This window comes from Lampris incognitus, chromosome 6 (assembly GCF_029633865.1).
Source record: "Lampris incognitus isolate fLamInc1 chromosome 6, fLamInc1.hap2, whole genome shotgun sequence".
Classification (NCBI taxonomy): domain Eukaryota; kingdom Metazoa; phylum Chordata; class Actinopteri; order Lampriformes; family Lampridae; genus Lampris; species Lampris incognitus.
Genome location: NC_079216.1, coordinates 52,517,615 through 52,805,972, shown reverse-complemented (window position 1 = coordinate 52,805,972; position 288,358 = coordinate 52,517,615). Strand labels below are relative to the sequence as shown.

Below are 288,358 nucleotides of genomic sequence, written 5' to 3'. Positions count from 1 at the left end.
AGTGTTTTTCGAACAGTGTTTTTAGAGTAGTTTAGTGGTAGAAACCGTGCTAGGCTGTAGTTTTTCCGCCAACTTACGTCACTTGGTGACTACAAAAAAATTTCGGCTTCACTGTCACGCTAGAGATGAAGAAACGATCGGGAAATACTGAAGGTGTTTTTCGTGTGCCATCCCTGTTGCAGATAGACAGAGATAAGGTTGAAAACCAGGGAATTTTCCCTTTTGGTCTTAAGTTAGGAATGTCCATGCTAGATCCATCTATGGCTACACTTAATTGTTCTACATCCTTCAAATCAGTAGCTGCGGTTACATGGACAATATTTCTTCAACTCGATCGAAATCATTCTGATTAGAGATTCCAACTTAACTATCTACATGGAAGCTAAATAAAGTGATCCAATCAGATGTGCGTTTACATGCCCCAAAACATTTCATCAGTATATAACTTTTTTGACATGCGTAAAGTGGCTCGCTCCATCCACTGTAAAGGTCTAATCTGCCAGAAATATAGCAGAAGAAGAAGAAGAAGAAGAATTGGTTCCGCCTGTTAATACAATTTTCAAGATGGGCCCACATCATGTCCTGGGAACAGTATTTTCATTTCAGCTGTTCTTTTGAATTAAGCAGCAATCATGATTGGAAAACATGGGGAAAACTTCGGCTGAATAATGTTACATACAATTTCATGCAGGGCATTATACAATGACAATTTATGAAGAAAGTATGACAAGGTTTATTACCCATACAGCCATAGGGATCTCATAATACCATAGATATACCAGAGATATCGTGATACCATAATCATCTGACACAGTTGTGTATTTTGAAAAATGAAGGTGGACAATTCAGTTAGGATGACTGAAACAAGGCTGCGACCTCACGTTCACAAACAGCGGCAACAGAATGTGCAAGCTGGTTAAACAACTTTATTGGCTCTTAACGCTTGTTAAAGCCAGGCTGTGCAGGCTGACAGGGTGCAAAGCAAGCTTACGCTGACATGGTTTCATCTCAACATGTATACGAAATTAAAAATGAAGGTCAGTTTAAGTCACAAAACTATTAATGGAATCAATAAAAACCGATGTATGGCCGTGAATTGAGCCGGTCGGTCAGTTAAGTGGGGCAGCGTGTCGGTCACTTTTATAGTACAGGAACAGACTCGTTCACATCACTTAATGTTACCTGCACGTTGAGCAAACATGTGCAGAACGAATATATTGTAGTGAACTAGAAGAACCCCACTACAATGTAGTGGTTTGGTTATCCACCCGTCTAAATCTCCCTCCTCTTCATCCTGCCAGCTAACCGCCTTCCCCCTGCCCCTAAACCCCCCCCCCACTCCAACTCCCTCCCCCCAAATGCTCAGAATCATCTGAAATGCCGAGAAAAGTGGTTTACCTCCCCCCACTCCAACTCCCTCCCCCCAAATGCTCAGAATCATCTGAAATGCCGAGAAAAGTGGTTTTTAGCCATTTTTAGAAAATGTGTATTTTGCATAATTATGCATAATTATTATAATTATATTTTAATTTTCTGCTATTTTTCTGGTCCTCTCTGGAACAATACCTACCACCTCCCAAAAAAATTAGGATCATAAGGGCATTTTTGCAAAAATGCATAAATTTTGCATAATGCCAAAACATTTGTCCCAGAAATTTTTTTTTATATAGGTGAAAAAATCAAAGATGCTCAGAATCTCTGAAATGCCGAGAAAAGTGGTTTTTAGCCATTTTTAGAAAAATTCATATTTTGCATATTTATGCATAATTATGCATAATTTTAATTTTCTGGGATTTTTCCCTTACTCTCTGAGACAATACCTACCACCTCCAAAAAGAATTAGGATCATAAGTGCTTTAGTTTTTGGTCCCGCTATCTACACCAACACCACACACACACACACACACACACACACACACACACACACACACACACACACACACACACACACACATTACGAAAATATATGAGTAGATTCAGGGGGGAGTCTGCCGCAGCCCAGGTGACCCGGATTCGCTTCCCAGCTGCTCCTGAATTTGCGACATTGGTGTCAGAAGTGGGGTGGTGAGACCCTGAGGCCATCGGAAGCGCGTGCACCCAGAGGCGTGATGAAGTTGATGTGCTGAAGCGCGGGGATGCACTTCCTGAAGAAGGGGGGTAGTGTAATGGTCACAAATGACTAGACTTGCTAGCCCTTGGCTAACGGGTTGGACCATTTAGTTGACTGGTTTGCGTAGTCGCCTGGGGTATGGGCTATCCGGGTTTGATTCCCGGCTGCAGCGGATTCCCGGCTTCCCCCTGAATACGCTACATTGGTGTCAGAAGTGGGATGATGAGACCGTGAGGCCATCAGAAGCGCATGTGCCCAGAGGTGTGAGGGGGGCTGAGCGCTGAAGCGCGGGGACGCACTTCCCGAAGGGGGGGGGGTAGTGTAATGACCACAGATGACTAGACTCACTAGCCCTTGGCTGACGGGTCAGACCCTTTAGTTGACTGGTTAGCGTAGCCGCCCGTGATGCGGGCGTCCTGGGATCACTTCCCGACTGCGGCGGAATCCCAGCTGCCCCCTGAATTCGCTACATTGGTGTCAGACGTGGGATGATGAGACCGTGAGGCCATCAGAAGCGCATGCGCCCAGAGGTGTGAGGGAGCTGGTCCACGCTTCCTGAAGGAGGGGGGTAGTGTAATGACCATGGATGCCTAGACTCGCAAGCCCTTGGTTAATGGGTCAGACCCTTTAGTTGACTGGTTAGTGCAGTCGCCCGTGGTGTGGGCTATCCGGGTTCAATTCCCGGCTGCCCCCTGAATTCGCTACAATATTTATTCCAACCAGAGAGAAACAATTGGACTAAGCGTTTACATGGTTATTAGGCGGTAATATTTTCCCTTTGAATGGATATCAAACGTTTACACCACCCCTCTTAACCCTATTGAAAATTCCTCCCCATCGGGCTGGATCTGGCTGGTCTCTTCTGATTGAGGTAGTTACATGAGGCATTTTTACTCTGATTGGGCTATTATTCTGATTATTAGTGGAATATTAGGGTCCATGTGAATGCAGTCATTCATAAATTTTCTAAACAGCTAAAGATGGGGTGAGAAACTGACATAGAGAGGGGTGGGATCATAAACATGAAGTATTTGTAATGAGTATGCAAAGAGGCAAATGTGGATAAAGGCGAACACAGTCAAGCTATTTCCTCAAATCTGTTCATGGTGACGCTGAAAGGAACTTTCCTTCACTGGCCCCCTCTCTGAAAAACGCTTTATTTTTTAATTGAAGCATGCATACCGAGGTTATACGAGGTTAGAAGAGGTGCTGAGATACAGCTGTGAGCCAATTTATGCAGGGTTCAAAAGTGAACAGCAAAATAATAGGCTGTCTTAAAATAACACATAATCGTTGAAATTATGTCAGGCTCTGAATGATGTATTTTCTGTTCACATCGTTTCCAACCGTAAGTGAATTTTGTACAGGTTGGAGGCAGTGGAGGGGATTTTCATGTAGGCAGTAGCAAAGAGTGGCACAGTAATCTAGGCGAGGGGGAAGAAGAGCATGAATAATTTTCACTATGTGATGGTTCTAAAATGATGAAACAGGACTTCACAACCTTCCTGTCTGAACATCAAAGGTTAGGTCAGAACCAATGATGACTCCTACGCTTCCAGCAGCTGGCTTTATGATTGCTCACAGATGGAGTACTGAGATAATTTTGAATATTTATGATAGTATGGGGGGGGGGGGGGGGCAAATAATCAATTTTTCATTTGTTTTACTCCAGGGTATAAGGTACACGTTATTGCTCTCTGAATTAATAGATTTTATGGGTACGGTTGCATATTGTCAGCATATTAGTAGGAGGAGATATTATGTCTATGGATAATGTGACCAAGAGGGAGCCTGTAAATGGAGAAAATAACGTGTGGTAAAACTGAACCTCTGAGAGCCTCACAGCTGATATCTGCCGAGCGTAATGATGAATGTCCGATGGTGAAAGCGTTGCCGTCCCAGAGGTAATGGCCCTTTGGTGTACTGAGGGTGCCATTTAAACGGTTTAATAAAAACACATGTTCAGAGTAAACCTTGACTGGCAAATGAAAAATATTCTCTGAAATTAGCAGCTGTTCTTGGAGGCCTGTGACGTTTCAACTTGACGGCACAAGCTAATGGCCCCATTATGGCTTATAGCTAGAGGATTTAAATACTTAACCAGTGATCGCACACATAGTTAGCCAAGATTAAGTTGTCCATGTAGCATAAAAAATAGTAAAAGCCGATATGGCAGAAAGCAGTTGAGTCTTTAAATAATGTTAACCGTAGACCTAGATGGGGAACTATTGGCCAGAGAGGGTAAGGATATCATGAAATAAACAGTGATGTAGAGAATAACATGCTATAAATGCAATTATAAGACCTTTAGAGGTAGCCACTTGGCAGGAGACAATTAGAAAGAAAGTAGATATAACAAGAAGGAAAGTGAGATGTTAAAGTTCATAGTTCTCCATCTATGTCTGCAGTATTCACCTTAGATGGAGAACTATTAGCAGTTGTTTCAGTGTCCTGAATTACATGGCCCTGATCAACTTCTACAGCTTGTGTGTGTGTGTGTGTGTTGTGTGTCTGCGTGCGTACTATTATGAATTGAGGTAGATCGCTGTGGCAAGGTGTTTGTAGAATTTAGATTCTCAATAATGAGTGTATTTTTTTGTATTTTTCCATTTTTTTAAAGAGCCTATATTCTTTTGGAGTTTTTGCCCTTCCTTTAGTGTGTTATATGGCTGGGAGGTGCATGTAAGATGTCTGCAGAGTTACAAAGCCCGAAGTCCACGCCAAAGGGAGTTATTCTGTCCAACAGAAAACACTGCTTCTGAGTTGCCTGAAATGCCTCGTTTGTTGTCCAGCTTTTTCTACCATTACTCACCTACATCAATGTGTAGCACAATTTCATAATACCCGCCTGCTGGCTAGTTTGGCCCACTCGCAATCAATGCTAGGTAGACAGGAGGCAGGAAACCTCGAATAAAGCTTGGTAGAGAGGAAGGCGATGTTGTGCAAAGGACCCCTGGCTGCTCCGAGGGTCATAGTGTCAGAAGTAGAGGTCCAATTGCTTTGACCCTGGTACTGTTCGATTCAGCAGAAAATCTTGACGTTTGTGATGTATATGTGTATGTTTTTTTGTCTATACATGTGGGAACGAAGACACCGATAAAGTCATTGTAGACCAAGACATTTCTGTTTGGATCTGCTAGCAAATAGCCATTTAGTTCTGTGTTTGTTTCAAATTGTGGGACAATCCCACAATTTGAAACAAAAATACACATATTATACATTAAACTTGTTCAGCGTTTTCTGCTGACTCGAATGGTACTAGAGTCAAAGCAATCTGACCTCTATTTTGGATGCTACAACCCTCAGAGTAGCCAGGGGTACACGTCCTATCAGAGGGTCAGTTCCAACAGTGCTAGCGTCCAAAGTAGGCCTCGCTTTGTTTCACACTTGGTATTGCTAGGTTGAGCAGAAGACGCTGGAGTTTTTGGTGTATGATATATGTATATTTGGTTTGGTAAATAACAAAAAACGAGCTCAGGTTTTGGCCAGGAGCACACTTCTATCAAGGGATACTTACTTGGGCAGGGCACCGGGAAGAGTTTGGTTAGTGCACATCGCAATGCTGAGAAGACACTCTTTCCTACGATGTGAAAATATTTTAATTTTATTTTAATTTTTGTTATATAATTGTTGTTATGTTTTATTTTACATGTTCCCATATTTCTTGTTTATTGGAGGCTACCAATTGTCTTGGCAAGAGACTTACTTATCAGACAGTTTTAGTAATAATAATGATAATAACAAAAATAATAATACACCAAACAAAACACCCCACAGGAGAACAAGGCAGATAATCACAGGTTCTGTTGATTTTTTTAATGGACATTTTTTTTATGATATTCAAACCATCCATCAACAGGGAAATACAAGTCTCTTGTCTACGAGACCGGTCTCTTGAGAGAGCTCCAGCCAGGTCACAGTGACTGGTCGCCAGTTTGTGGAGCTTCTCAACTCCAAAAATGTTGAGGCAAATTTTCAATTCGAATATATTAAACTGGGAAATAGCATAATCTGTGCTCTTTAATGAGTCAGGTTTGTCAAGCAGTGTAGAACTAATGGGTTTGAATCCTGAAAGCCTTGACCAGCTGATACAAAAGCTGAGTGATGGTGCTCTGTTGTTGAATATTGTTAGTGGAGGAGCGTCAACTCAAACTGTTTGCCTTCCTCTCAAGCAGCATTCAGACATCCTCTACTTGATCTGTCATCGATGAAATTCAAATTAATTCCAACATTGCTTCGACCATGTACCGCTAAAACTTTGTTGAAATGACCTCTCGTGAATTTCTTTGTCAGAAAAAGTGAAAACTGTCTTCCATTAGATGGAGATGAAATATTGAGCCATTTTCCTAAACTGGTTGAAGATGGGTAGCTACAGAGTAAAATGTGTAGTATCATGATATCACTGCAACAAAGGGAGGTGTGTGTAAATCTAATTTCTGAGTTCACAGTTCCAGTCAACATAGTTGACAAATGCAGTGTCAAATAAACTCATGCCTTTTACAGATTTGTCTCGTTCAGCAGATCTCAACAGATATTTGTGGTAAATGTTTTGCTTTGCTGCTCCCCTCCTAGATGAACATTCATCTGATTTAGAGGGTCTGAGGAAGAGGATTGTTTTTCACGTCACTCTAAGTAATTCCCCCTGCATGGGTTCAAACTACATCCCAGATGGAGTAACAAATCATTTTCCTGCATGGAATTAAAAGTAACCCAGAAATGCTAGCATGATGTTATCACAGTGAATGGTGGTGAAGCTGGCAAATGACAAAAAAAAAAAAAGCACTGTGTGGTCGTCTTGGTTAAGGAGCTTGCACGGCTTTGACTTGGACCAGTGGCATTGTCTGAATAAAATGTCTGCTCGTTCAATCACAGCATTAAACTTTTCTCTTTTTTTTCTATCACGTTTCGGATTGGTTTATCAAACTTACGGGGCTGTGGTCCATGGCTTGTTGATTTATGATTGATAGATGAAAAGCATTGAATAAATGCAGCACCAACCCCCCAAACTTATACCTTACACCACTCCAGAAAGTGAATTGTTTTTATTTCATAAAATAGAAATTGTTTTTGAATTTGAAAATTATGTGCTCCATTGGAGTTTCAGATATATGATGTTCTTATGTGAAGAATTTCAATTTTTTATGAGTTAATATTCCCAAGTATTAGTTTATTTCAGTCATAATTTCAAAATGTTAAATTTCCAATATACAGCCTTCATTAATGAAAGCCAGGGAGAGGCAAAACCGAGGGAGGTGACAGTAGGTCCATAGTGAAGATAATGCTCCTTGTTGACTTTTTCCATTGCTTGGGAACCCCTTAAAAATACAATTGACCAATAGATTGACGGTTTTTATTTTCATTGAATTGTCTTCATTTATGTACCATCACACATCATCATCAGGTTATCATTTATTATAAAGTTTTTATCTGACCATACCGCAGATTAAAGTGCCAAAGAAAATAGTGTGTTTAGCATAGCCTTCTAGATGACCAACATTATGGAATGGAAGGAAACCTAAAATCAAGTTTAATCCCTTGTTAAATCGGTCTGTACAGTGCTTCATATATCTGGGTACTCTAAGAGCAGTTGTTGCTTTTGATGCTGGGTGAGTATTCACACTGTGTGTGTGTGTGTGTGTGTGTGTGTGTGTGTGTGTGTGTGTGTGTGTGTGTGTGCGTGTGTGTGCACATGTCATTGTGTGTGTTTGTAGATAAACAGGAAGAGAGTCCAGTGTGGGACAATAACAGTACAGCAAATATGGAGGCCAGGCGAACGCCTGCAAAGACACGCCCTACCAGTCGCTGCTTCCCCTTTAACCCTGAGATCAACGTAAGCAGGAAAACACAGTCACACATAGACATATGCACATATGCAAGCACACACACAATTTTAATACCTATCACAACCCAGTTTCAAATTTTTCAAATATATATATATATATATATATATATATATATACTATATAGCCAACTTGGCAGCTGATGAGTGCGTGACGCACGAAACAGGCTTGTACTGCTATGAATTAAAGTTTTTTTTCCTACATCTATCTTCGTATATATATATTATATTTGGGTGTGTAATATTGGTAAATAATGAATTGTGGGTTTTTTTTTTTGTTTATATTTTTCCAGTGATAGGTCTTATTTTGTTGAAGGGGAGATGGAGACCACTGCTGAATATCTGAATCAAATAAACCTTTTTCAATTCCCAAGTATAATAAGTGATAATATGAATTCATGCAAAAGGTGTGATATTAACTGCATCCTTTACTCGATGTGTATGTGGTTCTTCACAAGATTGTTCATCATAATGGTAGTTGGCATCGTTTTATAGGTCGGAAAGTAGATAGTGCTAAATTCTTTGCAAAGGAATTTAGAGCCTATTTTCATCTGGATTTAAAATGAGTCACGGGTAATGGGATAACTACACAATCAATCAATCAATCAATCAATCAATCAGATTTTATTTGTATAGCACTTTTCATACAAGCAAATGTAACACAAAGTGCTTCACACAATAAAACAATTAAATCAATAAAATCCCCCCCCCACAAAAAATAAATAAATAAAAGTACAGGCAAATTCTATAAAAGTACAAACAAGTTTAAAACTGAGTTAGTAAAATAAAAGTGCCATAAACACTGATTAGTTAAAAGTAACAACAAAGCAGAATATATAAAAATAGCAAAATTTATAAAACACTCACACACGCTGAATTTAGCTGTAGGCTGTTTTAAAAAGTAAGGTTTTTAAACCTGCTTTTAAATGTGTCCAGTGCCGGGGCCTCTCTCAGGTCCTCAGGCAGGGCTTTCGGTCACATTTACTCATTAAAATGTATGTTTAAATGCACATGCAACACTATGTAGAAAGGTTATAACCAAGTATTTTAAACTAGCTCAGGAGATGGTTTTAGAGACATTGTGGCTCCTTGTTCACTCTACTGTCAATGCAGCTGTTTCTCTAAGGCACATGCATAGCCAGGTTTACTCCTCCCAAAACATTGTTTTGGTGGAGTGGGATGTGGACCAGCTGGCCTTCATTCATTCATTCATCAGCCGCTTCTCCGGGGTTGGGTCGCGGTGGCAGCAAGCTAAGTAGGGCACTCCAGACATCTCTCTCCCCAGCAATGCCCTCCAGCTCCTTCTGGGGGATCCCAAGGCATTCCCAGACCAGATTGGACATGTAGTCCCTCCAGTAAGTTCTCAGTCTACCCCGGAGTCTCCTCCCAGTTGGACGTGCCCAGAAAACCGCCAAAGGAAGGCGCCAAGGAGGCATCCTAATCAGATGTCCGAACCACCTCAACTGGCTCCTTTCGATGTGAAGGAGCAGCGGCTCTACTCCGAGCTCCCTCCAGATGTCTGAGCTCCTCACCCTATCTCTAAGGCTGAGCCCAGACACCCTATAGAGGAAAGTCATTTCAGCTGCTGGTATCTGTGATCTCACCCTTTTGGTTACTACCCAAAGCTCATGACCATAGGTGAAGGTTGGAACAAAGATTGACCGGTAAATTGAGAGCTTTGCCTTCTGGCTGGGTTCCCTCTTCACCACAATGGTCTGGTACAACATCTGCATAATTGCTGATGCTGCACCAATCCACCTGTCAATCTCCTGCTCCATTCTACCCTCACTGATGAACAAGACTCCAATATACTTGAACTTCTTCACTTGAGGCAACAACTTGACACCCCGCGGACCCACCAGCCGTGGAGATAAACATTGGGGTAAGGTGCAATGCAGGCTGGGTGGCAGGCAAAGGCACTGACCAGGGCATGCCAACTTCTAGCATCATAGACTGGTCCTTGGGATGTGGAATGTCACCTCTCTGGCAGGGAAGGAGCCTGAGCTGGTGCGGGAGGTGGAGTGGTACCAACTAGATATAGTTGGGCTCACCTCCACACATAGCATGGGCTCTGGTATCAAACTCCTGGAGAGGGGTTGAACCATCCGGCCTGGACTTACCCTAATTAACTCAGGACAGATTAAATAGTGTTCACACCCCCAAAAAGACACATCAGAGAACAGGAAACGTTTGCATGTCCACTGTTTGGAAACCAAGGGAAAGAAGAATGAAGGTGATTGAGCCATTGATAAGTGCCTTAAAGTAGCACTGTGCAGAGCAAGGTTGTTGTTGTTCAGAAGTACATGTCCACATTGTAAAGGTCTATGACAAATAGTTGTTTTCCAAATTGACTTTATCCTCGAACACTTTTAAATAATGAAAGTTGCAATTATGAAGCATTTACCATCTACAACAGTGGTCTGACAGTTGTGCCCCTATGACATGAATTCGAGCGTAAAATTAAGTTCTGTCAGGTAACCCTGTCAGCATGCTTATTTCTCATCTGTTTGTATGTCGTAGTCCATATGTGATAGTGAGGAAGTGGCCATGCAGACCCAAGCAGTACCTCCAAGTCCCAGAGCAGCCTATCTGGGTGTACCCAGACAAGGCACCATCAGGAGACAGAAGTCCATAGGTGAGAGCAAGACCTCTTACAAATATAACTATAATAAGTCCTGTCATCTTTATATGATATAATTTATCTAGTGATGGAAAGGATAGATTTAAAACACTTGTAAAACTGGACCATAATCGCTACTGTGTTAAGCCTAAATGAAAACAATTCGTATTTTGTTCTTATTTATTCAGTTTTTTTTTTAACTAAGCAGTTAGTACAAGTTTAGAATTTGGCATGCTGTCTATGACAAAAGCTGTAATATTAGCAGGAATAGTAGCATGTTGTGGTGCGTATTTTCATCATTGGGAGTATTAACTGAAGAACAATGAAACCTTTATTTTTGTATCAGACAAATGTGGCTAAATTCATTATTTCAAAAATATTCAGAAATAGTCATTAAAAGTTACTATTTCTCGTCATATACAAATGTGAGCAAAAAACAAAGTTTGATGGTGAATCCCCACAACAATCTGTGTTTCTCACCTTTTTTGTTGTTTTTGTACTGTTTTGCTAGAAGTTGTAATGTTGAGAAGGAATTAAATCTTAAGTATTCAAAGCACTTAACGTCTCTCATCAATGTATTTTTCTCCTGCTCTTTCTCTTCATTATCTGTCCTGTCTCCTTCCCCTGTCCACTGTTATTCTACCATCATCACCTCCAAACTTTCTTTCTTCTGACTTTTCCTCCTGCCCTATTTCCGGTCCTGTCCTCCAGGTATCACAGAGGAGGAGAAGCAGTTCCTGACTCCTCCCATGCTGAAGTTCACCAGGAGCCTGTCCATGCCCGACACCTCTGATGAGATCCCCCCTCCTCCGGCAGTCTCCCCTCCGTCCCCTCCATCTCCTTCATCCCCCTCCCCCTCCCCTTATACGACCTCTCCTCAGCCACAGGGTAGGGGCTACGGCAATGTCATGCATCCCGGATTGGCACAAGACAACACCCCTGCGAAAGCAAGCCAGAACACTGCCGAGAGAGGTGGGTGATGGGAGGAGAGGGTTTCAAATATGTTTCAATGTCGTCGCATTTCATTTTTACAAGCATATTATTGTGCCTTGAAATATAATGAGGCTTAAACGATTTAGATTTTTTTTTCAGGAATGGATAGGTGATATCATTCATATTTATCTCTGAAATTCCGTGCAAGGTTGTTTTTTTTGTTTAGTTTTTTTTCCATTAAAAAGTTTGCTGTTATTCTAGGAGGAGATCAGGGATTATACTATCAAGACTCCCCTGGTGAAGAAAACTTTAACCCCGACAGCTACAGTAACCATGGCAACCATAGCACATCCGCTCCTCTGACGGCCCAGCAGAGCTTCCTGAATCGGCGTTCTGCCACCCAAATACCAGAGAATCCATACTCTGACCTCGGAAAACTGAGCTCCTCTCTGGCTCTGTTCACCCCCAATAAACCTACCAGGTACCGTTATTGCTCTGTTATGTTTTACCTTGTTCTAGCAAATAATGGAAATGAAATAAACCAAAGGTACACAGATTGGTGACATTGTACACAGACACTTCTTAGGCAAGCATATGTGAAAAATATTCTTCAACATCTGCTGCAAGAGAACCACTATTTAATTAGCGACTGTTGCATCATGGAGTCGCTGCCAGCGGAAAATGTGGAGGCTGGTTTCCATCTATCTGTGGCACTGACAACACAAGTTGAGAGTGTACTCTAGTCAGGTTTCCTTTGCTCTACTCTGGTAGTCACAGTTTGTTGTAGTCTACTCTATTCTTCTTTTGACATGGAGAAATGATTTGTTTTCTTTCCATTTAACTCTATTTTTCTATTTATATCGATGTATCTATTTTTTCCAAAGCTTATTTTAATAGTAATTTGATCATAGGTCTAGAAAGATGTACTTTCATTTGTGTCATATTGCATTTTCACCATAAACTCTGTACATACATAAGTCATGATGTATCTGGCTGTGAATCATATACTGTGTCTTTACATTGCATTTTAGTGTATATCTGTCTTGTTGAAGTATTGTGTGGTGTGGGTATTACAGTGTCTGGCTTTCTCTCTTTCTGTCTGTGCTTGTTTATTTGTTTTCTATTCATCCATCAATCTTCCCATTTTTGTTTGTCATGTTCCTTATCTTCCTTATGTTAATCCTTACCTTGCTCCTCCAATAATGCCAACTCTTCTTTGCGTTTTCTACCTTTTGATTATATTTGTTTCTCCTTTTGCTTTGTCCCTCCACGTTACCACTCTCACCGATTTTGTTACATGTTTCCACCCCCCCCTTGTTTTTTAATGCTCTCTCTCTTCATATCCTTTTCCCTCTTTGCCTTTGTGTGTGTTTTCCCCAACAAACAAACGTGCACGTTCATCCCTCCACACACCTGCCCATCTGCCAGGAGGAAGGGGATGCTAGTTAAACAGTCAAAGATTGAGGACAGTCCAGAGAAAATTTGCTCAATTCCCATCCCCACCATCATCATTAAAGAGCCTTCCACCTCCAGCAGCGGCAAGAGCAGCCAGGGCAGCAGCATGGAGGTCGAGACTGGAGTGCACGAACTACCAGGTACAGTTGGCAAAAAAAAAAAAAAACAATGTCTCTGTTTATCCACTCCACTAAGGATGGAGATGCTGTTTTCTCCATTATATTCAATATGCTCACCTGTTCTATGGTATTCCTAAATGTAAGACCTTAAATGATTGCCATCTATACAAATCTAAAATATGATCTTGGAAAATAAATATTGTTCTTGGACAATTATCCTAAGGTACTGGTACCAAAGTGTGAATACCTGCCATCTGGTGGTAAAATATCAGCTGCAGAGCTGTTGAGTTATGCTTGATAGTTTACAACTTTACAGCCAGGATTAAAAAAAACTGTATAACTTCAACACATTGGCTCTAGTGCATTATAGCAATGAGGTGATCATTTGGTGTGTGTGTGTGTGTGTGTGTATGTGTGTAAAAAGCTGAGATATATTAAGGAGACAGTATAGTCAGTATATTATGCTGACCTTTTGTTTTTTTGGCGTTAAACTACATAAACACTATGTTCCTCTGATAACATTTTAGTTGTATACAATTTAACATAATATATATAAAAATCTTCCTCTCACCCTTTTTCAGATGGTGTGTGTCTTCCTCAAGCTTGGGTTCTCTACCAGAGGCCTGGGAGTTTGAGGGTTCTGCACAGTTTCTTAGCTGTTCCTAGGGCCACACTCTTCTGGACAGAGACCTCGGATGTTCCTGGAATTTGCTGGAGCCACTCTCCCAGTTTGGGGGTCACAGCCCCTAGATTTGACCTTCCTCATCTGATCTAATTCTTCCTTCAGCTCATGGTATTTCTCTAGCTTCTCATGCTCTTTCTTCCTGATGTTGACCTCGCTCAGGATTGCTGCATCGATCACTACTGCTGTCCTCTGTTTCTTGTTGACCACCACAATGTCTGGTTGGTTAGCCAGCACTTGCTTGTCAGTCTGGAACTTGAAGTCCCACAGGATCTTAGCTCTGCCATTCTCAACCACCTATGGCGGTGTCTCCTATTTGGACTTGGGGACTTCTAGTCTGTATTCAGTACAGCTCTTCCTGTGCATTATCCCAGCCATGTGGTTATGCCTTTCAATGTACACTTTGCAAGCTAGCATTTTACACCCATCTACTTACTAAGTGCTGGACTGTCTCAGGGGTGTCTTGGCACAGCCTGCATCTTGGGTCTTGTCTGGTGTGGTAGACCCCTACCTCAGTCGATCTGGTCCTGAGTGCCTGTTCTTGTGCTGCTATGATCAAAGCCTCTGTGCTGTCCTTCAGTCCAGCCTTTTCTAGCCACCGGTAGGATTTCTTGATATCAGCCACATCTTCTATCTGTTGATGGTACATGATGCTTAGTTTTCCATGATACCTGCTCTTCTTCTTCCTCCCCATTCTCTGTCTTCTGCTGCCTGAGGTACTCAGCAGTTCATCTGGGGGGGCTCTTTCTGATATACTTGTGGATGTTCCTCGTTTCATCCTGGATAGTAGCGGTGACACTCACTAACGCTGACACTCACTAACGCTCGGCCCCCGTCTTTTCGCTTATTGTACATTCTCCGGCTGTTGGAATTTGTGTGGAACCCTCCATGCATTGTGAGGAGTTTCCGTGTCCTGATATCTGTGGCCTTTATCTCCTCCTTATTATTCCAGCTGGGTTTCTGATGACTGGTAGGGCATATGTGTTGATGGCTTTGATCTTACTCTTCCCACTGAGCTGGCTATTTACAGTATCACATATATGGTTAATATTTGTAGCTACATTTGAAAAATATTAAAATAACTAGAAAATAATTTTCACATGACAATATTTTATAGATTTGGAAAAGAGGGTAAATAATAAATGATGCATTTATACAATATGGTAAAATAGATGTCAGTATCTTAATTATCCTATTAGTCGCAGACTCAATGGATGGCTTTAGAGGTCTGTTTGTGTTCAGTGCAACACAGTATACAGTAGAAGGTAGTACGAGTCAAACTCATTGCTGTATAAAGTTGGCCTGTCACCAATGCTGAGTACTACATTGGTGAACTGCAGCCTCATATTGTTAAATATCAGCTGTAATCATTACTGTCCCCTCTAGCTCTGGCCATCTCATATACTAACCTTTACAGAAAATAAAAATGAATACTACTAGGAACAAGAATAGTTTTTTTTTTCTTCAGACCTGGGGCACATACAATTATATAACTACACTACCATCTACATTTTTTTTTACTTTACTGCTGGTATCCTGCATCTGCTTTAGTCAACTATACAGCCCTCAACTGCTATATAAATAGTCTAGTTATAGGCTGCATGGTTAATTCAAGTCATTCAGCCTAGACTGTATTTATGCCACTTGACCAGGACATAGATCACTGATCTGGATACATTTATTTTAATGTTTCTTAGCAGCATAATATCCTTGAAGCAATATACTAAATGCCCAAAATGTTCCTTTCTTGTGTCTTTTGTTTATAAACTTATTTAGGTATTTTCTCCCCATGTATGGGCTTCTGCTTGTACTTTCTGATTTGTACACAGGGAAGAAGAAACCTGTTATTCCCCTTAAATACCTTTATACTCTCTTGCCAACTATTGCCTGCTTAGTATACTGTTGTACATATTTTTACATAGTGTTGTACCTACACTATAAAAACCTGTACCAATTAGCTAGAAAGAGGGACCGAGCTGGGAAGGATATGCAGCAGGTTAGGGTGCTGAAGGATAGAGATGGAAATTTGCTGACAAGCAAGGAGAGTGTGTTGAGAAGGTGGAAGGAGTACTTTGAGGTGCTGATGAATGAATGAAATGAGGGAGAGAGAAGGTTGGATGATGTGGGAATAGTGAATCAGGAAGTGCAGTGGATTAGCAAGGAGGAAGTGAGGGCAGCTATGAAGAGGATGAAGAATGGAAAGGCAGTTGGTCCGGGGTCCTCCCTATAGTCCCCGGGTCCTGTAGTCCCCGGGTCCTATGTTCCCCGCTTTATATGAGACCGGGGAATATCGGACCTTTTTTTATACAGAGGGCCCTATATTCCCCACTTTTCCCCAAAAGGGTCCTATGTTCCCCATTTTGTATGTGCAGGGAAACATGGGACCTTTCTTTATAAAAAGGGTCCTATGTTCCCCTAGGGCACCCGGGGAACATAGGACCCTATTTATAAAAAAAGCTCCTATGTTCCCCGGTCAGCAGGTTTGACGCTGTTTGGCGCAAAAAGTGCATTTTCAATAATGCATTATTTAGGGCAGATTATTAAGAAGACAATGAATCATACGATTTCTATTTTTATATCACAAAAACGAATTCACAAAGTCCAGGTTGGCTAAAGTATGTGGAAACTTTCGACACTAAACCAATTTCAACTTATTAGGCTATAGCCTATATTTGGGCGCATAACCCACCCCGGTAGTTCTCTGATATTTATGCGTGAAATGTGTCACTTATCGAGGAAAATGCACCTCGCCGAGTAGGTGAGCTGGCTCGTCTGTGTCTGAATGTAATATAGTAAGCCTATGTTCCTTGGGCAATTGTACCCGGGCATAGCTCAGTCGGTAGAGCTCTCGCCTATGGATCGCAAGGTCGTGAGTCGATCCCGGGTGCCGCCAACTCAGCGTATGAGTAGCACATTGTGCGAGAAGTGCTGGGAGCTGAGGATAGGTGTTGTGTTCCGTCCTCAGCAGTCCATCTCCCAGAGGTCTAGCGCACTGTACCAGGGATAGACTCCTGCGTAAGCTGGCTGATACCGACAATAGGCCAATTCCGACCCACTTCTTCTATGTTCCCTAGAAAGCCGTCATTCCCATCATAACCACACCAGCTTATTGGGAAAAGCATCTGACAGATATTAGATAGAAACCATCTGCTCAGTAAGGCCCTTTAAGCATCATAATTGTAGTGATAATAATAATAATAATAATAATAATAATGACAATAATACTAATAATAATAGCCTAATAATAATAATAATGATGATAATAGCCTAATAATAATGATGATGATGATGATGATGATAATGATAATAATAATAACAATCTAGCCTTATATTAGAAATGCTGAAAATTGGATAATTGAAATATTTATAATTATAAAGTAGGCTAATATAGCATGGTAATAACAATAAAATAATAACAATATCTGCCTGGTCTCTTAAGATTCTAAGATGCTGTATGCTACAGAAATAATGGGACATAGGCCTAGGCTAATGAATACGCCTTTTTGACAAAATATGAATGAAAGGCTAATCAACAACGCTAAAGCTGAATCACAAAACACATATTGCTCGAAAAATAATTGATAAATAGCCAGATGCACACATGATTACGAGTTTGGAAATATTTAAAACTTGTCGTGGATGTGTGGTCATCTGCACGCAAGTTTCCTGGCGTTCTAAACCACATGATCAAAATTCACCAATGTCTAAACCGCCCGCCAACTTGCAACAATTTGCAACAATCGGCTGTTATCGGTGATAACTCGTGGACTCACTGTCATGTGCTTACTAGCCTACAAGAAGACAAACAATGGCGATAGTTATGGATGGTGATCGAGGGGGCAAAGTGTTGGTACATGAGAACTTCAGAGATCAGGTAGAAGCACCGCACCAATCAAGACACCATTAGATGGAGGTGCTGGAGGTGGAACTGTAGAGTGCCACTGATCACAAATAGATTTGAAGTGGAGGACGTGGATGCTAACATTATTGTGCACGATGTTGGGGAACACGTGCATCCCCCTGACGGAGAAATGGTGCACCATGCAGAATTCCGACGGGGTGATTGCAGAAGTTGCGAGGGAGCCAACAGTCCCAATCGGAAGGATCTATAATGCGCAAAGGGTCCTGCAGCGTCGGCAACGTCAAATCCAAGGTGGCGGCGACAGACCACCACCACAAGGATTCCAGTCTGTAAGGAGTGTTATGGCCAGAGCACGCGCAGCAGTCATAGCCCCGATTCCAGCTACACTTGAGGATGTTGTCATCGAAGGTGCATGGGCTGAAACATGGGACAGGGAACAGTTCCTCCTGCACCAAGACAACGAGTGGGCTATCGCTGTGTTTGCCACAGAGGGAAACATCAGGAAGCTGTGAGGTTGTGGAACCGTATATATGGATGCAACGTTCAGAACATGCCCCCGCCCCTTCAGCCAAGTTTTTACAGTACTTGGAAACATGCATGGCTTCGTTATCCCTCTGGTGCATGCGCTGATGGGCCAGCGCACAATTGGGCACTACCGGCAGGTGCTCGATTGCATCAAACGGGAAACCAGGAGGATTACGCAGCACCACTGGGCACCTCAAAAGGTCATATGCAACTTTGAACAGGCGCTTATCAATGCGCTGGAAACAGAACTTCCAAGGGCACAAGTGAGTGGATGCTACTTCCATTTCAGTCAAGCCCTGTGGAAGAGGGTGCAAAGACTTGGACTGACTACTGCATGACCTTCAGTTGGCAGCAGTCATCCGCAAGGTGATGGCACTCGGCCACCTACCACTGGACACAGTTCAAGACAACTTCGCCCTGCTCGTTCACCACCCGGACACGAGGCGCGTCCAGCGGGACCATCCAGAGCTGCATGACTTCCTGCAGTACGTCGGGAACACATACGTCCACGGTGGAGCCCTCTTCCCACATCCAATGTGGAACGTCTATGCACGCAACATGGAGCAAAGGACCAACAACCACGTTGAGTGTAAGTGACTAAGACTTATTTTCTGATTTATTGAATAATCAGCGAACAGACTTTATTTTTGATGTGTGGCCCATAACACGCTTAACATTTTCATGCGAAACCACAGAAGCGTGCAGGCTATGATAACGTAGGCCAATTGTATGATTATGGTTGTGTAAATTAGGCTATACTGTTTTTAGTCGATTATTTGTATCATTATTTAAAAAAATAATATAGCATCGGTGTAGGACTCACAGTCAACCATTGCTTTGGATACTCTTAAAGCTTGATAAATCTACATCGTTTCCATCAATTAGCTGTGGAATTCACCATAGGCTATGTATTTAACTTTCATTTTAAAAATCAGTTTAACACAATCCAGCATAATTTTTGGAGGTCTACATCACACAAAGGCCTACACTCCTAAAGCTGTATTATGCATTCATGTTTATCAAGCCACTGTCAACATGTTCAGCATATTCACATTTCTTTAACAGTTTACATGATTAACCTCTTGTTTTTGTTTTTGTAGCTTATCATCGCACTCTAAATGATGCGGTCCTAGTGCGCCACCCATCCCTTTGGATGTTTCTGCGCCACATTAAGGACCAGCAAACCCTGGCAGAGGAAAGGCTGGAGATGGCGGGGCGAGGAGATGCTCCCCCAAGGCGGAAGCCCAAGTGGAGGAGGTTGGAGGCCCGTCTCCTGCGGCTCAAGGGTCAACTGGATGCTGGTCACAGAGATTTGGAATCATATTAGAGGGCTGTAAGCCACCACATTTTCAGATAGGCTGAGTAGAGGTTTTAGCCCCTCTTTGTTGAGTAGCCCAATGGACTAGGACTACTCATTTTGCTTTTTTGAAGAAGAAAAAAGCCTTAACGTTAGGCTAGTTAGGCCTTGGAGATTTTTGTTTTAGACCATGCCTTTTCTGGGGGGCTTCTGCCATAGGCCAACCCTTTTTCAGCCAAGCTTTTACTAGAAGCATTTTGTTATTAATAGCCTATTATCAGTGTTACTATTGATAGTATTATGCCTGTAATTGTTATTTGTTATTAGGCCTCTTTTATAATTAGGCTATTATTATTATTATTATTACCATTATTATTATTATTATTAGGCTGTTATTATTATTATTATTATTTATTATTATTGATATTATTACTATTACTATTTTTATTATTATTAAAGAAGAACATCAAAGGATGTAAGGTAGCAAAGAAGAACATCAAAGGATGTAAGGTAGCACTCATCAAATGAAAAAAAAAAAGACACAGTTCTCTATTTTACCATTTCATTGTTTGGCATCAGTCATTAACTTGGCCGGGTGGTCTTCTTCAGAAACCTTAATGACTGATGCCAAATAATAAAATGGTGAAATAGAGGACTGCCTCTGTTATTTTATTACCATTTGGTGAGTGTTACCTTACATCCTTTGATGTTCGTCTTTGATTCATGTTTTTGGTTTAGCACCTCCACAAGCCTTTAGTTTTTTGAGAAGCACATATTATTATTATTAGGCAATTAGCCTATTGTGTAAGGTAGGCGGCCCCCGTTGATGGATACTTTGTGCTGGTCCTAAATTCCAAGTCCTGGTCTAAGTTCTCTGCCTAAAAAGTTCATCATTAAAGTCTTTTTGAAAGAAAGTCTGCCAAGTGATTAATATGGAAAACGAACTGCAAAGTAACAAGAAAGTGGCTGAAGTGTCCAGTGCTGTGCAAATTGAACTTTGAGCGAAGGTGGAAATGGCTAGGTTATACTGGTAGGCGGGCCTACTGCAAGACAAACTTGCGTTGATTGCCGACTGTCCATGCTGAGCCGGAGAGCCAACTAACTAGGCCTACTGCAGTAAATATTGGTAAGAAATAACAATAAAGCAAATTACAGCCTCCTCTAGGCCGAATTTGGATATGCACTCAAGGTGGCCTGCGATATACAACAGCCAACAATGGTAATACGGCCTAATTTAATCAGCGGAGGAATAGATTGTCGTAGCCTACAACTCAGCCATGACCCCAGTTTTTATTATTTTGGTCCCGTTAAGGAAATGATTTGCAAAAAGGGTTCTAAGTTCCCCGGTTTGTTCTTCGATTGGCAATAGCAGGGAATATAGGACCCTTTATTTGGAAAAAGGTCCTATGTTCCCCTGGAAACAGCGGGGAATATAGGACCCTTTTTCCAAAAGAGGGTTCTATGTTCCCCGGTGTCTATTGCAACCGGGATTATAGGACCTTTTTAGGGGAAAACGGGGAATATGGGACCCTTTTTTTCGAAAGGGTCCTAGGGAATATAGGACCCGGGGACTATAGGCACGGCCCCGTTGGTCCAGATGACATACCCATGGAAGCATGGATGTGTTTAAGAGAGATGGCAGTGGAGTTTTTAACAAGATTGTTTAACACAATCTTGGAAAGTGAGAGGATGCCTGAGGAATGGCGAAGTAGTATACTGGTACTGATTTTAAAGAATAACCGTGATGTGCAGAACTGTAGCAACTACAGAGGTATAAAGTTGATCAGTCACAGCATGAAGATATGGGAAAGAGTAATAGAAGCCACTTTAAGAGGAGAGGTGATGATTAGCGAGCAGCAGTATGGTTTCATGCCAGGAAAGAGCACTAAAGATGTGATGTTTGCTTTGAGAATGTTGATGGAGAAGTATAGAGAAGGCCAGAAGGAGTTACATTGTGTCTGTGAAATTAGAGAAAGCATATGACCAGGTGCCAAGAGAGGAGGTGTGGTATTGTATGAGAAAGTTGGGATTGGCATAAAATTATGTAGGAGTGGTGCGGGATATGTAGGAGGGCAGTGTGACAGTGGTGAGGTGTGTGGTAGGAATGACAGATGGGTTCAAGGTTGAGGTGGGATTACATCAAGGCTTGGCTCTGAGCCCTTTCTTGTTTGCAATGGTAATGGACAGGTTGATGGATGAGATCAGGCAGGAGTCTCCACGGACTATGATGTTCGCGAATGACATTGTGATCTGTGGTGAGAGTAGGGAGCAGGTTGAGGAGAGCCTCGAGAGGTGGAGGTATGCACTGGAGAGAGGAGAGGAATGAAAGTCAGTAGGTGGAAGAGGGGGGGAAGACAGCAGAATGGTGAGGATGCAAGGAGTAGCGATGACGAAGGAGTTAAATACTTGGGGTCAGCTATTCAAAGTAATGGTGTGTGCAGAAGAGAGGTGAACAAGAGAGTGCAGGCAGGGTGGAGTGGGTGGAGAAGAAGGGATTTGCGACAGATGGGTACCAGCAAGAGTTAAAGGGAAGTTTTACAAGATGGTAGTGAGACCAGCTATGTTATATGGTTTGCAGACAGTGGCAAAGATGAAAAGACAGGAGGCGGAGCTGGCAGAGTTGAAAATGCAAAGAGTTTAATTGGGAGGAAGAAGGACAGGATTATGAATGAGTATATTAGTGGGACAGTTCAGGTTGGATGGTTTGGCGACAAAGCAAGAGAGGTAAGATTGAAATGCTTTGGACATATGTGGAGGAGAGATGCTGATTTTATTGGGAGAAGGATGCTGAATATGGAGCTGCCAGGGAAGAGGAAAAGAGGAAGGCCAAAGATGAGGTTTATGTGTATGTGGTGAGGGAGGACATGCAGGTCGCTGGTGTGACAGAGGAAGATGCAGAAGACAGGAAGAGATGGAAACAGATGATCCTCTGGCGACCCCTAACGAGAGCAACCCAAAGCAGTAGTAGCGCACGTGTCGGCGTTGTGTCGGCGTCGGCACGGTGTTTTACTGCTGTCATAGATTGAATTTTCATGCAGTTTTTAGCCTCAACATTATGTTACTTTTAACTTTTATCAACCTTTTTATGATTTACCTCTACTGCCTTTTGGGTTTTATTGGATTATCGATTGTTGCATGGACTTGATCGCACTGGAGTCTCCGTCTCCGTAGTGCTTTCGCTGTGTGTGGCGAAAACTGTATGGATTCAGCCCTCTGCCATGGCCATAATCGATGGTTTTATTTTATTTTATTGTATTTTATTTATTTATTTATTTATTTTGCTTCCTCACTGGGCTTTTTTGTTTGATTTCTGGAAATACATTTTCAGACTTCGGGCTTTGGGAAAAATGTCTCCCCTCTCTTCGCCCTCCACTAAGTGTACCAGCTGTGCCACGCTCGGCCGGAAAATCTCAGAGCTTGAGAAAAGAATCTCTTTGCTTTGCCAAATGCAACAGGATGAAAAACTTATGGACACTTTGATTGCTGCTTCCCAAGCTGATGTTCCAGAACCCGCTGACGATCAGGACCAGGGAAAGGGCTTTTGGAGATAATGAGCCACATGCCGATGACTCTGCAGACACTATTCCCTGGTCCGGCCAGAACCAGCTTGAGACCGACACCACATCGGATCTGGATATGTGCTACTGGCTAAACCGGGGAGCAAGACCTAAGACCTATTCTACCCCTGCAGTGTCAAACACTGAGCTCTGGACAGACATTGTCCAGGGTAAAAGATGAGTCAGACACAACAAGCACAGCTCCCCTAATGTCTCAACAGAGGTTCGGTTGGAGAACAGGTTTATTACACTGTATGAGCTGCCCATCAGTGAGCACTCCGGCTCGACAACTAACTACCAGTCGTCCTGGGCTGAAGTGGTGTTCCACGGTCATAAGAGAGACTCGAACGGAGCTGCCTCTCCTCCTCGCCTGAGGCTCTCCAACCACTACGCGACACTGTCTGACAACACCCCGGTCAACCCAGCCGATGCTCCTGCCAATGCTCCTGATACTGCAGCCCCCACACCTCCTGTGGCTAGCACTGTTCAGCTGGCCAACCACTCCACTGCAAAGCCAAATCATCGGCCCTCGTCCCGTCCAATGACTTCCCATTGTAAGACTCTGAGAGAGGCCGTGCTCAGAAATGGATTCTTCCTTGTCCTGAGTCGGCAGGGAATGCCCCTCACAGATCTGTTGTCGCTGCCTCATCACAACAATTGCCAGCCCTGACGCCCCTTCATCAGCCAGCAACATTAACACAGCCTGCAGAAACAGATTATGCTCTCTCCTGCCCTGAGAACCCACAACCATCAGCTCCTCGTCCCCTCTTCGCCCCAACTACTTTAATAGTGGGGGACTCCATAACCAGGAACATCCGTTTCGTTAACGCAGCTACACACTGTTTCCCTGGAGCCACAGTCCTTGTCATCTTGGCTAAGCTCCCGGGGCTGCTTAGCTCGCTCCCAGCTTCTACCAGCCAAACAATTTTGGCCTCTTGAATGTGAGATCTCTGGGTAATAAGTCCTTTATCATTAATGATGTTATTGTTTCCAGTGATCTGGACTTTTTTATGATTACTGAGACATGGCTGTCCCCAGGGGACACTGTTCCCCTGATTGAAGCTAGCCCTCCTGATTTTTCATATTTTCGCATTCCCAGGCCCTCTGGTAGAGAGGGTGGCATAGCTGTTTTTTATAAGTTAGGTCTTAAGTGCCATCCTGTTAATTTTGGTAATTTTATCTCATTTGAGGTTTTATGTTTTTTAATTAGTCCTCTTTTCTCTGCATCTTAATTTATAGGCCCCCTAATTCAATTAGTTTTATCTCTTGAGTTTTCTGACCATTTAGCTATTGTCATGCCAAAGTATAACAGGGTGCTTATTCTTGGCGTTTTTAATATTCATGTGTGCTGTCCTTCCCATTCCATCAACTCACATTTTTTTTAGCTCTTGTAGATTCTTTTAACCTCATTCAATCTGTTGAAGGGGCCACACACTCCAAAGGCCACATTTTAGACCTTGTACTCCTCTCTTGTTTCTCTCTCGAATGTCTCAATTTCGTGGATATACCTGTATCTGACCATAAAACTATCATTTTCAATGTCCCACTACAGCTCGCTACTCCCAGTCATAATCCTAAAACACGATCTCACATTCTCAACGCTGGCTCTGCAGTTAAATTCTGTGATGCTTTTCATCCATCATCCTTTAAATCCTTCTTTATCACCGCTCAATCCAGATGCACTATTAAATTCGTTCAATGATCAGTGCTAATCCATCCTCGACCAAATTGCATCATTTAAAACCAGGAAACAAAAATTAAATAACCTTCCCTGGCTGAATGATCACACCCGTGCCCTTAGAAGACTTTGTAGAAAACAGAACAATAATGGAAGGCCAACAAGACCGGATTAACACATAAAACCCTTAAAAACCAAATGTTAATTTACCAGAAGGCAGTTAAGGATGCGAGATCAGCATACTTCTCTGAACTAATATTGAGAAATAACCACAATTCTAAAGTTCTCTTCAGGGTAATTGATTCTGTCATTAATGGTCCCTCCACTTCTGTTTTTGAACCTGAGTTGAGTTATCTTAAACATTTCTCACTCATTTTGTAAACAAGGTGGAGAATATTAGGTCCCAAATCCAGCCAGCCTCTTTTCGTTCCATTCCCCATGTTAATTCTGCCTCTTTCACCCAATTTCGGCCAATTACAATTTCAGTGTTGGAGACTACAGTCTCCAATATGAGCTCCTCCTCCTGCATCCTAGACACCATTCCCACTAAGCTACTCAAGGAGGTATTTTCGACTGTCAGCCCCGTTATTCTTTAAATTCTTAATAATTCTCTGGCCTCTGGTTCTTTTTCAGACAGTTTTAAGCATGCCATCATTCACCCATTGCTGGAGAAACCTAATTTAGACCCCCCTGTCCCTAAGTAACTACAGGCCAATCTCCAAGTGGTCTTTTGTATCTTAGGGTCTGGAGAGAGTAATTTATTCTCAGTTGATTGCTTTTATGAACACAATTACTGTTTTTTTAAGGGTTTCCAGTCTGCAGTCTGGTTTAGAGCACTTCATTATACTGAGACAGCTCTAGTTAAGGTCACTAATGATCTACTGCTTAATGCAGACAGAGGTGACTGCTGAATTTTAGTTCTTTTGAACTTAATTGCTGCCTTTGACATGGTTGATCACAACATCCTCCTACATCACTTAGAGACTTGGGTTGACATCAAGGGCTCGGCTCTTAACTTATTACACTCTGACCTCACCAACAGAACTTTTTCTGTTGTTCTGGGAAACTTTACCTCCTCAGTGGCTCAGTTGAGTTGTGGTGTCCCTCAAGGCTCAGTTCTTGGCCCCCTTCTCTTCTCTATGTACATGCTGCCCCTTGGCCAGGTCATTCATAATCACGATGTGCTCTACCATTTTTATGCTGATGACACTCGGTTGTACATGCTACTAAAACCCACTGATCCTAGCGCCCTATTAAATCTCAGCTTGCCTCACCGACATTAAATCCTGGATGTCTAAAAAATTTTCTTAAATTTAATGATGATAAGTCTGAGGTCATTCTGTTCGGTCCTGAAAATTCCATCAATCTGTTTGCTACTAATCTTGGTGGTCTGTCAGGTAGTCTTAAACAGGCTGCTAGGAATTTTGGGGTAATATTTGATGCTAACCTCAGTTTTGACAATCAAATTAAACATGTTGTTCAGTCATGCTTTTTCCAACTTAAGCTAATCTCCAAAATTAGGTAATTTTTATCAATTGCCAATTTGCAAAAAGTTGTACACACTTTTATCTTTTCTTGACTCGACTACTGTAATGCACTTTATTCTGGTATCAGCAAGGGCTCACTCCACCGTCTACAGTTGGTACAAAATGCCGCTGCTTGGCGCATTACAGGGACAAGGAGGCATGAACATATCACTCCTGTGCTTGCTTCCCTACACTGGCTCCATGTTAATATTTCGAATTGATTTTAAAATTTTACTGCTTACTTTCAAGGCTTTAGATGGTATTACTCCTTTATACATTTGTGATTTATTGACTTGTTATGTCCCCCCTCGACCATTAAGGTCTGCAGATGGAGCTCTGCTAGTTATTCCCAGGTCTCGGTTTGTTACAAAGGGTGACCGGGCTTTTGTAGAGCCCCCAAACTATGGAACTCTGTTCCTGCTGAGCTAAGACAAACTAAGTTTTTAGCTTCTTTTAAATCTCGTCTTAAAACTTTTCTTTTTATGAAAGCTTTTACAAATGTTTGATATTTGTTTTTATTTTTACTGTTTTTATTTTTACTCTTATTTGATCTTACTCTTATTCCTGCCTTGTCTGGTTTTATCTGTTTGTTTTTTTTGGGTTTTTTTTTTGGTGAAGCACTTTGTAACATTGTTTTAGAAAGGTGCTATATAAATAAAATTATTATTATTATTGTTGTTATTATTACTACACTAGAAAACAAGTGAAAATTTTCACAACATCGAATGAATGAATATATAAAAACACTATAAAACAAATAAATAAATAAAGATAAGATTTGAATTTACAAACCTAATATAAAGATGAGAAATGCCTGTCGTTAAAATTATGTTAACATTAACATACCTATTCAGATTAACAGGTTTACAAAAGGCAATTTGTATATACTGGAAGGGGATGAAGCATACATTTTCACATTTTTGAGTGGATCCAAAATATGGTTGCGTAACATAAAATGCATGATGTACAGAATATACAAGTTTGTATTTGTGCATAATTAGCTGTTCATCCATTACTCAGTGGCTTGGAAGTTTACTTCTGTATAGAAATAGAATCCCCCTATTTAGCATAGCAGGTGCTAGGTGTTCGCAATTAAAAGTCACCAAAGAAAAATAGAAGATAACAGCAATACAATTATTCTGAAGGTAGTTGAGTAAGGGCGGTACGGTTGCACAGTGGTTAGCGCGGTTTCCTCACAGCAAGACAGTTCGAGCCCCGGGGTAGTCCAATCTTGAGGGTCATCCCAGGTCACCCTCTGTATGGAGTTTTCATGTCTCCCCGTGTCTACGTGGGTTTCCTCCGGGTGCTCTGGTGTCCTCCCACAGTCCAAAGACATATAGGTCAGGTAAATCGGCCATACTAAATAGTCCCTAGGAATGAATGTGTATGTGTGTGTGTTGGCCCTGTGATGGACTGGTGGCCTGTACAGGGTGTCTCCCTGCCTGCCGTCCAATAACTGCTGGGATAGGCTCCAGCATCCTGCGACCCCGGTTGGGATAGGCGGCTTGCATAATGAAAGGATGGATAGATAGCTGAGTAAGCACAAACATTTTAACATTGTGATATGGCTCAGCAAGTACATCAGGATCATGGAATCCATAGTCATGGCAAAGACAAACCTGACTGGGACAAAGAAACACGATTAGATAATAGGAAGCTGTAGAGAAGATACATTGCAGTCACCTGAAGAAAGCACAAAGGTGTGCCAAAGCATTTTTCAAAATGAGTGGGAACAATCACTGAACTGTGATTCAAAAAAAAAATAATGGCAATAATAGTGATGATGATGATAATTATAATAAATAATAATCATGATTAATAGTAATAATGATAACACTTCAATAAAAGGAAAATATTAAAGTGCTACATGTAAAATCAAAGTAAAACAGATACAATAGTGTAGAAAGAATGAATGTTTCGTCTATAGAAATGTGGAATATGGAGGCATAGAGCATCAGATTCTTTACTGAAGCAAAAACCTAGATAAGGCCCATTTACTTTGTACTCAGAAAAGCAAAACACACACAGACACACACACACACAATTCAGTATCCTTATAAAATGTAATACCAGTCTTGCCTGATGATAAGGATGACATGTAAAAGTAGTGATGTTCCTTGCAGCCACACAAATAAACAGAAACTAAATGTTTATCTGGTTGGAGAGAGAACCCTTAGCATCAAATTGACTTGCTTTGTAAAACTTAATAAGAAAGTAAAACTTTATTTTTAAGCAAGCAAAAAAGGTAAGGCATTTGGGGGAAGCTGAATCAGCTTCATAAGTAAAATAAATACAACTATAAACTTGTTTTTCCTAGAATTGCTTTGTAAAAAAAAAAAAGATCAAATTTGTCAAATTGCCCATATGTACATTCATGTATATCAACTCTTTTCTACCCTCAGGCCAGTTGAGACCAGATGACAGTGTAAACCCGAGCAGCGCCTTTGTTTTGCCAATATCAGGTGCCATGAGGGAGAGGAGACTTGTGGACCACCGAAACTCTCCATCATTCAGATCTACTGACCTAGCAGATGAAGACACATCTTCTCATCCATTACCCAGGCTACGGCATTCCAAGTCGATCGACGAGGGCATGTTCAGCAGTGATGAACGTTTGAGACGACTCATGGCCCCTCCATCCTCTCTCCTCCACATTCCTCGCACTCCAGGAGGTGGTGGAGGAGGCGGCAATATGACAGACTTCAACAGCCCCGATCCAACCATTGTCCGAGAGCTTCTCAACACCAGAACCGGCCTACACCGCCATCACCACCACCACAGCCCTCTGAGCCTGCCAGCTAAAAACTACTCCCCGTCATCTTCATCAACCTCTTCTTCAGGGCAGGGACCCTATGTTCACCCAGTCACTGGCAAACCTTTAGACCCAAATTCTCCATTAGCATTGGCGTTGGCAGCCAGAGACCAGGCCATGAGGGAACAGAACCAGCCACTGCCTCTGAAGAGTGAGTCACCCAAACCAGACCTTAACAAGCCATTGTTTATCGACACAAAGCTAGCCCGTCCAAGTGTGGAGGTGGGCTTTGCCAGTACTACAACTACTACAATTGCCCGCTCCGGTGCCAGGGGTGCCCTCCGCAGGTAGGCTTTGACAAGGAAAAAAAAAAGAGAGAGAGAGAGAACGAGAGAGAGACAGAGCAAAACCTCATCAAAGGGATGCCTGTTTTGTTTTTGTGTTTTGTTTTTGTTTAGCAGACACTTCACAAAAAATGATGATGAGCACTTCATCTGACTGAAAAAAACATTTTCAGTATTTCACATTTTAATCCACCTATGCTCCCTCTTGCTTTTCCCGACAACGGAAAATGCACAAAATACTAAAGTATGAAAAATGAAAAGGATCCTCTTTGCAGCCCCACTTCAGAAACATGTGTATCTGTATTGTAAAAATTCAATATATACTGCATAATACAAAAAAAAATAAACATACAGGCAGTATACTCAGAAATATTTCAAAGTAAGTTTAAGAAGTCATTTGAAAGTCATTGATTGAAGTAATTTATTATTACTAATACCAATTCTACTAGTATATGTTCTTCAGGGAGATCATTTTAGAGGCTAGGAGCCCTTATGGCAAATGTGACATAATTATATGTTTATTCATATAAAGAAAGTTGGTACCACATGTTGCTGTGATGAAGGCTTCTATGCCATAATTCATAAGCCTGATGAATAAATCATGGACAACTAAGGCCACATTATAATCCATTTTTATTATATTTTTAAAATGCCACTATCTTTATTAAAATACCCTTATGGAAAATGCTCTGTCACTCAAGTTTCTTAGCAGTTATCATATGAAGGCTCCTACAAGTATCCGGAGCTGGTTATAGGCTGAAAGGGTGGATAAAAGGTCCGAACTATACATAGCATGAAGCCATGCATAGTCATGTTTTAAAAGTGATCATTAAAAATCAGAATTTATAAATTGTCTTGTAGTCAAGACCACCCAAGAGGGGACCAAATCCAGACAAAAGTGTTCAGGTGGGTGAGTTCAAGTCATGTCCGAGACCGAAGCTTATTGAGTCAGGAACAAATCCAAGGATTTATGCTTTAAAGCTGCTGGAGGTAACTTTGGAGAGTTGTGCAAATTTGACATGACACTCAAAAAGTCCATCTCCTCCCATGTGCTGCTTCCTCATTACCATGCATAACTCCTCCATCCAAACCAGCATTGCATGCATGAGTTTGTTCATTGAAACCATAGGGTCATAACTGGCAAAATTGTTAATCATTGTTGATAATCTATGCATATAAAACAAAATTTTCACCTTGTGTGATGACTTCTGTCCGATCAAAATGATATTTTCAACCGGTCTTGGGAAAATTATATTGAGTCTGCAATGTCAGTAAACAAGTCAAATCAGATTCAATATGTTGTGAAGTCCAAGATGAGACTGAGACCTTTGAAATGTGGACTTGAGACTGAACTCAAGACTGAGTCAATACTTGAGTACTACTACCCTATTGAAATCAGTGTTTAGGGGGCAAATAAAAGCTTTTTCTTTAAAATATGACAAAAAGGAAAATATCTTCCCCAAAAATGATAACACCCAGCATTTCAAATCATTATGGCATTCCTTGAAATTGAGTATTTCAGATCTTGTCATAACCAAGATAGGTATATGCTTGTGTCAAAGGCAAAACACAATGGCAGATATTTGTGGTGTGCTCATGGAAGAAAGGTGTTATGGTCTATTGCAGTGGTTCCCAACTCTGATCTTTTCTATTCTGCTTGGAATGAAGTAATCTAATCAGGGAGTTTTTAGAACAAACAATATCTTATCGCAGTAAAGCACCAGACAGAATGGAAAAACAGCAGTGCCCTGAGGTCCAGAGTTGGGAACCACAAGCCTATTGAGCGCATGTAAATGAAAAACCAACTATGGGAACTCAAGCAGATCCTTTGAACTTGATTTGTTTAATTAGACAAATAGTAGCAATTAAATCTAGCTCTTCATAATTTAAAGGTTGAATCAGTTCATCTGGATACAACGTTTTGAGCATGCATAACGACTTCATAATTTAACAATTGTAATACCCTCACAGGCAGATGACTGAGTCCAAATATGAGACTGAGACCAAGTATGAACACCCTTTGGTTAAGGAGGAGAAGAGACGAGAAGAAGAGAAAAAGAAAATGCTGATTGACATTGTTGATACATCACAGCAGAAATCAGCCGGTCTTCTGATGGTCCACACATCAGACAGAGCACACCCAGAATCCAGTAATCTAATAGGGGAGGAGAGAGAGGAACAGGGTGTGACAGATAGCACACCTGGTGAATTGAGAGACCCTAACCAGCCTGCTCCTGCCCCTTCTTCTACTACCTCACCAAACCTCCACGCAACTCCCCCAGCTGTAAAAACCATCATCTCATTCAGTTCGATGGAGGAGCCAATCAAACTGCCTTTTGGTATGATCCCTCCTCCTCCCCTGGCATCTGTGGACATTCCAGAGGATGAGTTATTCCCAGAGCCACTTCCCCCTCCATTAGAGTTTGCTAACAGCTTTGACATCCCTGAGGACCAAGTCAACGCCATTGCAGAGTTTCTAAAACAAACTAAAAATTCCTCATCATTATCGACCCAAGGCCAGACCAGCACCATCACAGAAATACTTAAGCAAGCCCAAAATCCCTCATTGATTTCAGCCACCTCAGCACGCGGCACTTCCCTTACCCCTTTCTACCCCACCCACCTCCCACCCAATAACAACAACGAAAAGCGCGCCCCATCTGTGTTGACCAACTGTATGCCTCCCAGCTTCCAAACAGCCACTCACTTGGAGAGCTACGAGCCAATCAGTGATTCAGGAATTGAGGAAGTGGACAGTAGGTCAAGTGGAGACCCCCAGCTGGAAACCACTAGCACAGTCTCCACTGTCTCTTCCATTTCCACACTGTCGTCAGAAGGAGGGGAGGGGTTAGACACCTGCACTGTCTATGCAGATGGGCAAGTTTTTCCTGGGGCCACACTTATTAACAAATCAAACAAACACAACAAGGCTAAAATACACAATGTTGTTTATGCAAACAGCAAAGAGACAGGAATGGTTGGAGGAGGGGCAGTTATGGAGGAGACTTTAAGGGCTTACAGCGGAGGACGACCCCCTAACTCTGTCCCTCCTCCCCCACCAGGGGAAGCACCCAAGACCCCAACACAAAGGGGATCTCGCCTGTGGGGGGAGGGAGGGGAGGGTAAGGGTCTTCAAATGCCCAAACCTGGAGACACAATGGAGTCGGCTACCAGGACAGTGTTTAGCTCCAGGTAGGAATACTGCTGTTTAGGTTTCCATTTGGTTTTGCCTTTGTAACTTTTCTCTGCTCTTTTGTTAAGAAAAAAAAAAACCTCCATTGTAAATTGTACTGCATACTTCTTGTATACCCTCTCTTGTACCAAATTTGTTGGGTTACTTACTTGAGCTGGCCCTAGCATAGTTGGTGAAATGTTTTCATTTTACTGACAAAGTTTCTTTGAGCAGTAGGGCTCTTTCTACAGGATCAAAAACACATTCTTATGCACTGTAGAAGTTGGCAGACCTTTTCCATGATTACTTTAATAACAGGAGTTTGACAGAAAGATGTTTGAAAATCACCATTTTGCCCTTGCTAAAGTGAATATAATCATTATTAACATCCATGTTCCGCTGGATAGTTTTGATAATCCTAGGTTTTAGTCTATGGTATATTCTAGCTGCACTGTCTTACTGTACAAAACATAACAAAATACAAACTATCTAAACTATCTAGCATTAGAAAATACAGTTCTGTATCACTTGTCTGTCACAAAGCGGTGAGGTGTGTGGTTGGAATGACAGATGAGTTCAAGGTGGAGGTGGGATTACATCAAGGATCGGCTCTGAGCCCTTTCTTGTTTGCAATGGTGATGGACAGGTTGATGGACGAGATCAGGCAGGAGTCTCTGTGGATGATGATGTTTTTGGATGACATTGTGATCTGTAGCGAGAGTAGGATGCAGGTTGAAGAGAGCCTCGAGAGGTGGAGGTATGCACTGGAGAGAAGAGGAAGGAAAGTCAGTAGGAGCAAGACGGAATACATATGTGTGAATGACAGGGAGGACAGTGGTATGGTGAGGATGCAAGGAGTACAGGTGATGAAGACATATGAGTTTAAATACTTGGGGTCAACTGTCAAAAGTAACGGGGAGTGCAGAAGAGAGTTGAAGAAGAGAGTGCAGGCAGGGTGGAGTGGGTGGAGAAGAGTGTCAGGAATAATTTGTGACAGAAGGGTACCAGCAAGAGTTAAAGGGAAGGTTTACAAGATGGCTGTGAGACCAGCTATGTTATATGGTTTGGAGACAGTGGCACTGATGAAAAGACAGGAGGCGGAGCTGGAGGTGGCAGAGTTGAAGAAGATGCCAAGATTTTCATTGGGAGTGACGAAGAAGGACAGGATTATGAACGAGTATATTAGAGGACAGCTCAGGTTGGACGGTTTGGAGAAAAAGCAAGAGAGGCAAGATTGAGATGGCTTGGACGTGTGGAGGAGAGATGCTGGGTATATTGGGAGAAGGGTGCTGAATATGGAGCTGCCAGGGAAGAGGAAAAGAGGAAGGCAAAAGAGGAGGTTTATGGATGTGGTGAGGGAGGACATGCAGGTGTCTGGTGTGGCAGAGGAAGATGCAGAGGACAGAAAGAGATGGAAACGGATGATCCGCTGTGGCGACCCCTAACGGGAGCAGCTGAAAGTAGTAGTAGTAGTAGTAGTAGTAGTAGATCACTTGTCTGTCACACATTCAGCACAATTTAGAGTACTTTTTATTTTTCATCATTGTTGATGCTGTGGCTTCTCTGTGCTTAGACTGCTAGCCTCACCTTGATAACAGCAGTTCACCTCAATACTGTCGTACCTTTACTATACACACCCACAGTTTGTCATATACCTCAAAATATCCCTAATTGAATTAGATTCAAGCAAACATGTAATTTAAGACATATACACCCAGGTTTACAAAGGAAAGACTCTTGTGTTACACATCCTTTTGTATTTGTTCTTTTAATGGCAATAGAATTGTATTACGCAGCTTAAAGTGCACTGCACTACTTGGGTTAAGCTTATATAGTATGTTCCTCATGGGGCTTCTATTCAAACTGAAAGTTCATCATAATATTTAGCAGATATCACCTGTGGTGAGTAGTCAATGTTTTACTCTTTCTGCTGAATGTACAAGTCGATCATTTCACTGCTGAGTGACAATAACAGTATTTTTTATTGAAGCCATGCCATTCACTCCATACTGTCCCTGTTCTTTATTATTGCCTATAAGAGAGAAGACATTGACATAGTCGTGTGCATTACATTGGATTTACAAAATGCTTTTAACCACCCAAATTTATTCAAAATACATTTATTTTACCATGACACGTTATTATTTCAAAATACACTGTTTTCCAAATTTAGGCCTAGATGAGTTTGTATATGTCCTCTGATATTAAAAAGAAATCTTTGTGTGTGATAGGCAAATTATTAATAGACTTTCATTCTTCCAAAGGTGGTGGTGTCGCTTACCGACAAACAAATTTATGTTGAGAGAAATATTGGCAGAAATAGTTTGCATGTCCTGTTTTTTTAACAGATAAATGGGTGTTGCATGAGGCTCACTGTTTTAATGCAATATATTATTGCCCTGATAAGGAAAAATGTCTGTTGTAGTAACACATATACATATCATAGTGTTACAGTCAGGTCTGCTGTGTGTTGAAAACACACTGTAATCTTACTCTGTGTGTGTGTGTGTGTGTGTGTGTGTGTGTGTCAGTGAGTCCAATAGTACCTTTGTAGATTAGGAAAAAAAAACAACTTTGTAGTTGCTCTACAGACAACTTGTGTAAATGCACACAACACAGGTGTCTAGACAGCAAACGGTCCAGTGTGACAAGCATGGGCCGTACAGTCGCAATACCAGCCAACGAGACGTCATCCTTTAGTCACACACAGGAAATGACACTCACTGCAAGGCATGATCAAAACGAACACAGGATATTTTGGACGTCCTTTCCTTCAGCAGGGGCTTGGTGGTGGTAGAGGGTGCAGCAAAGTGCGTGTAGTTCATTACTGAAGAAACAAACACCTAAAATCCCATGTATTTTTGTATAATGCCTCGTAGCGAGCATCGTTTCCTGCACGCGAGGAAACAATCACGTCTCGTTCACTAAATTAATAGAGAAGTTGCACAATGTCGCTTTAATTCATAATAAACATGATGACTTTGAAAGATGTTCAGGTGCATGTCATACTAACTGCATGTCTGCACTTTTGTGTTTGCATTCCAAGCATGTTTTTCTTCACGGTGTTGTCAGCCTGTGATTTTGTGTGTATGTGTGTTATGCTATAATGCGCATTGTGCTGGAGTAATCTGACTGAATGTATGCGCTCGTGTTAGTGTGTATGCATAATTTGTCTTCTGTCTGAGAACAGCATGGTTGCCTAGCAACCGAATAATGAGTAGCCTTGAGCAGCCTGGCAGGAAGACATCACTTTGATTAACATGCTCGTGCAAGAATCATTTGTGTGTGTGTGTGTGTGTGTTTGCACGTGTCGGTGTGAATGGTGCATGCTGCATCATCATGCATGCAGAGTTCCTCACTAACTAAGTTGTTGGTTAGTTAGCGATTCATTTGTGCCATATCAGACTGCCTGTAAATGAAGCTAACCGTTTTCCTGACATGCCTTGTCTCATGGTTTACAAAGGAAACGTTATTTGTAGCATGAACAAATTTCTTCAACGACCCTTTTAGAAATCAAACAGACCCGACTCCCCGTAGCAACTTCAGAAACGTGCCCTTCCTGACTTTCCAGTAGTGGGGTAGCTTTGTTTATTAGCTTTATTACTAGTTTTTATTTTTCGACTTAATTCATAAAATGTGAGTGTGTGTTGGGCATGAAAAAAAAACAGGTTAGAATTTATGACTATAATATTAGGTTATCATTTGGAGGCTTTTACCAACGGATTACTTTGTTGAGAATGCTAATCTGTTTTAGGCAAACTTCACAAAGCCTTAAAGTTTTGCCCATACAGACTCATATTTATGGAATGACTTGTGATTTGAGATTCAGACCTTGTAGAAACAGCTGCATAGTGTCCTTGAGCAGAGTTTAAAGTTTTGCTTGTGTCAAATGTCCAGCGTTCTTTACCCTTCTTCTAGAAATGCATGGAAAAAATACCATATCCTTTTTTATGTAGACATCATTAACCTGTGTGTGTGTGTGTGTGTGTGTGTGTGTGTGTGTGTGTGTGTGTGTGTGTGCGTGCGTGCGTGCGTGCGTGCGTGCGTGCGTGCGTGCGTGCGTGCGTGCGTGCGTGTGTGTGTGTGTTACATTCATTTGTATCTCTCAAGGAATCCAGACGGCTCTTCTGGAGTCCCACATCACCGAAACATCGTCACCTTTGCTTCCACGACTACAGCGCTGTCATGTCACCAGGCCCCCAGCAGTGTCGGAGGATCCGGTCAAAACCCAATGCCTTCATCCCCAGCCCTATCACCTCCTGACTCCGGACTAGGACTTCCTGCTTCGTCGTCCTCCTCCCTTCCTATCTCCGCAGCCTCACCTTCCCCTACTCTCACTGACATGTTTGGCCTCCCCACCCCGCCTCTCAGCCTGGGCACGGGACGCTCCCGCTCCCCTTCTCCCCTCACCCTGATCCAGCACACCACCCCCTCCTCAGCCTCGTCAGCTAAACCCTTTGTCTCCAAGCCCCTTTTGCTGTGGAGCAAAGCAGATGTAGCCGATTGGTTGGAAAGTCTGAACCTCTCGGAGCACAGGGAAGCATTTCTGGATAACGATATCGAAGGCAGCCATCTTCCATCATTACAAAAAGATGACCTCATCGACTTGGGCGTCACCAGGGTGGGACACCGCATGAACATAGAGAGAGCTCTGAAAGTGTTGATGGATAGATAGGAGGCAAGGAAAGAGGCTTAAAAGACTGAATAGACCGATCCAGGAGGAGAGGGCGAGTTTAATGTGTGTTGGGTAGCGGATGCATTTAAAGAGCGCTTTTTAAATATTGATGGATAGATGGTAAGGGGGAGAGTGAGATAAGAGAAAAGGGGTGAAGACAGGGAGAACTTTTAAAAAAAACCTGTGCTGGATCATGGAGAGACGAGAGGAGAGGGCAATGGAAGAGGGGAGCATTCATTTCTTTGCTACCATCATCAGAACTTGGGAACTTTTTTCACAGGCTTTTAGCTCTGCCCACACCAACATGGTAATAAGTTGGTTATAGACTTTCTTTTCATTGTTGGTATGGTGGTGGTGGGGGGCCCACTATGACTGATCAAAATTCTTAGCAACTAAAAGTGTGTGCTGCCATTTATAACTGGATACAGTAAAAACAGTCAAACAACTTGATGGATTGCTGCAGTTATCTGAATAAAGCACAAAACAAATAATGAAGCCAACCAAAAGTCATCCAATGGGAGGAAGCCAGAGGGAAACGTTGATGCACAAAGAAGGAACAAGAAATCGGTGAAGGAAATACAGGGGAACTTGCGCATCTTTGTTGTGGAATATCTAGTTTTCAAAAACAGAAAATATAACCTTTCAGAATTCAAAGAGCTTTTGAAACGAATTAAAACTCGTCTTTTCAAATGAATGCAAAAACAAGTCCACCTTTGCTGCTGCAGCCAAGCAGCTTTTATATCCAAGACCTTCACCGGAACGATTGGTGAAAAATCTCTTCAGGAAAATGGCCGGGATATTCTTAGTGGGTCCGAGTATCCCCTGTTGAGGCTTACTATTGTACTAATCTTTCTTACCAAGACCTCAGCAGAGAAACTCTGTACACCAGTTCAAAGACTGCAAAGATCACTTCACCATTAGGTTCACAGCAGACAGTCAGTAGATTCTAGAGATGTTCATGCAAATTTTTTTTTTACCTGTTTCCCTCTATGATTTGTGATTTTTTTTAAAAAATTTTATCATCCTAAGTTGTGTTCACTTACTAGGATGTATCAGCCAATTGTCTTCCAGTCTTTAATGGAAGCTTAAGTGTGTGTCAAAAGCTGTCTCTCTGGAAAAGGAAGTGTAGGTCAACAGGAGAGGCTTGAAGTAGTCTTGGCTTATCAAAACCTTTTTTTGTCCACAATATATTGCATTATGTTATTTCTCTTGCATTACTATTTCCTCTGAGAGGAGAATACATATAATGTACCGTATTTCCCAGACTATAAGTCGCACCGGAGTATTGGTTGCACTCAGCAAAAAACGAATTGTTGTGAGGAAAAAAGCAGGCCACCTTGGTGTATAAGCCGCATCTAAATGGTGGCCCTATAGAAACTGAATGACAGTAGAACGGACATTCCAGTTCAAATCAACATAGCAAGATCGTCAGAGACGCGCTGGCCATTTGAGCTGCTGCTGTTGCAAAGAACTGTGACCGGGGGGCGTCCGGGTGGCGTAGGGGTCTATTCCGTTGCCTACCAACACAAGGATCACTGGTTCGAATCCCCCGTGTTACCTCCGGCTTAGTCGGGAGTCCGCACAGACACAATTGGCCGTGTCTGTGGGTGGGAAGCCAGGTGTGGGTAAGAGTGGGGTAATTAACCAAGTACAACTGGGGAGAAAAATGGGGAAAAATCCCCCCCCCAAAAAAAACAAAAAAACTGTGACCATTGTAGTGGGTTAATTTCCGTATAACCCAGCTTGCGGCAAATCATATGTGTTTTTTTTTTGTTTTTTTTTTAAGTCACGGACTCACTGAAGTGAGGTTTTGCAGTAACGACCAAACAAGCAGCGGAGTAGTACAAACATTTGTGGCCCCACTGAGGTTTGCTGACAAAATTATATTGTATAAGTCGCAGGACCAGCCAGACAAGTAAAAAAACGGATGTATGGTCCGGGAAAAACGGTAGAGAGCACCTTTTACCAATGATGCATGGGTAGATTTATGAGCTACAGTGATTTAGATGGGTACATTTGCCAATAATTTTTAGCAACCATTTTGCTCATGTTGCTTTGTTTGTTACAGTTTTGTTGTCAAACCTAGTTTTATTCCTGTTACCAACTTACATCCCTGCTGAAGGCAATAATGTTTTCCTCCATTGTCTCAATGCTGAAAATGTATCAGCACCTATAGGTCCTACAGTATTTCTACCTGTGTATATTTGAACCGTTACTTGGACACGAAACTGCAAGGGCTGACCTGTGCATCGAAAGCTCTCAACAACTGCTCAAAACATCCATCCAGCTAAACCACGTGGCATATTTGCATACTCATGCCTTTTCAATGCTTTCCAATCTGCAGGACTAGATAGATAGTTTGGGGCTACTTGGGCTCTTTCAGAGAACAAAATGTGAGCTTTGTTTAGTGTTTGTAGCAGCAAGACAATTGATAATAATGTGAAGAGAGCAAAGCTGTTCCTTGCTTTCTCTCCGGGAAAGCCCATATTGAATATTATCAAGTAAGTATTTGAGCAATGACACAAACCGAGGGGACGGGCTAATTGGGAATAAAATGTGCCAGTGGGGTACACACTTTCCCTGCTCTGATGTTTTCAACAATTTTTTTTTCATTTTGCACCATAAAACATTTCAATACCAACTAGAAAAATAAATGCTACCACTGGCAGGATGTACTGGTAGCATTGACAGCCAGTTTGCTGAACCTAGCCTGTGATGGGCCAGATATATATACTATCTTACTAACTGCGAACAATACTTGATTGTTAGAAGAACATTTTGAAAGTAATGCCAGTGAAATGATAAAAAAAATCAAGAGATTTCATAGCCCAGGGATCCTAGACATAATTTTATTATGGGATGAGCCCAAGGTTAGCAGTTTTCAGGTATTCCCTGTGCATACTGTTCATTAAGTGGTATGCAGTCAGTGTTTTTAATCAAAACGCAAGTGTTTTAAGAATCAGTGACGAAGAAAGCCTGCCAAGAGCAGTTAAAGTTAACTTGTGTTGTTCAACAGGGTATACTCTTGTATATTACTTTTAGTGATATTTATTCAAAGAGAATTTCATGTTTATATTTCAAGAGGATGGTTAGGATGGTAGTAATTTTTACAGCAATATAAACATGATTATGATCAAATTGGTGGAGATGAGGGAGGTAAATAAGTCGCTTTCATATCCACAAAGGTGTATATGAAAGAATATTTGCTCCAATAAAGACGGGGATGAAACGTCTTTGACTTTAATCAGCTCAAGATAATAAACTCAATGATTACCCACCATGTTGAGTTAGACAACCTATTTGTGCTTAATGTTTCTCTTTATAGCTTGAATGAATTGAAATGAATAAATAGATTAATCAATTTATTTATTTTTAGATTTAACTTACATAAATTGAAAGTAAGTTGAACCCAATTCTGATTCGGAGAATTGATATTTCTTTGAACCTGTTGCAGTATAAACTTGGACTATTTGCAAAAGCTTATTTAAGAGAAATAGGCAGCAATTATTGTGTATTTCTTTGGGACCAATAGGTTTTTAGTTGCAGCATTGTTTTTTTATTTTGGCCTCACCTCTGTCCCTTTTCTGGCTCAGGTTTGTATGAAAAAAGCAAACTTTAATTTGATTTTAGCTGCTTTTATTATTTTAGCATAGCTAGAGAAGTAAATTTAGCATTAACCAAAAAAGTTTTTTTTTTCAGGAAAAACTACCCCGAGCTTACTGGTGAGAAACATTTATTTATTTTAATCTATATGTTCTCCAATAGTCTTGGCACACTTCTAGCTGTGATGACCAAACCACTTTGAATGGATCTGCAGAAAATTCTGCCACAAACCTCAAGTCAGGCTCTGTATCTGTGCCACAAAATAAAAATTAACCAATGCAACCACACATTGAAAACATTATCTGCCCAAAATTAGAAGATGTCTCCTCTCCGATGAAACCCTGGGATCACCAAACAATCATCTTTTCTGGAATTTACAAGTGATATTCCCATTTATTCTTGTAATGTTATTTGACTCAACAATCTCTCGATTTATTCATTTATTTATTTTTGGCCCCACCATCGACATTTTTCGGCCTTTTCCCCCGAAACCTGGAGAACATGAAAAGTGTTTGTGTTTTAAAAGTGCAGGGATGTGGATTAACAGCATTTACTCTTCGTCAGTCCTTTCTGCCATGTTGTTAAGCATCACAAGTTCCTCGTCCATCATCTCAGAAAGTGAAAAATACTTAGAGGCATAAAATATCATTAGAAGGACGGGAAAGATAGGTAAAGGACTATCAAAGTAAGTTCAGCCTTGGGATGAGGACTGGTTTAAGCATAAACGTGAGTTTATTAGGTGGTTGTGATATCATTGTGAAAAGTTGCCTTTTAGAATATAGTGTGTAGAAATGTCACTGATTTCAATAGTTATGACTCAAAAAGATTGTGAGCACCTGGACCTGTGTACAATTGATTTAAATACAATTAATACCACAAATTTGGGGGGTGTTGTTCAATTGCATTTTTGGTTATAATTAAAGTGCAACATCTCCTACTAGCATTTCTTAAATTGCTGTATTAGCTGTGGTTTGAGGTAGGTTGGCTCCGTATCTGGCCCCATGCTTCTTTCTCAGCTTTTGGACAAGGGCAGGGTGTAGTACTTGATTGTAGTACTAAAACTGCTCTTACACAAATACATAAGATTAAGATAAACTTGTTAAACTAACTTAACCGTGGACCTTTACTTGTTTGTGTTCAGGGAAAATCATGTTCTCTTTCATCTTTTAGCTGAGGTGGTCTTGCTGTGGTGGACCTCCACCACTGGAGGACATTGGTGCTCACTATAATGACTGAAAGATAGATGCTATTGTGTTAAGAATCCCAGGGCCGAAGATGAAGATTATTTTTGATTATGTAAGAATGCTTAGGATGAAAATCTAGCTTTATTTATACAGTGAGTAGTGCAGTTTAGTAAGGTGTTTACAAAAGAGATATATGGTCAATGAAGCAATATATATATATATATATAAATATATACAATTTATTGTTCTTTACGAAAATAATTAGTCTTTACCAGAAACCCACCTAGTCTATTTTGAAATTTATATAAATATCTATGTTGATGACTACTGGAACAAATTTGAATATCACCAATAGCTCACCACCTGTATTTGTACTAAATGTCTGTAAATATAGCTGATTTGAAATCAAGCTTTGCATAGTTTGTGTATTATGTGTTAAGAGCCAGAGGTAATGCTCTGACTCTGACTCACTACTCCCACCAGAACTATCAATAAAATAATTTTGCCATTGGAGTTTTCACTTAGAGCCATGTCGGAGCCACAAGCTCGCTCTCTGGCTTTTGCCAATTAACTGACATTCATAAGGGTATCTCACCATGGACTTTGTTATACATTTACTGTTCAGTTTTGGTAAAGGCACAGCCGTATCGTCACCTAATTAAAATAATGGTCTAAGTCATATTTTCAAGTTTTTCAAAAAGCAGAATAAACTGACAAATTTTGTTTCAGTTTCAGTTTATTCTATGTCTAGTTGGTACCACTCCACCTCTTGCACAAACTCAGGCTCCTTCCCAACCAGAATAAACTGACAAATATTGTTTCAGTTTCAGTTTATTCTGTTTTTTGAAAAACTTGAAAATATGACTTGGGCCATTATTTTAAGAAGATGACGATATGCAGTACATGGTGCAACCTGGCAATAAGCTAAGTTATCATAGAAACTATAACACTATAATGACCCTAGAAGAAGTGAAGGCAGTAGAGATTAAGTTTTTCAGGTTCATGGGAAACCAATATTAAAATCCAGGGAACCTTAAACCCATTTAGATTCAGAATAATCAAATTGCTGAGAGAACCACCAAATTCCAGAAGTAAGTGTTTGATTACGAAGCAAATTTCCACCTCTTTGTTGTATTGCCACGTGGAGTGGAACTATTCATAAAAATCTTAATTTGGGATGTGACATGAAACAAATTGGGGTCAATTGCTCATTTCATTTTGACAAAGATGGAAGAAAAGTTCTGATTTTTTTTTGTCATAAAAGAAATAGTAAGCAAGGAAATATGGTTAGTATTACAAGATAGTTTAGCTAGTTACAAACTGATGTTAGCTTTACCACCAGGATGGCTGCTTTGACTCACCTAACCAAACTAAAATGTGTACAATAAGTTCAAGTTGTTGACATTCCCTTTACTACTGAAGATGAGACTTTAACAGCTATTTAGCATTCTGCATGCTTGGCTAAACTCAAAGGTGGGGCAAGAAGCTGTCCCTCACAGAGAGGGTGGGGTTTAGAAATGGGGTGTCTTTTTAATTACAATGCAAAAAGTCAATCAAATGCAAGTGGGTTTTTTTCTTCAACGCTCTTCATTGTGAGCAGCCAACATGATAGAAGTATTGTGCGAAGAATGAACCTATGCAGATTTGCAGACCACTTAAAACCCTGTCCATTTACACATTTAAGCACACCTGGACACTTGCTGTGGAAAATTGGTGTGTACTTTGAAAGTGTTTCTTTTGACCAACACGGGGATCTCTGGTTCGAAACCCCGTGTTACCTCCGGCTTGGTCGGGCGTCCCTACAGATACAATTGGCCGTGTGTGGGTGGGAAGCCGGATGTGGGTATGTGTCCTGGTCGTTGCACTAGCGCCTCCTCTGGTCAGTCGGGGCGCCTGTCCGGGGGGGGGGGCTGGGGGGAATAGCGTGATCCTCCCACGTGCTACGACACCCTGGTGAAACTCCTCACTGTCAGGTGAAAAGAAGCGGCTGGCGACTCCACATGTATTGTAGGAGGCACGTGGTAGTCTGCAGCCCTCCCCAGATCGGCAGAGGGGGTGGAGCAGCGACCGGGACAGCTCGGAGGAGTGGAGTAATTAGCCGGGTACAATTAAGGTGGCCTGGGGGGGGGGGCACAAAAAAAATTGTTGTTTTTTTAAGTTGGGGGAACGTCGACGTTCTGGACATCACTTCATTTGAAGCGTGCAGCCCGTCTCAGTCTTACTATGACCACTAACTACTCTTGTCATGAATTAAGTAGGGACAGGTGGGTGCACCAGTTATGCAGAGGTTGTAGAGGAGCTCAAGCAGGAGTCGTGACAACTTTCTCTTTCGGCTACACAACGTGCACCATTTATTCCTTCCACCATTACAACAAAAACCAAAAACCCGCCTAGCGGAAGTGTATCACTGCAAACCCGAACCGAGGAAACAGCAGCTGTAAACTAACGTTCCTACTAGCTCAATAAGGGGAATTATGTAGCCCCATAACCACTACACACGTCCCCCCAGAATTCGCCTTAATACGAAAAGTCAGTGTGGCGAGGGGGGCGGATCTCTCTGCCCCAACGGCTCCGCTGAACAGAAGCTGGGGGCTGGTTAACCGCAGGCAAAGCAGCAGAGTCCTCACAGCTGGACCGGGGAAAGGGAGGGGCTGGGGAAGCAGGGGGCGGCTCGCCGGGGGAGGGGGGCAGGGCCGGGGGGCGCCCCCGCCGTGGGGGCAGGGCCAGACCAACAGGGCGGTCTAAGTCCAGGTGAGCAGGCTTGAGGCGGTCCACAGAAACCCGCTCCGGCCTGCTGCCAACCTTCACCGCAAAGTGCTTATCTCCAGTGTCCCGTACCCGAAATGGGCCGTCGTAGGGTGGCTGCAGGGGACCGCGGTGCGCGTCGTGATGGATGAAAACATATTCCACCGACCGCAGCTCCATGGGGACATAGGACTGAGAGCCGCCATGCTGAGAAGTGGGGACCGGTGCAAAAGCCCTGGCTTCCTCCTACAGCGCAGTCCGTTGGCAGCTGGCGGACCAGGGAGCTGTGGCGGTGGGAAGGAAATCCCCCGGGGCCCGAAGTGGCTGTCCGTAGACCAGTTCGGCGGATGAGGACTGGAGGTCCTCCTTGGGGGCCGTCCTGACCCCAAGCATGACCCAAAGCAGTTTGTCGACCCAGCGGTCGTCCTTGAGGGTAGCCCGCAATGCGGCCTTCATCGAGCGATGGAACCTCTCGACCAATCCATTCACCTGAGGGTGATATGCTGTGGTGCGATGGAGCCTCACCCCTAAACCCGCGGCGATCTCCTCCCAGAGCGCTGACGTGAATTGCGGCCCTCTGTTCGAGGAGAGGTCAGATGGGGTGCCAAAGCGGGCGACCCAGGTTCCGATGAACGCTCGGGCAACCTCAGGCGCTGTCGTGGATGAAAGCGGGACGGCCTCTGGCCATCGCGTGGTCCTGTCGACCATGGTGAGCAAGTATGTGAAACCACGGGAGGGGGGTAGGGGGCCTACCAGGTCCACATTCACGTGGTCGAACCTCCTCTCAGGTACCGTGAAAGGTATCAGGGGCGCTTTGACGTGCCGGAGCACTTTGGAGCGTTGGCACTCCACACAGGTGTCAGCCCAGTCCCTCACATCCTTTTTGAGCCCATGCCAGACAAACTTTGCCGCCACCAACCTCTGTGAAGGCTTTATGCCAGGGTGAGACAGCCCATGGACTGCGTCGAAGACCCGCCGCCTCCAAGCAGTCGGAACGACTGGTCGGGGCTGACCCGTAGAGACGTCGCACAGGAGCGTGGCGCCGGCGTCGTCGAAAGCCACATTCTCCAACTGCAGCCCTGTGTTGGCGGTCCTGTATGCCTGCACTCCTGGGTCGGTGGCCTGGTCAGCCGCCATCTGGCCGTAGTCGAGTCCCAAATGGGCGGTACCAGCGATGGCCCGGGAGAGACAGTCAGCGACCGGGTTGGACTTCCCAGCGACATGCCTCACGTTGGTGGTAAACTCTGAGATGTAGGCCAACTGTCGCTGCTGGCGGGCTGACCACGGCTCTGCCACCTTGGCCATCGCGAACACCAGCGGTTTGTGATCGACGAAAGCCGTGAACTGACGGCCCTCCAGTAGGAAACGAAAGTGCCTAACAGCAAGGAAAAGGCCAAGCAGCTCACGATCAAAGGTGCTGTATTTGCGCTCTCTCAGGTTCAACTGCCGGCTGAAGAAGGCAAGCGGCCGCCACGCACCGCTCACTCACTGCTCGTAAACCGCGCCGACAGCGTAGTCCGAAGCATCCATCGTGATGGCGATGGGCGCTCCAGACACAGGGTGTGCCAGCATCACCGCGTCAGCCAGGGCGGCTTTCACATCCTTAAAAGCCGTGTCCCTCTCTGCAGACCAGTCCACAGCGTGTTTGGGGGCTGTGCCCTTCAGAGCCTCATATAGGGGGCGGAGGAGATCGGCAGCCCGGGGGATGAACCAGTGGTAGAAGGACACCATGCCAATGAACTCCCGGAGGGACTGGGCCGTGTGTGGGCGTGGAAAGTCTGCGACGGCCTCCACCTTAGATGGAAGGGGGGCCGCCCCGTCCTTGGTGACCCGGTGGCCCAGGAAGTCGATGGTGCTCAGACCAAACTGGCATTTGGCCGGGTTAACTATCAACCCGTGCAGGCTGAGCCTCTCGAAAAGGGCTCTGAGGTGGGACAAGTGCTTGGACACGGAGGTGCTAGCGACCAGGATGTCATCCAGGTACACAAAGAGGAAAGGCAGGTCCCGCAACACTGAGTCCATGAGGCGATGGAAGGACTGCACGGCGTTGTTAAGCCCAAACGGCATGCGCAGGAACTCGAACAGTCCGAACGGAGTTGTCACAGCCGTCTTGGGGACATCAGCGGGATGGACGGGCACCTGGTGGTATCCACGGACGAGGCCCACCTTGGAAAAGATCACTTTCCCAGCCAGGTGGGCGGAGAGATCTTGGATGTGAGGGACCGGGTAGCGGTCCGGTGTTGTTGCGTCATTGGGCCGACGGTAGTCACCACATGGACGCCACCCACCGCCAGGCTTAGGCACTATGTGGAGGGGTGAAGCCCACGGGCTGCTGGAGCGACGGATGATGCCGAGGCGCTCCATGTTCTCAAACTCCGCCTTGGCGACAGAGAGCTTGGTCGGGTCGAGGCGCCGAGCTCGGGCGTGCACCGGCGGGCCGGTGGTGACGATGTGGTGCTCAACCCCATGTTTGGTCGTAGATGACGAGAATGTGGGCTGAGTGAGGTCAGGGAACTCAAGAGAGAAGATGGAGAAACACGTCCTCGTTGGAGAGCATGCTGGACAGCCTGACGGAGCCTGTATCGCTGAGTGCACACGCGTGTGAAGCGAAGGTGACGGCGTCAATCAGGCGTTGATTCCTGACGTCCACCAGCAGCCCATGAGCACATAGGAAACGCCACCCGAGATGGAGTCTCGCAGGAAAAGTAGCCTGTTGTCCTCCACGCCGACGCCCATGGCCACTAGTGAGCGCCGGCCTTGGCGTTTCCCGACGAGCTGAAATTGCACGGGGAGGTGCACTTTTTCGCCTTGGCCTCGAACTTTGCATGGTAAAAGCACAGGCCAGGCTCCTGTCGCCGACCAGGGGTTGCCGCGGCGACCACCATGGAGTCACCAGGTGGTGGCGTGTGGGGGTGGGCAGGGGTGAGCGCGGACGCGCAGTGCTGCTGTTGGCTGGCCAGGAAGAACTTGTTAGCTTCTTCAGCTAGCTTGCGGCAATCGGTAATGCTGGTGTTAGCCAAAGCGGTCCGCACCTGAGCAGGCAGTTGTCGCAGAAATAGTTGTACAAAGAGGAGATCAGGTGTGTGCGCCGGTCCCAGCAGATTCAGCATTTTGTCCATGAGCTCGGATAGCCCGCTGTCACCCAAGCCTTGCAGAGAAAAGAGACGGTGGGCCCTCTCGGCGTCGGAAAGTTCAAAAATCTTCAAGAGGTGGTCTTTGAGCCCCTTGTATTTGTCTGCCGCCGGAGGATTTGTAAGGAGACTCACCACTCTAGTTGCAGTCGAACACCCGAGCGCCGATACGAGTATTTAGTAGCATCATCCGTTATTTTGCGGATAGCAAACTGCGCTTCCGCCTGGGCGAACCATGTCATTGCCGATGACTCCCAGAACTCTGGCAATTTGAGAGAAACCGCGTTAATTTGGTCAACCATGTTCGTTCGAAAGATTGTCTCTCATAACTACCAAGAGACAAACGTCGGGGTCACCAGTGTAGAGGAGCTCAAGCAGGAGTCCTGACAACTTTCTCTTTTGGCTACACAACGTGCACCGGAAGTGTATCAGCGGAAGTGTATCACTGCAAACCCGAACTGAGAAAACAGCAGCTGTAAACCAAGGTTCCTACTAGCTCAATAAGGGGAATTGTGTATCCCCATAACCACTACAAGGTGATGTTAATCTGCTCAGTTTTCCACTGTAACCAGACACAACAAAAGCAGTGTTTCACTTGGGTGCCACGTTGCCAAATTATGTCATTGCTTATGTAGAGCCACACAAGTAAACAACGGAAATCATGGCTAGGAGCCATGTCTTGTAAAGGTGTTCATTAAAGTTGATACAAGGAGTATTTCACTGATTATTCATCAGTTTCGGTCTAATGTTGATGCTTCTAAGTGATATCATCAGCGAGAAGATGATATTGCCATGTGAAGATTTCTAACGCTTGTCTGATTCCGTGATATCTGATGGTTTATGGCACACAGACGGGATGCATGGCCACAATTAGAGACACGTTACCTCATCGCTGGATATCTTGTCTGCACCTGTTTCTCCAAAACACTGCAACATCTCTAACTACTCTCACCAAAACGAATGCATGAGCTACCAGAGGGCGAATGTAGAAGTTTGCGACATTAGGGCATCCAGGTAGCGTAGCAGGCTATTCCACTGCCTACCAACACGAGTGTGATATCCTGAGATAATTACCTGCAGTACCACCCCCACGCCACAGGCGGGGGTACGACCCTAAGTGATGAGCTATATACTTACCTGTTACCGGTTCTCTTCTCTCTCTCTCCTCATGCGAAGACCTGGCCCACGAGATGTCACGTTAATGGTAGCTTCGACATGTGAAATAATAAGTTAATAATGAACAGTAATGCATCATCCCAAAAAAATGTGTAATCATTCTAACTAAAGACAAGTCACAACATATTGGCGACGAGGATGCTGGATGGACGAAAAAGGTGTCTGATGACGGACGGCGAGTCGGAGTTCAAGTTAAAGGCTGCGGTAGGACTGTTATCATGCTAAGTTGCTAACTAGTGTAAACTACTAATAAGACACGTTAGCCCCTAGTTAGCGGGTCTGACCCTTTAGTCGAGCGGTTAGTGATGTCGCCTTATGGTGCAGTACACCCCGTATCGAATCCCGCACCGGGCAAGAAAATAACCGGTTACACTAGCTAGCTAACGGGCTAATACTGGACCGGGTAGAGGGAGGACAAGTACATGAATAAATAAAAATGAGTACGATGATTGGCACCCTGTCAGCCTACGAGGCTAAGGAGCAAACGTGGGAAGAGTACTGTGAAATACTCGAGTAGTTTTTTGAAGCAACTGGCACAGATGACGGAGATAAGCAGAGAGCTATCCTCACCAGCGTAGTGGGGCCAGCCACGTACAAGCTCACGAGATACCTACTAAGTCCAGAGAAGCCTCGCTCGAACACGTACGAACAGCTTAAGCGTTTGATGCACAATCACTTCAGTCCGAAGCCGAGTGAGATAAGTTCAGAGATATAAATTTGACTCTCGCTCTCGCCAGCCTGCGGAGACCGTCAGCGAATACGTTGTCGAGTTTCGGCGATTAGCACGATTGCAACTACGGCGCGACACTCGGGACACGTGCCGAGGGACAGGCTTACGTGCGGGATAAACGACGATCGGATTCAAAGACGCTTGCTAGCTGAAACAGGTCTGACGTTCGAGAAGGCATACAAGATGGCTGTGTCTGCAGCCACCGCTAGCAGGCCAGCAACGCGAAAGGCTTGCAAGCTAAAGCAGTAGCATGCAACCGAGTGAAGACAGAGCAACGCAGTGAGACACAGACGTACGGAAGACGCTTACTAGACACAGAGGGAACGATACCGATGTCACGGGAAACAGCACGGTGCAGCCGAGCGCAGGTTTAAAAATGAAAAGTGTCCCTGTTGTGGTAAAACAGGGCACATCGCCAAAGCGTGTCGCAATCGTGGCAGGGAGGGCGCGCGCGCCCGTGAAAATAAGGCACCCAGAGCGCAACACATACCAAGTGCTCATGAGGTGATGGACGAACCACCGGGTAATGCCCACATGTTCAATTTTATTTATTTATTTTTTTCTCTATGTTTTCGTAATACGTCAGTCTCCTCTCTTAACCTTTGACAATGATAATAATAAACTTTATTTATATCGCACCTTTCTAAACAACATTACAGGGTGCCTGATAGAGCTAAACGTTACTTTCCGCTGCTGTTATTCTTCCCACCACTGAATGTCATGTCAGCTGTTGCCTTCTCTTCAGATGGTTTTGATGTCCAGAGTAACTGATTGCTTAGAAGGATTCAAAATGGAGGTTGTCACATCTGGTAACGGCCGTTGTTTGTCCACAGTTACACAAAATGACCGAGATTCACATTATTGCTCCCATGTGGAATGAGAAGCTTTAAATTTGCATACGTAATGTGAATACATAGCGTGGGTGATAAGTAACTTTTTCGATAGCACTACATGCTACCATTTAAAAAAGCTGCCCATTTACCATCACCTGTAACATGAACCAGGAGACTTACATCACCTCTGGACCATGAATTCACTGCTGAGTTTTATCTGTGGACTGCCAGATGTTGCCGGATGGCTGGGCAACCACTGCAGAAATATTGAGGGAGACAGCTAGGAAGGTACTTGATGTGTCATCAGGACAGAGGAAGGAAGACAAGGAGACTTGGTGGTGGAATGAGGAAGTACAGCAAAGGATACAGAGGAAAAGGTTGGCAAAGAAGAAGTGGGATAGTCAGAGACATGAAGAAAGTAGACAGGAGTACAAGGAGAAAAAGTGCAAAGTGAAGATAGAGGTGGCAAAGGCAAAGAAAAGGTGTATGGTGAGTTGGATGAGAGGTTAGACACTAAGGGAGGAGAAAAGGACTTGGCTAGACAGAGGGACCGAGCTGGGAAGGATGTGTAGCAGGTTAGGGAGATCAAGGATAAAGGTGGAAATATGCTGACAAGTGAGGAAAGTGTTGAGAAGGAGGAAGGAGTATTTTGAGGAGCTGATGAATGAAGAAAACAAGAGTGAGAGAAGGTCAGATGATGTGGGGATAATGAATCAGGAAGTGCAGTAGTTTAGCAAAGAGGAAGTGAGGGCAGCTATGAAGAAGATGAAGAGTGGAAAGGCAGCTGGTCCAGATGACATACCTGTGGAGGCATGGAGATGTTCAGGAGAGATGGCAGTGGAGTTTTTAACTAGATTGTTTAACACAATCTTGGAAAGTGAGAAGATGTCTGAGGAGTGGAGAAGTATACTGGTACTGATTTTCAAGAACAAGGGCGATGTGCAGAACTGTAGCAACTACAGAGGTATAAAGTTGATCAGCCACAGCATGAAGATATGGGAAAGAGTAATAGAAGCTAGGTTAAGAGGAGAGGTGATGATTAGCGAGCAGCAGTATGGTTTCATGCCACGAAAGAGCACTACAGATGTGATGTTTACTTTGAGAATGTTGATTGAGAAGTATAGAGAAGGCCAGAAGGAGTTACATTGTGTCTTTGTGGGTGGAGAAGTGTGTCAGGAGTGATTTGCAACAGAAGGGTACGAGCAAGAGTTAAAGGCAAGGTTTACAAGAGGGTCGTGAGACCAGCAATGTTATATGGTTTGGAGACAGTGACACTGATGAAAAGACAGGAGGTGGCGCTGGAGGTGGCAGAATTGAAGATGCTAAGATTTTGATTGGGAGTGACGAAAAGAAGGACAGGATTAGGAACGAGTATATTAGAGGGACCGCTCAGGTTGGACAGTTTGGAGACAAAGCAAGAAAGGCAAGATTGAGATGGCTTGGACATGTGTGGAGGGGAGGTGCTGGGTATATTGGGAGAAGGATGCTGAATATGGAGCTGCCAGGGAAGAGGAAAAGAGGAAGGCCAAAGAGGAGGTTTATGGATGTGGTGAGGGAGGACATGCAGGTGGCTGGTGTGACAGAGGAAGATGCAGAGGACAGGAAGAGATGGAAACGGATGATCCACTGTGGCGACCCCTAACGGGAGCAGCCAAAAGTAGTAGTAGTAGTAGTAGTTTATCTGTGGACTATGACAAGGTTACCCCAAAACCAAAAAAGACATCAACATATATTTTTCTTTTCTTTTTTTAAGGTCTTACTCAATGTTTTTATCAGTATTGTGCACAAACCCTCAAATTTCTGGTAATTGAGGAAACAGGTTGATATTGCCATTTGCCCTTGTGTATTTTCTTACATTTTACAATTCAAAAACATTGGCGGGCCATGGTTCCAAGAAAATGAAATATGCATTTGACTTTTGTGAATGAAACCATCCATTACTCTACAGTAAGGTTAATCTAGCAAAATTGAAATATTAGGCTCCTGCATGACACAGATAACAGATTGAGTCAGACAATTTAATAAAACTAATGTTACTCCAACTGCTTTTCTCCACCCGATCTTCTCCTCCCTTCACCCATTTAAATCAAATTTTCTGTAATTTAAGTTACAAGGGATTTTTTTTCCAGATAATATTTAGTGAAGTTTCATAGTGGGGAGCGTGTGTATGTGTGATGCACCTAACCTTCCTTTTGGCCAGCTATGCTCTTGTAACTAACAAACAAAATTTTATGCAGAAAATAAATTAGATATTGCACAATATATCCATGACTGTCGTTTTGTTTTGTTGTTGTTGTTTGTTTGTTTTTATTCTCTACAAGCACATTGTAAAAGTACTTCGTTGTGTCATATTTCTTTAATTGTCAAAAATCATATTACAAAAAATCTTTAAAGAGGTGAATTTAAATATGGTACACATGTGTCCTGTACAGCAAAGGTTTATAAGGGTCTGGTTAGGACAAAAGGTGTGATCCAGAACCAACTGAAGTTGTTCCAGAAATCCTTGTTCCAGAGGTTGCTCCAGCAGCCATACCAACATGTACCCTGGTTCTGCTGCATGACAGAAGCTAAGCAGGTGTGGGCCTGGCTAGTACTTGGATGGGAGACCTCCCGGGGAAAACTGAGTTGTTGCTGGAAGGCGTGTTGGTGGGGCAGTCTTCCCTCTGGTCATAACAAAAAAAAATAAATCCCAATGTCCCAGTGTGGTGACGGGGACACTGTGCTGCAGGATATGTTGTTCTTCGGATGAGACATTAGAACCAAGGTCCTGACTCAATGTGGTCATTAAGGATCCCATGGTACTTATCACAAAGAGAACCCCCCCCCCCCCCATGTCCTGGCAAAATTCCAGACCTGGTTCTCCCCATCTGGCCACCTAATCATCCCCCATGTATTTCTCTCAATGATTCCTCCCTCTCCACCTCAAACTGATGGATGTGTGGTGACTGATAGGACACTATCGGACTTGAACCTAGTTTTCTGGCACTTACTTGCGTTGTTGCCTCCTGACTAGATCCTTGCTTGTGTTGTTTTAACTCTCAGAAGTACGTCGCTTTGGATAAAAGCGTCTCCTAAATGAAATTGTAACATTGTAGCATTTTACATCCACCAGCGATGACTGCTTTGCCAGAGCTGAACTTTCGTGTGACGAAAGTGTTCGCATGCCTCTGATTGGCTTACCTTCATGGCTTTCTGCCAGAAAACTTCAGGGCTTGGAAGCTATGGCGGAAAAAATAGTAGTTACTCCAGTTCTATGAGTACTGCATAGCCCTCTAACAGGTTTCATTATTGGTTTACACATTGAGGCTCCACCTCGGCACCCTGACAGATCTTTTCCCTCACCGCCCAATCAGGTGGTAGGAGCCACACCGCACCCCACCCCCTATAAAACCCCTGTCTCTGCTGCTCATCTCCCTTTGAACTCGGCAACAAAGACTGGGGCCATCTGGGCTTGAGGTTAGAGGGCTACACACATACTCATAGAACTGGTGTTACATCCAGGGTAACTACTATTTCTATGTCGTACGTGCTCTGCCCTCTAATGGGCTTTGCTATTGGTTCACACTTAAGGCGAAGGCGATTAGACAGAGCAGCCCCCTGAGCCCGACTGCCATTGTAGATGAACAGCCGGTACTCACAAGGCCCACAAATCCCCCGCTCTCATGGCTAAGATAATTGCCGTCTTGATAGACAACAACTCCAAGTCTGCCTGGCCAAGTGGTGCAAAAGGTGGACCAGTCAGCCTGTCCAGAACTGTCTGCAGGTCCCGCTGAAGAACAAAGCATTGAGTAGGGGGCCTCAGCCTGTGGACCTCCAACCATTGCTTGAATTGGAATCGGAAAGGTGCCAGTACTCTGAATCAGCAACTGCTCGGCACACGCACTTGTGGCTCTCGTGGGTACCATGTGTTTTTGCCTGGTTTGCCTAGATAAAGCCTATACTAGTTGCTTAGATAAACCACATAGTAGTTGATAATTTTCAGACACATTTCCCTGTAAAGAATAATAATAATAATAATGAGTAAAAAAACTTCAAACCTTATCCTCAGATGTATTTAGTTCATATTTTTGTACAGGAAAAGAGGGTTTGTCTAAATTGATACAATGTACAGTGAGTTGGCAGCTGTGTGTGGTTTTATTGTAGCTACTTGCTTTCTGCTGGCTTGTTTGTTCTGTCTCTCAGCTTGCTTGCCCTTGTCCCAGCTCTGTCATCTCTGACTGAAGTAGCATATCTGCAAATTAGACACAAACAATTTGAACAGAGGTGTGTGTGTGTGTGTGTGTGTGTGTGAGAGAGAGAGAGAGAGAGAGAGAGAGAGAGAGAGAGAGAGAGAGAGAGAGAGAGAGAGAGAGAGAGAGAGAGAGAGAGAGAGAGAGAGAGAGAGAGAGAGAGAGAGAGAGAGAGAGAGAGAGAGAGAGAGAGAGAGAGAGAGAGAGATGACCACTTGATTATACAAGTGTCTTGGAATAAAGATATCACAACTTAGATATTGACTCTTGAATTTATCTGTCAAGTCCTCTCCATCCAGAGAGGGAGACTAGTTTTCTTTTTCCATTTCTGCTACCTGTACATAAATAGAAATATTGTTTAACGAATCACTCAAATCAATACTGTGATGGTCAAGACGGGTCAACAATTAAGTGTTCGGGTACATATTATAAATGTGTGAATAAGGAGCATAATTTTAACATACAACTTATATTTTTAAACATTTCAGTGAGAACTTTAGAAGCAACTTATGAGAACTGATGATTATCTGCTTATATAAGTACACATCATATAATGAAGCAGGTGGTTTTAATGTTGTGGTTGATCGGTAGGTATTCATTATATATACTTTTTCAATATTAGTATGTATTGTTTAATACTCACATTTCTAAAAAAAAACAAGGCTCGAGAATGCCTTGGGAACAGCAGTATCAGGCTGGACGACGGTGGTGGGAGAGAAGGCTCTGTGGGAGCCACTCAACTTGGAGCAGGAGGCTTGACCAGAGAAGGCTTCCAGTCAGACAAAGTTTCTAACACAGCATTTTCTATATTTGCAGTTGCACCATTATTAACTGGAGTTTCTTTCGGCTCCTTGTCCGGCGACAACCACTTTCTTTTCGCACTATTAAGCCAGGCTGACATTTTCGAAATAACGTTATGGTAGCTTAGCTACATTTTCAGTGACAAAGCACCTTTGGAGCGTTCTATGCACGTCAATACACGCGGTAATATGTTGCGTTCTGGATAGAGAAGTCTTTATATGTTATACTATGATTACCTTGAATTTCACAGGCTCTTCTTAGGAACTACATAGATGGTGTTTGAGAGGGGATTACTGACGCACTCTTTAGAAGTCCAATAAAACACACAGGCACTACAATATGCGTACCTAGATGCATCATGAGGTGGCGGTACGCAGTAAGAAGTACCGGTACGCAGACGGGTAAAAATCAGAAGTCCCGGTACTGCGTACTGGTGAGTACCAGCCCAATTAAGCACTGCCTCCAACAGGAAGCACTTGACCAAGGGGTGGCTACTGACCGTGAAGTACTGGCCAAATCCACCATGGCCCACTGTCATCACTGCTGCAGATTCCGCTCCGAAGGTGGAAGCAGGACAGCCACCATCATACAGGTCCTGTAGGAACTGCAGAACATCCTGCCAAGGGCAGGAGCATGGGTTGAGGTCCCTAGTCTCACACCAGACCACAAATATCTGCCGGTGCATAGAATAAGCTCTGGAGGTGGAAGGGGCATGCACATTCTGAATAGTTGTGACAACCACCTCTGGGAGGCCCATATCGCTCAATCTCATCAATCATCAATCCATCAAGCCTTTCAACCTCCAAACCGGACACAAGAGGATTGCATCCTCTGCCTGTTGCAGGGGTGTGGGCAGGTCTGGGACCAGCCACAGGACCGCCACCATCAGCTGAACCAGGTCTGCGAACGACCTGCCGCTCAGGATCTCTGGCACCACAACTATCACTGATAGGTGTTGCGTCCGAATCCTGTGAAACAGCTGTATCATCAACCACAGAGGTGTAAATGCATACAGCAGTCCGGGAGGCCACTCGCTAATGCATACCCCAACCGAGGGGGCATCAGTCACTCTCAGAGAGAACCACAGGAAGCATTGGTGTTCTCCTTGCTCACAAATAAGTCGGCCACTGGTTGCCCGAACTGTCACCAGATCTATTCCGCTATGCCCAGGGAGAGGCTCCATTCCTCCTGGAGTGGGACCCATCTGGACACCCTGTCTGCCCCTACATTGAAAGACTGGGGCGCGGCGGGCTTTTAAGGAGCAGAGATGGTGATCTGCCCACGTCTGGTTGGAGACCGTCATCCTGTGCAGGGCCAGGGATCTGTTCAGGTAGGCCACCACTGTGTTGTCTGACCTTACCATGACCTGCTTCCCTCTCAGTTGAACAGCAAAGTGGTGAATCAACTTCTGAACCGCTGTGAGCTCCAGAAAATGTATGTGGCGAGCGGCGCCAGACCACATGCCCCCCCTGCTGGCTTGGCCGAGGGCCCCTCCCCAGCCATCCAGGAAGGCAACTGTGAAAACCTGGACATAGTGGCGGGACGCACCCTCACAGAGACAGCCGGGTGGGTCCCAAAATATCACATCTCTTCACGCCAGTGCGGGGACGTGGAGCTTGTGCTGTTTGTCTTGGATTGCGTCTAGCCGCAGCTAGGGCTGGGTATCGAACTTCGGTACTTTTATGGCACCGACCGAATTGCTTCGGTACTACCGAGTATCGTCTTTCGGTACCAAATTTCGGTACCTAAGGAGTCAATCTCACCATCAAGCTCTAATAATGCTGTCGGTGATTGGCTGTCTAACGTTACATTACACGGCATGCGCCCAGAGACGGGGCTCGCGTGACGCACGCGTGTCTCTGTTGTTGCTGATTGCGAAGTGCTTCGCGAGGGTGTAAAGATGCCGAAGAAAGCCAGCGTGCTGTTGCCGACAGCACGCGGTGTGGTACGTGCCAAAAAGTCGTCGTTGCCGAGACCGGCAACACGACGCATTTGACGAAACACTTGAACGTGCATGGAATAATAAATAAATAAATAAATAAATAAACATGTATGTATGTATGTATGTATGTATGTATGTATGTATGTATGTATGTATGTATGTATGTGTGTGTGTGTGTATGTGTATATATATATATATATATATATATATATATATATATATATATATGTGTGTGTGTGTGTGTGTGTGTGTGTGTGTGTGTGTAAGCGCAGGAAGTTGCTCCGTGTTTGACTGCGTGAAGAAGAGCGGGTCGCAGGCCATCTACAAGTCCACCAAGAGCCTCCTTCAAAATCTCCGCCACCGGATTCCTGCTCGTCCGAGGTTACTGAGGATGGCGCTTTGTCAGGGGTTTTGCAAGTAATGTTTAGCAAACATGAACAATTCGGCCAACGTGTGCATGGTTGTTTACTAAAGTTAACGTTACTCTAAATAGGTGTGCCGCGGTCACTTGTACTGGGACCCGTGTAGCGTTAGATATGGTTGGTGTGTAGCTTCTAGATAAAAGCGGAAATGCATCAAGATCGACAGTAACTGATATAAGTTAGCTTGTTAAAACGTGATTATCCATTGGGTCAGCTGGCTAAAAAGCTCAGCTGTCTTTTTTTCTCTTCAGCCTCTGCCCTTGTCCATCCTGGTGTGAAGACAGTGCCAGTGAGTGTCAACCCGTTCGTCCTGGTCCTGGCTGGCAGGAAAAGGTCCGTGGAAACGAAAGATGGGTGCCACAGGGCAGTCACCGACTTTATTGTTAAAGGTTTGCTGCCTTGTTCTACAGTGGAGGCTCCATGATGGAGGTAAGTAAGCTGTAGAACAGGGGTCGGGAACCTTTTTGACTGGGAGAGCCATAAAAGCCAAATATTTCTAAATATATTTCATTGAGAGCCATATAGTATTTTTAACGTATAATAAATTAAATATGTCTTACTTTTAATGCGACTTCTGGTGCTGCATGGTTTTGCTGATGGCCTTGTAGTCTGGTTCATACGTGGTGAGGTTGAGCTTCATGCAGGCGTTGAGGCTTCCATCAGTTAAACGTGAGCGTAGGTTGGTCTTAATGTTCCTCATATGCGAGAAAGACTGTTCACATGCATATGTAGAGCCAAACATGGTCAATACGGCAATACTCACACGCTGCATTGTGTGGTATGTCACAGGAAGCTCGTTCCAAGTTTTAAGAATCAGCTGGTCTTCAGGTTGAAGATTTTTAATTTCTGTCCACTTGTGTTCCCTCGCCAGCTCTGCTTGCTGTCGCGCAAGACTTTCCAACTCTCCATTAAGTGACTTGAACTTACTCATCCACATGTCTGATGCCTTCAGGTCAGCAACTTCCAGCTCAAAGTCTCCGATAGAGACCCCGGGGATGCATGTCAGGTCGATTTTGTCCACTGCACACTCATGTGGATGAGTGATGAACTTGAAAAGACCAGTGCGCGCACGAAATTCTCCAAAACGTGCTTTGAATGACTGCAGGAGATTGGACGTAAAGCCAGCTAGCTGCTGGAGATCCAGATGTTGAGTGGAGTCACTTGCTAAGCATGCATCTCTAAATTGTTGCAGTCTTTCAAAGTGCAGAAGACGACCTGTTTCAATGTCCCTGAGAAAGACTTCCAGCTTGCTTTCAAATGCAAACACTGCTTGTTGAAGGGATGAGATTGTATTTCCAATACCTTGCATTTTCACATTGAGCTGGTTCAGATGGCCAGTTATGTCCACGAGATAGTGAAACTGCAGGAGCCAGTCAGTGTTGTCTAGCTCAGGATGCTTGACGCCTTTCATTTCAAGAAAAGTCCGGATTTCACTCAGGCAAGCTGCAAAACGGCTGAGCACCTTCCCCCTTGACAACCAACTTATGATGATTCCCAACTTCTTCTAACAGAGCTTTAAACTGGCGATCATTTAAAGCTCGGGCAACAATAAAGTTGACCACTCGAATGACCAGAGACATCACCTCGCCAAGCTCCTGGCCACACGTCTGAGCGCAAAGCGCCTCCTGGTGCAGGATGCAATGAAAACTTAGGATGGCTCTCTTTTCATGTTCACGGAGAAGCGCTACAAATCCTTTGTTCTTCCTCAACATACAGGGTGCACCGTCAGTACAGACAGAAATAAGTTTATCCATCGGTAGTTTTTTTTCTTTAGCAAACTCCATGAAAGACGTGAATAAATCCTCTCCTCTTGTTGTCCCTTTCAATGGCAAAACAGCCAAGCTTTCCTCACGCAGTGTGTCACCTGCAGCATACCTGGCAATGATACTGCACTGAGATAGATGGCTAACGTCTGTTGACTCATCTAACGCGAGAGAAAAGTATGTCCCAGCGTTTATGTCCTTAATTTGTGTTTCCTCGACTTGATTTGCCATCATGATGCCACGATCGTGCACAGTTCTTGCTGACAGGGGCATGTCTTTTATTCGTTTGATTATCTGGTCTTTATTTGGGAAGTCATCAAACAGTTCATTGGCCACATCAAGCATGAATGTTTTGGCATACTCGCCATCTGTGAATGACTTTCCATTCCTTACTATTGCCAAAGCCCCCGCAAAGCTAGCGGAATTCCCGTCACCTTGCTTGGTCCACACACGTAGTTGCTGCTGACTCGTCTGCACTCTCCGCTGTAGCTCCTCGCGTGCCCTTTTTCTGCTGTCCCCCGCTGGATATTTCGATGCAAATGAAGCATGGTGCGTATCGAAGTGCCGCTTTATATTTGACCGTTTCATCGATGCAATTTTATCATTGCATATTAGACATACCGCAGATCCTGCTCTCTCCACAAATGCAAATTCCTCTGTCCACGCAGCCTGGAATGCACGGTAATCATCGTCTTTTTTTCTTTTCGCCATCTTTTCCGTTACAAGGGTTGAAGCGGATAAACTAGTTGGCTATCTGATAAAATTGATTTCTTCACCTTTACAATGACCCGGACATGCTCGCGAGCCATTGGTTCCCGACCCGACCCACGGGTGACCCGTGACCCGTGAAATTTATCTTCAAAACTAATTTCTGTTTACTTTAAAATGACACAGTATTATTAAGAAATATCACAAGTATTTTAAAATCAGTTCCAAACTGATTTTTTTGAAAAAAAAATAATTTTCAACTCAAAATTGTCTGGGAGCCATATGCCGTCACCGGAAGAGCCATATATGGCTCGCGAGCCATAGGTTCCCGACCGCTGCTGTAGAGGGTGTTATAACTTAAAGGTAGCTGGCCTATGGCCTAGGTAATCTTTTAGCATAGATAATGTTTTTTTGACTTATATTGTAAGTAAGCAGTATCAATACAACCACATTAATACAACTTTTGCTGATGTTTTGTTTTCTAATGTCAATTATGGGAAGATGGTAAGAACCCTAAACCCCAAGTATCAGTCCCCCAGCAGAGACATGCTGTCAAATACACTCATACCTGCATGGTATGCAGTAGATAAGGAAAATGTCAAGAGAGAGTTGCAAAACGTCAGGGATGTGGCTGTGACTGCTGATGGGTGGACCAGTGTGGCACAAGACCACTACTTGACAGTTTCAGTCCACTATGCAAAGGAGGGTTCCATGAAGGAGAAAATCCTGCATACAAGGGCAGTGTACACATCCCAGGCAGGGAACGATATAGCAGAGGAGATAGGAGATATTCTGGATGAATTCAGTGTAAAGAACAAAGTATTTGCCATCACTGTAGACAATGCAGCAAATGTGGACTTGGCAGTGAAAAGGATGAGCATTAGAAAAATTGGCTGCTTTGCTCACACTCTCAATATTGCTGCTCAAAAGTTGTGTGCTATACCCTCAGTCTCAAAGGGGGCAGGAAGAATCGGAGCAATGGTGGTATGGTTGAAGAGGTGCAGCCTGGCTAAACCTGTCCTAAGAGAGAAGCAGCGTCTTCTCAGTAAGTAGAATCAAAATGGACAAAATTTAGGGCAAAATTCCTTGGCTAAATCATTTAATAAATTATCACTGCAAATGGACACCCAGTCTGACAAACACACACACACAACTTGGTTATTATGCCCATAGACCACAACCGAGACACATAATTTCTCTCTCTCTCTCTCTCTCTCTCTCTCTCTCTCTCTCTCTCTCTCTCTCTCTCTCTCTCTCTCTCTCTCTCTCTCTCTCTCTCTCTCTCTCACTCTCAGCCTTCCAGAACATGCTGTCATCTTGGATGTGAAGAACAGGTGGAACAGCCTGTTCCTGATGGTGGAGCGATTCCTGGAGCAGTTCCCTGCCACCCAGGCAGCTTCCATGGCCCCTCGGATAAAGAAATCATTGGAGAAGAACAGGTATTGTGGAGAAGGATGGACATTAATATTAGCTTATTCCATTATCACTGTGAACTATTGTGCTCATAAGACTGTATTCTAGCTAATAAAACAATGTATACATTTTTTCATACTGGAGAGACTTTCTGATAAAGATTATAGAAAAGCAGAACAGTTTATCAGAGTTATGAAGATACTTTATACTTCAACCATCTGCATCTCTGCTCAAAGGAGTCTCCAACCCTGGGTCAGATTCTGCCCATCTTGGGGAAACTCCAGCACCACTTCAGAGTTACTGATGAGGACTCCTCCTTTATACAGACCATCAAGGACAAGGTCTGGGGTAACCTCTCAAAATGATATCAAGTATGTAGTGTAATCCTATTGATTTCTCTGTTGTTTTCATTAGGTATACTCAGAGACCTGACTACTATACTATGTTTGTGTCTTGCAGGATGAGAACATCAGGCAGTTCTTGGAGGAGGGCACAGCCTTGGACCCAAGATTCAAGACCAAAGTGGCAGACGGAGTGTGGACCAGACTGGAGGAGGAGCTGATGACTAGGACCTCACAACAGTTGTTTATTGATATTGGTAATCTTTTACTCATCTTCCATTGTAGATCAATTTATATGACCCCCATAATCTATTGAATACAGAATAAAGGTGAAATGGCTCAGGCCCAGGAGATGGAACAGGACCTTGAAGAGACAGCTGGTGAGAGTGATCACAACTCATCTGATAAAGACAATACAGCTACAGTAGCAACACTGCTAAAAATATATACCGACATCCTGTTTTTTTTCTCTGCTTCATTTACAGAAGAAAATTAACTTGTTTGCATCAACCCTGATAGTGTTTTATTTTTTATTTTTTCCCTTTCTTTTTTGTTCGCAGAAGCGGCCAAAGCTCTATGCCCTTGAGGAGCCATTTGCTGAAGAGGACATGGCAATTGAAGTAAGAACACAGGACATTGTCAGCACTACAGAGAAGGTTCAGGAAGGGATACAGCGCTACAGAAGGCTACCATCTACTCTAACCTCTGTGAGTCCTAGTGGTAGAACATGAAGAGACACTCTGCCAGTGCTTTCAGACTTGGCAACCAGGTATCTCTGTGTACAACCATCATCCACACCCATACATTTTCTACTGCTGGGGACACCATCAGCCAGGATCGAGCTTGTCTGTAACTTGAGAAAGCAGACATGTTGATTTTTCTGAAAAAGAACTGCTGAGTGAGGCCTCTGTAAGATGTTAAGGTCTTAGTATGCAGCAGTGAGCATTAGACACTGACTTGTCACTTGCTTGCAACTGTCCGTTTTGCGCTGAAGTGAAAAATAAAACCCAGGATTTGTACCGTAATGTGAAATTTAATTTCCCTTTTTTTTAAGTGGATTTTATAAAATTGGCATCGAAAAGATATCGTTCAGGAACTGGTATCGGTACTGGTATTGAACATTTTGAATGATACCCAGTCCTAGCCGCAGCCGTCCGAACCAACTTTGCGGGTTCTTTATATCTAGCAGCCACTGGGTTTGCTGCTCACATCATCTCAAGGAGTGACATGACACTCCCTGCCGGCACCGAGACCGAGGATATCACGCATTGAGTCAGTCGCAACAACATTTCCACACACTCCTCTGACAGGCGCACCAGCATAGCGGCGTGGGAGTCTAGAAGCAGACCGAGGTAGAGCATCTGCTGGCTCAGCTGGAGGGCACTCTTGGTGGGGTTGATAGCAATACCAAGCTGCATGACATGATGGATGACCAAGGCTGTATTGGCATACGCTTCCTGCTATGATACGGCGAGAATCAGCCAGTCGTTGATATGTCAAGATGTTCACCCCTTTTGCCCCGCGCCGCTCCAGCATCCTCTCCATACATTTGGAGAACGTGCGTGGAGCCAGGGAGTATTTGAACGGGAGACCGGTGTATTGAAAGTTCCGTTCTCCCACCACAAAACACAGGAACTTCCTGTGATGTGGCAGTGTGGGGATGTGGAAATGTGTCGGGCATATCTATGGAGGTCATCCAGTCGCCTGGCCAGATGCGCTCCAACAGCAGCTGTCAGCATACAAAATGGTCGCCGAGTAATGTAGCTATTCAGAACGTGCAGGTACAGATTTGGTATCATGCCCCCTGATTTCGTGGGAACCAGGAAATATGGGGGGAACCCTTCTGCACCTCCAACTGGGGAACTGTCAATAAGGCTCCCTTGCAGAGGAGAGTGGTTATTTCCTCCTAGGGTTTTATAGTGGGTGGGGTGCGATGTGGCTCCTACCACCTGATTGAGGGGTGAGGGAAAAGATCTGCCTCAGGGTGCTGAGGTGGAACCTCAATGGGTAAAGCAATAGCGAAGCCTGTTAGAGGGCGGAGCAAGTGCAACATAGACCCTAAGAAGCGTCCAAGAAAAGTTTCTAATGCCTCAGAGAAAAAGGAAACTCGGTGTTCAGAGGAAGGATTAAAGTAGAAAAAAAAAGAAGGCAATCGACGGTGAGGACAAACACGGATAAACATTAATGTAGCTTTTCCTCATAGGAGATCACTGAAACAAGAGAATTACTTATCAAGTAATTACTCTTACTGCCAGAAGGGAGAGACAAAAGTTCCGCACTGCAGGTTTAAAGTCTTGAACTTATTGTAATTGAACCTTATTAAATAGAAAATCGTTTTACTTTTTTCCTTTGTATTTTATAGCATTCAAAGCTTCACATAAGATCCTTTATTAGAGTTTTAATTCAGCTGGATGGACTACAAAGCATACACTTCAGGGTGACCAAAAAACTAAAACCTCATAATAAATGAATATCAGTTAACCACAATGCTTGACTTTTCCAGTGAAGAAGGAATTAATAATCAAGATGATAAACTGGTCACAGAGCGCTCCCCAACAATATGCATCCTCACCCCATCACTAGACAGTAACTCTTCTTTGTGCCAGGATGCTTTCATATCCCATTTTTAGATGGACAAATACAACTAAGTTATACTCAGATGAGGCTAGAAAAATGGCATTTTCTTTATTAGTTCATGGTATGAAAACACCATAGGTGGCCTGCTCTTGAGGTAAAGGTTACACAGGCTTAAAATAACAATTGTCAAAATTATAGTCAGTTTAAATCCAATAGCGAGTGAATGGATGTTTTAGATCATAAAACATTTAGGACAGCTATAGTTTTATAGCAAGGCCAAGTTAGTCAGTTTAAAAGGACAACGTAATGTATTGTTCCCCATGAAGCATGTGCTTGGTGGAGAGGCCAAAGGTTTTTCCTGAATCCATAAAGGTCATTTTCTATTCCTGTGGGAATTTCCTCAACATGAAGCTTAATTATGATTCATAGACAGTTCTTTTAATTAAGATGATATATGTTTCCCCTTTTTTAAAACTAATGTTTGTGGAATAACGATAATCATGCACCACTGACTTTAAGTTCATGTAAGAGTTTAGCTTTTATCATCTACTTTCTGTCTGGTCCCACAATCCGTCTTAGCTAGGTCACAGGCTGAAGTAGTTTAAACAGCCCAAAGTCGAAAGGGGCCATAGCACTTTACAGAATTATGTAATAGCAACTGGACTAGGAAACACTGGAGATAATTGCATGTAGCAGTGCTGCTCCCTACTGGCTGTTAAGGTTTCTGTCACATGCAGTGTGTTGATTTAAAAGTCCATAATTTATCATCATAAGGTACGATTTACGACAGTGTGAGCTTCTAATTTGCTATATGACAAGAGGATATAGAGCTCCATAATAAAGCATATCATATTCTTTTACAGTTACATGCTTTATTGGCAACTTTCTCGCTGAGTGTGGGAGAATGGACTGTTTTAATGTGGCAAGTAATCCTGCTGGTCATTTTCTCTTACCCTTTGACATCTTTGGATAGTTCAACACCCTCAGAGGTATTTGTGTATGTTTTGTTTCCCTAATGTGTGTGTGTGTGTGTGTGTGTTTGTGCATTTGTGCATGTTCCTACTGAATGTGAGTATTGCGCTTCCCTATTGTATATATAAGACTGACAGAATTACACAGCCAGCGGAGGTGATATGGCATCACTAGTACTTGGCTTATTCGGCTCCATCCCTCAGAGATGGATGACTGTTCAAAATAGAGATCATAATCAGAGAAGTAAGCAAGAGGTAAACAGTAACTTTTACAAAAATTGCAAGGATGGATGGTAATCTCTGGCCTCTCCGTATAAATGAGGACCATATAATACGTATGTTTATGCCTCAGAAATGTGGGCTGTAGGGTAAAGTGCCAAAATGGATAGCACTTCTCACTAAACAATACCCTCCAGTCACATCTTAATTATACAAGAACAAACACTGGATCTCCCAGATCATAAGGAAAAACGCTATATGTTCTGATGAAAAGTCGATCCTTTTAGTCTTATTTTCAAAAATTTATGGCACGACCATGCTAAAGGGCTGTTACTCTGCAGAAGGGCCAGGGTTGGATTAATATCTCCAGATAACCCCAAAATATTCAAAGAAACATTTAGAGAGACAAGTTTGATTCAAATCAAATGTCCAAGCATTATTTTGATTCAAACAGTTACACAAAATAGTTATGTGTCACTAGATAGGCTCCTAATTTATGAGTCCTTATGATTAATCTTATTACTAAGCCAAGTTGCATGCCACCTGTTCCCTTAACTTGAGTCACTGTATGTGACTGTGTCCTTGATGAAACTTTCTTAATATAATTCAGGTTAAGGAACCACAGTGAACATAACTAAACAGTCTGTAAACTGACATGTTACCCAAATTATAATACTATAGCCTTGCACAAATTATAATACTATAGCCTTGCACAAGAAGTGGCACTGAGTGAACTCTAAGACATAAGAAATACACATGACACCCCTTCATGTTGGATGAGTGAAACTACATTACATTTAAAGCTATTTTCCTGCAGATTTACATACAAACAAATGTGCTTTTTTTAATCTTCACAACAATTTGTCATTTCAATATCAAAATAAATTCTCCAGCTGTGTTACTCATTTCGTTATTGTAAGACAGTGTCTGTGCTTAGCATTTTACATGTTTGTTTTACAGCCAGTGCTGAAGAGAAACATAAGTAGCAGCAAGTCTGAAGAAGGAGCCAAGTTGTTGTGGCTTACAAGCAGTTTTGGCACACTAAGCTTATAAAGGAATTTTTTTATTTTCAGATTTTTCCCCCTCCTTTTTTCTTCCCAATTGTACTTGACCAATTACCCCACTCTTCTGAGCTGTCCCAAACTCTGTTCTACCACCCCTGCCAATCCGGGTAGGGCTGCAGACTACCATATGCCTCCTCCGATACAAGTTCAAATATCTACTTTTGTACAGTGATGTGAAGGTGCAAAAGCTCTGGCAGCTCTATTTCATCACTGGATCAGATGGACGTAGAAATGGAGATGGAGGGATAGATAAGATGGAGCTTGGAGATTTGAAGTTGTGAAATACTAATGCAGTTACCAGTATCAATATGTAAATTAAACAAAAATGACAATCTTAGGGATTGTATATTTAGAATATCTCTGTAGAGCGCAGTGCAGCATGATGGCACAGTGGTTAGCACTGTTGCCTCACAGCAAAAAGGTTCCGGGTTCGAACGCCAGGCTGTCCCAGGTCTCCCAGGTCCCTTCTGTGTGGAGTTTGTATGGTCTCTCCATGTCTGCGTGGGTTTCCTCCTACCATCATAAGAAGACATGCATGTTAAGTTTAATACTCCTGCCTGTGCCCTTGAGCAAGGCAATAGGAAAGAAGTTGGTCCCCGGGTGCTGCAGCTGCCCACTGCTCCTATACAATAGGATGGGTTAAATGCAGACGACAAATTTCATTGTATGTATGTACAGTGACATTAACGTTTCTTCTAAATCCACTTCTTGCTTGTTTGACATGGACGTCAGAGTGGACAATCAGCCACAGATTATGGTGTGTGGCATTGCATGGCAATATACTAGGCACTAAAGGATTCATGCAGTGCTTTAATTTCTCAACAGTGTCTTCTATTCTGCCACTTGCATTCAGGCAAACATTGGATTAATTATGGACTACTGACCTACCATGTAGTGTGCTGATGTGGGAGGTAACCTGATAGAGGCAAATTATATATCAGAGAAGGACTGTCAAAGTTACCTCTGATTTTATATGGTGTATATATGGACATTTCATGGTAGGTTTTGAACCATGTGAGCTGGTAGTGATGGTCTGTAGGTTACTTGGTATATTGAATGTGGTGTGAAGAGACGGTGGAAGAAGACCCTGGTGCACCACTGTCTTCTTCCACTGGCAAGAAAGGTAGCTTGTAGGGCTAAACTAAGTGTGTTGTCACTTCCAGGAGTGAATATTAATTATTTTCAAGGTATTTTCAGTTCAACAAGGCTTAAGATTGGGAACATTCACAAGTTCAGGGACAAGCTAGTAGAGCATATGTTCAAATATAAGAATGTTATCAGAATGTTATGATCATAAAATGACTGACTGTGATGGCTTAGTCTCTTTAAAGTAGACATCCATTTGCTAAGACATTAAGAAAAAAATAACCTGAAGTCATGTTTGATTATTGATCAAATCGATTGATTGACTGACTTGTTCACTGTCTTTTTGGAAATGCATCATATGCCATATAGCAATTGTCAGATAGATAACAGACTGCAACACCACCAAGAAGGACAATAACGGCAACAAGAGCAAAATAACAAAAACATATGCAACCACAAGCTCTGCATATAGAAGCAGGCTGCAACATGCATGTGTGTGTGTGTGTATATATATATATATATATATATATATATATATATATATATATATATATATATACACACACACACACACAAAGGTTCAGTTATGTTGTTTCGGTTTGTTCAACAGTGCAATGCTGGTAAGCACAAACGTCAGTGCAACATGTTGATTAAACGTTTAACATGTTGAATTACAATCATCATTTTTGTAAATCAAAATGTAGTCTCATTTCATGTTATCTGATTTTGCCTATCATGGAAAAAAGCAGCTAGCCTGGTTTTTAAGCAGATTTAACCGGGACTAGCCTGGGTTTTCAGCATGGCCAGTATTCTTTTGCTGTATTCTGTTGAACCCCCATAATCATCTTTTCAACTGCCCCCCCCCCCAGGGAGAATAAGGCCAGGGTCAGGCCAGCTTCTGCAAAGGGCACCTGAAGCTGATCAGGATTTATTGTCACAACATGTAATGATGCATGCTCGATAATCCAGGGGAGGAAATCACAGAAAGTTGAATCACTTCATCTGGACACAAGGTTTTGTGGGAGAAATGTTTCATCACTCATCTAAGTGACCTCTTCAGTCTCAACGGACCCCAGGTATCGCCGACCTTCTAAACACTACAGTGGCATAACGACCAAAACCAACCAACATGACTCTTGTCAAGGTCCTGATGTATTGGGGGACATTTTTATGTCCTACTGGCTGGCAGGGTTACCCTTAATGGGAGGGAACAATTGGAAGCTCGGTACTGTATCACCTTTTTTCACCTGTGTAAGTCAGTCCTTGTGTATATATCTGAAGCTTGTTGTGTTGTGGCGTTGTCCTTCTATGTTGAGTACACCGAGAGAGCCACGAATCCGGAGTCAAATGCCATGTGTGTGCAAACCTACATGGCCAATAAACGTGATTGGAAACAAATGAAACAAGACTGGAGACAAATGAAAGCACATGGTGCAGTAGTGTGTCAGTGTGGGTTCTATGAGTAGGTCAGAAAATACCACTGATCACACTTTTTGGGCCAGTTTGCCTTCACCGACCTCGTCTGAGAAACGCCTCACGGAAGGACCGTGTTCGTGTGCGTGTGGTGCGGCGGTCCTCCGCGTGACGCCTTCTGATTGACGCTGATGATGAGAACAGGCGCGCGGATGGACTCGAGACGCGTCCCAGCTGCGGTGTGCGGCGTTGGCGCTGTGCTGCGCGCTGCAATAAAGGATGGTCCACCCTTCCTCCAGAAGAGGAGGAGAAAGATCAGTAGATGAGAGCGCGAGAGGGAGGGAAAAAAACAATGGACGCGCGCGCGCTCGCGCACGCACACACACCCCTTTAAAAAAGCCTTCGCGGGGATAATGCGGGGGCTCGCGCGCTGCCTGTGTCCGTTGCTGACTGCAGAAGTTTGTCGACGGTCGGAGCGGATTTTACTTTCCGGTACGCTGAGTTTGTAAGTTGTCGCGGCAAGTTTGGAAAACCGAATTAACTCTATTTTTTGCTCCAGACACAGGTAACTTCTAATATACTAGTCGACTCTGTTCTCTCACATTGTTCCTTTTCGGGCATGAGCTGTGGTTAAATGATCAAAATAGGCTGTGACAGGTGTTGTGTGGGGTGCTGCTGAGCAACGTTGACCGGCAACATCAAGCGTAAACCTGGTCACAGACCCGCAACCACGGGCGCTGCATTCAGCATTGTGTCGCGTGAAAGAAAGAAAGAAAGAAAGAAAGAAAGAAAGGGCAAAGCAACAGTAGAGTAGTTGAAGTTTGTATTTGTTTGCGGCTTCCCCTTGGCTTTATCAACAACACATCACCCTCAACACGGAATTCTACTGGAAAACAAACGGTTATTGTTTGCCGAGTGCTGTTTCTACTGTAAATTCGCCCGAGATTCCGGTAGACTCACTTTCATATATGCTGCACATCGAGTTTGCTTTGGAGCCTGCAGCTCAGAGAAATGCCCGGTTCTCCTCAGCATGACCGCACACTTCTCCCCGGGGCTCGCCTCGGCCAAGCGGACGGCATCAAACAGGCCGGACAGAGGCCAGCTTATCCCGTTCACTTCAGCCGTTCAATACACATCCACGATGCCTCCCCTGCTGTTAACGCTTTTACAAGTGCCACGAAGAAACTATCTGAAATATAACGTGGCAATATAATACGTGTGCCGTAACCCAACTGCCGAAACACAATAAACACGATACTTCAGAAGGTAACGCTGATCTAAATTAAGGTCGGCCGCCTGCGGAAACACTGTCACACAATGGCAGGTGCCGGGGCAGGTGTGCGTGTGCGTGCATGTGCGCGCGTGTTTGTGCGTGTATGTGTGTGTATATTAGTGTATGCGAGTGTTTGCGAGTAACCCAGGAAGGTGTCAGTCAGGCTTCAGCCAAACTCGCGCTGTGCTCGTCCTCCGTGTGCTCTATGCATGCGTGTGCACGTATGTATTTGTGTGTGCGTGTGTGTTTGTTTGCCTGTGTGCGTGAGTGTACGTGCGTGCGTGCGTGTATTAAACGGCTTCTTTTCTGACTGTCCGGGGAATCCCCGTCTCCGATCATGATAATATGAGACGCAGAGATAAAACAAAAAGATAGCATCGGATACGACAGAGGGAGAAATAAACGAGAGGAGAGTGAGAGACAGATACGAGCGAGGGAAAGTGAGAGCAGAGACAGAAAATGTGGCACCATCAGGACAGAATAGAAGTGAGACTCGGAAGAGACACGAGATTTCCTCACCTGTCCCTGTCTGTCAGGTCTGTATGTGCATGTCGGAGGGTCTGTATGTGCATGTCGGAGGGTCAGTGGTTTTGGTTGTTTATGCTTGCTGCAAGCGGGGGGGGGGGGATCCTAGTGACTTGGCCAGCAGTCCAATCAATACAAACGGGTGTATGCATGTCCCATGTCACACACAGTATTTCATTTAGCGTGGTCACACAAAAAGGACGACAGGAATGTACAGCGCAGTAAAGATTTGTATTAGAGGGGTGTCCCATCACCCTGGCTTTTTTTTTTTAGAACAGAGTAATTCACTTAGGTCTTTTGATTATTGTGGTTTTGTCAGATTTGGAAAATTGAAACTGCCTGAAACAAACTTTTTTTTTTGTTGACTTGTGTTACAGTCATTTCGTAGGCATGCACTCTGTTTTATCAGCAGTGCCTTTCCCCATAGTGGCAGAGTTGCCGGTTGTGCTGTGTTGCAGTTCAGCTGCTCAACGCCCAAACGCAAGTTTGGGCGTTGAGCAGCTGAACTGGAGCTGGAGTCAGGATATGAAGAGCCTGATAAAGGGCTCCTCCATAGCACTTGAGGGGAGGAACAATGTAAAATACATTTCTTTCCCCTTCTAGACTCTTCCTGCTCATATAAAACCTTTAACCTGATTTTAGTCCTTCCCCAAAGTTTCTCTAAAGTTATAACTGGCTCTAGGAATTTATCTGCCTGTTTGCAGGAACCAAAAAAAAAAGACCACATAGATTGATATTCAGCATTTGGTTTGATTCAATGAAGATATGCAAAATGGTATAGGTTAATTCAATGAACTGAATTTCTCAATGATTGAATTATCCAGTGAATGAATGAATAACAGACTCAATCAATCAATCAATCAATCAAGGTCATCTTATTCCAGACACACTGAAAGATGCACTTAACCATACAATGATAACAGTATTGAAACATTATCCAAACCAGCCCTGTAAAATGAATTAGTTTGATATTCTTTAAATGGCCGAGGCAAAATAGATTTATTGAATTGAAAGTGAACTTTGAGTCATCAAGCAATTTACACAATTGAATTCAAGTTTAATCAGATTTGTCAACGGAAATGGTATTGAATACGCGTTAATTTATTTCTGTTTTTGCCTATAAAATGTATTTTATTTGGGGGCAGTGAAGAGTTGAACCCATTTGAGTAGATGGGATTGAGTAGAAGGTTTGCAGGCTCACAGATCATATATTATCATGACCATCTCAATTGGCAGTAAGTATGAGGAATCACCCTCCCCGAGTAGGCATCTGGTTAAAAAAAACAAAACAAAAAACAACATCGTTTGTTCCACACAGAGTTAAAATTAAGAGTCTTTGTGCCTTTGTAAATCCAACCACCGTCCAATGACCAGAGTTTTATATAATACCGTGGTCGTCACATTTATTAGACTGCAGTGTAATCACAGTGTCACTGGATTTAAACAGAAGAGTTGGATATATGCCCAGAAACTACGAGGTAATAAACCAAAGGCTACAAAAAACGAACACTGGGAGGTGGAAGGTCTTCAGGTTGAACCCCCAGACTGTCGGGGGGGATGACTGAGTTTTGTTCTTTTCTTCCTCAAACACTACAGTGAAGGTGTCCTTGAGCGAGCCGGTTAATCTCCAACTCCATCTTTTCGGTGGCTAGTTGCTGTACTGGGCAGCTTCCAGGTGTGAATGTTCATTTACAGTTGATTGTGTATACTTGCTTTTTTTCTGCAAATACCCCGCTGCACACTCACACAGTTGGACACAACAGAGGCCTAGCAACAAAAATAACAATTTCAAATATTTCTAAAGGACAATTTGTCTCTGTGTGTGTCCGTCTTTGTGGGAGAGAATATATTGGACCAAACTGTTGTTTGGGTATTTTTTTTTACTTTTTTTTTGTTGTTGCATAATCTCACTTCAATCAGCTTTGAGCATAAATCCATATGGAAATATACAGTTGTTTTTTTACCTTGAAAATCTGTGGTTAAAACTGAGCCAAGGAAATTGTAAAAATACTCTTGTTATACTTTCAAATTGCAATCATTTCTTTGCAGTATGAATTAAAGATCATTGTATATCAGTTAAGTTTGAAAGCATCAATAATGTTAATCCTGATCTGTGGCAGCACCATCTGTAAATGTAATGTAGCGCATCTTACTCAAAACCAATTGTGTCAGTATGTGTTACCATTAGCACATCTGTATATATACAAAGGAAGCTGGTGGTCCTGAGCAAAGTGCCGTTTCTTTTTTCTTTCTTTTTTTTTTTTTTTTTTTTTTTTGGTGAAACCTCACATTCTTTTGAAGAGGGTATTTGTGGAGTGTATCTGAAAGGATTGAGTCAAATTCATCTTCAGTTCCACTGGTGAATTATCAAATTAAGGCTGACTTGAAGCTAGATGACCTCTGCTCTGCTTTCCACATCAGTTTGGCTGCTTGACACAAAGTCAACACGATGTTAGTATGATTTTGAATGTCTGAAATCCACAGAGACACTCGTCTAATAATAGGACCAAGGAAGTTCTCTTTTAACCCCTTTATTCTCATCAATCAGGACACAAAAACGAAGTCCATACAGCTGGGTCTTATCGTGCTCTTCTTAAGTGGATACTGGATTATACTGGAGCTTGGCCAACAGCTGAAAGGACATCTTGAGGCGGACTTCAAGACGCTAGCAGTTTAAAACTAACAGCAAACTCGTGGAAATTACTCTATGGGTTATAAATTTACAGGAGCTCAGGGTTAAAATTGAATTAGCCCCAAGAAACCCAGATTGATAGAGAGAGATAAATCCTCCAGATGGAGAAACAGGAATTTATTAAGAGAAGGTAACAATCATTACTTTGCCCAAGGGGGAGAGAAAGGGAGAGAGAAAAGCAGAGAAGATGGATTTAAAGACACAATATGGAAGAGTGGAAGATGATGCCTTGAGCGCTGCCACAGACCAGCTGGTCTTCGTGCGTGACCGCAAAACAAAACCCATGTGTCTCTGAGAGCGGGGAGAGAGATGGAGGGAGAGAGAAAGGGGACAAAGACGGGGGGAAAAAAGGAGAGATGAGAGAAAAAGACAGGAAGCGCTGCATCCGGCGGTGAGTTCACCAAGAGAGCAGAGGGCTGGATGACCAACACAGTCTCAGCTCGTATCTCTGGTCCCCTACAAGCTCACAGCTTTAAATCTAAACTGTGCTCCATTCTAAACTCCCGCTCCTTCTCTCCCATGCTCCCTCATCCCTCTGTCACACTAGACCGCTGACCCAGGAGATACGCGGGTGGACCACCAGCGTGAAAGGCTCCACCTGTATAAGTGACCCTGAAAAATGACCCATATTGAAGATCAGGATTAAGGGCAGAGTCACCCTCTAATCCAGTCCACTTAAAATGGCAGTTCAGTGCTAAAGTTCAGTGCTATGACTCCCCAGTCACTCCGTGTCTGGAAGGTCACATCTTCAAACTGATCTGCTTATTAATTTCAAGGATCTTTCCTGTTTTTTACAATATGGGTCTTGTTTTTGTAATTTTTGCCATTGTTAATATTGGTTATGTTATCATTTTACTCACCGGCATACAATAACTCCTATGAAAGTTACTCCAGTGAAAGCATCGGCGTCGCCAGGTCATTTTGCCGGGGCTTAAGCCCCGAACATTTTGAGTGTGTAGCCCCGAATATAATTTTAAATTTAAACCTGTGTGAAGCCCGACAAAAAAACGTAACGTGTGTGAATGTCTGATAGTCTTCATAACATAACAGCCTGTCAAAATAAATGCAGGTCTCTAAACTAACTTCATGTGTGTGTGCGCGCGCATAGTATGTGAGTGATGGACGCCTGTGCGTGGAATCTTTTAATGTGGGGAGGCTGGTGCACAGGCAGCCTCCACACAGTCCTTGGCATAGAAAGGCCAGGATCCAGTGGCATGGAGACCAAGACAACTGGGGGCCCTTCTTTGCTGCAGCCTTCTTCCGCCTTTGCGGCCGCTGTGGTGCTCCTCACAGCCACCATCTTCTGCCCACTCCGCCGTTGAGGACTTATTTGCTATTAACCCATAGCTGGGGCAGTGGTTGAGAGACGCCAGGGCGTGTCCACACACCGGTGGGCCTGCGCGCCTTCTCTCTGGGGCCCACTGCTGCTCCGAGATCCCCTGCAGTTTGGCCTGGGACCGCAAAGTACCCAGTTACCATGTGTGGCCACGAGGAGGCACTGCAGAAGTCTTGGCGATGGAGAGGCTATGTACCGGCAGGAGGAGACTTACGCACTCAACTCCTCTTTTCACCCCCTACAAGAGGGCTAGCTGGCAGCAGTAGCTGAAAACAGAAAGACGCAAGCAGAAGCAGCATGCACTAACTACAAGCACTACTACCCCAGTACTACTGCACTGATGCGTCACACACGCCCTGTGTGCTGTCACACACACACACACACACACATGCATGACAATATGTCAGCCACAGCCCTCAGTGGCAGAGGAGATGAAACGGAACCCTTCAGGGTTCACACTGGAGTCAAGCAGGGCTGTGTCATTGCTCCTACCCTGTTCTCCATTTTCATTTCTGCTATCCTCCATCTTATGGGTAAACACCTGCCACAAGGAGTCAGAATCATGTACAGAACCGACGGACAACTCCTGAACATCAACAGATTCAGGGCTAAAAGCAGAACCACCACCATATCCATCATGGAGTTGCAGTATGCCGATGACAATGCCCTTGTGGCCCATTCAGAAGAGGACCTACAGTGCATTCTGGATGCTTTTGCCAAGGCATACAAGCAGCTTGGTCTGGCCCTTAACTTAAAAAAGACCGAGATCCTCTACCAGCCTCCACCCAACACAAATAACCCTGCTCCACCCCCAACTATCTATGTTGACAAAACCAGACTGGAAAATGTGGACCACTTTACATACCTCGGAAGCCTCCTATCATCCAAAGCTAATATTGATGAGGAAATACACCACCGCCTCAGCTGTGCCAGTGGGGTTTTCTCAAGACTGAGGAAAAGGGTCTTTGAAAACCGCGACCTCCAGGCCAGAACGAAAATTCTGGTCTACAAAGCGGTAGTGTTGCCCACCCTACTGTATGGATCAAAATCCTGGACCACATACAGCAGGCACCTGAAGGCACTAGAGGCACATCATCAGAGGTGCCTCTGAAAGATCCTCAAGATCACCTGGGAAGATAGACACACCAGCGTCCTGGAGGAGGCTAACATTCCCGCTATCACTGCCACCATTGCCCAACACCAGCTTAGATGGACTGGCCATGTCATCCGTATGCCTGACTCTCAACTTCCAAAACAAGTCCTATACTCTCAGCTTCTCACAGGACAACGTGCCCCGGGTGGTCAAAAGAAAAGGTATAAGGATAACATCAAAACGAACATCAAAAAATGCCACATAGACCCTAAGACCTGGGAAGACACAGCAACCAACAGGGCGACCTGGAGAAAACTTGTCCGGGAAGGAGCTGCACTTTATAATAATGATCTCCGACGTGCTGCAGAAGACAAGCGCAGACTCAGAAAGGAGGGAGTTTCCACCAAAAAGGCCAAAACCAATCCCACAATTACCACCACCCACCCCTGCCCACACTGCACCAAAATATGCGGCTCCAGGATTGTCCTCTTCGCCCACCTGAAGACCCACAAGGACCAAGAAGGAGGACAGTCATACTCGACCCCGAGTGACCGCCGATGATGATGAGTATGTGAGTGCCGCGCATGTGTGGGAGGGTTTGATGGTCAGCGCTGAGTGACGTGACACAAGTTAAAGCAGGAAGAGACGAGTAGAGGAGAAATGGCAGAGCGTGCAGGGAAAAAAACAAAATCAACAACAAAAAAAACCCCAATTCAATCTTTTTGGATTTTTCCAAAAGAGAATTAAGGGTAAGAATTTTGCCTGTGTAATAACTTTTCAATAATGGTAGAAACTGCCTTTTGATTTATGATATGAATTGGATTCGGCACCAACAATCATGAAGATAAATTCTCTTCATCATGGTTGTAGGTGCCGTTTAGCAGGCTATACTCGTCTGACCCCACATCATACTTTTACTGTCCTTTAGCAGGGTTTTTCTCGTAAATAAGCCACATTTCCATAAAACGAGCTAAAACGGTAATGATTTATTCATGCTAACTACTAACTAATATTTTTAACTTGACAATTCATAATTAATAAACAACGGTTTTTGAGGTACACATTTCAATTTTTCAATCATTGAGACATGTACTCTGAATGTAAACAAGGAGCCAGAGTGAATAAAAAAGCATCAAAATAGAGCTTGTTTATCAAATTATTTTTCCGGGGGAGGATCCCCCCGGACCCCCCTACAGAGGTCCAGGCTAAGCCCCCAAGGCCTCAAATCCTGGAAACGCCCCTGAGTGGGAGTGAAAGTGAAAGTCTCCATTTGAGAACCATACTCAAGTCTATTGCTACTACTACTATATTCGGCTGCTCCTGTTAGGGGTTCAAGTAAAAGTAAAAAAAAAAAAAATACTTGGTCAGTCAATAAACTAAGCACAAGTTACTAAACGTTTTAATATTGTCTGTGTGTGGGCCAGCGCAAACAACAGTATTATAGTGCTCCATTTTTCCCCCCAAATGAAATGAGGCGCATCAGAGGCAGGCTAATCAAACAACAATATACTAGGTACAGCATTAACAGCACCTACTACACGTCTACTTCCTGTAATAGACCTTTTTCACAGCAAATATTTTGACATTCGGTAGCAGGATGAACACAGCTGTGACATTGATAGGGGGTGTGTTTCATTAAGGAGTCGCTGGGTGCCAGCGGACATGAGGTTAACCATACTGTTGTCCATGCTGCTACACAGAAGTCCACAGGCCAAATGAAACAAACAGATAGTTAATGTTATTAACTTCAGCTCTGTTTACAATGCCATGAAAGGTATAAATGTCTGCTGTTCACTATCGTTAGCTAAAATTAATTATGGCCCTATTCATTAGCTTACATTTAGGCAGTGATGTTGGCCGCCAGTCATATCGACCACACTTATCAAAACATAACAACGAAGGTGGAATTGAAAATTGTAGTGAAGTAAAAAGTAGATTACCAGCTCATGCAAATACGAGTAGAGAGTAAAAGCAGTTTTTGATTAAGAACGTGAAAAGTAATTTTCACTAGAAAAAAATTACTTTTATTACTCATTTATATTATTTAACCTGTTAAAACTTACCCTTGCATGGGACCATTGCTTTACAATAGCATCTTAATAGGCAGGTGAACAGAAGCTTAAACCTGATCTTTCAACAGCAACAGCAACAGCCCTTTGTGACTCACCTAGACTGTATACATGATTTCCCATCTCAACTTGCACTGGGTAGTTTACTGATGGTTGCTACTACCTATGGTAAGTACCATGGTCATTCCTGCGTGTTATACGAGGAAGTAACTTACCAATGTGATCAACCATTGATAATAATGGACGTTTGGCGTAATTACTTTTAACTTGCACTTTAATTTTCACATCCAAATACGTGGTTTAAAGATAATTGAGTTAAATTAGACTGGTTGAAATGTGTGTTGCTCATGTCCCATGGCCCCATAAGATGCTGTTGTAAAGCTGTGTCCAGCTGTGGGCCTGTATCCAAAATCTCAACAAAGAAGCTGTTGAGCAAAATGATATAACCAATATGCACAATGGCGAAATCTACAAAAATAAGGGTTGTAAAAAAAAAAAAAAAAAAAAACCCAACTTTCTTACAAGGCATAGGACATTGAGGAGCATATGAGCATGCTGGGATTTGTCTCCTACACAGGATGGACTCATCAGTATGCTATGACATCCTAGGGTCATTCATGTATGTGTGAAAGCTGTATTTTCCTGAGTCTCCCCCATCTCCTCATTCACTCTCATACTGCTGAATTTCCATAAGAGTGTAACATTTGAGATATTTCAGTTTACCAAACACATTTGAGTTAAAAAAAAAATCCACTCTCACAGCTACTGCAATGGTTATTATTCATGCAACAGATGGTCTTGTTGATAAATTTCAAATGTACCCAATTAGAAAGAAACTTTTGAATGTCTTGTTCAGGACATATCAGTTGAATTCAATATCAGTATATTGTATCGCCAAAAATCTCTAACCAGTTTTCATTTTAATTATGCGCTGATGTGTCTGGCCTCAAGGCTTCCACTGAACCTCATATGAAATGAAACTTTGTGGTTTTCCATCACTGGCTGCCAGCGGAAAAATCAAAGAGAGGCTTCACAGTACCTTGTTTGTTTTGGAAGTTCTCACATCAACATGGATGATTTCAGTAAATACACCATAATATTCCCCATGGTATTGTTTGCTGAGAGATTTTTGGCTGTTAGTTGTGCGTTACATTTAAAGAGGCCAGAGGGATGATTATGATACACCTTGCCACAACTATTTTCTGTTAGAAGAAGCCATGGTTTAGTTGGAATGGATTTTCAAGAATTAACAAATTTGCTTTTATGCATGTAATGGTGAAATGGACTCCTTGTCATAAGACTGGGTTTTGTTTTGCATTAATGAAAGTAAATTCAACTGAAATTCATTCAGTGGGGGTACTCGATATGTAACCCTTCTTATTGCTCTGTATTCCTGATAAAACCAAATTAATGCAACCACTCACATAGGACGAAGAGAAAATAAAACTGACATATGAAACTAGGTTTCTCTCTGAAACACTCTTCTTAACATAGCGTCCCATATGATATTACAATTATCTTAACAGAAAGGGCTTCAGAAGTTTTTCAATTGGGCCCATTTGTACCTTAACGCTCAACATCTGTCACCTGTATTAGCTTTCTTATGATATGCCTGGGTTATAAGTGGTTTTCCCTCTATAATCTTTTTTTATCGCATTTGTCTTGTTTCACTGGCTTTTATTTGTACAAATGACACCAAACTAAGGACTCTGTATACCTTGTGATAAGATTCTATAGGTTATTTCTTTTGGCTGTATGGTGGTTACTCCAAATTTACTTTGTTTTGTTTTAAGCACTGGCATTCAACTCTCAAATAAAATGATAATAATAATAATAATAAAAGGCTTACCTGCTGGTAATATACAGGCACAATGGTTATTTACTGAAATCAATACCCTGATTATGGGGAGTAACCATGTAAAGGCAGTATTTTGAGGGTTTGTGCTGTTAGCGATGTGTTTTCTTTGACATTGAGTATTTTTCAGTGAGATATTGAATTCTTTCAATAATTGGCCAAAGGTATTTTGGCTTTTTCTGTTGTCACTGCTTGATAGTGGCAGTGACATTCCTCCAACAGGTATGTCAGATAATTTTCTCAACCTGCCTTTATATTCTTTCAGTTTTTTCTTATTCTGCATGTGAACAACTTAATGCCCCATTTTGGTACATGACCTGTTTATTGGTGTCTGATACACCCAAACTTCCGGGCATTATTATATCGCGTATTCAGCAGTTGAACAAGTCCAGCTAGTTCGTTCAGTACACATCATTTGTTCCACACTTCAACACTCAAAGATTTGTTCAAACAAGATTTGTCCAGTCATTCTTTCCACAGCTGGTTGCTACACTGGCTGTTGTCAACCTGTCTTCCGAGTCCTGACCTCCAGATTTTTGAGCTTTAGTCACCTTATTTCTTGACTTCTAAAACTCCCTACTGTTTTCTTCCTCTAACACTTCCTGCATCTGGATTACTGTAGGCCAGTGTTTCTCAACCGGGGGTCCGCGGACCCCTAGTGGTCCGTGGTGTAATTGCAAGGGGTCCGTGAAAATAAAATATCTTTAAAAAAAAGATCCTATGACATTTATAGAAATAGGATTATTTTACTCAAATGTGACTGAGACCTTTATCTACCTAAACTATAAAGGGTAACAGGACTTTTTTCTCTAATTACATCTGTTTCACCAGTGTAATTTATTGTATTTTAATAAGAGATCTCGCTCCCGTTTGCATTGTTAAAAGTTACTGCATAAAAATTCTGTTGTTACATATATCTGAAAGTTACTGAATACATATTCTGTTTTGTTACATATATCTGAAAGTTACTGAATACATATTCTGTTTTGTTACACATATCTGAAAGTTACTGCATAAGAATTCTGTTTTGTTACATATATCTGAAAGGTACTGAATACATATTCTGTTTTGTTACATATATCTGAAAGTTACTGAATACATATTCTGTTTTGTTACATATATCTGAAAGTTACTGAATACATATTCTGTTTTGTTACATATATCTGAAAGTTACTGCATAAGAATTCTGTTTTGTTAACTATATCTAAGTTACAACTGAAAGCTCTTATTTTTGCCCCAAAGAGTGAATAAATGCTATAATGCAATTTAAAATGCAGTTTCTACTGTTTCTATCAAATTGCAACCCCCCTCCCCCAAGATCAGGTGGAGGGGTCCTCAGGGTAGATCAAAAATACGCAGGGGGTCCAGGACCCCAAAAAGGTTGAGAACTACTGCTGTAGGCCATCCTGTCTTTTACTTCCCCGAATTCTTTCATGGCACACCTCGACACACCTCACTCTGGCTGCTCATAGCAAATTACACATCTGGATGCTGGTGTACAAGACTTCAAAAAGGATAAACTTGTATACTTTCAGGCGATGGAGAAACCCTACCAACCGACCTGACCCCATTGTTCGGTCTCTAGCTGTTCTGAGACGACCTTCCAACTTAATCGTTACAGCAGAGTCACTTGCTTTCCTCTGTGTTATTTACTGAAAAATCATCTGTCCGACACAATCTTCCCACTGGAGGACATCTCTACTCCTGCACTCTAAAACCCCCCTTTTATTACATTTTCTAAACTTCTATTTCATTTCTTTTTCCAGCACTTCCCACATTTTAAAGAAGTAAATTTGGACTCTCCTGACAGTGCTGAGAGATCACTCCTTTTCCTGATCCGAGTGCCTAATGATGTAGTTTTTATCAGGATTAGGAAGGACCATTATCAGTATTTTTACTATATGCTTACTGCTCCTGGTTAAAAAGAAACTATAGACTGAAAACAAAGGTCCAAATTAAAGTTTCTTGACAGTTTGCCAATGCCCGAAATACTGTAAATCAATTTATATTAATAGATGAATATGAGACACAGTCAGCTTTTGATTATGGCTCATCAGTAGCCTGCATGTTAAGATGAAAATGAAAAGACAACAGCAGGAAAGACAAACTTTTGGTTCACTCAGCCACTACCTTTAGCTGCTAAAAGTTGTAGTAAATTCTTCCTCGCCAGCTGCATCTGTTCCTGTCAGTGAGTCCCCGTGAGAGAGAAGTGAAATGTTCAAAAGTGGGCGTTAGAGGGACACATGCCATAAGCTATCACTGACTCTTTCCACCCTTGTGTTAACCAGAACCTAAATCTAACTCACAGGGGAGACCGCCCAAAGCTCCAGACCGCTGAGGGGTGCTGCTGTGTTGGCCCCAGACAAGCAAACATGTTGTGTGAGAATGACTTTTCATGCTTGTTTAGATGTAATTGAGTAGAGAATGAAAGGGGGGGGGCATATGAGAAAGAAAGAGCGAAGAAGTCAATTGATTAGAGATGAGATGACATAAACTAGAGGTCACAGGTCAGAATGGGGTCCACAATTCACATAAGTTCAGTGTGTGTCTTGGTCCCCTGAGCCAGCAACAGCAGCTTTCATTTAAACAGTATGATAGTGGAGACATTGTGTCCTTGCTAAGCACCATCAGAAACTCATTTGGAACCAATCCAAGTCCAATTACAGTTTACTCTAAGTTGAGCTCTGTTCAGGGAGGTTTTAAAACAGTCAGAGGACTCGGGTTTTGCACCATAATTACTTCTCTTGGACAGACTGAATGATAACCTAGTCAATGGTAAATCATTTGAACTCAGTCTAAGACAGCTGTACAGTAAAGCCATTTCTCTTTCATATAAATCTAACATCAATACTGGTCAAGACTAACGCTGTGACCTTTTAGCCCTTATATCTTTTTCTGATAGACATAGTATAGCTTGTCTTTTTTTTTTGTAGAACGGATACACTGTTCTTGACCTTTGATGATCACATTTCAGCTCCTATTCAAAAAGGCATAGAAAAAGCTGCAACATCTATATAAGATGTATCAGATTGATCAGTGCCTACCATCAATTACTTTTGTTAAGCTCAGAGAAACATAATTGAAATCCACTAAACCATTCTCTGTAGACCCTGTGAGCTGTTTGATTTAGCATATTTCAACATATATTAATGACAAAAATGTTTTTTTTTTCTTTGAGCAAGTGTTCAGAGATATCTGTACCTTATTTCATTTTATACTTTAAAGTCATACAATTTAACATGTGTTAACAACTCGGGAACTTTCCATACTACATGACAAAAGGACATTATATTAGCTCACAGGTGATAACTTATTCCCTATCTTTGCAAATATTTTGGGATATTTTATTGACAACTCCCCCAACTTACACTATTTGTACATTTTTTCTTGCCTTCTTGCTCTGTTTTCTGTTCTGTAGTATATTTTTTACCCTAATCCCCCCCCCCCCCTCGCTTCCGGTGCGGGAAAATGGTGGCGGGAACTCACATTTGCAGCAGTCTCACCCAGTACTGGTGTGGGAAGATGGCAGTGCGAACTTATGTTTGATTCGGCCTCACCCAGCACCGTCCATGCAGTGTCTTTGTTCACGTCTGCAAGTTTGTGTCTTCGTTTGATGGCTGGGAGAGTTGGCACTGGATCGGCTGGGAGAGCTTGGTCTGCTGCATCCTGTGGGCCCAGGGACCACAGCCCTGCCTGGAGCTGCGCTCGAAGAGGAAGCACCGAGGGCGGTCTGACAGGACACGGAAGTGGGGCAGGCTAAGCTAACTGCTAGCCCATGCAGACAGGCAGTTCCAATAACACCGAAGGTGGTCTGGCAGCAGCCTCACCTGGTGTTGACTGTATTTTTGGTGTCATCGTGTGGAGTGTGGGGAAGTGTGTCAAGGGTGTCTGGCTGGGAGAGTTGGCGTTGGATCGGCTGGGGGAGCCTGATCTGCTGCGTCCGGTGGGCCCAAAGACCATGGCCCTGCCTGGAGCGCACCCAAAGAGGAAGCACTGAGGGCGGTCTGACAGCACGTGAACGTGGGGCAGGCTGAGCTAACTGCTAGCCCATGCAGACCGGCAGTTCTGACAGTCATCCTGGCTGGTGTTCGTTCTCCTGGACAGTGGAAAAAAAACAATGTTTTGGATATGTTGGATATATGTGTTTTTGTAGTTTGGATATATGTGTTTTTGTAGTTTGGATGTGTCTTTTTTTGTCTTTGTGTTGCACTGCTGTGGGCTGAGGGAAATGATATTTCATTTCATGTACGCGAGTGTATGAAATGAAATGTCAAATAAATGTTCCTGATTCCTGAATATGATTTTATTATTGTTAGTTCCTCCGCTCCACTGCTCACGCCAAAATTTGCCGAGGCATTCATTAGTTTTTCTTTACCTTGCACAGATAAATAGTGTTCAGTTCAGGCCCTGCACCACCATCCCCTCCCCTCCACCTGCAACCACAGCGCACCATGAAACGGACGGAGCTGCCCACCGAGCTGCCTGTCAAGGAGAGAGAGGTGGACATCATTAACATTAAGGCGATAGAAGACATTGGTGACATTCAGCAAGAGAACATAGTAAGTCAACCTCACACTGTGTACATCAGCGTAAATGTGCAACAAGTCAGCATGGGACAAGCATTTCGTGTGATGAGCTTTGTTCCAAAAATAACTTTGGTCCGAGTGTGGCTTTGTTATTCAGGGTTTGAATGTTGTTGTACATGAGTATTTTAGTGAACTTAGTATTAATCTAGAAAAACTAAATCCCTCTTCCAAGCATCCCTCATTCCAATAGGTGTTATAATTTCCAGCCCAATTTAATTAGCTCTCAATCCCACAAGTCCTGTTACCAGCCAGTGTTATAGACATCAATCTTAATTCATTTGAAACTAACTCTTGAATGAGGTCCAGGATAATATATTATAGAGGAGAGAATTTAACTATCTTCTTTTATTGCAGCACATCTGCAAAAGTAAAACCTAAAAGGACTTAAATCTCAAAAATGATTGAGTGATGTCAGTGTGTTTTCATGAAATCTGTTCGTTATGTGAGAGAAATGTCAACATACCATTGTAAATGACGTTTTCAGTAGTCACACATTAAGACTACGAAGCTATGAATATATCTTTATCTAAAGCTATATCAGGGCTAGAAGCTGACATGAATTACTGGCCTGTTTGTGCAGGGTCCCCACCAAAACATTTCCAACCCATAACCTCATCCCCTCCCACATCCCCCAATCTAAAAATATACAGCCAATGTGTTCCAGATACTAAAAAAATAGCTGTGCATTTTGAATACTTATCTTTACCAACCATCGTTATTGTTCATGTTTTTCTTCTAAAACTGCAATTCTGAAGATTCACATGTAATGATGTATTTTTGCTACATTCTATCAGTGCAATATTTAACACAACAGCTGATCTGCTAGTGTTCAAATCATTTACAGTTAATTTCAGTGGTTGAGGTAATGTACAATTTTCCCATGAAAAATCATACAGCACATAGTATTTTATGTGTTCAAAATGGCAACCAAATACCGACGAAGAAGGCCAGTTTCAAGAGGAAGCAAAGCTGTTGTGGCTTGTGAGCATACATGACAGGATGAGCTCATAGAAAGGCGTCACAAACAGATAATACTACAGCAATAGCAAAAATCCAGGATCAGTTGTATTTTATCTGTTTGACAGTACAGGGGGCACTGATGTAACAGCATTGGCAATGCTGTTTTATTTCCACTGAATCTCTCGCAATTTCTACCAATGCAATTAACATGGTGTTCAAAGCTGTCATTACTGTAGGTTTGATAAAAATAACGATTGTAGCATTAACATTATCACATATCTTTCCTCCCCTTTTATTATTCTTCATCTCAGCATTCATCAGTAGCAGTGTAATCAGAAATGCTAAAATGCAAACTGAGTAGCCTACGTGTCATTCACTTGTTTCACTGGAACACACAAGTTGCTGTTTAGCCCTCAGCGAAAGCAAATTTTATCAAATAGTTTGTTTATGTGATGCTGTTGTGGTGGTTAGAAAGTTAATGTTTTTTTTGTTTTTTTTGCCTTGAAAGAATGATTTTCTTCAATTTCTTGTAAATCAAGTCCCGACTCTTTCATTTATATCTTAACTTTTGATGCTGGTCTCACAGTCCCCCACCCCAAATTTTCATTTTCCACTGCGAAAAAACACAGTTTTGCATATGCATATGCTAGCATGCAAATTACTCAGAGTATTTTTTATTTTCTCTTCTTCAAAGCAAAACTAAAATTAGCATTGGGAATAGCCCTTTAAAATAGAATGCAGAGTTCATTCACCTACCATCTGTAAATAATAGGGGAGAATAAGAAGTCAAAAATATTCAAAGTAGGTCTATGTTTGGGAAAATATTATAGTAGTGAAGTGGTGAAACACAAGCTACCCCTGGCAGACACTAACCTACTCAAGCTACGCATGATTTAAACTTCCCTTTTAAGTGACTTAAAATCTTGAAAATTAATAACTATTAATAACTAATAAATAACTGGCCTACCGTAAAGTCATAAGACAAATTCCCTCTAAATTAGTTTGCACCTTTATGACAACTGTTTAACTTTATGAGCACTTGTTATCTGTGGAGTAGGGAGAGTTATGGAGGTGAGAAGGAGGAGTAACAGATTAAAGTGTGTTCAGAGCTCAAGTGGTCCGTTCATTGTTTGTAGTTCATCTGAGTTATGTGAACAAAATGGCAGAGCAATAGACCACATCCTGGTGTTTCCTGTGAGAAGTGAACTCTCATCCCTACTTCCTGCTCCCAGCGTCCAATCAGACACATGTTTTCCCCTGGGAGCACAGCGGCCTGCGTTCTACAAGGCCTCTGCATTTGTTTGGTTTTTTCACTGTGTATTTTTTAACTCTTAAAGTCTAAAAATACCATCTGACTCCGGATCCTGGAGCTGTCTCTTAAGTAAATTTTTGGGATTGAAGTGTCGGGAACCAGAGACTGTGTAAAGAATCTCTGGATCTCAGTTCTCACAAGGTAAACAATCATGGGATAAAGACAGTTTCCTGGAATCACTTCAATGGGGGAGGGGGGCATCCAAAATTAACTTCAAATTCATTATTTTTTCCACTTTATTACAGTGGATACATCAAGTGAAAAACTAGGAAGAGTGCACTCAGTAGAGTGTAGATCCCCGCCAGGCGTATCTCCCCTTCCCTAGTGCGAGGATTTAGGCGAAAAACCAGCTGAGGAGTTAGCACTAAATGAAACAGGTTTTTAATCACTGCAACCACGAGAGGTACTTATTCATACAGTCATAACTGTACACAAACATTATTAGGCTGACAGGCCCAGCAGTATGTGAGATTATCAGCAGACAGATACATGCACACGGACAGAAAACCAGTGTTTTTCCTTCCATTACAAGACTTTTGTGCAGTGCACAAGACGATTGAATGAGAAACATGGAAAGAAACGTTTTTAATATGCAGTGCTCAAGCTAAACAATCTACCTAATGAAAACGTTTGTTTGTCAGTCTGTGGATGTGCAGCCTCCTAGGTAGACCCTCACACGAATGAGACCAAGTCTAATATGAACTTGCACTTTCCAAAAAGAAAAGGTTTACTATTTGACCATTTTGGTCTAACCCTAACCCTGTCTTTATTTTCATAATGTAATAAAGCTGGGTAAACCATTTACACTCGCGCATGCACAACTCACATCTACGGTTGACTCAGATCGGGCAGCGACAATAATATGTAACACTTCCTGTTTTGACTGCCACCTGGAGGAAGTTGTACCTTTATAACTTTTGCATTTTTTGGATTATCAAAATTCTGTTAATAACTTTTGACCATGTTTGATCATATTATTGGATTGTGCATGCGCCGGCGTAAACAGTTCTCCCAGCTTTATTATGTTATGAAAATAAAAACAGAGGTTATTAGTTTTGGTTCATCCAGTGTTCCTTCAGTTCTCCTGTGCTGAGATCAGCAGTGAATGATTTGCTGACTTGCAAATATGATCAACTTCTTGTTTACTGTCAAGACTCATCCCCAAATACATAATATTTTGACACTGTGGCTGCCCGATCTAAGTCAACTATGCGCATGTGTTTGCATGCGTGACTCACATCTACGGTTGACTCAGATTGGGCAGCAAGAGAGAGCAGTGTTGGTCGAGTGAGCTAGAGAGAGAAATGAGAGCGGGAGCGGTGGTTGCGAGAACAAACATTTTTCAAAGGCTTTGAATCACCGCAGTCATTAGAGGTTCTTCATCATACAGTCATAACTGTGCACAAAAATATTAGGCTGATGGTTCCAGTAGTATGCAAAATCCATCATCATCGGTGATCAGTTGGGGTGAGTATGACCATCCTCCCTCTGGGTCCCTCTGGGTCCAGCTGGGTCCCTCTGGGTCCTCAGGTGGGCGTAGAGGCCGATTGTGGAGCCGCATAATGGGAGGATGCCTGGCGCATGACAGCTTTTTACGTGGAGAGGCTGATGTGCCTGCAGCCACCGAATGGTCCTTGGCAGGAGGTGGCCAGAATCCAGTGGCATGGAGAACCAAGATGATTGGGGACCACCCTCTGTTGCAGCCTTCATCCACCTTCACTGCCATTGTGAACTGAGCACATCTTCCACTAGCTCCGCCGATGAGGTCTTTGTTGAATTGTGTGTTGTAGGGAACCTCCCCCTTGACATATCCACCTTCGGTGACCCTACCAGGAGCCAAGCTCTGGACAGCATAGCTCTTGGGATCATTGGTACATGCAAACTTCTCTACCACAGCAAGGTGGCGATCCAGGAGAAGATGCAAGATTAGCTTTGGACAGACAGACAGACAGACAGACAGACAGACAGACAGACAGATACACACACACACACACACACACACACACACACACACTTGCTGGTTGTCCATTGTATTCGATGGTGGCCATCTTCTCCTATTTGTGAGTCCTTTGGTGGCTGGATAGTCCGATCCTGTATGCACAGTTGTGGTTGCAGACCGGGCATGTAAAAGTGGTGCTGGGGGGTAGCTTTGCAAGCATGCCTCTTCGCACACTTTGCTACACGGTGTTGTGTGTGCTGGTTTTCCATATACTTCACTCCCTGTGAGATGTGAGAGTGCCAGATGGTGCGGCAGGAGGCAAGTTATTCCAAATAAGAGGGGTTGATCTGGTATCTTTTCAGTGTGGTCATCATTTGGTCTTTGAACTGCTTCTGCCCACCAGCAGTGTGTTGACCAAGGTGTAGTTGGCTGTAGGGAACTTTATGTGGGAGTCATTGGCTGGGCATGCAAATGACACGCCCAAGCCACCTGAGTTGATAGTGGTTTAGGGGAGACTCCATGCTGCAACTGCCTGCCCATTCCAAAACCAGTGTGTGGCACTCTGTCCTCCCAAGTAATGCCGAGGATCCTCTGGAGACATCTCACATGGAAGGCCTCCAGACTTCTGAGATGGTGGCTGTAGATGGTCCATGCCTCACGTCCATAGAGTAGTATGGAGATGCACACTACTCTGTAAACAAGCACTTTGGTGTGGAGACTTAGGTTGCTGTTCTGGAAAACCTTTCTCCTTAGATGACCAAAATGTGTTGAGTCTTGTTTGAGGCAGGGCTGGATCTCACCATCCATTGTGCAGGTGTCAGATAGTATGCTTCCCAGATATTTGAAGGCAGGAACAGTGGCCAGCTGTTGCTCTTCTGCTGTGAAGATTGTTGGATGGCTTGGGAGGCCGGCACTCATCTGACGGATTACCCCTGTCTTTTGGGTGTTGATGATCAGTCCCATTCTACTGTATGCAGTTACAACTGCCGACAGAGTGTTTTGTAGGGTTTCTGGCGTGTGGACTACCAGGGCAAAATCATTGGCATACTGTAGTTCAGTGATGTTCTCAGAAGTCAACTTGGTGGTTGCCTGAAACCTCCTGATGTTGAATAGGTTACCATTGAGCCTGAAGTCAATGGTGACTCCAGCCTGCTTCTCCATCCTCCTTCATATCAGTGTTGTAACAGAGACTAAGAAGATATTGAACAGGACTGGGGCTAGCACACAGCCTTGTCTGACTCCAGTCTGCACACCAAAGGGCTCAGAACTGTGATTCCCCCCTACAAGTCAGGCCACCATTCCTGAGTGAAACTGTCCAAGGATGTCCAAATGAGTTGAATCAAGTGCAACTGGACTTGGTATATATCCGTGAAGACGTTTCGCCTCTCATCCAAGAGGCTTCCTCAGTTCGTGCCTTTCTGACTAGACGAAGCTAGTCTGACTGGCTGGTGATGAGACTCAGATTTATCCTCTTGGAGTCGTTGTCAGAGCTATAGATGTCCATGGCTCTTTGTGTCCCGATGTTTATCTATGGCTCTTTTAGTGACATGCATTGGTATGGCATGAGTATGCAGATGTTTTCCAGGGAATAGGAGAGTTCCCAGGCGAGTGCACCTTCCGCGTCACACCAGATGCAACGCCGGTCGTCTGCCCGCCACGCAGAATCCCCATCGCCCTACGCAGCAAACTGAGGGACGAGCTTGACAGCATGGAGAAAGGCGGCATAATCTGTAAGGTAACAGAACCCACAGAATGGGTGAACGCACTCGTCATTGTTGAGAAGCCAAAGACAGGCAAACTTAGAGTGTGTTTAGACCCCAGAGCTCTTAACAAAGTGATACAACGACCTCACTACCCCCTCCCCACGCTGGAGGACGCCACCACAAAGCTCGCTGGAGCTGAGTACTTTAGCGTGTTAGACGCGCGGTCAGGCTATTGGGCCATCAAACTGAGCACTGAATCCTCAATGTTGACGACATTTAACACAGTGTTTGGCAGGTATCGTTTCCTCAGACTGCCATTCGGAATCGTGTCCGCTCAAGACGAGTTCCAGAGACGCGTGGATGAAACATATGAAGGATTGGACGGTGTGACGGCCATAGTGGACGACATACTAGTGTTCGGCAAGACTAAAGAGGAACATGACCAGCGTCTCAGAGCGATGCTGAAGCGCACAAGGGAGCGAGGGGTGAGGCTCAACCCCGACAAGTGTCACATATGCGTGTCCGAGGTACACTACTTCGGCCACACGCTCTCACACGAAGGCATCAAACCAGACCCACACAAGGTGAAGGCGGTCAAGGACATGCAACCCCCACAAAACAAAGCAGAGCTGGAGACAGTCCTCGGCATGATCAACTACCTCGCCAGATTCGCTCCACACCTCTCACAGATAAACTCACCCCTCAGACAGCTTCTGAAACAGGACAGTGAGTTTGTGTGGGATGCAGTCCACGACAAGGCGTTCCAAGAGATGAAGAATCTCATTACACAGCACCCAGGTCCAGTACTCTCATATTTCGACCCGCAGAAAGAGCTGCGACTCCAAGTGGATGCATCCAAAAGTGGCCTTGGGGCTGTCATGCTCCAAGATGGCAAACCAATTGCCTATGCGTCCAAGTCACTCAACAGCACTGAAGAAAACTACGCACAGATAGAGAAGGAGCTCTACGCTGTGGTCTTCGGCTGCAAGAGGTTCCACGAGTACATGTACGGACGAAAAGTGATTGTGGAGTCAGACCACAAGCCTCTGGAGGCAATACTAAAAAAGCCACTGGCAGCAGCACCACCCCGGCTGCAACGGATGATCCTGGCACTCCAAAAATACGACATCCAAATCATCCACCGCCCCGGTAAGGACATACCGGTGGCCGACACACTGTCATGCAAGTCAATAGAACACCACGACAGTGACCTACAGGAAGGGATGGAGGCCCAAGTGCACACAGTCCTCAGCAACATCCCTGTGAGTGACACAAGACTCGCAGGAAACAGCGCAAGATCCACAGCTCAACGCACTCAGACGAGCCACACTCACTGGCTGGCCAGACACAAAGAAAAAGTGCCCGCCCAGCATCCAGGAATACTGGAACCACAGGGCAGAAATCTCAGAAATGGACGGTATCCTGTTCAAAGGTGAGAGAATCATTGTCCCCCAAAAGCTTCGCAAGGACATGATACAGCGCATCCATGCCAGCCACCTTGGCGTGGAAAAAAGCAAATGCCGAACAAGAGACTTACTGTTCTGGCCTGGCATGGGGAAACAGATCGAGGATGCGGTAGCAGACTGCAGCATATGCCAAGAACGGCGCAGCGCAAATGCAAAGGAACCAATGATGTCACACGCCATACCCGAGCGGCCGTGGCAAGTGATAGGCACAGACCTATTCACATGGAACTCACAGGACTTCATAGTCACTGTGGACTACTACTCCAGATTCTTCGAGCTAGAGAGACTTTACAGCTGCACCTCATCTGCCGTCATCATGAAGCTGAAAGCAGCAATGGCTCGACACAGAATCCCCGAGACTATCATCAGCGACAACGGTCCGTGCTACAGCTCTGGTGAGTTCCGCAACTTCTCACAGACATGGGGTTTCTCACACACCACCACAAGCCCCCACTACCCACAGAGCAACGGCCTCTCCGAGAAGACTGTCCAGACGGCCAAACGCATCCTGGACAAAGCCAAAGCTGAGAACAAAGACCCCTACATGAGCTTACTGGAGTATCGCAACACACCGGTGGACAACCTGAAATCACCGGCACAGCTACTGGTGAGTCGGAGGCTGCGGTCCATTCTCCCATCAACAGCAAAACACCTGCAGCCACAGATCCCCAGTCAGGAGGATGTTCACAAAAGGAGAGAGGTATGTCAACAGCGCCAGCAGGCGTACTACAACCGAACAGCCAAACCTCTGCCCCAACCTGCCCGCAGGCACACCAATCCGCTTCCGGCAGGAGGATGGATCCTGGAGACCTGCAACTGTGGAAAGACCAGCGAACACAGACAGGAGCTACCACATCCAAACCAAAGAAGGTCAGATCTACCAACGCAACCGTCAACACCTGCGACAAAGCAGAGTGAACACTCACACTACACACACACACACTTCACAGCAGACTGTTACCAGCGCTAACAACAACACACAAGCCCATCAGCAAGAGCATGCTGAACCTCCAGACACGAACAATCAGCGACAACCAGACACACAGCCTGGTTACACCACGAGGTCAGGTCGCACGATCAAACCAAGACAAATCCTTGACTTATGAATGTTAAAAAAAGAGAGAATTTTACACCAACCTGTACTATACCTGCTATGTTTTGAAAAGAAATATTTACAGCGTTCACTTACCTTGTGTAGCTACCTGCTGTTTGCAGTTACCAGTAATGAAATGAAAAAAAAGATGAAATGTTATTACGGTGTCACATTTAGACAGTGAAGGAAATGTTTTACACTACTTTGTTGAAGTCCAGTTACATAAGAGTTCCACTTTCATATTCTTTCTTATTAAGATTGTATTCGCTTATAAACGTGCTCAACGTGGTCTGTATCTCTGCAGAGAAAGCAGCACTTTTCAGAAAAAGGGAGATGTAATATTTGCTAGTAATATTTGATTTGCTAATGTCCCTTACGGCTTTCCGTAGCGCCACAACAAAGTCACGTGATGTACGTAACAACGTCAGTCGGAATCCGGTCGGTGAATAAACACCCAGCACGAGAGAAGTCGTCCTTGCTTCATTAATGTTATAAGTTAACATAGCCAGAGGGCACAGATCATTACATTATCGACTTTGAACTAGCTAGCACAGCGTTAGCTTTCTGGCTCATTGTTGAGCCAAACGATCTAATTTCTGCAGCCGAAGCACCAACATGGAGGACGCTGTAGACTAGAAATATCTCCCGATGGTCGCATCTAAAGTTCAACCCATTTACTGAATTTACTGGTGTAGTAAACAACGTTTGCATTGCATAAGAACCTCCCAAGTAACGCCTGGGGGCTCGACTAATACCTGGCGGGTTCATTGTTTGCTATTGCAAGCTAACTTGGCTGTAATATACACTCGGTGCTCTGAAAGTTAGCAAAAAACGATCGTGGGAAGAAAAGAGCTCATTTTGGCTCAATGTCTTAGGATGGGGTGTTGAAATTTTCAGATTTTAACTTTCCCAGTGTAGCTAATTTAACGGTTAATTTACCTGTCTTTATGCTTCCTCTCAATGTGCCGATAAAAGCTTGACGTTGTCCCGGTGGTTTCTGTGAGTTGTGCACCGCAGAATTTCCACACTGCAGAGTGTTTTCGATTGCATGTCCTTTTACAGATAAAGTCCTTATAGTTTTGGAAACCAAACTTAATGATGGTTGAGTTTGCCGACATTTTTCATGGCGGGTTTCCCGGGGGCGCAGCGTCTCCAGTCGTCTTGATCCACTCTGTACAGGGGGCGTGTCACTCCGGGTGTCACAAGGAGCGCGTGACACCGGGAAGGCAGCAGCTGCATTCTTCTTTTCTCTGTTATCATAGTGCTGGCCCGGTCTCGACCGGTCTTGATCAAAAATCCCGAGTTCGCCCAGTCCGAGAGCGAGACAAGACCGAGTAAAAATGCCTTCGATTCCGAGACGAGACCGAGACCCTTAAAAAGTGGTCTCGAGACCGGTCTCGAGACCAAGACCGATCTCAAGTACTACAACACTAACTGCCAGTACAGTTAAGTCCACTGGTGTGGGCTGGTTGAGCAGGGTGTTAAAATGCTTGGCCCACTGCTCCACTAACAGGGTCTGGTCCTTGATAAGAGTTGTTCCATCAGCAGACCTAACGGGTGCCAGAGAGCAGTTTCTGGGGCCATAGATAGTCTTAACTGCATTCTAGAAACCATGCATGTCGTTCCTGTCTGCATGAGCCTGGATTTCGTTGGCTTTCAAAAGCCACCACTCATTTTGCAGATTGCGCAAAGTTGCTTGGGCCTCAGAGCAGAGGTCTTGCCATTTTTTCTTGAGAGGTTGGGATAGTGGGTTGCTGAGAGTGGCTCTGTGTGCCTTAGGCATGTTGTCCAGAAGGGTGGTGATCATTCTGGCATTGTCATCATACCAGTCCTGATTTTTTTTGGTTTTGAAGCCAATGGATTGAACTGCATTGCCAAAGAGGGTGGTGCTCAGAGAGGTCCACTTCTCATCCATCCCAGACACTGAGTTGATCAGCTGTTCAATGTCAACTAACTTGTCGGCTAGAGAATGATGGAAGGTGTTTCGGGTGTCACTGTTGGAGAGTCTGGCGCAGTGGAGAGGTTTCTTTTTTGTTCCAGATTGGCATCTCAAGGGTCGGACATGCACTCTGACTTTTGTCAGGATCATGCGGTGGTCTCTCCAGCAGTCTGCTCCTCGCATAGCTCTCATAAGGAGCGCGTCTTTAAGATCAGCCCACCTCACGATAGCATAATCAAGCAGGTAGGTGCCAGTGTTTGGATTTGGGTTCAGGATGCCTTTTATTTATGCTTTTGTTGGAAAATTGTATTTGTGATGGTGAGGTCATGTTCCGAGCACAGACTAAGAAGTCTTACGCCATTGGGGTTGACTTTTCTAATGCCATGGGCGGCAATCACTCCCTTCCAATTTTGCATGTTCTTCCCAACTCGTGCATTAAAATCACCAAGCAAAATGACTTTGTCGCTCCTTGGGATGTTGATGAGTATACCATCAAGTGCCTGGCAGAAGCGAGCTTTCTCTTCATCATGGGATGGTAAAGTTGGAGTGTAGGCACTTATCGAGGTGATGTATCGGCATTTTGCGAGGGGTATGCAGAGAGCCATCAGCTATTCACTAATGCCCACTGGTGTTTCTTTGAGTTTGGGTAAGAGACTATTCTTGATTGCAAAACCAGCTCCATGAATGTGTTGACCTCTTAGGGGGTATCCTTTCCAATAGAATGTATTACCCTCTCCTACTTTGTTGAGCGAGCCCTCGTCAAGGAGCCTGGTCTCACTGAGTGCCGCCACATCCACACAATAGTGCTTCAGCTCAATGGCAATAAGTGCTGTTCTGTGTTGAGGTCTGTCTGTACCATGGCTGACGTCCAGGAGTGTCCTTATTTTCCATGCTAGAATTCCTAGTGGTATAGTTTGTGTTTTTCGACTGCATAGTGGAATAGCCCGGCAGGTGTGGTTTCCTGCCCAGGCACAGTGTTGAGTGGGCAATTTTTGGGCCACCTTTTCTAGACTGTTCCCCAAATGGGGTGAACAGTGTGGTCCTTAAATAGGGCTACTCAGATGCACAGGGGTCTGCTGGAAACAGCTGCCACTCAATCCCAGCTGCTAACGACCTTTGCCCTGTGCCGCTGGCGTACAGACTTCCAACTAAGAGCTCCCTGCTCATTCAGACCTGCTCCCATCACTGGGTATTCCATCACCGTCAGACTTTGTGAGGTCAGAGACTCAGGTAGCAGAAGGAGATACCTGTGCAGAGATGGTTTTTAAAGTGGCATGGCACCTCCTCACAACTGCAGGAGGCTGCCATAAATCCAGTTTCTGGAAAACCACCTCGAGGCATGCTGCCACAGCTTGCTTTTCTGTTGAGGTAAGCTCCCTTAGCCTTTTGTCTTCCCAGACTTACCCACAAGGCAGTGGGGCAGTGGTTAATAGGTGCCAGGGCATGTCCACCAGGGTGGGCCTGCACACCATATCTCTGAGGCCCACTGCTGCTCCGACATCCCCTGCCAGGTTAGCTTGGGGCCGTGAGACCCCAGTTACCATGTGTGGCCGCGGGAAGGCCTGGCAGGAGTCTTGGTGAAGGAGAGGCTATGTACTGGCAAAGGAAGGCTTACACGGTAGGATGCTTCCCTATTCGCCACAAAAGGCTAGCCAGTGTCAGCAAGCTAAGGGCAGGAGGGTTGCAAGCAAGTTGGAAGAACACATGCACCTTCCCTCCAAATACACGCTGCTGCACTAGATGCATCACAACACCCTGTGGGCAGCCACACTGCCCACACACATATACACACACACACACACACACACGTGTGTGTGTGTGTGCGCGACCAAACGTAATATCTCCTCCGGGCTGCTGCCTGGTGCAGTTAATATAAGTTCAGGCTTCCTGGCCCCCTTAAACCTGCCTTACCTTGTCTTGGCAGTACTCTGATTGCCAAAGTGTAAAATAATCAATAGTACTGTTTCTTTTTTTTATATATAAATTTATTTCTGATTTCTCCCAATTTAGTGGCCAATCGATCCCTATTTTAATTCAAACACCCACCCTCGTACTGCATGCGTTCACCAACTGTATCTCTCCGGCCGGCAGTCTCGAAGGAGACCGCCTCCCCACTTTCGTGAAAAGGCGAACCACTGTTTTTTCCGACACACACAGAGACACATTCACGTGACGAATACAAGCCGACTCCGCCCCCCTCCCGAAGACAGCGTTGCCAATGATTGCTGCTTCATCGAGTCCGGCCATAGTCGGATCTGACAAGACCGGGGCGCGAACCCCAGTCTCCAGTGGGCAACTGCATCGACACAAAGCCGATGCTTAGACCGCTACACCACCGCGGACCTAATAGTACTGTTTCTAAGTCCTTTAACATCTTGTCTCATTCATTGTCTTTGGTGTGATACATATCACTGTGACATTTTAGATTAAAGAGGGAAGGACAAATTCTTCATTCTTGTTTCTGCTGACCTGTAAGAGCTGTAAATATACTGTACAGTACACCAATATATACTGTACCTCTATCTTTTGGTTCTGGGAATAGAAGACAAAACTGTGTATTGACTCAGACAAAACTGTCTTTTATGTGCAATAATACTCAAAAGGTAGTAGTTCCTTTGATGTGTTAAGATATGTTCTTGAGAATATTTTTCACCTTTTTAAAAGTAGTAATGGGCCTAAACTTAACGCAGTATATGCCATAATGTGGATGCTTTTCTACAGAACACCTGACTGTTCCTGAAGTGCACACACTAGTGGTATGGGTGGCATCCAAAGTCTCCTGCAATGCCAGCACCATACCCTACCTGCTGTATCACATTGGACCACCTATATATTTTTGTTGTCGTGTTTTTGTAATTTCAGCCATGACCAGATTTGATGTCTTTTAAGTTATGTTCTTTCTAAAGTACTTGCTTAATGACTTCAGACATTATTGTGCACTTTCAGATATTCAAATTAATCTGTACTTACTTTCTAAATGATGCACAAGTGCTAAGTACATTTTAACTGCAAAATGATTTATTCAGCATCAGCCATCACTACTGTACTTATGATTTAATGTGATTAGACATTGGTCAGATTTGATTTGTAAATAACTCTTAACATTTGGTTTACTCTGGGCAGAGCACCAGATGGCCGTAGGTTTCTAAATATAAATGTAAATGCATTATTATTAATAGACCCTTGGGAGCCGCTGTAACATAAATTACGGACCATTTTAATAGAAGTAAAACTTAGATGGAAAGTTTGTTTTTGATGGAAAATTGTCCATTTTAAATTGGGTGTAAACACCAATGATAGTAAAGGTTCTCTTATGTATACTGAAACAGATTTATGTCAAGTCAGGTCAAGTTTATTTGTGTGGCCCCAAATCACAGTTGCAGTCTCAGAGGGCTTTAAATTCACACAATTAAAAAACATAAAACAGATACAGTAACTGACAGTAGATGACTACCTTTATCAACTGTTTTTGGTGGATAAAATTAGTATAGCCGTACTCTTGCTTCGCACATATACTTCCAAGTGTACTCACATCTCTCTTTCTCTCTCTAAGCATATATGTAGTATATCCATCTAGAAAAAAGTGAGGGTGGGATTCACAATGTACCCCCTTCCTCCAAGTTAGCACACCATCCTCCCTCCCCAGATGTGTTAACAATGACAGGAAAAAGAAAAATCTATATCAACACTGGGTTTTACTAAAAGCAAAGGGTTTGTGAGAATGTTTGTTCTTGCACACCACTTGCACACAGACTACAAGAGGGAATCAGTTTGAGTGTGTGATATAGTGACAACTAATGGCAAAGGAAGAGAATGTAAAAAAGATAAACACCTTAGTTTGATTTAAATCATACTCTTTTGTATTCTAATGGGACTTTTGTGATAGGTTTTAAAACTGAGAAAAAAAAATTCTAATTTTAATTCTGCAAAATCAATCCATTGATCAATGTATGATAACAAGTATGCCCCAAGTGTCGAATCAATTAGGCTACAGCATGTATTAACACAGTTGTAGGGCAATGCTGACGTTTGACCTTTTGTCACGTTATGCCCCTCTTTTTCATTCATCTTCCCTGCAGAAAAAAAAAAGCAACTGGCATTCACATCTAGCTTCATGTAACCTGCACTGCCAACTGTAATGGTAATCAGCTGAAGCCTTGGCTGCTAACCCTATATATAAATACATGTGGTGGACACGCAACGCAGAACACAACACTGGTGTGCCTGAGTGAGGATGGGTCTGTCTTGTAAACTGTTGTATCAACCATGGAGGACCTGCAAAATCATCTGGGCTCCCCCTATGTTGCACAACTTGGCATTTAGAAATGAAATTCCTTTTTCTGTTTGAGCACTTAAGGCCAAAAACCCCTGTGAGCCCCAGACCCCAGAGCAGACAGCTGTGTTCGAGTATGTGTGATGCATTGTCTCTCAAAAGCATTGAAAGTGAATAAAGTAGACGACACCTTATTACATTTGAAAAATATAAAACAGATGACGATGGGAATAAATTATTTCAGAATTATTTCTTCAACAAATTCAGCACAGCTTGTAATCCCTTAGGTTCATTGCAGTATTGCGATGCCTCTTTGCACCTCTGCAATTGCTTTGGTTAGAACATGTTACCACAGTAGACTGTTCTTTTTTCTTTTTTTTGGCTCTTTCTCCCTCTTTTTCTCCCCAATTGCCAATTGTATCCGGCCAATTACCCACTCTTCTGAGCCGTCTCTGTCGCTGCTCCACCCCCTCTGCCAATAAGGGGAGGGCTGCAGACTACCACATGCCTCCTCCGATACATGTGGAGTCACCAGCCGCTTCTTTCCACCTAACAGTTAGGAGTTTCACCAGGGGGATGTAGCACGTGGGAGGATCACACTATTCCCCCAGTCCCCCCCCCCGAACAGGCGTCCCGGCCAACCAGAGGAGGCGCTAGTGCAGTGACCAGCACACATACCCACATCTGGCTTGCCACCTGCAAACATGGCCAACTGTGTCTATAGGGACACCTGGCCAAGCCGGAGGTAATACAGGGATTCGAACCGCTGAACCCCCAGACGACCAGCAGCCTGTTCTTAATGATATTAAAAAAGACAAATCAACATGAACATGACTTTATTTTAAGGCAAACTAACAGGCGACATAATGAATGTTTAACTTTACTTTTGATTGTGTGTTCCTGATGGGGAGCCTTGTAGTCTCCTCTGGTAATGCAGTAGCCCTCATACTTACCCTAAAACCCCAGTTTGCTGCTTATCCTCCATCTTAAAATCCCACCATATTTATTCCAGCGTTCCGTATGGTCTGTAGCTCTTGGCTGACAGCACCGACTGCTACTGTTAGATTATGTCGTTCCACATATGTGTTCAAGAGCTAAAGCTTGCAGAGAGACGGAGCCTTTTCTTTTCAGCCTTGCCAGCTGTGGTTTTGAGCTCATAGTCAGAAGAATTACATTTCTTTTTGGAAGTCTTTGTTCATTAGTTTAGTACTTTTTGCTTACAACTGAGTTAACTACCAAGGATGTGTGCATGCAAATTAAGATAATTTAGGGTAACACAATATCTCATTAAGGTTAATTCTTAAAATAGACACAGGACTTGTTTAAACCTAACTAATTCCACACTGGCAGTGATTAAAATGAGAAATCTATACAGATCATGTGAGGAACAATTATGAAATCAAACAAACCCACTGATCAGTGAATGTATGCACTTTCCCACAGTTCTTGAGGATGCATTGATATATTGTGTATTATAAAAAGGGTCACGACTTATCCTTCGCATTCATAAATTTTTTTTTTTTTTTAGTAAATGAATTCTCGTTAATTAAAAATGTTCTTACGCAGCCATTCTTGAGCAAAACGGTTACTTTTCCTTTTTGATCTGAAAGTGTAGAGTGATTTTCCTTTTGAAGGTTAATTGCCCTTGAAATTCTAGGATACAACAGTGTGCCTCTCTGTTGTTTGTAGTTCAGTGTTATCACGAGCTTCGATTTAACAACTCCCAAGTGCTAAATTATACTGTAACTCGACCATAAGCACTCACTAGTGCTGTTTGTCATCGTCTTAATAGTTTGATTGGTGCTTGATGTTTAGATTAATGGAGTTCTACGGACCTACTGTCAGCACCCTGATATGGGCCAACGCTCAGCGTGCACACACGCACACAGGAGTTATTGAGAAGCACGGCCTGTGTTCACTGTGTGCAGTCGTTCTTGGTTCTGAGAGGGCTCTTGGGGAATGTTTGTGTTCCCTGAGCCATGTTTACGTTTCCGCGACATGTAATGCATCTTAACCTTGACCTCACAGTGATTAGCAATCACTGGCACAGACAGTCCGACAGAAAGACAGAGAAATAGAGCGAGAGCGAAAGAGAGACAGACAGAGACAGGCGGACAGAGACAGACAGACATAGAGGAATGATGCAAGACAGTGATTTAAAGAGATGGGAAAACAGCGATTGAAGGAGAGATGCTGGAACATACATTTTGGCGGTGGTTCTTAGTAATTAGGGGTAAGGGGAGAGAGAGAGAGAGAGAGAGCGAGAGAGGGCACCTTGTGTATATCACAGCTTTATCGTTGTCTAAGTTTAGATCTTGGCTTCCAAGACAACTTCTCAAGTAACAAGACTGTGGGTTCCGCTTGCTCACTTCAGACTGAGATAGAAGGAGGGAGAGAGACATAGACGCGGACAGACAGACAGACTAGCAAAATCACAGGAAAAGACAGAGTCAAAGAAAAAGAATGGAGTGAAATAGAAAAAGCAAGTCTGAGACACAGGCAGGCACAGCCATAAAAAGCAATATTCAAAACAGGAGAGAGAGAGGTAGAGGGAAAGACCACACACTGGAGAATAGCAGCTCTCTCCCACTACATCCATCTGCCCTTCCATCCATATTTCCCTCCGTCCCTCTGTTTGCTGTGATGGGAAAATGGCAGAGGAAGGAGAAGAGACCCCTGGCTGCCCTCCAGCCTCCAGCTCTGAACGACAGCGTCCACATTTCCTTCGAGACGTCATCTTCCATGGCAAGTTTAAAGTGAGTGCAACCTTGAGAGTGGCGGATGAAAGACAAAAGGAGCTAAAATAGAAAGGATATAAAGGAGAGCGGTAAGAGGAAGAGAAAGAGAGAGAAGTGGAGAAATGCATGGTAAAAAAATGAGCTACATAGAGTGAGCTAGTGTAGATCTCTGTCATGCTTACATTCACTACAGAACACAGCAACGTGTCTTTGGGGAGGACTCTACACAGGCAATGCAGGACTCGGCTTCTGGAGCCACATGTTTTTCCTTTTACACGGAGGCAAGGTCGACTCTGAAAGAGCCTAGGAAACTGTCAGCATCAGTAGTATTCCGACCAGTCCTAGTAAAATCAACAGCCATAAGAAGGAGCAACTTAAAGTTAGAACAGCTTAGTGAAAGTCCTATGTTTTCCTTGTGGCACATTGTGGTAAAGGTAACATTTTGCTTTTGGTCATGCTGTACATTTGAAAAGTTCACAGTTAATGGTATGTAGTAGAGACTTGGTGTCAATTTTTGCTTGCTGTGTGGAAAATAACAAGAAATCATGGGCTCGGCTCTTTGAATTCATCAAATCTGAATTTGTTATGAATCTATCTCAGGGAACAATCTCTTTTGTCATCGAAAAAGCATAGAAATGGATTTTCCCTTGAGAAATAGCTGACCTGGTTAGAGACAGAGGGGTTGGCGTAAAAGAGTCTTTATCTTATCTAGGACACAGTAAAGTATGTAGTTATTCTGTTATTCCAGATCAGCATGGCTGAATTGAATCATGCAATGTATGGACATATACAGCTTGTGCAGGCAAGTTGTTCCACCTGCAAACATAATCTTGACTGGGGATCCATAATAGATAACTAAATTAATTGAAAATTACATTTAATTTTGATATATGAAAACTGAATGACTTAAATCAGAATAGGTGGTGCAATTAAATCCTTTACATGTAGTTTTACAGCTAAACACTGTTACTGTTTTAGTTTGAGACATATTGCCTTCAGTTCAACCCAGTCGCCAGAATAAAATGTTGGCATTTTACATTTCTGCGAACCACGGATAAATTAAAATCTTGACGTTTCTGGACCACAGATATGTTTCATATCAACATTTCAACTTTTAGCTAATGTTGGTGGAGCCTGTGTCCACGTCATGTGACTGTAAAGTTTCTGTCTGTAAACAGAAGAAAAACAATGGCTTACATTCCTTTTATTCTCAGTGGAAAATGTAATATTTTAAGATAGTTTCACCATCAAAATGCATTTTGATAACATTTCTAGTGAGAAATGTGCATTTGATTTTCATAGTCAGTGAATGTACGTATATGATCTTTAGTTTGTTAGTTATTACGAAGATTTATTCAGGTCTCACCAGAAAATTGCTGGAATGCAACGTTTCTGACATTGCACACAAACCCAAAACGCGTTTCTAGACTACTTGCAAAAGTATCCTAAATAAATCAACATTTGTATGTTTTTGTTTTTGTTTTTCTTGTTTTTTTAAAAAAATTTTTTATAAACCACCTAAGTGCAGTGTAATTTATGTTTTGGCTACAGTACATATTTCATATATTCTGTAGATATATATATATTTTTTTATGACCCTATTTACGCTAGTTTGCAAAGTAAGAACTACAAGTATGGTGCTGATTTGTATCAAGCTGTATGGCGTGGCTAAAGGTAATTGTAGTTTTTGAAAATTGTGTATTTCCTAGAATTGGAAGTTGTAAATAAGGAATTGAGAGGGAAATACATTTGTGTGATCAGATTTTAAATGTCTAATCATTCAATGGGTGAAAATTAAGATTTTGACCATATTTTACAACGCCCCCACTTAAATTATGTTTGTCATTATTTCCACAAAAAACAGACAAAAAAAAAAACAAAAGGAAAAAAACAACTCAAGACCGTTCATTTCACTTGTTCCTCCAAAGGGCTCTCTGAAAGTAAGCCCAGGCCAAGGCTGTGTCCATGAAATGTGAAAATTAAAACTTTGTTGTAGGACTAAACCAAATACATTGTTGGAAAGCTCTCGACCTGTAGAGTAACATGTAATTCTGAAGATAGTAAATGGCTCCATTGACCTCTGAACCTTGACACTTAGACACTTAGATGAGTGATAAAATGTTTTTCCCAATAAACGTTTTGTCCAGATGAACTGATCCAACTTTCCATGATATTTCTCATGAAATCTCACAGAAAGTTGGTATCATTACCATCTATAACACATTTCAGAGATTAACTGATTGGCACAACATGTTGGTCACATCATATTGGTCCAACATATTGTTGGACCAATATGATTGAATATGATTGGATTAAGTTCGTATTTATGAGCTGCACTGGAAGCAGCACAACTGAAGGAGAGAGTAGCAATGAAATGATGTTAATAGACTGATGGGAATGAGCCTTGTAAAATACATATAGCATTAAGAATATAATTTTCTGATTCTGACAATTTCTAGGCCAGCTGAGAAGGCCTTGCTGGCCCTGACAGCCCACCTCTGTCTCTTTCATAAGGGTTCCCCTATGCTTGGCTACTAGCACTTGGTGTACCTGTCTTAAAATATCCTTATGTCTGACTGCTGACTGTTCCTTTTGAACTGCTTTTGTTGGGCTCCACTTCAGCCTCACTGATGCAGTAGGTACCACATTCTATTAAAACTCTGGGCTCTGTCAGCACCATCTCAAGGCTTACTTTGCAAATTTGAACTCATTTGTTAGGTTGGATAAAACTAATTGCAGTGCTCCTTACCAAATGCCACTACAGAAACAATGCTGGACTTAAACCAGGTTTTTATTAGGAGTTAACCAGTTTCTCTTCCAAAATGGGCAACTCGTAAACTGCTAATGACCATATTATCCAAGAAAACAGACTAAACTGCAGACACCAAAACTTTAATTTGCCTGGTACTCTTAAACTCTCGATACCTCTTAACTACCTCCCGTCTTAGCTCCAGAATCTCTACAGTGCCATGTCATTTATTATTGCATCAACCCAACTTCCTGAGCTTTACCCAGCCATCCCTGAAACCTCTCCCACCCTATTACCCATGTTGAAGTTATGATAACCTCCTTTGCCACGGTGAAAGCTAGTGGGAAGGTGTGCACCCTACAATGATTCCCTTTTCAAATGTTGCCATGCTGCCCTAACCTCTGTTGTGATAACACAAACAAAGCCGAATATCTGAGAAAAGATTTGATAATGTTTGGGGAAAAAAATCAAAGCCCATCCTCAATACACCTTGTGGTATGGAAATGTATGCATAATCAAGATCCAAAAATACCATGTGAAAATCTACTTATGTTAATTTCTGAATCTGGTCACCTACTACATTAGAGAAATTTAAATAGGCTGAAGCTTATTTATTCCTACAGATTTCTTCATTTGGTAATAAACCACCCCTGCATTATACTATGATCTTGGAATTATCAGGCTGTAGGAAATGCTTCCTCCATGGTAATTCCCTAATCTAGACAGAAATTGCTGGCTGGTGTATTTTTACAACAGGTGCATTTCATAATTCACATTTAAGAACGCTAAACATTTTGATGAAGGTTTTAGAATAAATCAGAAGCTATCGCCTAAAGCCGTCACCTGTCATCAAAAGTATATTATCAAGGAAGAATATAGCTAGGGTTCGTATTGTGGTAATTCTCCATTTGGTAATCTTCTAATAGGAGATTTAAATCTTCCTAGAGCTAGGACTTCTGCCTCAGTATTTGAAAACTACATTTGAATCTCTGAATCAATTACAATTTTCCCGGCCTGCACCATCTATGTACTTTTGCTGTAAGCAGTAACATAATACTGTTTTTGAGACTTAACTAGGACAGCTAGAAGGACAGATAGCAAGGGAAAGCAATCTGATCTCTCCAGTCAGTCTTGGTTAGCATCTGATTAGTAAAATTTTGCCCTCCCAACTTGTGCATTTTGGTGCTTGTTTGTCCACCGGGGAGATGAAAGCACATAGTCAGCTACAGGACAAAGCCCTTAGACATGGTAGGGATTTAGTGTTCCTTCAGGACACCTCAGCAGGGCAGATACTAGCTGAAATAGTGGTCTGAACTTGAAGCTTCTGGTTGAAAGGTGGTCCCCCGACACACTATGTCAACCTGATGTCCTACCAGTCGTATTTACTATGTTAATGTTTCTTAACTGTAGCCTTTTTTTTTTTTCATTTTTATCATGGCAGCACTGTGATCTATGGAGCTGTGTAAGTGGTTCTTTTCAGAGAAAACGGTGCTAATTTATCTCACATAAGTACAACAGGATGCCGGAAATGAAGAAAAGCCTGCAGAGTGTAATGAATAAATTCTATTTTCTACTACCCTGCATCATAGTATAGTGCCATGAGTATAAGCCAAGTCTGTCTGTTGCATACTTAAATTAGACCAGTGTCTGCCTTTGTAATGTTGGCTGTTCTGCTCTGTTTTGTAATGTAGGCCAGAGAATATAAATAGACCAATCAATGGGGTCGCCTTGCTATCTAAACAGTCTGCAGATTAATTGTAGGACAATATCATTGTAAGTAATAATAGAGTAAAATACAGGAACTCAGGAGTGCAGTTACAACCAGTGTGTTTTGTGGCACTATTTTTTTTTTTGCTCATATGAACATTATTTCTCTGACCATTTCCCATTCTATTCTTTTCACTTTTAAATGAAATGATCTTTTAGCCATTAAATCATATTCAAAGTTTTTTTTTCTGCCAAGACTACAACTACAAATACTACTGTTACTACTACCAGCACTACTACTACTACATCAGGAATCAGGAAAATTTATTTGTTATTTCATTTCATACACTTGCGTACATGAAATGAAATGAAATATCATTTCCCCTAGCCCACAGCAGTGCAACACAAAGGCAAAAACACATCCAAACTACGAGAACACATATATCCAAACTACCAACAAAATAAATAAATAAATAAATAACTACAAAAACACATGTATTCAACATAAAAGAGAAAAAAAATCACTGTCTAAAAGCGCGAACGCCAGGTTGACTGTCGGAACTGCCGGTCTGGATGGGCTAGCAATTAACTTAGCCTGCCCCACTTCCACGTCCTGTCAGACTGCCCTCGGTGTTTCCTCCTTGGCCACAGCTCCAGGCAGGGCCATGGTCCCTGGGCCCACCGGACGCCGCAGACCTGGCTCCCCCAACCAATCCAGCGCCAGCTCTCCCAGCTGTCAAACAAAGACAAAAAACACTGCATGGACGGCACTGGGTGAGGCTGCCGCAAACGTAAGTTCACGCTGCCACCTTCCCACACCAGTACTGGTTGGGGCCGCTGCAAACCTGAATTCGTGCCGCCCTCTTCCCCTCCCGGAAGCGGAAAGGCAACAACTACTAGTGTTAATAATAATAAGATATGCTATTTGTTTAGCCAAAGGAGTTGAATCAAGTGCAACTGGACTTGGTATATATCCGTGAAGACGTCCAGTCAGACCAGCTTCGTCTAGTCAGAAAGGCACAAACTGAGGAAGCTTCTTGGATGAGAGGCGAAACATCTTCACGGATGTATACTAAGTCCAGTTGCACTTGATTTAACTCCTTTGGATAACCATGACCTGGATGAATGAGAACATTCACAGACAGGCTATTTGTTTAGCACTTTTAAAATAATGAATTAAGTTTAAATGTGCATAAGCAAACAACATAGTTAGTGATATACGAGTGAATCAAGAATCATAAAAAATGGGATAAGAATACAGTGTAGAAATAATATTTGAATACAATTGTTGGGTTAGCGATGTTTGACGAACTCCTATTGATCATGCTTGTTCTGTTGCCTTTTGAACCATAGGCAGGTCTCGTCATAACCCAATCATAGGCCAAAGCCTATGGCCACCTTTGGAGATGTCAGAATGGTTCTGTCTGGTGACCTGAGACTGTGCACAGCTTTACTAGGTGTCAAGAGTCTGCAACATAGGTTGGAGCCATACCAAACTGGGCTTTAAAATTGATCAGCAAAGATTATTTAAAATCTTAAAAATCAATTCAAAACTTAACAGTTTAAAAAACCTATACAGAGGTCTGGAGAAACACACACACACACACACACACACACACGGACAAAACATGGACACGCACATGTGTGTGTGTGTGTGTGTGTGTGTATTTCTCCAGACCTTTGTCAACTTTGATGAGAAGGAGGTCTGTCTACACAGTAAAATCCTGAGTGTTAATTTAACTCTGAGAGTGTACAAACGGACCTGAAAAGATCATTTGTACACTCTCGGAGTGAAATTAACACTCAGAGACCGGGAAGGTGCTCCCTCTTACAACACCTCCTCTATTCCCACTCAACTCAATCACACACACACGCCCAGACATCAGTCCAAAATTAAAAAAAGAATAACTAAAATGCAATAACCAGGATGACCTTAGTTGTCTAGAGCAGGAGTACTCAACCACCGGACCACGGACCGGCACCAGGCCGCAAAGCATTTGCTACAGGGCTGCAAGGAAACAACACGATTGTAGAAATTGCAGGAAAGTAGAGACGGACAATTTCTCTCTTTAACTACATGAATGCATGTGTCTTTTATTTTCTTTATACAAAACCAACAGCTCGAGCAACATGGCACTGCCCCAACCAATCATCGTTGTAGCTCACCCTGTCAACCTGGAAACACTTTCTTAAACCAACCAGAACCGATTATGGTGAATTATGTCCATAGAGTCCGCTACATACGTCCCCCCAGAATTCACCATAATAGTAAAAGTCAACGTGGAGGGAGGTGGATGGCCCAGCTGCAATGGCTTCACCGAACAGGTGCGGAGGACAAGGTGCCGATACACAGGAGGGGTCTTAGGGACCCTGCGGCGGTGTAGGGGTAGGGTAGGTGCGGAGGAACATTAGGGGTCTTGTTGGAAGGTGGAGGCAGGGTAGGAGGGCGCCCCCACCGTGGGGGCTGGGCAAGTCCAACAGGTCGGTCCAAGTCCAGGTGAACTGGTTTGAAGCGATCCAAGGAAATGCAATCTGGCATGTTGCCAGCTTTTACAACAAAGTGCTTGTTCCTGGTCTCCAGGACGCATAATGGCCCATTGTAAGGAGGCTGCAGGGGTCGACGATGTGTGTTGTGGCAGATGAAAACATATTCTGCTGACTGCAGACTTGCGGGGATGTGAAACTGTGGGAGGCCGTGTTGCGAAGTGGGGACCGGTGCAAAAGCTCTGGTGTTGTCCAGGAGCGTGGTCCGTTGATGGGCTGCAGACCAGGGAGCTGTGGTGTTGGGGACGAAATCCACTGGGACCTGCAGCAGCTGTCCGTGAACCAGTTCAGCAGATGAGGAGTGGAGGTCCTCCTTAAAGGCGGTCCTGATGCCCAGCATGACCCACAGGAGCCTGTTGACCCAGCTGCTATCCTTGAGGTTGGCCCAAAAAGCGGCCTTCATAAAGCGATGAAACCGCTCGCACAACCAATTGGCCTGTGGGTGGTATGCGGTGGAGTTTCACCCTTATGTTCTCTGCGACTGCGTTCCAGAGCTCAGATGCAAACTGTGACCCTCGATCCTGGGAGAGGTCAGACGGGGTGCCAAACCGGTCGACCCACGTCCCGATGAACGCCCGGGCTACGTCGGTCAATGTTGTCGATGACAGTGGGATGGCTTCTGGACATCGAGTGGTCCTGTCCACCATGGTGAGGAGGTAAGTAAAACCATGGGAGGGGGCAGGGGGCCCACTAGATCCACGTTTACATGGTCGAACCTCCTTTCAGGCACCGGGAACTGTGCCAGGGGGGCTCTAGTGTGGCGGTGTACTTTAGAGCGCTGACACTCCATGCAGGTGTCAGCCCAGTCTCTCACGTCTTTTTTGAGCCCGTGCCAGATGAACTTGGCTGCCACTTGTCTTTGAGATGACTTTTTGCAAGGGTGGGAGAGACCATGGACCGCATCAAAAACACGGCGCCTCCAGCCAGTGGGAATGACGAGCCGGGGTTGACCTGTGGAGACGTCGCACAGGAGCGTGGTGCCAACGTCGTCGAAAACCACGGCCTCTAACTGCAGCCCTGTGACAGCCATCCTGAAAGCCTGCATGTCCGGGTCAGCAGCCTGATCAGCTGCCATTCGGGCATAGTCAAGACCCAAGTGGATGGCCCCCGCAATGGCCCGGGACAGGCAGTCGGCAATGAGGTTGGTTTTGCCAGCAACATGCTGCATGTCCGTGGTGAACTCCAAGATGTAGGAGAGCTGTCATTGCTGGTGGGTGGACCACAGCTCAGCCACCTTGGCCATGGCGAACATCAGTGGTTTGTGGTCCACAAACGCCGTGAATTGGTGGGCCTCCAGCAGGGGACAGAAGTGTCGAACGGTGAGGTAGAGAGCGAGGAGCTCCCGATTGAAGGTGCTATACTTCTGTTCGCTGGGGCGTAACTGTCTGCTGAAGGAAGCGAGCAGCTGCCAAGTGCCATTCACCCACTGCTCGTGCACCACCCGACTGCGTAGTCTGAAGCGTCTATGGTAATGGCAATCGGAGCCTTGGGTGACTGGTGTGACAGCATTGTTGCATCAGCCAGAGCAGTCTTAGTGCCCACAAACGCCTTGACCCTCTCCGCGGACCAGTCCACAGTGTGTTTGGTGGCCTTGCCTTTCAGGGCCTCATACGGTGGTCGCATGAGTTGAGCAGCTCGGGGGATAAAGCGGTGGTAAAAGTTCACCATGCCGATGCACTCCTGTGGGGACTTGATTGTGAGCCGTCGCGGGAAGTTCACGACGGCGTCCGCCTTTGACAGGAGGGGTACTGCCCCGTCTTTGGCGACTTGGGGTCCGTGGAAGTTGATGGTCGTCAGCCCAAATTGGCACTTGGCTGGATTGACAATCAGCCCATGCTGGCTGAGCTGCTCAAAAAGAGTCCAGAGGTGGGACAGGTGTTCCGCTTTGGAGGTGCTGGCGACAAGGATGTGGTCTAGATAGACAAAAACGAAAGGCAAGTCTCGTAGCATCGAATCCATGAGGCGCTGGAATGTCTGTGTAGTGTTCTTGAGGCTGAACGGCATGCGCAGGAATTCGTACAGTCCAAATGGGGTGATCACCGCCATTTTGGGGACATCCAGTGGGTGGACAGGCACCTGATGGTATCCACGCACGAGGTCCTCTGAAAAAGATGACTTTTCCAGCCAGGTGGGCTGAAAATCCTGGATGTGTGGAACTGGGTAGCGGTCCGGTGTTGCTTTATTGTTGAGTCGGCGGTAATCACCACACGGGTGCCACCCGCTGCCAGGCTTCAGGACGATGTGGAGGGGTGAAGCCCACAGACTGTTGGCGCGCCAAATGATGCCAAGACGCTCCATATTCTCGAACTCGAGTGGTGCTCCACTCCATGCTTCGCAGTGGAAAATGAGAAGCCGGAGAAAATCGTCTGTGATGGAGAGCATGCTAGACGGTCTGATGGAGTCCGCTCCGCTGAGAGTACACACATATGAACTGAAAGTGACAGCATTGATAAAGCAGCGGTTTTTGACATCTACCAGCAGCCCATAGGCGCATAGGAAATCCGTACCGAGGAGGGGGACGGTCCCTGCCATTGGTGCTAATGCTAGCACCAAACACCATTGGTGCTAATGCAGTAGGTAACAGCAGGTAGGTGGATGTCTGGCTACTGCTTACCAGCTGGTGTGGACTAGCATCTAGCAGGTTTGTAAGGTACTAGGTCTGCTTTTTTAAGTTATGTAGTTAATAATCGAGACACAATGCTATCATATAAGGTAGGGAAGCAGAAGACAAAAGGAGTGTAATGCATACATGTTGCTACATAGCTTTTAAGTTGTAGATCAAACACTGTGAACAAATACTGTACTGTACTGTTTTTTTGAAGCTTTTCCTCCCAATTGTACTTGGCCAATTACCCTATTTTTCAGAGCTGTCCCAGTCGCTGCTCCACCCCCTCTGCCGATCCAGGAAGGGCTGTAGACTACCACGTCTCCTCTGATATATGTGGAGTCGCCAGCCGCTTCTTTTCACCTGACAGTGAGAAGTTTCGCCAGGGGGGCGTAGTGTATGGGGGATCACGCTGTTCCCCCCAGTCCCCCCTCCCCCTGAACTGGCGCCCTGACTGACCAGAGGAGGTGCTAGTGCAGCGACCAGGACACATACCCACATCCAGCTTCCCACCCACAGACACATGGCCAATTGTGTCTGTAGGGATGCCCGACCAAGCTGGAGGTAACATGGGGATTCAAACTGGCAATCCCTGTGTTGGTAGGCAGTGGAATAGATCGCTATGCTACCCGGATGCCCCTGTACTGTTTACCAGGTCAAATACTATACGTGGTTGTTTACTAGATAAGTTGTCTTATGCCTCTCATGTGCAGTATTTGTCCAGCAAAAGTAACAACTCACGAGAAACAATTATTAAACTCTTCTAGATAAGAATTCTATATTTGGTGATTAATTGAGAAAATTGCCAGGAAATTCTTGAATGAACTCATTGCTAGGCTTATAAGAAAAAAACAGCAAGGACATAAGAAAGCCTTTTCATTGAACCACAATTACAGATTGAGGTGGGTGACTATTCAAACTTCATTCAGGATAGTTGGTAACATTGGTAACCTGGAAACATCTGTTAAACTGGAAACTATGTATAGATGCATCATACATGGCCAAAAACAATAAAAGATTGAGTCTCACAAAAAGAGAAGGTTTTAGTGCTGAGGTAAGCTTTCTTTCCCCTTAAATGCCAGGTTTTCACTGGGGAGGAATTTGCTTGGGACTGAATTACGTCACTTCAACCCAAAAACCAGTGATATAATTTCTGTCAGTTTTATTAAATAACATTCCAGTCAACACACCCTCAGTCTTTGGACCTGTTGTCACCCTTATCACCGAAAGATCTGCAAATATGGAATCTAAACATTGCACCTTCGTTGGTTGCACATAACACACCCTATTTGCATTTCCTGAAAATAAAGATAGTCACACAAATGATGAGCCACAGCCATATCCACCAAGGTGAACATTTGAAGTGCAAGGATGACTTCAGCAATCTCCCCTAGCAGAAGTAGCTGTGCTAAAATGGGATAAAATAGGGAAAATAGGGTTCATGATAATGATAATATTATAAACTTTATAACACTTTTTGAAAACAGAATTTACAATGAACCTCACAGAAAAGGAAAAAAATAGGATAAAACATATAATACCAATTAATAGAAAAATAAAAGAAGCAAGTAAAGATTTTTGGTGTGTGTCAGACTCCACCAAGGTTGTCCCTTGTCCCCGATTCTGTTTGTGATTTTCATGGACAGGATCTCAAGGTGCAGCCAAGGTGAGGAGTGTGTCCGTTTTGGGAACCTCGGAATTGCATCTCTGCTCTTCGCAGATGATGTGGTTTTGTTGGCTTCATCAGACCGCGACCTCCAGCGTGCACTGGGGCAGTTTGCAGCTGAGTGTGAAATGGCTGGGATGAGAGTCAGCACCTCCAATTCTGAGGCCATGGTTCTCTACCGGAAAATGGTGGATTGCTCCCTCCGGGTTGGGATGAGTTGTTGCCTCAAGTGAAGGAGTTCAAGTATCTTGGGGTCTTGTTCACGAGTGAGGGTAGGATGGAGCGGGAGATTGACAGGTGGATTGGTGCAGCATCAGCAGTAATGCGGACGTTGTACCGGACTGTTGTAGTGAAGAGGGAGCTGAGCTGGAAGCAAAGCTCTCAATTTACCAGTCAATCCTTGTTCCAACCCTCACCTGTGGTCATGTGTTTTCGGTAGTGACAAAAAGGGTGAGATTGCGGATACATGTGGCTGAAATTAGTTTCCTCCATAGGGTGTCTGGGCTCAGCTTTAGAGATAGGGTGAGGAGCTCGGACATCTGGAGGGAGATCAGAGTAGACCCGCTGCTCCTTCACATCGAAAGGAGCCAGTTGAGGTGGTTCGGACATCTGATTAGGATGCCTCCTGGGCGCCTTCCTTTGGAGGTTTTCCAGGCACGTCCAACTGGGAGGAGACCCTGAGGTAGACCTAGAACTCACTTGAGGGACCACATGTCCAATCTGGCCTGGGAGCACCATGGGATCCCCCAGGAGGAGCTGGAGAGCGTTGCTATGGAGAGGGACGTCTGGAGTGCCCTACTTAGCTTGCTGCCTCTGCGACATGACTCCGGAGAAGCGGCTGATGATGAGATGAGATAAAAGAAGCATTAAAATATAAAATAAAAGCAATAGAAAATATAAATCAGAAAATATAAATATAAATTAGGCACAATGACAAAGTTAATATTAGAATGCTAAACCATAAATCTGAGTTTTGAGACACAGTTTAAAAACATTAGTTGATTTTGACATTTTAATATTGAAGGGAAAGTTGTTCCACAGTTTAGGGTCCACAACTGCAAAAGCTCTGTCACCTTGCGACTTGATCCTGGTAGGAGGTACAAACAAAAAGGTCTTGGTCACATGGCCTGTGGGGACTAGCAGATACATATGATTTAAAACATAGGAAATAGTCTGTGGCGCGCCACCATTCAGCACCTTAGCATTAATCTAAAAAAATTGTAAAACCCACTCTTTAATACACTGGTAATCAATGTGAAGAGGCTAGCACGGGAGAAATAAATGGCATGTGTTTGGGCTTACTCTTAACAGCAGCGTTTTTAATTAAGTGAAGGGGAGAAAGGGCCAATTGGTTGAGAACAGTAAAAAGAGCACTGCAGTAATCTTTATGAGATGTTAGAAAGGAATGGATGACTTGCTCAACATCCTGCTGAGAGAGGACAGATAAACTGGATAATTTACCGAAATCATTTTGATCAAAAGAAAGTTACAGTTAGATGTCATCAGCATAAAAATTAAAAGAAACGTCATGTTTATCGACAGTATAACCAAATGGAAGCAAGTGCAAAGAGAATAAAATTGAACTCAGTGGAACCTTGAGGAATCACATATATTAGCGAAACCAAACAAGCAGAATTTTCCATAATTTCACATAACACTGAATTCTTTATTATAAAGGAAGGAGAACCATGTTGAAGCAGTAGCCCACCATCTCAATCTGTTTACTAAAATATTATGATTGTATGAACTCTTTGCAGTAGACAGTTTCAGTCTCTGTAGATATTAACAGACATTTGTCACTTAAGCACCTTAGTGGAGAGACAAGCAAATTAGTCTGGTGTGTAAAGAAAATCAACAGATAAAATAGACCACAAGATGTTATTCATTACATTACAGTCATTACTGGAAAATGCTAGCTAATGTTCACTATTTTTATATATAGATCTGCATTAGCTAGCTGGTATGCCTAGCCATATCCTTGCCATCCTACTTCATCTGTGAGGCACTGAGGAGGCAGTGTTCTGGTTTGGACATGCTTGGGTGCCTCTGGAACATTCCTGGTGGTCTTTATTGATGATGTCAGAAATGACACATCTACAGAAACATCATTACCTCAACTCTGTTACCCAGAACCAAAAAACTGCCGGGCTGAGCCCAGTAAAGCCCAGTTGGGCCCGAATGTGTTTCTGCTGTATATGGAACAAGTGGGGCTTTAATGTTGATAAGGCTTTGATAGTGACAAAACTGTCAGCTGTATCATTTTCCTCCTGGCATTGCTTACTTTGTCAGCACGGCTCTGTGGAGAAATTGGAAGAGCATCAGTGCTCATTATTGTATTGCTATATAGGGAAAAAAATGGCCCCAAAGTGGAAAAAAGGGTTTGCACATGTCTTAAAAATGCCTCCAAGCTCAGATTCGTAATAATGCAGCAAAACAATGATCTGAAAAAAGCTACATAAAAGTTCATGAGGAAGAAAAGTGAAATTCTAAAACTGGCCACTTTATTTAAATCTTATTGAGTGTGCAATTTTATCTTTATTTTCAGGTACGTGAAATGAATTCATCATATGATGTTGTCTACTTACAAGCCTTAACCGTGAGAGATAGTATATTAGAGATATTGAGAAATAGATTAGCGAATAAGATTGTTGATTCACTATCCTGCAGTTTCAACACACACAATCACAAAGCCACATTCACACACACACACACACACACACACACACACACACACACACACACACACACACACAAAGAAAGAGAGAAAGAGACCACTATCCACATGGCTGTTTCCCTTTGCTAACTAAATGCCCGTCCCTCCCTGTCTCTCCCTGTGTGCGCCCTGCCAGCTGCTGAAGGCTTTGACGCCAGAAGAGAACACACGATGCCAGCACGGCATCTACTTCCAGGACGGCCAGCGCCGTGTTGATTATGTCCTCACCTACCATGTGAAGAAACCCAGTGGGGGGCGCCATAGCCGCCAGTCAGCGCGACTGCTCACCGACAATGCCTTGGCCCGTGGCCTGCGCCAAGGCGCACGTGGGCGGCTTACCTGCAAGGATAAACACCACCAACATCGCCAGACAGAAAAGGGGGATTCTTCCTCATCTCCGCCATCCTCGCTGGCCACAGATGTGGAGTTGGGTTGTCAACGTGAGAGCCTGGATTACCACGAAGATGATAAGAGGTCCAGGAGAGAGGAGTTTGAGGGAAACCTCAGAGACATGGGGCTGGATCTGGAGAAAGATGAGGATGTGAGTTGGGACTTTTCATTCCTCTTTTGTCTGTCTGTCTGTCTGTCTGTCCATACACTACCCATTTAGTGGTGCTTCATATTTTTTGCCGTTGAGGTCTTTTTTGCAGCTTAATTCCTTTGATTCTTTAATCCATCATTCCTTTTTAAGTTCTTGCTTCCTCAAACTCCTTCACTTTATCTTTGTGTCTATCTTTGGTTTATTTTGGCATTCACCCAGCCAGCCCATTTGTGCTATAATGGAGAGTGGAGGTGAGGTGATGTGGGGGGGTGAGGGGGCAGTTTTCATTCACCTCGTCCCTCTCAATGGTTTTAGCTGTTGAGAGAAGGCTACAAACAAACAAACAAACAAACAAACACAAATGTAGAACGTAATGCACATCCAAACATGAACAAGGACACACGCACACACACACACACACACACACACATACACAAACACAGAAGGTTTGGGCGGTTAGCTGACGTCAGCTAGTTTTGCCTTTGAGTTCACACTATGTGTTGGTCTGACAATAGATACATTGTGGTCCAGCTTATTTGGAAGGGACAGGCAGGTAGGTATATGTTTGTTTTTCATGGGAGTAGGGCTATAATGTCTCTTTTAACAAGTAGTTTACTCTGATAAAATCTGTAAGAAAAAAAAAACTACAGTGGTTCCCACTAGGTTTACAGGCTCCTAGCATTTTCTTGAAAGTGACATGATCTTGAAGTGAGGTGGGTTATTCCATTATTATTAAAGTCAATCAGCAACCAATAATGAAAGTGTCAAAAAAGGAGTTAATGATGTTTTTTTTAAATTGCTACCAGGAAAGACTTTGTGTCTGTATTTCATCTTCTTGAATCCTGAATGGAACCAAAGATCAAACTGGCTAATTTAAGTTTAAGTGAAGCAAAAACATAGTTTTTATTTGGTTCAGATATCATTAAGAGTGTGGGTGCATGCTCTACTTGAGGCAGAAATCCACAATTCCTCAAACAAAATCTAATATTTATGGTTAAGGTTACTTTTTTCTTTTCTTTTTCTTTTTGACATTTTACTCTTTTTATGAAAATGTAACTGTATCGAAGCAATTTCTGTGCAATGGGGCTGAAATGAGGTCTGGCCCACAGAAAGGCACACCGTACATGTACAATGTAGGCTTCTTCACATTAAACAGACACAACAGGAAATTTATGAAAGAGGCATGTCAAAAGTTACAAGCAAATAAGAGAAACAGAAAATCAATTCAAATTCTAGATTTAAGAACTAAAGGGCTACACAGATATGCACTTAACCTTGATAAAAGTCTGATTTATGATTGCGCTGATATGAGTAGTTGTTAGTCACAGAAAATATCAAAAAAATTTTAGAAAATTTTGCATTTCGTCATGCATATTCTAAACATCACAAAGAAAAAAGGCTGTAGATAAATTGGAGTAGTTTGAAAAAAAGTCCAACAGTTGCAAATGTACTATATACCTGGTATGGATTTAAGTACATGAAAATTGACAAAGTGAGAGATAGTGCTAGATACCAGCAGTTGAGTGCTATGTCCAATGTGCCAGAAAAGTTGAATCAGTTCATCTGGACACAAGGTTTAGTATGAGAAACCTTTCATCCCTCATCTAAGAGACCTCTTCAGTCTCAGCTGACTGCAGGTATCCCCACCCTTATAAATAATACAGTGGCATAACAACCAAAACCAGTGCTCTAACACAGGTTTCATGTGAAAATTGCTGTGACTATTAACTAGAATTACATGGTCATGTGTACTATTCACAGAGGATTGGGAACTAGTTGCGATACCTGGGATTTCTATATCTGGTTTTTTGAGCATGCATCAAGACATAGTGTGTCCAATGTGTTGCATTGTGGTGGGGGATGTGCAGTTATTATTATGGAAGAGGCTGTTTATGTGCTTGTTTTTATTTTGTTCTGATTGTACTTATGTGTCTATGTGACCAGTTAGACCCAAACCTTTTCATTTATGTCGCTATTTTTTACACTTCTTTCCTCCAAACACGTGTGTGTACACACACACACACACACACACACACACACACACACGTGCTCTCTCTCTCTCTCTTTACCTACCCCTACCTTGCACAACCCAGGCCAGGGTACTAGGCAAGGATTGATTTACATCACACCCCAGAACTCTATTATTGGACTAGAGGAGCTTCTTGGGAACTGAGGATGATTGGAGACTAAGGTTATACGTTGATGTGAGCGTAATGTTACCATACGTGCAAGTTAAGGGACCACCATGTCTGCCGTTTGCCACCGCCAATCACAAAGCCAGTCAAGCAGAGATGAGGCAGATTGAAGGTGCTAACTTGCTACATGCTAACCCCTTGGAAGAAAAGAAAAAGAGATCCATAGTTCACTTACTTCAAGCCTTGACAGCAGTAGCATATTAGGAAAGCTCACTAGAAAAGAAGTTATCAGGACTTGCATATAACATGGGTCCACTGGCACCCTGTGCTGTATGTAAATAAATAAAGGCTACAACCACTTTTTTCTCATGATCCCCTTATAAAAAAGCCAGTTTATATATTCTTATTTTAATGTAAAATCCCAGTTACACTAAAATGACACAATCGCAAGGAGAGAGCTGCTTTAAGTGATAAAATGTCAACATGAAACTGACCATTAGAGTTGTTTGGATAAACTGGTCATTGCTGTAGTGCAAGACTGTCACAGTATCCACTGCATTAGAATGGCACACGTTTTGTATTTTTGTTGTCTCAAAGGAAAAGTTTAATTTTAGCTCCCTTTCACAATGGTACTGTTGTTTTTTTGATGGTTGAAACCATTTTAGGGTCGGATCTGGGAGCAAATGTGTGGGAGGAAGTAGGTTAACGATGACAACAATAACAATGCCTTGGGCTGGGGTGCCCTGTAAGCCAGTTGGATCTCATCCATTGAGTTCTGAGGGCACTGTTGGCATGGCAAGGACACTACATCACATATGTCTTTTAGTCTTTGCTTATATCCATAGTTTTTTGAGTTCGTGGATTTTCGGGTAGCTCAGTGGAAATAGAAACTCATGCCCCGGCAGGAGTGGTGCCATGCTCTTACAGACCAAAACCGTTGTGATTGAGTAAAGAGTAAGTTATCTTGACCATATTGCTTTTGTTTCAAAATTCTTCCTGTGGTATTTCTGCCAGAGTAGACAGTACACTCCAGAGAGACATGGGAGAGATGGCAGTGGAGAAAACATGCAGCCAAACTCAATGAGAAGTGATTTGAACTACTGATATCACAGGAGCACACACACACACACACACACACACACACACACACACACACACACACACACACACACACTCCAAGGCACTGCTGGCAAGTTTTGCCATTGTGGATGTTAAGGATTACGCCAGTGAGCTGCTCAGCATGAGACACAATGTGAATTTCTTGATCGAGGAACATGTGACTTAACTGAGACGGCTTTGCATGAATCAAAACTTCCAACAAGAAACTAGACACCATCGCTCAGAGTTGTCCAACTGACATTTCAGTGGCATGTTTTATTGCCCTGGAGCTGGCGTCTGCCTGAAGTCTCATGAAATAAAGTGCACTGACCAGAAATTACTTTATTTCAGTACCTGCCCCCCTATGCACTATCCTTCTAGACCCAATGACATTTACTTAAAATTTAACAGACTTGATTCTACATCTTTGAAGAAAGGTATCTAATGAGTTTGGTTAGTTTTGTGACAGGCTGCAAGTGTAGCATGCTTGAAATACTTTTCAAGTATAAATTTGTCATTCACTCTCTATACGTTTCAGATATACTCTATATCTGATGGAGAAAGTGAAAATATAGAGAGAGTGGTCAAAAATGAGAAAATATATGGATGGTTTCTTTTAAATGGAAAGTGGACTTGGCTTTAGCTTAGTAAAGACTGCTCCGAGGTGGAACATTATGGAGTACCACACTGAGGCAAAGAACAAGCAACCAAGTGAAGAGCAGGGAAATATCATATGTAATATGTATGACAATGTACTATGTTTGCTGATACGTGCCACATTTTCAACCAAATCTTGAGAGAACAAATTTTTGTGAACTTTTAAAGGTTGAAAAAATAAAGCCAAAGTTTGTTGTTTTCTCTAGCTAGTTTTATGGGAAACATAAACTCCCATTCTGTGCAGGGCATAAGATTATCTCATTGAAACCATTCAAGATAAAAATGGAGCAGGGTTGGCAAGTATTACTGGCCTTAGAGGAATTTGGAAAATCTGTTTCCATTGCTTTTTCATTACATAATTTTTGTACTGGTATGTTAACTCCATCACAAACAAGAGTAAAAACTTTTTTCTGAACTATTTAGGATTAGGAAGAGATATATAGTATAGCAAACTTGAGGCTGGTCCAAATTCGAGTGTGATTATTCCCCTCTGCCCCTGCCCCTGCTGGTCTCTTTACACATTACATTTTTTTAAGCATCTTTATTGAACATAATTCAGTATAAACATTGGTCTTGCAACAGCAGACGACTGAAAACAGCAGACAAGGGAGAAAAACCAGACAAAAATTAACAACCAACAGTAATAACCTAACACAGACAAAAACTGGAAAAAGAAGAGAAAAAAGGCAAGTAGATAGATAGATAGATGGATAAATAAAGAAATAACAAATACAGTACAGTTTGGTCTTCACAGCGTGTTCACAGAAGGTAATCTATTGGGGATTTACAAAAACTGTCATAATGTGCTAGCAAAGTTGTAGCTTTTTTTTGGTTATTCATTAGTTTGCATGTTTCAATATGAATTCCAAACTAGTGTCTTTTTTTAATTACAGTGCACAACAACATCTTTCAAAGTTATATGGAAATCAGGGTAACCTTGGGGCAAACAAGTGTCTCAGTGTCTGTCCAGAACCTAAAAATCACCAGGCAACTGTAAAATAAATAGATTTTCACTGTGATCTATACGGAATGTACAGACATCTTCAACATCAGTATACTTTGAAAGAATAAAGAAGTTAACAGGGTAAACGGTAATATTTTAAAGTGCACTTATTTTATCCTATTATTTACATAATATTTAAAGGGGATTAACCAAGCTTTATGCTAATTTATGAAGCCTATCACAGCATCCCCCCCCCCCAAAAAAAATCCCTCTGGGAGTAATCTTATTTCTTTCATAAAATATATTATGGATGTTTGTTATTACATTTATTGTTAGTAATTGGTATACCGTTCAGTGTTAGTTTAAAAAATAAAAGCTTTATTTATATAGCGCTTTTTAAAACACACGATTACAAAGTGCTTCACATGCACATGAAAAGTATAAGTAAACAAATAAATTAAATTACAATATAAAACATGGCACAATGAGAAACAGATCAAACTAAAAATGAACCAAAACAAAAGACAGGGATGGGGATCTATAAAAAGACTTGCTTGAACAGATGGGATTTTCGAAGCCACTAATAATCTAATTTTCGAAGCCGCTAATAATCAGTCCAACGGGATTTTCAAAGCCGCTAATAATCTAATTTTCGAAGCCGCTAATAATCAGTCTTAAGATTCAGTAAATCTAATAGATTGGGGAAGATTATTCCAGAAGCTTGGGGCTAAAACTGCAAAGGTGCAATCACCTTTTGTTTTGCAGTTGGGGGGTGGGGGGGGGGGGGTAAAAGACCAAGTTTTGAGGATCTGAGGGGTCAATAAGTAGTATGAAGAATGTGGAGATCAGAAATATAGCTGCGGTCAAGGTCATGCAATGCTTTATAAGTAATCAATAAGATCTTGCTTTATAAGTAATCAATAAGATCTTGTAATTTATTCTTAATTTTACGCAAAGTCAATGGAGGGATGCAAGAACAAGAGTAACGTGGGACCTACGGCTAGTTCTAGTTAATTGTCTGGCAGCTGCATTCTGAACCAACTGTAAACAATTTAAAGCAGCTTGACTAAGGCATGTGTAGAGGGAGTTACAATAATCAAGACGGAATAAAATGAAAGTGTGAGTTAATAGTCTGAGATCCCTAGAAGAAAACATATCCGATTTTTGTGATATTTCTTAGCCAAAGAAAACAGGACTGTACAAGTTTATTAACATGGTGGTCAAAAGACATATAATGGTCAAAGACGACATGAAGATTCTTAGCGGTAGGTTTGATAATTGAGTGAAGCGGACCAATAAACTGATCAACTGCAGTGGAAAGGTTCTCCAGACCAATTCAGCGAACTTCAGTTTTGTATGGGTTTAGGTGGAGGAAATCAAGGGATATCCAATCTTTGGTGGTGGCTAAACAATCATGGAGGGAGAACAGTTGATTCAGGTTATTGGGTTTGGCAGAGAAATAGATCTGTGTATCATCAGCATAACAGTGGTATGACATGTCATACCCATCTTCCTGTCCGCACTTCTACCTGATTCCCTGGACTCTGATTCTTTGTCTGATTCCCTGGACTCTGATTCTCTGCCGGTTAAGCTTGCCTTATGTGATTGATATCCTGGTTTTGACCCTTGCCTGTGTAGTGGAATAAATATGTTGAACTCTTGATTCCTTACCTGTTCATTTCTGTGGTTTGCTTTTGGTGTCTCCTCTGTTCTGAGTCAGTGAGTGTTACAGTACAATCTGGCCAGAAATGAACCCAGCCATTTCTGAGACTTTCAAACAAGAGATGGCGGCACAGACTAGTGCTCTCTGCTAACATGAGCAACAACTCACTGCCATAGACGAGGCTGTCCAGGAAGCCACCGCACGCCATGGCAAACATTTGAAGGCAATGAGCGACCAGATACAGCAGCTACATCGTCTACCAGTCCTCCTGTTTGTGCCATACCCGGTCTAGAACCTTGTCTCAATGCTCTCGAATGCTTCTCCGGAGCTCCAGGTATCTGTTGGCCCTTTCTTACTCTCAGTTCATTAACTTTTGAGCTGCAGCCCTTCATGTATCCCACCGAGAGATCACGAGTGGCATTCGTGATCACACAGCTCAATGGGCAGGCTCGAGATTAGGGCACCACCAAGTGGGAGAAGCAGAACTCCCCGAAGCCTTCCACAACTATCAGCATTGCCTTCTTCTTCCTTGTCTGTACCAACCTTGAGTGCCTCCAGCAACTTGGCGGAGCCCATGCAGCGCAGCAGGACCAGACTGTCATCGGTGGAACAACAGTGCTGTCTGCGGAAGAACTGCTGTCTGTACTGTGGCCAGGGAGGTCACTACATGTCAAATTATCCAGTAAAAGGAGAGACTCACCAGTCAACCACAGGGCGCCGGTGAGCCATGCTAGTCACTCAATAAATCCCTCTCATCCTCTGATTCATGCTCAGCTGGCATGGACCGAGCCGTCTCACATGGTTTCGGTTCTTATTGACTCTGGAGCTGATGCAAACTTTTTGGACTTCTCTCTGGCTGTGTAACTGGGCATTCCCTGTGAGTTTCTGTCAGAACCCATCGATGCCAGAGCTCTCAATGGTCATCTTCTCTGCTCCATCACCCAAAGGCTTGTTCCAGTACACCTTGGCATATCAGGTAACCATCATGAAACTCTTACATTCCACCTGATCCATTGTCCTCAACAGCTGGTGATCTTGGCTTTCCCTTGGCTCCAGACACACAATCCTCAGATTGATTGGGAGACAGGTTCCATTTTACAAGATCTGCTCTGTCTACTGTACCGAGCTCTCCTCCCCGAGCTCCTCCCCAATCTCTTTGGGGTAGCCTCTAAATACATACCACTTAAGGCTATGTTTAACAAGACTCAGGCCACCTAGCTACCACCTCACTGGCCCCACAACTGTAGCATTGAGCCCCTTCCTGGTTCCATGCCCCCCAAAGGCTGACTATACTCTCTGTCCATCCCCAAGACGAAGGCCATGGAGACCTACATCCAGGAGTCGTTGGTGTCAGGTATTATTCGACCCTCTTCCTCTCCAGCCAGGATGGGCTTCTTCTTTGTGGGAAAGAAGGACAGCTCACTGCAATCATTCATAGACTACCGTGGTACCTTCTTCCACTCATATCATCTGCATCTGAACTCTTGCAGGAGGCAACCATATTCACCAAACTGGATCTCCACAATGCTTATCATCTGGTACACATCAAGGAGGGAGATGAGTGGAAGACTGCCTTCAACACCCCCAGTGGACATTATGAGTAACTGGCCATGCATTTTGGTCTAATCAATGCACCTGCAGTCTTCCAGGCCATGGTAAACAATGTTCTCAGAGACGTTATCAATGTGTTCATTTTCGTCTACCTTGATGATATTCTTATGTTCTCCAAGTCTGAGCAGGAACATGTACATCACATCAAGTGTGTTCTCCAGAGACTTCTGGAGAACAAGCTTTTTGTAAGGGCCGAGAAGTGCGAGTTTCATGCCCCCAAAATCTCCTTCTTAGGCTTCGTGGTTGCCTAGGAGCATGCAGATGGCCCAGCCAAGGTTCGGGCAGTTGTCGACTGTCCAGTTCTAATCTCCAGGAAGAAGCTGTAGCAGTTCTTGGGGTTTGCTAACTTCGATAGAAGATTCATCAGGAAATATAGCATGGAAGCGGCCTTGCTTACTGCATTGACGTCTCCTAGTTCTCCTTTCCTTTGGTCATTGTGGCAGACAAGGCCTTAGGTGAGTTAAAGGGATGATTTACCTCTTCACCCATTCTCAACCTACCTGACCCCTCCTGTCAGTTTGTGGTGGAGGCGGATGCCTCTGATTTGGGCACGGGGGCCATACTCTCCCAAATATCTGCTGTCGACCATGAAATTCACCCCTGTGCCTTTTACTCTTGCAAGTTATACCCTGCAGAGTGTAACTATGACATTGGGAACTGGGAGTTGTTGACGGTCAACATGGACTTGGAGAAGTGGAGGCACTGGTTAAAGGGGGCATTGTTTGGACTGACGACAAGAACCTCGAGTACATCTGGTCAGCCAAGTGGCTGAGTCCCAGGCAGGCCAGGTGGGCACTGTTTTTTAATCGATTTGATTTTTCTTTTTCATATCATCCAGGATCCAAGAACACCTAACCGGACATCCTGTCACGCATCTACCAAACTGAGAGCCATCCTTCACAGCCAGAGGAGATTCTGCCCTGATCCTGCATAGTCGGTGTGGTTGCCTGGGAGGTGGAGCAGAAGGTAAAGGACTCTCTTACTAACCATCCATCTCCCAGCGCTTGCCCTGATAACCACCTTTTTGTGTCCGCCGATGTATGCACTCAGGTTCTGCAGTGGGGACGTTCCTCCTGGTTAGCTTGTCATCCTGGGGTGGCCAGGACTCTCTCCCTACTCTGACAGTGTTTCTGGTGGGAGTCTATGGATCGGGACACCTGGGTATTCGTGGCCGCATGTCCTGTATGTTCGCAGAACAAGAATTACCGTCAAGCCCCAGCTGGTTTCCGCCAGCCTTTGCCCATTCCTCATTGTCCTTGCTCTCACATTTCTCTGGACTTTGTCACCGAACTCCCCATATCTGAGGGTAACACCGCTATTCTTACAGTTGTAGATTGGTTCTCCAAGGCTGCTAACTTTATTCTGTTGCCCACAGCCAGAGAGATGGCTGAAATCATGTTTAACCATCTGTTTGGATTGCATGGACTGCTTAGAAACATCGTCTCTGATAGGGGACTGCAGTTCACGTCTTGTTTTTGGACATAATTTTGCAGTCTGGTGCGGGCCACAGTCAGCCTCTCTTTGGGGTTCCATCCCCAGTCCAGTGGTCAGACGGAGAGGGTGAACGAGGAGATAGAGACCGCACTGATTGACTTCACGCAGTCCCTCCTTATGATCCAAACAACTGTTATGGGTAGAGTATGCCCGTAACACATCGCCCAGCTCAGCTACTGGTCTCTCTCCATTCCAATGTTCCTGGGGCTATCAGCCACCTCTGTTTCCTGAGCAGGAATAGCAGGCCAGACTCCCATCTGTACAAGCCTTCATCCATTTTTGTCGATGCACCTGGTGGTTGGCCCATGCCACTCTACTTTACACCTCTGGCCCCTATCAGAGCTCAGCTAACCATCACCGCACTCTGGCCCCCACCTACACGCTGGGACAGAAGGTCTGGCTCGCTACATGGAACTTACCCCTGCGGGTTCAATTCAGAAAGCTTGCCCCATGCTTTGTAGGCTTTTCCCCATATCCAAGGTCATCAATCCAGTAGCTGTCTGCCTGCGCCTGCCCCAATCTCTCCATCCAACCTTCCACATCTCTCGGCTCAAGCCACATAAGGAGAGCATGCTTATTTTCATCCTCCATCCATTTAACCCTTGATCTGATTTATACATCCTTGGGTAATTCCAAATGAAACTGATCTACTTTTGACAAGATGTTGGTTAATTCCCTCTCATCCTCTTGAGCAAGTTATTGTTTTTGTTGTACTGTGTTAAGTTTATCCATAAGACCCATTTCAATTTGATTTTTAATTTCTTTGGTTCTTTTTATAGTTTCAATTCTCACTTTGTTTATAAAGAATTCCTACGGTCTTTTTATAATCGAGTAAGAGGAGTCATCTAACATGTATCCCACTAATTCATAAATTTGACTGTGAAATAGTTTATCTTTGAGAAATGAATTATTGAATTTCCAGTAACCTCTTTGATTCATAGAATTTTCATCTTCTAACACCATATATAAATTTGTGATCTGATAATGGTGAAATTCTATGAGATACATTCTTAATATATTATAAAGTAGAAATAGACATATCAGTTCTAGAACGTAATGATGTGGTCTTGTTTGACCATGTAAAATCCACTTTCTCCAGGTTAAGACAATGCCATGGATCAATTATAGATAAGTTAGTGCACAGTGCTGTAATGATATTGTTGCTATTAAGACCTAACCTGGAATGACAAGGGTATCTGTCAATAGAGTCGTAAAGGCACTCATTGAAATCTCCTGAGATAATAGTATAAGGGTCTGTCTTTATGCATGCTCAATAATCCAGGTAAGAAAATCAAAGAAAGTTGAATCAGATTGACTAATTCAACTTTTTTTGATGGTCATTATATTTTGAGGAGCTTTCTGGAACCACCTTAGTTATTTCCAAAAACAGGATCTTGTTTTGTGAAACAGGATTACATCTGTAAACATTACAAATAATTAAAAAAATTGTCCACTTTAAGAATCAAAATTATACACTGTCCATCTTCTGAGATGAATGAGATAAAACATCACCTTTAAATTTGTGTAACGGCACCATTACACTTGCTGAGTATGAAGTTCCATGACTAAAGTAAACAGAGTTCCCCTACTGTGATTTCCAGATCTTGACATCAGTCAAGAGAGTGTGTTTCTTGGCAAAAAAAATTATATCTGCATCAGTACATTTGCAATAAAGAACAAATACTCTCCTTTTAACACTGACATAAAGTCCCCTAACATTTAACAACACTATACTCATGCGATTAAATTTAATAGCCATAACCAAGAAAGAACAAGAAAAGTTATAAAAAAGTACAACAAAAAACAAAAGTCAGGAAGTTGTATTTAGGTAATACCTAAAGTTAACCTACACCTACAAACAGGATAGCAGTATAGGCCGTATAATCCAGCAACGTAGCTGCTGGTCTCATCCTCTCAGGTTGTCTGCAAATGTGCCATTGGGGTTAATTCTTTTTCTATCCACGAATGCAAATGGGCTACGAAAGGAAGCCCTTTTCCCTTCTGACCTTGCCTTTTTGGACAAATAGCCAGAGCAGCTCTCTAGCTGCTTGATCCTCGGGAGAGAGAGAGCTTTGGAGATGTGTAGATTTTTGTGTCAGGAAGATGTTGTCTCTGGTGTTGTCTTCTTTCCAGACGAGGTCATGGTAACGGCTCATTGAGAACAGACTTATAATTGAACGTCGTGACTTACTGCCTGGTGTATTTTTCTTTCATCCCACCAATGAACAACATCAACCACTTCCTCAGGTTTAACCTGAATATTCAGTAAAACCTTGTACAGCACATCAATGGTCACTGCCCTAACATCCTCCCAATCATCCTCGTTCAGTGCCCACATTCTGGTGTAGGACTGAGAATCTGCTGTATAACATTCATGTAGAATTCTCCACCTTTAATCTGGTGACTTCTTGCTCCAGTGACATTATTTTGACACCATGTTCCTTGGCATCTAAGGCAAGTTTTTGCACAGTAGAGGCGAGTTCAGTTAGCTTTGAGGATTTAAGATGAAGGTGGAATTCATGCAGCAATAAAGATGCTAAGTGACAAGCTTGACCATACTTTTTACTAAGGTAGCTGCCATTGAGAAGTTTCAAGTTGTACATATCAAGTTACGTCCAAAGTTTAAACTTTTCACCCATTTGCTGGTAGGTGCAGGTGAAAGTTTGTTGACAGTTCTGTGCATGTCATTGACATTTATCCACGGTAAATCTTGCAGGCATCGTGAAAAATATGAATGAATGAATGAATGAATGATAAATGAATGCCTTTATTTGTCACTGCACAGCTGTACAACAAAATTAAATTAATTGCTGTTGTCAATAGCACACGCCAACAAACAGGAAACTGGTATGACCGCTGCAGTTGAAACCGGAAGTCAGTGGACTACAGTTATGCACAGACCCAGATGTAAACTGAGGTTATACCCGTATGAGAACATATGGACATCTTTTCATCCTTCTTTTACTTAATTTCTTTCCTCAGAGGAACAAATTGTCCAACAGATACTTTGCTCTTTGGTGTTCAAGTGGCACAACAATCATTTCAAATACAACTTTGAGTTTGATGCTTGATTTTATTTTTCTTACTCACTGTCCATGTCAGGCATGTTTGCGATGTTTAGGTCTGTGAAGTAATTTTTGCTTTTAATACACTTTATTTTTAACATTTATTGTGTGCTATTTGTTTTTATGTGGCACTGAGGTCCATGTGAAACATAATTTTGTTCCCTTGTATGTATGAGACATGCATATAAGGCAATGACAAATAAAAAGTCTAAGTCTCAATGTGTATGAAGAAGTTGACATGTAACCTGACATTTGCTGAGGCATTTCTGATATAATTACAATAATGCAACCCTACTAAGACATTTTTAAGTCAATACACTTTCTTTCGTTGTGTTTTTTTTTCCACCATGTTTTTGATAGTGGGCCACAGAAACAATGTTTGTTTGGGAGTCTGCTGGATTGTTTATCTCAGTTGCTTATTTGCTTTATTGCTTTCTTTTTCTGTCTTGCTCTTTTTTGTTTGCATACTAGCTGGTTTGTTTGGCCCTGCTGTCAGGGGAAATGTATGACTGGCCCGTAAAGCTACGAGATGAACAATAAACTTGTCTTCTTGCCTTCCTTTGCTGGGACCATTTAGTTATTTAATGTTTACTTCTCACATCTGTGTAACACAATGTTGAGGGCTGAATAAAGATTTAGTTTTTAAAACATAATAATCTAATAGGCTGGGCAGTACACAGCAGTATGCCACTAACTTAAATTGCCTCAGTTTTTTAACACTGCTTTCAGAAGCATATATTGTTTTTTTGTTTTTTTTATGGTGTGATGGTTACACTTTATATGGAATCCCTGAACAGCAACATAAAATAAAAAAATAAAAAATGATGTGCACCCAGTCTTAATGGTTTAGGCTACAAAGTTGTCAAGGTAAATACCTGTGCATTTATTGAATTTTACTTTTTTTTTTACACATATAGATCATGATCATTGTTTTCATGTCATTCCATTTCTCTCTCTGTGTGTGGCTCTTTCTCTCACTCTCTCTCTCTCTCTCCTACTTTTTCTTGGCTTTGGGGCTGGGATTTTCAATATTACAATATGTGTTCCATCTAAGCTATCTGTGTGTGTCATGTACCTGTTAGGCCAAGACCCCTGGGGTGGGCTTTGTGAAGATTCATGCTCCCTGGAATGTTCTTTGTCGAGAGGCTGAGTTCATGAAGTTAAAGATGCCCACCAAGAAAGTAAGACTGACTCATTCCCCTTTTTCTTCTACTTTTTGTATGCATGCTGTCGTAATGCCCTCTAGCATCCCTCTGTCCATTGCTGCTTCTTATATTCTCACTTCCTTTTTCAATGCATCTACAAATGGTATAGATCAAAACTAAAAATGCTTCAAGTTTCATTTTGGTCTCTGTTTTGTGTTGCTATATCTTGGATAGGGAGGTATAGTGCAACAATAGGGTTGTGGCACCCATGCTGACCAGGAGCTTTGTTGTTCCCCATGATTACAGTTTTCATTGTTCAACCCTTTGGGATACTGCAATCCAACTCAGCTCAACATATCATTGAGACATTTGTTACTAAGTTCAGTGAAACTGATTAAAAGGACTTAACAGTTGTTCCTTATTGTCTTTTCTATATGCTTCACAAATAAATGGGTTGCCATAACCAATCACTTTGGAGCTGAGTTGTCTGTCTCTCTCTCATAAGTTCCTTTTTACCTCAAATTTTCTGAGGTCTTGTGTAGGGGATAACCAATGTTTTTGTTTTTCAGGACCGATATCGATTATCAGTAAGTTATGGCGGCCGATAGCCGATATTTGGGGCCGATATTCGGTTGCAGTAAATGTAAAAAAGTTTTGTGCCAAAATTTACAGCAACACGACTCCAACACAAGGCTGCCTTGAAATGAACATATGTTTGATTGAATTTTGTGTAAAACAGAAAATATTTGAAAAAAATAACGTGCATGATGTTCAAGGCATTAGATAAAAATCTGAGTGGAATTCTTTTTAATTAAGAATAAATAACTTCCAAAACATGAAAATGGAATGAATTAAACTGCATGGACAGTGAGAACTAAACTTTGATCAAGCTGAATAATTATAATGTTAAAATAATTCCACATAAATTGGTTAAAGTGCTCCCAGCAGGCTTTGACTGATCTGAATGGAAAAATGTACATTAGTGTCATTATGTTTCCTTTCTCTTAACTTTTAAGTGATAGTTTGGGTTTTTTGAAGTGAAGTTGCATGAGGTACTTATCATAGTCAGTGTATTACTTGCAGTAGATGGGAGTCTGTGCGCTCCCAGTTTGGAGATTCAGCAGGTGTAGCCGGCATGGAAATTGAGGGATGGGACCCGGACAAAACCCTCCCATGTGGAATTACATTCTCTCAACCTCAGAATGTCCGTATTCCTTTGCATAAGTGCACCTATGCAGTGCACGTTATTACGCTGCACATCAGCAGAACCAGATGGATGTTCTGCGGTTGAGAGAATCTAGTTATGGAGTTAATGTTATGTAGGCCGATAGCTGATATTTGGGGCCAATATTCAGTTGCAGAAAATGTAAAAAATGTGCCAAAATTTACAGCAACACAAACCCCAACACAAGGCTGCCTTTAAATGAATATATGTTTAATAGAAAATATTTGAAAAAGATAAAAAATAAAGTGTATGATGTTCAAGGCACTATCTGACAACAATCTAACAATCTAATGTTCAGCAAAATTTGATTGCTGCGTTTATTGGTGTCTAATAGATTTTACTCCTGATAATGCTGTACTTATGCTTTTGAACACACACCCTGACAATTCTTGCTTGCCATTTTTCTACAAGTTTCCCCTTTCTCCTCTTTTCACATTGCTCCTCTTCATGTGATTGTTTCAAAACCTTTTTTCTGTATGTAAGGAAATAATAAACATTTTCAGTATGCGATAAAAAAATCGACTGGCCGATAAAAATATGCCGATAATCGGCCAGGTGGCTTATCGGTCCATCACTAGTCTTGTGACTTAGATTTGATGTATCACTCCAACTTAACAGCCACAATCCATTTCCCCATGCCATTTGGATCGAAGCATCGCCGCAGAGATCATTACCGAAGTGAAACATGTATTGTAGATTATATTTCCTTTGTGTAAACCTATGCCATTTCTCAGATAGTTAATTAATCATACGGTGAGTGGATTTTTCTGCCTACTGTTACTTTTCTCATTCCAAATAAGTAAATGAGGGAAAGCAATCCAGAAGCAATCTAATGATCAATTTGTTGATTACCATGAATCAGAACTTGCTTTGCACCTAAGCATTTCTCAATAGGCCTATATACAAATGGTCTGTGCTGTCATAATCTATTAGAATTGACTGTGTATTTGTTGGGTTTATACATCCATTAAGTTATCAATAGAAAAGATCACTCAGCTGATCTACAAGAATAAAGTTAACCCTTAACCCCATGTCTCTTGATTGTTTAAATCCTCTAGGTATATGAGATGAAACAGTCGAGCAGTGTTGTAGAGAAAATCAACTCATTGATCAGTAAAGTTTCAGAGCCTCTTCATCCACATGTTGAGGAACACCAAACCAAGAACATCAAACACCTGTCCTACACTTTCTCGAGGGAAAAGCAACACCTGTGAGTACACACATTTCATATTGTAAAAACTACTAGAGATGCAGTACCGTAGGAGTAGTGATACAACAATTGAGGAAACAACAACTTTCAGCAAATTTGGTAATGATAGCAGTAATTTTTTTTTGTATCATTATGAACATGACTTAAGTTCTAATGTTTTTTTTTTTTAATGGAATACCTTCCTCACACTCAGAGGTAGTTCAAAATCAACATGCAACACAACAATATTTTAATGATTTTTTGGGTGGGAAGGAGAAGGGGGAGGTATAACATCAGACAGTCATGGTAGACTGCCTGGAATGGTGTCTCTGGCTCTGGCCTATTACTGCCAGTGTGATGCTTATACTCTCCATCCATCCATTATCCAAGCCACTTATCCCAGTCGGGGTCATGGGATGCTGTAGCCTATCCCAGCAGTCATGGGGCAGCAGGCAGGGAGACACCCTGGACAGGCCACCAGTCCATCACAGGGCCGACACATTCACACCTAGGGATAATTTAGTATGGCCGATTCACCTGACCTACATGTCTTTGGACTGTGGGAGGAAACCGGACCACCCGAAGGAAACCCACGCAGAAAACATGCAAACTCCACACACAGGACGACCTGGGATGACCCCCTAGGTTGGACTACCCCTGGGTTCAAACCCAGGACTTTCTTGCTGTGAGGCGACCGCGCTAACCACTGCACCACCGCACTGGCATGCTTGTACTATTAAAGCTTAAATTGGTCATTTCCCCAATCTGTTCCTCCCTCTGGCAGCGAGAACTACAAACAAGGTGTAGCAGCCATTGTCACTTGTGTGTTGTCAGCTCAGCAGTAAACAGTTCCCATCCTTGTAAAAATGGCTTTCTCAGACTAAAGCTAATATAGGCAAACTGATATATTACAAACTACATCAGTATATATAGGACGGCTGTTCTGCTGTAATATTGATTGTAGAATTGGTAGGTTACATGTCCATCGGAAGCATCGCCACATCTTCATTATACTTTTAACCTTTTTTTCTGCTAGAGTTGGAACGGGTTTGCTGCTGCGCCACCGTTGCCCTACCCAATCAAAAATTTGAACAGGTCCAGATGGATACTATAACTATTAATTAACGGAGAAAAGCCCGCATTTCAGCTTTAATAGCCATGATGATAATATAGCAGTTGATGTTGAGTAGAAGTGTGGAAAATGTCGTTGACATAAACCTGCTTTTCTTTGTTTGTTTGTTTGCATTGATGTTCTTGAGAGTGAAACATAGCTACAAGGCTACATGGTCAATACTCAGATTAAGCTTTTCAGTAATTAAGAAAAGTTATTCTATGTTCTGATGATTGTGTATATTTTCAAGTATGCATTTATTTTACTTTATATTTTCAAGTAAACTTTTGGCTTTGAATTGGGTTTTTTTTTGGATGGGGTTTATTAATGATAATGAGCACAGTAAAGGTGCTATATGTAATTCTAATTTAATCTTGACCCTCACTCAGCGATGTGAATAACAATAACAAATCAAGGCAGGCAAAACAAATTCTCAAAGCAAGGTATAATGGATGCACAACACTTTTGCTGATATCTGCTATTTTTGAACACCTTCAGTAGACCTTGTTTTCGCAATTGCTGTATATTTCCTGAGGACTGAGAGAGCAAGCCACTTCTTGTTGTCATGTGGCGTATTAAACTTTGAGAAAAACATCTCAGCTGGCGCAGCTCCTGTGTTTTTGAATACACCAATTTGGGGGGGGGGGTCGGGTTTAAAGGGTCTCAATGAGTTCCCTTCAGCAATTCCTGATGAGATCTAAATTTATGGTTAAGGAAAGCCAAAATATTGCACATTACACAAAAAATATAATAGATTGTGAAAGCAGAATAATGGTGCCTTACAATTAAGACACAAAAATTAAATTAAGATTTTTTTTTTTTTTTTGTCAACCATCTTCCCTCTTAGCCATTTTAATGATTCAGCCTGCTCCGGTTCATAACATACTGCATGGCAGATGGCAAATGGCAGATGGCATCAACTACACATTGATGAGTGATAAGAAATCTCCTCTTTTGATTTTTATATTCACACCCACCCACCCACAGACACACACACACACACACACACACACACACACACACACACACACACACAGCTGAGTGGATCCTATAAAGGTTTAAGACAAAGCATTGCTGCCCTGAATATGTGGGTTTAGAGAAACTTAATAGATGACAAATACTGCAATTATTGGCTTTTAAATGGTATTTACACTTCAGCCCATAATTGTTGTTATTTGTATACCTTGCTGGTAGTGGGTGGGTTGGGGGGTTGTAGGTAGCATGTGCTCGAGGTGCTTTAAAGCAGATATGGTCAGTAAAAATATTAAGAATTTGACATCTACTTTTCTCAAAAGACAAGTCTTTTTTTCTTTTCTTTTTTTTTACAACCAGGGTCTTATTTCATAGTTTTTGCCACTGCATATCAGTTATGATATCATTTTATTCACTGACTTCATTGTGGAGGTCTTGGGGAGAGGACCACTGCTGGACACAGCCTTACAGTGTGGTCTAATGGAGGAATGGAACATGACAACTATACGTCAAGGTCATGTCTAAAAAGCGAGCAGTTTGCACATTGCCTTGGCTAGCTTAATTGGAAGAAGTCACCTGAATGACTGACGGAGGGTTTATTGTTAAAACATGCAAGGCAAGATCTTCATTGAGGCCTGCCCAAGTGGTTGATATATTAGAAGGAACAGTTTCTAAAATGTTATTGACATGGTAGAAAAGACAACATTCGCCAGTGTAAACTTTAGATGGTGCATATGAGAAGGCACTTGAATAAGAACAGTCTGTTGAGAACTTGAGAGGGAGGGATGCTATGTACCACATGTTTGAGTTGCACTGCAAAAACCATTCACGGCACCTAAAAAAAAAAGGCACTTTTGCAATTCAAGTGGCGCAAAGGACAGATGGGTGAAAAAAGGTGAGATGATTCATTCTCCATCATTTCCTCAACAAGCACACAGGAACATATTTCATGTACACCAAAAGAACAATAGTCCACAGTGTGCAGGAAAAAGGGCTTGCTAACTCTGAAGGGTTCTGGCAGCTTTATTATGATATGGACCGGTTGCCTTGTTTTTGTTCACTGAATGCCTTGGAGGTCATTGTGAATGCCAACAAATGTCAATAGAATTCTGTGTGATCATTTTCATTCTATTATCAAGCATATTGGAATTTTGCTCTTTAGGCTATCAATACATTAAGCAGCCATTGCGTTGTTTGATTGCTAGGAAAATGATAAAATACAATCATACAGCACGGACATCTCTGCTACCAGATCTCAACTCAGTTCCATGTTGGCAATTCTTAACTGGCATCTGAGACGCTGTTTTCGATCACAAGCATAAAAACACCTAATGATAGGTTTACTTGTTGATGAACGGCATCCTATCGCACCCCAAAAGTTCAGAGGGAAATGTAAGTTCTGTTTGTTTGTTTACTTTATATAATTATTTATCCTTCACAGCAATGTTCAGCTGTGAAGCACATCAATGTCCAAATCAACTACTATATGCAGCCCATACACCCATATTTGTCCTTGCTTTGCTGATGAGACTGCTTTTTTATTCTATCATCTAGTTAGGTAAGAAGGCTTAATGCCTTGAAAGATTGCCTAGATGACCTTTAGTTGTTTCAAAAGTTTGACTAAACATGATTTAAGGTAGTTATTTTCGTCCCACCAAGTGCATGTTCTAGCTTGTATTATCTGTGCTTGCTGTATTTCTTTGTGCTGCTGTTTTATTTTCTGCAAAGGAATTTCCGAGAATGCTTTTAAAACACACAGATGTTTTATTTTATCTATCTTATGACATTTTCTCAAATCTGATAGGATTTCCTTTTCTTGCAAGGCAGTCTCATTATACCTAATCCCATCAACACTTTCTATGTCTGCGATACACTTAGCTTGTAGTGTGCAGTGCAGATACCTGTCACATGAATCACATCTAATCCTACTTCCTGGTGTTTCAAAGAAAATAACTATCATCCCTCCATCACTGTAGATTGAGACAGAGATTTAGGATTTCCACTATTTATCAGAAGGACCTGGTAGTTGTTGATTTTAATTTTAATCTTTGAAGTCCCTTTTTAAAAGCTTAATTTTATAATTACTGTTTCTCTGTTAAGTATCAACAGGTTTATGGACCATAAGTATATTATTTACTCTGTGTGTGTGTGTGTGTGTTTACCTTCACAGGTTTGACCTCTCAGATAAAGATTCCTTCTTTGACAGTAAAACCAGAAGTTCAATAGTAAGTCCATTGAAAGGCATGTGTGTGACCTATCCACCACGAACACACTGAACACCAGAGCCTTGTTTCCCTCAAACGGCCGGACACAATGTCCTAATCAACAGAAGAAGTGATGGTTACAGGAACACTGGGACACAAAAATATAGTTTCTAGATGGCTTTCAATTCCAACCGAAAGCACTTTAGTCCAGATGTCCAATCCTTTTTCCTTTTAGATAACCTCCTCAGCAAACGGTTTCTCAGCATACCAAAGTAATCATTACATTTCCGATGTAACCCTTCTACACTAGTCCTTGGATGCAAAACCTCAAAACCAAATTAGTAGCCTGGACTGAAGATATTTTTCACTAAGATTGAATGTCCACATTTTTGACCTAACAAGTACTTGGGATGTTGTGTTGCTGTAAAGCCTCCTGAGACAGATTAGTAATATGTGATATTGGCTTGAAATTGACTTGACCTACTTGACAGTATGTGATGATGAAGTGAAATTAAGTGTACTTGAATTTTGAGGTTGTAAAAGTTATATTTATGTTGGCAGTGTGATATTGAGACATGCATTTTGAAAGATGGTGGGTTAAAACTTAGCCAAAGGTTTTTTCAACAAGTTTTTAAACTTGACAACAGCATTTTTTTAAACAGTTAGACACTTTAGAGGAAAGTACATATGAAGAGATATAAGAATCATATCAGCCAAATAAATGATGGGTAGTATTTATTTTAAATTATCAGTGTTTACATCAACAACACTTTTTAGTGTAGCAGCATCATTTCATTTCCTGAAATCTACTATACCAGTTCTGACAGACACTAATTTTCATGGCAGAATTTTTTTTTTGTTGCATTATTGTCATTTCAATGTAGTTATCCTGCGTTTCTGCCCATGTTAGGTCTTTGAAGTATTAAAACGAACAAAATGCACAAAGGCCAAATACAGCATGGGTAAGCCTCTTTGTCTGTCTGTGTCTCTCTGTGTCTCTGTGTGTGTGTGTGTGTGTGTGTGTGTGTGTGTGTGTGTGTGTGTGTGTGTGTCTCTCTCTCTCTCTCTCTCTGTCTGTGTGTCTCTCATTCCGTCTGTCTGTCTCTCTCACTCTGTGTCTGCCTCTTTCTCTCTCCCATCATTATTCTTACAAACGTTTGGTCCAAAAATAAATAAAAATCCCATCTGACTTTCACTTAACAGTGTAAAATGAATTTTTACTACTGGGATGTGTTTCACTGTTTTTTGTTTGTTGTTTCGGTGGACCAGATTATTAAAGTCTTAAAGCATGGGTACTATAGTGTGAGTGAGCAGCTTTTGTTTTCCCTCACAGGAATCACAAGTCTACTTGGTAGTGGTGTCTACACAGCTGCCTACCCTCTCCATGATGTGAGTAGCATGGGTTGTATTTAAAAATATCAACCTAACTTTCGCCAATAGACATTTAATGAGCTGATAATTTATTTAAAATAATACTTGTGATAATGCATGTCAGCTGAATATGACACGATACTTAAAAAAACAAACAAAAAAGGCCTTCGTAACATATTATGAACTCATTATTTGTATTACTAATTTATCAGGCTGCTGTGTTCATGCTGAAGTTAAACACGTTATATCTTTAACTTGCATGTAAATGTTTAAAAAATTGTTAGATATCTAATGGAGTACAAGAACCATGTGGAGAACACACAGATGTAGAGATTTTGGAGGGAGTTAATTAAAGCCTCTCGTCTCACAGCTCCATCTTGAGGTTGCCTGTCAGACCTGCTGAGCCGACAGTCATTTTTCCATGAGTTTCTCTGACTTAGTAATGTCATGTTAAAGACATATTAATGCGTTTCTTTTTCAGTCCTAAAGCCAGTCAAAATCAGCTTTAGGAGTGTGGCAGGAGATCCACGTCTAATGAGACTCTGTCCTAGTTTGCCTCAGCGCCGGGGTTCCTTCAGTGTTTTGTTTTTCAGCCCTGTAGCCCAAACTTATTAAGTGTAGCCTTGTACCATCATACCACAACTCATAAACACAAAGCCTGTTTTCAGACACCGGCATTCACTAACAAGGGGAGACTTGTTATGATCCTTTTGGATCCATGCTTTCAGAAAACTGCTCTAGACTGATGATGATTTGTTGGAAAAAGTTTGCATGGTTAGTCCCATATATTTCAGACTTTTCAATCTCATACTTACATGACCTAGAGATACAAAGGATGTTATGCACATTCGTCCTTCACAGTTTAAAAAACTCTTACTGGGGCGACCAGGTAGCATAGCTGTCTATTCCGTTGCCTACCAACACAAGGATTGGCGGTTCGAATCCCCATGTTACTTCCATCTTGGTCGGGCATCCCTACAGACACAATTGGCTGTGTCTGCGGGTGGGAAACTGGATGTGGGTATGTGTCCTTGGGTGGAAAGCCAGATGTGGGTATGTGTGCTGGTCACTGCACTAGTGGGGGGGGGGGGGACTGGGGAGAATAGCGTGATCCTCCCATGCGCTACGTCCCCCTGGTGAAACTCCTCACTAACAGGTGAAAAGAAGCGGCTGGCGACTCCACATGTATCGGAGGAGACATGTGGTAGTCTGCAGCCCTCCCCGGATTGGCAGAGGGGGTGGAGCAGCGACCGGGATGGCTCGGAAGAGTGGGGTAATTGGCCAAGTACAATTGGGAGAAAAAAAAAAAGGGGGGGGGTAAACTCTTACTGATACTAGAGATAATAAAGAGAAGTCAATCCACATAGAGCCTCTAAAAATCTATGAGATTGCAATGCAACAGTCTACAGCCTGATTCAGTCCCCTTTTATATTATTATTATATTACTTTTATATCATTATAGTTTACCTTGTCTTATCTCATTTGTTTTCTGAGCTTACAGTATGTGTTTTCTAAGAGCTCAAGAACCCTCAATGGTACAACACTTTTTATTCCATGTATTATTTTGGTAGTAATGATTGACGAATGGGATTCATGTCACACACTCATTTACTTTCCACAAAGACTAAAAGGTCAGTGGATTCCAGATAAGCACTTTTTGTTTTAAATTGAGATGTTAATCTAGCACAGTGGATTACAATCCCATTGTTATGTTGGTTCTGATTCTAGTTTAAAATCAGTGTGAATGTAAAGTCAATACAATCTGCTTGTGTCTGCCTGCACAAGCGACTCACCTGCTGTGCTAGATGTAGTGATGTGTGTGAACGCTGGTGGGAGTCTGTCGTTTACTGAGGCAGGTAAAAGTTGATTCCGACCAGTCGCACAACTAAAGGGCCACCATACCTGTGTCTGATGGTCTCCTCTTTTTTTCAGGGAGACATTGATGGGGAGAATGTAGAGCCCAACGATAGAAAGGTAAAGTGACATTTATACCATCATGAAAAGCAAGGATTTAAGATGGCATTGTTACATATATCATAAATGTTTGAAATATTTTTCAGAACATATTTTTGTTTCAGGTTTTTTTTTTCCACTGAGGCACAGTGAGAGCCAGGCTAGACAAGTGACAGGTTTTTGAAAACACTATGCTTTTGTTAAAGTTAGCACAATTAAACTATTTCTGGATACATTCTGCATCCTGGTAACAATGTATCCAGTGATGGTTTCTCATAGACAGGGGATAAATGGCAAACACACATCCAGACAGTTTAGCTTTAGAGGGACGTATAACTGTTGTTCAGAGGCCAAGAACATCATTGCATAAACTAATTCTCCCTCTTTAAGCGGCTCAATATATCATAACATTTTTTAATAATATCTAAAGGAGCCTTTATGGTGGTCACCGTTTGCTTTAGTGTCATATGTTTGAAAAGCGTGAATAAGAGATGGGGAAATATGGAGGGTGTGGATTTGGATGTATTTGTGTTGTCAGGTTAGTTCTTGGTACTGTACACTGAGCATGTGTCACATTTAGGAAGTGTTACTGGAATCCCCCCACTCAACAACCCCACCCCTGTGTGTGTGAGTATGTGCATGAGTATTTTTGTGTGTGTGTGCATGCATACAAAGATCACGTTACTCTGGTTTGGTATGTCGCTACTGTAGCCTATCTGCCCACAGCTTAAACTCGGGTAATGAACTGGATATGAGAGAGAGAGAGAGAGAGAGAGAGAGAGAGAGAGAGAGAGAGAGAGAGAGAGAGAGAGAGAGAGAGAGAGAGAGAGAGAGAGAGAGAGAGAGAGAGAGAGAGAGAGAGAGAGAGAGAGAGAGAGAGAGAGAGAGAACATGTGTTTGTTCATGTATGAACTTGGTACATAAGGGTACATGAGGACATATGTGCTTATAACCAAACAGATTTAATAGGTGTTGAGAGAAATAGATATGTAAACAGAGAATTAGTAACATATACGCACAACATATATACTGTAGACTTGGGGATATATATAAGGTAATTATGGATTTTAAAGCATGTGAGGAATACGTAGTAAAGACCAAAGTACTCATCAACTTCACTTGCAAAATGGTCATTGGTAATGTTAATGGTCAATGATAATGTTAATGGTCAATGGTAAAACTCTGTCTGCAATGTGGCATGCAGAAACAAGGTTACTATCCTGAATACAAGTCAGTAATGGCCATGAAGTCTGTTAGCTGTTTGTAAGCAGCTTTCTTCATTAAGTGAAATAAAGGACTTTGGAAATAAATCTCTTATTAAAAATGGACAATTCCAGTTGCAAAGAAGATACTGGACAAGTGCACTTTTAAAATAGGACCACAGTCGTCCAGCAGCTTGACAGCTGTTAATATATTAATAGTGAATGTTGCCATGTTATCAGTTACCATGACTTTCTGTAGGAGTCAGAGAAAATAAAATCAAGGGACAAGTGGAGTTTTCCTGTGAAGTGCAATCTTCTTAGGTTGATGAATGATGTATTCATAATTTTAAGATGATATCAGTAGTCATGAAGAGTACAGATGGTAATCTTGGCTCCATATCACATCAAACTTTCTTTTTTGTAGGGTCATTAGTTCCTCTGTGGGTGAACGTGTATTCAAGACCACATCTTTTCTATTATTTGTCCCCAGTCCAGTTCTCAATTGAACATATGCATGGATTTCCTCTTCTTGGTTTAGATGTTGTGTAAAACCTCTGAAGTATGTTTGACAACAGCTGCAGCATTGGAGTTTGTACTGTGTGCCATGGGTTCAGGTCATGTCAACATGAGGTGCTGGGTGGTGGAAGGAAGGAAGGAGAGTTTGACCAAAAGAAAAATAAACTTCTGCAGAGCATGTTCTTTACCCAGTCCAGTTCTCTGTCCAGGAACTGAGGAGCTAGTCTCTCAAAAACAGCCCCGTGCATAACTATAGGATGACAGCTACCTACTGCTATTAAACAAGCTCTTATTACATTAGGCTGGAATGAAGCAGCTGGGCGGATGAGTTACAAGAAAACGTTCAAGACTGTTACATCATTAATTCAGTGCAGTCTGCATTTTAACATGGCAAACACAAAATAATTCCTTAAGCTAGACAAGGGGAGCGATATGAAGACTATCTCCTGATGCATGTTCCCTCTGTCGGTAGAAAAGTGCTGTTGATGTTTCTGTGCCTGGAGCAGTTTTCCCCAACATGATCAGACTCGGTAAATAGAGTTTGACTCACAGGTCAAGGACATGTCCATATGCCAGGTCTATCGTTTCAAATTTCCTCAATAAAGTTCAATAAAAACTTTGGGTTTCAGATTCTTTTATAATTTGGACCATTTTTATGCACAAATGTATAACGGTACATCATTGGCATGATTATTTTAATCACAAGACTAGCAGTCCACCATTCTTTTTGCAATACATTGTGGTCTCAATTAAAATGGCCAACAACTCATAAACTTTCATCAATGTACATGGAATAAGGAATATGTGTCGTGATTTTTGACCTGGGATATTACAGGAAAGCAAAGCTGAACAGCACGCTCAGCTGATATACTATCCAGGGCTACTACTGAGATATTATATTGCATAGTCTACCACACCCAGTAATGGTGCCTTGTGCTACCATCCAATGGACTGGGAAAGATCGATGTCAGTTCTTAAAAACTGCATTGCACGGACTCCTTAAAAAGAAATGAGCAGAGACATATGTGAGGTGTCATTAGAATTGACTAACTGGCCCTGGTGACAGCAATGCACCATGGGCAGTAATCTACAGTTTTGCTTGGCGGATAGTGATGGGCTTTCGGTATTTAAAGTGTTTTCCCCCGTGCAAAGAGACTATTGGGTAGTGACGGCTGACACACCCGAAAAAGAATTCCCCTATATCGTTTAGGCATTGCTTCATTATTAAATCTATCTCTTATCTAATGTAAACTAAATTTGTCATGATGAGATGGTTTGAAAGGGAGATCTTTCTGAGTATGTCCTTACCTTCCCTTTTCAGAGGACAAAGTCCTTACTCACTAATCATTTTGAAACAATCTTTTAGCCATAACAGTGTTGCTCACACACACACACACACACACACACACACACACACACACACACACACACACACACACACACACAATCAACACATACACACGTGTGGGATGTTTTCCACAAAGGTCAAAATCATGATGCTAGGACAAATAACGCTAATCTCTGGGGACAGCATGATACATTGCAGTAATAATTTTGCAGGTTTAGCTAAGGATAGATAATAATAACAATGAAACGATAACAAATAAAACAATTTCATTATTGTTTTTGCTTGCCTTCCTCAGCTCTTGTATGAGGAGTGGGCGAGCTACAGCGTCTTCTACAAGTACCAGCCCATTGGCCTTGTGCGGTAAGGACTATTATCTAGCAGCACTCTGGTAAAACATTGCACTGTGAGGAGTCTTCATTTTGAGATGTCTTAGCATAAACATCCTGTTATGGTAATAACTTGTTTTTGAGAAACCAGACAAGTTTAAATCATCTTAACTCCTTAAGCTTTTAACTTTATACACATTTGAGCTCATTATAATAAAGCAAGGCCGTACAATATTTTTGGCACAGTGAAACTAGTCTATCCTTTGAAAAGTCAGTACTAATTCATCAATCTGGTATAGTAAGGAAACCTATGTTAAGAGATTTTACACAGATTATTTTGTTCTGTGTTAATCTTTTGTGCTGGGCATTTTTACTATCGGGTTTATCTTTTGGCTGATGGACTTCTTTACTGTCATCAAAATGTGTTCTTTGTTGCTCACTTATGTAAACAAAACAAAACTAAATTTTACATTTTAGAAATCAAAAAGCATCTCTTTTTTTTCAGAAAAGTGATGATCATAGGAGTGGAAGCACTAGTTTGGGATATCAAAACATAAATGAAGTTGCTACGTAATCCAGCCTTGGGTGTTCCCACTTACATAGGTGGAAATGTGCTGTGTGATATTGTGACATTTTCCAGTTTGAGAAAGATACAAATAAATAAAATGTAATTGTGACAGAAAGCTAAGTGTAACCCCTTCTTCACTGGCGGGCAACGCCAAGCACATTTAAATGAGACAACATTCTAATGCTACCAGGTACTAAAGTGTTACAAGAAAATCCAATGGCACAACAGGATCCTGAGTTCTCAGCGGTGGAATGTTGAGCTGGCTGAACCTCCTGTGAACTAGTAGGCTAGTGCCACTAATGACAATAATAGTGATAAATGATAATAGAAATAATTAACCAAGATATTTATCAATGTAGTAGCGCGGTGCCTCCACTGAGAAAATACTACACTTACCTAAGGCTAGTGAATGGTGTATCTTCCCAGAATTAAACAAACCTGTGGTTAAGGCAGATCGTGTAACCCTGCTGTGTACTGAAGTGCCGTACAAGCTTATTACCAGCACTCTAAAAGTAAATGAGCTGCCAATACACCTGAAATATAATTAATAATAATAGGATTTATTGGATAATACTGAGAGAGAGAGAGAGAGAGAGAGAGAGAGAGAGAGAGAGAGAGAGAGGGGAAAAAAGTACCACACGAGTATGGTACTGTTGATCAACTAAACATTAATTAAAATTTCACAGGGTGTGACAACCGTTCACAATAAACAGAAAGACAGCACCAAAAGAATACAAAATACCCAGCGCTTTCTGTTGGGGCCCGTTGGTCCACATTAAACCAGTTCTCTGAGCGCAGGGCAAGGCAGACACCCTACGATGCCCAGGCGACGAGACAAAAGTGCGTGTGTGTGTGTGTCACTATAAGTGATCTGTCCGGGTTACTCACAACCCAACGCTCCCACGACCGGGAGGCGGTGTGCAGTCCAGCTAGCTGTCGGCTCCCCGGCAGGGCCTCCACCCGCAAGATGGCCACAGGTCGCCACGTTCCGAAAACCCCGGCGAAGACAATGGTCCTCCGGTGGGCAACAAAGCAATCAGACCAAAACAAACCCCACCAGCAAGCACATGACCGTGGGCCAATCGCAACCCTCCGGTCCTCAAATGCGGGCCCAGTACACGGCTGTGTACAAAGTCTCCGCGAAACGGGCACTCAAACGGGGCCGCAGAGAGAGATAAAAAATGGGACCTCTCTCCTTGGAGTCCTGCTGCGAAATCCCCAAGCTCCTTCCTTCCCGCGAGGAGATCGACCGTTGCGACCCCGCGATTTCGCGGGCGGAACAACTCCACATCATATCATTGGCCGATAACAAAAATTCAAATACCAATACATCCCATTGGTCCACATGTTTGGAAACCACACCCACACAGGAAATGTTTAAGACACAAGCATGCTGGTAAATGAAGTACCAAAGATTTTTAGATGTTAAAGGTCCTTACATAAGGAATTACTTATAAACTTAATTTCATATTTCAGTGAGAAATGGTTTTGTTTAAGACACAAGCATGCTGGTAAATGAAGTACCAAAGATTTTTAGATTTTAAAGGTCCTTACATAAGGAATTACTTATAAACTTAATTTCATATTTCAGTGAGAAATGGTTTTTAAATGCTAACTAAATACTAACTAAATGTTAATCAAACCTTATCACGACAAACGAGCTAATCAATTTTAGAAATAAGTATCTGATTTTAGGTAACATTTTACAGTGTGAAATCTTTGGTATGTTAAGTTTTTTTTTAAATCTCTGAACCTTCTTCATTAGCTTACAATTCCTGGAAATGAGGATATTTTCATGTTATAAGTGATGCGCTATTGAGTCAGTTAGTTGTGACCTTTGCATTTTACATTATCATTCATTCGTTCATTCATCTTCAGCCGCTTCTCCAGGGTAGGGACACGGTGGTAGCAACCTAAGTAGGGCACTCCAGACTTGCCTCTCCCTAGCAATACCCTCCGGCCCCTCCTGGGGGATCCCAAGGTGTTCCCAGGCCAGATTGTAGTCCCTCCAGCGAGTTCTGGGTCTACCCCGGGGTCTCCTCCCAGTTGGCCATGCCTGGTAAACCTCCAAAGGAAGGTGCCCAGAAGGCATCCTAATCAGATGCCTGAACCACCTCAATTGACTCCTTTCGACGCAAAGGAGCGGCGGCTCTAATCCAAGCTCCCTCCGGATGTCCAAGCTCCTCACCGTATCTCTAAGGCTGAGCCCAGACACCCTACGGAGCAAGCTCATTTCAGCCGCTTGTATCCGCGATCTCACCCTTTCAGTCACTACCTAAAGCTCATGACCATAGGTGAGGGTTGGAACAAAGATTGACTGGTAAATTGAGAGCTTTGCCTTCGGGCTCAGCTCCCTCTTCACCAGAACAGTCCAGTACAACGTCTACATTACTGCTGATGCTGTACCAATCCGCCTGTCAATCTCCCGCTCACTCGTGAACAAGACCCCATGATACTTGAACTCTTTCACTTGACGCACCAACTCACCCCCAACCCGGAGGCAGCAATTCACCATTTTCCGGTAGAGAACCATGGCCTCAGACTTGAAGCTGCTGACTCTCATCCCGGCCATTTCACACTCCGCTGCAAACTGCCCCAGTGCATGCTGGATGTTACATTCTGATGAAGTCAACAAAACCACATCATCTGCAAAGAGCAGAGATGCAATTCTGAGGTTCCCAAAATGGACACACTGCTCACCTTGAGATCCTGTTCATGAATATCACAACCAGAATCAGAGACAAGGGACAACCAGGGTGGAGTCCAACACCCATCAAAAACGTGTTTGACTTTGTGCCGCGAATGTGGACACAGCTCTCACTTTGGTTATACAAGGACCGGATGGCTTGTAACAACTGCCCTGGTACCCCATACGCGTCACTGAAGAGGATTGTTAACCAAGACCGACCAACAATGTTCAGAGCCTTCAGCATCTCAGAACGAATCTCATCCACACCCAGCACCTTGCCACCAAGGAGCTTTTTAACTACCCCTGAGACCTCTGCCAGGGATATGGGTCCCAATCATGCCCCTCCAGGTTTCTCCATCATTGCCCACATGCGCGTTGAAGTCCCCCAGCAGAACTATAGAGTACTGAGGTGGAGCCCTATCCAGGACACCACCCAGAGACTCCAAGAATGCCGGATACTCCAAACTGCTATTCAGTGCATAAGTACACACAACAGTTGGAGCCTTCCCCCCAGCGACTCACAGTCATATAGAGGCGACCCTCTCATTCCCCAGGGAGAACTCCAACACGGTGGTGCTCAACCAGGAACTTGTGAGTATCCCCACACCTGCCTGGTGCCTGTCACCTTGGCCAGCTCCGGAAAAGTAACGAGTCCAGCCCTTCTCTATGAATTTGGTACCACAGCCCATGCTATGTGTGGAGGTGAGCCTAACTATATCTAGTTGGTACAGCTCCACCTCCTGCACCAGCTCCTTCCCTGCCAGAGAGGGGACATTCCACATCCCAAGGACCAGTCTGTGATGCCGGAAGTGGGCACGCCCCGGTCCCCGCCTTTACCTGCCACCCAGCCTGCATTGCACCCTACCCCAATGCTCATCCCCATGTGTGGTGGGTCCACGAGGTGGTGGCTCCATGTTGTTTTTTTGGGCTGGGCCCCATGGGGCAAGGCCCAGTCACCAGACGCTCACCGGTGAGCTCCTTTCCCAGGTCTGGCTCCAGGAGGGGGCCCCGGTTTCCCTTTTCTGGGCGAGGTGCTGTAATTCTGCTGGTGTAATTTCACTGGGTTTCTTGGGAATCACTCTTAGTCTGACTCCTCCCCTGGGACCAATTTGCCTTGGGAGACCCTACCAGGGGCTAATGCCCCCAACCACACAGTTCCCAGGATCACCAGGCCACATAAACCTCTCCACCATGTTAACGTGGCGATTCCCCGGAGGGGTACTTTATCATTATTATTTTTATCTAATAAATGATTTTATTCCATTTTTTTTCTTGATGTAACTGGGGGATTTTACCATACTGAGTCTGTTCACCAGTATCGTATTGTATTCTATTTCTTTTCGGATTAAACTTTTTGTATTGATTTTTCTAGGAAATATTTTGGGGAGAAGATTGGTCTGTATTTTGCCTGGCTGGGTTTGTACACCCAGATGCTGATTCCTGCTTCTTTGGTCGGAATCATTGTCTTTCTCTATGGATGTGCTACTGTTGATGACAACATCCCAAGGTACATGCACGCATACACACACACAAACACATACACCCCCCCCCACACACACACACACTTAACCCAATGCACACACCTTTTCAGTCCTACTAACTTTTCAATATATAAAACAAAAAGGTTTTCAGAAAATATTTAAAAAAAAAACAGTTCAATTATTAAAAAAAGGATATTTTTTAATTTATACTATCTTAATTATTCTCAAAATTAACCATTATTTTTTTGCATTGCACTATGGGTTACATAATTGGCTTCATAAACTCCAGACACATAACCTGATGCAATAGTCTACTGTGTGCAATGCATGGCTTCCCTCCAACTGACCCAGCTGCACAGTTTTTGTATATGTTGAGATAATCCCTCACTCTTCTGCTTCCCTCCAACTCTTCATACTTGGCCTTCTTTTTTTAGAGGCCGTCTGTCTTCACTAGGCTGCCTCTTGCTGGATGCCAGACATAGACCTCACATGCTTCTTCTTCTGACTTGTTTGTTTAGATTATTTCCACTAAATTAACATTTTTATCACATATGTGTTTTTCAGACTGAGGGCATTGTCAAAATCCTGAGTTGTATCTTTCCTGAAATGTGGTGCAAATCCACACTTCTAATGTATGGACCCACAGAAATTGATGTGTTCTAATCTATGGCCAGGTTGGCCAGGTTTCTTTTGCCTTCCATTGCATGTGTGTAAACTCATTTGTGGTCAGTGCACACTGGCACCATTGCAATTTCTTTTTCACTCCATTGTGAACTTGAGAATTGATCAAGTGCCAACCAAAATACTTTTTAATAGTTTTCCTTCCAGGCTGGGGTGCAAGAAGGTTTAAAACTGCTCAATAATGCTGACGTTCTCCTATTTGGTGACCAGGACACATTCCAGAAACCTCAGCTGTTGTCATCCTTTTCCTGTTTTCCAGATTGATCCTAGTTTCTCTATCAAAACAGCACAGGGCCCCAGATCTGGTTTTATCACTTTAGCTGATTTATAGTTGATGACTTGCCTCACAGCTGTTTTCGGAACCTGAAATTGAGTGCTGCCTGGCCTGCTTTTTACTGCCTCGTCAACAATTCTACATTGACAGGGATGGTGAACTTATTTTTCCCAAAGCCACAGACTTCTCACGGTCTCTTGTCTACCTTCTTTGTATCCTTGAACCTCTGCTTTGAGGACCGTAGTCTCTCCCTTAAACAAACCTTGACTTCTCTCTGGTTTGGTATATAGTTCTGGTTTGCTCACCATATACATCATTAGAGGTTGACATGTTTGACATGGCTGGCGAGTTGTTTCTGTGTCATCCCTTGCTTTTGCAGTCATCTTGTTTGTTAAACTAGAGCCATATGTCCTTCTTCTTGCTGGCTGGTTACCACCTGACCCGTTAGTATTCTGATTCTTTGCCGAAGCCAATTTCACATAAAGGACGTGGACACTGAGGACTGCCTCTACTCCTACATCCCTATGTCTCGTTTTTTGGACCCCCCCCCCTTTCTCCCCAGTTGTATCTGGCCAATTACCCCATTCTTCCAAGCCATCCCAGTTGCTGCTCTAGCCCCTCTGCTGATCCAGGGAGGGCTGTAGACTACCATGTCTCCTCCAATACATATGGAGTCACCAGCCACTTCTTTTCACCTGACAGTGAGGAGTTTCGCCAGGGTGATGTAGCATGTGGGAGGATCACGCTATTCCCCCCCAGTTCCCTCTCCCCTGAACCGGTGCCCCGACCAACCAGAGGAGATGCTAGTGCAGCGACCAGGACACATACCCACCTCCGGCTTCCCACCCACAGATACGGCCAATTGTGTCTGTAGGAATGCCCAACCAAGCCAGAGGTAACACGGGGATTCGAACCAGCCATCCCCATGTTGGTAGGCAACGGAATAGACCACTACACTACCCAGACACCCCCTGCATCCCTATGTCTAACCCTTTTGGGACTCCTCTGTAAAATACTATGTGCAAGGATTTGTCCTCAAAATGCAGCTGTAGTTAATCTACAGTGTTAAGAAATGTGTTAAGAGACACTTCAGTATTCCACGGTGACTCACAAGTTCACTTCTTGGCACTACTTTGTAAACAGCAGTAGCTTGTTTGTTTCTTTTTACCACTTTTTATTGTTTTTGCTTCTGCTTTGTTGAATTTGTTGACGTTCAAGACAAATCGCTATTTATTTCATTAAATGTAAATATCAAATGTGGAATGATTACTGCATTGAGTTGGATGGATCAGCTGACTGGAATTGTTTGTTTTTCATGATTGCCTTTGAAAGCAAAAAAAAAAAAAAAAGACAATGAAAGCAAAAAAAACCAAAAACCTTTCTTGTCTCTACGTTGTTTCTCTGCAAATCTTTCCCTGTTTTTTCTCTCTCATAATTAAACCCTAAATTATTCTTACATCGAATCTTAAAATACATTTCTGAAATGAAATGGAATGCAAATTAACTTTTTTTTTTTAATTATTGGGGCAGCACAGTAGCCCAGTGGTTAGTGCTGTCGCATCACAGAAAGAAGGTTCTGGGTTCAAACCCTGGGGTTGTCCAATCTTGGGGGTCATCCAAGGTCGTCGTCTGTGTGGAGTTTGCATGTTCTCCCCATGTCTGCGGTGGGTTTTCTCAGGGTGCTCCGGTTTCCGCCACCATCAAAGACATGCATGTTAATATTCTGTGCCCCTGAGCGAGGCATGGCAAGACGAACTGCAGTTGGTCCCCAGGCGCTGCACAGTAGCTGCCCGCTGCTCCTAGCTACACAACTAGGATGGGTTAAATGCAGAGCGTAATTTCCCCACGGGGATCAATGAAGTATCTCAAAATAAAAAAATAAAAAGTCTCATAAGTTGGACAACTAGAAAAGTACTAGCAAGAAAAATTAGGAGAGAAGAGCAAAACGGAGCCGAGAATAAAACTAAATGGACAAAAAGTGAGAGAAAGTCGAAGTAGTTTGCTTTGGTGCAAAGAGAAAGCAAATTAATCTAAAAGAATAGGGTGATGAGTGGGTCTAAGGACAGGATGTTGTGTTGCTGTAAAGCTCACTGAGGAAAATTTGTAATTTGTGATATTGGGCAATACAAATAAAATTGACTTGACGGGGAGTGGGAAGGAAAGCATGAATGGAAAGGAGAGTGACGCACAAACACATATGATAAATAAAAAACGAAGGAATGGGAGATAAGAAAAAGACCACAAAGGGACAGGAGAACTGGGAGAAAGAGAGAGGGACAAAGTCATGAGTATTTGATAAATGACATGACTTCTGGCAGTCTGTTCTCCTTCCTCGCTCTGCTTCTCATCATCCTCAGGATATTATGACACAGCCTCAGCATATATACACTCACATTCATTCCCATTCACATGTGCGCACACACACATACACACACACACACACACACACACACACACACGCACACACATACAGGCACAATTCTCAGTTTTAAGACCATAGTCCCAGCCAGGCAGATCTCACTATGGTGCAGAACCAGGCACTAAAATAAATTCACACAAATCAATCTCATAGAGCAGGTGCCAAGGCCTTATGCAATTACAGGAAGTGGACCACTTAGGTACAGTGACAGTCTACACAGAGTTTACACACCTTCAGACTTCCCTTAGTCTATACACCTTTTCAGGTTTTTCAAAGTCCTAATGCCTTGAAGTCCATTGACTACAACTTTTTTTCCTCCTCGATATGTATTTGAATGAGGTATCCAGAAAAAGATGGTTAAAAAGAAAAATCTACTAATTTTTTATGTATTAAAGGTGAGAAACTAAAACACATGCATACCTAGCGGGAAAGTATTCTCTTCACAACAGTCTTTTTTTATGTTACGAGAAATGTAGCCTAGGATCATTGAATCCTGATCTGTGTCTCCTAAGCCACCCCATAAATGTTTGGAAGGCAAATGAAAACTATCGGAGTGATTCTTAATTAAAAAGGATTTATATTTTGACAGACTGTGGGACTGAATCGGGACACTTTTTTTTTCTTTTTCAAAGGCAGTGCCTTCTATCTTGCTAGTGTGCTCCATACCCAGAATTGTGGAGAAAATGTTGTTGCAAATCAAGTAGGAAGAGTAGGTAGTATTAGAGAAGGAAGCTTTACCGTTAAGCATGCGTGTTTTTCTTTTGACAATAAATGACAAACTATGCTTGCCCAGAGCAACGTTATGTTAAAGTTTCTCTGAGAGAAATTCAGTCCTACTCTATAGATAAAGCTCCTGCTCAGAGGCTTATTTAAAAATCATCGATGGGAAGCAATAGTCCCGTATATAACAGTCCCTCGACTCATATAGCTCACATATCCCCTTATCTCTCTATGTTCTCAGTCAAGTGCATATAAAGGGCAGAGGTTTACGGTTTATCTACCAGCTAGACCACTTCGGACTCTCTCTGCCTGCACTTGCCATACACACTTGATGATTTTTACATGTGAGCAATGGCTAGGTCCTGGAATACAGTGACAGTCATTTTATAGCTGATGTTAACCTCTTGGCTGCTTTCTGGAGGTGCTTTCTCCGATATAGTCAATCCACCCAATTAGGACTGATCTCAGCAAAGTCCTGGCTGTGCCATACTTCTCCCATTCCTTGATTTTGGTCTTCATTGTGTCACCGTATATATTTAAGGAAATATATATACACAATTCAGAGTTGTGACCAAGTCACTGTTATGCAAGTCATAAGTAAGTCTCAAGTTTTAACCTTCGAGTCTCAAGTCAAGTCCCAAGTCATGAAGGAAAAGTCTCAAGTCAAGTCCCAAGTCACCGAGCTCAGGTCAAGTCAAGTCACAAGTCCCTAATTTCAGGTGTCAAGTCATCAAGTCTCAAATGTGGGGTGTTTTATACCAATTTAACACTTTTTTTTTAAATTCAGGTAATATTAAATTGTTTCATTACAATAGTACATAAATAAACCACAGATAATGTTAGAAATAATTGTTATTTTATTGTGTTAAAATTTGGACAACAGTTGGATTTTGTTTTACATCTAAGAAATAATAAAAGGCACACTCTTAATCACAAATGAGCACACAACTCTTAATAACAATACAAAACATATTGATCATTCCAATACACAATAAACAAACACTCTCTGCTTGTCTAGTTTGACCTACAATTCATTGCACTTGCAAAATATCAAGTTGGCTAGGACTTTATCGCCTCCCTCCAAAGCTACTCCTCCAAAACACGCAAACACACACTGCCTGACTAGCCTACTGCTGGAGGTAGATAGGTTGACAGGCAGGCAGGCCATCCAATCATTTTAACCGGACACCTTAAAATGATTGGATGGGTTTATAACGGTCCTGCGACTTCCACAGATTATTCTTTTTATTTTTTTAATTTAGTGTCAGAGCATTTTATTTATTGATTGCTGTCGGGATGTAAAGAAAATTGCAAAAAATGTAACAAAAAGTGCTTCTGAAAAAAATCGTCTTCCCTACCTTTAATTATTTGACTCCCTAGACTGGTGGAATCAGGGGTGCTGTTGATGTAATTCAATAAATACATGGGCTGTGTGTGACGAAAGGTGCACCCTACTTATGTACGCTTATTAAGTACCGATGTACGTGACGATGTGTACTTAATAAGCGTACATTAAAATATATAGGGGTGCGTTTTTGGTCACAGCCATGGAGGTTTTAGAACCACTGGACTAGACACAAGGGAGTATTTCACAAAGCTGGCTAACTGAGTATGCCTGACATCTGCGCAGTAAACCCTGGAAACCTTTCAGATCCGGAACATGGATTGAAGTAAAAAGAGCTGTTCCGGGGTTCACTCTGCGCAGAAGTGAGGCTTACTGAGTTAGCCAGCTTTGTGAAATAACCTACTACCCCATGGCTCTAATCTAAGCCTATGCTTAGTAGGCTATGTTTCATATTGGGTCCAGTGCACTGTGTGTCATGCTCTGAGCATTATTTCAATTGCCATTGTGCCATACAAAAAGTTTTGTAATATAAGAAATTATAGGTATTAATTTTGGTTTCATGAAACAAGTAAATGTATTTATAAATGTTTATAATTCAAGGGAGAAAAATCTTTCCAAAGACAGTATATAACTAGATTAATTTGAATCATGGAGATACTTTAATATTTATTTATTTGTTTATTTGACAGGGACAATGCACAATAACTATATTGCACCAGAATTAGCTATAAGCTAATTTGCATCTGTAGTCCATCGGCAGGAGTCGTCGGTAGCACATAATTCGGAGCATCAAGTCTAAATGCTCAATTAAAAACAGTGTAAACATAATCACGATTGAATACCACTAGTTCAGTGCCCGTTCAGAATAGGCTGATTTTCTCGAGAACCACATTATATTACGCATATTTAAAACTATATCATATTGTATTATAGTATGATACGTGAAACCATGCACTGAAACAGTGTTTGATTAGCTAATTATCAGGGGGCAACATGGGGTATGCTAATTCATTCCAGTGACTGCTACATCGCCCAGACATCGTTTGCCCACTGGGCCAACATAATTGAATATTCGCTGTTAGGTGTTCTGAAACAGAACAGTACGTTCAGTTGTATTTTCGAGAGGAGATTGGGACGATGTTTGGGCGATACAGCCTGGCTGGCGTATTCCAAACGGGCAGATTGGGTCTGTGTGTGTGTCTGACCACTCATACGCTACTGTACCTGTAGGCTAGCAAACAAACTTACTTCTCTTTGTGGCTTTTCAGATGATGCACAAAGTTTGACGTTGTTGAAATCCCATCTGATAATTTTGCTGCACATGTTTTACAAACAGCAGTCCTTTTCTTCCCAACAACTTCCAAGTTCTTATAGCTGTAAATAATTATTTTTGGAATCGTTCCAGCAGCTGCACTTGCCACGACCGCAAATTCTCCGCGCTCATGTTGAGTAGAGCTGACGTTAGTTTTTGAGTAGCATGATGGTACCTCCAATTAGATTTGAGTATTTTTGTTTTCCCGCCCATCTAAACGTTTGATTGGCCCTACGCGATGCCTGTGCGTAGGTAATTGAGTGCGCGCTGGAAATGAAGAATGATTACAAAATAAAATAAATAAAATACGAGCGAGGTGCACCCGCATAAACATTGAGAAAACACTCAAACAATTCTCTCGAGTCATCCAGCCCAAGTCCAAGTCATAGATGTCAAGTCTCAAGTCAAGTCTCAAGTAATTTTCATTTTGGCAAGTCAAGTCGCAAGTCATCAAATTTGTGACTCGAGTCACACTCGAGTCCAAGTCATGTGACTCGAGTCCACAACTCTGATACACATACTTCCCCCTTTTTTCTCCCTAACTGCATTTGGCCAATTACCCCGCTCTTCCGAGCCGTCCCGGTCACTGCGCCACCCCCTCTGCCAGTCCGGGGAAGGCTGCAGACTACCACTTATCTCCTCCGATACATGTGGAGTCGCCAGCTGCTTCTTTTCACCTGACAGTGAGGAGTTTCACCAGGGGGACGTAGTGTGTGGGAGGATCACGCTATTCCCCCAAATTCCCCCTCCCACCCCGAACAGTCACCCCGACCAACAAGAGAAGGCGCTAGTGCAGCGACCAGGACACATACCCACATCCGGCTCCCCACCCGCAGACACGGCCAATTGTGTCTGTAGGGACACCTGACCAAGCTGGAGGTAACACGGGGATATGAACCAGGATCCCCGTGTTGGTAGGCAACGGAATAGACCGCTACATTACCCGGGCGCCCCCATTTAGGGAAATATATTTAATCATTTGCTTGCCCACAGTCCCTCCCTTGTTTGCAACCTTTGAATAATATGTTCTTTAATCTTTTGGGCTCTGCAACAGAAATGGTCCGACAGTGCCTACCATTGATATTATTGCTTAATGTGATGTCGTTTCTTAGAGTATCATCCAACTCTTTATACCCCAAAAAATCTGTACAACCTAAGCTAAAAGATTATGTAAGTCAATAAACCATAATAACTGATAAAAATATTCAAATTGTGTCATAGAATAAAAAGAAAACTGGATATGTATTTTCATCAAATTTTACTAAACACACAAAACATATTGATCCAAAATGATTCTGAATGTAGAAAATTGAACAAAATATTTCTTAACACTCCATAAGTTATTTGAACTGTGTATATTTTTTTAGTTTTTGAAACATGCTCATTTTTATGAGCAGAGTGCAAAGGTGTTTTGATAGTTTCCTCTGTTGATACACCATGTGGTGCAACCTGGACACGTCGTCAGTAATGAACTCTGGGTCATCAAGTGTTTCGGGTCTTAACATCAGACACCCTCACCGAGCGACTCAGCCGTGGCCAATCAAGCCCTGACTTGTGTCCAGAGCCAATGTGAAGCCTTTTCAGCAGCTTCCAAGGTGTTTCGAATGGCTCTTCTTCTTTGCAGCCCGCAAAATCCCCAAAAGTCCCAGGAACCAGTGTAGAGGCTGGCCTGTAAAGGCCCTGCAGCCCACTTCAACTGGCTCACAGTGGGCCTTCCACCCCTTCCTCCAACACTCAGCTTCCAGATCTGCATACCTGGCTCTCTTCCTTTCTTGCATCTCCTCCATCCAGTCTTCGCAGGGGACAGTTAGCTCAAGCAAAACCACTTGCTTGGTTGCCATGGACATCAGGACTATGTCTGGCCTGAGTGCAGTTGCTGCGATGTTGTCCGGGAACCTCCGTTGTCTCCCTAGGTCGACCAGGAACCGTCAGTCCCTTGCTGTTTTGAGCAGCTCTCCCTGGGCCTTTGGCTGGGGCATCTCCCCCTGCTTGAACAAACGTGATGGTGCATTTTGTTGGGTGTTACTGCTTGCTGCAACTGATCCCAGTGCAGATGGTGTCTGCTACTGCCCGCAGAACTTCACCATCTGCAATAGAAAATTTTCATCGGCTCGCTGGCTGCCCGCAGACCCCCTGTGGATGGTAAGCAGGGGGCCGCCCGCAGGAGGTCCATTTTCAGAGGGTTAAGATTTAGTGGTCATACACCTTCAGGGAAATACTGGTTTTATTTTAACGCAGAATCCTTTCTTTGATTTCATATAAAGTCATGATAGATGGATGGATGGATAAATAGATGGATTGTTGGACATCGCAAACAAGTAAATTTTTCCTTTTTAATCTGCTGACAGTTGTATCTACATAATGTCTGATTCAATTCATTTTATAAAGGCCTTAAAAATGCAGAGTAGGGGCCGCTCTGGTGGCCGAGCGGAATAACCCGCCGTTCTTGCAATCTGCTCGTCATGTGGCTGGGAGGTTCGTATCCCAGACTCACTGTAACCGGTCACGGCCAGAGCGTCCACGGGGTAAGGCATTCATTAGGCCACCCTTACCCAAGGGATAGTGGGTGTAGATCGGTGTAGTGTTCGGGGACTCGTCGTTCTCCAGCGACCCCTCTGGCCCACCCGGGCGCCTGCAGCCAAGCAACTGAAAGCATTCTCCCTACGCCTCCTTTGCGGCCTGAAGGTGATGCAATCCATGCGAGGCTTCAGCATGTAAAATGGCGAGAGCAGCCGACACACGAGTTTGAAGGAAGCTGGTGTTACAACTATCTCCTTCCTGTGGAAACGTGAGCCAGGGGAGTTATTCGACAAGAGTTCCAGCCGTATGCCATTGGGTTAATCGGGTGGGGTAAGGGGGAAAACTAGAAATAAAAAATTTTTAAAAAATAAAATAAAAAATGACGGGGTAGAAAGTACAACCTTGTATTTCTTCATCTACTGATAAACTTTTAACCTCTTTTGCCCATAATCCTGGACTGTAAAAGACCTATCATATGTTTCCCCCATATTTACTTTTACTTTAACTCCTTGATACTGAACCTAATAATTGTTCTTACATCCCACTCAGAGCACACCGCCAAAGAATGGGAAAATGCAGAGCCATGGCTTCTCTTACTGTAGACTATTAGACCTGATATAAGCCAGAGATCACCCAGGACATTTACTGTATATGTTTCAACATTTGACGCAAGCATTCAGTTATGTGTGCTCTTGCATGCGTATGTACATGGTTTTTTTTTTTTTTGGTTTTTTTTTTTCTTCCAGCATGGAGATCTGCCTCCCGAAGAACAACATCACCATGTGTCCGCTGTGTGACAGAGTCTGTAGCTACTGGAACCTGAGTACAGCCTGTGGGACCGCCAGAGCCAGCCACCTCTTTGACAACCCCGCTACGGTTTTCTTCTCTATATTCATGGCTCTATGGGGTGAGAAGACACACACTCCTGGACACAAGCCCACACAAAGTTTGTCTTTGTCGGTAAATAAAGCTATATCTTAGAGTAGGTCAGAAATCAGAGTAAAGATTAATGATGTGGTCACAGGGTTAAAGCTAATGGTAACATCCATCATTGAATGACTGATATTTATGCTTAGAGGTGTGGTGAGAGGGGACTGGAAGAGCTGAGGGGTTCACTGAGGTGAAACACTGGGTTAAAGTTGATAGAGACATTCATCTCTGTTATCCAGTGAATAATACGATGAGTATGAATGTGAGTGTGTGTGTGTATATATGGGGAGGGGGCTGGGGTGGAGGGATGCAGAGAGACCGGTAGAGAGGGCTAGTGAGGTTATGTATGGAAACCACCAATAGATTAGTACATGATGTTAAGTCCCAGATGTGCACATTAGTTTGTTTTTTGATTCTTGCTCTTTTGTAATTCATGCTCTATTTTGGAGTATGGTATAGGTGCTTATTACAGCATATCCCACATGGACTGATGAATTACAGAAGTTATTAAAAAAAGTTGATAGTAATAATGCTTTATCTTTGGCACATAAATGTTTACATATCATGTTGTCAGATTAAATGTCTAGGACACATTGGCATGCAAATTCCCCGTGTTGTATGCCAAGCCTGCCGACAGCACAGGTTATTAAAAAAAAAAACAACACATGTCACATACATACAGCACCAAATCAAGATTTTGTGCTCATTAAAACATTCCACCCAGGCGAATAACTAAGGATCAATAATAACATAGTAAACTGTGATTTACTCCAGCCTATCAAGTAAATGATAAGTGGGCTGCATTTTATATAGCGCTTTTCTAGTCTACCGACCACTCAAAACACTTTACAATGCATGCCTCACACACACACACAGACATTCATACACTGATGGTGGAGGCTGCCATGCAAGGCACCAACCTGTTCATCAGGAGCAGTTAGGGATTCAGTGTCTTGCTCAAGGACAATTCCACGCACTCTCTGCAGGAGCCGGGGATCGAACCAGCAACCGTCTGATTACTAGACAACCCGGTCTACCTCCTGAGCCATGCCGCCCCTACTTCTAGAGGCGGCACGGCATCAAGTAATGAAGGCCTCCTAGACCAGACCATTCTCATGCGCTGGTCACACTGATCTTTCATGAGATCCAGCCCGACCTCCTGCTCTGTTACTTAAAAAGGGTGGAACGGTCCAAATAGTGGCTGGTCCAATCATAGCTACGGTAAACCAGTACTATAGAGGAATGAGAGCATCTGAGTGGGGTGGAGCAGCAGCACGTTCCACTCGGAGCACCTGTTTATCCATCCAAGTTTGATGTGAGCTATAGGCTGTTGTCTGCACAGAACAGCCCATATCACCACGACCACAGAAACACATGCACTGAATAAACTAAACCAGTAAGTTAATATTTGTTTTTTTTCTATAAAAATCTCCTATTCTTGTCACTGGTTGGAATATACTACATGCAACCCAAACAAATTGGCTTGATGTAGTCTACATGAGTGTGAGGCAAACACTGTGTACACAAATCTCTGCTATCATTTGTATCATTATACTTTTTCTTCCTGAAAATATTTTCAAAATTTAATTTTTCTTTGAGGTGGCACGGTGGCGCAGTTGTTAGTGTGGTCGCCTCACAGTAAGAAGGTCCTGAGTTCGAGCCCCGGGGTAGTCCAACCTTGGGGGTCATCCCGGGTCATCCTCTGTGTGGAGTTTGCGTGTTCTCCGCGGGTCTGCGTGGGTTTCCTCCGGGGGCTCCGGTTTCCTCCCACAGGCCAAAGACATGTAGATCAGGTGAATCGGCCGTACTAAATTGTCCCTAGGTATGAATGTGTGTGGGTGGGTGTGTCGGCCCTGTGTGATAGTCGGGTGGCCTGTCCAGGGTGTCTCCCCGCCTGCCGCCCAATGACCGCTGGCATAGGCTCCAGCATCCCCACGACCCTGAGAGCAGGATAAGCGGTTTGGAAAATGGATGGAATTTAATTTTTCTTTGGCTGCTATATCTGCTAGCTAACGTTTTAACACGTTTTGGTCTTAACACATAGTTGTATCATGGAACGTGATGGAAAAGAACACACGTGGAGATAGACTATAGTTTAGTTGTTAACACTTTGCAGTTAAACATCAATGCATTGTAAAGAAAAAAAGCAACAAGCTGAAACACTCCCTGAAGAACTGCAGATATTGATGCACATTTTGGACGGTGTTTACTTTTGAGTTTGGAGCCGAGTATTCTTCCCATTGCATATATTTTAGTAAGCAGTTGCTGTATTCCTATTGTGTAAAAGTTCTGCGGGCTACATTTATATTGCTCATACATGCCAACTAGTAGCTGGTATACGTATTTCCAGTCTGTACTTGCTAGTAGTATGTGTGTTGCTGCTGCGTGCTCTATATTCAGTAGGTGGTATGTGTTTTCCAGCTGTGTGTATTAGTGCTGTGCGCTATCAGGTTTGTGGTGTGTGCATTCCTGCTGCATTCTGTTCAGCTGAAAGTATCCTGAATGAACTTCAGGGCAGTGCCTGAGCTTTCTCCCAAAGAGTCAGATACAGCAAAGCAAGTCCATTCCTTCTGCCATCTCCTGTCTTTTCTAAACAACTCTCTCTCTCCTTAGGTTCCCATTCTCATTTCCTCTCCTCTATCTCCTCAACCTCTTTTTTTATGTTTCCTGCTGTTAAACCATTCTGTCACTCTCCCTAACTCTTCTGCTGCTCTATTACACACACTCTCTGTTTCTCTTGCTCTCCCACTCTCCCTCTCTGTTTCTCTTGCTCTCTCACTCTCCCTCTCTGTTTCTCTTGCTCTCTCACTCTCCCTCTCTCTCTGTTTCTCTCAATCCCCCTCTCTCTCTGTTTCTCTTGCTCTCTGTCTGTCTCTCTCTCTTCTCCCTCTCATTCTGTCATTTTGCTTTTTTCTTGCAAGCTCTCATAAGTTCTATTTCCCTCAATTCTTCTCATTTCTCTGTCTACTGAACTCGAGCTTTGTCTTTTATACTCCCTTTCCCAGTTCTTACATTCCTCTTTGTGTCTCTGGATTTTAACACTGTAGTCTTGACGTAATATATGATTACTATGCTCCGCTATCGCTCTCTCGCACACTCACACTCACACACACACACACACACACACACACACACGTTACATAAGGGTTTTGACTACTCCAGAACGTTTTAACTAGGCAGGCAAACCAGCTTCATCTCAGCGGGTAGCAAAGAGCTGTGAGATGGAGTGAAGTTCTCCTTTGTGAGGAAAAGAAAGAAAGACTTTCTCAAATAACAGAACTTCTCTTTCATTAGAACACCCAACAGCTTTCCTTTAGAAGCACAAGTCCAATTCGTAATTTAGTAAAATAAAGTCGCAGTTGTGCAAAAATGCATTTCAGGAGTCCGTGTTTTGCACCTATTTGTTTTTATTTTAATGGAAAGCTTTCATGATCCTATATGTACTGGGTTAATTTCATGTCCCCATCACCATATTTGAAACCCTTCAGTGCTGTTGTGGAAATTGCCCACAAACACTCAATAATCATGAAGCAACACACAAAAACACTGATGGGCTGAGGATTAAAATATACTGTAGATAAATATATTGGAGAGAATGCCTTGACACACAAGCCAAAGGAGGTTGTCTCTCCAAGTCTTTATAGTTTTCAGCAAAACAAAGAAGTCTTACATGATTAGTCCCTTGGTGTTTAAAGACAACCTACCTATAGAAAAACTGCTGTATACAGTAGGGGAAGCTAATTCTAGCAAAGGTCGGCGTTCAACACAAGTATTACTTTCTATAGAAACACAGGCGCAAACGGAAACATGAGACTCGGGGGGGGGGGGGGGCTCAAAGATTTCCTCATTCGATGTATCTCATGACAGCACGTGTCCCCCCTGGTACCACGTAACACAACGTCCTTTAAGGTATATTTGGCCAACATAGCAACACAGGCATAGAGAAACAAATACACTATGAATACATGATAACTTAGTGTTTCATGGTAATTTACTTTCACATTAAACATTGTATACTTTCCAGAATAGTTCTCAGGCCCAAATTAAAGGCTGCTTTCAATTCATTCCTGACAAGTTTAATTTGGGGACCCAGTTTAATCTTCCCATAATCCCTTCTGGTTTCTGATCCATACAGTGAAAACACTGTCTTTAATCATTCACCCACACCTAGTCACAAATCCTTGTGGTTACACTGTACCTCACTCTTCTCTATCCCCACCAGTGGAAACACATTTTGGTTGAATCAGTCAAATAAACATTTTTATAAATTTCCCATTTTGTACATAAATCCCTTTTCAATGTGCTTCATGGAAGGTAAACATAAATACATAGAAAGACAGCAATGAACAAGCGGAAGAGTGATCGACGGATGGATGGAATGGTTGGTAAAGAGACCAGGTGGATTATGTTACAGTCATCTTTCTTCTGTAGACACCTAACTGCCTGTTGTAATCTCACTAATATCCAGAACTCATTACAAACTCATTTTGCTCATCATTCACAAGGAACACTTAATCACTTCTAATTAACCAGTTAATAATTGATTCTGCTCATTTTAGCACCTTGCACCAAATCAGAACTACTCTGAATAATCAGATCTCCAGGTAACTCATTTGGTCTGCTCTGTCTAATGTCTGCTACCGTTGTTTTTCAAGGACTGAGTCAGGACCCAAACGTGGTTCATGATGGAATCTGGTCCCCAATTATTCTGGTGGAAATTAAACTGATAAAAATAGATAATAGTCGACTAAATTGTCTGTGACAATTATACTCTTTATATCTTTGCTTCTTTTTTTTTTTTACAACTACTATCTGATGAGGGCTGCAAGACTAAAGTGTCAAGATAATATTGATGTCTACAGAATTATTTGGGGATTCTGTATTTTGTAATCTTTAAAATTTATAGTAGCTAGCAATCGGTATGTTGAATCTATCTATCTATCTAGCTATCTATCTATCTATGTTGTTTAGCGGCAATGTTCATGGAGCACTGGAAGAGGAGACAGATGAGACTGAACTATGAGTGGGACCTGACTGGCTTTGAAGAAGAGGAGGTAAGTGGACTCTCGTTTTAAAACATACTCTGTTATTTAAATTAAGTTAGAGTGTTGTGAGGATGTGCCCAGGTGGGTGGACAGATGGATAGATGGATGGATGGATGGATGGATGGATGGATGGATAGACACTTTGAAAAATGGAAGCCAGTGACACTGACTTTAGTGTGAAATCGCCATCTTTGAAGAGGAGAACATGAGACGAAGATAAGAAATGAATAGTGTAAGGCAGAATGGAAAACCTCCAACTGTAGTGGCTGAAGCGTTTAAATCTAGGGACACCTGGTTGCCAGGTCAGGGAATGGGAATGTGGTGTTCGGGAATGGGCAAGTGCAGAAAGAAGGCTGCAACTGCCCATCTATGTGTTTGGCTCCAGAGTGAGTAGATAAATAAATATGGGCAATGCAATACTATATGATTCAAATGTCAATACTTTAGTGCAAATTAACAAACACAGGATTCCTTGACAATGAATACCACTAATAGTATTGTACTCTTAGTGATGATGTACAACATCAGTATCAGATGTACCCTGTTGCTACAGAGCAACAGAGAACTAAAACTATTTAACTCTGACTATTTTGCACAAACAGCACTACAGTATTTGGGAAGTTTAACAGAGTAGAAACTGAAACTTGAGAAGAGGTTGCACCCATCATCACACCTCTCAACATCTAATGCACACTGTCCAAAAAAGAGCATCACTTTACTCTGAGGCTGTATATATGGTCTGCTATGGCTGACCAGCCAAGGAGATAATGCATGGATGCTGTGTTAATCCTGGAAATGCAACCCTGGTCTGCATCTCATTGGGTGAGTCTTGGGGAGACCTGCAAGTGTTATTAGCAATTGGCACTCTCAAATCCATGTGCCCTCATGCCCTAGATTCACCATGTACTCATATTAACACCCAGACCTGGTGACGCAGGGGTTCAAACAGTGAAGGCATATGATGTAAGTGTCCAGTGACTGTATTAGATAATTTAAGATTTTAAATAAAGCTAATATAGCTGTAATATGAGTAAGTGAATAAGACAGATATTGTACTTTATAAATCAGATCTGAATGGTTATGTGGATGAATGGGTAAGGTTACCTTCTTTAAAACAAGTGTTTTTAAGAACAAATGTGGGTATTATGCATTGTTGGATGCATTTATTGATGTATGGATAAATTAATGAATGGATGAATGAATACCACTAAATGAAACACAAAGTACACTGTGAAGAACACAAACAAGAGGCATGCAAGTGCAATGTGATCAACTCAATGTAGATCACCATCATCTCCCATCTAATGACAAGGATGCACTAACACAGCTAGGATTCCAGAGCAGATGCTTGCATTTAATTGGATAAAACAATCCAATTATTGCATCTTTGTGATCTTTTGAATATAGCTGTCCATCCTTACAGTACTGACTTTGTCATATTTCGCTGAGGGAGATTTAAGAGATTTTGTCATAGGTCTTGTTTTCAGGAAGTGAGTCATTAGTGTTATCGTTTCATCACCATGAAAGAGGGTTGTCAACAACTTACTGTCCAAATGTTCACTGACAAAGTTAACACTGCTGTAAAGTTACTTTGTCATCATAGTACAACATACTGTATGAAGTTACAATATAGGTTATCATTTGTAATTCTCCTTAAAAGCCTTTTCCCTTAAGGAATTTTTAGTGTTCCCCTACAAACATACATTTCAACCACCCACAACCTCATAGGTTTTAAAAATAAAACTACTCACCAAATTTCTTCATCACATTTCTGTTCTGTATACCAAGTATTTCAATCATTCCTAAAGCACACAGATATATCATATCCGCTACTTGGACATTCTGCCTAAAAACCGCACAATATAACATCAAAACATCAAAATAGCTGCATACGGGGCGTCCAGGTAGTGTAGAGGTCTATTTCATTGCCTCCCACCACGGGGATCCCAGTTTGAATCCCCATGTTACCTCCAGCTTGGGCGGGCGTCCCTACAGATACAATTGGCCGTGTCTGCAGGTGGGAAGCCGGATGTAGCTATATGTCCTGGTCGCTGCACTAGCGCCTCCTCTGGTCGGTTGGGGCGCCTGTTCAGGGGGGAGGGAGAACTGGGGGGAATGCTGTGATCCTCCCATGCGCTACCTCCCCCTGGTGAAACTCCTCCTCACTGTCAGGTGAAAAGAAGCAGCTGGCAACACCACATGTATCGGAGGCATGTGGTAGTCTGCAGCCCTCCCCGGATCGGCAGAGGGGATGGAGCAGCGACCAGGAATTGGCCGGATACAATTGGGGAGAAAAACGGGATTGGGGGGGTGGCGGTGGCTGCATGCATTCCTGTCTTTTGTCACATTGCAGTTTTAAGAAGTAAACACCATGACCTGAATCGAGCAAAGAAGTCAAGGTTGTTCTGGTTGTTGTAACATTTCTCTTTATCTGACCCCTACTCCCATTTTTCTCTCTGTCTCTTTTTTAACAGGAAGCTCTAAAGGTTTGGACATTTTTTTTTTATCAGCGACACTTCATATCTCTGTCTAATCTCTGTAGCCACGTTACTGCTAGCACTAGCGAATAGCAGCTATCTTCACACATAGCACAACATGATAAACAAGTATTTGCAAATGATTCTTATTTTTCATGTGCAGTATAACATGCTTTAAATACCATGTGAGATTTACAATAGTAAGACATTTGAGGTTGTGTAGACTATCACAGAAAAGTATGCAAAATTCACCTTCACATCCTTTCCTGTGATTGTCCGCTATAATATTACAGAAAACCAACATCTCCAGTTTACAGCTACAATCCTGAAAATTTCCATGTGGAGAACTGTCAAGTGTCTTTTCTCTACATCCTCTATCACTAGTGTTTGATATTAATTGTAAATGGTTTATTTAGGACAATAACTAGTGTTGTGACCGAGTTTCCTTTCGAATGCATCTCCAGGTTTTCTAGTTAAACATCACTGCAGTTGCTACAATGACCATAGGTGTCAGTGAGTTCAGCAAAAACAATGATCTTCAGGATTGTAGCTTTAAATAGGGTCAAACAAACGTAAGAGTATTTGCAAATACTATGCTACTCAGGTGGCTCTCTTTCCTAAACTGTCACACACTAACATTTTCTGTGTCAGACACAGCCTTGTAGGAGGCTAAGTTTGAGGAGATACACTGCTGTTGTCACTCCACGGGCACATGCAAGCATGCACCTAAGCATACACACATGCACATGCTTATCTGCCCAATTAATAAAAAGGACATTCACTTACATTCAACTCACAGTAATCTCTATAAACAGTCTAGATATGGGGGGGGGGCTTCAATACATAGCAGAACAAGCCTGTTTCGTGTGTAGTGAAATCACATTTCAGTGGCCTTACACATAGATAGCGATTGTACAGAAGACGGCTTGTGTTCTGTTGTAACAGGTGGCTGAAATTCTGATTTGACCAGAAATGTAAAGTGCTTTGAGTGGCTGCTGCAGCTAGAAAAGCGCTATACATAATGCAACTTGACTGATTGATATATCTTAATATCCCGCTCCTCATTTGTTGAGCACTCTTACCAACACCATCGACGGTTTCCGAGGGGACGCTATATGGGCAAGGGACAACATTTTGGTATCGGAAGCGGTCTGGTTTCTGTTTCCGTTGTAGTCCGAGTAGTACTGACCAATCACGTTTGAGTAGGCGGCAATTTCTACAGGAACATGCTTTGGTTGCATGCAACTAAAAAGTCAGTGTGGGGATCGAAAGAGACGGGATGCATTGGCTGAAATGTCATCTGGACCTAAAACACCTACAAAAAATACCGGTGGTTGTGTATTGTGTGGAGAAATGTTCGACACATGTCGACTACTTGTGAAACAATCCGGTCATTGACATCGTCTCTCAACGCCGTTCTCGTGTCTCTAGTTGCTAATCCAACTTTAAAGAATGATGGGTGCACTGAAGAGGAAGTCTTCATAGGAAACGGAAGTGAGGGGCAGGCAGATACACCGGGAGCCCCGAAATATTGGCCATTGTCCCCAGAGCTAAATTGTCATCAATCACCGATGGGTTTCAGGTAGTGCTGCACGATTTGGTGAAAAAGTAATATTGCGATTATTGTGGACAATATCGCGATTTGCTATTGCAATATAAAAAAATATATACACGCACAAATAATACAAATTGGTCATGTTGCCAAGACATGTAGCAAGTTTAATTTTGCATGTTTTACACAGTACCTCTTTCTGCTCAATATCACTGAGCTTGAATCCAAAATATCGCGGTATAACAGAGGTCGCGTTTTTTTTTTTTTTTTGTTTTTTGGCCACCAGTTCATCCGCGTTAACCTACTTGTTGTCATCGGTATCCATTTTTTTCCTTCTCTCTGGTCTGCACACGGCACACCGGATAGTCATGTGACCGTAGACCGCACACGCGTCACTAAACAGAGACTGATTGGTCATCTCTTAATTATGGGCGTAGATATGCAGACTGTACGCAGACGTTCAACACGCGCACATTTTATTATTTAATTAAATCGCAGTCTTTTGCAGTTATATAGTTTCACAGGCTGACATCACGATTGCGATTAGATTAATCGTGCAGCAAATTTCAAGATTGAACTATAGCTACGTGCACGCATACATACACACACAAACACACATACACGGTTGCACAGGCGAGTCACCAACCCACACATGCTCACATATTTTATCAGACACATCAAAAATGCAGTCACTTATTTTGGTCATATACGCACTGTGCCCTATCTCATATCTATGAGTGAAACTGCAACTACTAACATACTATCCAGTTGCCCATAGCACACTTTTAACTTTAGCATCTTTGAAGGATACAAGGACTTTTTACACAAGGCATTACATTAGACACGGGCTTTCTAAGATATAATATCCACTCCTGTCATTTCTCACATTTTCTGTCAGTGTCACAGCATTTCCTCGCCTTATCTGTCTGAAACAGAACAGTTGTTTCCTGATGTTCTCACTGCTTCAGTTTCCAGCAGGTTAATCACAGCACACAGCTGTCTGAGGCGTCACCATGAGCTTTGTCACGTCTCCTTCACACTGGCTCTCACTATATAACCTTTCACTTTGCAGCGTTCGCTTTTGACCGGGCACATAACATGTTTCAGTTCAATTAGGTCAGCATGGTCTACGCAATCCGAGGGAAAGCGGCAGAGAAAATGTCACAGAAAAAGAAAAAAAAAAACATCAAATAAAGGTGGTTTTCTCACAATTTTTTTTTTCTGGAAAAGATGTTTTCCTTCTCAGGGCTCCCTAAACTGAAGGGGAATCTATTGCAAAGTTGTATAATTTTTTTCATAGCTCACATCATTGTGTAAGGTGCCAATCCTGCCTGGATTTAAGTGTTATATTCCAACTTGGCCACTCTTCCTGAAATGTATACACACAAAGGAGTTTTAGATTCAAGTGTCCATGAACTGGCATATGTCTCCCTTTTAGACAGCCTTGAAACGATCAGATCTTTATCGCAAAACTATTAAGTTTCCCTTTTCTGCCCTGGAGTTGCAACAGCAGCAGTCCATTTGTGCCATTTCCCCCACCAGACCTGCTAAAAAAATACTCTGAATTACCATTCTCGTCTCTGTTAGCACCAGAGAGTACTTTTAGAGAGGTCCATGTCTCCTGCTGTGATAGTATGAGAGAACTCATCAAATGCATTGTTTTACTTGAGCTCAAGTAAATGAAATAAAGTAAATAAAGTGTTGTCGTATTGACACTTTATCGTGCTCATCATGTCTGTCTTTGCTTGCACATCAACACTTTGATGAGTGTCTCCAGTTTTTCTTCCAGCACATTGTATCATCAGATAGATCTTTTCAGGCAATACAGGCTGCTTACTGAATGTTATCTTTACTATCTTATTACAATGAGTAGTGTAAGCGGTCATTTCATAATAAACATAATCCCAGTGTGTGTCGGCCCTGTGATGGCCTGGCGGCCTGTCCAAGGTGTCTCCTCGCCTGCCGCCCAGTGACTGCTGGGATAGGCTCCAGCATCCCCACGACCCTGAGAGCAGGATAAGTGGTTTGGATAGTGGATGGATGGACATTATATTTTGGCTAAACCTGTTTTTATCTTATCAGTTTTTAAATTGGAAGAATCCACACATCTAGACTGAACAGTTAAATAACAATGACAGTTTTACAGCTTGGTCTGCACGAACCTGACAGTCTCTAGTTTACTCGGGGGATTTTTGTGTTATTTTTTACTTGGCCGTAAGAGTTCATGAATCTTCAGGTATTTGAGTTCATAAATGGTAAACCAGCACTATTTGCTGCGCTGAGGACCTATTGTCACCACTGTGTACCACCTAATTTTATATTGAAAATAGATGTTTGGGGGTGTCTGGATAGCGTAGCGGTCTATTCCATTGCTTACCAACACGGGGATTGCCAGTTCGAATCCCCATGTTACCTCCGGCTTGATTGGGTGTCCCTACAGACACAATTGGCCATGTCTGTGGTTGGGAAGTCGGATGTGGATATGTGTCCAGGTCACTGCACTAGCACCTCCTCTGGTAGCTTGGGGCACCTGTTCAGGGGGGAGGGGGAACTGGGGAGAATAGAGTGATCCTCTCTCGCGCTACGTCCCACTGGTGAAACTCCTCACTGTCAGGTGAAAAGAAGCGGCTGGCGACACCACATGTATCGGAGGAGGCATGTGGTAGTCTGCAGCCCTCCCCAGATCAGCAGAGGGGGTGGAGCAGAGACTGGGATGGCTCGGAAGAGTGGGGTAATTGGACGGGCACAACTGGGGAGAAAAAGAGGGAAAAAATCCAAAAAGAAAATGCGTTTAGCACAAGCGAAAGACCAAACCCAGCCTGGGACAGTCGTTTTTTTTTTCTTTGCCCTGATTCATAATTAAAAAGTAATTACATGTGGAAAGATAACATGGTTGGAAATAAATTGTGTTGTCTTTTTGCTGCTAGTGCTGGTGGTGACAGCGGATCACCAGGGTAACTCAGGTTGGAGGTTAAAACCTCTGCCCCTGAACTTATAGGAAAGTGTGCATGCCGAAAAGTAAAATTGCTCTAACTAAGTGAAGTTGTGTGACTTATGGTAAATGATACCTAAAATAACATGCAACAAGTAATGCCGCCTTTGCAGTTCACCTACTCTTTTTACGGACCCCTGCTCTCTCTCTCTCTCTCACACACACACACACACATTCTCACCATTTACTCTCTCCACCATACCTCCATGACCTCAGGACCACCCCAGGGCAGAGTACGAGTTCCAAGTCATGCAGAAGTCGCTGAAGAAAGAACACAAATCACAGCAGAAGGTAAGAACGTGGTCAGCATTCCCACCTTTACTTCTTATCTGACCAGTCACCAACTTTATTTTATCTTATTAGGGGTTCATCCAGGTGTGGGGGAAGATGTTTTAAGTAGGGGGGCTACCAACTAAAATTAAAAGCGTTGTGGCGAGCCAGAGTCGAAGAATGAGTCAAGAAGCAGAGATCTATTTTTAATCGCAACTCCTGTGCCCCATACACTGCACGACCCCGGGAGTGCTCTTTTATTCACACCGACCAGAACGGACAACAATGTAACAAGCCCCCCCCCCCCCGCATGTCCCAAGTGGCGACATCATTCCCAGTAATGGTCCTACAGTCAGCTAGTTAGTAAGCAGTCTCCTACACAAGAATAACCACAACATGAACAACACATCATTAAAACACAATTTTAAATTTAACATTAACAATCCCATCAGCCATTGTGGTCCCCCAGCGCAGAACCGTCCACAGTCAGTGCAACCGCCTCCCCCGGTCGCTAAAGTATGATGTCATTGTTTTGTTTTTAAGGCGCGTGTGTAGCAGATTTGGAATGGCGTGTTTACTCACTTTATTATTAAAAACGTACATGCCATGCTGCCCTAGCCCGCTGTTTAAGATAAAGCCACGTTTTATTTTTTTGCATTTGTACGTTAGGAAAAGTTAGGCATACTGTTGGTCTAAGATGGTACACAGCCTCCACCTGCCACTACTGGGGGGGGCACCCACCACTAGGGGGAGCTGCAGCCCCCCAGCCCCTTTCCCACGCTAATGAGTTCATCTGTTTTAGAGCCGCTTCCTTACTTCTGTTGTTTTTACATGGCTGGTTGTTCCTTTTATATAAGCCTTGCACACTTCCATTTGTACTTTCATTCTGCTGACTCCTTTTCTGTTTGTGATCATTTGTTAACAGTTTCCTGGTTTCCTAACTGAGTTTTTAGTGTGAGCGTGTTTGTTGTTGTATTATGCTGCATATGTGTGTGGTAACTAAATGTGTAGTTATCTCTCTGATGATGATTTTAGTGTGCCGTGAGTTGTATATCAAATACACATCTGGATAAAAAAGAAAAAAGGACAATAGCGGTAGCTGTGTTAACATGAGTAGCTACTTGCTGCACGTACCTGACGGGTATGAACAACCTCTTAGTAGAACTCACTTTTCAAGTCACTTGCTATGGTTCCATGTTTTACACGGGGTTCTGGCTCCCCTAGTTTGGCTGTCTGTCTCTTTATCTGTGTGTGTTTGTGTTTGTGTGTGTGTGTGTGTGTGTGTGTGTGCGTGCGTGTGTGTGTGGGTGGGTGGGTGATATTTATGTGTGCTAGAAGTCCAGAGATCAGGGCGAGGATCATCCTAACAAATGGAAGCAGACAGTTCAGAGTGCCATGGCCGGGTTTCGACTGGTAGACTGAGGCTCCTTCGTACTCTACTCACAAACTAAGAAATCGCTCCTCCACTGCTAATCCTCCTACTCGACACTCTCCTTATCATTGTCCTCCTCCTTTTCACCATCTTCCTTTCTCTCATCCTCCCACTGTTGTCTTATTTAGATGCCTCTACTTATTCTCATCTTTCTGTTCACCACTCCTCCACCCAGAAAGCCTCACCTTCACGTCTTCCATATCTTTATGGCCTTGCTCTGCAAATTCCATTTCCTAGTTGCTCACTTAGATGTCTTCCTCCTCTATCTCACCTCCTCCTCCTCTTCCTCATTATCACTATTTACCTATCTTTTCATCCTACTACTGCTCAAGTTCTTTCCCTCCTCCTCCTTCTCCTCCACTTCACTACCTCCTATACCCAAACAAATAAACACACACACACACACACACACACACACACACACACGCTTGTTAAGCTTCTAGAATACCACTTGAGCAAAATTGCCTTTACTGCCTGGATCAGACTATGAATTACTTCCTGTTGTTACTTATATATCATGACTATATGATTTTGCATGAAAGCACATCAAAATACTCTTCCACTTAAAATGCACTATTGGTTTGAGGTAACATTTAGAGGCAATTTAAGTGAGTATTTTTCCCAGTGATGATGACTGATATTTGTTTTCATGACAGTTTTGTTCTGTAGCACTCCAAGGTTATCCAATTCAGGTTTTGTCTTCATTGAAGTCAATATTGTAGAGTGCCTCCAAAAGTTACCTTTGTCATTATCCTCATAGTCATCAGAATATGTATGCCTCGTATGCTTCATGGTCATGCAATGTCTGCTGTCAGTTTCCCACTAGCTGCATGCTACAGTGTAGATATAATCACTGTGGGTTGCTCTGACATGATTTGATTTTGAGTTGCACTCCGTCCACTAATCATAACATTTGGGACAGTATTAGAAATGAATAAAATTCATATGATCACACTAGTCCCAAATCAGCCTTGTCACATTTCAAGTCCAACTGCCTATTTTTAAATGGGCTACTTTCAGTGACTAAACAACTTGTGAAACCTTCAACAAGAACCATATCAGGCTGTGTGTTCCCTTCTACCACTTGTATATGCTGTTATGATGTGCATGGGTATGCACACTCATTTCTGCAAACACTAGCCAGAGAAGTACATCATAACAGGGGTTTATATCAGCAGGGTGGGATAGATGCTTAGGTTGTTATAGTTTGTTTTTTTGCTACTGTAGCTACTGTGCACGTAAGAATTCTGTTTGTGATGTGTCTGCTGAAATATTTGTCATTGTGCTGAGTATCAGTTGAACAACCCTGCATGCCACAACTGGACATTTGCGCCTTAAAATACTTATACATTTTTTTACAGAGAGAGCCGTGTGTCGTATCATTAGTACGGCTGCAACCAAGCTCTGCTTCTGCAGCTGTGATACTTGTGCACATTTGTGATGGCATTACTCACATTAGACCAGTAAGGCCAAACTGTAACGTGTTAACATGACGAAATTTTAGCATTCTATAAGTGCTCGGGTAGCCGAGAGTTGAAAAAAAAAATCTGCTTCAGAGTTTAACCTCAAATAGGCTTGCATTCACTACAAATCAGGAGTAATTAGCCACAGTTCTCCTAAAAATAACTAAAGTAAAGTTTTCAGATGTGTGATGTATACATTTAATTGTATAAAGGTTATATTCATATTATATTCACAAACTGGATACCAACAAGCTAGCAAGCATGGCACATCAAATGAGACTAGCTGCAGCAATCACATCTGCTCTTCAAGATGAAGAAAGGATTGCAAATAACATTGAAGAATGCTGGACACAAATGAAAGAGACCATCTATAATTCAGCAAAAAAGGTGCTTGGTCATCCAAAAAGAAAATCGCCTGACTAGGTCCAGGATCAAGATGAAGCAATCCAAGAACTGCTACAGGAAAAGCAAATGCTTCACAATGCTCACCTGAAAGAAAACTCTGAGAGGAGTCAATCAGCCTTCAAGACAATTAAAGCCAAAGTTCAGAAGGAGATTAGGGTGATGAAGGACAACTGGTGGAGCAAGAAGGCAGAAGAGCTGCAAGCCTTAGCAGATCAAAATGATATGTATGGGCTCTTCTCTGCACTGAGAGCCATCTATGGCCCAAGAAGCAATACGATAGCACCAGTAAAAATGGCAGATGGAAGTAAGCTGTGTACTGACCTGAAAGAGATCACAAAAAGATGGAAAGAGCACTTCTGCACCCTTTTGAATCAAGAAGGATCAGCAGATCCAAATGCATGCCAATGGCTTACAAGAAGGCCGATAAGAGAAGACCTCTGTGAGCCGATCACAATGGCTGAAGTAGATAAAGCATTTAAAGACACCAGAAGTGGGAAGGCACCAGGACAAGATGGCGTCCCATCAGACATCCTGAAGCATGGTGGCTCAATACTTAAGTCAGAGCTACTAAAGCTCTACTATAATGCCTGCTGGCAGAACCTATTCCTTCCCCAAGACTTCAAAGATGCTTTGATTGTGACCATCCACAAGAAGAAGGGTGAACGAAGAGATTGTGGAAACCACCATGGGATCTGACTTCTGTCGGGTGCTGGAAAGGTCCTGGCTAAGAACCAGATAAAGATCCTTTCAGAAGAAGTGTTGCCTGAAAGCCAATGTGGTTTCAGATCTGGTAGATCCACCACAGACACGATCTTCCCCCTGAGACAACTCCAAGAGAAAGTGAATGAATAGCACCAGCCACTTCACATTGTTTTTGTGGACATTTCAAAATCGTTTGATGCTGTTGATAGAGAGACACTGTGGAAAGTGCTAGAGACTCATGGCTGCCCACAGAAACTGATCAGCATCATCAGACTTTTCCACAATGATATGACAGGGAAAGTATCAATGGGAGGAAACGTCAGTGATGCTTTCAACATCAAGCATGGAGTGAAGCAGGGATGTGTGCTTGCACCGACCCTAATCACGTTATATCTCGCTGCAGTCCTAGAAACAATGTTAGCCAACTTAAAAGGTGGCTTGTACATCAGAAGCTGAACAGATGGAAACCTCTACAATCTTGCGAGACTCAAGGCATCTAACCAAAACAAGATAACTCTGTGACTCAGCTCTGGCTGCCAATGATCCTGGAGAAATACAAGAAATAGTAGACCGCTTCTCTTCAGCTGCTACCCTCTTTGGACTGAAGATCAACATCTCCAAAACAGAGCTTCTGTACCAGCCCCCCCCCCCCCACAGAAAACCCCCAGGAAGGTTAGCCCAGTATTTTGGTTAATGGAGCATCTCTGAAGACCACCGAGTGCTTTACCTATTTGGATAGTGCTGTGACAGATACAAACTCCTCTGACTTAGAAGTGGACAGAAGAATCCAACTGGCCACAAAAGCCTTTGGTGCCCTCCACAAAGGACTCTTGTCCCACCATGACATCAGGCTGACAACAAAGATCAAGGTCTACAACACAGCTGGTCTCCCGTCTCTACTATACTCCACTGAATGCATGACCTTTTATTGCAAGTACATCAAGAAGCTCACCGGCATACAGCTTCATCATCTGCGAAAGCTGCTGCGAATCAGACGGGAAGACAAGGTGCCCGACGTGGAAGTATTGAGACGTGGTGGTACTGTCAGTGTTGAAGCCCTAATAACAGTCTCCCAGCTCAGATGGGCCGTCCACGTGAGAAGAATGCCAGGCAACCGCCTACCAAAAGAGGTTTTCTACGGGGAGCTGTGCTGGGGAAAAAGGAACGAGGGAGGCCAAAAGCTACGCTTCAAAGATGTGCTCAAGCGCCACATGAAGATCTGCGGCATTGATGACTCCAGCTGGGAGACAGAGGCCCTGGACAGAGAGATGGCGCTCCACCGTAAGGCAATCGAGAACAGCTGTTGAACAAAAGAGACAAGAAGCCTATGATAACGCCCACCATGCAAGACATAAAAGACCAACTCAAACAACATTCCTCTGTGACAAATGTGGACGGTATCGTCGCTCTAATGTGGGCCTGATGGTCCACAGGCATGCTGGCCGAGGTTAAACTGCATCACAGTCATCATCGTTTTGATGGACTGCCGAAGAAGAAGAGATATTCACAAATATTATTATATGCACAGTTGCATTTGACTAACATTTTTTCACAACGGTTGGATTGTGTACTTGATTTAAAATATTAATATATCAAATTCTACTATATGCATTGCAGAAAACACTTAAATTACTGGCATGCAGATAGTGTGTAACACAATGTGTGTTAATCCTTGGTGGAAGGTTGTGAGAAACCATGTTGGGACTGAAAAAGGTTATCTTACATTGTGCCTGACCAAAGCCAATATCAAACCTGTGCTCTCTATATTCAATCAGCTTTTAACTACCTGGCAAAATTATAAATGTCTCACTTTTGTGGCACAAATTTTATATTAAGTATAAAGTTCTGGATCTTTTTGAGTACTGTTATAGATCTTATTTCTATGACAAGATGATAAAAGTGCAACTGCTGTGCCTCCTTGCCCATTCACTAGTTCCCTACCATCATTTATTCTGTTATGTGAAAAATTAAATTAGAAAATGCCAAAAGAAAGAGGTAAATTATCTTTGCAGACATTTTCCCTTCTTTCTAATAAGGTATTGCATTAAAGTCTAATCAGTCTGTAATGGCCATACCCTTCTATGAATGGCTCTGGGGAAATTTTATTAATATTTCTATAACGTATACTTTTTTCTGAGGTATGACTCTTAATAGAATTTTGTTCAATTCCAGTCCTACAGCTTTCCCACACACACAATAAGGAAGAAAGTATAGATCAATTCTACATTTAATTTCCCAAGCAAACCTATTGTGAAAACTTGCCATTTGGAGGGAATATCACTCAGTTTAATAATAATTAAATAAAGGGCATCATGGTTGAAAACTCAGAGCAATGAACGAAGGCTCAAAAATGCATTAATATATAGGGGTGTCCGGGTAGCGTAGCGGTCTATTCCGTTGCCTGCCAACACAGGGATCGCCAGTTCGAATCCCCGTGTTACCTCCGGCTTGGTCAGACGTCCCTACAAACACAATTGGCCGTGTCTGTGGGTGGGAAGCCGGATGTGGGTATGTGTCCCGGTCGCTGCACTGGTGCCTCCTCTGGTTGGTCGGGGCACCTGTTCGGGGGGGACTGAGGGGAATAGCGTGATCGTCCCACGTGCTACGTCCCCCTGGCGAAATTCCTGTCAGGTGAAAAGAAGCGGCTGGTAACTCCACATGTATCGGAGGAGGCACGTGGTAGTCTGCAGCCCTCCCCGGATCGGCAGAGGGGGTGGAGAAGCTACCGGGACGGCTCAGAAGAGTGGGGCAATTGGCCGGATACAGTTGGGGAGCAAAAGGGTGAAACAAGTTTTAATATGTGATAATATACCACTGTGAAGCTAAAAGCTGCGCTATGCAGGGAATAAGATTTAAAATGAGTATTTATTTGTTGATTGTACTGGTATGATTTCCTATCAAGTGTGCTTGAACATAGTGCAGTTGTGCAGTACATCAAATCAAAGTTTGAGGAGGATTTAAACGCATTAGTCAAGATATCTTATCATATGGATTTGGGTCAAGATGTCTTCTGTTCCTGTACGGTGTACATGTGTACTTGGCCTTATACTGTACACACACTAACAGTCACAGCTGAAGTAGGTTTGTATTTCACTTGCAGGTATGCCTACATTTACAAAGTCATGTTATCAAAAATGCTTCAAAAACATGCATGGATTTTTCTTTATCTGTTTTTAGTGGATGTTTTGTTTGGAATGCCGTGACTGTTAGTGATATGTCCTGCGTCTTGAGCTTCACAGGACCAAATTCAGCGTCACAACGATTTCACATCAAAGTTACATGGAGTTATAGAGCAACAATGGCTACAGCTCTGCAAGTATTAACACTGGGGTTCTGTCTTTTAGATGGAGAAGGAGAAGCTGACATGTCGGGATCGTCTTCCTGCCTATATGACCAACATTGTGATGATGTTGTTAATGGTGAGAAAATTGTTGATGATTCAAATACAGTCAAACTGGGGTTTGGCTGTAATTGAAATTGTCACATAAACCATAGTTGTACTAATTGTAGTTTTCTCACATTCACCTGAAGTCTGTGTGTGACAACAGTATGCATTTGATATGCAGTCTATCTAGCTATCTATCTATCTAGTTGTCTATCTATCTAGTATCGATCTATCTATTTACATATCTATCTTGTCAGATTGGTGTTACATTTGCCATTGTGTTTGGTGTGATCCTCTACCGGATCTCAACCAAGGCGGCTCTCCATATGAGTGCTAACCCGATCACACGTAACCATGTACGCCTGACAGTCAAAACCACCGCAGCCATCATCAACCTGGTGGTTATACTCATATTGGATGAGGTGTATGGGAGTGTGGCCCGATGGCTGACTGTGTTAGGTGAGTATGGTGGGACAGGCATTGGACAGGTAGTGTGTGTGTGTGTGTGTGTGTGTGTGTGTGTGTGTGTGTGTGTGTGTGTAAATGGACTGCATTTTATACAGCACTTTTCTAGTCTACCGACCACTCAAAGCGCTATTTTACAATGTATGCCTCACATTCATACATTCATACACTACATACATACCATTCATACACATTCATATACTGATGAAGCCATTGAAGGCCATTGAAACTCACCCACAGGAGGATCAGTATAAAGTTGTTTTAACGAGATACTTGTGGCCTCTCCCACTGGCGTACAATAGACTAAATGTCTAATGTTTGTGTGTGTGTGTGTGTGTGTGTGGGGGGGGGGGGGTTACATGTCTTTGGTAATACTGATATTGGATAAGGTGTATAGATGGATAAGAAGTTTAGCTAGATGCTTGACTTGTAACAAGAATACTGTTAGCAGAAATGCAACAATAATAACTATTAATTTGGTGAAAAGTTTGTGAAAAGAAAAAGAACCAATGGTGGAATCTTTTTTTTCCCTCAGAGGTCCCAAAGACAGACAAGAGTTTTGAGGAGAGACTCATCTTCAAGACCTTCATTCTCAAGTTTGTCAATGCGTTCACTCCCATCATCTACATTGCCTTCTTCAGGGGCAGGTAAGTAGCCTAAATACAACTCACTCATCCCTATAGATAAACGTTTTGACTTGGTGTAATGACAATGGAAGTATAAATTATAACTCTTTTCCTCGTGGTTCCTCTTTGGTTGCCTTTCATTCCGTTTGTCCTATAAAACCACTTAAGGTTCTTTTAAAATCATATGTATTCTCCTCTCTGATCCTTTTAACCCTTTAAATCACCTGGCAGCTGCACCATATTTTTCAAATCCAGCTGAAGATGGGCAAATACTATATTCCATGTTGAAAAGACTTAGCAACATGCAACATATTTTGACAGCAAACATCCACTTAGTTTTGAGGTGGTCAATTCATGTTATACTGATAGAGCTGCATGCTGCCATGTTAAAATTGTGGGTGTAGCACATCAAAAACAAGGAAGCGCACACCTTAAAGTCACATAAAACTCTTTCACTTTCAGTAAATCTGCTGATGTCAGATGACAACTGCAAAGAGACAAGAAAGTTCTGCAATTGCTACCATTAAAATCCTAAAATATGATCACAGAAAGTTTGTGGCACGGTGGCCCAGTGGTTAGTGCTGTTGCGTCACAGCAAGAAAGTCCTGGGTTTTAACCCTGGGGTTGTCCAACCTTGGGGGTCATCCGCTGTGTGGAGTTTGCATGTTCTTCCTGTGTCTGCAGTGGGATTTCTCTGGGTGCTCCGGTTTCCCCCACCATCAAAAAGAAACATGCGTGTTAGGGTTAGTACTCCTGTCTGTGCCCCTGACCGAGGCAATGGGAAAAGAACTGGAGTTGGTGCCCGGGTGCTGCATGAAGGCGGCAGCCCACTGCTCCTAGCTACACAGCTAGGATGGGTTAAATGCAGAAAAAGAATTGCCCCACGGGGATTAATAAAAGTAGTTTAAAAAAAAAAAGTAGAATCAGTTCATCTGGACACAATGTTTCTCTCAATAAATGTTGTGTCCAGATGAACTGATTCAACCTTCTGTGATTTCCTTACCTGGATCACTGAGCATGCGTCAAGACAACATACAATATGTTTTTTTTTTCAGTGAAAACATGGACAAAAATTACCTTATTCAATTACCCTTGAAATCTCGCTACAGGTCTCTTCCCGAAATAAAGGAAAAAATTGAGCAAATATTACAATGGTCTTAAAGTTAAACAAGCAGTGAACATCACAGAATAGAGATCGTACAGAAGTACCAATGACGCTCGCGACGTGTAAGACGTAACATGACATCACTGGACCGCCGCCATTATTGTTCAACTGGAGCTAAAATCAAAATATTGTGAATTTTGCGTGTTTTCACACTGTTTTCGTGGATTGTCGGTCATGAGTTGCGAAAATGCTGTTGTCGTTCGTAAAGGGGCTAATTACTGCCATGGCATTCACTGCAGTAGTAACAGCAAAGACACAATCGAGCCGAGGACGGGTAGAACTGTCCGATTCCATCGGTGAATTTTGCATCTTTTTATTGCCTCACAGTACAAAATATTCTCTCAATGTTAATGTTACTGACTGTGTATTGATGTTTTGAGTTGAGTGGTGAACTTGAATGGTTTTTCCTGCAAGGTTTAATCTCAAAGGTCAACTTAACTGAAAAAGGGATTTTAGAGTGTAGACTTACCTGATTCACCTGAAACTAAAAAGAGTTAACTCAAAGGGATAAAATAACTGACACAAAATAGGTCTAGCTTGATAAAATAGACTATTATCCTGGGAAAAATATAGACCGGTCTCATCTTAATTGGAAAATAAAATAGATAATTGACTAAACTAATTAGAAACCAGAACCTAAAACAACCTAATTGCAATTAAAAAGGGATTCAAACCAGGGATTTCAGTATATCTAAATGTATGAATGTGTGACACATAGCTGTGAATAGTTTTCATGATTCAAGTGAATTTACACTATTTTGTCATTAAATTGACAGCTTTTTCATTTTGTAGCCCCAGTCTGTGGTCTGCTATTTTGTTGCTCAACCACTCCTTAAGAGCCTAGATCTGGTCCAGTGTGAGATAGTGACACAAGTGTTACATTTTTTTTTTAATTGCATCACAGTACAAAATATTCTCTCGAAATGTATGTAAGACTTGTGTCACTATCTCACACTAGACCAGATCTAGGCTCTTAAGGAGTGGTTGAGCAACAAAATAGCAGACCAGAGACTGGGTTAACAAAATGAAAACGCTGTCAGTTTAATGACAAAATAGTGTAAATTCACTTGAACATGAAAACTATTCACAGCTATGTGTCACACATTCATACATTTAGATAACTGTACTGGTTTGAATCCCTTTTAATTCCAATTAGGTTGTTTAGGTTCAGGTTTCTAATTAGTTTAGTCAATTATCTATTTTATATTTTCCAATTAAGATGAGAATGGTCTATATTTTTCCTAGGATAATAGTCTATTTTATCAAGCTAGACCTACTTTGTGTCAGTTATTTTATCCTTTTGAGTTAACTCTTTATAGTTTCAGTTGAATCAGGTAAGTCTACACTCTAAAATCCCTTTTTCAGGTAAGTTGACCCTTTGAGATTTCTATAGTTTGCCAATAATAATATTTGTAAACAAAGGGGCTAAGAAAAAATGGTAAGATCCCGCGGAGATTGTTTCTGTGCTGATGTCTTGGGACAAACAGTGCCTATTTCGCCACTAATAACGTGTGATATTTAATACTCTTTACTGTTGATTAGGCCGGATTAACTCTCCGAAGCTTTGCATTTGTGATAAATGAACACAGATTTGAATCAATTGATTGAAGCGAGACAATCTTCGTCGTGGTGCCATTGAATTACTGATAGCACACGATCACCGGCCGCTCCAGGTAAACAACAATGGTGGTGCGTCTTTATGTCTTTTGTGACGTAGAAAAGCTAGCTGATTGGTACTTCTGTAGGATCTCTATTCTCTGGTGAACATCCCTTTTTGCCTAAGGTCATATATAAAAATCCAGGCCATACAGCTGCTAGTGATTTTGGCCTCTATATGGTTGGTATATTCCTCATTTTTTAAAGTAACCTGCAGGTATGGGCGTCCAGGTAGCGTAGCGGTCTATTCCGTTGCCTACCAACACAGAGATCACTGGGTCAAATCACTGTGTTACCTCTGGCTTGGTCAGGCGTCCCTACAGACACAATTGGCCATGTCTGCGGGTGGGAAGCTGGCATTGGGTATGTGTCCTGGTCGCTGCACTAGTGCCTCCTCTGGTCAGTTAGGGTGCCTGTTTGGGGGGGGGGACTGGGAGGAATAGCGTGTTCCTCCAACGTGCTACATCCCCCTGCTGAAACTCCTCACTGTCAGGTGAAAAGAAGCGGCTGGTGACTCCAAATGTATCGGAGGAGGCATATGGTAGTCTGCAGCCCTCCCCGGATTGGCAGAAGGGGTTGAGCAGCGACTGGGACGGCTCGGAAGAGCGGAGTAATTGGCCGGATACAATTGGGGAGAAAAAAGGGGGACCCCCCCCCAAAAAAAAACCTGCAGGTGAGAAGCCAGCTTCTGTCTAACTAGCTAGCATACACACCCCGAAGCTAGGCAAATAAAGGAGAATACACGTTTAGCTTGTGATAAGAACTCTCAGCCTTTAGTACATGTGCACATGTAATAGTATTTATACACATAACTGTCGGACATTTACCCTGTATTATTAGCATAGCAAAGTTGGACCAACCAGCTATGAAGCTGATGTTCAGTAAACGGAGGAAAATAATGGATATAAACTTTAATTTCCGTCGGGATAAATAAAGTATATGTCTATCTATCACATAGTAATTCTAGCATTAAAATTATGCTATTTTGATTTTTAAAATGCTTTTGTTATCAGCAGTGACCAATATCAGGCTGTCATCTCATTCCAAGTCTTATACCAAACTGAATACAGTATCAATCTGTTGTGTTCAAGTATAGTGAATATTTATTTCATACAGTCATGAACAAATCAGAATTTGATAATGGTTTACACAAGAAGATTAAGTGTAAAGCATGCAAGACATCAAGTCCACATAGATATACCTGCATAGAAATGTACTAAGATAATATAGCTTTGTGTTATTCCTTTGCACTTACAAGAGTACTTGGAAAAATTGTTGAACATTAGGGGAAATTATGTTTATTTTTATGTGTTCTTTTACAACCCTAAACTTTTTGCTTAACCCACTCTACAACCATTTGTTCATATCCCTGACAGGCTGGTTGGTAGACCAGGCAGCTACCTGTATGTGTTTGAGTCATATAGAATGGAGGAGGTAAGGTTCTACTGGACCACATAGCACTCAACAAAAACCATGAAAAACTGTTATGAATGCAAGACTAATCCATCACAGATACGTGAAAACAGTAGTCATTAAAATTTCAGACTCAGACTGCTAGTTCTTCTAGCACAGGCAGGCACGCCTCATGAATGAATGCCCGAAGGTTTTAATTCTTGGATTGGCTTCGGCTTAATTTATTTGAATCTCTGCAAGCTGTCATCAGAAATAGATATGGTTCCAACGGGGACAAAATCTTCTGGTGAATAGATGTTGGGCTTGTTGTTGTGTTTAGTTTTTTCTTAATTAGCTGATCAACTGACTTCATGGTATAGAGATCTCTATTAATGGCTATACCATAGATCATACTTATCACCAGATGGCAACAGTGTTGCTATCTATGGTAATTGTAATTATCATGCCAATGTGTTGATATCTAAGCCTAATTATGAACAATCTGAATTAAATTTGAATCTCTGATCCCTAATCTTTCAGTAATATAACTTTAGATTTATTTTATTTTTTTGCCTTGATTCTTTCCAATCACTAATTCATTTTATGCCTAAACCTAACCATTGTGTAATTGCCTTGGAAGGTGACCTTAATTGGAATAGGCTCAAACTGATGTTTATTCACAAGTTCAAATTATAAATAAACAAACAAACAAACATAAACAAACCGACTTAAATATCTCCTTGAATTTAACCCCGTTATCTGACCGTACCCACTTGCTTAAAAAGGAAAGCCACGTGTCATTCAGAAGGGAAACTCAGTTTGTTGAACAACATTGGACCCATTCCAGATGTTCTTTCTGGTGATTACATCATGAATATTTTCATTAAGTAATCACCAGACAGCATTGAAGGGTGAAATAATCTGTGGTTTCCATCTCCATTTTATGACCATTATGCAAACTTGGCAAAAGCAATATGTTCAGAGTTTGACTCTGACTGTCTTTTTATGTGCCATAGATACATAGGCTACTTCTCTTATAAGGAAGACCAAGTCATCACTTCATCACAGATGACCTAAAAGGTCCCAGATCATTTTGGAATGCTGTTACATTGTCTGAAACTTGAAAGCCTCTGAATTACCTTCATGCATGCTCAGCAAGTCTGCTGAAGAAGACTGATATTTTCAGATGCACCCTACGGTCATGGATGAAGCTAGTATCATAGTTATGAATGCAGTCAGCCTGTTGCTGTGGTAGCACAGAGAAATTCAGCATAAATACTGAGGAGCTAGAAAGTTTTGCGTTTAAGAAAGACTATGGATAAATAGTTCCTAATGTATTATTAAGGGTATCTGCAGGTAAAATTGTTATCTAAAATTATTTAAATGTTGGCTTTCATTATGTGCTTCAAGAAGCATTACAGTACCTTGCTATCAGCCATTAGCTTCTGCTGTGCTGCATTATAAATCTGATTGTACTGAAGCGACCATATCATTATTGTACTTAATTATCCAGTTAATACAATATGTTATGTTTATTCCCACTGCAGTGATTTGGATATTTTATATCACTGGGCCTATAATGTCCAATATATGTCATGCAACATGTTAACTTATGCATAATGGTGAATTTCACAGTTACTGGAATCTGAATTGTTGAATTACTTTTCAGTGTGCCCATGGAGGTTGTCTAATGGAGCTGTGTATCCAGCTGAGTATCACTATGTTGGGAAAACAACTCATTCAGAATAATCTGTTTGAGATTGGAATACCGTAAGTACATATACTTTTTTTTTTTTAACATAATTTCACTCAAAAACCAGAAGAGTACACTCAGTAGAGTGGGCTGCTCAAAAATAACTTTTATAGTGGGGGGAAAAAAGCAAATAAAATATATAGTCATTGACTAGTGCATCAAATCCCAAGAACATTTTTGTGAAATGTGCTGTTATAAGAGTAGTGTAGCTTCTTTAAGGAATAAGGCAGTGCGTAATGCCTGTGTGTATTGAGTGTGAGAGCAAAGTGACGGTGAACGTGAGTGGAGCAGAGGAAAAGGTTCGCAGTAAGTTGTCAGTCTGGCAGTAAATGTACAGTATAGGCTACAGCAGGGTTTTTCCTGCCATTATAAGGCTTAGGCACGGCACGCAAGCCGTTTTAGGCACTCTAAGCCGAATGAACGTAAAATAAATGTGGAGAGCATCAAAATAAACTAAATTATTTTTCCCAGATCTAATGATTGTAGTCAGTGTCCAGTGGACGTCTTTAGCAAGTTTTTGGGTGTTGTTTATTTATTACCTGCTCTAGCGTTTCCAACGTTCTGTACACAGATATGGTAATAATAATGGTCCAAAATGCTGTGAAATTGCTTTTTTTTTTATTATTGAAAAACAAAAACAATTTCTTGGGGGAGGACCCCCCCCCCCCAGTACATGCACTAGTTTTCCACAAAGCTGGAATTTGAGCTATTCTGATAAACGTAGATACGGGCCAGCATCTCATGCTCGTGGACATATGACGTGCACAACAGCACCGCTGCTGGAAGAAGTTGAAAGAAACACTAACCTGTGTTGACTGTAATGCGTATGCTACAGAAATGCTGAACATATTGCGATAAGCCTGGGAATAGGCCTAGTATTACTTGGCTAAAGGTGCAGTTGAAGTTGGTGCTGCTTTTGAAAATAGAGACATCAGGCCAGTACATGTCAAAAACGCCAGGGCCGTTTTTTGTTTTGATTTTTGATCCCAGTCCGTCACCGACTAAGTCTAATATGAAAATGCACTTTCCAAAAAGAAAAGGTTTGCTTTGTGAACATTTTGGTCTGACCCCAACCCTGTTTTTATTTTCATAATATAATAAAGCTGGGTAAACTGTTTACATCTATGGTTGACTCAAATCGGGATGCGACAAGAATATGTAACACTTCCTGTTTTGACTGCAAGCTAGAAGAAGTTGTTACTTTATAACTTTTGCATTTTTTGGATTATCAAAATTCCTTTAATAACTACTGACCACGCCGCTGCCTGATCTGAGTCAACCGTAGATGCAAGTCACGCATGCATGAGCGTAAACGGTTTCCCCAGCTTTATTATATTATGAAAATGAAGACAGCTTATTATTTTTGGTTTCTCCTGTGTTGAGATCAGCAGTGAATGATTTGCTGATTTGCGAAATACGATCGACTTCTTGTTTACTTTCAGGACTCATACTCAAATAAATATGTTTTGACACATTTATATTTCTCTGCCTCTGGTTGGCTAACCAACAGAGGCAATGAGTACTAGACCATCAGATGCAGAGTAGGGCGGGTCTTCACTAAATGCGGTTGGGAAGAAAAATAAATCTCGCTGACCGATCTAAGTCAACCATGCGCATGCGTAACTCACATCTACAGTTGACTCGGATTGGGCAGCGACAGAGCTAGAGAGTGAATAAAGAGAGGGAGTGGCGGGACAGAGAACAAACATTTTCAAAGGTTTTGAATCACAGCAACCCTGAGATTTTCTTGATCATACAGTCATAACCGTGCATAAAAAATATTAGGCTGATAGGCGCAATTAGCAGCGGACACACACAACCAAACAATATCCCAATATTTCAAAAGCATACACCGCTACTTTGGGGGATCAAACCTTTGTCCGACTGACTATCAATGACGCAAATAATTTCTGCCACCAATAGAAACTTCCCATACACAAATTAGACACTGTAAGAAGCTGGTTCTAGAATCAGTTTACTGATCATTTAAAATGTGAACATAAAAGACAAATAGTATGTATCATGAGACATCAGAACATTGATAGCAATGTAAACACCTTTTAATGCACTGAAAAAAGAAGCATAAAATATGAACAATCTAGAAAATCGGTAGTGTTTTGCTTTGATTATCTTGATTCTTACACTTTTACTCTATGGATGACTGCATGCGTTCGTTCTTTTTTTTGTGTGTATTTCTCTTGTATACACTAACTGTGTGTGTGTGTGTTCCTTAGCAAGCTGAAGAAGCTGATACGCTATATCCGGTCAAAGCGCAGATCTTTCCAAGAGGAGGAGAGAGAGAAGAAGCTGCAGAGATATGAGACAGATCACTTCCTTGAACCATTTGCTGGATTGACACCTGAGTATATGGAAATGAGTCAGTACCACACACCTACACACACATATAAACATGATTGCATGTCCAGGTTGTATTGAAATGGGGAGAATTAGGCCTCATTCATCAACAGTTCGTACGTTCAAATTTGTTCTTACACACCCATGGATTTTTTTAGCCCGGAGCTTGTCTCAGAGACCAGTCGGCTCTGTGCATAACTGTAGTCCACTGACTTCCAGTTTCTACTCCATATGTCATACCAGTTTGCTGTTTGTTTGCGTGTGCTATTGACAATGGCATATTTTTCATGATGCCTGCAAGATTTACCATGGATAAATGTCAACGATATGCACAGAATTGTCGACAAACTTTCACCTGCACCTACTCGCAAACGGGTGAAAAGTTTCAAGTTGTACATATCAAGTTACATCCACAATCATCCTCATAATTGTGGACGTAACTTGATGTGCAGATGAAAGTTTGTTGACAATTCTGTGCATATCGTTGACATTTATCCATGGTAAATCTTGCAGGCATCATGAAAAATATGCCATTGTCAATAGCACACGCCAACAAACAGCAAACTGGTATGACCACAGTTACGCACAGAGCCGAATGGCTAACACTGATATCTTTGCAAGTCTGGGTGATGGCTCGTTGCAAGAACAAATTTGTACATACCAACAATTAATGAATAAGATCCAATGAAAGCACTAATGACAGCAGTGATGAATGATAGCATGCTGTTCAGTCATACTTTTGTAGACTGATCCAGGGGAGGTGGGCAGAATTGTAGAGAATGATGGCAACAGAGACAAATAATAAGTGTGATGTGCAGAGCTGTAGCAACTAAAGAGGTATAAAGTTCTTTGTATTTTTTTGAGGGGGATCCCCCCCCCCCTTTTCTCCCCAACTGTATCCGACCAATTATCCCGGTCGCTGCTCCACCCCCTCTGCCAATCCGGGAAGGGCTGCAGACTACCACATCTCCTCCGATACATGTGGAGTCACCAGCTGCTTCTTTTCACCAGGGGGGCGTAGTGGTGGGAAGATCACGCTATTCCCCTCAGTTCCCCCTCCCCACTGAACAGGCACCACAACCGACCAGAGAAGGTGCTAGTGCAGCGACCAGGATACATACCCACATCTGGCTTCCCATCCGCAGACAAGGCCAATTGTGTCTTAGGGACGCCTGACCAAGCCGGAGGTAACGCCGGGATTCAAACCGCCAATCCCCGTGTTGGTAGGCAACAGAATAGACCACTACGCTACCTGGATGCCCATACAGAGGTATAAAGTTGATCAACCACAGCATGATGATATGGGAAACAGTAGTGGAAGCCAGGTTAAGAGGAGAGGTGATGATCAGCGAGCAGCAGTATGGTTTCATGCCATGAAAGAGCACCACAGATGTGATGTTTGCTTTGAGAATGTTGATGGAGAAGTACAGAGAAGGTCAGAAGGAGTTACATTGTGTCTTTGTAGATTCAGAGAAAGCATACGACAGGGTGCAGAAAGAGGAAGTGTGGTATTGTATGCGGAAGTCAGGAGTTGCAGAGAAGTATGTAGGAGTGGTGCAGGATATGTATGAGGGCAGTACCACAGTGGTGAGCTGTGCAGTAGGAATGACAGATGGGATTACATCAAGGATTGGCTCTGAGCTCTTTCTTGTTTGCAAGGTTGATGGACAAGATCAGTCAGGAGTCTCCATAGACGATGATGTTGGCGGATGACGTGATCTGTAGTGAGAGTAGGGAGCAGGTTCAGGAGAGCCTGGAGAGAAGAGGAATGAAAGTCAGTAGGAGCAAGACCGAATACATAGAGGTAAGACAGCAGAATGGTGAATGAGTAGAGGTGAAGAAGGTAGATGAATTTAAATACTTGGGGTCAACTGTTAAAAGTAACGGGGAGTGTGGAAGAGAGGTGGAGAAGAGTGAGTGTCAGGAGCGATTTGCAACAGAAGGGTACGAGCAAGAGTTAAAGGGAAGGTTTACAAGATGGTTGTGAAACCAGCTGTGTTATATGGTTTGGAGACAGTGGCACTGGGGAAAAGACAGGAGGCGACAGAGTTGAAGATGCTAAGATTTTTTTTGTGAGTGACGAAGAAGGACAGGATCAGGAACAAGTATATTAGAGGAGGAGAGATGCTGGGTATATTGGAAGAAGGATGCTGAATATGGAGCTGCCAGGGAAGAGGAAGTTTATGGGTGTGGTGAGGGAGGTCATGCAGGTGGCTGGTGTGGCAGAGGAAGATGCAGAGGACAGCAAGAGATGGAAATGGATGATCCGCTGTGGCTACCCCTAATGGGAACAGCGAAAGTAGTACTAGTAGTATGGCAACAGAAACAAAGTCAATGACAAAATCAGTAATGCATGCCCAATAATCCAGGCGTAGACATCCCAGAAAAGTTGAATCAGTTCATCAAGTTTAGTGGGAAAACGTTTTGTCAGTCCACCTAAGTGACTTCGTCAGTTCTCAGCTGACTGCAGCTATCCCCAACCCACCCTTAAACTACACTTGATGTTGAGATGAACCGATTCAGCTTTTCTGGGAATTTGGACTAAGATTTGCACCTAAGCAGTTCAGTTTATGATGCCATTTGGTAACATTCAAATGTATCTGCTAGACTCACTTCGTCACTTTGGATAAAAACATCTGTCAAGTGAGTAAATGTAACCTTATGTGACTCACTCGGATTGAAGTCTAGATAATCCTACTACAATCAGTTATTAGATAAATTGCAGATAGCTAACTAAATAACAAAATAATGTAAATATTAGGCCAAATATCCCCCGTACGGTAGAAAGAACTCACACTGGATGCCCATTATGTTGTATACAATAAAGAAAGATAAGGGGTTGGGGGCTTGCAAACCTGTCTTGACCCGCATAATGTCTCACTGTATTATCCACTTCAGTACAAGGCCCTTAATGGGTCTTTGTAAAAATATTTACTGGATGAATCTATCTTTACACATTAGTGCACACTGTTACATAGTTAAAGGGTACCATTTAAAGCCATTAGAAACCACTAGAAAGCTACTACACTAATTACTCTACAAAGGAAATAGAGTGGGAGCTAATAGACCATAACACTTGGTCAAGCGCTAACTGCCTCACGCTGGACTGAGTTATATTTTGCTTGCATCTCCAAATCCACCGTCTACCCTCGTTGTACATAAAAAACCTCCAGCCATACAATATCCTTGCCAATTGTCCTTTTATGTAAACAATGGACTGATATTTTCCGTATAGTCCCTGAGAAATCTTTTGCTCAAATCAGCCGTTTCTTCATTTTACGCAAATATCATTTAGTACTCACGTGTGGTACACGTGTTGGCTCAAAGTTTGCAGGACCTGTGGTTTTACCCATAGCACTCGTGGATGCAGGTCACCAAAAATGTAGAACTTTGGTCGATTTGCGAGCTGGTCAGGTCTGTGCAGAGGAAAATATATATATTTTTAAATGATGTAAGCCGATTTCATTCAGACACTTTATCCTGACCCGTCTAGACCGAGCTAAAAATGCTTAAAAAAAGACTGAAATCTGACATCTTGATAAAGGTATTTAGTTGGGGACGGGCCCACAGCCCTGCAGCTCTCTCCCAGTCTCTGGTGTGTCTCTGTTTGGGGTCCGGAGTCATTTTATCGGTCTTGAGTTAATTAGACTAAACTCAGGACAGTTTCAGAAGAACAGGAAAATGTACGTATGAGGTTTGTGATATTGGTAGTCATCTGTACAATCTAAGAATATCTGTTATAAAAGTTATTTTAGCGCTTGTTGGGCGGCGCAGTGGTTAGTGCGGTTGCCTCACAGCAAGAAGGTCCTGGGTTCGAGCCCCAGGGTAGTCCATCCCGTGTGTGGAGTTTGCATGTTCTCCCCGTGTCTACGTGGGTTTCCTACCACAGTCCAAAGTCATGTAAGTCAGGTGAATTGGCCGTACTAAATTGTCCCTAGGTATGTGTGTGTCGGCCCGTCTCCCTGCCTGCCGCCCAATGACTGCTGGGATAGGCTCCAGCATCCCCGCGACCCTGAGAGCAGGATAAGCGGTTCAGATAATGGATGGATTTTAGATCTAGTTGTTATCTTATGAACTGAGTTTTAAAAATGTACATAATACGAGTGACACTTAATCAAGAACAATTTGAGAGATTATAATCTAATACATTGAATAAGATAATTGAACAGCTATTTCTTAGAACAAGTAATTAAGTTTTAGAAAATTGTCAAAATCTCAAATTAATAGGGTGTCCGGGTAGTGTTGCAGTCTATTCCGTTGCCTACCAACACTCAGTTTGAATCCCTGCGTTACCTCCGGCTTAGTCGGGCGTCCCTTCAGACATAATTGGCCGTGTCTGCGGGTGAGAAGCTGGATGTGGGTATGTGTCCTGGCCGGGGCACCTGTTTGGGGGGGAGGGGGAACTGGGGGGAATAGCGTGATCCTCCCATGCGCTACGTCCCCCTGGCAAAACTCCTCACTGTAAGGTAAAAAGAAGCGGCTGGCGACTCCACATGTATCAGAGGAGGCATGTGGTAGTCTGCAGCCCTCCCCGGATTGGTCGGATGCAACTGAGGAGAATTAAAAAAAAAAAAAAAAATCCCAAGTTAATGTTATGTCTAGAAGTAATTGGGGTGAAGATGAGAATTTGTTTTCAATTTTCTTCTGGGTCCACTAGAGCCCGTACAAACTAATGTTGCAATTCACACATAAAAGGTCAAGCCGTTTACACAACTTATTAAAGCCCCTGACAAACTGGCAGCCAACTGCATCCGTCTACGATGGAGGCAGTTGTTTGATGCGACATGTTTCACACACACGAAGGGGGCAGCTGAAAATGGAAAGGGAACACAAAATTCATTTGAAGGGGCATTGCAGGCTTTTACCCCCGTGGTGAGCTTTTTCCTCCTCATGGCGCCAGGCACCATTGCAAATGTAGTCTGTGGATTATATAATCAGATTACAATCATACTGTTGATTTTTTTCAGACCAGAATACTTTTTGCAGTATGCTGACAGATATGCCAGTGAGAGTGAGTGACCACACTGTTTTGCTGAGCATTTATTTGCAGGGATCACTGGTTTATTTTGCTTCTTATTTGTTGAGCACTTTTCCTACCATTGACTGTTTCTTTTAACAAAGTTATACATAAATACACACACACACACACACACACACATATATATATATATATATATATATATATATATATATATATATATATATATCAGTGTTGTAGTACGCGAGTCCAGGACTCATGACTTGAACACTGGTGACTCGACTACAACACTGTTGTATGTGCACATGCTTGCGAGTGCATTTGTTTGGCTATTGTGTCACAAAGTAAATAAACTCCCTTTGAAATGGTGACAGCTGTGTTTTGTTTGTGATGGGCCCTAATAATTTGGCATAAGATATTGATAGCTATGTTAATACTGTAACATTCAATTATTTGCATGTCAGCTTTTTTACGGTGCCAGAGTGGAGCACTGGAGTCCATCTCGGAACTCGACTCAGACTCAGCCTTGATGACTCGAACACAAGGTTTTCCGGAAACCATCAATGGCATAGATAAGTGCTCAACAAATGAGGAGCAGAATATTAATATATATATATATATATATATATATATATATATATATATATATATATATATATATATATATGTGTGTGCGTGTGTTTGTTTACTGTGTTGAAATTAGTTCAATTAGCCATAAAATTGTTAGAAAGTTTTGTTCTCTAGGAGTTCTCTTAGAGATTTGGAATCCCTTTCTCCATTTTAAAGACTGGCCTCTGTACACACTGACATCGGTTCTGTATATGATAAGCTGTTTCCAAAGCTGGGGAGAACCCAGGTTTGTCTGGTGTGGGTTAGCTGGAGTTGTCACAGTGTCTAGTCTTGTCTTTTCTGTGTAAGTACATGGAGAGCAATGGAGGAACTGGAGTCAAATTCCTTGTATGTGTACGCCTACACATACCTGGCAAAATTAAACTGACTCTGATTCTGATTCTTGTCACTTCCACATTAACACTGGGTATTTGATAGTCTGACAGTGTGCTCAACTTTCTATCACATTAGAAGATTGAATCATTTGCAGAATGGCTTCCAGTTTGACTTGATCCTGTGGCACTCTAGGTTTTATTACCTTTCCCAGCACACGCCGTTTCTATTTGCAGGCCTGACTAATATGTGTAGGTTGTAGGGGGTGCAGCAACAGTGTAACTGAATCCTAGCAGGGAGTTTGGCAGTGGGCTCTGTGTGTGTCAGTGGGCTCTGTACACGATCAGCTTTCCTCTGCACCCTGCCCACAAACATTTCTCACCTCTCCCATCCTACACTCTTCTTTAGTTTACCATTTTTGTCACTTCCCTCCGCGCTTGCTCTTCTTCTCACACACACTTATCAGTACTCCCCTCCCTTTTTATACCTCATGTACCCTACCTGTCCATCCACCCCGTGATTTCTAATGCCGCTTTTCTCCCCCTTCTGTCCCACTACATCCCTCCTTTGATGTCCTCCTTGTCCACTCCTAAAACTGCTGAAGCCAAGTTTAAAGTTGTAATGTTGGGTTACTCCTCCTGATTTCTATTGAATAACGTTCTGTTGTGCTTCCTACATAAAGTTTCTCGTCACTTTTTTCCCCTAATGATTTATTTTTTTAGGAGTACTTAATGCTACAATTAAGACTTTAAATTGGTGATTTTTTTTCTCCCCAATTGTTTCCGGCCAATTACCCCTCTTCCGAGCCATCCCAGTCACTGCTCCACCCCCTCTGCCGATCCAGGGAGGGCTGCAGACTACCACATGTCTCCTCCGATACATGTGGAGTCACGAGGAGTTTCACCAGGAGGACATGGCACGTGGGAGAATCACACCATTCCTCCCCCGAACAGGCACCCTGACCGACCAGAGAAGGTGCTAGTGCAGCGACCAGAACTCGTACCCACATCCCGCTTCCCACCCGCAGACATGGACAATTGTGTCTGTAGGGATGCCCGAACAAGCCGGAGGTAACACGGGGATTTAAACCGGGATCCCTGTGTTGGTAGGCAATGGAACAGACCGCTATTTTACATGGATGCTTTTTTTAAACTTTTTGAGCTAAAAAAAATTTTTGGTACAGGTTGAGGATGGTAAAACTAATTGCTATAGTGATAACTTTAATTTAATATTTTTTTTACATACATTAAGATCAACCTCTCCAAACTGTCTACATAATATGGGGGCATCAAAGATGGTGAGCCCAATGTGAAGTAGGCAGTACATTTGTGTTCCAGCACATTAGACCAATAGAATATGATGCGAGTAGAACTGAACTTTCTGGGTAGACTCGTGAGAGGCTATGACAATATGTTCTACTGCAACACTGCCACTTTCTGTCTAACCCACACCACCATCACTGTCCTCTACATCTACACCGCTTTTTTATTGACCTTATTTTAAATGTAAGTAGATGGAGCTAGGCAGGGAAAAAAACCTGCTTGCTTCCTCTTTAAATGCTTTTAGAAATTGGTATTTTTCCAGCATAAATATAACATGGATGTTCAGCACTTAGCTTGTTCATGGGGTTTTCCTTTCATATGTTTATATCCTCTGTGCACTGGAATTTATCCCTAGGGTGTCCCTTCAAGGGACAGTTATGGCATCTGAATATGTATTTTTATCTCCCACTTTCTCTTGTCTGTCATCCCCTTTCTCTTACCCTCCCTCCATTTTTATTTCTCTCTCTATATAGTCATCCAGTTTGGTTTTGTGACATTGTTTGTGGCGTCCTTTCCCCTGGCTCCTCTATTTGCCCTTCTCAACAACATTATCGAGATTCGACTTGATGCCAAGAAATTTGTCGCTGAGCTCCGGAGGCCTGTGGCAGCCAGGGCTAAAGACATTGGTAAGTGAACGTACAGGACGCAACGGAAGAAAGAAAATACATCTTCATAAAACAATGACTAGGACAAGAGACAAATTAACAGTTTTAGGGCCTGATTCTAGGCCTTGATGCAAGAGTCTCTATATCCAAAACCTTATCAAATGCCCACATTTCCCATCACTATCTTGATGGAATGAAAAAGAACAATTACACATACTATGCATCAAATCTGATATGAATCACTGACTTACAAAATGTTGGAGGAAATATGTTAGGTTATGCATTGCTAATGACTGGTCTCTGATCAACTGCATTGCACTTTAAATCAACATGCATTACTCAATAGTTAAATGTAAAGGTTATACCAATGTGCTGTTTACTAATGCTCACTACATGAAGTATTTCCTCATGGAAAAGTTCTTGATAGTTCTGCTGTTCCATCTTTTTGAACAGTAATATTTTTTCAGAGCCAAATTATACAGCTGGCATTTCTACCAGGTTGATCTTGGTACCATGCACCTTCAGCTGCAGCCTGGTACAGTTATGAATGGTGTGTGCCGATTCATCAAGGACTGTACCTGTATTAATTAGCCAGATGCTCAAAAACAAGAATGGGCTGTCAAAGGCTAACTAAATGTTATAGGTGTTATCAATAAACACTTGACCTTCAGGGGGTGAAGTGTACACCGAGATATCACAAGAATACAAAAATATAATATTCTACAGTCAAGCACTACGCCACGCAGGCATGGACATGGCACTTAATTGAATGCAGTGAGTGATGCAAATAAAGAGTACATATCCTATTCCAGTATATATATATACTAGTATAGTCCCAGGTTTCTGTAGTGCTAAGTTTAGCAAAATATATATCAGCCAAAACATTAAAACCACTTATAGGCGAAGGGAATAACATTGATTATCTTATTACATCCTACAGAAGAGCTATTGTAGTTCAAATTGCTGAAAAAGTTCATGCTGGCTATGATAAGACAGGTGTCAGAACACAGTGCATCACAGCTTGCTATGTATGAGGGTGCATAGACGCAGACTGGTCAGAGTGCCCATGATGATCCCTGTCCACTGCTGAAAGCACCTACAATGGGCACGTGAGCATCAGAACTGAACCATGGAGCAATGGAAGAAGATGGTCTGGTCTGATGAATCACGTTTTCTTTCATATCATGTCGACGGCCGGGAACGTGTGTCATTTACCTGGGGAAGAGATGGCACCAGGATGCACTATGGGAAGAAGGCAAGCTGGCAGAGGAAGTGTGATGCTCTGGGCAATGTTTTGCTGGGAAATCTTGGGTCCTGGCATCATGTGTAGGTTACTTTGACACGTACCACCTACCTAAACATTGTTGCAGACCAAGAACACCCCTTCATGGTAACAGTATTTATTCCCAGATGGCAGTGGCATCTTTCAGCAGGATAAAAATTGTTCAGGAATGGTTTGAGGAACACGAAGAGTTCAAGATGTTGTTTTGGCCTCCAAATTCCCCAGATTGCAATCTGATCAAGCATCTGTGGGATGTGCTGGAAAAGCAAGTCCGATCCATGGAGGCCACACCTCGGAACTTGCAGGACTTAAAAGGATCTGCTGCTAATGTTTTGGTGCCAGATACCAGAAGACACCTTCAGGGTTCTTGTGGAGTGCATGCCTCAATGGGTCAGGGCTGTTTTGGTGACACAAATGGGGACCTACATAATATTAGGCAGGTGGTTTTAATGTTTTGGCTGATCGGTGTAAATTGCCACTGGGATTTTCAATTTATGAGCTCTTACAAAACTAAAGCGGTGGTCCTAAACTCCCAGAATATATGAGTGGTCAAATGTGTGGAATCCAGATGGCATATGTGTGTGTGGTGGTTTACACATGCTTCAGTGAATTCAGACTGGAGTAAAATACTAAATTATCTATTCATTGAGAGATGGCTGTTACTATACCTATATTCCCTCATGTTTGCAGGTATATGGTACAACATACTGAGAGGGGTGGCAAAAGTTGCTGTCATCATTAATGTGAGTAAATCATGTAATTACGCTGATGCATGTACACAAGTAAACCCCAAAAACCACTACCCAATTTTATTTTTCACACTGGGCCCATACATTAATGGCCTGTTAAAATCAGAGTCACAGACTTTCAATTCATGGGTGAAAAAGTACTTGCCTTATTTATATTAACATTGCAAGGCAAAACAGGGCTAGCCTGGTTCTCACTGCTAGGTCAAGTAAGGCTAGTCTGCCTAATCTCACAAGCCATTCCTATTGCCATGTTGTATTCTTGCTTTGGCCCACTTTGTGTTGATGATGAGGAGAGCTCCTTGAAAGCTCTGAAAACCTAGCTGGCTAATGCACCACTTAAATAGGTTCTTCATTTGCGGTCAATTTATACCTGCACTTGAAAGACATTACCAGTGAATTTATCCCCACCAATTTGCTGGGCTTCCTTGTAAAACCAAATTCTTAGCGAGTGCTTTCCCCTGAAAGGCCCCAGTCTGACCATACTTGGTCAAACCTGCAATCCAAGTGTAGACTATAAATCTCCCAGCATGCTTTTTGCTCCTCTCAGGAATCTGGAGAGTGACTAAGAGATGGCAAAGATCTTCTTTATGATTTACACCTAAAGGAGGATTATTTTACTAGACTTTATTTTGTTTTAATTTATTCCCTGAATAGGGCGATTGTGTTTTTATTATATTTTTGATGACAATTTGTGCGTTATCGCTACTTCATTTGACTGATGCTTGAAATGGGAGAATGCCAACATGGCCTCATCTTCCCCAGCTAAGAAGATGCCCACTTTGCCTTATTTAACTGCTTTGCTCTCTGTAAGCTTTCAGGTTCTATGAGGACGACTAATACTCTAGCTTCTAGAGAACTCTCCTGTCATCAAAGATGACAAGAAATATACCCGTTTACTGTGAACATTTCACTGTGTACAAAAGCCCTAGGGAGGATTATTGAATTGCATTTGGGGGAATCCCTGTGATACATTTGTTGTTCAACCCCTTTCTTTCCTGTCTTTGACTCATACTATATTGTGTTTTGTACAAAATCAAATCTGTATCACAATTTTTTTCTTTGCCTCTCTCCCTCCCTTCACCTTCTTCCCTCTGTTAACCCCCCTCCCACCCTATATGTTATCTCTCTCCCTCCCTCCTTCCTACTACTCTGCTTCCCCAATCCTCCCTTCAAAACCCCAGGCCTTTGTCATCTCATTTACCTCAGACTTCATTCCTCGGCTAGTCTACCAATACATGTACAGCCCTGATGGCACCATGCATGGTTTTGTCAACCACACCCTTTCCTATTTTAATGTCAGCCACTTCCAGAGTGGCAAGGAGCCCATCGACCCCCTGTACCTGGGTTATCCGGTTGAGATCTGCAGGTGGGAAAATCAATCACATGATAATTTACAGGCCAGATGGGGCCAAGTAAAATGCCAGTGTAAAAATAAATAAATAAACAAATAAATGCTGTGGGCTAGCTTTCATGTATCTAGTGTTTAATGTTTTACTCTCAGTCTCTTTTCTTAGCACATCAGTATCAGAGAGACTGTATCAGTAAAGTTTAATACTATTTAAGGTTATGGTATTTTCTACAGATAGACCCACCTCATATTCCAGACCTTGAAAATTCAGGGTTTGGGTAATAATTTTACGTTTATGCATTGATATCTCACTAGTAAAGAATTATGCAAGCAACTCTACAATCAACCAACTAACTTACCTATCTCGACAGGTACAAGGATTATAGGGAACCCCCTTGGTCAGCCACTCCCTATGAGATCTCTAAGGAGTTCTGGGCTGTTCTGGCTGTTAGACTGGCCTTTGTCATAGTCTTTCAGGTAAGGATGAGTTGCTGTGTAGTAGATTATACTGCACAGATCATTTGTATAGTTGCAGACAAGCAATGCTATTACTTTTCTCAACATAATTGTTACAATGCCCAATATTTTTATGTATCTACATTGTGCAGCTTTCACACAATTGCAATGCATTTAAAGACCCTAAAATGCTGTTCCATTAAATGATATGAGAAAAAGCATAAAAACATTAAAAGGCTATGTGAAAAGTGTAAAATTTCCCAAAGAGATGTTGTGCTCTTTAGTATTCATTAATGAACAAGTTGGACTAATTTTACTGAGATTCCACTCACCGCTCTGACTAAAGAACTTTCTCCTTTCGACCTTCCAACTTTGTAAAGCTCTCTGCCTTCTTTGATACTGATATAGGAAAATTTTGCTGACTTATTTGCTGTATTTTGCATCACTATGCCACTATAACATACCCAATACTCGCCGATGTTCTCTGTATCGCCTTACTCCAACATAGCAAACTGTCTAATTTCCACTATCCATTGAGATTCGTGGATGGTGGAAGAAGTACAAGGCTGATTGGCTGTGATGTTTGTTTTCTATTCTCCCCCTATGAGAAACTCTCACACAATGCATACTGGTACATGTTGGCAATGTAGAACAGCTCTCCTGGCAGGATAATGTTGATTTCTCTGACAACTTGAATTGACATGCAGTTTTAAAAGACTTGATGGACTACCACAACTTAAACTCATGAAGCGCTTTGTTTCTCGCAGATGACTATAAAATTATCCATCAACACTGACTTGAAATATCATTTATCAATTTGAGTCCTTACTGTCTCTACCTGTGGCATGTTTCTCCTGTCTCACAATCATTCTCCACTTCTTTCTTTCCTGTCCTTCCCCCTAAAAGAATGTTGTGATGTTGATGAGCGACATTGTGGACTGGCTGATCCCTGACATACCGAAAGACATCAGTATCCAGATCCACAAAGAGAAGATTCTGATGGTGGAGCTTTTCATGAAAGAGGAACAGGGCAAGTTGCAAATTCTGGAAAACATGACCTCCATGGGAGCCAAGGAGAACTACAGCAGCAGCAACAACCACAGCCCCGCACTGCGACCACGCTCTGTACAGCACAGTAACAATGCCAACAGCTTCTGATGCTAATAACCGTGGATTAGTGGGCTGCTAGTTAGCAAGATAATGTCGCTGCACTGGTAAACTAATCTAGGCTGAGGCTAAAAAAAAATAGCTGACCAGTTAGCTAACTGGCAGCCTGCTTGCTCAGGCCAAGTCAACTTCTGTGTCCTTATTCTTGTCCAGAACATTCCAACAAATTGGAGGGCAGTTCTGTGGTGTTTTTAGAAAGAAAAAAATCAAACGGAGCTTCGACTGGGATTTAACCAATTAGAGATGCTCCAGATAGACTTATTGTCTTAGTTCACAGCTGTTTTTCGGCCACATAAATTTATCTTAGTAACTAGCTATCTGCTTGCTAGAACTATCGATAATAGCTGGATGTCATAGATCTCAGTGGCATCCATGTTAGCACCACAGTCCTGCTCTTTGGCTGTTGCTTAGTAACAGCATTGCCATCTAGGATGTTTAAAAAACAAAGTGATGTTGAGGGGGACATTTCTATATATCCGTAACCAAAATGTCTTTGTTGTAAAGAAGGGGCAACAGCATGGTACCAATAAATACTGTATTTAAAATTGTTTGGCGTAAATGTTGCATAACAAATATATGTTTGGGACAGCCTTTGAATGCCTTATAAAATTGCTAATATTAAGATAGACTGATAAATGAGGCCAAAAGTTTTTCTTTCAAGTTGGGCAAAACACAGCCTGTCATGCCGAATGGGTGAAAAGTTCAAACAGATACATAGCAGTTAGGTAATCAGATGTGGTTTGCCATCCCTTTGTGGAACAAGTGAACCAATATGTGAGAAGTGTGCCTTCACGTCCTCTGCTTAGCATAACTACACATAATTCACACTACTCCCATAATGCAAGGGTGCTTCTTTCCCTTAGTTCAGCTGTGGACATGACAGTAACAGTTAAGTTGCTACCGTACCAAGGGCATAAGCAATGTTTCTATAAAGCTTTTTTTTTTTTTTTTTTTGCAAATTTTTGAGTTTGAATGGAAGTTGTCAAGAACAACGAAAGGTTCCCACTCGGGGTGAATAAGTGGACAGGTCAATAAGGAGATTAGGTGATTATGAGTGAAGGAAACTATTTTCAAATAAATGAAAATGTTGGGTAAAAGGAGTCCTGCACGCAGAGAAAGTGTTTATATAAACAAGCTAATGAAAATATATCTGAATCGCATTATTTTTCTGACTTCACAACATTTTTCTTAAAATGCATTCACATTTGGAATGAGACAGGCATATTGTTTGCCTTGGCCCTCTGAAAACCGTAGTATAGAGTGGCAGTCCTGGAGTGGTCAGCTTTGAAATATTTTAAGGTGTGTAGAACAGGAATCGAAAATCAAATGTGTTCGCATTACATTTAAGCAATAATTAGCAACCTGGAAAAAAATTGTCTTTTAGAGATATTCACATTTTTGGCACATTTGTAAAATATGCTGCATTCCATTCAAGATGGGCGGTCAGCATATCCCCATGAAAATATCTAATTTCCAAATGCAATATGTTCCAGTTGACCATCTTAGAGACACCAAACAGGAATATGTACACATGGAAAACACAGATGTTAGCATACCAGGTCCCTGAACATTTGAAGCCTGTGTTAGAGAAGCAGAAAACATTGGTCAAAGGAAATACTATCGTCTTTCCTATCACCATATTTTCTAAAGATAAATAACATTACTCTATAACGACTTGCCTAGCACTGTCACTATACTCTTAACCCAAGCTAGATTACTGAGATGCATACAGTGCAAATAAACTAATTATTTATCTAAGACGATACAATGCTGGAAATGACATTTAAAACTGATGATAAATGCAGAGCTGTTAACTGTTTACCATGTATGCCTCTGTTGTCACAAGTTTCCAAGGTGGCATTCAGTATCTTTATTCCCAGAAGGATGTCAGAAATCCCAGGTTGACTTCCCAAGTTAAACAGGATGCACCAACACGTCACTTATCTCCTTGATAAATGGCCGTCTGTCAGCCATCAAGTCCATGCATGGCTTTTCAAAGATGTAGGTCTTAGGACTAAGTTGATCCAACAGTACAAATGCTTTGATATGTTTTGCTCATCGGCATCTGGGATTATGTGAGCGACATAGCAGGAAGGACATTGCTCAAACAGGAAAATATCAATTTCGGAGCCAACAGCAAATAACCCATGTGTAAGTAGATAGAAAGGGAAATACTACTGTGAGCTGATATTTTATGTTATACTGATTTCTGTCTGGCCTAAGCCTTGATCTTTTTTTAATTTTTTTATTTGACTAGCGTTACATGATCTGCCCCAGCTAGCTAACAATGGACCATAAACTAAATACCAACTAGAAACTAAGTTTGTAGACTGTCAGTGAGGCCAATGGCATCTTTCTACTTTGACGTAACTGTGACAGCCAAGATAAAGCCTCATACTTGTGGCCCCTGTGTGTGTGTGTGTGTGTGTGTGTGTGTGTGTGTGTGTGTGTGTGTGTGTGTGTGTGTGTGTGTGTGTGTGTGTGTTGTACGCTGCATTGCCTCGCTGAGCAGCCATCCGTATGTCTTGTTCTTTGCTGTTTGGGATGGGATCAGGGAACGAGACCCTCGCACTGCTAACAGTGGTTCATGCCCTTAAATGGCCTTTAGGTTTCAAAGTGGTTAACAAGCCCCTAATAAAGGAATAGGTTTAGGTTGATGTTTTTTTTTTTTTATAAACACAAATTTGTTTCATAGATACCAGGAAACTGCCAGAAAAAACTCCCAGAAACAAAAGTGTGTTAAGACTTAAACCCCCCTACCATCTTCATGAAGGCACACCTCCAATACCTTTCATTTAAGAGTCCACGCCTATCAGTTTGGTTGATCTTAGTTAACAGAGGACACATTTGTGTGCCTATGACAGCACACGTGTCAAACTAGCCACCTCAAATCAGCCCAATTGTGCCTCCATCAGCTGACTGTAGCTTTCAGTCCCTTGTGTTGCTGTAGAGCTGAGCCGTCTTACGGAGGTGCGACTGAAACATGGGGGACCACGTTTAGAGAAAAGAAAGGGAACGGTGTGTTGGTACTTTCTTTTTTACAATTCTGCTATTTCAAAACACTTTTTTTTATCATATTGCCATGGTACGTCACACATCCAAGACACATCCTTTTTCAAAAACAGGATGTACACGAGCTATTATTATCTAACTAGGACTCAATTGTCAGTCTAAAATTATCCAATTTCTATCCAGACTGTTTCTTATGTAAACTTTTATGATGCAATTTCCTGTCTTTAATTTTTGGAACTTAAATCAACATCTATTGAAGATAGGCCCAGGACAGATTGTGATATTATAAAATATATATTTGTCTTAAAAAACTTAATTGTTTAGTGTCATGGGTTCTTTTTGATGGGTGATTGGGTGAGTTACAGTATGCTTTTTTTTAAAATTATTTTTAATGTTGAACTGACATCGTGATACTGTCAAGTGAAAACATTTACTTGACCTCAGCAAAGGAGTTCACAGTCGTGTTACAGAATCACTGGCGGGATTTACTCAAACACTCGAATCTGTCATTTTGTGGTGTTTTGATCGATTGATTGCCATGTGAACAAACGTGTTTGTTTACTAAGTGTTGTTGCTCCATGTTTAGATAGCCACATTAAAACACAACCAATGCCAAATAGTAAGAAAGAAAAAAAACCCACAGATACTTGTTAATGCCCAAATTAGGTCATTTTGATAGAGTGAAAGGAAAAACTGATGTGGATGATCTGCTCTTGGCCTTTTCTGAATCTTCTTACTGTGTAGCTGAGAATTTATTTATTTTTAGTCCCCCCCCCTCATTTTTTCTCCGAAATTGTATCCGGCCGATTACCCCACTCTTCCGAGCCGTCCCGGTCGCTGTTCCACCTCCTCTGCCGATCCGGGGAGGGCTGCAGACTACCACATGCCTCCTCCGATACACGTGGAGTCGCCAGCCGCTTCTTTTCACCTGACAGTGAGGAGTTTCACCAGGGGGACGTAGCGCGTGGAAGGATCACGCTATTCCCCCCAGTTCCCCCTCCCCCCTGAACAGGCGCCCTGACCGACCAGAGGAGGCGCTAGTGCAGCGACCAGGACACATCCTACTTCCCACCTGCAGACACGGCCAATTGTGTCTGTAGGGACGCCAGACCAAGCCGGAGGTAACTGGGATTCGAACTGGCAATCCCCTTGTTGGTAGGCAACGGAATAGCCCGCTACATACCCGGACGCCCCGAGAATTTTTTTATTTCTTTTTAAGATACCACCAGTACCCCATCTCCTTTTCCAGCGTGCTTGTTTGGATAGATAGATGTTAAAAAAAACCTAGCTTAAGAGGAAAGACAGCAGGTTGTTTTTGTCCCTGTTCCTCAGTGGTCCACCAGTCAACCAAGCAAACAGGTCAGTCGAGTGTTTCAGTCCAGTGCCACTTGTTTTTCTCATCAGCCGGTGTTTATTTTCTTTACAGATGGTAGATGTCAGACCGTCTGTCACACAGAACGCATTTACATCCGATTTCTAACCTTCTGCTGGACAAATCCGATTTTCTCACGGCTATCTAAACACGGGGAAACTACCAGGAACTCGATTACTCATCGCTCAAACTGCCATGAGACGATCTGAGCTAAAATTAACATACTTGTTTGTCTGCACAAACGGAGCGCAGACACACATGTGACGTGCATGCTGGTGATAAATATGGGATTACGTGAAATCGGCCCATGCAGTAGCTAGCAAACTATTGTTGAAGTTACAGTAAACTGCTTAGCGGATGCTGGAAATCTCCCCACAGCAAACCAGACAGAGACCAGCTGAGACGTTTCCGGTTCGCATTTGAAAAACAAGGAGAATTTTCAAGCAAATGGGCATTCGTTGAATAGTATACCAGACATTTGACAACGTGTTACAAATCAGATCTTCCTCATGCTGAACAAGTGCCACCTTTATGCATTTCATTTAATCTAGGCAGCACAGCAACAGAGCTTTTATAAACGCCTTTTACTTTTTAATGACGGCTTACAATTTGCAAAAGACTGTTTACAACTTATTCCTCTGTCTACTGGATATCCAAGTACAACTTAACTTTGCTCCCAACTGTGCCTGTCTTCACCTCTAAAAACTTTTAATACTCACTGCCTTTTCTATGTCTGACTCAAGTGTTCATACCAAGTGAATATAATTGTTTCCAAGCAGCATAATATTCTATTGTATTGATACAGACACTGTAGTCATCGTATAGGTGATAAATGCCTATTCTCTCTTCTTTTTTTTTGATGTGTTGTTGAATAAATTAAAATGAATGTATAACAAACCTGCAGTGGTTGCGCTCAAGACTATTTTTCTTCGGCTCTTTAGCTGCATTGCAGATAACGGTTCAATTCTTGGCCACCCCAACCCACTGACTTCACTTACATTAAGAAGGAATAAAGAGAGGAAATACATGTGAGAGACGAGGCCAACTACATTAGCTGGAAGATTGGAAATCTGTTTTGAATAATCTTATCAAAGAAGGTTGAATCAGTTCATGTGGATACAACATTTATTGACATACGTTTCATCGCTCAACACACAACATACCTGTGATGAATAATATGAGCAAAAGTCAAGATGATGTTTTGGTTATGCCAGTGTAGTACATGTGCCACAAACTCAAAATAAGTTCTCGTTATATTAACCACAACAAAGCATTCAGTTGCATACCCAGAAAGGTGAATCAGTTCATCTGGACACAAGGTTATTGAGAGAAACGTTTCATCACTTAATTATCTCAGTCTCAACTGACTGCAGAGAGTACATCTGCCACCATCTTACAATGCTGTGATCGCAACCATCCCTCGGTGAATACTACACATGGCCATTATAACTCTAGTTAATGGTCATGGTAATTTGCATATGAAACTGGTGGTCGATTTCGGTCGTTATGCCACTGTAGTGTTTATAAGGGTGAGGAGCCCTGCAGTCACTTGAGACTGAAAAGGTCAATTAGATGAGTGATGAGACGTTTCTCTCAATAAACGTTGTGTCCAGATGAACTGATTCACCTTTCTGTGATTTCCTGGATTATTCAGCAAGCATAAAGACATTCAGTTGTATTATTATTTATTTTCTAGTCACATTAATATGTCGAGTTTAATGCAGGTATGCACAAAATATGGTTGTTTGCAGTACAAAGGTTTCTAACTTTAGTGCCCTTCAATGGGTGGCATGAACTGCCGGCTCCAGTGATAAGATGCCTGAAGATGTCGGCCAACGACACCTCAGCTTTAACATGTTCAAGCACTTAAATCCAAATTTACTGATTTGCTTTTTAATGTTTACTGCATTTTATTAGTAAAAATACCCAAAGGAGCAACATTACGTGTGGCACAATTAGCAGAACCATAACAGTATGTATGGCAGTGTATGTTTTGTCAATCACAGAACCACATCTGTATATGGATGATTAGAGATGAACTTATACATTGACGTACAGACTGTGTATTTCCTCTTGCAGGATCTATCTATCTATATTGCTCTATCGATCGATCTATCTGCTGAGATATTAGAACCGGTGGGTTTGAATTCATCCATCCATCCATTATCCAAATTGCTTATCCTGCTCTCAGGGTTACGGGGATGCTGGAGCCTATCCTAGCAGTCATTGGGCAGCAGGTGGGGAGACACCCTGGACAGGCCGCCAGGCCGTCACAGGGCACGGGCGTGCGCGCGCACGCACGCACGCACGCGCGCGCGCACACACACACACACACACACACACTTACACCTAGGGACAATTTAGTACGGCCGATTCACCTGACCTACAGTGCATCCGGAAAGTATTCACGCCCCTTCACTTGCCCCACATTTCGTTATGTTACAGCCTTATTCCAAAATGGATTAAATCCCTTTTTTTCTCAGCAATCTACACACAATACCCCATAATGACAAAGTGAAAAAGGTTTTGTAGAAATTTTTGCAAATTTATGAAAAATAAAAAACTGAAATATTGCATGTACATAAGTATTCACACCCTTTGCTATGACACTCAAAATTGAGCTCAGGTTCATCCTGTTTCCACCGATCATCCTTGAGATGTTTCTACATCTTGATTGGAGTCCACCTGTAGTAAATTAAATTGATTGGACATGATTTGGAAAAGCACACATCTGTCTATATAAGGTCCCACTGTTGACAGTGCATGTCCGAGCAGAAACCAAGCCATGAAGTCAAAGGAATTGTCGGTGGACCTCCGAGACAGGATTGTATCGAGGCACAGATGTGGGGAAGGGTACAAAAAAAATTCTACAGCTTTGAAGGTCCCGAAGGGCACAGTGGTCTCTATCATTCATAAATGGAAGAAGTTTGGATCCACCAGGACTCTCCCTAGAGCTGGCCGCCCAGCCAAACTGAGCAATCGGGGGAGAAGGGCCTTGGTCAGGGAGGTGACCAAGAACCCGATGGTCACTCTGACAGAGCTCCAGCGTTCCTCTGTGGAGATGGGAGAACCTTCCAGAAGGACAACCATCTCTGCAGCACTCCACCAATCAGGCCTTTATGGTAGAGTGGCCAGACGGAAGCCTTTGCTCAGTAAAAGGCACATGACAGCCCGCTTGGAGTTTGCCAGATGGCACCTAAAGGACTCTCAGACCATGAGAAACAAGATTCTCTGGTCTGATGAAACCAAGATTGAACTCTTTGGCCTGAATGCCAAATGTCACGTCTGGAGGAAACCAGGCACCTCTCATCACCTTGCTAATACCATCTCTACAGTGAAGCATGGTGGTGGCAGCATCATGCTGTGGGGATGTTTTTCAGCAGCAGGAACTGGGAGACTAGTCAGGATCAAGGGAAAGATGAATGGAGCAAAGTACAGAGAGATCCTTGATGAAAACCTGCTCCAGAGCGCTCAGGACCTCAGACTGGGGCGAAGGTTTACCTTTCAACACGACAACGACCCTAAGAACACAGCCAAGACAACGAAGGAATGGCTTCGGGACAAGTCTGGGAATGTCCTTTAGTGGCCCAGCCAGAGTCCAGACTTGAACCCCATTGAACATCTCTGGAAAGATCTGAAAATAGCTGTGCAGCGACACTCCCCATCTAACCTTACAGAGCTTGAGAGGATCTGCAGAGAAGAATGGGAGAAATACCCCAAATATAGGTGTGCCAAGCTTATAGCTTCATACCCAAGAAGACTTGAGGCTGTAATCGCTGCCAAGGGTGCCTCAACCAAGTACTGAGTAAAGGGTGGGAATACTTATGTACATGCAATATTTCAGTTTTTTATTTTTAATAAATTTACAAAAATTTCTACAAAACCTTTTTCGCTTTGTCATTATGGGGTATTGTGTGTAGATTGATGAGAACAAAAAAGGATTTAATCCATTTTGGAATAAGGCTGTAACATAAAATGTGGGGAAAGTGAAGGGGTGTGAATACTTTCCGGATGCACTGTACATGTATTTGGACTGTGGGAGGAAACCGGAGCACCCGGAGGAAACCCATGCTGACACGGGAAGAACATGCAAACTCCACACAGAGGACGACCCGGAGCAACCCCCAAGGTTGGACTACCCCGGGGCTCGAACCCAGGACCTTCTTGCTGTGAGGCGACTGCGCTAACGACTGCGCCACCAGGGTTTGAATTGATTAACAAAATAAATCACTATGTTGAAGGCCTTCTGAGAGCAAAAATGCTATACGCCTCCTCTGACTGGATTCAGCTAGTTTAATTTATTATTGATCTCATCTGATAGTGAAGAAAATGGCACAGAGGGAGAATCTAGTAGTAGTCATCAGTGTGTCTCCTTTTTTTTCTTTCCCTCATGAGGGGACCAGATTTACAAATGTGTAAAACTGGGTCTGGGAATCCTGGCCATACAACATGGTGTTAATATCCCAGTCATTCTCTATGGGTGTTGCCAAATTGTTTTTGGTACATAGGAATCTTGGTTGCTGAAAGACAGATGTTGTACCATGACGCTCTAATTTACAGTTTACCACGAGAAATTATGCAGGATTGCTTTGTATTAGGTTTACACACAAACTGTCACCATTGCTCTATTACAGGTGGGAATAAGTGAAGGGCTACAACTCGGTCCCTACTGGCAAGCATCTTCATCTTACTCTCTGCTTGTGTTATGCCAATGTAAATCCTGATTTACTGCAATGATGACCTGAACGTTTTTCAAGAAAATCATCATCAAACCTGAAATCTGGTCAGATGCAATGATTGTGTGCAAGCTAGTTATTTATCAGTCTTGATGTGCGAATATTGAGAAAATTTCAACCCTTGGTATTTTCAAATCTCCCTCAAAATGAATAGATTAAATAGCCATAATTCATAATCACTGACCATTATTATTCATATAACTGCACATTCAGTTCTTGCTGTGCATCTTCTGAAGACATTATCCTTCTTTGCCGGAGCTTGTAAGTAACCTACCAAGGCAATCTGAGAGAAAAATGCATGGTAATGTATAAAATCTACCAAACCTGCCTCACTCTAAAGAGCATTGCCACTGCACATCCCTTTGTAAACACAAACAGGACTGTTTGTATTTTATAATTGTATAATTGGGGCAGCACAGTGGCCCAGTGGTTAGCACTGTTGCCTCACAGAAAGAAGGTCCTGGGGTTCAAACCCCAGGTCATCCCAGGTCCTTCCTGTGTGGAGTTTGCATGTTCTCCCCATGTCTATGTCAGTTTCCTCCAGGTGCTCCGGTTTCCTCCCACCATCAAAAAGACATGCATGTTAGGGTTAATACTCCTGTCTGTGCCCCTGAGCAAGGCAATGGAAAGGAGAACTTGAGTTGGTCCGCGGACACTGCAGCTGCCCACTGCTCCTATACATTAGGATGGGTTAAACGCAGAAGACACATTCATTGTAAGAATACAATGACAAAATAAAGTGTCTTTCGTCTTCTTTTCTTCTTATAAGCTAACAGCTGATAGTGCAACATGGAATCAGGACCCGCACAGTATTTGCTGGTAATAGTTTTGCTAGCTGCACTGAAAATGGGTTGTGTAAGGAGACTTGTGTTAGAAACGTTTGCTTGGCGGGACAGGTGAGGGCCCTGACAGCGGGGCAGCACATGTCTGGAGAGGAAGTGCTTGACATTCAGCAGGCCCCGCTTAAGAGTCCTGACTAGATGCTTTCTAAGCAAACGGGAAGCTCTTTTTCATATAAATAAAGAGACTGTTAAGTTCTTCCTCTCCCCGCTTGACATCCCTTCCTTCCCTTCAGTGTTCAGAGCCAGGTACAAAGAGAGAAAACAGACAGACTTATACTCACAAAAAAAAATAAAAAAATTAAATTAAATTAAAAAAAATCTAATTTTAAAGGTACTGAATAGGCTATTTACAGTACAGATCTAACTTTCTAATGGGCATGTAAAATGGAATGAACACTGTTTGGACAGTGCTCATAAAAGCTGTTTTTCTGTTTCATTTATAGGGTTATAGTTTAAATATTTCTGGATCTGTACTTCAAATGTAACTTGAGTATGTTTTTAGTTTTATCACTGGACATTAGAGCACTGAGATGAGTGAGATCTTTAAAATTTAGCTCAATACATTTTTGCCTTTGTCTGTTTCAAATGACATGACAGCACTACTATTATTTGGATTTCAGAACACACGAAAAAATTTTAATTGCTTTTCGCCCCCCCCCCGCAGAAAAGAATATAAATAAAATACTAATATTCAAGTACTTCACCATTTTTAGTAAAGTAAACTTTGAAATAAAGTATTTTACAGATTTAGAAACACTGTTTCTAGGGCTTAACTCAACAACTTGAGTTAAGAGCTTTCTCATTTATAAAGTAACATTGCTTACATCTCCTCTGAAATAAGACAGTCAGTTGTTTAAAAACAGACAGTGACAATCCTTACTGCACTCATCAGGTGGATGACGCTCATGTGGTGTTTTGTTATGTTGGGTATTACTACCACCTACTGGCCAATAGGGGCTGCTGCAGTTATAAAGGGCACTGCTATGAACATGGAGCTACAGTTGTGATACAGTACCGAATTATTTTCAGACATGATTACATAATGTAATTTTCCCCCCTAAAATGTAAACATCATTACATTTTTCATAAGGGCATTTTGAGATTGGACATATGACTTGCCAGACTCTGTAGTAGTGTATATGCAGCGTTACGCAACTCCAAATTAAGTTTACTGGTAATGTATAATTCAGAGATGTGTAATAGTCATACCATTGCTTTTTTACAGCTTCAAGTGTTGAATCTAGTAAATGTTTCAATTTCACTTATAGTAATACTAATATGAATAATAAAATATGAGCCCTTATGGAAACACAATGTCTCATCCCTAATTCCTTTTTACTGGTCATTGTTCTTCGATTTAACATGAACAAAAAGTGAGCAGGCAGAGGGAATAAATATAGAAACATGTTTCTTTGTTTTGGGTGTATTTTCCTCTCCTTTGATATCACTGAGCAAAAGGATTGGTTACTGCCGTTTGGTTGCTATGACCATTCACACAAACGTTCACAGGCAACACAATTCATTCATGCCTATTTTCAAGGTAAGATAGGAGGAAGATAGGAGGAAGCCAGTGTGCATTTTGGAGAGGTACCATACAAATATACTACAGATAAATATACTACTATATACTACTACAAACCACTTCTTTAAACTTAGCCAGGGCCGCCCATAAGGGGGGAAAGCTTTCTGGGGCTAGACGACAGCAATAATCATCCATCCATCCATCCATTATCCAAGCCGCTTATCCTAAGTAGGGTCGCAGGATGCTGGAGCCTATCCCAGCAGTCGTTGGGCGGCAGGTGGGGAGACACCTGGACAGGCCGCCAGTCCATCACAGGGCACAGGGCAATAATCATGTTCATCCTTAGTAAAAGCAATGACAACTGCAATACTAATGGCTATTTAGCACTCTGCTGGATTTAGTACAGATGCTCCCATCTGAGAAGAGGTACAGGAGCATCTGCACTAAATCCAGCAGAATGCTAAATATCTTCTACCCACAAGCAGTCAGGATTATTAACAACCTGTGCCCCCCCCCCCCCAGTCATGCCCATCCACCTACCCTCTAACCCCCGCCTCCAAATCAGTGCTGGTCATTTGTCGACAGACACCGGCTGTCAACATTTAAACTGAAATGGCACTTGAATGGACTGTGTTGCACTTGAATGGACTGTGTTGTTAATTGTTTGGGCTTTTTTGTTTTGTTCTCTCTGTTTTTATGTTTTTAGTGGTATTGTTTTTAGGGAATTTTTGGATGTGTATTTTTATCTTTTCTGTTGCACTGCTGTGGGCTGGAAGAAACAGTATTTCGTTTTTATTTGTGCGCACAGGTACATAATGAAAATGACAATAAACTAAATCTTGAATACTTGCCACTGAGTGTGAATTGGCCAAACAGACTGGCTTTTAAGATATTATCAAGGAGCTGGCATCCAGTCAGACAAGGAAGATGGCTGTATAAGAGGCAAAGCTGAAGCCATAAGGTAATAAATTGAATTTCCTACTAAAAAAGGTGTGGTGGTAAGTTTAGCAGATCTTTGTTTACCTTGATGTGTTTAAGTGTGTCAAAGAGTTCCATTATGGTGTGTGTGTGTGTGTATGCATGCTTATGTAGCCCCGTTATTGTAAAGAAAGAAAGCCACTTTATTTTGTCTTATTTCCATTGCCTTGCTCAGGGGCACAGACAGGAGTATTAACCCTAATATGCATGTCTTTTTGATGGTGGGAGGAAACCCACCACAGACATGGGGAGAACATGAAAACTCCACACAGAAAGGACCTGGGCCGGCCTGAGGTTTGAACCCAGGACCTTCTTGCTGTGAGGCAACAAACAGTGCCAACCACTGGGGCACTGTGGCGGCTAAGTGTCTTTCAGTTTGCATGCACGTGTTTAGTAGGAGATAGCATGCACATGCGTTGATATGACTAAAGCAGATGCGTGGTGTGTGTGTGGGGGGGAGTGGGGGGTCATTCACTGGACGTTTTCAGGGGCCCGGCCATTTCTGTGGGTGGGGCACTGAACTTGGCACTATTTAGTTCTGCTTATGAGCTCTTTCATGAAAAACGTGTTACCTCTCTCAGAGGCCAGTCTCTGGACAGGATTTGAGATTCAGGAAGTGCATTGTTGGCACTCCACCAACAGCAGCCAGAAAAACTAATTGACCTACAAGCAAATAACTTTGTGCCCAAAAAATCGGAATTGTAACTTGTCCGAGTGGAGTGACACATTTTCTAATGTCTTTGTGTTTTATCTTATTGCCTTTATAGTGGGAGGAAAATCATGAAAAGTGCTTTCTGTTATCTTTTTATATAAGATTAAAGTATAATGGTCATATGATATTTGTCTTCCGAACTTCCTTAAATATGCTCGATTCATGCTAACTTGCCCAGGACGTAAAAAAAAACAAAAAACATTTTCATTTAATTTTCCTTGGGAATGTTTCCTGGGTACATGTTCTTCCATATACGATGCCCTGCTTTGTAATCATACAAAGTTACACTGAAAGGTTGAGTAGGTTTACTATCATGTATCTATCATGGATATTGAAGACTAGAAAGTGAGGACTGGTTTTACAGTCTTCACTCGTTGGCTCCTAGTGTGGCTTCACTGGAGAAGTAGGTGATAAAGTGTATTGCTCAACGGCACATCAATTCCAGGGATGGTCCGAAGAACGGAACCAACAACTACGACCAAAACAAGTACTCAAATCCTTTTACCTGAGTTAAACATACTGGTCATAAGGGGCGCCCGGGTAGCGTAGCGGTCTATTCCGTTGCCTTCCAATACGGGGGTCGGCGGTTCGTATCCCCGCGTTACCTCCAGCTTGGTCAGGCGTCTCTACAGATACAATTGGCCATGTCTGCGGGTGGGAAGTCAGATGTGGGTATTTGTCCTGGTCACTGCACTAGCACCTCCTCTGGTCGGTTGGGTTACCTCTCAGATCAGCAGAGGGGATGGAGCAGCGACTGGGATGGCTCAAAAGAGCGGGGTAATTGGTCAGATACAATTGGGGAGAAAAAGGGGGAAAATTGAAAAAAAAAACATATTGGTCATAGAATAATTTTGTTTAACCCCCCCTTTTTTTTTTCTTCTTCCAGGTGTGCTTGGCCAATTACCCCACTCTTCTGAGCTGTCCCAATCGCTGCTCCCCTCCCTCTGCTGATTTGGGGAGGGCTGCAGACTACCACATGCCTCCTCCGATACATGGGGAGTCGCCAGCCGCTTCTTTTCACCTGACAGTGAGGAGTTTCGCCACGGGGACGTAGCACGTGGGGAGGATCATGCTAGCCCCCCCCCCCCGTTTCCCCTCCCCCCTGAACAGGCACCCCAACCGACCAGAGGAGGCGCTGGTGCAGTACCCACATCCGGCTTCCCATCCACAGACACCGCGATCCCCACGTTTGTAGGCAACGGAATAGATGCCACACCACCTGGGTGTGGCGGTGATCATTTTTTACAAAGCCATCTTTTTTTCTTTTTTTTTTACAAATGAAGAATATATAAGAAAATGGATCAAATGCAGTTTCTCATGGGGTTTCATGTTCTCTTTTTATGGTATTGGTCATCCTGAAACATAGAACACATATGCTGCAATTATATGGTTTCTCCTCAATCTGATTTTTCATGTAATGTTTCAAAGTCATGTTACAGGTCAATTTTCCAGAAATACTATCGTTGTAATAATTTTCATCTGTGTGTAACATTGAGCACATTTATCCGGAGGTCCTGTCATTTAAACATTTGTTTTAAAAACTACAACTGTATATTTTCTCTCCACCAAGGGGTTCTCTGAGCAGATCGGTACCATACTTCTTAGTAAATCACTTGCCACATATACTAAAGCAATATTGTGTCTCCACTGCGTGTGTTTCTGTTTGCTGTTAAAAAAAAAATCATAATTTGAAGTTCTAGTCACACACGTGACAGTGATATGGTTTCTCACGTGTTGATCCTGATGATTCTTTATACTGGAGAAAGACTCCTCAAACACTGACAAACATATCCAGGAGGATCCCGGTGAAATACTAATATATCAGCTGTCTCTTCACAAAAGGTTCAACATTAAATAGTAAATTAATTTACATGCATTTGCACATGATTTAAGTTTCCTTTGGCCTTCCTTGAGACTTCTCACAAAACTTACAGCCAGCCACAAAATGGCCTTGAAACAGAAAAGTGGTGGTTGGTTTTGATATTTCTTTTTTTCATTTGATTCAGAGGTTAAGACTCACTTTATTTGCTTTTTACATAAATTACAGTCAACAGGCAGTCCCTGGTTTTAGCTTCCTTCATCTCTTGAAACTGAGGATTGGAACGAAGATTGACTGGTAAATTGAGAGCTTTGCCTCCCGGCTCGGCTCCTTCTTCGTCACAACGGTCCCCTACGACGTCCGCATTACTGCTGATGCTGCACCAATTCGCCTGTCAATCTCCCGCTCCATCCTACCCTCACTCGTGAACAAGACCCCGAGATACTTGAACTCCTTCACTTGAAGCAACAACTCATCCCCAGCATTTTGTCCATGAATTATAATAAGTTGTTGATTAAGCTTAGATTGTATTGTTTTATTGTATTTTTGTGTGATAGAGCCAACAAATTAGGGAACTGTATTGTATTAAGTATCTGTATTAAACTGTATAAACATTTACTGCATTAGTTTATATTATAGCAATCAAAGGATATAATGCATCAGATATAGAACCTACATATGTGACATCCTGTGTATTTAATATGTACTGCATTTGTAATATGTAAATCTTCTGTAAACTGTTTTAGCAGCAACATGTTTTTGTTCATGCCAATAAAGCTATTTGAATTGAAATAAAATAAAAATGTACAGTGCTGCTTGAAAGTTTGTGAACCCTCCAGACAGGGTCACTGCTTTTGTAAAAAACATTAAAATAAGCTTATTACACATACATCCAAATCCCAACTTGTAAAGCACACCTTCCAAATAATGGACACACACACAAAAAGCGATATATTTTCATTATTTAATTCAACAAAGGTGGTTTATTTCACAAAAACTGAAAATTTAACATGTGCAAAAGTATGTGAACCTTTGTATTAGTAGCTTGTGGCTCCTCCTTTTTGCAGCCATTACTTCAACCAAACGTCTTCTGTAACCACTAACCAGTCTCTCGCATCTGCTTATGGGGATTTTTGCCCAATCCTCCTTGCAGAACTCAGCCAGTTGAGAGAGGTTGGAGGGACATCTGGTATGTGCCAACTTCTTCAGGTCTTGCCACAACATTTCAATTGGATTAAGGTCCGGACTTTGACTGGGCCAATCCAGAGTACGAATCCTCGTTCTCTGAAGCCATGCCTTTGTAGTTTTGCTGGAATGCTTTGGGTCATTGTCTTGTTGCACAATCCATTTTCGTCCCAGCTTCAACTCCCTGACTGATGGCAGGAGATTCTGGTCAAGAATTTGTTGATATGCCGGAGAATTCATGGCTCCTTGGATAATATGGAGTCGTCCAGGTCCAGAAGCAGAAAAGCAGCCCCAGACCTTCACATTTGCACCACCATGCTTCACTGTTGGGAGGAGGTTCTTTTCTTCATATGCAGTGTTGGCTTTTCTCCAAAGATGTTGGTTTTGATTGTGACCAAATAATTCTATTTTGGATTCGTCTGTCCAGAGAATGGACTTCCAGAAGGCCTCTGGTTTGTCCAAGTGCTCTCTGGCAAAGTTGAAACGGGCAGCTTTGTTCTTTTTTGAGAGCAGAGGCTTCCTTCTAGCAATCCTCCCATGAATGTCATGGCTATTCAATTTTCGTCTGATTGTAGACGCATGCACATTTGTCCCAGATGCTATCAGAGAGGTCTGCAACTCTCTAGAGGTGATGTGTGGGTTGGCCTTTGCCTGATGTATTATTTTTCTGGTGCTTCTGGGTGATAGTTTTGATGGGCGTCCACTTCTAGGCAGAGTTGCTGTCATGTTGAAGGTCCTCCATTTGTAAATTATATGTCTTACAGTGGATGAATGGAGCTGGAATCTTTTGGAGATGGTCTTATAGCCCTCCCCAGACTGATGGGCTGTCACTACCCTCTTCTTCATGTCCTCGGATATCACCTTTGCTCTCAGCATTGTTGATTTGTATGGGACCACAGTGGTTTGGTTGGTTTCCTCTCTCTTTTAATTCATGCAGGCCAAACCCTTTCCCAAGGATGTCTCATTTCATTGGTCTGCTTAAATGATTAATTAAGCACCCAAATGTGTTTCACCCGAGTCTGTTACCTGCTTGACTTAACCAATGCAGCTGGGGGTTCACTTACTTTTACACATACCCTAATTCCATGTTTCATGTAGTTTTTGGGCTACTAAAACAAGTCCCACTAAACAAGTAGATGCAATTGATAAACATATATCTGACATTTCATATATAAATACTGGTGATCATAGAATAAGAAAATCATGGTAAAACAACAGAAACATCTAAACTGCTCAAGGGGTTCACATACTTTCAAGCAGCACTGTATGCTTCCATCTAGGTAGGATATAGCCTATCTCTCCGTACATCCTGTCTGATGTATAGTCCGATGCATTCTGATGAGGGAGGCCTATATGAGTACATATTGTGACTTACACATCACACATATACAACTTTTTTTCCACAAAGTTATTAAACTTTGAAAATCCAAAATGGTCAAAATGACCTCCCATAGCTGTTCTAGTAGTTTTTAAAGTTCCGATCGTTGTTTGGGATTGTTTAAATAGTTATTTTCAGTTCGTTTTTTTACATTTCACGTTTTATAGGCCTTGTTACATTTGTTTGATTAGCAATATGTGTTTTTATTTTTATTTTTCAGGTAATATTTTCACATTTTCAATTTTGCTATCCAAGTTCGACCATATCTCTCTGAAGTTCAGATTGTTTAAAAATAGTATTATAGCGGCTCAAATGTTAATTTTGGTGTCAGTCATTTCCTAACAGACATACTAACATATGCAATGCATTAATATCTCAATTGGGTATTTATCTTGACAAAATATAGAGTTTAAAAACCAGCAGTCATGATGACCGCCCATGGTTGTTTAAAGTATATCTTATCGTAACTTTTTTTGTGCAATTGATCTAAACTTATTAAATTTAAATATATGGAATTAAATTAAATATATGCAATTTTAGGAGCATTCATGGAGCGGCAGATCTGTATCTTTTTTTCCCCCACCAAGTTATTAAACTTTGAAAATCCAAAACGGTCATAATGACTATCTTGGTTTAATATAGTATACAAAATACCAAAATCAGCGTCAAGTCGTGTTCCGTGGTGTACCATCCCTTTGGGGCATTTTCAGTCTGGTTGAAAATCGCCCAGATCGCTATGATAGACTTTCATGATAAGGCATTTTTTTAAAACTGCAGACACTGTTATACAATGTCTATGGGTTCTGGGAGGGCTTGCACTAATGTGATTTCGTCATACATAACCGGGGGAGCCAGCCATACCTTATTGACCATGGTCTTCTGGTGGAGATGGCGCTGTGAGTAGACGTGTTTTCTGCAGTGGAAGTTTGGCGAAGGCAATTCTCTCAAAATTCTACACTTTAAATAACAATTTTCACAGCAAAGACTGATCTATGTTCTCCTAAGGAACTAATCTCAATGACATGCTGATAACTACACTCCACTGGACGGTGATTCAAGTTTTCGACTGCCAAAGTAAGTCTGTCTACGTTCAACTAAGTCAGCTAAGATGTGTCAGATGGATGTAGATCTTGCTAAACAAAAGAGAAGAATTAGTCAAACACACTCTTATGCCTGTAAAGCCATAACTGGAGAGAAATGTGAATCCCCCCGAGCTCCGTCAACTGTCAAACCAACCCTGATTGACGTGCAAAATAACATCATACAAATCCTCTCCGGAAAAATCAATGAAAGAGCAGATCAACTTGATGGGATGATCATGAAGAACTCAGCTGAAATTGAAAATGTGAGTGAGGCTCTTAACTCAATTCACAGAAATGTTGTGGAATTAAGGAAGGAAAGCAGTATGCTGAAAATAGAAAATGTGGAGTTAAAGAAAAAGGTGGCAGAACTGGAATCAAGAGTTAATGAGCAAGAGCAATCCAGCCGAAGATGGTGTCTACGCCTGTATGGTGTAGCTGAAAATCCTGCTGAAAATGTAAAAGCCAGAGTCAGAAAAATCTGCAGTGCAGTGACTCCAGAATGAGGTGGCAGAGGCGGTTGACATAGAACACCATCTTAAGAGGTCAACTTAAAACCAGGGAAGACAGAAACGTGAGACCACGCCCAATCATCATGAGATTTGTGTCGAGAGCAGCAAAGGATCTTACATGGAAGCATACCAAGCAAAGCGACTTTCTGAAAAGTCATGCATATAGCTTCCAGGAGGATCTCATCACCAGTGACAAAGCAGCAAGGAGTCATCTGTGGCCAGTGGTGGAGAAGGAAGGGAAAGGAGGGTAAGACTGCCAACTTCAGTGGAGTCAGAGCGTTTATTGATGGTAAAGAAGTGCATCTGGATGGAAAGTAAAGCTAAATGAAAGGTAACATGACTTCAGTATTGTTGACACTGAGGTTGATAAAGAGAAAAGCTAATTTTTTATATTGCAAAGATAAAGGTGCGGATTTTCATTTTCTTCAAGAAATCCATGCATATCCAACAGATGAATTGCTTTGGAAAAATCAGTGGAGTAGTGAGATGTAGTTTTCCAATGGCAGTAATCGTGTGTCTGACATTTTTGTGTCTGACATTCTTCTGTAAGAAATCAGGTTGTTGTGAAGCGTCTAGCATGTTGGTGTAGTGCCTGTCACGTCTCACTCTCAACCTTCACCACTGGCTAGCAGAAAAGCGAACTGGAAAGCTGAGCACATAAGCCTCTCCCTGCCAGTACATAGCCTCTCCCAACAGCAAGCCCTATGTAGTGCCTCCTCGTGGCAACAACACAGTAACTGGGTACACTGGACCCTGGATGAACTACAAGGGACTCGGAGGAGGTCTGGCCCCTAGACGTACGGTACGCAGGCCCACCGGTGTGTGGATATTCCCTGATGGCCACGAACCAGCCCCCAGCTATGGGTTAAATAGTGCCACTGCCTAGTGGATACTGCGGGAGAGGAATAGGCTACGGGAGTAATCCCCTACAGAAAATCAACCTCTACAGTGCTGTTGTTTTTTGTTTTTCTTGCCCTTTTGTATCTGTTTAAGTCGGAGAGTACTGCTGATGTCATGTGTGGCTGCCGCTTCTCCCTCTCGTAGTACCCCCTTCCCATCCACCCCTGTATGTCTGTGTTATGTTTATCTGTTGTCTTGTTTCACCCCGTTTATTGTAAAGTGACTTTGAGTGTTGGAAAAGTTTGATTCATTATTATTAATAGTTCAGCAGGGGTCGCCATTTTACAGGATAAATTTAGAGGTCAGATATTGCACAGTGAAAAGGACATGTCTGGGAGATGGATTATTTTAGTTGTTAACATAAATCACAGCCAATTTATTTAATTAATATTTATGCCACCAATAATAAGTTTTGTAACTTTGTTTCAAGATATTGAGTCAAAAGTCTGTCATCTCCATTCGATTTACCCCTTGGCCAAAGTAATATGAGGAGGTGATTTAATAGTTTTTTTTTTTTTAATGAAAATATAGATCGATGGCCTCCAAAGAATGCAACCACTGACTACAAACTCAAGCATACATGTTTAAGAATGGATCTCATAGATATTTGGAAAAAGAAAAACGCCAAAAAAAAAATATACATGATGTAATAAGAATCTCTCATTACGACCATGTATTGATTTCCGTCTCAATTCCAATGACCTTGTTAATAAAGTTGTAGATGTTTCGATAGAACTGTCTATTTTAACAGATCCTCATTAAACTTTACGATCCTCATGAAACAAGTTTCATGAAGATCCTAAAGGGATTCTCATTAAACTTGATCTAAAGATTACTAGGCTATTGGAAACTTAATAACTCTTTACTGAAAAATGAAGACCTTAAATTGGAAATTAACAATACTATTGATAAGTATTGGAATCAAGCCTGTGCAATAGGTACTTACTTTTGGATATTTTTGGGAATTAATGAAATATGAAATTTGAAAGGTTGCTATTAAGAAAGGCAAATTATTAGCAAAATTAAAGCGATAAAGAAATTAAAATCATCAAAGAAGTTTTAGAGCTGCATTTGAAATATTGGGGTAATTTAACTAGCCAAGAGGTAATGAATATGAATTTGCTACAAAACCAGTTAGACAATATTTATGAGGAGAAAACTAGCTGTGCCTTCGGTGTAAATGGCTTGAACAAGGTGAGAAAAATACAACTTTTTTTTTGGTTAGAAAAGAGAAACGCTGAAATTGCATAATAATTAAGTTAATGGTTAATGCCACAATAAATAATGATCCTAAAAAAATTTCTCAACATGTAGCTCAATTTTATCAAAATTTATATTCTTCAGTCCTTGCACCTACTCATATTGAATTCTTAGACACTATTTCGATAGAGACGAATCAAATAAATGATGACTTTAGATATTTTTGTGAAAAAGGGGAAATCTTTGGTATAAACCAAATGCACCGTGATCTTGCCTGGTTGAAAGAAGAAGACAGATTAACACAGTATTCTAACGTTATTCAGTAAAATAGTTGTGTCAAAACAACCCTACCGCCTATACTCAAGAACAACTTTTTCCCAGGACAGACATGAACATGGAACAAGACAAGTTAGCAGGGCTCATGTTACAATTCCTCACCCCAGAACAAATACGATGAAAAGAACTGCTATGCATAGGGTCATTTCACAGTAGAATAGGTTGCCATAAGTTATTTCTCAAGCAACAATTAAAGAAAGTTTTAAAAAGCAACATAAGAGATTATTTTTGGGTACAGACATACACAATGTCTAAAATGTCTAATACATAACTTTTTTATATTTTTATTCTGAAATATGTAGCTCAGAGCAGTTGGTAGGAGTATTCTGTGATAGATGCTACTGTAAGTGTGTGTGTGTGTGTGTGTGTCTGTGTCTGTGGGGGGGGGGGGATTTATGTGTTTGGCTTCTCTAATAATGCTGGTTTAACTGAGGTGGGTGGGATGGGGTGGAGGATGAATTGAATTTAGTGATGCAGTTGTGTTTATTTATGTATGCATGCATGCATGTGAAAGCATGTGTATACATGGATGTTGCTGTAGGATGTTTTTAATGTGAACCCCAGGGAGAGTAGCTGTTGCTTTGCGTAACAGCTAATGGGGATCTATATAAACATAAACATGAACATAGGCTCCAGCATCCCTGCGACCCTGACAGCAGGATAAGTGGTTCGGATAATGAATGGATGGAGGGCGACGCGCAGAACTGTAGCAACTACAGAGGTATAAAGTTAATCAGCTACACATGACGATATGGGAAAGAGTAACAGAAGCTAGGTTAAGAGAAGAGGTGACGATTAGCAAGCAGCAGTATGATTTCATGCCACGAAAGAGCATTACATATGCAATGTTTGCTTTGAGAATGTTGATGGAGAAGTATAGAGAAGGACAGAAGGAGTTACATTGTGTATTAGTGGATTTAGAGAAACCACATGACAGGGTGCCGAGAGAGGAGGTGTGGTATTGTATGAAGAAGTCGGGAGTTGCAGAACAGTATGTAGGAGTGGTGCAGGATATGTATGAGGGAAGTGTGACCGTGGTGAGGTGTGTGGTTGGAAAGACAGATGAGTTCAAGATGGAGGTGGGATTCCATCAAGGATTGGCTCTGAGCCCTTTCTTGTTTGCAATGGTAATGGACAGGTTGACGGACGAGATCAGGCAGGACTCTCCGTGGACTATGATGTTTGCAGATGACATTGGTATCTGTAGCGAGAGTAGGTTGCAGGTGGAGGAGAGTCTGGAGAGGTGGAGGTATACACTGGAGAGAAGAGGAATGAAAGTCAATAGGAGCAAGATGGAATACATATGCGTGAATGAGAGGGAGGACAGTGGAATAGTGAGGATGCAAGGAGTAGAGGTGATGACGGCATATGAGTTTAAATACTTGGGGTCAACTGTACAAAGTAATGGGGAGTGCAGGGGAGAGGTGAAGAAGAGAGTGCAGGCAGGGTGGAGTGGGTGGAGAAGAGTGTCAGGAGTGATTTGCAACAGAAGGGTACCAGCAAGAGTTAAAGGGAAGGTTTACAAGATGGTTGTGAGACCAGCTATGTTATATGGTCTGGAGACAGTGGCACTGACAAAAAGACAGGAGGTGGAGCTAGAGGTGGTAGAGTTGAAGAAGATGCCAAGATTTTGATTGGGAGTGACGAAGAAGGACAGCATCAGGAACGAGTATATTAGAGGGACAGCTCAGGTTGGACGGTTTGGAGACAAAGCAAGAGAGACAAGATTGAGATGGTTTGAACATGTGTGGAGCAGAGATGCTGGGTATATTGGGAGAAGGATGCTGAATATGGAGCTGCCAGGTAAGAGGAAAAGAGGAAGGCCAAAGAGGAGGTTTATGAATGTGGTGAGAGAGGACATGCAGGTGGCTGGTGTGACAAAGCAAGATGTAGAGGACAGGAAGAGACGTAAACGGATGACCCGCTGTGGGGACCGCTAATAGGAACAGCCAAAAGTAGTAATAGTCATTGAACTTATTTGAGACTCTGGTCACTTCTAAGTTTAATTGGAGCTGTTTTAGTGCCGTGTCTTTGTGATCTAGAGCAGTGGCTCACAAACGTTTTGCACCACCTCTCAAACCAAAGCATCGAAGTTCTACCAACAAGCCGCCAATTTACTAAGCTACAGAAAAATCTCAATGACTAACAGGCAGATGGACTATTGGTAGTAACAAAAAAGAAACTGAAAGTGAGTGATAAAGAGGTCAGAAACAGATAAACAGGCAGGTTCAGAACATGTACGTCCTCGAAGGCAGTTACAGTGATGACATGAGGCAGAAGGTTCAAGTGAGCCGGTTGTGGTCATGGATTGCGGAAATCTTGAACTACATGTGGTAGTCCATGTACATGCAGGGACTTAAGAGAGGGCAGGCGGTTACCTGACACCAATAGTGTATGGCGAAGTACACGAGGGTTGAGAGGAAGCCAGCAGTTTGGGGTTGAGGACAGTCGTAATCAGTTTGGATGGACTTAAGACCCCAAATGCAAAAGCTTTGCATTTGAGCATGCATCAAGATGCAAAGGCTTTGCAGTTTGAGATATGGACTCTGCGTGCCACTGATGAACAGCTAAAACATGGGGTAAGGAATAGTATATGAGAAGTAGTGCTAGTATACATTATACACTCAGTCACAGTGGAAGGAAAAGAGCTGTACCGAGGAATGCCTCACGAGAGGAAGAAAGCCCCCAGCTCTGCCTCCAATAGAGAATAAAAGACAGGGAGAGGGCACCAGAGTACAAGTAGCACCAGAGCACGCAGTGTCTCCCCAAGGAAGGAAGGCCCTCGGCCGCTCTAAACTCTGGGATATGGAGACCCTCTGGAGGGCTGTAGCAGGGGAGAGACAATGGGCAGAGTAAGACCGCGACCCCCACTGTCCGCATCTACCCTTAGGTCACCAAGTAGGACAGGCTTACAGGGCCAAGGGAACTTGGAAGGTACTAGGGGAGGAATGACAGCACCAGGCCTTCAGGACAATGAGCCTGCAATGGCACAGGTACACAACACCTCACTGTGCACAAAGACTTGACAGTATGTCAGATAGTGGAAAACATTCGAGGGACGAAGTGGGGGAGGCCGCCGAATATGCGAGACCAGATGATGAGGTCTGACGAGACCTCAGAGCTGCTCAATTAAGAGTGGTCTCACCAGCTTGACCCATTATCCCCCCCCCCCACCTCCTCAGAATTAACCGGTATAGGAACAGGAAACCTAAGAAAGAGGTTAAATTAGCTAATCCGTTACAGGCACAAATGAGGACAACTACGGACCTTGCATGGGGGCCCCTGGTATCTAGGGATCAGTGGAAAATTTATGTCCCAGAGATGGGACAGCAAAGTCACTGTGTGCCTCACAGCCGGGCAGGGGAGGAGACTAGGGTGGAGGGTGCTGTATACATAGATACTAGAGATGCCACCCTACCCTTAAGTGATGAAAAATGTGGAACTCACTTAGCCATTTAAGAAGGCCACAACTCACTTAGCCATTCAAGGAGGCATATATAGGAACCCCCCCCCCCAATTGTACTAGGCCAATTACCCCACTCTTCCGAGCCGTCCCGGTCCCTGCGCCACCCCCTCTGTTGATCTGGGGAGGGCTGCAGACAACCACATCTCCTCCAATACATGTGGAGTCACCAGCCGCTTCTTTTCACTCGACAGTGAGGAGTTTCACCTGGGGGACATGGTGCATGGGAGGATCATGCTATTCTCCCTCCCCCCCAAACAGGTGCCCCGACTGACCAGAGGAGGCGCTAGTGCAGCCGCTAAGACATATACTCATATCCGGCTTCCCACTTGCAGACACGGCAAATTGTGTCTGCAGGGACGCCCGACCAAGCCGGAGGTAACACGGGGATTCGAACCAATGATCTCTGTGTTGGTAGGCAACAGAATAGACCGCCATGCCACCCGGATACCCTTTCTGTGATTTTCTTACCTGGATTATTGATCATGCATAAAGACAAAACAAGAGTTTGGTTTCACCACTGTTTCATTCATCTGTGATACATTCTGTTAAACGCAGAAATTAGAGTCACTTGGGGGAATAAATATTCAGATTCAGACAACTTTATTTATCCCAGAAAGGCAATTCAGTTCTTACAGTCTACCCAGACATACACAAACTCACAGACAAGCGGCAATCATCACCATGTCAGAGACAACAGACAGATCAGTACATGGGCAAGAGATGCACACTGTCACCCTCATGTGGCCCTGCATGCAGACTCATGAGGACTAGGCGAAGGGCAAAAATTCATAGAAGTATATTCATATATTTCCCAAAGTTTAAAGATTACCAATTAATTATTATAATTCTGGATTATAACAAAAAGCCCTGTGATGGCCTGGCGGCCTGTCCAGGGTGTCTCCACGCCTGCTGCCCAATGACTGCTGTGGGATAGGCTTCAGCATTCCCGTGACCCTGAGAGCAAGGTAAGTGGTTTGGATAATGGATGGATTGTAATAAAATTGCTGCTTTTCATGAAAACAAGCAATTTTCTTTTTGATAGTTTAAATGTTATCTGAAAATGTGTTTCACAATGACATGACTGAGCAAACAACCCCTTTTACCTCAATTGTGGGTAGTTACTCACTGACAAAAAGATAAAACAGATACAGACTTCATGCTCACACCTCCTAAAACAAACTGACCTATGCTGCACCAGAGGAGGTGTAAGTGTCTTTGTGTCTTAATATTTCATAGTTATCTACAGCGGCATCATCGTAAGCAATGACAGCCACTGGCAAACCTGCTCTTTGAGAACAAGCAGCAGCGTAATCCTCTATCTCAATAGACAGCCTGAAGCCGTGTGTGTGTCAAATGCCGTCATGAGACGGACCACCTGCAGAACCATCGTACTTCACCTTATCTCCTCTTTTTACCACAATTATTCTTTCCCTCAAATAGTTTCTCTCTCCCTCCTAGCGTGTCTTCTCTTACTGTTCGTGAAGGAGAAAGGGATGTAGAGAGAATGGGGGCAAGAAAAGACAGAGTGAAGGTAGAAAAGAAAGAATAGGGAAAATACAGAAGGAGATGACGAGGAGGGAAGTGGAGCAATAAGTGTCTATACATGCTCAATAATTCAGGTAAGACAATCAGAGAAGGTTGAATCAATCCATCTGGATGCAACATTTATTGACAGATACATTTCATCACTCATCGAAGTGACCGCTTCAGTCTAAACTGCCTGCAGCTATCCCCATCCTTATAAACAATACAATTGCAAACACTAGGGATTTTAACAACCAGTCCTTTTTTTGAATCTTGAATATCTGGAGTAAACCAGTGACCGCTGCGAAAGGGCAGCTGACAATCAGGGAAAGACCAGATGACGGCCTGGAAAGACTGCTGACAGGAGGGAATAGACCCCAACGGGGCCGGTATGGGCTAGCGACTCATACTAGCAGGATCCAACGCTAGTTAGCGTTCCTGGATCCACCCAATATTGCTACGAAAACTTTAAGGAGAAGAATACCCCCAGAGTCTGCGAGAGCGGGGGCGCAAGATGACTCACAGGTGGATCACACGGTAACGGAACAAGGAAAGGATTTGACAACGAGTCGGATGACCAGCACTGCAACCGATGGATCATCAGCACTGGCAGGACAAAAGCTGCACAGCTGCATCTGTGGCTGGTCAAAGGTTACATCAGTGAAGGGTCTTAAGATCCATCAAGGCAAAAAGAAGTGCCTTAGTGAGCTCGGTAAGGGGCCTCGCATTGACCAATACTTCTTAAGAAGTAGGCCAAATCAGTCGAGTGAAGCCCGGAGGCAGGAGAACCCCCAGAGTCCTCAGGGTATCAGCACCCCAGACGAAGCTCAATGTTGCATAGACCCTCCAGTGGACTCCGGTCTGGAGCCCGGCCAGCCACAGCCAGCAGCAGAGAGGAAGATGGAAGGAAGAAAACCTCAAATCCTGTGGCCCAAGTCCAGCCAGAAGATTGAGTGGGAGACCATCAACTCTGACCTTGTCCTCTTACTAGAAGGTCAAAAGGGAACAGTTGAAAGAAAACTGGAGAACATGGGAGCCATCATTTACAGCTATGGCGTAGAGAGATTTGGAGTGAAGGAGAAGATACCCAGTAGGCAGAAAGACCCTTCAACTCAGCCCAAATCCAGGAGACAGCGGGAAATTGACAGGTTGGTGAAGGAGAGAAGACAACTGAGGAAGCAGTGGAGGAAGGCCACGGAGGGAGAGAGGGTTGGGCTTGACGCACTGCAGGCTGAAATAAAGCAGCATTTGACAAAGCTGCGAAGAGCAGAACACCTCAGACGACAGCATAAGAGGAAAGAACGGGCTAGGACCCGTTTCTACAGCAACCCTTACAGCTTTGTCAAGAGCCTTTTTGACAGCAAGAAAAATGGGAGCCTTGGAGTCCCCATACGAGATCTGGAAGAGCACCTAAAGAAGACCTACTCTGATGTCCGGAGACATGAGCCAGTCACCACCCCGGATGACATGCCACCAATTCACCCACCTGACCACCATATGGACACAAGACCCCCCACATGGAGCGAGGTGGAGAGGACGGTAAAGCAGGCAAGATCGATGTCAGCTCCTGGGCCCAATGGTATCCAGTATAGACTCTATAAGAACACTCCTGGAGTCCTGAAATACCTCTGGAAGCTGATGAAAGTGGCATGGCAGAAAAGAGTCATACCCAGGGCATGGCGAAGAGCAGGAGGCATTCTGATCCCCAAGGAAAAGAACTCTTCCTGCATCAGCCAGTTTCGCCAGATCAGCCTTCTTAATGTAGAGGGAAAGATATTTTTTAGTGTGATTGCCCAAAGGCTCTCCACATTCCTGCAAAGAAACAACTTTGTTGATACATCAGTGCAGAAAGCCGGGATCCATGGCTTCTCAGGATGTCTGGAGCATGCTAATATCATCTGGCACCAGATACAAGCTGCCAAGAAAGAACGGAGAGACCTGCACGTGGTTTTCTTAGACCTTGCCAACGCTTTTGGATCAGTTCCTCACAAGATCCTGTGGACGGCGTTTGATTTTTTCCATGTCCCCAAAAATATCACGGAGTTGGTCAAGACCTATTTTCAGGATCTCCAGTTCTGTGTCACAACACAGAACACCACCACCACTTGGCAACATCTGGAAATAGGCATTATGGCGGGCTGCACTATTTCCCCCCTGGCATTCATCATGGCAATGGAGCTCGTCATCCGTGCATCGCGATGGGTGGTGGGAGGCGAAAGGTCCAGGAATGGCCTGCGTCTTCCACCAATCCAGGCGTACATGGATGACTTGACCACCATAGCAACAACAAAACCATGCACCAGGCGCCTGCTGCAGAAACTCCAGGAGAACATCAAGTGGGCACGAATGGAGTTTAAACCAAGCAAATCTCGCAGCATCTCCATTGTCAAAGGCCAACTAGTAGATGAACGGTTCTGCATTAGTGATCAACCAATCCCCACGGTCCGGGAGAAGCCCATCAAGAGCCTCGGACGGTGGTACAATGCAGACCTCAAAGACACCCAGCAACTGGAGCAACTTCGCCAGGATACAATCAGTGGCCTCAGGCAAATCAACAACACTGCACTGCCCGGGAAGTTGAAGCTTTGGTGCTTTCAGTTTGGGCTGCTACCCCGACTCATGTGGCCAATAACCATGTACGAAGTCTCACTATCTCATGCCAATCGCTTGGAGAGGCTAGTGAACTCGCAGGTGAGGAAGTGGCTTGGACTGCCAAGGTGCCTCAGCAGTGTTGGACTCTACGGCAATGGAGCCCTCGCACTGCCAATTTCCAGCCTGGTTGAGGAATTCAAATGTGCCAAAGTGAGGCTGGACATGTCCCTCACAGAATCCCGAGACCCAATAGTGAGAGGAGTTGCTCCAACCCTAGCAACAGGGAAGAAATGGACCCCGGCTGCAGCTGTACTGGAGGCGAAATCTGCCCTCCGCCACTGAGACGTAGTAGGCCATGTTCAACAAGGCAGAGGTGGCCTTGGCCTGGGAATAAAAACACCTACCTGGCAAAAGGCGACTACTACCGAACGGCGAACTATGGTGGTTGAGGAGGTCCGCCGACAGGAAGAAGCAGCCAGATGTGCTAAAGCCGTAGCACAAGCCAAACAGGGTCGCTGGATGAGGTGGGAGGGTGTTGAAAAGAGGAAACTCACATGGAGTGAGCTCTGAAGCATGGAATCAAACAGGCTGAGTTTCATCATCAAGGCCACATATGATGTCCTGCCCTCTCCCATAAATCTAAATCTCTGGTTTGGAGAGAATCCATCTTGCTCCCTGTGTACAGCCCCAGCAACCCTCAAGCATATCTTGGTTGGCTGCAAGACCAGCCTTACCCAAGGCAGATACACCTGGCGACACAATCAGGTGCTCAGGTGCTTGGCAGCTGAACTCGATTGCAAGAGGGTTTCCATCAATGCCCAACCCTTCAACAACCAGGAAGGGCCCCGGCGTTTCCCAGCTTTCATTCGAGAGGGGGATAAACTGAAGGCCAACCCTTCACTTCCCAACTTAGGCTCACTAAACTCAGCCAGGGATTGGGAAATGCGAGTGGACTTAGGCCAGAAGCTCATCTTCCCGACAGAGATCGCAACAACCACCTTGCGACCAGACCTCGTCCTCTGGTCCAACGCTAACCAGCTGGCTTACATCATTGAGCTCACAGTCCCCTGGGAGGATGCAGTCGATGAAGCGTACGAGCGCAAGAAGCTGCGGTACGCCAACCTAGCAGCCGAAGCAGAGGACAGAGGCTGGAAGGTGAAGGTGCGCCCTGTGGAGGTGGGTTGTAGGGGCTTTGTTGCCAGCTCCACAGCAAAACTCCTGAGGGAACTAGGAGTCAGGGGGCAGGCCCACAGGAGAGTGATCAAAGAGCTAGCCAACACTGCTGAGAGGACTAGCCACTGGATCTGGCTCAAAAGGAGAGACGCCGTCTGGGCTGCCAGGGTGAACAGCTAACCACAGGTCACACACCCAGGACCGATCAACCTGTGGTGGGCCTGCCTCAGCGGAGGGTGTCTTGTGATAAAAGGCCGAAACACCCTGTGATGCTGAGGTACACAACTGATGATGTGTCCTGGTGGTGGCAATGTCACCTTGGCAGACATCTCCAGTTTGATCTCCACTGAATCTGCTGCAGTGCAAACACTAGGGATTTTAACAACCAGTCCTTTTTTTTGAATCATAATGACCGAAACCAACGACCAGTTTCATATGCAAATGTGGGCGTGACCATTAACTAGAGATTCAATGGCCATGTGTACTATTCACAGAGGATTTGGGAAGGTTTGCAATCACATTGTAAGATGGCGACAGACATACTCTTACCCCCTCCTCCCTCGGTTCAGCCTGCCTAAGCAGTGGAGCAATAAGGTTTAAGACATGGTTTTTAATAAAAGACTTCTTCAAAAGGTGAATAACAAAGGTAAACTGGGTTGTGCCATTCCCCTTTCAAAGACATGTGAAACAACTAATGTTATGAGAATGGCACAATATACAACATCCATGGCATATGCATGAAGATCACATTTAGTAACTGCACAAGAGATGAGCATATCAATTATTTTTCAATTTCATTATTGAGCAGTTTGACTTATATATTGATGATCTCCATCAGCGGATATAATGTGCACATTCATTAAAAGGTGTAGTATTGGTTAGGAATTTGGTAATGTTACCTACTTTTTATGTGCAAGCAATTAAAAGTGATAAAATCTTGAAATTAAACTAGTGTACATTTGGCACCTCTGGGACCTAAAACAATTCTTGAACCTGTGCGCTGTGGGCCTCACAGTTACCTGACTTGAACGGTGCATCCCGGACTTCCAGCAGCTGCCGGACCTCACTGGTCATCCAGGGTATGTGGTTTGGAAAGGCGCAGATTCATTTTTTGTTGTGACACTCTCAGTGCAAAAGTTAATGTAGGCTAGTATGGCAGATGTATGTTCATTAATGTCTATATGGGAGTCATGGGTAGCTGAATGTGCAAAAATACTCCAGTCTGTGTTGTCAAAACAGTCCTGGAGTTCAGAGACTGCTCCTTCTGGCCAGACAGTGATTGTCTTTACTGCTGGTTTGACCCATTTTATTAGGGGTTTGTAGGCTGGGACCAGGAACAGGCAGAGGTGGTCAGAATGCCCCAGGTAGGAGCAGAGAGTTTTGTATGAGTCCTTAATGTTTGTATAGAGAATTTTGTTTATGATCTTGTCAATCTTATTGCAGAAAAAGTCTAGAAACTCATGGGCCATGAATGGTGAGCAGTTAATAGACGGCTGCTTTTTAGTAAGTTTAGATACAGTGTCAAAGAGAACTCTGAGGTTGTGTTTATCAATATTAAGTGAGAGAGATATGCTGCTACTGCAGCAGATAAAGCACGCTTGTATTTCAATAAACACTCATGCCACGGTAGGTATAAAATCTTCCAATTTTGACTTTCGCCATTTACATTCCAGTCTCCTGCAGGCCCGCTTAAGAGCACGTGTCTTGTCGCTAAACCAGGGTGTAGGCCTCTTTAGTCACCTAGCTCTGGTAGTGAGAGGTGCAACTGAATCAAGGAAACTAGAGAGAGCCACATTTAAGTCACTAGTGAAATTTTCAACTGAGTCAGTCAGTACAGTGAAAGGAGCCAAGACTTCAGGCAGCTGCTGGCTAAATGCAGCTACAGCGGAGGGACCAATGTGGCGAGTGGCAATTACATCTGTGCCAACATTAACTAGAAAGGCCAATAATGCTTCAAATTTGATGAGAAAATTATCTGGCACAGCAGATGTGGTTGGCAAGACATTCAGATCAGAAACAGCTATCCCTTTAGATAAAACCAAATCAAGGGTGTTATTACTGCAATGAGTCAACTCTTGAACAAACTGAGTGAACCCAAAAGGATCAGTAAGCACCAGAAAGGCTTAAAGAGAGACTGACATGCCCTTTCTGAACACATTTTTTAACATTGGGAGTTTGAAGCATAACCGAAAATGGGTGTGGTTTTATGAATTCAAAGCTATTGGCTACTGTCTTCCTGGGTGTTCCCGTGGGTGGGGCTCAGTACCGCTTGTCACTTGATTTAGAAAAAATGGTGGTAGGCTGATGGCATGACAGTGCAATACAACTTGGTGAATAATATGTTTGATGATAGAAATAACTGTTAGATAGATAGATGATAGATAGATAGATAGATAGATAGATAGATAGATAGATAGATAGATAGATAGATAGATAGATAGATAGATAGATAGATAGATAGATAGATAGATAGATAGATGGATAAATAGCAATACGTCATAGCAAGATCGATAATAAAGTCTCAGCAAAATAGCACAAACTCGAGCCAGGTAGTTAGCAGAAGGGGGTGAAAGAACGGCTTCTCCATGGTTTTATAGCATCTCACTACGGACACACCCTATATGCAAACGGAATGGTGTCTACGTATCCAACGGCACAATTTGTCATTGGACACCATCTACAGTCAATCACAGATCTCTCTCGAGTGGCCGCAGACGCGCTGTTTTGGCCACTGAATTTCTCCGTGGTCACATTCCAACTCGGAACATAGCCTAGCAATAGGAATTTTCAGATTTTGATGTCAGTATCACTGACATCAAATGTCAGTGATATTTGATGTCAGTATCACTGAGATCAGTATCACTGACATCCACTTAAGAGGATCAGCAGCCTTATTCAGATGAATATTGAAATCACCAAGAATTAGAATCTCATCAGAATGAGTAACAAGACCTGAGACAAATTCTCAAAATTCTTCAAGAAACAGTGAGCAGCAGCCAGGGAAAGCACATTTATATGACTTTGCTGTGAACAAAACGATAGGAATCTTATGAAATACGAAAGACTGCAATTGGAAGTCGGCCTGGTATTTATGGCATGTTTTCAATTGAGTAGCTAATGTTACATATTATTTACATAATATCCAGACTGGATGCTTATGACTGTTCTCATGTCATACAGAAACATCAAAATTAAATTATAGAGACATATCAGTGAGAAAATCCTAGTAGTACCTTTAACATGTCAAACCCTGAATATTCTTATGTACATGTATTGTATATTGTTTGACAAACCAGCCTTATCAGAACGAAATTTAATTTTCCATTTTATAACTGTAGCTTAAATAGTGACATACATATATAAAATTAAACGCAAGCAAAAGTATTTTTGTTTATTTTTCCAAAACGTTTGACAAGCTTCTTTTTTTTTAACCTAGGGATGAATCCCTTAATTTGTTTTTTTTTTTTTTGAGAAGTGCTTGTCACTGCATGGGGGGGAGGAGGGTTTGTGTGAGATATCGATATTATCAAGCAACAGAGTGATGACTTGTATGCAAATCTAATAGTGGTGGGTTATTATGCACTGCACTCTTGCGTTTTCCTCACTTCGCTCCCCCTCTGTGGAAACAAAATATTTCAATGGCTAGTTGGATACTAACTCTTTCATATCATACAACTATGGAATATGCAGCTTTCTACCAATTTTAACTAGCTCAAAAAAAAAAAAACTGGCCACCAGAAGTGTAAAGATATTGGCTCGAGACTCCAAAAGGAGATATATATATATAAAACTTTGTTATAAGAAACACTTAACAGTAGGGATAGTGCTTAACAAGTAAGGAGCAAAATAATCCAGTTAATCAAGTAAATTCTCTATGAGACAGTACAAGCCTGTTTCATGCTATAAGCAATCATCAGCTGTGATTCAAGTGAATTCTTTAATGGACAGTACAAGAACGTAAAGTACAAGAAGTGGGGTTGCATCTAGTGTGTTGGTGCAGTGTTCTGTGCCTCTCATGTCTCACTCTCAACCTTCACCGTTGGCTAGCAGAAATGCGAACAGAAGAGCCGAGCACGTAAGCCTCTCCCTGCCAGTGGATAGCCTCTCCAACAGCAAGCCCTATGTAGTGCCTCCTCGTGCCGACACACGATAACTGAGTACACCTTGGACCCTGGCTGAACTACAAGGGACTCGGAGGAGGTCTGGCCCCTAGACATGCAGTACGCAGGCCCACCGGTGTGTGGATATTCCCTGATGCCCACGAACCAGCCCCCAGCTATGGGTTAAATAGTGCCACCGCCTAGTGGATACCTCGGGGGAGGAATAGGCTACGGGAGTAAACCCCTACAGAAAATCAACGTCTACAGTGCTGTTGTTTTTTGTTTTTCTTACCCTTTTGTATCTGTTTAAATTGGACAGTACTGCAGGCGCCATGTGTGGCTGCCGCTTCTCCCTCTCCCCCCTTCCCATCCACCCCTGTACGTCTGAATTATGTTTATTTGTCGTCTTGTTGCACCCTGTTTATTGTAAAGTGACTTTGAGTGTTAGAAAAGCGCTATATAAGATTGATTTATTATTATTATTATTAAGTACTTGTACTGTCCATTGAAGAATGTACTTGAATCACTGGATTACTTTGCTCCTTATTTGTTGAGCACTTTTGAACCCAGCCACTGAGGATGCACAAGCCAGTGCATCCTTAGTGCCGGTCCCAAGCCTGGACAAATGGGGAGGGTTGCGTCAGGAAGGGCATCCGGCGTAAAATCTTTGCCAAATCAAATATGCGGATCATAAATAAGACTTACATACCGGATCGGGCGAGGCCCGGGTTACCAACGACCGCCACCGGTACTGTTAACCAGCAGGGTGTCGGTGGAAACTATGCTACTGTTGGGAGAAGGAGAGGGGGAAAGCATGTCCAGAGGCAGCTAGAGAGGAGGAAGGGTAGGCATGTGGAGGTGAGAGTTGGAACTTTGAATGTTGGCACTATGACTGGTAAAGGGAGAGAGTTGGCTGACATGATGGAAAGAAGAAAGGTAGGCATACTGTGTGTGCAAGAGACCAGGTGGAAGGGGAGTAAGGCCAGGAGTATCGGAGGTGGCTTCAAACTCTTCTACCATGGTGTGAATGGGAGGAGAAATGGGGTAGGGGTAATTCTGAAGGAAGAGTATGTCAAGAGCGTGCTGGAGGTGAAGAGAGTGTCAGACAGAATGATGAGTATGAAGCTGGAAATTGAAGGTTTATTGCTGAATGTTATCAGCGCATATGCCCCGCAAGTTGGGTGTGAGATGGATGAAAAAGAAGAATTCTGGAGTGAGTTGGACGACATGGTGGAGAGGGTACCCAAGGAGGAGAGAGTGGTGATTGGAGCGGACTTCAATGGACATGTTGGTGAAGGGAACAGAGTTGATGAGGTGGTGATGGGAAGGTATGGAGTCAAGAAGAGAAATGTGGAAGGCCAGATGGTGGTCGATTTTGCAAAAAGGATGGAAATGGCTGTGGTGAATACATATTTCAAGAAGAGGGAGGAACACAGGGTGACGTACAAGAGTGGAGGAAAGTGGACACAGGTGGACTATATCTTATGTAGAAGGCGCCATCTAAAAGGGATTGGAGACTGCAAGGTGGTGACAGGGGAGAACGTAGCTAGGCAGCATCAGATGGTGGTCTGTAGGATGACTTTGGAGACCAAGAAGAGGAAGCGAGTGAAGACACAGCCGAAGATCAAATGGTGGAAGTTGAAGAAGGAAGACTGTTGTGTGGAGTTCAGGCAGGAGTTAAGACAGGCACTGGGTGGTAGTGAAGAGTTGCCAGATGGCTGGAAAACCACTGCAGAAATAGTGAGGGAGACAGCTAGGAAGGTACTTGGTGTGTCATCAGGACAGAGGAAGGAAGACAAGGAGACTTGGTGGTGGAATGAGGAAGTACAGCAAATTATACAGAGGAAAAGGTTGGCAAAGAAGAAGTGGGATAGTAAGAGAGATGAAGAAAGTAGACAGGAGTACAAGGAGATGCAGCGTAAAGTAAAGAGAGAGGTGGCAAAGGCAAAGGAAAAGGCGTATGGTGAGTTGCATGACAGATTAGACACTAAGGAAGGAGAAAAGGACTTGTACCGATTGGCTAGACAGAGGGACCAAGCTGCAAAGGATGTGCAGCAAGTTAGGGCAATCAAGGATAGAGATGGAAATGTGCTGACAAGCGAGGAGAGTGTGCTAAGAAGGTGGAAGGAATACTTTGAGGGGCTGATGAATGAAGAAAATGAGAGAGAGAGAAGGTTGGATGATGTAGGGATAGTGAATCAGGAAGTTCAGCGAATTAGCAAGGAGGAAGTGAGGGCAGCTATGAAGAGGATGAAGAGGGGAAAGGCAGTTGGTCCTGATGACATACCTGTGGAGGCATGGAGATGTTTAGGAGAGATGGCAGTGGAGTTTTTAACAAGATTGTTTAACACAATCCTGGAAAGTGAGAGGATGCCTGAGGAGTGGAGAAGAAGCATACTGGTACCGATTTTCAAGAACAAGGGCGATGTGCAGAACTGTAGTAACTACAGAGGTATAAAGTTGATCAGCCACAGCATGAAGATTTGGGAAAGAGTAATAGAAGCTAGGTTAAGAGGAGAGGTGACGATCAGCGAACAGCAGTATGGTTTCATGCCATGAAAGAGCACCACAGATGCGATGTTTGCTTTGAGAATGTTGATTGAGAAGTATAGAGAAGGCCAGAAAGAGTTGCATTGTGTCTTTGTAGATTTAGAGAAAGCTTATGACAGAGTGCCGAGAGAGGAGATGTGGTATTGTATGAGGAAGTCAGAAGTTGCAGAGAAGTATGTAGGAGTGGTGCAGGATACGTATGAGGGAAGTGTGACAATGGTGAGGTGTGCGGTTGGAATGACATATGGGTTCAAGGTGGAGGTGGGATTACATCAAGGATCGGCTCTTAGCCCTTTCTTGTTTGCAATGGTGATGGACAGGTTGACAGACAAGATCAGGCAGGAGTCTCCGTGGACGATGATGTTCGCAGATGACATTGTGATCTGTAGCGAGAGTAGGGTGCAGGTTGAGGAGAGCCTGGAGAGGTGGAGGTATGCACTGGAGAGAAGAGGAATGAAAGTCAGTAGGAGCAAGACGGAATACCTACACTCACTGGCCACTTTATTAGGTACACCTTGCTAGTACCGGGTTGGACCCCCTTTTGCCTTCAGAACTGCCTTAATCCTTCGTGGTATAGATTCAACAAGGTACTGGAAACATTCCTCAGAGAGTTTGGTCCATATTGACATGATAACATCACGCAGTTGCTGCAGATTTGTCGGCTGCACATCCATGATGCGAATCTCCCGGTCCACCACATCCCAAAGGTGCTCTATTGGATTGAGATCTGGTGACTGTGGAGGCCATTTGAGTACAGTGAACTCATTGTCATGTTCAAGAAACCAGTCTGAGGTGATTCGAGCTTTATGACATGGCGCGTTATCCTGCTGGAAGTAGCCATCAGAAGATGGGAACACTGTGGTCATAAAGGGATGGACATGGTCAGCAACAATACCCAGGTAGGCTGTGGCGTTGACACGATGCTCAATTGGTACTAAGGGGCCCAAAGTGTGCCAAGAAAATATCCCCCACACCATTACACCACCACCACCAGCCTGAACTGTTGATACAAGGCAGGATGGATCCATGCTTTCATGTTGTTGACGCCAAATTCTGACCCTACCATCCGAATGTCGCAGCAGAAATCGAGACTCATCAGACCAGACAACGTTTTTCCAATCTTCTATTGTCCAATTTTGGTGAGCCTGTGCAAATTGTAGCCTCAGTTTCCTGTTCTTAGCTGACAGGAGTGGCACCCGGTGTGGTCTTCTGCTGCTGTAGCCCATCTGCCTCAAGGTTTGACGTGTTGTGCGTTCAGAGATGCTCTTCTGCAAACCTCGGTTGTAATGAGTGATTATTTCAGTTACTGTTGCCTTTCTATCAGCTCGAACCAGTCCGGCCATTCTCCTCTGACCTCTGGCATCAACAAGGCATTTTCGCCCACAGAACTGCCGCTAACTGGATATTTTCTCTTTTTCGGGCCATTCTCTGTAAACCCTAGAGATGGTTGTGCGTGAAAATCCCAGTAGATCAGCAGTTTCTGAAATACTCAGACCAGCCCGTCTGTCACCAACAACCATGCCACATTCAAAGTCACTTAAATCACCTTTCTTCCCCATTCTGATGCTGGGTTTGAACTGCAGCAGATCGTCTTGACCATGTCTACATGCCTAAATGCATTGAGTTGCTGCCATGTGATTGGCTGATTAGAAATTTGCGTTAACGAGCAGTTGGACAGGTGTGCCTAATAAAGTGGCCGGTGAGTGTATGCGTGAATGAGAGAGAAGACAGTGGAATGGTCAGGATGCAAGGAGTGGAGGTGACAAAGGCATTTGAGTTTATATACTTGGGGTCAACTGTCCAAAGTAACGGGGAGTGCAGTAGAGAGGTGAAAAAGAGAGTACAGGCAGGTTGGAGTGGGTGGAGAAGTGTGTCAGGAGTGATTTGTGACAGAAGGGTATCAGCAAGAGTTAAAGGGAAGGTTTACAAGATGGTTGTGAGACCAGCTATGTTATATGGTTTGGAGACAGTGGCACTGACGAAAAGACAGGAGGCGGAGCTGGAGGTGGCAGAGTTGAAGATGCAAAGATTTTCACTGGGAGTAACGAAGAAGGACAGGATTAGGAACGATTATATTAGAGGGACCGCTCAGGTTGGACGGTTTGGAGACAAAGCAAGAGAGGCAAGATTGAGATGGCTTGGACATGTGTGGAGGAGAGATGCTGAGTATATTGGGAGAAGGATGCTGAATATGGAGCTGCCAGGGAAGAGGAGAAGAGGAAGGCCAAAGAGGAGGTTTATGGATGTGGTGAGGGAAGACATGCAGGTGGCTGGTGTGACAGAGGAAGACGCAGAAGACAGGAAGAAATGGAAACGGATGATCCGCTGTGGCGACCCCTAACGGGAGCAGCAGAAAGTAGTAGTAGTAGATTTGTTGAGCACTTTCCCTACCGTTGAGTGTTTCATTTAACTAAGTTATCTATCTATCTATATATAGCGTTTTTTTCTGAAAACGTCAATGGTGTTATAAGTGCTCAACTAATGAGAAGTGGAATATCGACACAGATACAGGAAAAAAGTTTTAATGCATTGCAGAGCAATATATATATATATATATCTTGCTATGACGGAGGTTGATGTCAACACAAACGTTGCTGAATAGTCCAACCACGTCACCACAACTATGGTTTCCCCCCCCGGTGGGATCACTGGCCCTTTACACACTCGCGCGCGCTCTCTCTCTCTCTCTCTCTCTCTCTCTCTCTCTCTCTCTCTCTCTCTCTCTCTCTCTCTATCTCTACCCCCCTTTATTCTCTCTCCAGCACATAAACAGCAAACTTGCTCTTGAGCATACATATACAAACTGGCTGACACTCTCTCTCCCTGTTTGACGTCCTAACCTGTTGTCTTCCTGGCTGTGTAACGGTCCAGGTCTCTCTTGGGTGTCACAGTGAGGCCTGTTCATACCAGGAGATGTTCAGACCTGCTGCTGAGCCCCACAACACTCTGACGCACCACATGTCACATGATATCAACCCGTTTTTGCTGTTGCTCCGTTTGCGTGTGTGGGTATACATGCATGAGTGTGTTTTGTGAATCTATGCCTGTGTGTACAGACTATACACCACTCGCACATCTACGTGTAGGTATACCAACTGTATTATAGGCCAGTGTTTGATGATGTGAATCATATTATTGTTTGCTACATGGTCCTATGCTTGGATACTTTCTGTGCTGCCCTGAGGCAGTCATGTTAAAAGGAGTAGGTTACAAGAAGTTAGTCATAGAGGAGTACAAGTCTCCTTCTGCAAACTGTATTGTATCACAGCTAATAGAAAGGGCTGAGGAGCAACAACTGATTGCTTCTCGTGAGGGTTCATTAAGATGAACAACCATCAATAAAGTCTGCTCATGCCTCTCTTGATGACTCATGCAACCTATCAGGCCGAGAAAGAAACAGGAACATTATATTTGATTCACAAAGAGGGATACTTCAAGGTCAACATATACTTCATGTATCACAGGAAGTTGAATCAGTACATCTGGACACGTTTACTGAGTGAAACATTTCATCCCTCATCGAAGTGACCTCGTCAGTCTCAACTGACTGGAAGTATCCCACCCTTATAAACAATACAGTGGCATAACGACCGGTTTCATATGCAAATTGCCGTAACCATTAACTCTAGTTAATGGTATAATAATTATTATTATTATCATTATATGCAAATAGGCCTGACCATTAACTAGAGTTTCAATGGCAACATGTACTATTCAGAGGATTGGAGAGTAGTTGCAATCACAGCATTGTAAGATGGTGAGATGTACTCTTGGGCTCCCCCATCAGTTCAGGGACTGTCATTCCCTCTTCACATGGATGGCCTCTTTCGATTCCCCGTTCAAACCAGTGTTCCTCCCTATCAAGGATGTGTACGATGAGGATAACGATGTGTACATCTGTCACCATCTTACAATGCTGTGACTGCAAACATTCCCAAATCATCTGTGAACAGTACACATGGCCATTGAAACTCTAGTTAATGGTCATGCCTATTTGCATATAATAATAATATATTACATTTATATAGAGCTTTTTTCTAGACACCCAAAGTGCTTCACACTGAAGGGAGTAACTCACTTCAACCACCACCAATGTGTAGCACCACCTGGGTGATGCACGGCAGCCATTTTGCACCAGACCACTCACCACACATCAGCTTGAGGTGGAGAGGGAGCGATCACTGAGCCAATTACGTGGGGGATGATTAGGTGGCCAGATGCAGAGAGCCAGGTTGGGAATTTTGTCAGGACACCGGTGAACCCCCTACTCTTTGTGATAAGTGCCATGGGACCTTTAATGATCAAAGTGAGTCAGGACCTTGGTTTAAAGTCTCATCCGAAAGATGGGCTCTCCTACAGCACAGTGACCCCGTCACTGCACTGGGGCATTGCGATTTGATATTTGTTGTTTTCATTAGAACCAGGGGGAAGCTTGCCCCCTACTGGCCCACCAACACCACTTCTGGCAGCAACTCAGTTTTCCCAGGAGGTCTCCCAACCCAAGTACTAGCCAAGCCCATACCTGCTTAGCTTCCATCATTTGGCAGAGCCAGGGTACATATTGGTATGGCTTGAAAATGATTGTTGGTTTCGGTCATTATGCAACTGTATTGTTTATAAGGGTGGAGAGGTGGCGATACTTGCAGTCAGTTGAGATTGAAAAGGTCACTTAGATGAGGGATGAAACAGTTCTCTCTCAATAAATGTTGTGTCCAGATGAACTGATTCAACTTTCTTTGAGTTTCTTACCTGGATTATTGAGCATGCATAAAGACAAGTGAAAGAAGAAAGAAAAATCACACAATAAAATGATTGACGTCATTATGTGAGATGCATCAAACAAAAAACTAAAATCAACAAAAGAATACAAATTAAACACAGGAAGATGAGAAAATGAAGCACAAGTGAAACAGCAAAAAGTAGTGACTCTTAAAAACGGCTTGATCAATGAAGTGATTTTTGAATGGGTGATTTTAAGAGTAAATTGATGTGGTAAATTCTTCATTTCCAATCCCAGTGTTGGCTTTGGTCCAGCCAGGTGTCAAAGAGAGTGCAGCAGACCGTTTTTGCAGACAAAGCCGACGCACCTTGGCTTCATCTCGGCAAAGTAAAGATCGGTTCATATGATTGCCAACATTACTAAGAAGCTGACCTCCTGTCACGTTCAAACCCATGAGTGTCAGTTTGTTTTGAAAAGTGCCGGGGACAACGACAGGTTCAACGTGTTCACACTCTTTTCAGTGAGCCGTATACTCCCGATAGATGTAAATGGCATCCCTTTAAGGATTGCCTTTAAAAACTGCTTGCAGATTGCTGGTTCGAATCCCCGTGTTACCTCCGGCTTGGTCGGGCGTCCCTACAAACACAATTGGCAATGTCTGCAGGTGGGAAACCAGATATGGGTATGTGTCCTGGTCACTGCACGAGTGCCTCCTCTGGTCTGTTGGGGCGCCTATTCAGGGGGGAGGGGGAACTGGGGGGAATAGCGTGATCATCCCACGTGCTATTCCCCCATGGCGAAACTCCGCACTGTCAGGTGAAAAGAAGTGGCTGGTGACTCCACATGTATTCGAGGAGGCATGTGGTAGTCTGCAGCCCTCCCTGGATCAGCAGAGGGGGTGGAGCAGCGACCGGGACGGCTCGGAAGAGTGGGGTAATTGGCCAAGTACAATTGGAGAGAAAAAGAGGGGAAAATCCAATTAAAAAAAAAGAAACTGCTTACACTTTTTACGTGTTATGATGCTATAACGTTAGCCTGCTTACATGGATGACACAATACATCATGGTAAGGTAGACACATTTGCATCTTTTATTCTGGAGTTTTGGAAGTCACTGTCATGTAAAACAATAAAAAGTTTATGAAAGCCACATAACCAACATGTTTTGAGTTACATCTGTCAAGCACACAACCTATGCATCTTTTCCCAAATACTGAGGCCATGTTAGACTTATGGATATCCCTACTCCAAGCCGCATTGCAGCACATTTGAAATAAGTAATGTTGACATCAATGCTGACATCAACAAGGTTGTCACAGGTAAAACTGACATCCATTGTCAGCCCCCAAACATGCTGACATTAGACACTGATAGCCAAGAAGGATATCCCAGAGGCAAATGCTAGCGAAGGACAGAGTAAAATTTCGGGCTACCAAAATTACCCATGTAGTTACTTATCCTATCTCTGCTATATGCCAGTATGAAAATTGGCTGGCCTATACACATTAGTCCGTGACTGTACACGAAATAACCCAATATTTATCTAATTGTTGCCTGTAATGTAGTGGGAGTAGAGTGCACGCTGAGGAGAGCCTACAGAAGTGGAGGTATGCACTGGAGAGAAGAGGAATGAAAGTCAGTAGGACCAAGATGGAATACATATGTGTGAATGAGAGGGAGGGCAGCAGAATGGTGAAGATGCAAGGAGTAGAGGTGACGAAGGCATATGAGTTAAATACTTGGGGTCAGTTGTTCAAAGTAATGGGGAGTGAAGAACAGAGTGTAGGCAGGATGGAGTGGGTGGAGAAGAGTGTCAGGAGTGATTTGCAACAGAAGGGTACCAGTAAGAGTTAAAGGGAAGTTTTACAAAATGGTTTGGGTGGCACAGTGGTTAGCGCTGTCACCTCTGATTGGTTCACCACCTGAATCGGACGTACTAAATTATCGCTAGGTGTGAATGTGTGTGTGTGTGTGTGTGTGTGTGTGTGCCTTGTGATGGCCTGGCAGCCTGTCCAGGGTATCTCCCACCTGCCGCCCAATGACTGCTGGAATAGATTATTAAATGTATGAAATTCTCACAAATTCTCACTGCCGAGCCAAAACAGCCAACATGTGCTGGTAAAGCCATTTGATTCATAGATCTCCAGAAATAGTTATAGTATGGATGTTAGCCAGAAGTTACTACATTGCATCAAGAGTGCACAGCAGCAACCCAAGTATTTCGATTTAGATTTACTGACCAGTAAGCACGCTGTATCTTTCTCTTAATGAAATGATAGTGTAGCGACCCTGGACTATTGGGAGTTCTGATTAGTGGAGTCAGTGTATCATCCCCCTGCTCTATGCCAATCATGGGAATGCATATTATTTCGGTCAGTGGTTGGTGGAGCAGATGATCAACTATGATCTAATATGATCAAAAAAAGTTGAATCAGTTCATCTAGACACAACATTTATTGACAGATACATTTCATCACTCATCTAGGCGATCTCTTCAGTCTCAACAGACTGTAGGTATCCCCACCTATATAAACAATACAGTGGCATAATGACTGAAACCAAGGATCAGTTTCATATGAAAATATGGGTATGACCATTAACTAGAGTTTCAAAGGCCATGTGTACTATTCAGAGAAGATTGGGGAATGTTTGCAATCACACCATTGTAAGATGGCAACAGATGTACTCTTAGGCTCCCCCCTCCGTTCAGGGATGGTCCTTCCCTCTTCACATAGATGACCTCTTTGACTCCCCATTCAAACCAGTGTTCCTCCCTATCAAGGATGTGCACATCCTCATCCTTGAAGGAGTGGCCACTGGCCTGTAGATGGGTGTAGACTGCAGAGTCCTGGCCTGACGCATTAGCTCTTCTGTGTTGTGCCATCCTCTTGGCCAGTGTCTATTTGGTTTCACTGATGTACAAGTCACGGCAATCCTCCTCACACTTAACAGCATACACTATATTGCTCTGTTTGTGCTGGGGGACCCGATCCTTGGGGTGGACCAATTTCTGGCGCAGCGTGTTTTGGGGGTTGAAAGCAACTGAGATGTGGTGTTTTGGAAAATTTGTGTCCTAACTTTTCCACCACTTCCGCCACATACAGAATCACCACTGGTTTATACTTGGCAGCTGTTGTCCTTCTCCTCTCTTTGATCGGCTGGTGCACTGTTTGGATGTCTTCCTGGCTTTGACAAACGCCCAGTTAGGATAATGTGGACTTTCCCCCCTTCCCCAGCCGCTGTGTCGGTGGGGATGTTGTCAGGTCGGTGCTGGGTCAAGAACCTGGAAGCGGAGCAACTGCGGACGAAAGTTTCAGCCTGCCTCAGCAATGCAAATATGCCGCCATCCAACATTTTCATGTTGAGCCCAGTATTGATCTATCACTGTCAAGATGTCTCAAAGAAAGTGAAAATTGGCCGGTCCCATAATGCTTGTGACCTTCTAATGAGTAACAAGTATATAGGCCAACTGGATGCAGAGCAAACATCAGATTGTTTGTTTTTCCCAATGAGGATGTCCTAACCTGCTCTGTGCATCAGCAAAAAAGCTAAGCGAGTGTCGCTTGTTTGAAAAATCACTCGCCCTGGCTCTACTTTTGTGAAGTTTCGCACACTTGCTCCACCTCAAACCAATTTTCATTGGTCAAAATCGACGCTGACGTACTTAACGTTTCCGTTTTCCCACCAGTCAGCAGTCAACCTGGACGAAGAGAAACTGTTTTACGAGGTTGCGAAGCAGCACATCTTGCACAGCACGTGTTTTTTATGGATATCCTCAGACAAACAAATCACAAAAAAAATAATCATTCTAGCTGAGGAAATGATTAAAACTTAATAAAAGTATGTTAGTTATGAATAACTTAGAAAATTACTCATTTGCAGAGGGAGAAATCACAAGCGGCGCCAACAAGAAAAAAAAATCTCATTCCCTCCTTGTGCCGTGATTTTCTGGACAATTTTTCGCGCTTCACCTGCTAGAGTTTGCCCGCTTGCTGTATGTTACGAATAGGTGACCAGTGTGCTGAAAAAGCTTGAGGGAAGACAAAAATAATCACACACAACATGTTTTGTTTTTTTAGACATCTAGGAAAAAGGTGATGTCAAATACCTACAAGTAACATTCTATCCAGCCCCACCCGAAGTAACCGTCTGATGTTTTCAGGTGACAGCAATGTTATCATCAAAAAGGCCCAGTAGAGGATGTACTTTCTCTGCCAGCTCTAGAAATTCAACCTGCCTCAGGAACTGCCCATTCAGTTCTATACTGCAATAATCCAGTCTGTCCTCTGCACATCCATCACTGTCTGGTTTGGTTCGGCCACCAAACAGGACAGGGACAGACTACAATGGACAGTTAGGTCTGCAGAGAAAATAACTGGTGCCAACCTATTCTCCATTCAGCATTTACACATGTAGCCCTCCCACACATTTCTCTTTGTGTGTGTGTGTGTGTGTGTGTGTGTGTGTGTGTGTGTGTGTGTGTGTGTGTGTGTGTGTGTGTGTGTGTGTGTGTGTGTGTGTGTGTGTTCTCAATGGCATTTTTTAAGAGATCGGATCAGATTGAGCAGAAAATAAGTCCGATCTTTTGTTTTGTTTTGTGACACCTCCGCTCAGTCTGCTGTCACACAGCTGTCGTAAACGGGGAGCACAATTTGCAGCAGAATCAGGCATGACCAGGACGCAGCTAAAATGTCTGAAGTGTGGCCTTATTTTAAAATAGAAACTGAAAATAGCCCAACAGCCACTTGCAATGCTTGCAATGCAAGTGGCTGTTGTTTGCATCAGCATTTCGCGGGGCGGTTTTTGTAGAGCTGCGTACAATACCACTAACTTGATTAGGCACCTAAAAAACACGAAACGGAATTTAACGACTTCACTCAGCTAACCAAGGCGAAGGCTGCACCGAAGCAACTCACACTGTAGGGTACTTTTAAAAAGAGAGAGAAATTTCCTCCCACTAGCGACAAGGCCAAAAAGATAACTGAAGAAGTGGCTGAATTCATCGCTTTGGATGACCAGCCCATCGCTGTGGTAGAAGACACTGGTTTTTGCTGTCTTTTGGAGCTGTTAGAGCCATGTTATGTCCTACCCTCCCAACACTACATGTCATGCACAGCCCTGCCGGAGCTGTACAACAGGGTTCATGACCACCTACGAGGTCTTTTATCAGATGTGAAGGCTATTGCATTTACTGCAGACATTTGGAGTTTGATGTTAGCCCTATGTCACTGCTTAGCGTCACTGCACACTGGATCAACTCCGCTTTTGAGTTGAAGTCTGCAGTATTGCATGTACATCCCTTTCGTGAGTCTCATACAGCAGAGCATGTCAAACACGCAATCAAGGAGATGCTGAACATGTGGGAAACAGACAAGATTTGGGACTATTTGCACTAAGTGGGATAAGCTATATATTTTAGTTTGTTTACAATTACTTGGCTGTTTTGTTAAAGAACATATTAAAACCAGTGCTGCACTACAAGTGGACTTGTGATAAGAGGCATATTTATACTGTTTATTTTGAAAATAAATAAAAACCCATTAAGGAACCGCTTGGATGCAGGTATTTTCTTTCTTAATGCATTGCAGAGCTATTCAATTGTCAAGCATATACCTTGGATTGGCTATTCTAGGAAAATGTATCGGATCGGATCGGTATTGGCAGATGGCAATATTAAATGACTGAAATTGGATCGGGGCCCAAAAAACTTGATAGTTATAACATACCTGACACCTCTATAATACAGATGAGCATGGGAGATGAATTTGTAAGAGGTCTACTAAAATCTTGGATGTGCATAACAACTGATCAAGTATTTGACTCTGACTAGGGTTGCAGAGAGGCCTGGTTAGCTTAATGTTTAGCCATACTGTTAATGTGAGCAAAAGAAAACTCCCATGCACTGTGTTTTCACCACACTACACTAGTCCATTGTGCATATTAAACATCAACAAAGAAAATACTGTACCAGAATTTTTAAATGCTATAACAAAATAACTCATTCATTTCACAAAAAGGAAAAGAACAAAAAATAAAAATAAACCTTTCAGTAGGTGTAGCTTAACCGGGATTTTACAGACTATTGGTACCATAAAGTTGGCGCACATGTTGGAGCTCATTTGAATCCCTTTTCAGTGTGTTTCAGTACTCACTGTTCCTTGGACACTCGGAAGCTGTGAACAGTTCAGACCCTCGTGTCCAGCGATGTCCAGTTCTGTGTGGTGGACAAGGCTCCTGCGGCGGGCGTGCCTGTGCAGCCAGCCAGCTGCTATCATGCAGAGGCGAGCCCACGGACCACGGCACCATCGCTGTTTGGCCGGCAGGTCCGAAGCACACTATTCAAAATTCACAGCCACCAATAAACTATCTGTTCATCTTAACTTCAATGTTCATTTGATTATAGTTTCAAACAAGAGTCCGTACTCACTCAGAAAACTCGGTGCAAAGTACGTTTTCTTCCACGCACACAATCCTAGCTAGCGACCGCGTCGGCTAATTAGCAATCGCTCATAACGTGATCGCAGCATTAGCGCCAATAAAGTGATTTTACCGCCCACCATGGATTCACGCAGCTCACTCACTCTTCCCTTGACCAGGGTAGCACCAACCAAGAAAACAATGCAGTCAACAGAAAACTTAAAGAGCCGTACTTAACAAACTTTAGTGGGCTTAATTAGCCGTTTCCCTCTCTTTCCGATCTCGTCTCTTCCGCTCCACTTCTGTCCCACCCCTTACGCCTCATAGGTTAGGAAGTGGAAAGTGACTGGCTCTCTCTCCGTGAGTGACGTCTGTCTAAACCAGTAGAAAAACTCTTAACAGTGCGCGACAAGTTCGAGGACTGCTCAAGAAGACGGCTTTTACAGTTACGCCGCATCTATTATTCTTAACTGATACATTTTGGAACTTGCTTCACAGAGAAAAATACAGTTCAACCCTATAAATGCAAATAAGGGAAATGCAAACAAACAATATATTGTCACGAATTCGGGGCAACCACAGAAACTACCGAAGCCGGGACGCGAACCCGCACCGAGACATCGCTGACCGCTCGACTAAAGGATCCGACCCACGGGTCCACTTATCCATGCACCTTACACTACCGCCCTCCTTCGGGAGAGCGCGGTCAGCGATGTCTCCCGCGGCGCGTGAGATACCGGTTCGCGTCCCGGCTGCGGGTTCGCGTCCCGGCTTCGGCAGTTCCTGTGGTTACCCCCCCCCCCCCCGAATTCGCTACGATATTAAAAAATTTAAACAGGTACTACATACGCCTCCAGACTCAGGAAACGGGCAGGCAACATCACTGCAGACCGGTCACAACCTGTTCCAACTCCTTCCCTCTGGTAGGCGCTACAGAGCACTGTACCCCAAAACAGCCAATTTAAAAAAACAAATAAAAAAGTTTATTTCCGCCGGGGGCAGGTTGTCATTAAAATGAATACTTAACACTGTCAATAAATCCAACCATTTTGTATGTACTATACTGTGCTATGCATCGTACGTATACTGGTAGGCTTTGTCATGTACATCTACCTCGGGCATGTATGTAAGTAACCTGCTAACATCTATTTCAGCATCTCTAATATATTCTCTGCACTATATTGTACTTTATCACCTCTTATTTCACCTGTATAAGTCAATCCTTGTGTATATATCTGAAGATTGTTGTGTTGTAGTGTTGTTATTCTATGTTAAGCACACAGAGAGAGCCACAAAACCGGAGTCAAATTCCATGTTTGTGTGGCATGGCAGATAAACATGATTCTGATTCTGATATCACAGTGGCCAGCTAGTTTTGAATGTTGTAGTCCTGTTAGTAAACTACATGTAATCAGTCCACATTTCATGGACCCAGCTGAAGGAATAAAACCCACGTTGTTGTACGTGCAGAACATTTATACCAGGGTAGTCATACAAGTTTTTCAAAAGTCACCTCATTCACTGGCCACGTTGATCGGTTAGTTGTTAAAAAATGTGAAACCTATGTAGTGTAATCCCACGCTGCAGCTCACTGCAGAAATCCCAGTAAAAGCAGCGGACTGGGTGTGTTATGAAGCTTGAATGAAAGTAGACTGTTGTGGAAAGGAAATGAACTCTTAGCCAACACGTTACAGTTTCTTCATACATACCCTACATCCAAAGGGATCGAATCAAGTGCAACTGGACCTGGTTCCTTTGGATAACTATGACCTGGATGAATGAGAACATTCACAGACATACCCTACATGTCCTTCTTTTTCAATAGGACTGCAGAATAGACTCCGCAGCCTCTTGACCAAATCTCTGATGACCGATTTGCGTCCTGAACCAGTCTGCGGGCAGTTAACGCCATCACATTATACATTTCCAGGGTCGGGGTGGGCATCCCGCAGCGCCCAAGAAAGTGGGCAGGCACAGAAGATGCGCGTCGTCCGAGACGGCGACCTGTCCGTCACAGCGGGCAGCGTGATGTAATGATATAGGGTCAGCATATAAGTATGGCAAGTGGCTGCTAGGGGGACATGCGTGCTTTGGTGGGCTACCTATGCTCCGGGACAGCAGGTCCGGTACCAGAAGAATCAAAGTGCTTCGGCCGCGCAGCTACGTCGAGGCTGACCAAAAAAAAAAACGGTCTCGTGTTACCCCCATCAATTATTTGGGCTAAAAGGCATCGATCAAGCTTATTCTAAGGCGGCGCGAGCTGCACGTGGACGACATGCAAAGTCCGGCGAAGTTTCATTTAAGCGGTGCAACACATGGACCACGGACAAGCTCGCTGCGTCACTGAGACAACAACCGACAAGACTGCGAGAGTAGTGTAACCCCCCCACCCCCACCCCCACCCCCGTCCCACCGACCACACGCTTTTGGTTCGATTCCTACTTTTCCGTACGTTTGGCGACCATAGGCATATATACGCTTCTTTGGACCATCTGGTTACGTCCTACCTACCGTTCGGTCTGAGGCACGTGTCTCAGATCCGGAGTCCGTCACACAACTTTCAAAAGATTTTGATTCGTTCAAATAAACACTAGTTCTGCCGTTATTATTATTATTACTATTATTAATATTATTACTATTGTTATTACTATTGTTGTTACTATCGTTATCGCTGTTATTGGAGCGGGATGAGTGGTAAGCAGGAGATGTCGCTCCACACGTACCTGCTCCCTTTCCTCCTGTACGGACTCCTCCTGTGCGGCTCCTCCGCTCGCGTGCCGTTCATCAGCTGGAGGAGCGTGAAGACCAACGGCAGCGTGGAGAGCGGCCGGCCGCACCGGGACGCGCCGGGCCGCGCCGGGAGCTCCGCCTGGGACAAGAGGGACGACGTGGCCGGGGACGGAGACTACCTGATGGGGATTAAGAGACTCAGGAGGCTCTACTGTAACGTGGGCATCGGCTTCCACATCCAGGTCCTGCCGGACGGGAAGATCACCGGCGTGCACAGCGAGGACCGATACAGTAAGCGACCTTGTTTCCCTCGCCTGGTCCTGCATGGGGGGGGGGGGTGCACGCCGACACCCACAGCCTCACCTAAGTGTGAGCGCCTATAGCACATGCTCATTATCATATGGTGTTTATTATAAGCCTGAAATATTCATGAGGTGTTCATCCCTCCGCTAAATTACAAGTTTATGACTATAAAGTATGACGTATTCCTGGATCATGTCATCATGCATCCTTACAAAGCTCCGCTTTTTGAGAGGAGAGAGAAAAACAAAAATGCCTATCCTTTTTAGGCTGACTACAGACCTGTTTTTGGAAACTTTAATGATTTGTAGTGAATTCTACATAAAGGTTGCTGATGTTCATATGATATACAGCACTGCTATTGAATGTGTTTATCCAGCCATGCTGCTCATTTTAAAAGTGAAGTCTGCCATAGCCTAACTGTCTCAGGTGATTTGGACACCTTTATCAGTGTCAGGGTTTGACACTTTTTCCCCCAATGGGGATTGTACGCACACCTACGGGTATGAGCTGTGCACCCCCATCACCTATCTCTTCTCAATTCGTGGAGGGTTTAGCTGATTTCTGCACCCTTTCAGCACTTCCGTGTCTTTTCTTATTCCAACTGAACGTTGAAGTGATGCGGCGTGTCTGCACAGCCAGTCATCATTTCACCTCCTTTAAACCTTCATGCATGTGCATGTTTGCATGTTTTTCCATGTGGTGAATGTTGACACTGAAGAGGAGACAGATTGCTTCGAACAGGATTTTTTCTTCTTCTTTTTTTTGGTCTTGGAGAGGCGGTGGCCAGGGGAAAGAGGGGGGGGCATGGCAGTAGACCCTGCTGTCACTGTCTGTTGTAAAGCCTGCAGGGCCCTGGGCACGGTTCATTGGTGTCAGGACGCACCAGTATAATAACAAGATCTGAGGGTTTTGATGACAACTGTGGGCTATCAGCTGCAGTCATCTGTAGTTTGGTTTTACCACACCCAACATTTCCAACAGAACTGAGCACATGAGATGAGATACTTATCCTGGTGTGTCAACGTTTCATGATTTATTTATTTTTTCTTCTCATGTCACAAATTTCCCCATCAAAATACTAACGATTTTATCACTGTTGGCCGAAAAGCACCCACATCTCCCTACAAGTCACAGCTTTACTGCTGGGGCCATGCAGATTAGCAAAGATGAACCGCAAAGCCCGTATGGGCAGTATCCCGTCCATAGCCTTTATATTAGTCTCTCTGAGAGGAAGCATGCCGGTTTTGTTCTCCAGAACGGCCCCCAGTGCCATGAGAGCGGCTTTTTATCTGTAACGCTGAACCTGACAGACACAACAACCTGTCCACCGCGGCTCACACGGCTGCCGGTTCGCACTGGGAACCCGAGTCCAGACAACACCCACGTCTGCTCTCCACTTCGACTTGTGTCCTTTGCCTTTTGCTGTCTTCATCTCCTCTTCCCCATGTTTTCCTGTTATCTTTCTTTGGCTTCACGTGGTCTGGCAAAGTGTAAAGGTGATCTCTTCTTCAAATATACTGTTTTAATTTGAACCCCCTGTGTCCTCCAGGCATGACAAGCTGCTCCGCATTACACTGCCTTGATAGCTTAGGGACTAACTTACACACACACACACACACACACACACACACACACAATATGAATTACAAAGTACATTTCTAGACTTTTGAAAAATGAATGGAAGAAAAGCAGGCTGAAAAGAAAGTGAGAGATGGAAAAAAAAGGGATTTATGGTGAAAATAAGAAGTCCACATGTGGGCCGGGGTCTTTATCATCACAGCAAGTTTGGTCACTGTCTAGCGTGACGTGCGTGGGGGCCAGTAAGAAGGTCCAATGTCGAGTCAGTGGTAAAAATTGAGTGGAAAGAAGGGATGAAATGGAGGGATGGAGGGAGATATCGGTCATATACACACAATCAACATCGCCCAAACAGAGGCCTTTAAGTTGGGCGGGTTTTGTGGCTCTAGCTCAAAAGTTAATGGAGGAGAAGTGTTAATAAGAAGAAATGAAGAAGAAGAAGATGAAGAAGCAGAAGAAGAAGAAGAAGCAGAAGAGGCAGAAGCAGAAGCAGAAGCAGAAGAAGCAGAAATAATAAAGCTCCTGTAGGGTTTCATCAATGTGTTGCCTTCAGTAACAGCCCGCTAAACATCCTAGGTGTCTTATTTCTTCTGTACCATCACATTGAAATCTTAACTTTGATATAAACTCCTATACTATTTCCTGCCATACAGATGTCGTGCATACTGTGGCGGCAGACCAACTCCTGTCTGGCTATAGTAGTAAACCAAGCTCAGTCTACATGTGTCTGAAAGGTGTCACTTTAAAATCAGGGTCACCAACACCGGACATGTGTGAACAGCTAGTACGGCGCCACCGTGAGACCAAAATATGTTTTTGAATTGGAAATAACTTTATTCAGTTCAAATATTACTCTAGGAGAAGTAATAGCAATAAAGAGAGAAATCAATAAAGTCAGAGCTGGAAAAAGCAGCTGAAGGTCCTTGTAAATGTCAAATATAAATGACGTGTAGCTGGGAACCTTTTGTAGTTATCGGCCTCTGGTGTCTGTAGTGTGACCCTGATATAACCCAACCTGCCATACTGGCTTTATTACCACATCCATTACAGTTAGTCTCTGTTGCATTGCCCTGTACTGTTAACCTCCAGGTATGCAGCGAGGCCTTGTGGTTGTCTTAAAATAAGATCCCGGCATTGGCTCCAATTGTCATCCATAACAAAAAGTAAATAGTCACTAAAGCAACCCCTGCAATGTATAAAACATCGATGTCTGACCTCTGGTGCCCTGCAGGGCGGTCAATCAGCGACTGTTCAACTTTCTACTGGGTGAATGTTCCTCCTCCACAGGACCTCTGCCATCAGCATTTTGAGTCTTTGCTTCTGGTGATCTTTGGTTTGTCACCTCCGGACAACATGGTGTTTTGTTTTGTTTTATTTTGTTTTGTTTTTACCTCATCAATATTGGCTTCTGATGTCCAAGTCGTTCACCTTGTTGGTCTTTTTTTTTTTACATGCAGCCAAGACATGGCTCCTCTTTAACAGTGAACCTCTGCAGTTTGCCTGCTGCCCAAACCTCCAGCTCCAGTGGACATAACTTTGCTCTTGTTTTGCCAGAAATACCCTAAAGTAATGAGGCCATTAGACTTTATCAGCCCTTATTTTTTGCAGCTTAACAATTATATAGTACATTGATTTGTGCATGTGTTAATCTGCAGACCTATCTCATGCCGATCCAGGTCTTAAGCGTTGTTTTCTTCCAGCAAGAGGTCTTTCAGTGTGCATTTATTCCGCAGTATTTTGTTGATAATTACTGTCTTTCTTTTCATCCTAGGTCTTCTAGAAATCTCCCCCGTGGAGCGAGGAGTGGTGAGCCTTTTCGGTGTGAGGAGCGGTCTCTTTATTGCTATGAGCAACAAGGGGAAACTCTATGGCTCGGTAAGAGCTGGTTCAACACTTGTAAATCTGAAGTCTTATCGTAAAGAACCATGCATTCTTTTACATGAACCAAACGGCCGACTTGAGTAATATATATATATATATATACCCAATATAACACCTTTCCTTACCAAAGAGACACATATACAGTGCATCCGGAAAGTATTCACACCCCTTCACTTTCCCCACATTTTGTTATGTTACAGCCTTATTCCAAAACAGATTACATTCCTTTTGTTTCTCATCAATCTACACACAGTACCCCATAATGACGAAGTGAAAAAGGTTTTGTAGAATTTTTTGTAAATTTATTAAAAATAAAAAACTGAAATATTGCATGTACATAAGTATTCCCACCCTTTACTCAGTACTTGGTTGAGGCACCCTTGGCAGCGATTACAGCCTCAAGTCTTCTTGGGTATGAAGCTACAAGCTTGGCACACCTATATTTGGGGTATTTCTCCCATTCTTCTCTGCAGATCCTCTCGAGCTCTGTAAGGTTAGATGGGGAGTGTCGCTGCACAGCTATTTTCAGGTCTTTCCAGAGATGTTCAGTGGGGTTCAAGTCTGGGCTCTGGCTGAGCCACTCAAGGACATTCACAGACTTGTCCCGAAGCCACTCCTTCGTTGTCTTGGCTGTGTGCTTAGGGTCGTTGTCGTGTTGAAAGGTAAACCTTCGCCCCAGTCTGAGGTCCTGAGCGCTCTGGAGCAGGTTTTCATCAAGGACCTCTCTGTACTTTGCTCCATTCATCTTTCCCTCGATCCTGACTAGTCTCCCAGTTCCTGCCGCTGAAGAACATCCCCACAGCGTGATGCTGCCACCACCATGCTTCACTGTAGGGATGGTATTAGCAAGGTGATGAGAGGTGCCTGGTTTCCTCCAGACGTGACGTTTGGCATTCAGGCCAAAGAGTTCAATCTTGGTTTCATCAGACCAGAGAATCTTGTTTCTCATGGTCTGAGAGTCCTTTAGGTGCTTTCTGGCAAACTCCAAGCGGGCTGTCATGTGCCTTTTACTGAGCAGAGGCTTCCGTCTGGCCACTCTACCATAAAGGCCTGATTGGTGGCGTGCTGCAGAGATGGTTGTCCTTCTGGAAGGTTCTCCAATCTCCACAGAGGAACGCTGGAGCTCTGTCAGAGTGACCATCGGGTTCTTGGTCACCTCCCTGACCAAGGCCCTTCCCCCCCGATTGCTCAGTTTGGCTGGGTGGCCAGCTCTAGGAAGAGTCCTGGTGGATCCAAACTTCTTCCATTTATGAATGATGGAGACCACTGTGCTCTTTGGGACCTTCAAAGCTGTAGAAAATTTTTTGTACCCTTCCCCAGATCTGTGCCTCGATACAATCCTGTCTCGGAGGTCCACAGACAATTCCTTTGACTTTGTGGCTTGGTTTCTGCTCTGACATGCACTGTCAACAGTGGGACCTTATATAGACAGGTGTGTGCCTTTCCAAATCATGTCCAATCCATTAAATTTACTACAGGTGGACTCCAATCAAGATGTAGAAACATCTCAAGGATGATCAGTGGAAACAGGATGAACCTGAGCTCAATTTTGAGTGTCATAGCAAAGGGTGTGAATACTTATGTACATTCAATATTTTAGTTTTTTAGTTTTAATAAATTTGCAAAAATTTCTACAAAACCTTTTTCACTTTGTCATTTTGGGGTATTGTGTGTAGATTGATGAGAACAAAAAGGAATTTAATCCATTTTGGAATAAGGCTGTGGGGAAAGTGAGGGGGTGTGAATACTTTCCGGATACACTGTATATCTCAGTCACCCTGCAAGTGGGGCCCCTAGGATCTCCATGGATTGCCACCATGATTTGATGTTTTGGCCAAACTGTCGCCGTAACACTGTGTAAAATAAAGCTTGCATGGACAACATAAAAGACCAGATAAGGTGTTTACAAGCCACAATATTCCAGTCACTACTAGTCTATTTGTATACTGTAGGTGTGAAATCGACCCAAATCACTTGCAACTGGATTCGAACTCACCTCTTAAAATATGCGTAGTCATATTTGTCATGTGACAAATATGGTAATCAAGACACGTCCTCCCGATTCTGTTTAGGGTTTGTTAAGAAATCTTTTTGGGCGGCACGGTGGTGCAGTGGATAACACGGTCGCCTCACAGCAAGAAGGTCCTGGGTTCGAGCCCCGAGGTAGTTCAATCTTTGGGGTCATCCCGGGTCATCATCTGTGTGGAGTCTGCATGTTCTCCCCATGTCTGCATGGGTTTTCTCCCACAGTCCAAAGACATGTAGGTCAGGTGAATTGACCAAACTAAATTGTCCCTAGGTGTGAATGTGTGTGTGTGTGTGTGTGTGTGTGTGTGTGTGTGTGTGTGTGTGTGTGTGTGTGTGTGTGTGTGTGTGTGTGTGGGCCTTGTGATGGACTGGTGGCCTGTCCAGGGTGTCTCCCCGCCTGCCGCCCAATGACTGCTGGTATAGGCTCCAGCATCCCCATGACCCTGAGAGCGGGATAAGTGGTTTGGATAGTGAATGAATGACTCTGATTTATGTGCATTTGCAGGCACTTCTTTATGCAATATGTTCAAGACTCCCATTGACTTTATGATATGAAACGTCTACTTTTATATGCACACCACATCCCAGATAGCAGCTTCTATCCAAGTTTGATGTGAGATTAGCAGATACCCAGGGCAAGGGCAAACCGCCAATTAATGTTTTAGTGTCGTTATCCCAAACAAAACAGAAATAGAGATACTTGGCATCCTTTTGTAAACACAGTTCTTCAGGGGATATTTCTGTTTCTGTGCTTTTTGCTAGGTCTCCTGCTACATACTCTGTACATAGAGTCAGACAAACTCATAGATACCTTTTTAACATGTGTGCATGTAGTTTGAAGGTATGCTGAATTGTGAGTTTGGTATTGGGTGTCTACTGGGATCAGTTCCTCTCGAAAGAGGGGAAATACACCTTCTCTGTAGCCCATCGTTAACACGTTTTACTTGTTAGTCTAGCTTTAACAACACTACAGTGGCATAGCCACCGAAACCAACCTTCGGTTTCATATGCAGATAGCCGTGACCATTAATTAGAGTTACAATGGCCATGTGTACTATTCACAGAGGATGGGGGAATAGTTGCAATCACAGCATTATAAGATGGCGACAGACATATTGTTAGCCCCCCCCACACACACGCATATGCGTTTTCTTCGACAGCAGAAGAAGACACATATCTGTCTTCCTCTATGGTGAAAGAAGTTTGATATGTGTGTTAAAGACTCTACGTAAGTAGGACATATAGTGAAAACCCTGAAAACTGAAATATCCCTTACCGCAGAAGACATGAATTGGCAAAAAGCCATGTCCTGTTTTCCTACACAGCAGCAAAGGCTGGTGCAAAGCCCCAAGTGTGTGCGTCAAGCAGACTGAGTTTACAAAGGGAACAGCCCTAATGTTTTATCTCAAGCTGTGAAAACTCAGTTTTAAATCATTCGGCCTGATAGGCACGTGGAGTATGAATGTTATGTATTACCTGCCAGTACAGGTAACTCTTCTGTTTTTAACTATGAAACTGTACCACATCTGTGGCCCGGTGGCCCAGTGGTTAGCACTGTCCCCTCACAGCAAGAAGGTCCTGGGTTCGAACCCCAGGCCGTCCCAGGTCCTTTCTGTGTGGGGTTTGCATGTTCTCCCCGTGTCTGCGTGGGTTTCCTCCATGTGCCCTAGTTTTTCCACCATCAAAAAGACACGCATGTTAGGGTTAATACTCCTGTCTGTGCCCCTGAGCAAGGCAATGGAAAGAAGAACTGGAGTTGGTCCTCGGCTGCTGCAACTTCCCACTGCTCCTATACAATATGATGGGTTAAATGCAGAGAACACATGCATTGTAACCTGTACAATGACAAATAAAGCGGCTTTCAAAAGTAACAAAACACTTATGCAAACTAAACTTTTATACTAAAATGTTTGGTATTTTAACTGCTTTTAACTGTCATGGTCTCTCTCTTTTCCCTTTCTCTATGTCCTTTGTCTCCTTTCTTCTTTCTCCACGTCCAGGGCCATTTCAGTGAAGAGTGCAAGTTTAAGGAGAGTCTCCTGGCCAACAACTACAACGCTTACGAGTCGGCTGCCCACCCCGGCATGTACATTGGCCTCAGCAAGACAGGAAAAACCAAGAGAGGAAACCGTGTTACACCTGCCATGAGCGTTACACACTTCCTGCCCAGAACATAGATCATAATGCCCCTCCCCATTCTGCTCAATGTAGGGCCAAAAAAGCAAGGACAGAACAGTATGATGTACAGATACAAGAAAATGTTTAGTCGGATAATACTGAACCAAGCTGATGCTTTCATTGTAAATCTAAGAAGTGCAACGATGCCAGAGCTTGGATGCTAAAGGTGCATCTGGGTTTTTGGGAACGTTCAAAGAACACTATAGTGGCACTAATCATGACAAAGTTATACACACCTTCTCCAATACTAATAACGTCATTGATATTCATATCACCATTTGACATTTGGTGTAAATTTGGATCCAAACTGCTTACATTAACATAAAAGTTTGCATATTTTGCATCGTTGGTGTTAGTGGGAATTGAACTGTACTTCCTAGAAATTAAGGAAGACGTATCCAGCTTGCACCACTTGTGCCATGGTGCAGGCCCCACTTTATAACTAAGACATGTTGGCAGCAAATGTATTGCAATGCCCTCCAACATATGACTTAACTATATGATGATGTCAGATATAATTAATTTCAGCCAGATAAGAATCAATAATTGCATAACATAAACCACGAGCTGCCATTATGGCTTTAATATCGCCACCGCCGAGAGATTTGGCCCTATACTCCGGGGGTCTTCTGTTCACATCCAACCTTGTCCTTGCTTCTTCGGCCTGTCCCTAAAACAACCTCCTGCAGACTCCGAACCATGCACTTTCAGTAGGCTTTTCTAAATTGTTGTATATTTAAATTATTTATTTAAAATTCCTAAGAGTTTATATATTTTTGAGAGGTGACATTGTGTCTGAAAATGTGTCGGTGAAATATATTAATTCATGTTATAGTGAAACTGGATTTGCACTATTTGTTGAATCGGTGTTATTTTTGTGTTGTGCCATCAGTACACCTTACATTTGAGAGAGAGAGAGCACCTTTCCGTACAGATATAAGCAGTCAAATGGAACAAGCGATACCTTTTACTTCTGTAAATGGAGCTGGGAATTTTGGTGCCTGTTGACTCAGATGTCCAAAGTCTAGAAATAAGTGTTTCCCTGGATTGCCAATAAGTTTAGAGTTTAAATATACCTGTCTTGCTCATCATGAACTTGTAAGTCATAATACTGGACAGTGGGACAAGTGCTCATTTAAATTAAAATCACATGTAGCAAAGCAGTACATTCCAGCTTCCTACTTGAATTCTTGTGTGTGTGTGTGTGTGTGTGTGTGTGTGTGTGTGTGTGTGTGTGTGTGTGTGTGTGTGTGTGTGTGTGTGTGCGTGCGTGCGTGTGCGTGTGCGTGCATGTTTGTGTGTGTGGCTATATGCCCAGTGACCTTATGACATGAAACTTTCACCCCTTTTCTATTCTTATAGAAACCACATCCAGATAGTTGCTCTTATTTGCTGACAGTGCTCTGGGTGTCTAACGGTTTGGGTAATGGAGGGATGGATGGGTGGACGGATTATTATCATTATATTTATTGTATCCAAGTTGATGTGAGATTAGCAGACACCCAAAGCAGGTACCCTAAGTGGGCTGCTGGCAAACAGTTGCCTTGTGGTTTTGGCACTTGAAGTGCTGAAGGTAGAATTTATGAACGTTTGTAGGTAATAACGCTGGACAGTGGGACAAGTGCTCATGAAAATTAAAATCACATGCAGCAAATTCCAGCTTCCCACTTGAATTCTTGTGTGTGTGTGTGTGTGTGTGTGTGTGTGTGTGTGTGTGTGTGTGTGTGTGTGTGTGTGTGTGTGTGTGTGTGTGTGTGTGTGTGCGCGTGTGTGTCTGGACAGATTTGAAAGACTTAAAAGCCTGACCCATCTCATTAAGAGTACTGTACATGTACTTTTGGAGGTTTTGTACTGTGGGATAAGTCAGTGATATACCAGGAGGCCCAAAACCCGAAACCACCTGTTCCATTAGTCAACACTAAACCAGTATACTGTCTTTTTTTTTAATGGCGGTTGTAATTTTTGGGAAGGTTAATCAAATTTTACATGTTCCACTCTTTAAAATGTTTGTTTTTGTTTGTGTTGTTTGTAGATTTGGATGTTGAAAAAAAAAAAAAACCCTGCATTTTGAGATATAGCAGCTTATTAAGGTTTTTATCGCAATGGTTGTGTTTTATTTTATTTTTTATTTTTTTTCATTTGTCCGATGAGAGGGCTGCTAAGACTTGGCTGGGATTTACCAAAGTTAGGATAGCCACATATACATCTAGAAGTAGGACATACTACATCTAGTTATTCATTCAGCAACCATATGAGGTCATTGGTCACGCATCTCCTTGCGATGACGTCACATGTGCTCAGGTTGGATAAAATAAAGCGGAGCTCTGAAATTAATACTCGACATTCCGAATCTGACAACCGTTCAGCCCCCCCACCCCCACCCCAACGGGGCAGGGTGTGCCAGCCAGCTAGGCTACACGTTATCTATTTGCTCCGGGTTCGACATATCTAGTATTAGTTGAGGAGCCAAACGGGTCACTGACATGCAAATAGCTGTGCCAGCCGCCGTGCGTCCACCTTTATGGCTGAGTGTATCAACCTCAAATCCTCCAATTTGCCTTTTTACCCGCCTACGTCAGCAGTCTCAGTATATCTAAGGGTAAAATTTTACATTTTAATCTGGATATTGCACCGTTTAGCTTTAGCGGAAGTTGTTGAAAAAATGTTTACGTATAAAACAAACCACCTAAACAGTACGAATAAAACAACAAACATGCCACCGAGCGAGATGGAGTTTCAACATTAATACGTGTTAACCGAAGAGATATTTCAGAGACTTGTTTCTTTTTTTTCTTGTCTTTTCTTTCTTTCTTCTGCTTCTTTTTTTCCCTATAAATCACCCTCATAGTTTCACTCTTCATTTTTCAGCAAAGGCGTAACAGCGCCAGCCAGCCAGTCTAATGTGAGGAAGACGTTGTAATGCGCAATATAATATCATACCGCTAGATGGCGACCTGAGACCACCGTGTTCCTTGTGATCGTAATCCTCAATCTTTTTTTAACTGTCTTTTTCTGGCATTTTGCAGTCTCTGTGCTTGCTTATTTCTGCGTTATTCTTTCACTAATAATTTAAAAAAGAATATAACTGGGGCCAACTTAATGAGCTTTTTTTAATTGTATTTCAGAGGAACAATATGATAATCTCCAACCAATACCAGTGTTCCTATTAATTTCTCTCCTCTGTGGCTTTATTCTCTCAAATTCATCTGGATTTCGTCCCGTTATAATATATCTGCCTGTTTGTTACTGTCCCCAATGTTAATGCAATGTATTTCTATTCTTTCAATTTATATCTCTGTCACTTGCTTTGTCCTTCACTACTGCGAAGGACAAAGCAAGAAACTCTTAAGAAACGTCCAAGAAACCTTTTTTTTTTTGTTTTAGTTTCTATTCTGGTTACCAAATACATTTTAGAAGCCCTTTTAAAAGGACGTTGAGAGAATCGGATGATATGTGAACCCCTGAAAGCATCCACAGTCTGCACATCATTGGTTAAGACCTCATGGTGGGCATCTGTACGTTGCTACAGAAAAGCCAAACCAACTGTTCTGGATGTAGAAAAGGCCAAACCATAGTGTGCAAAGATTTGTCTTTGTGTATTTCATCCGTAAAAGACTTTTTCTTTTCTTTGATGCATTGCAAGAGCAGGTCACTACTATAATTGCCACTCACTACATGCAGGATGGCAGGGATGATTGTGGGAATAATTATTTCAGTGAAGTTGCATGCCTGCTTTGGATTGGACAGAGAGGCAATGTTCAGTAAGCTCAGGTCTGCTGCCTTCACATAGTATTTTGATAGCTGTTTATCATGGCAGCCACAGCCAGCAAGTGTGTGAACTATTGCTTGACGTGCTACAGTTGACTCATGTACAGGATTTGCCTGCACAAACAATGTGGGTCAGAAGAACAAGATAAAAAGAATGACAAGTGTGTGTGTGTGTGTGTGTGTGTATAAGGCGTACTCCAAACATGCTCATGCCCTCTATAAACATAAATCAGTTTGTTGATGTAACAGTTCATTTAGATATTTCACAGATTTTTACATATTGAAATGCTGCTTTGAGTGTGCCCGTCCTTGTTTTAAGGGTAAGGTTAGGTAAAACCACACCTCATACTTCTTACCATCACGTTAGTCTACTCACATACGAGACGCACATATGACTAACTGCAGATAGCAAAAATAAAATATTTTTCACAATTGTATTTGTATTATTTCATTATCATGATTGTAAATATTAAAATATATAAAAAACTTAACTTCACAACTCATTTATTAACGTTATCAATGCTCATAATATAATATTCTATCAAATATGCATTGATATCATACAATATAATTAACTAACAATACATTAATCGATAGCCACACATTTCCGATACCTGCTCTTTAATGGTGGAGGTGCTGCAGCATATCCCAGTAGGCACTGGGCACGAGGTGTGAAGATATCCAGGTGTCACTGGTCCATTGTAGGACACATTCTCCCTCACATTGACCACCATGGGGTATTTATCGACTCCACTTCACTACAGTCTGCATGTGCCAGGACACGGAGGGAAACTGGAACACAAGAGAGTTGGTTTCGGCCTTCTGAACCATGTCAAACGAATGTTGATTGACTTTCCCCAAAAGATGAAAACATGATGGTTTTGGTGGTGTGTGTGTGTGTGTGAAAGACATCTCTGCAGCTCCTAACAGCATTTTAATTCATATAGGACTTGGCATCCTTGCTTCATATGGCGCTATCAGAGTCATGGACAGCACAAGGCAATAGCCACTGTGCCATCGATGCCTCTGGAGGCTGGGATGCCAATGCCTGTTTGGACTTCCTGCCAGCTAATGATGGAGATCACTAATATGAAGACGAGGGAAAACACACATGTCCCTGGAGATGTCACATAAGCTCACTGCCTTTCATAGGTTATAGTACATTCAAAACCACTTTATTGCATAACGTTTTCTAATGCTTCATAGCTTCAAGGCCACTTGGTGGACGCTTTGTAACGTAGCATTTCTATTAGCCATGCAGCTTGATTAAGTCTTTTTTTCCAAGTTTTTTTGTCCATTACAATATGAGTAATACAAGTATGTTCAATGATGTTTATCGTCAACTTGGCTACCAGAATGAGCACAACCAATCGTTATTCATAAACCCTTAAAGGCAACAAACACTGCTAGCATTGAAACATATGAAAGGTAACACATGCATTTTAATGGAGAAGAAGTTATTTTACTTGGATGGTGCTCCAAATACTCCATCATATTTTAGGTAAGAAAGAGACCACATACTGTCTTTGTTTTCTCCGCAGCAATGACCAATAACTAACTGAACATCAGCTTAAGACTGTGAACACTGCTAGCTAGTGTAAATTACTAATAAGACACGTTAGTCCCTAGCTAAATCTGCACCACAAGGCGACATCACTAACCGCTCGGCTAAAGGGTCAGACCCGTTAGCTAGGGGCTAACGTGTCTTATTAGTAGTTTACACTAGCTAGCTAGCTAACTAGCTCCTCTAGCATCATCGCCGGATAACAGGGGTCTTCTGCCAAGGGCTGCATCCATTGTTTAGTTACTAGATGTCATCAAATTGCTTCATCTAAGCCACTTACATTATTTCATTTTTTCCCGCCAGCATTTTATGATCTCTTCATAAGTGTGCAATACGACTTGCTTAGTAGTCAGCAGATATACCCAGTGTCTTGCCGTTTTCAACAGCTGCCATAACTCACTTGAGATAAAATGCCGTGACCAACAATATTAAAATGCTTCATGACAGCAAGACAACCAGTTTCAACCGCCCCAGAAGTGAAAGGACCTGGACTTGCCTCAGTTTATGTGACGTTATTACCAAATCTCCACCCATGATGCAACTGAACAAAGCTGAGCTTGTGAAGACTGCAAAAATTCATGCAAAACAGCATTACATATGTGAGTATACAGGATGTTATCTGACTAGTCCAGGAGCCGTACCTTGGCGATCACCTCGACTTCAGGATTAACGCTTTTCCAGGTTACCACAAGCAGAGTGTGGCATTTCCTGGTGCCAGATCGTAGACTGGATTCTAGTGTACCCTCGGTATCAAGGGAATATTTGTGCACATGTAAATGTAGCCAATGACATTTCAGGGGAAATAAACAGAATTAGTTTACGTAACTATTGAGTAAACAGCGCAAAATCAGAACAGCGGTTATATAAAGTCAGCTCTGTGCTTTCCACATAATTAAAAAGCAGTTAAAATAGAACAGCAAATGACTCAATAAAGATATGAGACCCACGTACCACACTTGTGCATGGAGACACACACACACGCACACACACGGTGGAAACAAGGACAAAATAAGAGGAAGAGTGCAAGAAGAGGAGAGGAGAGAAGAAGAAAAGAGAAAAGGGAATAATTTCAAGTCCCCATGCGTTGTTGTAATTAAATGTCTTCAGCATGTTTTCAGCCAATCACCCATCTGCTCTGTGGGGCTTTGTCTCCGTCTAATCATTTGTGTGTGTGTGTGTGTGTGTGTGTGTGTGTGTGTGTGTGTGTGCGTGCGTGCGTGCGTGCGTGTGTGTGTGTGTGTGTGTGTGCATGCATGCACGCACAGGCATGTGTGTGTTTGTGTGACCTTTCGTTAAGGAACAGATGGGCTTCAGCCCACTGGGACCAGAGAGAGTAGATAGAGAAGGAGAGCGAGGGAATATCATACGTACAAGACAGAGAAACACCGAGAAAGCAACATCCAACAGATCAAGAGGGGAGTTAGCCTCTCTCTCTCTCTCTCCCCCCCCCCTTGTGTGTGTGTGTGTGTGTGTAACAGAGAATGATTAGTCAGTGTGTTATGTGATTGACTTTGTTGATCCTTAGGGAGTCATGTTGCTCTCCTCGGTCCTGGGACCAGAGATCAGATACATCAGCATTACAGACACTTGCTCACTGTTGGATCAGAGCAGATTGGACACAAATGAGCCCTCATATTCATCAGAGCCGATTATTTCTTAACACTCGTATTATAGTCAAACAGCAGCTCATAGAATATGATAAAATAATTTACCCCCCTAAGAGCAACGTCACGGGTGAAGAACATTTCTGTTATCAATTCAATTCAAATAGGAAAAAAAAAAGACCATGCATTCCTTTGGTTTTATCCCTTTTCTTTATGCTCTTTTCTACATCAACACAGCCTGCTTCATCCAGCCCTCCCGGAGCAGGTTGGCTTATTTTGCTAACGGATGAGGCGCTCGGTGGTGAAGGCATCAGTCCTGGGCTCAGGTTGGGGAAAACTTCACAAGGTCATTAATAATAACAATAACAATAATAATTATTATTATACAAATTTCCTTTACCTTCATGCCATAATACAACATAATAACCGGGCCCATTCCTTGGGCCTCGGGGTAGAATGAGGTAGGAGTCTATTTGATGGATAGTGCCTCTCTTAGGATATGAGATGTGCCAAGTTGTGCGATCTTCTGTAGTTCTTGTATTTTGATGTTACCTGGGATTATTATCATTATTATTATTATTATTATTATTATTATAAATTGAGATTGTATAGTACTTCTCATCTGCAGAGATAGATCTCGAAGTGCTTCACAATATAAGACTAGTAAAAGAAAAAATAAAATATATAATGAAATAAAAAGTAAAAAGATAATAGAAATACATAATAATAATAATAATAATGATATAATAATAATAATAGATAATGTAAATGCATAATAATAGGGCATTCTGCCCCCCGCCCCGCAGTAAAATATCATGCATATGTTCATCAAGAACAGTCCAACCACTGTAAATGACTGAATAATTTATTTAACAATTGCCGATCCAACTGCATTCAAATGTGACCATGTCATTGTAATTTATCAGATCAGACTAGATTAAGTAAAAAATGACACCCCCGCCCCCTCTTTGGAAAATTTTGTGGTAACAGCAATAGATAACTTTAGATAAGAGCAAAGACAAATAGAGAGGACGGAAGATAAAACGAACAAAGCATATCAAAACAAGTCATTTACATGATGAGGTAGTAGTTTTTATAGCCACAGGTCAAAAAGATACGATGTGCATTGTAAGCACCTCTGATATTCAATACTAGTAAAGGTCATGCGCAAAGATGCAGATCACAATTTTAATGCAGGGAAGACAGAGGTAATACACAGACAATACGACAATATAGCTTATGAATAGAAACATGTTCATCGTATGCAAGTTAATGTCTGAAATGCATGAAAATAACATACAGAAAATACTGGACGTGTACTAATATTTATAGACTGACACAGCATATATGAATATATATGTACAGGAATATGCACATGCTAAAACACAATGACAATGCCAAGCTGTGGGATTCTCCTAGTTGGTGAGCTTATTGTTATTTATTTATAATTGTTTTTTTTAACTTCTTTTTGCAGTAATGTTGCACAGGACAGAGTTTTGACTGTCAGACGTCATTAGCCTGTTACACAGACAAGCCTGTCACAAGCCAAATGTCTTGACACACTTAAAGTAGAGCTGCAACTACTGCAACTCCTTCCCAATGCTTTCTGGAATAACTGAAAACTGATTTATTTACTCTTGGATCATTCTAACGTCTATCGTGCCCTGTATGCCTTTGTGTAGAACATACAAATCTTGTTTCACTTGAAAATACTGTATTAACTGTCTGCTGCCCCTCATCTACAATGTCTGAAGTCAACTCAACCGATGAGACCAGTGACCAATCGGTGTGATGGATTCATGTCTAGGTAAGAGTACATGCTCATAATGGGTTTTTTTTTCTCGCTTCAGTTTTTATTAAGTTTTCAAAAAATTATAAACAGAACAGTACAACAACATCAACACAAAAAACAAAAACAATAAATAGTTGTCTGAAAATATTTCAATATTCAAACAAATATTTCAATTAGGTATTCATTTAGTCAGTGTGATTTCTCATATAAATGCCCATAATGTTTTAAGCACTCAAGCTCCAAACCAACGAAGATCTGTGCTGCACAAAGTTCAGCTCAGTCATGTAATTCAAAATGCAAGATGTCTTGTGTTGTGTACTCACAACTGCTTATTAACTAGTTATTAGAGCTTTTTGCATAAATAATTGCTGTGTTAGCTATTTGGATACACTTCTGGATGACCCCACAGTTTGATTTTTTAAATAATATTTTTTACAGAAAACGTTCTTAAGTCTGTGCTATGACCTCAAAACATCCATCCATTATTCAAACCATTTATCCTACTTAGGGCCACAGGAAGCTGGAGCCTATCCCAGCAGTCATTGGGCGGCAGGCAGGGAGACACCCTGGACAGGCCGCCTGTCCAACACAGCTAGGGACAATTTAGTATGGCCGATTCACCTGACCTACATGTCTTTGGACTGTGGGAGGAAACCTGAGCACCCGGAGGAAATCCATGCAGATATGGGGAGAACATGCAAACTCCACACACAGGATAACCTGGCACGACCCCCAAGGTTGGACTACCCTGGGGTTTGAACCCAGTACCTGCTTGCTGTGAGGTGACCGTGCAAATCACTGCGCCGCTGTGCTGCCCTCAAAACCCCATGACCTCAAAACACTCAGGACCAACAGGAGTGCATTTTGTCCATGCAGCAAAAACACGTACCTCAAGATAAATGTCAGTGGCATTGCATCAGATGAAGGCTCCCATGCCATGCTGGACCTCACCTGCTTAAAACTAGCCCCATGTCTGTCTCTTCTGGATGCACAAAGTGAACACTGAAAAGCTTATTTTAACACACCATGTTTAGATAAAGAAGAAATAACCGATCTCTCTTCCTGAACAGTTAAATTAACAAGAAATCATTTCCTGTTCAGGCAGGAATCTGACATTATGGTATATTAATTCCCATCCTCTATTAACATATTGATCTGTCTCTCAGCATTTTATGTGCAAATGTGTGTAAGTGTGTGTGTGTGTGTGTGTGTGTGTGTGTGTGTGTGTGTGTGTGTGTGTGTGTGTGTGTGAGAAAGGTAAATCTTTTAAGGTATTTCAGGGAGAAATTTAGCCTCAGAGGCGGCTAATCCCACAGGCTCATTTAAATGTATGGGTGAGCTGTAAATACATTTCCTGCAGAATGACATTCATTTCTGCTGTTGAATTATGTATGGGATTGTTGTTTATTCATAATGTTTTAGTTTATTCATGGTGTTTTTAGTGAGGTCTCTGACCGGAGACAAGGTGGAAAATAAGACGCAATGACTAACAAAAATGTGATGAAGTAGAGAAAGAGGGAGGCAGAGCTGAAGAAATACAGACAAAAATGGAGCGAAGCACAGGTGTGAAGATACACACCAGGAAAGACTCTCAAACTGCCAACAACAGCAGCTCACCAGAAATTATATCTTTAATAATCGACAAAAAATGTAAACTTCTCTTGCCGCATTGCGAGAGATGTTACCATGCTCTGCATCCGTCTGTGTGCAGAAACAGACGAGCTTTGAGTTGGACAAAGACACAGTTCCTGAGCTACACTGCATAACTATGCTCTGACTAAAGGTGGACATTTAAGGGTATTCTTGCTGCAACCATTTTAGAATCCGCTTTTACGACACGCACTTGAAATGGCAAAAGTGCCAGCAAAACCCCCTAAACACCCCCTCTACACAGTAACTCCCACTAAGATTGTCCAGGACTGGTTCTGTGGATATGATGATAAATTTAACTTCATTTTGCAACCTGCCACCAGATCTGAATCTCGATCCAAATGAACATTTGTTGGATGAGATGGAACAAGCAATTCAGAATCAGAATCAGAATCAGCTTTATTGGCCAAGTGTACCTATGCACACGGGGAATTTGACTCCGGTTCACAGCAGCTTCTAGCACTTGCAGACTCACACACACACAAAAAAGAAAACAAACAAACAAAAAAGAGAAAAAACTGAAGAAATAAATGGAACAACAGGATACTGGGATGTATGCACAACAGGTATGTCACCACTATAAAAAGTTTTGTTATGGTTGAATAATCAACAACCGATGCCCACATATTATACCATATTACCTATTCTATACTATACTATACTATACTATACTATGACTCCACAACCTGACATGCCCATAAGCAATGCTAATTAGGAGTACAAATACACTAAGATCCAACTCGACTTTGCACAACTTGTTGAGTGCATGGTTTTCGATCCACTGGGACTCTACTGAAGGCAAAAGGGGATGCAATGCAACATTAGGAGCGTTTCTCCAGTGTTTTACACTCCCGTTTAAACATCGTGTGACACGTTTCAGCTATTCAGAAGAAAGGACACACTGTAAAAAGTGCTGGTATCTGTACTGTGTGTAAGTTATCTTCTTCCAAATAAAAAAGCCTGCAAATTAAACACAAATATGCCCTTTTCAGGTCAGCCAGCCAATTTTTTTTTTTTTGGAAGGCCCAGTTTAGTGAAATACTGCCCCTATATGATAAAAGATATGTTTTGTTGGGGTCTACAGGTCCTTTATGAAATGGTTTTGGTCCAAATATGCATATTCGCTGTGCTTTTGATAAATTGGTCGTGAAGCATAACTACTGCTTATCACAGCAGACTTACAACATGATGCCCTGGGGAGGGTGGGTGACTTGACTCAGGAGGTTACTAAACCTCTACTTAAAACCATTTTTTTTACTTTGTATGGATGGTGTACACATTGTTGGTTTTGGATAAAAAAAAAAACAATAACAAAAAACAGACATTTAGACTTTGCGATTGATTTCTCCAATCAGACCCAGACAGAGATCATTTGAAACATGGACTGTCTTAAAGTGTGAAGTGTTTGTCTACTCAGCAGTGAACAAAAGTGTACATTCCCCCCCAAAAGGATGTTTAGATATGTTTATGTGTGTAGATGTACGGTGAACATAAGCATACATGTACCTTCTGAAGTAAGCACTCCGAGACAGGTCACACACGATCGATGCTTTATTTGAAGCATTTCAACTCCTGGGTAGGCCCTCTAAAGATCCCCTTGAAGAGGTTGGAAAACAAAAACTATTTTTGCAGAAAAGAAAAATGCACAGAAATCGACCGATAGGAAAATGTAACAACAATCCATATAACCATGTTTTGTTTACTTTAATTTCGTTGGGGCTTGGTGGGTTATTTTCAACACTAAAAGCAATTAAAAGATAATATTTTACCACAAAAACACACACGTGCAGCTTTAAGGACAGACTGGCATTGAGCATGTAATATTTACAACATTGGAAAATAAAAAAAAAATCTTCAGCATCCATCTTTACATAATTAGGATAAGTGCTTGTTGTGTCAGTGGTTTCATGTTAATTGCTCCAGAAGGCCAAATGCCCTTTGGCATTTGGTAATGGAGGAGAGATATCCAAATAGGTAGAGAGAGTGAAAAAGAAAACCTGGAGAGGAAGGTCAATCATTTGTGGTCAGGTCTCATATTTAAGAGCGCGTAATAGAGGCCAAATGTTGAGTTAATTATTTGTGAGGTAGTATCAGAGCCCACTTGTTCACAATTGAGTTACACACACACACACACACACACACACACACACACACACACACACACACACACACACACACACACACACACACACACAGCTATATTATCTCTATGTGTGTCAGTGTGTAAGAGCGAGTGATGGAGGAAAATATGAGAGCGAAACAGTGGGAGACAGACAGAGACAAAGAGCCGAGGAGTGGGGGTTCACCTTCACAGTCCCAGCTAGCAGTCTGGTCTATCAGCAGAAGCCTCTCTCCAGAGACTAGCCGTGTCCCCAGGCTCATCTACATATGAGAGGGAATGGAAATGTTTGCCTTGCTCTTTTAATTAAAGATCACACTCATTTACATTCATCTTTGTGACAAACGCTGTGATCCACGCGGACACACACACACATTCACAAACGCACATACGCACACATCTGCGCACACGCCCAGTACACAGGGGTAGATCATGCAGACATTAATTTCAGATCAGAGCAGGGTCAAATATTTCACACAAAGTACTCTTGACTCTTTGTTCTAAATCCCTGGGAGGCGCACTGACGAGTGCTGTGTGAAGTAGAGAGCCGTGGACTCTGCTCTGTTCAAATCAGAAAATTCATCTAAAGTCATCTTCACCAAATTTACAGAGTTGAAATAATATCCTCTTGAGAAAGAAAAGCAATATTCTGTGTATGTGCAAACTTACTTGCTGATCAATAAAAATTATTTGACAGGCAGACAATGTCCTCCATTATGAAAGAGTCAATAAGAGAGGTGATCCTTCTCAAGTACCGAGCTGTCAAAAACACCTTTTTATAGGAGCTGCTTGGACATGGCTCTCCTTGTGATGCAGGAAGTAGACGTGTGTGAATTTGACCTCTGAACTCCATCTTCTTCAGATGAGCAGCTCTAAAGGTGTGTTTTCATTGAACGCGAAGCTGAATTTACGAGCGGAGTGAATGCATGACGTCAATGGCAGGAGGCGAATGGGCGGAGTTAATCGCAGCGAAACTGTGAGCGTTGCGAAATAAGCGTTCGCTTGAGTTAAACTGTCAACTCTGGCGAACGTTTCGCCTGGCGAAAGCCAATCACCTTCAAGCAGGGCTAGAACCCACGCCCCCTTTTAAATGTCAAGTGATTTTAGGCCTGTAAAATCAACCACAACAACCGTTTTAATTCTATTACGTGGTTAAAAGCATAGCTAGTGTAAACTACTAATAAGACACGTTAGTCCCTAGCTAACGGGTCTGACCCTTTAGCCGAGCGGTTAGTGATGTCGCCTTGTGGTGCAGTACACCCAGTATCGAATCCCGCACCGGACAAGAAACTAACCGGTTACACTAGCTAGTAAATCCACATAGTATTTACTGATTTAGCTAACTAGCTTCTGTCGCAGTAGTTAGCTAGCTAGCTCAAAATTAGATAGACTAACGTTAGCTAGCTAGTGTAACCGGTTATTTCCTTGCCCGGTGCGGGATCCGATACGGGGTGTACTGCACCACAAGGCGACATCACTAACCGCTCGGCTAAAGGGTCAGACCCGTTTGCTAGGGGCTAACGTGTCTTATTAGTAGTTTACACTAGCATAGCACTACTTCAACCGACTTGCCTAACATTTCCAAAGACGTACCTTTTCCTAGGTCTTGAATTCCATCTTCCAGTGTTGCTATGTGCAATAACGGGGAGCCTGTAGCTGCCCTGCTTGTTGCTGCTCTGCATGGCTCCCTCGTGATGGCACCGCTGATGCCTGCGATCGGAGGTTACCGCTGGCGCCTGGCCAGAACGCATGCCTCAGTTCATCTTCCACACCCCCGTGGTTCCACATTACCACTAATCGTGTTTGTTGCACATGCTATGGCATTTATGGCGCCGGGTGTTGTTAAAATAGTGTTTATCAAGCCAGGACCTTCACGAAGTTGTAGAGTTTGTCTCTCCTCTTCCATCATGCATATTTTTACATCGGTTTAGTGGTAATAATTAGCTGCAAAGATAGACTAGACCATGGACTTCCCGCTAACTTAGATTGACCAATGAGATTTGAGGACTAGACTGTCTTCCGGTTACACTGAAATTACTCTCACACACACTACTGAAAATGCTCTTATATCTACTACTACTTTCGGCTGCTCCCGTTAGGGGTCGCCACAGCGGATCATCCGTTTCCATTTCTTCCTGTCTTCTGCGTCTTCCTCTGTCACACCAGCCACCTGCATGTCTTCCCTCACCACATCCATAAACCTCCTCTTTGGCCTTCCTCTTCTCCTCTTCCCTGGCAGCTCCATATTCAGCATCCTTCTCCCAATATACTCAGCATCTCTCCTCCACACATGTCCAAGCCATCTCAATCTTGCCTCTCTTGCTTTGTCTCCAAACCGTCCAACCTGAGCGGTCCCTCTAATATAATCGTTCCTAATCCTGTCCTTCTTCGTTACTCCCAGTGAAAATCTTAGCATCTTCAACTCTGCCACCTCCAGCTCCGCCTCCTGTCTTTTCGTCAGTGCCAATGTCTCCAAACCATATAACATAGCTGGTCTCACAACCATCTTGTAAACTTTCCCTTTAACTCTTGCTGGTACCCTTCTGTCGCAAATCACTCCTGACACTCTTCTCCACCCACTCCAACCTGTCTGCACTCTCTTTTTCACCTCTCTACTGCACTCCCCGTTACTTTGGACAGTTGACCCCAAGTATTTAAACTCAGATGTCTTTGTCACCTCCACTCCTTGTATCCTGACCATTCCACTGTCCTCTCTCTCATTCACGCATAGGTATTCCGTCTTGCTCCTACTGACTTTCATTCCTCTTCTCTCCAGTGCATACCTCCACCTCTCCAGGCTCTCCTCAACCTGCACCCTACTCTCACTACAGATCACAATGTCATCCGCGAACATCATCGTCCATGGAGACTCCTGCCTGATCTTGTCCGTCAACCTGTCCATCACCATTGCAAACAAGAAAGGGCTAAGAGCCGATCCTTGATGTAATCCCACCTCCACCTTGAACCCATCCGTCATTCCAACCGCACACCTCACCATTGTCACACTTCCCTCATACGTGTCCTGCACCACTCCTACATACTTCTCTGCAACTCCTGACTTCCTCATACAATACCACACCTCCTCTCTCGGTACTCTGTCATAAGCTTTCTCTAAATCTACAAAGACACAGTGCAACTCTTTCTGGCCTTCTCTATACTTCTCAATCAACATTCTCAAAGCAAACATCGCATCTGTGGTGCTCTTTCGTGGCATGAAACCATACTGCTGCTCGCTGATCGTCACCTCTCCTCTTAACCTAGCTTCTATTACTCTTTCCCAAATCTTCATGCTGTGGCTGATCAACTTTATACCTCTGTAGTTGTTACAGTTCTGCACATCGCCCTTGTTCTTGAAAATCGGTACCAGTATGCTTCTTCTCCACTCCTCAGGCATCCTCTCACTTTCCAGGATTGTGTTAAACAATCTAGTTAGAAACTCCACTGCCATCTCTCCTAAACATCTCCATGCCTCCACAGGTATGTCATCAGGACCAACTGCCTTTCCATTCTTCATCCTCTTCATAGCTGCCCTCACTTCCTCCTTGCTAATCCGCTGAACTTCCTGATTCACTATCCCTACATCATCCAACCTTCTCTCTCTCTCATTTTCTTCATTCATCAGCCCCTCAAAGTATTCCTTCCACCTTCTTAGCACACTCTCCTCGCTTGTCAGCACATTTCCATCTCTATCCTTGATCGCCCTAACTTGCTGCACATCCTTTGCAGCTTGGTCCCTCTGTCTAGCCAATCGGTACAAGTCCTTTTCTCCTTCCTTAGTGTCTAATCTGTCATACAACTCACCATACGCCTTTTCCTTTGCCTTTGCCACCTCTCTCTTTGCTTTACGCTGCATCTCCTTGTACTCCTGTCTACTTTCTTCATCTCTCTGACTATCCCACTTCTTCTTTGCCAACCTTTTCCTCTGTATAATTTGCTGTACTTCCTCATTCCACCACCAAGTCTCCTTGTCTTCCTTCCTCTGTCCTGATGACACACCAAGTACCTTCCTAGCTGTCTCCCTCACTATTTCTGCAGTGGTTTTCCAGCCATCTGGCAACTCTTCACTACCACCCAGTGCCTGTCTTAACTCCTGCCTGAACTCCACACAACAGTCTTCCTTCTTCAACTTCCACCATTTGATCTTCGGCTGTGTCTTCACTCGCTTCCTCTTCTTGGTCTCCAAAGTCATCCTACAGACCACCATCCGATGCTGCCTGGCTACGCTCTCCCCTGTCACCACCTTGCAGTCTCCAATCCCTTTTAGATGGTGCCTTCTACATAAGATATAGTCCACCTGTGTGCACTTTCCTCCACTCTTGTACGTCACCCTGTGTTCCTCCCTCTTCTTGAAATATGTATTCACCACAGCCATTTCCATCCTTTTCGCAAAATCGACCACCATCTGTCCTTCCACATTTCTCTTCTTGACTCCATACTTTCCCATCACCTCCTCATCACCTCTGTTCCCTTCACCAACATGTCCATTGAAGTCCGCTCCAATCACCACTCTCTCCTCCTTGGGTACCCTCTCCACCATGTCGTCCAACTCATTCCAGAATTCTTCTTTTTCATCCATCTCACACCCAACTTGCGGGGCATATGCGCTGATAACATTCAGCAATAAACCTTCAATTTCCAGCTTCATACTCATCACTCTGTCTGACACTCTCTTCACCTCCAGCACGCTCTTGACATACTCTTCCTTCAGAATTACCCCTACCCCATTTCTCCTCCCATTCACACCATGGTAGAAGAGTTTGAACCCACCTCCGATACTCCTGGCCTTACTCCCCTTCCACCTGGTCTCTTGCACACACAGTATGCCTACCTTTCTTCTTTCCATCATGTCAGCCAGCTCTCTCCCTTTACCAGTCATAGTGCCAACATTCAAAGTTCCAACTCTCACCTCCACATGCCTACCCTTCCTCCTCTCTAGCTGCCTCTGGACATGCTTTCCTCCTCTCCTTCTCCTTCGCCCAACAGTAGCATAGTTTCCACCGACACCCTGCTGGTTAACAGTACCGGTGGCGGTCGTTGGTAACCCGGGCCTCGACCGATCCGGTATGTAAGTCTTATTTATGATCCGCATATTTCATTTGGCAAAGATTTTACGCCGGATGCCCTTCCTGACGCAACCCTCCCCATTTGTCCGGGCTTGGGACCGGCACTAAGGATGCACTGGCTTGTGCATCCTCAGTGGCTGGGTTAAAATGAAAATGCTCTTATATACACACGTGAAATCCTCTCACATACACGTGAAATGCTCTCACATACTACTGAAATTCCTCTTACATACAACTATTGCATTTCAGTAGTATGTGAGAGGATTTTCAGTAGTATGTGAGAGGATTTCACATGTGTATGTGAGAGCACTTTCAGTTGTGTATGTGAGAGATAGAGTATGGTATATGGCCTATACGGCCTCTCGTGGTTTTCGGTCAGTTTCTTGCATTTTTTCCCCCCATCATGAACAACAACTTTTGGTACTCAATAGAAACTCCTTGTGGTTTCTCAGTTAATGACGCCAAACAGGCATTTCGACAATTTGTGATAGTGCTTCCTATGTATAAAATCACTTCCTGCCCTCCATCTGTAGTTCGTGACGTCATATGCAAACAACCTGTACTATCCATCTGTGTCCCGCAGAAGACTACAATCCGCACCCACTAAGTACAATCCACGCCCACTTTGATAGAAACGCCGCCACTACAATCCGCGCCCACCACAAGTGACGTCATCACTACAATCCACGCCCACCACCCACTAGGGTTAGGGTTAGGCATAATTACCGTTCCGCCTTTGTTACAGTATGTTCTCTGTTACTGTGCAACACAAAATTACTAAAAAAAAAACACTTCACTCGTCAAAACATCTTACCTTTCCACGATCCTCCATTTTCACAACTAAACATTTAAAACATCCCGCTTCGTCTTCTTCTTCTTTGGTGTCTTCTTCTATTTTATGGCGGTTAGCAAACAATTTATGATGCATACCGTCACCTTCTGGATGAATTCTCCGTTCTTGGTGTGATTTAGAAAAGTTACACCTCCTGCTACAAGTTACGCCCCTACAAGTTATGCCCCTTTCTTGCAGTCTGCAGACAGACCCTTCTCCCTACCCAAGCCCCTACCCAATCATAATGCTTGAAGTAGTGATGTCATCTGTAGTCGCAGGACCCCGAGCAGGGCGGATTTCTTTTTTTCTTTATTTTTGTAAATTAATACAAGACAGAATAATAGGATGATCCTATAACGTATTTGTTGAATACGACGCAAAAACGTCTCACTTTGATAATAACAATAAAAGCCAAACATGGCGAGACTTGTCGCTATGTTGCACCAGTCACCAACATACAAAACATAGTTGAATATAAAATGTTCAATGGACATGTGTAATAATAGTGTTTGATGTTTTTACATTATTTATCATACATCATTAATCACACATAACTTAGCTCTTATTTGGCTCACTAAAAGAACTGGAATTCCCATCACTATAACTTCGCTGTCCCTAGGTCTGAATGTGTGTGGGTGGGTGGGGGGCTGTGATGGTCTGGCGGCCTGTCCAGGGTGTCTCCCCGCCTGCCGCCCAATGACTGGTGTAATCAGAAATGCTTGCTGTGACATGCACAAGATTCGTTTGTTCATTCTCAGGCAAGCGATCAAACCCGCATGAGGAAAGTGAAGTGCGATTTGGCTTCACGTTCGATTAAAATGCATAGTAAGACAAGCAACTCTATATTACTAGATGACAGAGGCCAGGTTGAATAAGTCAGGCTATGCCAACTGCTATTTAGCTTACTGCCAGACAGTGAGAACACCTCTGCAAGACTGCCTAAAGATGCAGGACTTCTGAGTAAATTGATGTATTTACCTCCAGAAAATAACACAGCAGCCAAAGTTGGCCAAAATGTTGATACACAAAAGGCCAGCCACTGGTTTATGATAGACCTTGAGTGAGAGTTAAAGTGCTATAGAAAACAGACTACTGATATCAGCCTCCTTTACCGCCACACGTTAGTTTTAACACTGCTCCTCAGACTTGATTTAACAACAGGGCCAGCTGCTGGCATATGCAAATGCTCTGTAAAAAGGCCATTACTATAATTGGCGGGTGTGAGTGTCTTCATATTTTAGGCATCGCATGTCAGCGAGACATAAAAATCTGGCCTTCTTATTGCCGTCCATCTTGCGGCAGCGAATGGAAATGAAGCAGATTAAGGCTAATGTATGATCAGATGCTGACAACTCAGCCATTAAATTTATGTCCTGTGTGGTCTCTATTAGTCTTATTAATGTCTTTACATACACGTCTGTAATAGTGTGATATCTCTCTATTCCCTCCCTCCATCTCTCTCACTACCCTGACCGTCTTCCCTCCCTTGGCTCTTGACTTATCCTTTTCTGCCTCTGTGTCCATCCATCTATCCCTTCTATTAGTTTTTACATAGGCATCTGTAATGGTGTGATATCTTTCTGTCCATTCATCCAGCACTCGGTGTCTGTCTGATTAGCACAACAGGCTTTATAAAAGGCTGTCACAGAGCAGGTGAGAAAGAGAAGGCATAGGGTTACAGAAAGATGTATAGCGAGGGAAGAGAGAGGCAGGGTGAGTGTTCAAATTTGGAAACATGGTGAAGATTTCTTTTTAAATACATAATTTTAGAAGTGTAACAGATTTGTAACATATATGTAGTGCTACCGCTGAGTAATGATTTTCAAGCATGAGTAAAGAAAGCAGGCCAATAGATGAGTTTCACCATAGATACTGTGATTTCAATTATCAAGATGTTTTATTTCCCCTCATCTTCAGAAAAATGTATATATTAGCAGTTTAGCATTTCAGTTTTCTTTATGATTCTAGTTACATTTCCAATGATAAAATTAAAACCTGCAAAAGACTTGTAGTCCTGACATAGTTTTCCCTGGCTCTATTTCCGTCAGTATCTTTAGACATATATAAGCCACGTGGAAAACTTTATTCTGTTTCCAGCTCAAAATCCTCATCCATGTCCTCTCTCTTTCTAAATCATTTTTGTTGTCTTTCAACTATTCTTCATCAAGACAACACATAGATATTTCTATCCAAAGTGAGTTACACCAAATTGCAGTATAAATTATGTACTTATGCATGGGTGTCAGCAGGGGGACTCAAACCACCAACCCAGGCCAACCCAACAAGCTAGATAAGGCCATCCATCACCCAGCCACATCACCTTCCCTTTTTTTCTTTCCCTTCCTCCTTCTCTACCCCATAATTTTCTTTCTAACCCCCTTTCAATACTCTTTAGTTCAAGCCACTTCAAGAAAATTATTCTGTGATCCCAATTATAGAAAAACACATCTGACATTTAAATATTACTATTCAAATTAAAGTATGATTTATGTTATTAACTATCTGCTCAGTGAGTGATACGTTTTTTTTTAGTTTTTTTTAAGTATGATTTAATGAGACATTAATGCCCCTCCCTCTTGCAACACTACCCCCACACCTTTGATGATGCTGGTTGTAGTGACTGGATCTGAATGAAGACTGTACTGCACAAAATGAAAACTGGGATCTCCAAAAGAAAGTGAGGATCTGATGAAGTGCAGGGGTTTGAGGGAAACCACAGAGGCAAACGTGTTGGATTTCAAACATCTTGCAGATGACCCTTACAGACAATGAATTTAGGTTTCAGCAACGTTTCTGATGCAGTGAATGTGACACAAGCCTTATCAAATTAGACTAGAGTGACATCAGAGCAGTGCAAGTCCAGTTAAACACAATTAATGTAACTGTAGTATACTCTACCTTTGTAGTCAAAATTTCAGTACACTGATTCTAGTTTTTTCAGTGTTTCAGAAACACGAATTTATCATAACAAAAAAGAAATAAACTGGGTTAGATTCCTCTTTACGTATCTCCTCAGATGAAGTTTGATACTCATTAAAGAAACAAAGAAAAAAAAAAGGAAATTGAAGTTTTGCACCTGACCGGTCTTGAAGAATTATCGTGAGTCTGTTCTGTCCATGAGACAGAGTCAAGTCTGAGTCTATTGTGCTGCTGAACCCATTACCAAAGTCAGATAACAGAGACACTTTTTTTTGTCTTAAAGAACCCAATCGCTGTTCTGATTGGTGGGTCTTCAGCGCCGAGTCGAAAACATGTTGGTGATTTGAGGATAGAGAAGTCACCTGACAAAACTCCCTGACAAAATGTCAAAACTTGTAACCTTGGGGTTACAAGTTAATTATATAAATAAGATAAAACTGGCACAGTCTATTCAGTAGTATTTTAAAGCAACATCATGCTTTGAATAGATTTATATAGAAGAACTGACCGGGCAGATTTGAGCTAGTGATGCGATAGTTGCTAATGTCCGATAGATAGAGGACCAACTAGCCTAGGCTAGTTGGCAAACAGGCAAGGTCATCGCAGTTTGAAACGAAATATTTAATATATATTCTTTACAAATCTTTGATATTGCTGACAGAATGACTCAAACATGCCTTGAAGAGAGTACTGCATATATAATGTAGCAACCTGAGCAGGATAAGCGGTTTGGATAACGGATGGATGGAATTTTCCCCCTTTGTATCTGGCCAATTACCTCGCTCTTTTTTTCTTTGTGCCGTCCCGATCGCTGCTCCACCCCATCTCTGCCGATCCGGGGGGTGTCCCGACCGACCAGAGGAGGCGCTAGTGCAGCGACCAGGACAAATACCCACATCCGGCTTCCCACCTGCAGACACGGCCAGTCGTGTCTGTGGGAACGCCCGACCAAGCCGGAGGTAACACAGGGATTCGACCTGACGATCCCGTGTTGGTAGGCAACGGAATAGACCGCTATGCTATCCGGAGGCCCATATTATAGCAATCGGGGAAGACAGTCGCTGGACTGATGACGGCTATGCGCTGGGGAAGCGCAAGGGATTGTGGGATTGTTATGTTCATGTTCAGATCGTTGTTTTATTAATGTTGTGTTCATTGTTATATTGTTTGTTTGGGGGTTGACTCGGACTGGGTAGATGACTATGTTACTGACTGTAGAACCAAGACTAAGGTATTCAATAACGACCTTGTTAGGGGAAGCCATTGTTCGGCAACCATGGGGAGGGGCAGAATTAAGGAACACTCCTGGGGACGTGTGGTGTATGAGACACAGCAACTGCCAATCTAAATGAATACTTACCTCTTGCCTCTCCTTTCCCATCAGTTCCGTTCTGTTCTGACGGAGTGTTAAAATTAAACAGCACTCTTGGGGTCGTGCGGTGTATGGGGCATGAGAGTTGCGATTGAGGTATTGATCTCTCCATTTTTCCATGCTGGCTCGTCACATTGGTGTCAGAAGTGGGATTGAGTGAGAGAGGGAGTGGGAGATCTAGGGACTGAAGCGGGACATTGGGCAGACCCTTTGGCGCTTGAAAAACCTGGCTTGGCAAAAGACGAAGCCCACCAGAGACCAGAGGTTTTCCAGCCCAACCTGATGGCTCCAGTGCAACATGGCTCCACCACCAGGGAACAAATGCTGCCTGCTCCTGCCGATTGTCCCCTGTAGGCCAGAGGATCAGCACCGGGGAGCAGCTTCCCTCCACTGTCGATCACCCCCTGAAGCCTGGCAAGCCAGTTGCCGAGCAACCGCCGCTTAGCAGGCTCAGAGCCCCGGTGCAGCATTGGAGTGCCACTGCTGCCAGCGGCAGGAGGAGCAGGGCCAGATGACGCCGACGGTGGCAGGTGTCCAGACCACCAGTGACGGGGAGAGGTTTTTCCCATTGACCACACAGCAGCAGGAGGCAGATGTGGCCCTTGCGCTGGCGAAGGGATGGCTGGAGACAGGGCAGTGCCCCGAGTTGACGGAGGTGTTAGCGCTGGGGCCCGAGGTGGGGGCTTACCACTCACAGTGGGGCAACTTTGAGCTCCACGACAGGTTGGTGTATTGGAGGTGGCAAACTCTCGGATGAGGGAGTGACCCCTTGCATCTATTGGTGCCGTGTCCTCCATCCCCAGGTTCTGCAGATACTCCATGGCTCGGTGGGTGTGGGGCACTACGGCAATGCCAAGACCCTCCACCACCTCCGGGGGCAGTTCTACTGGCCTGGCTGTTTACGTGACGCAGAGCTGCACGTGCACTGCTGCGACTCCTGCACCTACCAAGCCAGGGCCGGCTCCGGAGTGCGGTGGAAGAGGACCTATGGCACACAGTGTTTTGTGTGGCCTGTTCACCAGCGACAGCTCCCTGGACATTTGAGGGACTATGTCTTGGGTGATGGGGTCGTTGAGGACAATTGACCCCTCAGGTGCCCGGGCTATGTAGCGATCGGGGAAGACTGTCACTGGACTGATAATGGCTATGTGCTGGGGAAGCGCAAGGGATTATGGAACTGTTACGTTCAATGTTCAGATCATTGTTTTATTAATGTTGTGTTCATTGTTTGTTTGAGAGTTGACTCGGACTGACTCGGACAGTGTTACTGACTGACTGACTGACTGACTGTAGGACCATGACCAAGATTAATGTGTTCAATAACAACTTTGTTAGGGGAAGCCATTGTTCGGCAACCATAGGGAGGGGCAGAAGGCAGAATAAAGGAGCACTCCTGGGGTTGTGGGACACAGGAACTACCATTCTGAATGAATCCTTGCTTCTTGCCTCTCCTTTCCCGTCAATTTTCCGTTCGGTTCTGACGGAGTGTTAAAATTAAACATCACTCTCAGGGTCATGCGGTGTTTGGGACACAAGAGTTGTGAATAAGATCTCTATCTCTCCATTCTTCCATGCTGACTGACCACAATACGGTTTTCTTTATTTATCCGATAGCAACTTGCTACCAGATATTGAAATCTGTAACACAATGTGCTTAGAGGTGAATTGGTGGGGCATATCAGTCCAGATTTGGACGGTACCAATCAGAGCACTGTGCGGGTTTGTCAGATCTATAAATCCAGACTAGAGCAATTATGCTATGAAGTCCGAGATGAGACCAAGACCTTTAAATGCAGACTTGAGACTGGAACCAAGACAGGCAAGCAGAAACATAATACAGCCATACCAGATTATTTTATTGATTTTTAAATTAGTTTTACCAGTAAATATCTTTTAACCAAATATGTACAATAAATATCTTTTAACCAAATATGTACAATAAATGACTTTGAACATTTTGTTGGATTTTTCTCTTGAACCCCATAACCAAATCACCACATCGAGAGAGGAAGATGCATGACAAAAGTCACATCACTCTTATCACGGAACATTTTTAGAAGCCCCGCGATTACTGCGCTTGTCAGAAAGGTCTGGGTTCATCGCGCTACCGGAGGTACATGAATTCAGTGAGGGACTCCTGTTGCCTCCCATCAGCATGAGAACGACAGGGGGAGAAAGACATGATGGGCAGCTTAAAGAAAAAGAGTGAGGAAAAAAAACCCAGCAGTCACTTGATCCTGTGAATAATGAGGTTCTCTCTTTGACAGAAACACGTCAACACTCTCCTGTCCTCCGTTTCCCCCTGTCCTCTCCCCTCATCTCCATCTCCACCTCCTTCTTCCCCTCTCCTTCGTGTGAGTGTCTCTGTGATTAGAGGAGCGGCATCATGTCACAGAGGCTGAGAGAGGCTCTCTGATGCTGACAGCTAACCAGTAATTACAGACAATCATCTAAACGGACAATAATTACACAAGAAAAGGGAGGGGCTGTGGATCAACGGCTTAAGAAACATCCTTTATAAAATCATGAGTTTAAATCTGGCTCTTCACTTACTATCGTATGTCATCTATGGCCCCACTGGCCCCACCTTCTATCTCTTTGAATCACATTTTGTGTAAAGCCGCTGTTTTATATATTACTGTATTATTCATTAGTTGGTCATAAGTACAATGTTAAGTTTCACTTGTTTGACTTTAGCATATGTGCAGGGCCGCCCATAAGTGGGGGAAAAGGGGAAAGTTTTCTGGAGCCCAGCTGCTGGGGGGGGGGCATGGAGGCCAGCAATAACCATGGTCATCCCATCCATTCCATCCATCCATTATCCAAACCACTTATCCTTCTCTCAGTGGGGGATGCTGGAGCCTATCCCAGCAGTCACTGGGCAGCAGGCGGGGAGACACCCTGGAAAGGCCGCCAGGCCATCACAGGGCCCACTATAACTTGCTTAGGTTATATCACATTATGCCGTAAAATTAACTAGCGCTGAGCTGGCCAGCTGCTTAACATTTCATGGCACTAATGGCAGAGCTGTTTTTAAATATTTTGGTGCAAGTTCAAGGCATATCTCACGTCATATCAGAGGTATTTCAGGTAAAAGCACAATTCAACCCTCATTTCAATTCAAGTCAAGATGCAAGTCCTTAAGGTCTCTGAATGCTGACCATGTTCATTACAATGACACAGGACCATTCAGGATGACCAGGACCATGTTCATCCCATTTACATTAATGGCAATACTTGCCATTGAGTATGAACTGGCTAAAAAGATGGACTTTGAAGACATTATAAAATACTTTTCATCCAGTAATCAGAATCACGTCTATTGACCATGTAGGTTTGCACATATATGGAATTTGGCTCTCTCGGCGTACTTAACATAAAATAACAACACTATCGTCAGTGCGATTGTCTCAGTCCTTTTCTCTTTGCCATAAATATTGAACCTCTAGAAGCATTAATAAGACAAAATCCTAGTATTAAAGGTATAAAAGATGAAGGTCAAACAGAACACAAGAGCTCACTCTATGCGGATGACATAATGATGTATATTGGCGACCCAGTTCCCTCTATCGTTGCATTATTAAGACATTTAAATGAATATGGAGAACTTCCAGGTTATAAATCAAACAATCAAAGTCTGAGGCAATGATGTTGGTGGGGCACGGGAATGCACAACTAACAGGAAGATTCAAATTCCACTGGTCTAACCAAGGGTTCAGATACCTATGAATCATCTTAACTTCTGACAAATCACAGTTATTCAAGGCCAACTATGGGAAACTGATGGGTGAAATAACAACTAACCTTACAAGATGGGAAGTTCTCCCCTTGGCCCTAATCGGGTGAGTGGAAACCATACGAATGAACATATTGCCAAGGCTGCTTTTTATGTTCCAATCTCTACTCCCGGAGGTCCCCGTTTCTACATTTAAAACAATTAAAAAATGGTTATCTAAATTCATATGGCAAAACAAGAGACCCAGAATTAAATTTAAAAGAATTCTATGCTCAAAAGAAAATGGGGGCCTAGATTTACCTAATCTGGAAAAATATTATTGGGCAGCCCAGTTCAGATCAATTGTTGCATGGATATCTCAAGATAAAGATAATTTATGGGTTGGGATGGAACAGAGTGATTGTTCAAATGTGCCCTTAGACACAATCCCATTTATGAATCAAAATACTTGGAGATTAAATAAAATTAGCAATCAATGGGTAAAAACCACTTTAAAAATATAGCCGCAAGCGGCAATTAACGGGGTCCAAGCAGTATTGCAGCTGCCTACCAACCAACATAATTTCACAGTGTAGTCCCGCGCCCCCTATGGATGAAATTTCACAAACTTTGGTGTGCTTCCAAAGAATGTTGTGTTGACTGTGCTTAACAAGTTTCGTTAATAATAATAATAATAATAATAATAATAATAAATCAATCTTATATAGCGCTTTTCTAACACTCAACGTCGCTTTACAATAAACGGGGTGAAACAAGACAACAGATAAACACAGCACAAACATACAGGGGGTGGGTGGGAAGGGGGGGCTACGAGAGGGAGAAGTGGCAGCCACACACGACACCAGCAATACTCTCCGACTTAAACAGATACAAACGGACAATAAAAACAAAAAACAACAGCACTGTAGATGTTGATTTTTCTGTAGGGGTTTACTCCCATAGCCTATTCCTCTCCCGAGGTATCCACTAGGCAGTGGGACTATTTAACCCATAGCTGGGGACTGGTTCGTGGCCATCAGGGAATATCCACACACCGGTGGGCCTGCGTACCGCACATCTAGGGGCCAGACCTCCTCCGAGTCCCTTGTAGTTCAGCCAGGGTCCAAGGTGTACCCAGTTACCGTGTGTCACTACGAGGAGGCACTACATAGGGCTTGCTGTTGGAGAGGCTATGTAGTGGCAGGGAGAGACTTATGGGCTCGGCTCTCCTGTTCGCATTTCTGCTGGGCAGCGGTGAAGGTTGAGAGTGAGACGTGACATGCACAGAACACAACACCAACACGCTAGACGCTTCACAACAACCTGACTTCTTACAGAAAAATGTCCGACACACACAGAATCGGAGTCAAGTCTGGACAATGATATCACAAGATATAGGCAATGGAATCACTATGGACCACACCTTAAATTTTGATTGACATGTAACTTCAAAATGGACACACATATCAACATTATTTTAACAATTTCCTATCAGCATTGTGTGGAGATGATACAGACCAAATTTCATGAGAATCGGATGAACAGCCTCAGACTAGTAGTTCATTTTACTTCCACTTTCGTTTTTTTTTTTAAAGGCAGGCATATTTTGCAGACGGAAATAAGCGGGAATGGGTGTGTTAGAGTCGGGAGCTTTTAAGGAATCAGAGGAGAAAATATTTTTTCAAAAAATTCCAGACAGAGATATGACTCAAAACGTAAATGTGCTTATTGTAGCGCCCCCATGTGTCCGATCTGTTTCATATTTGGTACACGGCTTCTGTGTGCCACAAAGAATAAGCCTGCCAGGTTTCATGAAGATCGGCCATTCACACTAGCAAATATTAGCTACTGAAATTTGATTGGCTGTTTGGTGGCCATTTTGGTAATCCAGCCAATCGGCACTTTAGGCAATGTAGCCAAATGGGCCCAAGTATAAGCATACCAAATTTCAGATTTTTAGCTCAAGCAGTTTTTGATATTGACATGTGTCTGTTGTAGCGCCCTCTATGGACGAAATGACACAAAATTTGGCGTGCTCCCAAAGAATGTTGTGGTGATTGTGCATGACAAGTTTAGTTAAGTTTGGACAATCACATCACTAGATATAGGCAATA

At 42.8% G+C, this 288,358-nt stretch overlaps 3 protein-coding genes across 3 annotated transcripts in view; all 3 read left to right on the top strand.

Annotated features, from left to right (window-relative positions):
- The window catches only part of shank2b (SH3 and multiple ankyrin repeat domains 2b), a 251,559-nt gene extending 214,413 nt beyond the window's left edge, over positions 1-37,146 (top strand). The window contains 10 exon segments of the mRNA XM_056282438.1: positions 521-546; positions 7,830-7,940; positions 10,470-10,584; positions 11,281-11,561; positions 11,775-11,983; positions 12,931-13,097; positions 28,606-29,302; positions 31,271-31,797; positions 31,885-32,491; positions 36,582-37,146. Of these exon segments, the coding sequence (XP_056138413.1) occupies positions 521-546; positions 7,830-7,940; positions 10,470-10,584; positions 11,281-11,561; positions 11,775-11,983; positions 12,931-13,097; positions 28,606-29,302; positions 31,271-31,797; positions 31,885-32,491; positions 36,582-37,146 (3,305 nt within the window).
- A 32,804-nt stretch (positions 37,147-69,950) lies between these two features.
- LOC130113738 (anoctamin-1-like) lies at positions 69,951-202,263 on the top strand. Its single transcript, XM_056281354.1, has 27 exons — positions 69,951-70,062; positions 84,725-84,899; positions 116,470-116,874; positions 130,623-130,721; positions 132,969-133,120; positions 137,353-137,407; positions 138,297-138,348; positions 138,720-138,775; positions 140,690-140,731; positions 144,072-144,136; positions 148,732-148,866; positions 158,858-159,018; positions 164,013-164,095; positions 166,561-166,572; positions 171,324-171,398; positions 172,713-172,790; positions 178,724-178,798; positions 179,022-179,223; positions 179,765-179,876; positions 184,053-184,110; positions 185,738-185,838; positions 188,056-188,198; positions 195,892-196,044; positions 197,996-198,048; positions 199,236-199,420; positions 199,774-199,879; positions 200,765-202,263. Exons 2-27 carry the CDS (start codon positions 84,792-84,794, stop codon positions 201,014-201,016), a joined length of 3,018 nt encoding a protein of 1,005 aa, XP_056137329.1. The 5' UTR covers positions 69,951-70,062; positions 84,725-84,791; the 3' UTR covers positions 201,017-202,263.
- Positions 202,264-251,835: 49,572 nt separating this feature from the next.
- LOC130114575 (fibroblast growth factor 4-like) lies at positions 251,836-259,845 on the top strand. Its single transcript, XM_056282437.1, has 3 exons — positions 251,836-252,169; positions 255,531-255,634; positions 259,669-259,845. Exons 1-3 carry the CDS (start codon positions 251,836-251,838, stop codon positions 259,843-259,845), a joined length of 615 nt encoding a protein of 204 aa, XP_056138412.1.
- The last annotated feature ends 28,513 nt before the right edge of the window (positions 259,846-288,358 follow it).

Bases quoted from the DNA above. Each gene is read 5' to 3' on its own strand.
- LOC130113738 (XM_056281354.1), top strand. From the start codon at position 84,792: ATGAAACGGACGGAGCTGCCCACCGAGCTGCCTGTCAAGGAGAGAGAG. The intron at 159,019-164,012 runs GTGAGAAGACAC...TATGTTGTTTAG, and splicing joins TATATTCATGGCTCTATGGG to CGGCAATGTTCATGGAGCAC. The intron at 179,877-184,052 runs GTAAGTAGCCTA...TATCCCTGACAG, and splicing joins ATTGCCTTCTTCAGGGGCAG to GCTGGTTGGTAGACCAGGCA.
- LOC130114575 (XM_056282437.1), top strand. From the start codon at position 251,836: ATGAGTGGTAAGCAGGAGATGTCGCTCCACACGTACCTGCTCCCTTTC. The intron at 252,170-255,530 runs GTAAGCGACCTT...TTTTCATCCTAG, and splicing joins GCACAGCGAGGACCGATACA to GTCTTCTAGAAATCTCCCCC. The intron at 255,635-259,668 runs GTAAGAGCTGGT...CTCCACGTCCAG, and splicing joins AGGGGAAACTCTATGGCTCG to GGCCATTTCAGTGAAGAGTG.